Consider the following 222263-nt stretch of genomic DNA (forward strand, 5'->3'; position numbering starts at 1 on the left):
CGTAGTTAGTCTCTTGTTATTATCTCTTTTCAGTTTATTATTTTTATTTTACCGCCGGTTCGGCGTAGTTTGTGAGCGTCAAGAGCACGCATTTGTAATTTCTAAAGTTGAATAAAAAGGGACTTAAACCCTTCTCAAGACTCTGTCTAATTTCCAGTTTCAGCAGTCACCACTTTGTTGTGTGCAGGTTGGAGGCGTGCAACTTTACAACCTTTATTTGTGCTAATTTTTAAGTTGAACTACTACTTGTTTACTTCAAAATTAAAGTTCTTGAGTATTTAGATAATGAAAGCAGATTTGTTATACTTTCCTCAGTTTGGAACTTTTTGCACCAATCATTATAATAAAATAATCAGTATAATGAGCAGCCATTCTAATAAGCACAAGTTTAATATATGTATGCCCACAAAAATTTAATATGCATTTAAAAAAGTTACATTTCACAAGTTTTCAGCAGCTGCATGACAGATTACTAAACTTGATATCTGGAAGGGAAAAAGGAAGAAGCATATTAAGTGCATACAAACTATGAAAATTTTAGGCAATAAATAATAATAATAAAGAAAGAAAGAAAAATAAAAAGCTTTAGTACAAAGTAATGCAGTAACTCATCTTTTTAAAAATGAATTTTTATATCCATAATCATTAACAGTTTTTTTAGACAGAAAAAGCCAAATCTGTTCATAAAAAAATATACACCATATTAAGAATAACAATATATAATAAGAACAGCAGAAGCTGAAGACTGGCTAATTAGTCACTTAACGATGACAAGCATCAGCATCTGAGACTGAACTATTTAAAGTGTTAGAATAAAGCTTTATGTAGTGGTATTAAATAAAAACTTTATTCCTGCCCATAGTTCTAAACTGAAAATTGAATATTAAAATAACATTATATGATATAAAAATACAAAATATTCAAATGCTGAACCCAAATTAGCTTGGAAACTATAACTCATCTTTTATCAGTAGCACAAAAACTACCATTCTTAAAAATTAAGTTCAAAGCACTTGACCCAAGAAAAGTCAGTTGCTTTCAGCCGAATCCCTTCTAGAACAATAATTTTACAAACCTCAATCCTCAAAAGGTAATTTACTTCTCTTCCTTGCAATCAAAAACAAAATGTTGCTCTTTGCATTACACATTAAAGATTCAAAATTTTTGAGAGGTATCATGCCACAGGATACTTTATCATATAAAATAACTTTAGAAATGTTTTATTTCCTTTAATGATACTCTTATTACTTTAGTTTAATATGTTATTAGTTAGTAATAAACAGTAAAATTTATGTGTCAAATTGATTATGTTCATGAAAATAAAAACTGCTAATAAAATATTTACCATTTCAAAGATCTTCAGAGTCTATCAAGCTCCAAAGATGGTTAACAACAGCATGCTCAGAAAATAATGTGATATCCAAATTAAATTTCTTCAGTGTTTTATTCATCACAACTTCATTAGAGTTAAGAAAAAATATCTAACTTTATATAATAAAAAGTGCATCAGATTCCTGATTAACCAGCTTGTGCAAGGCCAGAGCTCAGGCAGAGAAAAGATTAGCTGGCTAATTTAGAAAATATAAAAGACTAACATTACGTTAACATACAGTTAGAATAAAATCGAATTCATATTGCGTAAAATAATTTTAAAAAGTGTATTTATTAAGTTGAAAATCCAGCAATATTCATTTAATTTTTATTTTAAAGCAAAATTACATCACATTTTCATGGATATATCAATAATACCATTTCTTAATAAAAAGTATGGCTAATTAAAATGAAACTGTATAAAAATGTCTGCTGTAAATAAAAAGAGACAGAGAAGGGGGAAAAAAAGATAAAAAGAAAAACAGAGGGGGGGAACATAAAAAATACTATGTTCAACATAATTTTGATAAACATAAAATTTTAAAGGATACTTCCTCTGATTTGAGTTGATGGACAATCATAATCCCATTGTAGTTTAGATATTATTTCATATAGTCTTAATATGTGCCTAAAATAATAAAAACAGTTTGTTTTTATTTTACATATACATACACAGGAGAAAATACAATGTAAAAAAAATTGTGTTTCTGATCTCATCGATACTCCATTGGAAAGTTATTAAAAAGTATTCATGAGACAAGTGTGGTGCTAAAATAGTTGTATGGCAACCCACAATGTGGCCAAAAAGTATTTATGTAGCAATCCAGGTATTCGCATAACACATCCATTTATTTGGACTTAAAATTCAACCCTCATTTTTCTGAATATTGTTTCTTTTTATATTGAGTATTTTTTTTTTTTTTTTTTTCTTGTAATGAATTGTGATAGGAATGTGGAGTTTCCTGGCTGATGAAGAAAAAAAGCATTGCCTTTCTGCAGAAATATGGCATTTCTTTTAACAATGCAAAAATTTGAAAATGCAAAAATTTGCGTTCTTTGAAGTTGTAAATTTTTAAATAATTAGATTTTATGAAGTGAAAAATTGCAAGCAAAGCATTAGAATGCAGATCATAAATTGGTCTGAAGATAGCCATATCTCATTTACAACAGCTATTCACTTTATTTATTGTTGTTCACAACACTGAGTTTGTATGGCATTTCTGTGGTAGTGGTTTTTTTTTTTAATAATAGATTGTTTTGTACACTGAGTCAAAAAAAAAGGGGGGGAGGGGGAGAGAGGGAAGAACAGTTCTATATCTCTATATCTCTCATTCCAGTGAGCTGGTCACTGGTCAATAAAATTAAATCTGTGTTTTTCATATCTCGAAAGAGCAACTTAAAACACACATTGGAATTTTATCTAATATTGATCATAATTTGTATTAGGTATATTTAATGCAGTTTTCTTTTATTATAACTTTTTAACTGATTGCAATAAAAATTTCTTGAACATATAAATTAGAAATCTATTTTTAATATTAGAATTATTTGGTACTTTCTGATTACACACATCCCAGTGAAAAGTCGCAAACTTGCTGGGGAGTAATTTTTTGCGAAGCTAATGTACAAAGGGAAGGGCTTTTTCAAAATGGCAGCAGATTAAGTATTCTATTAAAAAGTACTGAATTCATAAGATTTAAAAAGCAAGAAACATAGATCATAAAACACATCTTTTTCATGAAATTTTTCCATATTTTCTTGGGCTGTTGTCTCCATGTATGCTGCATACAAAAAAAGGGGGAAGACAGTTTTATATCTCCCAATCTATGATGAATGATAAAATTCAACTTGTCTCAAAAGCATGACAGAAGATATATATTATATTTATATATAAAATTGTTCTAACATCAGCATTTTGACACAAAACCAGATTTTGCTGAAGTTACCAGCTAATTTTTTTCCCCCATATTTCTATTCTATGATTCAAATTATGGCAGAGCCAAGTTTTGTAAAAATCAAACAACAGTTTCTTTAAAATTACCACCCAAAATTTTAACTTCATAGTGTTAACTGAATTTAGTACATATTTGTTAATATTTCTTTTTTAATTACACTTACTTGATTTCTTCTTTCATAATTTGAAATTACTCTCAGTCCAAATAAAATTCTTACAACTTTTGGTGATTTATTTTTTAAATTCATATTTTTAAATAGGTTTTACAAATTGTTCAAAAAGAATTTTTCAATTAAAATCTATAAATTTTTAACATCATCTTAAAGCAGATATATTTATAGGCAAATCTGAAGATAATTAGAGATTTTTATTCAAAAAATCCAAAGATATAAATCAGCATTTATAAATTTGTGGGTTTTGAATTTTGCGATAACACCAAATATGGCTTATGGACTTTATTACAATCTTCAATAAACTGCCAAGTTATTTTTAACCTTAAATTTCTAAATAAATTTTTACTGACAGTTATTCATATGGAAATTATTCTCATTTTTATATGATGCATAATTATTTACTAATAATGTATGGATAGCAATTTTTAAAGGGAATAATTATCAATTTTTTTATGCAATGATAAAGACATGAAGAATGTGACAGAGAGGTTAGTGAAAACGAAAAAATTTCAATTGACAAGTTAGTCGGTATTCTCGGCACAGCAATTAATGGGACTTGAACAGCAGAACTTCGTAACTGAACAAGAAATTATGTCTGTTTATAGAATTAAAGAGAAACTATTATCACATAAAAAAAAGCAACTTAAACAACTTACATTGAAAGAAATGTTTAATAAATTAAACAAATACATATTAAGCTTTTTTTTTTTTTTTTTTGTAAATTTTGATACCCTTTAGATCATAATTGTTCTTTATTTCATAAATCATATTTTTAATTTTAGAATTTCTGCATGCCATCTTATGAGATTTAAACTGATGATCTATAATCCGGAAAAATCGATAATCCGGAATCGCCGAAGTCCCGACGAGTCCGGATTAACGACTTTTGACTGTAGATAAAATTTTAGTATTTTATGAACTTGGATTATATTAATTAATGTTAAGTGAATTAAACTTGTTTATTACTTTTAAGACTTTTATTATTACTTTAAAGAATTAAATTTGGTTTATTACAGTAATTAAAGATCTTTATAGAAAAATAAAATAAAATTCAAAAATGCTATCTCAAAATGTTACATATGGAAGAACTTGTAAAAATAGATATTCCAAATTAAGTAATTTTTTTTATACTTAGTTTCGGTTTGTGAATTAAGACTCAAAAATTAATGCCAAAATATGAAGGTAGAACATTGAGATTAACATTCTTGGCATTCCCATTCAGATTATACACAGGGAAACTGGGAAAATGTAGCCAGCTTGCTACCCTGCATTTAAATCCAAATTGAATTATCATTATTCAGTAGTCTTTAATAGGTCAACCTGTAGTGGGACTTAAATTAGAGCCATGTTCTTAGTCTCTAATAGTATACTATTTGATTTGGCTGTGGTGCAATTGAATGTTCACTTATGTTTGCTATTTCTATTTCTTTAGTGTTCTTTGAATCTAAGCTAAAGATGAGACAATAATTTCCCTACATTTTGGGAAGTTGTAATAAGAGTTAGATACACAGATAACTTTCAATTTTATGCTATTCAATCAGAAACCGTTATTCCAAATATGTTGTAATGTGTGATAATGTATCTTTCCACCAGTCAGTAACCACTTCCTAGAGGTTCTTCTGCCTAAAACATTTATGTTTATGTATGTCTCTACATTTATGTATGTCAGACATCACACATGTTCTCTAGATTTGTCTTCTTGTGATTATGTACACTTCCCCAAAATTAAATTTGCCTCTCAAAAGAACCTTTTTTTTTGTGTGTGTGCGATATGGAAACAATAAGAGGAATGTGACATCTAGACTGCTCTTAGAGCTGTGTCAAAAACAGAATTCTACAAGTGCACTGTTTAAATACCTTTTGAATCAGCATTATGACAGAAAACCATATCTGTGCTTTACAATGTTTCTATTCCTTTAAATACATTCTGATTACTTCATTGTCATACTGTAAATATACTCTGAAACTCTGCTTACTTGAATTTCAGTAAGCTGAAATTTTTAATGTAATAGTTTTCGGGACTATGAATTCGAAACAAGTTAAAGTGAATATTGCTATAGTATACAAAATTGATACTAATTCCACATTGAATTTTCAATATTTGTTTTTAAGGTGTGTGTCCTTCAGTTCAGACTTACTGAAACTTTATCATATTTGGACTGATTCTTTACTTTTTACATAAAAGTCAAAATTCTATGCATGATGTACACTGCGGGGGGGGGGGGGGAAGAGGTACAGTTCTATATATCCCATTCTATTGGGCCGATTGACAAAATTCAAATTGCGTTTTTCATGTCTCGAAAGCACTACTTAGGATATATATTACATTTATATTTAGCATTGTTCTAAAATAGGTATTTTGACACAAAATCAGTCTTTTTCTGAAACAAGATACCAATTTTTTTCCATATTGCGATTGTACAATTATGCCTAGATATTAAATTTTTTAAAATTTGGTGCGAAATTTAAAGAGAAATTCAAAAATTTATCTTGGCATAATTTTTCAGTCTGTGCTAAGAATAATTCCCTTGGTAAACTTCTTAATATGTGGCAACCAATTTTCCTTTCCCTTCCATTATGCTGGAGTGGGGGAAAAGGCACCACCACCACATTCCTACCTTTTTATATTCTGTATGAGCGGGAAAAAAGTCACATCGTTTCTACTTGCAAATAATTTTAGCAGAGTGTCTAAACCACATTTGATGTTTTATCAGTTTCAACAAATATGCCAAATTTCAAAACGCGCCAATATATAAATTCATGTATATCTTCGGAAATTTTGAATAAAAAACTGTAATTTTTTGCAGGTATGCTTAGAAATAAGTCTACTTTATAATGGTGGTAAAACATTTTTAGCTTATAATTCAAAATTTTTTGAAAACTTTATAAAAATTATTTAAAAATATGAATTTAAAAAATAAATTATAAAAAAATATGTGAATTTTATTTGGAATAAACCTGAATTTTGAAATGTGAAAGGAAGAATCAAGTAAGTTTAATAAAAAAAAGAGAGATTAATAAATATACACCAAACTCAACATTGACAAGCTAAAGTTTTGAGAGCTAATTTTTAAAAAACTACTTGTACGATTTTTACAAAACTTGGTAGTTTGGCATAATTTGAGTCTTAGAATTGAAATATGGAAAAACATTCGTATGTTATTTCAGAAAAAGTCCGATTTTGCGTCAAAATACCTATATTAGAACAATGCTATATATATATCTACTAGAAAGCCTGGCGGTCATACAAAATGACTGCTGTTTTAGATATTATAAATTGTAATTAAAATGATTTGTGCAAAGATGTCTGCTAATTCAAACTTAATTACCCAGGGCAGGCGATGAGGACGCCCCTTTACTTACCGTGCCCCCATGGGGCAGTAAGCAAATATGCCCCATGGGGTCTCCCCTTTCTGCTTGCTTAATTGCTTAAAGTAGAGCGCAACGAAGGAAACCACTGGCGGTACGTTTCTTAAGAGCCGCCACTAGCTGAATAAATAAAGGTGATTTAAATAATAAAATGTAAATTCACATGTCGAAGATTTCTTTGTACACAACATTTCTTGTATAGATCTTTTCATCATTTTTAAGCTCGCATTGCAGAGGACCATAAATTTTTTAAAATTTATTAATCCATCAATTATTTTAATTTTACATCCATTCTTTCATGAACTCTTAAACAGACAACATAAAGTTGACAGTGTCCAAATGCAGGCTCAGGTAAAAAAATGCCAACACGCTTCAGCGTTTGGCCCTGAGACTTTTTAATGGTCATAGCAAAGGCAGGTTTTACAGGAAATTGTCTACGTTTCAGAAACAGCAACCCTGTGTTGTGGCAACTTCTCCCCATTGGCTAGTACAGTTATGCAAGCAACCAATAAACTATCGGCGACAAACAGACACTTAAGCCGCATATAATAAAATATTTATTTATTTCATTTTATTTGTTTTTTCACCGTTGCCGGTTGCATATTTTCGAACTCTATTATATATAGATGTTAATTTTATTTATTAAATGTTAAATGCACGTGCTATTGTATTTTTAATTTTTCTAGCTTAGCTTTGTCATAATATTTGTCATGCGCTGCACTGCACGGGGAATAAAACAATTTACAGTTATGCAAGCAACCTATAAACTATCGGCGACAAACAGATGTTAAATTTATTTATTAAATGTTAAATGCACGTGCTCTTGTATTTTTAATTTTTCCAGCTTAGCTTTCTTTTGTCACGTGCTGCACTGCACGGGGAATAAAGCAATTTACAATTACGCAATCAACCAATAAACTATCAGCGACAAACACTTAAGCCCAATATATATAAGAATACATATTTAAGTCACGCTTTTGAGACATGAAAAGCGCAAATTGAGTTTCGTCAATCGGCCCAGTAGAACGGGAGATATAGAAGTGTCACTTTTTTTTTTCCCTCGCAGTGTACCCATTTTGTAGTGTATAGCTTCAAGTTAAGTATTCAACAAAAGAAACTAAGCTTTAAGAGTTTGACAGTTTGGGCCATACCCCATCTTTTAGTAAAAGTAAATAAAATATAAATTTTTAAATTAACCTTCCCACAAAAAATGTTTCCAATACTTTGCAAAAATTTTTTTTTCTTCTAGTTTTTCCTTATACTATTACAGATAATATAAAAAGAGTAAATTTTAAAATGGCCAACAAGCTTTCCCGTGATTCCAGCAGGACCATGTGGCAGACAATCAGGAATACTACCTCCTGCTACCCTTGGAACTCGAAGGTGAATCAACACGTTTAATGTGATGTTACAGGCTCAGCATGTCTGCAATGAACAATGCAGATTAAGCCTCCCCCTTTTAGTAAGCTGTTCTTTTCGTGAAAGCTAGTTCTGGTCTCTGGGTGCAAAAGCGACAGTCAGATAATGCTATATTTATGTTTTTTGCAGTTCTGATTTGATAATTGTCTTTGATATTACAATAATTAAATAAATAATATTTTTAGTATGAAAATTATTGATCTTAAAAATTTGTAGCCCATTTAAAGACGAATTAACTGTGCTCTACTGTATTTTCTCTTTTAATACATGCAGTTTTCAAATGCTTCGTGGCATATGCAAATTATTCTTTAGAAAGAAATGGAGTTCATGTAAATTAAATCCAATTCTGAAAACATTTATATTAATAATTATAATAATCCAAATAATAGTCCAAATAAATGAACAGAATTTTTTAAAATAATTATTTAACGAAATATAATTTAACTATGCAACTTAATCAATAAAATGAAATTCTAGGGGGGAAAAAAAAAAAAGGAATCTAAAAATTACAACTGTGATTTAAAAAAATATAATATAAAATAAAAATATTTCAAAGAAAGAAGAAATAAAATTTTTTCCACATGTTCAGAAGGAAGGGAAAAGTGAAATAAGGTTGTCATTAAACTGAGAAGTTCATCAAATGAATTATTCTTGGAGCAAAGTAAACAGGGGGGAAAAAAAAAAAAAAAAAAAAAAAAAAAAAAAAAGAGTGCCAAGCTAAGTTCATGAATTTTTCCTTAAATTTCTCACCAAAATTTATAAATATTTCGTATTTAGGCATAAAGTAAGTCACAGAATCGAAATATGCAAAACAAATTGGCATGAAAAAGTCCAGTTTTATGCCAAATTAGATATGATAGCACAATGTTATATAGAAATCTAATACAGTACAAAGTCCGAAATCCAGACATCCATTATGCAGAATAGTCTAAAATCCGAACCTCAAAACCACCAACAACATTTTTCTCGTAGGCTTTATGCATGCGCGTTTAACTGCCCTCTCCGCATATAATTAAACATCTGGAGAGTCCTGACTCTTAATTTCCCTTTGACACTAAATAAAATACCTTGTTATTGAAGAAACAATAACTTTAGCCCAAATTTGTAGGATCAGTAATTTGGCTCCGTTGCTGCATATCTGCTTGGCACACATCTCAAACCAAAACATTCCACGTAGATACATCATTGATCTGACGTAAACCTGGTGTTTCATTATTTATTATACTTTCCTTTCATCACTGCATGTTTATCAAAACATGATAACTTGAGTAATGACTCATGTAGCGATACCTAAACATTTTTTTTTATGTTAGCAAATGAATAATAAAGGAGTATGGTAACCTTTTATGTTGACATTACGCTTGCCGATGATTACAAACTTAAGTTAAACGTGCTAAGAAATGTTGACGAGAAAAAATTTACCAAAAATTTCTTCCGATATGCTAAAAATAGATTTTGTTGATGATACTCATAGACACAAAAATTCCATTTAGGGCTATTTGAATTAAGAATAACTGATTTGTTATTCTCATAAACCCAGAACCAGCACCAGGGCTCGTATGGCCACATCAAAATGCAACACCAAAAAGGAATGGTCAGAAAGTGATGAAATTTGGAAAAAAGACAGAGACAGCAAGCAGCAATAAGTAATCTATTTCAAAATGATAGTCAGAATACAGAGTGAAAACGGCATCGGCTCAGTAGGATAAGCGATAAGCGACGGAGGACGTGGGCACTGTCCCTTTACCATTTAGGTTAATGAGTACAGCACCACGTCCACCTTTATCTTACGTTTCATATTACATTATATATTACGTTACATGATTTACACATTGCATTATATACTACATATCAAATTAATACCTTATCCTAACATTACATTAACTTCACATCAACTTATTACATTTAAAATTCTTTTCTAATAAACCCTATATTGGTATATTATAAAAGGGTTATTTTGCACAGGATTCGCATTAGACACAGGATACGCATTATATTATAATTATACACTGGGTACACATTACATTATATATGGGGAAATTAATGATACATAGGAACATTATACGCAATAGGGGGTTATAAGCACGATACGGGTTAGATTATTCACAGGAAATTAGTTATACACAGGTATTGCATTATACAGGATAACTTACGGTTCAGTAGGATGTAAGACCACCACGGACAGCGATGCACGAAGAAACACGTCTAGGCATAGAGTCAATAAGATAGCGGATGGTGTCCTGAGGCATGGCTCTCCATTTCCTTTCAACCATTTGCCACAGTTTGTCTTATGAGCAAGGCAGGGACAGAGTCTGCAAAAGGCATCCAATCACATCCCACACATGTTCGATTGGTGACAGGTCAGGAGAGTATGGTGGCCAGGGAAGCATCTGTATACCTTGCAGAGCATGTTGGCAGATGCGAGCATTGTGTGGTCGAGCGTTATCCTGCTGAAAAATTGCATTAGGCAGCCCCTGAAGGTAGGGGATTGCCACCGGCCGCAGCACATTATCCAAGTATCATTGGGCTGTCATAGTGCCCTGAATACGAACTAGAGGTGACCTGGAATCGTAGGAAATAGTGCCCCAAACCATAATGCCACATTGTCTCACAGTGGGGCATTCCACAATTAGTGCCGGATTAGATCTGTCTCCTAGTCGATGCCACACACGTATGCGGCAACTGTCACTGGATAAACAGAAGTGTGACTCATCTGAGAACACGGCGTTTCGCCATTCTGTGATCCACATCGCTCCAGTCCGGCACCATTCTAAACGTTGGCGTCTATGCTGTGGGGTCAATGGCAGTCTTCTTAATGGACGTCGTGAGTGCAGGCCACGTTCAACCAATCGACGGGAAATGGTTCTGGTCGACACCGGAACATCCAGGGTATCTTGCACATGCTGCAGAATCGTGGTACAAGTAATTTGCAGGACCGCCACAGCTTGTTGGCGGATGTGTCGATCCACGCGTGCTGACATCACTCTGGCGGCACCTGCACCCCTTCTTCTTCCCACATTTCCTTGTTCCAACCATGTTCGCCATAGCCGATGCATTGTGCTCACATCCATGTGGTTATCAGTTGCAATTTGACGTAAGGACCAACCTGCCCTTCTCAGTCCGATCACCATACCCCTCGTAAAATCGTCTATCTGCTGGAAGTGCTTTTGTTGACGGTGGCCTGGCGTTCTCTCCTATTACACGTATCCTCCGGGACAACTTTCTTCGATAAAGTCCGGGATCCTCCAACTTTCTTCGATAATTCATCTGGCAGAAATAACGACACGAATATTGCCCATTCTGCTTGTTCCTCTCCTTATATCTTACTTCACGTGCGTCGGAGAGCTGCGCATTTCACATCATTCACATACTCAGTGACGTGCGTCTACTCTGAAATTTGCATAAATTTCTGACCACTCATTCTTGGTGTTGCATTTTCAATGTGAAGCAGTGTAAATAACTAAACTAATACAATTCAGGCTTAATTGTCTCAGTGCTCGATAGAAGCAAGATAAAATTTAACAGAACAACTTGTCGTTAGTCACCAAACTCAAGATGCATAGCAAAATATGTATGGTGAAGGATAGCTAAATTTGATGATGATAGCCGCGAATTTTAAAGGTTTTTCGATATCACAAAACAAAGGTGAAATTTTCCAATTAGCGGATTTTGTAAAGAAATGTGGAGAAGCAGTAATAAATGAAGATGATATAAAAGAAGTTTTTCATTGTGATGACAATGCTTCTCAATCATCAATCAATTAATGAATGGTGAAATCTGTAGTATGGTTCTAGATCCAGAAAATACCCCTACCAATTGTACAGAAAGTGACAAAGAAGTTACTGAAAACGAGAAAATTTTGATTGACAAGTTAGTCGGAATTCTCAGAACAGCAGTTACAGGACTTCAAAAATGTAACTAAACAAGAGACTATGTCTGTTTATAGAATTAAAGAGAAAGTATTAGCACAAAAAACGAAGCAACTTAAACAACTTACATTGAAAGAAATGTTTAATAATGTAAACAAATAAATATTTGTTTTTCTTATATACCCTTTAGATCATAAACACTTCATTATTTCATAAATCATGATTTCATATTTTTAATTTTATAATTTCTATATGCCATCTTACTAGGTTTAAACTGATGATCTAATATCCGAAAAAATCCCAAATCCAGAATCGCCGAATTCCTGACGAGTCCGGATTTTGGACTGTATTTACAAAAAATATTTATTGGTCTTGCTAAAACATTTGTAATTCCAATGTCACCAAATCCCAAGTGTACCGTATACTAGAATTAAACCAAGCATGCTTGGAGATGAACAAAAATGTAAAACCATAACAAACAGTTCATCAGAACTTTTATAGGTAATGAATTTCGTTCACAGTTTCTATTATTTTGATATCAACATTTATTAGTAATTTATCAAATCCATTAATTTTATCGTTTTCCATGAAAAGTGTTCATATTTCTTTTCCTTTTTTCCATTAACTTTTTTGTTCTGCTTCTTCTGTCAGTTTTTCGTTATACATATTGGACAGCCGTTAAATATGCATGGATATGTATCATCTTTTAACTCTGGATGTTTTTTTTGGAATTCTTAAAATCGCCCCATTTTTATCCATGAATACATGAATACATCTTCATGCACAATCATATCTTTGCAAAAATTGCAGTTTTTGCACTGTATGCGGTAAAATATTTCATATTATGTTAGCATATTAATTCAAATAAATTTATTCTTACTTCAAAAATAATAAATAAAGTCATATTTCAGAAGTGAAATACTTGCTAACATGCGATTTGCACTGATTTCGGAAATATGATTTTTTTAAATATATGAAATGCATAACTTAATAACTTACTTTATAGATTAGTTTCATTTAAAAATATTTTGCTATAATATTTATAAAAAAATATTTTAAGTATTAATTATTTTAACAAAATTTTAAGCAATAATTTAGCACGTATTTTTAGTACTAATTAAATTTAATAATTCAAAAGTATTTATATTAAATTGATATTTCATTAGATGAATCTACCTTAGATTAATATATTTAGATGAAATAAAGCAATGAAACATTGCAAAATAAATCTTATGCGGACTTCAGATTTTTGAAAGGGCAGATTTAGCCTCTTTTTCATTCTAAAAGTAACACTGATGAATTATGGAAAAAATGCTAAAATGACCACGTCTAAAAGCGGTCATATCATGACATTTCAGCGACAGTGACGAATTGCCAAGATGCAACGGCAAATATATTGCGTTGTAAAGACGTCGTAAAACCACTTTGTCTATGACCACTTTGCAATGTCTTTGCTACGTCATGGGCTACTTGGGGTAAAACCCTAGACAGTAAGTGCACAGCGAGATGCTAGTCTGTGTTGATGCCGCTGCTCAAGGGAAAATGTCGAAGTGAGTTCCGGCGCAAAACGGTATTATTCCATCAAGATAATGCAAGACCACATGTGTCTGCATTCACTGGCTGAACCCTGTATGGGCTCAAATGGGATCTTTTGCCCCACCCACCATACAACCCTGACATCGCTCCTTCTGAGTAATACCTTTTTTCACACCTGCAGCTACATCTTGCTGGTGCTATCTTCTATTCTGCACAGGACATCCGAAATGAGGTTGATCTGTTTTTGGACTCGCAGCCAACAAGTTTCCGGGCCGAAGGCTTTAAAAAACTACCAAAACGTTGGCAGAAAATCATAGGTTTGGGTGGTGATTACTATCTGCAAAGGTACTGCTTTCATGTTGTTGTTTTTTTCCTAACTTTATTAAGACTGTTTTTTCGGTGGAAAAACTTTCGTTACAACCAGATATTATCAAAACCATTAGAAATAAAATAAACCTCTGACTTACATCAAAATCAACTTACAAACTGCATTCGTCATAAGTTGAGGATTATTAGTACTTGAAAAATCCAAAATAAATCTCTTACTAAAAAATCTATTGTTTCTTATTCATTATCATGCATAATAATAAGATACATAATCTTCGACAGGATCGGAGAGATACGCATTCCAATAATGCTACATGTTGTAAGTATCAACAGACAAGAATATTACTCATATTACTGCTCTTCAGGGATTTTTCTGGTACATTTAAAAGCCAGACGAAGGCTGGCAGCATAGCTGCTAATAATTAATAAAATGAGAATTGCTAGATAAATTTTATTTTAAAAATTTGTTAAATGAATATAATTCTATCATATTACTATAATAAAGTATTACTTTATGAAATAAAAATCTTAAGTCATGGGTCTAAATTTTGGTTAATAAACTTAATTTACCATTTGCATAAAAATAAATTTCATGGAATTTACCCTGTTGCTATACATCAAATATCACAATTTAAAACTTAAAATAACTTAAAAATTAAAATTTTATCCACCCATTTATCGTGATCTCTGTTTATAAATGCTTTAAAAGCTTTCACACATATATTTGCTTTTTTAATTAAGAATCATTAATATATTACCTATTACAGGAACCTGAGTTGGAGTTTAAGCTAGTTTCTTCAATAAGCTTTTCTGTTTCTTTAATCTTAAGTTCTGCAGTCCTTATAGCGTCTTCGATGCTCTTTTGTTTTTTCATTAGATCAACTGTTGTTTCATCATAGTCTGTAATAAACATATATTAACAAATCAATTAAAAAAACTAAAATTTTTAAAACTTAATACTGATACCTGCAGAATTTCAAATAGGCTAAAAAATGAATATGAAATGTTGCTACATAATCACCCATAAGAAATTAACATGATCATATTATAATAATTAGTGTTAAGATTCATTATCCCTATATTAACTAACACACATAAGAATAAACATTTTTAAAGCCATTTTCTGCATTTTTTTTTTTCAGATATCAGCATTGCAGTACGCGATCATACCATAAAATATGAAATATATAAATACTGCTAAGTGTATAAATACTGCTTATTTATATACTATTTAAGGAAGCTAAAACTTGAAGGGTTTGTCTCTGACTTGGGTAATTCAGAGTTTCTCAAACTATGGTAAGACGTACCTTTAATGGTACATTGTATTACGTTTTGTGGTTTTATTTTTATACAAAAGTGTTCCTTTTTGTACATATATTGACCTCTAAAATTAAATTAACTAAATTTAGCCTTAATATGTATTTTTCATGCAGGATATCTCAAGATTAACATGACTTCAATTACTTGCTTTTAAAATTTCAGCAATGTTTTTTTTCAGCAAGTTTAATGTTAGTAAATACTGATGTCTAAGAATGGAGTTTGTAGTTAATGCTATCATGCTTTTAAGCCTCATTCCTACAAAAACATTTGTGTTATCTAATGCATATTTTGCTTTCCATTAAAGCCACATTTCAAATTTGTTTTCTTTCTGTGCATAGTAGGAAGGTATTCAATTTGAACAATTTATTTGGCAGAAATAAATCGTAACATAATTATCAGCATGGATAAAAAAAAAAGCAAATTTATCTCAAATGCCCTAATTTTTCATCAGTTTTACTTGTAGATTTTTGTTATATGGTTATGTTAATAAACATATATTCACTAGCTAAGAGAATAAAACTAAGCAACATTGTTTGTTTTGCCCATGCATAGAAAAGTCTTAAATTCTTGCTTTACTGCCATAAGAAAATAGGGCTAATATTAAAAACTATAAGTGCAAAAATCTTATTTATCTCAACATTCATGGAACACACCTATCCCTGTATGTACATGGAAGATAGATTCCGCACAAAACTGTGTAAATCGAAATCTTGGATTTTGCTATGTAAAACAAAAAACGCACTAAATGTGCATTATTTAGTTATTTGTTTACATAAAACAAAAGTAAGGCATCTTAAAATAAATAAAGTTATACTTCATTTATAAGATAATAAATATAGTACGTAATAGGTAATAAATATAGTACGTATAGGTAACAGAAGTACATATTTAATTTATTTTATATTAGGATGCAATATCTACTTGTTTATTTTTTGGTGCGACAGCTGAAGTATGTGTAGGAACCACACAGGAGAAGGGTTAAAAGAATCCTCCCTTTATTAAAACTATTTAAAACTCTATATGCATTGACTTGATGCTAAGAAACTCAAATAACAAAACATAAGATCATTAAAAAAAAAGTTTAATCACTGTCATCACTTTCCTGAACTATTAGTATTTTCTTCTTGATTAGTATGAATTCACTTTCATTACTTGAGCATTTTTGATACGATTGTGCTACAATTTCTGACGAATTAGAGAAGATCTCAGATAGACAGGGCTTTGTAGTGAAATCCGTAATTAACAATTGCCTAGGAATTTTTTTCCTAAATCTTCTTAAACCTTCTCTTATTGATTTAAGCACTTACTAAGCTCTCATTGGAATGGAAGAGCTCGTTCAACATTCGTGTCGTATTGTAAAAAGTGATACCGAATTTTCTTCCCAATTCAAGTTCTTCATTGATGACTCTTGCTATGAATGCAACCGGTCAAGATTGCTCTTCATCAGAATCATTGTCTTCATCATGTTTATTTGCTTCATGAATCATGTTAACTAACTTCTCATTTAGTTCTTCATCAGCCATTATTTCATTTATCAATTAATGCATTATCAATTAATAAAAGTGCTTTAAAAGGCAACTCCTTTTTACTTAAATAATTTTTGCCATGTTATGAAACCATTCATTGAAAGCTATGGCAGTGACCCATGCTTTGTATCCAATAAATGGGAAGGTTATTTATGTTTATTCCTTTAAATGAACGTGGTGTTTTTGATTTGTTAATAACCAATGGTTTCATAATATAATCGTCTGAAGTGTAGCAACAGAAAATAATTGCTATAAGACTTTTCGCTACCTTATGACCACTAGCTGATTTGCAAGCTTTAGCTAAATAGTTTCTTTCAGGCACTTTTTTCCAGAACAACTCGGACTAGTTGGCATTGCAGATCTGATTAGAAGTGCAGGAGTTCACGTCGATGAATTCAGCAATTTTTGCTGAATATTGTTGCACTGCATCTGAATCAGCAGATGCACCTTCTCCTTTCAATCTTAGATTATGTAAATAATGTCTTTGTTTAAATCTCCCAAACCAACCATGACTTGCAGAAATAGGTACCTTTTTTTAATCTGATGAAGTTGACAGTAATTGATTCTTAAGTGCTTTATAAATCTTTAAATCCTTATTCCTAACAGCAATAGTATCAATTGGAATCTGTTTTTGATTTTGGTCTTCTATCCATATCACTAATGCCTTTTTCATATTTTCCATTGCATCGTCTCTTACATATGAAATTGTGCTCTTACTACTGCAAGTTCCAGCTGCTACCCTTTTTCTAATAGAGTCTTCATTTTTTCTAATTGTCCTTATTGTGCCTTTATTCATGGAGTAAAATTTAGCAACATCTGTTACTCTTTCTCTATTACGTAGACAATCTAATATTTTAATTTTTGTTTCTAAAGGCATAACTTTTAATTTTTTTTTCTTTTAATTTATTTATTTTTTTCAAATCTTTTGCCTTTATAAAATCTTAAAAAATTAACGTAAATTATAAAATGCCACAAAAAATATAAATGTTGAAAACTTACCAGTAAACATTCAAATATGTAGATAAAAATTATGTAAGCTTTGCTGCTAAAATACTGATACTGCACTAGTTCACATGAACCAAATAGCTTTACTGTTGTGAAATACATACACATACTATTCCCCTTTTACTACATGGGGAATCCCCATTCTTGTTGTTGCCACCAGTGTTACCAAATGAATGAGATTCAAAAAATGACTTCAAATACAGTCAAAAGTCGTTAATCCGGACTCGTCGGGACTTCGGCGATTCCGGATTATAGATCATCAGTTTAAATCTCGTAAGATAGCATGCAGAAATTCTAAAATTAAAAATATGAAACCATAATTTATGAAATAAAGAACAATTATGATCTAAAGAGTATCAAAATTAAAAAAAAAAAAAAAAAAAAAAAAAAAAAAAAAAAAAAAGCTTAATATTTATTTGTTTACTTTAATAAACATTTCTTTCAATGTAAGTTGTTTAAGTTGCTTCGTTTTATGTGATAATACTTTCTCTTTAATTCTATAAACAGACATAATTTCTTGTTCAGTTACGAAGTTCCACTGTTCAAGTCCCGTAATTGCTGTGCCGAGAATACCGACTAATTTGTCAATCGAAATTTTTTCATTTTCACTAACCGCTCTGTCACCTTCTTCATGTCTTTATCCATTTTTTGCAGCAATTCCACTTTTTGTTTGATGGATATCAAAACATACTTTCGTTTTGTAGATCGTTTAGGAGCTCCAGCATCGAAAATTCTATTTGATATAATCGCAAGTTCAAGTTTACTTTTATAGTATTGCTCTAACAGTCTGCAAAAAATAATAAGCCGGATCCAATTCGAAAATTAAAGAACAACACAATCATAAACATTAACTGAAATAGATAATTAGCTTATTCCATCCGTTATACATAAAACGCGCACGCGAAAAGATATTCTGCACTTGCGCACACGCATATGCGCAGACGTAAAAGGTCTTACGCGCACGCGTAAACGCCTATGCTCATGTGTCAACGCGGCGCATGCACAGAAAGTTTTTAGCCTTGAGGTCCGGATTATGGGTGTCCGAATTAACGACTTTTGACTGTATATGTATTTGCATATATGCAGCCAAATATAAATTTTTTACCAAGTTTTTGAAATCCGTTAATTTTTAAACGTTTAAATCAAGGGATAGGTGTATGCAGCACATTTTTTAATTGGTAAGGTTAAAATTACAGCTAAAAGAAACTAATTGTTCATTTATTTGGCTATGGTAAATCAGGAGAAATGCATTATATGCTTATGGCAAAGCATTACCTCTTAAGGTGAGGGATGTCATTATGGACAGCTTTCTAAGAATAACTAGCTCGCATAATCTTTATACATAAGAAAACCCAAGCAGCCAGCCCATTCAGCAGGATTGAAACTTTGGTTGAATCCCCAAAATTTAGTAATGAAAAATACTCAGCCACTGGTGGGTCCTAGATAACTAAATCCATTGAAAATACTTGGCATTTTCTGGTTTTTCTGGTGGTCAGTGATTAATGGTTAAATTGGTGGCATTTATTGCCAAATTAAAATTAACTCGTAACAGGGGAGGTGTGATAATAATGATGTGCCAAATGTGATGATAGAAGTGTGTGGTCTAAAAGAAATATGGAATTAAAGTAACTTACCCCCAAAGGATGACACTTCAAATAATGTGAATTACAGGGGTGTTTGTGGGACCCCAAAAAATCCCCTGAAACTTTTACGGACTTACTACCGACATTTTGGAGTTTTCGAGAAGGGAGGGGGGAGAGAAATGAAAAATTACAATTATGAAGTATTGAATGACCTAATTATAAAAGTTCAATGAATTACTTTTTTTGCAAAATTAATAACCATAAATTTTCAAACATATAAACTACTACATTTTATGTAAATATTTTAAATTACCTGAATTAATTCTTTAAAAAAAATTATCTAATTTCTGCTGCTTTTTTTTTATTTTCTGATGTTTGTGGGCTTGTCTTTCTTTTGTGGTGAACTTCATAATTGCAGAAAGGTTGACATTTTTTTTCCTCATTTACAGTTGAAGAAATTTCTTTGAGAACTGCACATGCAGAGGTAGAAGCAGTTTGCTTTTCTGCTAATGTAGAAGGTTTTTCAGAGACTTTTATAGGTGACTCATCTGAAATACATGTTTTTAAGTCCTCTTGATATGTTTTCCAACTTCTGTTCATATTCAGTAAGAGATCTTTGTGAATTGGATCAGTCATTGGATTTTTTGAGCCATATTTTTCACATGAGGTTTCTTTAGAAGCCATTAAATCATATTTAATAGTCTGCACTGCATCTAGGGAATCAATCTTAAGAGAGGTTCTACAGTCAGTGACAAGTGTATCCATTAAGTTGAATGCACTTTCCACTAATGGGCCATGGAAGCAGCTAAGGCAGGCTTTGACCAATTTAGCCAATGTAGGATACTCATAATCATTTGTGAAATCATCTTTTAAATTAAAAACTTTAGACCAATATTTATCAACTGTACACTTGACTTGATTTCCACTTTCATCAGATGTGTAGAGCATTTCTTATGTAGGTGAATCGTTTGATGATTTCTTAACCGATTTAAAGAAATTAAGTAGCAACTGTGGATTTGCAGAATTAAAAGATAGTTTAATAAGGGATAGAATAGTAAGTGGAATTCCAAATAAAAATCTCAAAGATAGATTATTAAGGGAAGATCAGTTATTATTGGAGAAATGTATTAAAATGTGTAAAGCTTCTGAATTAGCAAAACTTCAGCTGAAAACTTTAACTGAAGAAAATAAAATAGAAGCTATCAAATGTAATAAATTTCGACCTTCAGAGGAAAAAAGTCAGCCTTGTAAGAAAGACTTTCATGTAAAACAAAAGCAACAAAGTACTAAATCTTCTTCAAACTATCAAGGAAATAAGTACAATAATCCAAAACCATGTAGAAAATGTGGAACTTTTCATAAGTTATACAACTGTCCTGCTTATAATAAGATTTGCTTGTACTGTAAAAAGAAAAATCACTTTTCTAAAATGTGCATTTATAAAAATGTTAATGTTGTACAGAATAATTTAGAGCATGAGTTACATAATAATGGTAATGAATATATTTTAGGGTCAGTAGAAGATATAAATCCATTTTCTAAAAATAAAACCGAATGGTTTGAAAAACTAAAAGTAAACATATCTAAATATTTATTTGTTAAGTTGGATACTGGAGCTCAGTGTAATGTGCTACCATTGCCTAAATTTAAACAATTAAATTTAAGAGAGAAATGTTTGACTAAATCAAAAGTCACTTTAAATAATTACAATGGTACTACAATTGATTTAGTTGGAAAATGTAAATTATTATTTGAAACATCGAAAGGAGACAAGGATGAAGTAGAATTTCAAGTTGTAGCACGTGATAAAACTGTTCCAGCTATTTTAGGTTTACCTACATTGCAAAAATTAAACCTAATACAAAGGATTTGTACAGTAAATCCTGATTCTAATGAAAAGTTACCAGAACTTTTAAAAGGATATCAAGATTTGTTTAAAGGAACTGGGAATTTAACTGGATATACATATCATATTAAATTAAAACCAGGAGCTGTTGGTAAAATAGAACCCTGTAGGAAAATTCCACTTAGCTTATTAAATCCATTAAAAAAGGAATTAGCAAGAATGGAAAAAGATGGTATTATAAAGAAAGTTAACCAACCAACAGAATTCGTGAATTCATTAGTGGTAGTAAGGAAAAAGGATGGAAATTTAAGAGTGTGTTTAGATCCTCAGCACCTTAACCAAAATATACTGAGAGAACATTATCACATACTAACCTTTGAAGAAATTTCATCTCAAATGACAAATGCAAAGGTCTTTAGTATTTTAGATGCAAACAAAGCATTTTGGCAAATTAAACTGTCAGATTCAATTTGTGAATTTACTACATTTAACACTCCGTTTGGTAGATATTGTTTTTTGAGGTTGCCATATGGACTGAGTTCATCACCAGAAGTTTTCCACAGAAGTTTTTCTGAAATTTTTAGTGATTTAGAAGGAGTTCAAATATATATAGATGACTTATTAGTTTGGGGTAAAGATAAAAAAGAACATGATTCAAGATTAAAGAAGTTGTTGGACAGAGCCAGAGAAAAGAATGTTAAATTTAATTTAAGTAAATGTAAATTTGGGCTGAATGAAGTGAAATATATGGGACATATATTTTCTAAAGATGGTTTAAAACCAGATGACAAAATTAAGGCTATTCTAGATATAAAACCACCAAAAAATGTGAAAGAATTAGAAACTTTCCTAGGAATGATTACATATGTTTCTAGATTTATACCTAATGTATCAGAATTGACATCATGTTTAAGAGATTTGTTGAAAAAACAAGTTATCTGGAACTGGAATGCAACACATGAAAAAGCATTTAGAAGACTAAAAGATGTCTTGGTAAATAAACCAGTTTTACAGTATTATGATATAAACATGCCAGTAGTTTTATCTGTAGATGCATCTCAAGAAGGACTAGGAGCAGTCTTACTGCAGAATAATTTACCAGTGGCATATGCATCTAAGGCATTAACAGATACACAGAAGAATTATGCTCAAATTGAAAAGGAAACTTCAGCTATTGTATTTGCGTGTGAGAAATTTCACCAGTATATATTTGGAAAAAATATTACTGTGGAAAGTGATCATAAACCACTGGAATCAATTTTTAAAAAGCCATTAAATAAATGCCCTGTAAGACTACAAAGAATGCGTATAAGATTACAGCCATATCAGTTTGAGATAAAATATAAACCAGGAAAAGAACTTTTTATAGCGGATGCATTATCAAGATCATTCACTGATAAAGGATCTGATTTCTTTGAAGGAGAAATAGAAGCTCATGTTGGATTAGTTGTAGAATGTATACCAATGTCTAATGGTAAAATGGAAGTTTTTCAACTGGAAACAGAAAAAGATGAAGAGCTACAAGTTTTAAGAAAATTAATTAAAACTGGATGGCCAGATGAAAAATCTATGGTTCCAGAACTGGCAAAACCATATTTTAACTTCAGAGAAGAACTATCAGAAGCAAATGGATTAATATTTAAAAATTCCTGTGTTGTTGTACCAAGAAGTTTACGAAAAGATATGTTAAGCAGAATTCATTATGGTCATTTAGGAGTAGTAAAATGCAAGATCAAAGCAAAAGAAATATTATATTGGCCAGGAATGTCCAAAGAAATTGAAGATTTGGTACTGAATTGTCAAACATGTTTAAGTTTACAAAAAGCTAATACTAAAGAACCAATGACATCTAAAGAAATACCTAATGGTCCATGGGAAGTATTGGGAACAGACCTCTTTTACTTTCAAGGAAGGGATTATCTAATCGTTATAGATTATTTTAGCAAATATGTTGAAATTGGACATTTGGAAGATTTGTCAAGTGTAGCAGTGATAAAGCAATTGAAATCAATTTTTGCAAGACATGGTATTCCGAAAATAGTATATTCGGATAATGGTCCACAATATAATTGCAGGAAATATAAAGATTTTGCAAGAAGATGGAATTTTGAAACCAGAACTTCAAGTCCAAAATACCCACAGTCTAATGGAATGGTTAAAGGACATATTCAAACTGTCAAGCAAATGTTAGAAAAAGCTGTAGTTGACAACAAGGATCCATATTTAGTTTTACTGGAATATCGTAACTCTCCTATTTCAGATGAAATTAAGTCACCTTCAGAATTGATGTTTGGAAGAAAAGTAAATGGATTGATGCCTATAAAAGAGAATTTTGTCCAAGCTAAACGATATGAAGACCATAAACAACATTTACTGAAGAGACAAAACTTACAAAAAAGTTATTATGATAGGAATGCAAGACCATTAAAACCACTGAAAACAGGAGATCATGTTTACATAAAAGAGAAAGGGAAAAAACTAAATGAAAGAGGGAAAATTATAGAAGAAGCAGAAAGACCACGTTCATATAGGATTATAAGAACAGATGGAAGAATTGTAGAAAGGAACAGAAGAGACCTTCTTAAAGGAACTAATCAAGAAGAGTTTGCAATACAAAACAACTATGAGAATGAAGTTATAGATGAACCCGAGATACATGAAAATAGTAGGAGCACTACAAAATTAAATGTGCCTGTAAGTCCTTCAAAATCTAACAGAAGTGTTGTGTCACCAAATAGTGAAAGAGGTATAGTATCATCAAATTTTTCAAATGGACATAACTACGTCACTCGATCTGGTAGGACTGTTAAGAAACCTTATTATTTAAAAGAATATGTTTAATTTTACTACTATTATTATTTTTTATAAAAAAAAAAAGGGAGATGTTATATATGTAACTGTAACTGTATCTATTATTATCTTTAACCATAACTGTAGTATAGTAGATGAGCAATGTAGAATAAACGATGTTTGTGTACATCTTGTAATCATCACTGAGCACGTACCCAACATATATAAAATACAACACAATTATCACTAAAAATATGGGACATAAAAGATGATAACTTTTCAAAAGCTAATATTGTACTGGTTTTACCTCTTAGCTCTGGACTAATGCTGTAAAACTAATTAGATATGAATTTTTAAGGGGTAATTTCTGTTTCATATGCTGTGCTGTATTAGTATAAGCTTTCATCAGAGAAATTTGGAATTCTTTTGCTATTGGATGATTTTTTGATAATTTCTTCAGGAGAGTGGAAGCTTCTGCACCAGTAAATATTACTTTGCTAGGTAGATGGAATTCTGGATTTGTGGCATCAACCTTTAATAAATCATTATAAGATGTGCACTCTATATTTTCTGGCTTCATAAAAAAAAAGAGAAAAATTTTGCCATCAATTTATAAATACTGGAATGTATTAAATGAAGCATTGGTTTTTTTGTTTCAAATAATTTAATATATGTGTTGAACTCTGGTAATACTGCTGAATATAATGCCATATGCAATAAAGTTTTGTTTTGCATAACAAATAACCCATTTACTATTCTTTTTTTTTCCGAGCTAAAGCATCCTTTGTGAGTTGTTGGGAATGCAAGCAAGAATACAACCATTCAACAATTTTTTTCTGAGCTTCAGAAATATTTCTTTTATTGTATACAGTTTCAACATAAGAAAAATAATTCCCTTTATCAGTTTTATCCAAGTAGTGAAAATAAAATGCAATAAGAGCATCCCACAGATCTTTGATTCTTTCTAAAACACATAAAATGTACACCCACCTATGGTCTGGTCTCTTCAAGGGCTTAAGTTTTTTAATGGCAAGGGATACACAGATTTTGAAAAAATTTTCTCTTTTACTGCAGCTTTTCATATCAAAATAGATGTCATCAAACAAATCTTCTAAGTATCTATCAAAACATGAAGCAATTTTTTTTGCACAGTTATTAGCTGTGTGACATGTGTCACCATCAATATCTAATAAGTGGTGTGCTTTGTTTGATCGTAGTCTGGTTTCAACACCCTTTTTTTTTTCCACGCATGGTGTTACATGAGTCCATTAATACACTAATTAAGTTTGCCCATGGAATATTATTATCTTCAATAGTATTAACAACTGCTTTAAAAACAGCTTCTGAATTGCAAGATTCCATCTTTAGAGATGCAAAATGATGAACTACAACTTCATTTTGATTGTTGTCATAAAACTGCACCAATATTGCCAGTATACTTTCTTGAGCATTGCTAGTACTTTCATTCAAATTTAGAGAAAATGGAGTCTCCTTTAAAGTTTTAATATTTTCCTTAATAGTTTTTGCGAGCCCATATTTCATCTTATAACATGCAGTAGTCCTGGGCATTTCCAACGAGTTTAGTGCCGTCTGATCGCGGCTCAACTGTTTGCAGAGTTCAATTAAATTGGGAAATTGAATAAATGTGGAGGCTTGCCTGCACAGGAAGTCAAATAATGGGACATAACCGGGGATGTGCGGTCACGGAGACCGCGTCTCATTATGATTTAAATAAAAAGTTCTAATCAAAATATTAAGATTCTATTTTACCCATACATTTTATAAACACTTACCTTCAAACACGAAAAAATTTTTTTATTTTAGAAACAAATCAATCAACTCAAGGAACATCATTTTTGCAACATGAACTTTTTTAAGAAAAACCACTTGCAAATGTAAATTATACAAAAAAAAACCAGAAGAACTATCATTTGTATGAATAATAATTATTTTCTATTAATTTAACATATGATAGATACATTCAGATGAAAAATTTAAATATTGTACGAAACATAAAAAAATAACAGTATCTTAACTATCAGTAATACCACTGTATTCTTGCAAAAAATATCAATTTACTCAGCATATTCTTGTGCACATTCATGACATAATTTTTGTGTACATTCCAAACAAACTGCCGTTTTACAACTTACGCATAAATATGAAGTTTTCCGTTTTTTCTTTGAAGGGCACAGACGGCATGTTTTTCTTGATTCCAGTTTTGTTAATTCAGACCTCGGTACGATATTTTGTGACTCCGCTTCCTTACCTAAAATGAGCTTCATCATCATGTGCAATTTATTCTTGGATTTCCAATTCTTATGCAAATTTGAGGAAGGATTAAATCTCTTGCTAAGGCTTTTAAAAACTGTATTTTAGTCATAACTGGGTTTTTGGAGCAACTTTGATATAAAATATATGAGTTTACTGTGCTCAAATCTAATAATCTATAAAAAAACAGCCATAGGCCAGCGCGTTTTCGTCTGTTGTAGGAATACACAGAGCATTTTTCATCCAGCGAATTAACACCACTTTTGGTTCTGTTGCAAAAAGCTATTATTTCTGGCTTTTGTGTTTCAGAGTCAATTTCTTTAGAATGATGCATGGATGACACGAGAACAACAGCTTTCCGTTTTCTCGGTACATAAGAAATCGATGTAAAATCCTTTGTGAAGCTGTATAATGTCGACTTCTCTTTTCTTGATTTATTTGGAAGGAACTCTCTGGGAATATCTCTTTTGTTTTTCTTGACAGTGCCAACATATGTTAATCCATTTCTCTTTAATTCTGAAATAAGTTCGATGAAAGAGAACCAGTTATCTGCCATTACGTTTCTGTTTGTCTTATAGATTGGTTTACTCAATCATAAAACAGCTTGAATTGGTTTGCTGAATTTTTTCAATTTATCTTCCATGGCAATACTATCAGAATCTTTTTCACAATATAAATATGCATTGTATAAGTAGTTAGTGCACCCGTCAGTTAGGCACATTACTTTCAGTCTATATTTCGGCGGTTATTTTTTTAGCATATACATTTTAAGGCGACATCTGCCTCTGAAGCCAATAAGCATTTCATCTCTGCAAACACAAGTGCCTATAGTATAAGCTTTCTGACAATTCAAAATAAATGAGTTTAGCACTTCGGAAATAAGAGCTGCGGGATCAGATTTTTTTCGAGCCTCTCTATCATTAGGATTATCAAATCGCAAATTTAGAAGTAAGAACTTAAATCGCGTGATTGACATAACTGCACGAAAAATGTTGCAACCAGTACCATCCATAGCAAAAAAAACATTCAATATCTTCATGGTTAGCTTTGAAGACAGATGTAAATATAAGCAAACCTACAAGAGCTCTTAATTCTTCGATGCTTGTGTTTGCAATTTCACTTTTCAATGTATCAGAAAATTTGTGTCTATTTATTTCTATTTTCACATTTGTCCATTTAACAATAATCTCTAATACTTCGTTTGTGAAAAGGAGTATTTCCAAACACTTTTAGGATCCGCATTTTCACCCAATATTCCATATGCTCTTAATCCTGGAAGATGAACTATATTATGCGCGGGAGTTCTCACATTTCGTTGAGGTTCAATAGATGACCACTTGAAGCGGTTTCTCCCATAATAATATTTTGTAGATGAAATGGATTCAGCTTCTGGTTCAGTGCATTCATTTTCAGATTCAGAAAATTCTGATGTTGTGGAATGCGAACTTTTCTTTGCAAAATCTTCTTAGCATTCATCTTCATCGCTAAATTCACTTCCCACTTCATCAAGAATTCTTTGCAGCTCTTCTGCATTACGCGAATCAGAAGGATATACGATATTTCTCGGACCGAGCCTCAGAGCCATGTTTCCACCTAGGACAGAAATCGTAACACTGAGGGGGAGGTGCAGTCTGACATACCGTTCTCAGACAAAGGATTAGAATTTCACAATGAAGCAGGTGCATAAAATGTTAGCCAATGGGTGAAAATTATCAAGGTCACAAAAGGAGAAGCTAGCAGGAAAATCCACTCAATCAGATTAAATATATAATAGGGGTGATAGGAACAACAGCTGTAGCGGTCTTTCAGACCGCACCTCCCCAGTTACGGGTTAACCCAAAACCAAAACTAATTAATGAAAATTGTAATTTTTTTAAAAGAGAGATTAAAAATTATAAGTTTCCCCCCTTCCATTTTACTATCAAATGAAAATGAAGCTACTGCATTCTTACAAGAAAGGCATACTTTAACCTTGATCCACATTTCTACAAATGCATATAAAATGAAATTATGACCACCACAAGAAATGCAATGTGACAACCTGACAAAAAAATTACAGGTCTTTGCAATGGCTAGTGGCTCACTACTTCAGAAATCACATTCCTGTCAGCGGTAAGATACTTGCTATTGCTGATTTATGATCATCTAAAAAATAAATGACAATTTTTTTTAAAGTAGAATTTATATTTTTGGAAATGAAATATTTCTTTTCTTTTTTACATGTCCATTAAAATTTTATTATGTAAAAGCTTTGGGGGTGGGAAGGGGTATAGTGTCTAAACGTGAAGATATTCTTTTTGTGGTGCTTTGGCCATCTCAGTATACACTAAATATTTTATTCAAAAACCATTTCTAAATTGTAAATGACTTTATTTTAGAAATCTATTTTTATTCCATTATAAATATTTTCCCCTCTTAAGAAAGAACAGGAGATTATAAAAAAAGACAACGTGCTTTATATTTTTATTTACAATCTTTACTGTATAAATTGTAATTTCTTTTTATTATCAGCGGTTATGACTGTTTGTTCTTTTATCATTTTCAATATAGTGAGCTTGACAGCTTTGGGGCATTTGCCACTTTTTTTGGAAGCACAATACATTTTGATATGCATGTTTTCAATGTATATGTCCTGCAAATACTATTAAATACTAATAAAAATTATAGCTTCCATTATTAGAAACTGAATCACTGTTCTCTGTGCACATTTAGACAAATCCATCAGGAACAGAAGTTCAGATTTTCATGCAATATAGCATATCATAAAAATTTCAAAGAGCTATTATGCTTAAGCTGCTTGCTTTGACCACATCTGTTTTTTGCACTTTTTATAACAGTAATCACTAAAAAGTGACATGGCAGTACAGAAGTCATGGCCCCTTTCATTTAAGGAATATAATATTTTAAACAATAATAAACCATTAATCATAGTCAGGAAACCAGTCATTCCTGAATTTTCCTCTGTACAGCACTCTCTGTGCACTTTGGAGTTTAACAGCTACTAAGAAAAATTAAATGAAAGTTTCATGACAATTAACAAAATTAAATAGGAACTGTCCTTCTCCAACAAACAGCAAAATTTTTGATAAAGTAATAAATGAATATACAAGCTCTCTCAACACCAGGGTTACAAATTTGTAGGAGGAATAGGGATGGCTATCAAGCAAGCCACCGCACTGGAAAAAACATCTCCTATCCACTACTGGCCAAATGTAATATCTAAATGATTACAAACGTTATGGCTGAAATGAATTCCTATTTCTGAAATCATAATGAAAATGGTAACAGTGCAAAAGCTCTTTGCCACAACAAACCTGCTCCAGAAATATTAGCTATCAGTCAGATAAAAAGGTAACAAGTGAGGTCCAATGAAATAATCACCCACAAATGCTTCCCGAAAACGCTTCCTGCAAAACAGCTCCGTGATGCACAACTTCACATCACATGAAGGTTTGTCACTACGCACATATGGATGTTATATGAATCGAAGATAACTTTCCTTGTGAAGCACGATTCATTGGTGAATAAGACAGAAGCGGAGAGAAGGGGATCTATAGCACATTGTTGCAGAAATCATGTGCAAAAGCAAACTGAAGTGCATAAAGATCCAACTGAAGTGCTTGGAAAGTGTTTCATGTGATATGAGAGCATTTCATTTTCTTTAAAAATCATCAACCTTACAGCAAGAAACCTTGACTTTGTGTGCTATAGCTCTTGGAGCATCCTGTACTTGACGTAACACAGTCTCTTCAATATCCAGAATCCATGTCAATTGTTCCTGAATCATGTCAGCTCTCTCCCTTTTCAGCTAGCCTCTTGCAAAACATTTATGATCAGGAGTATGCCTCTTCAGACAATATTTCTCTTTCAACTACTTAGTAGCTTACCCATTAAACCTCAATCACATTATGCTTCGGCTATGTGGGACTTGGCATCGAAAGGGACAATTCTCAGAACCTGCACAATTCCAAGAAACACATATAGCTAGGTTACTGTTTCCATTTACTACAGAGACTTTAATGCCAAACACTAATTGATTATCACTCAAGATTGGGATCACGTGATGCTTCAGAAGCAGAACTTTCATCTGATTGGTTGTCTCTACCTGGGACAGAGGTCCAGCTGCGACATTTTCAGTGAGGTTTGAAAAAGTCCCGCAACATAGTTTCCATAGCTAGGCGGGGCTCTTTTAACCAGTGCTACCAGAATCTCATTTCTCAGAAAAGTCCCATCTAGAAGGGACTGTAGCCAACTGTGATAACTTCTTTACACTCTACAATCCATGTAACAGATGGATATCGGTTAATTACCATTAACGTGATCACCCATCCATCTGCCTTTGTGTAAAATGGAGCTTCTCTGTGAGAATGCGTGAACCAACATTACCTGTAGCACCAGGAAAGCATTTCCAAACCTCCATCACTCTATGATTCTGAGTTGTCTGGGTGCAAGCATTCAACCCTCCTATAAATTTAAAACTATAGTATTGAAACACCCTGTATATTTGAATTAAAGTGGATATAATGAGTAAATTGCAAGAAACAGTTTATTGCATGAAAAATTTCTTATTGTTGGTCTTAGTTGAGCTTTTATGCATGGCTAACTTTTGATGTATCCTATGGTAACTAAGGATAAAGTGAAATATTATGTTAAATTTCAAAGTTTTAAAAACTAACTTTCAATTATCAACATTGTGCAATTGTTTGAATATCTTTTTACATTTGCTTAATAATCCATCCCCTCATTACACTACTAAATGCCATTAACTTTGAGAATAAGAGCCTCTGCCATAGAAATTGATTTTAGAAAGGCCAAAAAGTTTGGGAACTGCTGATTTAAACAATAAATAAGTATTACTAGTAAAAATTTTATGAAGTAATGAAAGGAAAATTCATTATGTAGTGAAAATGAAACCTGTAGGTCAATATTTTCTGATCAAGAATTAGTATAAACACATTTTCTTTCAAGCATTTACATACATAAAATTTTTAAATTTTTCTTGCATACTTAAAGTTCTGCATTTTCGATGAATATAAAGTAAATTATACAAACTTACCAGGTGTACAACTTTTTGTTTCGAGCTGTGATATTAAAGCTATACATTTATTTTTCCAGCTTGAGTTCCTGCTTATGCTTTCATTTCCTTCATCTGCTGACATTTCTGGAGGGGGGAAAAGTGCCAGATATAAAATATAAATGTTTCTCATAACGCATATTTTAAAAAAACTGTGCAAAAACGTACTAAAAACAGTAATTACTAAGCAATATAACCCTGATTTATTACATGATGTATTAATCATTATTACAACAAAAATACTTCAAAATTAATTTTAAAATATTTGATATTATAATAAATAAAAACATCCAAGAAAGTTGGAGTACAATTGTTTCAAGCTAAATGTATTTTTTTTTTAGATTTGTACTGTCTGACCACGTATTCCAGATTTATGTAAACACTCGGTTTGGGGCGGAAGTGGGCATATCTATCAGTGATGTAGGGGTGAGTGCAGTATTGTAAGAAAAAGCACTAAATGACCTCCGAGAGGAAAAAATACTCACGCTTTTTCACCCACACCCCTTCGACCTCAGAGAGGGAAAAATACCCAAGCTTTTCACCCACACTCCTTCAGTTAAACTGACCCATCTTTGCTTTCAGCCAAACTGCTCTCGCTAGTGTGGTTAGGCAGGCAAACAGGATAATTTTTTTGGTACTTTCTTATTACCTGCATCTCCACCAAAATGTTGTGAACTTGTTGGGAAGTAATTCTTGCAAGCTCATGTGCAAAAGGCAACAGCCATTTTCGAAACGGAAGAGCCCTAAGCACCAGAAAGCCATTCTCTTTTTTGAGAAATCCTTATTTTTAAAAATATTGTTTTACTTGTGTACACAGTGATCTGTTTCCACTTAAAAAAAAAAAAAGAAAAAAAAAAAAAAGAATTGCAAACACTCGACGTCTGTGAAATTCTGCACTGCACACTGAGAAAACAGACCTGCTGTGCACATACCTGGGTTGCCACATAAATACCTTTTGCTGCTGCCTAACTGAAATGGTGGTTAGCAACGCTTCCTGCCATAAAGATGGGCCCAGGTTCAAATCTCAGAGAAGGCATGGATGTTTGTAAATGTATAGCATCTCTGTGGTGTGGGGGGAATTTTAAATATGCAGCAAGCCGAAAGTCTTCTTGAGAGGTTGATGGTAAGGGCTGAGTGAGATTTTTGGCACAAAACCAAAGATGATTATAATGCACCAAACATGAGGTAGGATGATCTAATTTGATGAAATAAAAACAATTTCTTAGTAAAAAAGGTGGACAAATGTACCAAATCCAGAGGATGAAGTCATAAAAGTGCACATTAAAATACCATACACAATCTTTCAAAACAGATAGATTAAGTAATAAAAGTCAGTCTTTTAAATAATAAAATAAATTATAAATGACCTCTCTTCTGATTAAACGGTCGAGAGGTTACAATTTGAACAAACAGGCTCTTTCTCAGCTTTCAAGAGGTAGTTATGTGTCACTCTAGTGTGACCAATTCTGAGGCGAGTCAAAAGAACTTCCTCCTTACGATTTCTAGTAAAATCCCAATGCTCAATTCTAAGCTTTACATTTCTCAACTTGTTTTGAAGCTGAACATCCCAAGGTTGCTGCCATTTTTTTTTTTTTTTTTATCTTCTCTTTGACAACACAACAGATGTCTCTAAAAGAGATGAGGCAACTGGACAGTTCAACAGCACATCTCGCTGTGATAGTTGCCAGCTCTATCCCCTTTATTCCTGCATACCCAGGAACCCAGCAGTACAGAATTTCATATCCACGACTCATTAAGTTTATATGAATCTTGAGAACATCCACTATTACTGGATTTTGAGTGTTGCGAAAAGCTTCTAATGATTTAAGCGCACTATAGGAGTCTGTATAAACTATGAACTTCTTGTGGCAGAGCTTTGAGATGTAAAAAAGACTACAATATATTGCAGTTAGTTCAGATGTTAAAACAGAGAAAGCATGGTTTCCATGTCAAGCGTCTGCTCTCCATGTGATCCTCAGTTACAAATGCCATCCCGACATGATCTGACTTGAATCCATGTGTATATATAGTGGAAGATAACTGCTATATTTATGCCTGTGTTCAGCAAAGAGTTATCTGTAAACGATGTCGTTCGTGCTTGCCTTCACATGATGGTTGAAAACATTAAGAAGCTGGATCCGTGCATTTTTCCAAGGTGGGATTTCTAAATCCTGCACTGCTTGGGGCACATATCAGAGAGGGAGAGTTTCTCAATGATAGGGCAAACTCTTACAGGAAAGGTAAGCACACAGGATGGATGTGTTTCAAATAAAGTGCTATACACATTATCAAGTAAACACAGCTTATTAGGATGTTCAGGTTGCGATAAAATATTAAAATACTCCAAAAGGGACAACTGCTCACGCCTCAGATAAAGTGATGGTTTGTTAGAATCAACATACCATCACTGGACAGGAGATGTCTTGAAAGCTCCAGAACAAATCCGCAGAGCTTGATGGTGAACAGGATCTAGTTTTATCAATACTGATGACCGAGCAAATCCATAAATAACTGAGCCATAGTCCAGTCTAGAGCAGACAAGCATCTGTAAATGCGAAGCATAGAGCAACGCTCTGCACCCCAAGACTTTTAAAATATTTAGTGTTTTTAAACACTTTTTTCTCAGGTTTAAAATATGAGAAAGGAAAGTCAATTTTCTGTCGAACGTCACTCCTAAAAATTTTACTTCAGGTGCAACTGGAATAATTGTACCATTCAGATATAACTCAGGCTTAGGATGGAGACCTCACTTCCTACAAAAGTGCATGCATTAAGTTTTCTGTTTGGAAAATATAAATCCCTCTTTGTCTGACCATTCTTGGATCTTATTCAGAGCGATTTGAAATTGCCTTTCTATGTATCTCAAGTCTGCCCCTCGATAGCTAATCTGTAGATCATCCAAGATGGATACCAAGATGGTAGGAGGAAGTTCTTTTAATACAGAGTTTATTTTTAAGCTGAACAGGGTTACACTAAGTGCACAGCCTTGAGGCACACCCTCTTCCTGTTTGAAAATATCCGACAAAACAGAACCAATCCTTACTTGAAAAGTTGTAGGGTTCAAGAAATTCCGAATAAAAATTAGTAGGTTGCGCACAAGCCACTGTGATGAAGATCTCAAAGTATACCCTATCTCCATGCATTCTCATAAGCTTTCTCAATGTCAAAGAATACGGATACAAGGTGAATTCTTCTTACAAAAGCTTTTCGAATGGATGTCTATAAAAGGAGCATGTTATCTATGGTTGTTCTCCCCTTTCGAAAACCGCTTTGGTAAGGTGATACAGTCAAAAGTCGTTAATCCGGAATGATCTATAATCCGGACCTCAAAGCTACAAACTTTCTGCGCATGCATCAACGCATAATACGTTCACGCATGCACATAATACTTTTACACATGCGCATATGCGTGTGCGCATAATACGTTTATGCATGTGCATTTAATGTACAACAGATGGTATAAGCTAAGCTAAAATTATCTAATTATCTATTTCAGTTAATGTTGCAGATTGCGTTGTTGCTTAATCTTCAAATTCAATCCGGCTTATTATTTTTTGCAGACTGTTAGACTTATTATTTTATTGTTAGAGTAATTTCATAAAAGTAAGCTTGAACTTTCGATTATGTCAAACTGAATTTCCGATGCTGGAGTTGCCAAAGGGAAAGTATGTTTCGATGTCCATCAAACAAAAAGTGGAATTGCTGCAAAAAAATATCCTTTGTTTAAAAAAAGGCATATCCTTTGTTTCTCTAACCATTCCGAAATCTGTTTATCAATTTCACGCTGCTCTGCAAGGGCGGGGGCCCTTGCGGTGCACAATGAACTGGAAGTTGATCTGTCAGCACTATCCTTATCTTCAGGGTAGATGTTTTTACTTTATTTAGTTTATAATTCCTTACTAAATGTAGTATTTCATCTCAATGTATCCATCTTTGATATTATTTAAATCAAATTCCTCATCATTATAAATATCACGAGTACACATCAAATAGTTTTCTGGTTGCAATTTTCTAATTTCGACTATGCGTAATGTATGCTTTACGCATGCGTGCATTGAAAGAAATGTTTAATAAAGTAAACAAATAACTATTAAGCTTTTCGTTTGTAAATTTTGATACCCTTTAGATCATAATTGCTCTTTATTTCATAAATTACATTTTCATATTTTTAATTTAGAATTTTTGCATGCCATCTTACTACCTGATTCAAACTGATGATCTATAATCAAGAAAAACCGATAATCTGGAATCGCCAAAGTCCCTACGAGTCCGGATTAAAGACTTTTGACTGTATAATATTATTCTTTTCCAAGTAGACAAAGTGGCTGTTTACCATTTTTTCAAACAGCTTGCATATGCAACTCTAAGGGCAATTGGCTGACAGTTCGAGGGATTCCTTGGATCTTTCCCTGGCTTAGCAATAGGAATTACAACAGCTCTCCTCCATGCACTGAGGAAAATATGCTCCTTCCACCCCCTATTGTAAAGAATGAGAGGGGCAGCCAGTGACTTACAGGACAGATGCTTCAACATTTCATAATTCATGCCATCAAGACCCGGAGAAGACCTATGTGTCCGCAACAAAGCTCTCCTTAATTCAAACATAGTAAAGTCTATTATAAGGCTCAGATTTGGAAGAGTTGAATGCGATGGGATTTCTTTCAGAGCACTGCTTGATAGAGAGAAATGTAGGTGAATAGTTTCTGCTGGAAGAAACGGCAGCAAATATGTCTCACCAATAGTATTTGTAATTTCTCCTATGGAGCTAATCACTCGGCCATCTTTTTCTAAAAAGGAAAGTGAGTGGTCTTTATATATTTTGCATGTTTTTCTAACTCTTTCCCAAACCCACTTACTAGGCGTAGAGGATGTTATTAATGATACATATGTAATCCAGGAATTCCTTTGGCTCTGCCTTTTTACTTTTCGCACACTTGCTTTGGCTCTTTTAAATGCTACGAGGTTTCGAAAAGTAGGGTATCTGCAAAAAATTCCCCATGCTTTTTTCTGTTCCTTCAGTGCTTCATGACAGTCACGATTCCTCCATGGTTTCGAATGTTTTAGTATTTTTTCTGATGTTCTAGGGATAGAGAGTATAGCTGCCTGAGTAATAGCAGTTGTATTTGCTTCCACTACATCATTGATATGTACATCTTCTACCATTTTCTCTGTGAGCTCTGCAGAGGAAGAGAAGAGTTCCCAGTCTGTCCTATCAAGTATAAACTGAGGGGATCTCGACATGGGGTTTGCTCCTGCACGTACGAGAGATTCAAAAATGGGATAATGATCGCTGTTGTAAAGATCATTCCCAACATTGAGAGTGCAAAATGGCAACAAAGATGGTGAACAGATGGCAAGATCGACAGCGTGAAATATCCTTGTAGGTTCATGGAAGCATGTGTCCTGCCCATTATTCAGGAGACAAAGGATCTTGGATCATCTGCTCAATTTGTCTTCCTCGAGAATTGGTGTCTTTACTTCTCTACAGCAGACTATGGCCATTAAAATCCCCTGTTATGATAAAGGGCTTAGGCAGCTTCTGTATGAGGTCATTTGGTATGAGGTTGATCAACGTGCTCATTTGGAGGCAAGTAAAGAGAAACGACTGAAACCAGAATATGAAAATTTACCCATATAGCAACAACTTGGAGGGATGTTGTCAAAGGAAGTGTATCTGATGGATAGTCAAGTGAGGTGAGGAGACCTCCACCTCCACTGGCACGTTTACATGCAAGATTATCTTCCCTGACAAACGAAAACCTCCGAAGTTTTGCTTCTTGTTCCTGTTTGTCTCCTGTATTGTTAATCACACAGGGTGATGAATATTGACTATACTTTTGATGTCAAGCAAATTTCGCTGGAAGCCACAACAGTTCCATGACAGAAGAGTGGCCATTATGATTTACGTTTGTTCTTTCTGTGCTGCTGTTTTGTTTTTCATGGAAGTAGATGCTTGGGAACATCTAGCCCCTAGATTCAGATACCATATCATCAAATGAGCTATTGCTAAGGCTTCTATTTTTGTTAACATTTTTTGGAGGGACATTTTTGGGTTTACTCTGGATTGATATATATATATATCTATATATATATATATTTTAGGACATAGTTGGGGTTTCCTTTTTCTTGCAATCTGATGCGTTTTATTTGGGGGAGTCTGTACATTTATTGAAGTTTAACACTAGCATATGATATATTTGGTTGAAGCTGTGCACTTTGAACCAGCATTCTGGCTTCAGCATAGGAGATGTTCCTAGCGACTTTTATCGTCTGTACTTCTTTTTCTGTTTTCCATTTTGGACATGATCGAGAAAATGCTGGATTATCATCCTTGCAATTTATACACAATGCCGCAGCAGTGCAATTATCACTATCGTGACCAACCAACGAGCATCGAGCATGCGTCAGGTTGCCATGACACAATGTCTTAGAGTGACCAAACCGCTAGCGTTGGAAGCATCGCATTGGGTTTTAAATATATGGTCTTACAGGGCAGTTTAGATACCCAGCCTTTATATTCTTTGGCAGATCAGGCGATTTGAAGGCCAGGATCATGTGTTTCGTGTCAATCAACTGTCCTTCCTTTCGCATCTTGATGCGCCTAGCACCACAGACATTTTGGTCAGCTAACTCTGAGAGGAACTCTTCTTCTAAAACACACAGAAAGAAGATCTCCGAGATCACACCTAGAAGAATTAAGTGTTTTGTGCGCTGACACAGTTATAGATACCTGTCTAAGTTTGGTTAGACGTAAAAGTGGAGCAGACTGGGTGGCCGAAACAATATAAGCAGGTCTCCAGAATGGAGACACTTTATGTTCCTTGGCTCACCTATGCATGAATGAATGTATTTGCTTACCAGGAAAGAAAACATCTTTTTCAATTCTCCATAGGTACTGGAAACAACAACAAAGCGCGGACAATCAGTAGTTTCTTTGGCATTTGCATCAGTACAAATTTTCTTGCTAATGGATTTGTCAATAATTTCGATATCTTGGTTGGTTTCATTCGACTCAGGTTTTTTTTAAAATTGGATAATGAAGAGATACAAGTAGCAGACCTAACACAGAAAAGATTTAAATAGCTCATAATATTTCATATTACATCACCATTTTTTTATCCATTTTCAAAATCGTGTATTGTGGCATTTTTTATCCCTGGAATCTGTAACTTCAAAAACATTTCCTGTTGACCCAAATATTAATATTTTTTTTGAAATGCAAGGGGAAAAAAACAGAATTTATATCCTTCTTCGCAAAAATGAAAGCAGCCTATGTTAATCTTTGGATTGTGGTACATGTTTCTTTCTTTTTTTTTTTTTTTTCTCAACATTTTTTCCAACAATCTGCTAGCCTAATTTCACCAGATTTCTTGCACCACCATACAAACTTATCTGTAATATCCTTCCTTTCACACAATCTCATTTCATTCTCACATGCTGGACATTCATACTTATCTGCAATTAATCCTACACCATTCAAGCAACTCTTTTGGATGATCACATAAATGTAATCAAATTTTGGAATTTACTTTAGATAGGGCCATGGGATCCAATTAAGCAACACTGTTTCACACAAGATGGAATGAAGCTAAACATACAAAATGGTATAAAGTACTGTAGATACTTTTGCAAATTTCCCCCCTTTTTGGATTAAAGAACTGTGATTCGTCCATAAATGTCACATGCCATATCTCATGATCTCTGATTTCTCTCAGAAAAAATAATCTGTAATTGGAACTGTGTACTTCTCAGATTATTGCTAAAGTCCTAGCTAGTAACCTTTATCGCCTACCAAAATGTTGCCAAACTGCCTGTTACCATATTCCAAAGATTAGCCGCAACTTAACAAAAACTAATCAAGTTTATATAGATTCAAAACAAACTTTTATCATTATGTACTGGCATTAAATTACACAGGTTTTTATGGTTATAATGGCATTATTTTCATATTTAAATTATTTCCATGTAATAACGAAGCAAAAAACCTTCAGCATTTAAAAATATCAGTACCTATTACATCCTATTATCTTATTTACATAAAAAAAACTTTCAGCTGCTTGCACTGTGCGAAATTTTTCTAAATTCTGAACATGTGTTGTAAGCATCGTGCATTCGTAAAATAAAATAATAAATAATGTTCATGATAACAAGGCTAACATTCAAGAGATTAAGTCCAGTTAAAGCTTCCCAGCACTCTGACATCATTTACATGTATTTAGATGATAAACACATGTAAATGATGATAAATACATGTAAATTCAAATAAAATGTTTCATTTCAGTGTATTATATATCCTACATTGGGCCACCAGTGATATTTCACACCCACACTGCTTTCATAAGGTGGGTCCATGGAGGGAAATTGAAGTGTATTATATATGATACACTAGGAGTGAACAGGTTAAGTAAAAAAGCTCATATTCATGTTACACATTGGGGAAAAAGATGTGTGAACAGCCCATTTGCCTGGTTTCAAACTTGGATCAAGAGTTTAGACAACTTCAATTCAACAGAGATCAAATTTTGATTTTTTTTGAAATAGTAGCAATGAGTATTTTTAAAAAGTGCCCCTCTCTGGTTTTCTTTTCATTTATATTTTGCCAAAGAACAAACCCCCTTGGCCACCCATGACTTTTTTGCCATTATCCAGGTTAACACAATGTTCCTTTCTCTGATGTCTGTGCAAATAATAGTTATACTCAAAAATTCAGTTGTGGGAATAATCAATGTTCTCAAGAAATTCAGAAAATTCTCAAGAATGATTGTATTTTACATTTGGGAAATCTAAATTCATGAGAAAAAATTTTATGAAACTCAGAAATTTAAAAGAGAAAAATTTTCCACTTGTTTGACATATTGTGATTTAAATTTGAATCTGCTTACTCACCAAATTATATATATGAATTACAGCTTTTTTATATGGATATAATTTGACTCGTTCAAAAAATGAAAACGACTTCTGACCATTTCAAAACAAACGCCAAAATTGATTTACGTTGCCGTATGTATATTGCGTATGTATATTTCTTTTATGAGACTTCACATTTTGAGTAATTATGAGTTTACACTTCATCTTTATACCAAAAACAATAATAAATACAAATTATTTAAGTTCGATATTTAAAAAAATAATCACATTATTTAAATTTTAAATTGTAGTTACTTTTCAACAAGAGCAGAAGAAATTAAATATAATGTTTGAAATAAGTGAATATAACTTATTTAGTAATATTAAGAAACTTAAGTAATATAACTTAATATTTTATTATTTAGTAACATGCTTCAATTTTCATGTTGTGTTGTCGTCAAAGAAGAATCTCCTTGGTTGTCCTAATCTGCAGTTTTACCAAATTGTGACGCGAGAAATGAGAAGGAGACAAACAACTAAACATACTGATATTTTGAATCTCATCTCAAAAAGAACCAAATTCGAACATTTTAAAGTTAGGCTACATAAAGAAGACGAAAATTTTAACACAAGGAATTTTTTACTAATGAATATTTAGAATAGTAATATGTATTTCCTATTATAAGTAATATTTTATTTAAAAGAAAATAATTTTTTAGGTTAATTTATCAGTTTGAATTTTACATCAAGATCGTAAGTAATCAGTTCTACATTTATGTAAGCATTTCCTCTTTGTAAAGTAATTAAATTGTATGATATTTTTTAAATTTCTTTGTTGAATACAATCAACTGAGTTGAACGACTATTTTTTTATCGTATATAAATTAAAAATCTGAAATTGATTTAAATTTTCAGTTTATATTGTTTTAAGCACCCAACTTTAAATAAATCTAATAAGGGGTTAAGATAATTTTTTTAAATTGTATTCAAAAACAATTTTACTTTATAGGGAAATTTTAAAACTTTATAGCTTTTTGAGTAAGTTGCTTTTTTTCAAAATTATTTCCCAAAGTTTAACTTGATAATAATTTTAAATTGTTATGTCTGCAGGTGAAAAAAATACTACAGTCAAAAGTCGTTAATCCGGACTCGTCGGGACTTCGGCGATTCCAGATTATCGACTTTTCCGGATTATAGATCATCAGTTTAAATCTGATAAGATGGCATGCAGAAATTATAAAATTAAAAATATGAAACCGTAATTTATGAACTAAAGAACAATTATGATCTAAAGGGTATCAAAATTTACAAAAAAAAAAGCTTAATATTTATTTGTTTACTTTATTAAACATTTCTTTCAATGTAAGTTGTTTAAGTTGCTTCGTTTTTTATGTGATAATACATTCTCTTTAATTCTTTAAACTGACATAATTTCTTGTTCAGTTACAAAGTTCCGCTGTTCAAGTCCTATAATTGCTGTGTCGAGAATACCGACTAATTTGTCAATTGAAATTTTTTCGTTTTCAATAACCTCTGTCACTTTCTTCGCTATCGAAAGCGAATTATAATGACGAGGAATTTGATTTAAATCATATCAAAGATGGAGTACATTGAGATGAAATACTACATTTAATAAGGAATTATAAGCCAAATAAAATAAAAACATCTGCCCTGAAGATAAGGATAGTGTTGACAGATCAACTTTCGATTCATTGCGCGGCGCCGCGGCGTTAAAGATAAACAAAGTTTAGATAAACAAACGTTAAAGTTTACATAAATAAAGGATATGCCTTTATCCATTTTTTGTAGCAATTCCACTTTTTGTTTAATGAACTTCGAAACATACTTTCGCTTTGTAGATCATTTACATATTAATAAAGATATATCAGAAATTCTATTTGACATAATCGAAAGTTCAAGCTTACTTTTATAAAATTGCTCTAACAGTCTGCAAAAAATAATAAGCCGGATGCAATTCGAAGATTAAGGAACAACGCAGTCTGCAACATTAACTGAAATAGATAATTAAATAATTTTAGCTTAGCTTATACCGTCCGTTATATATTAAACGCGCACTCGTAAACGTATTTGGGCACGCGCACAAGCAAATTCTCAGCCGTCAACAAGATGCATGCGCAGAAAGTTTGAAGCTTTGAGGTCCGGATTATGGGTGTCCGAATTAACGACTTTTGACTGTATTTGAATGGTTCTTTTTATTATTATTATTATTTATTTTTTAAACTTGAAAACATACAGACTCCCTGTGCAGCACAGATGTACGACACGGACCTTACAGAAGTAAGTTAACTAAAACATTAAAAGTTGCATGCATAAATAAAATGAACGAAAGCAGAGAACAGCAGTCTGGACTTCAGGAAAACAGATAATTTCTCTGGCCAAGTCACTCCGAACATGTTCAAATCGTTCTAGGACCAATTAAAATATGTTCAAGCATAATCTAGGACCATCAAATGTAGGGCATGAGAAAATCAAATGTTCTACATCCTGAGGTAACTTTTTGAGCATTCACATAAATTGCTTGATCTTAGATTAAAATGAAAACGTCTACAAATTCAATTTTTAAACAATCGTCGAGATGACTTAAAAAATCATTTATCATCATGTTCCAAAGAGTAGGTCCAGAGACTTGAGGACAGCCTTTTTCTAGGGAATAAGCCTTAGCTTCGGTCCCAAGCTGAAGCTCAGTGGCCCTCCCCTTTAAGAAGCTTTTGAGCAGGTTACAGATATTATGTGCATACCAGCATCTTTTAGAATTTTTAAGATAGATGGCCGCCAAGCATTATCAAAAGCCCCTTTAAATTCAGGAAAATAAGAACAGTTGTAAACTTCATTTTCTTTACATACTGCAAAATATTACAAAGACAAACAACCTCAGCGGACTTCCGAGGACTAAACCCGAACTGAGAATCATTATAAAAATAGTTCTGTCTCAAATACTAATTTATTCTGCTAATAAGAGTTTCAAGACATTTTCCCAAAGTAGGCAAAAGACTAATGCATCTAATATCAAGATAAGGAATTCTTGTATCTAAAATTTTAGGAATCAAAACAACCAGAGCCCTCTTCCATTGTGCTGAAAAAATTCCTAATTGTGAACAAAATTTGAAAAGTCTGCAAAAAAGTGCAGTACAATTTCATTGAAGTTTACTTCAGTTTAAAAAAATTTCTTCTATATCACTTTGTAATATTAACTGAATTAATTAACTGATTAAATTGATCACAATAAGTAATGTATTTTTCATGTTATCATACATAAACAGGTGGGACTTCAGCAATTCGATAACAATATCCAAATAACAACATTAAGCAGAGTTCTAATGTACCGGATGGCTATAATTAAACTGACAGTGCTCACAGTGTTCTGTAGCGTGATCTATTTGTGAGAATGATGCCACATTTTGTAGGAAGATCAAACAAGATGGGGATGAAGGATTCCATGAAAAAACAAATTAGTTTCTAAAGTCACCGCTAGGGGAATATTTGGAGCTGTGTAATAGAAAATAGAGTGTTAACAAATGCAAATCAATACGGAAATTACCTTTTATTTTGCATTCAAATGAGGTTCATTGGCTGCCGTTGTTGTGGACCACATATTGCATTCTGTGCACAGTATGCACAACAGCAGAAAGTAACATGTCTGCAGGAATCTCCCGTACAGTCCGTGATATCTTATCCTTCAATGTAGCCAGGTCCTGGACCACTCCTTGATAGACCTTGGACTTAAGGTAACCCCATAGCCAGAAGTCGCATGGGGTAAGATCAGACGACCGAGGTGGCCATGCAGTTGGAAAGTAGCGGCTAATGACTCTTTCTGTTGTGAATTTCTGTCGTAGCATCTGTTGCACCCGTACAGCAATGTGTGGAGGAGCTCCATCTTGCATGAAAATGATTTCTCTCAGGCATTGTCTATGCTGAAGTGCCGGAATGACAAAGCTGTTGAACATGTGGCGATATTTCTCTCCGGTAACAGAACAGGTTTCTGGTCCTCTCGGGGTAATGTTCTCATAGAAGAATGGACCTACGATAAATTCCGCTGTGAACCCACACCAAACAGTTACCTTTGGTGAATGTAAGGGAATTGCTGTGTCTGCATGTGGTGATTTGTCATCCCAAAATCGGCAGTTCTGGGTATTCACAGTTCCATTCAGGTAAAAGTGGGCCTCGTCTCCCCATAAGATTTTCCATGGTCAAGCATCATCCACCTCCATTCTGGCAAGAAAGGTGAGAGCAAAAGTCAATGGTGAGAGCAAAGTTATCATGGTCGGGGTACAGTAACTTCTGTACATGGCTGATCTTGTACGGATAGAAGTTGATAATCTTTCCTAAGATTTTTCATACCATACTATAAGGCATATCCGTATTCCGAGCTACTCCATGAGCGCTAGAGGTGGCAGCAATATTGTCTGGTCCTCTGTCGACAATCGCTGTGGCAATTGCTTTGATTTTATCCTGTGGTACAGGTTTTCGTCCTCTGCCTGACTGAACCTTCAGAGAACCTGTTTTCTCAAATGTCACAACCATTGCTTTTAGCTCATTAACTGACACAGGACCGTTACCTTCACCCATTTTTTTGTGCATTCTAAAAGCATGAAGAGCGGCTGACGCGTTGCACTGGTTGAGGTAAAAGAATTTGACTAGTAACGCGCGCTCGACTAAAGAAGGAGACATTGCACATAAACTTACAGTCCGATTGATTCAAAATGTAACACATTGCCTTTTGAAACTCAAGCAGCTATAGGCTGTAATGTGAAATTTGAATAAAGAACTTCTTTTTCTGCTCAGCGTATGTGATATTGCAGATCACGAGACTTTATTGGTGTTTATGTAGATTTTACACTTTTTTAAAAGTGTTGCCATATTGCTCTTGAACTAAATCAGAAAATGTGCATAATAAAAGGTAATTGTATTCCGTATTAATTTGCATTTGTTAACACTGTATTTTCTATTACACAGCGCCAAATATTCCCCTAGCGGTGACTTTTGGAACTAATTTGTTTTTTCGCAGAATCCTTCGTCCCCCGTCTTGTTCAATCTTCCTACAAAATGTGGCGTCATTCTCGCAAATAGATCGCGCTACAGAACACTGTGAGCACTGTCAGTTTAATTATGGCGGTAAAAGTATAGTTTAGGGTACCCCTTGGCGAAACATGGATACCGATTTTTAGCAATTCTTTGACTCGTTATTTTGGCTTCCGAAGCGGCGATTTTTGCTCCAAAAATTGCCCCTACACAGAGCCAAAATAACAAGACCAACAATTGCACAAACTCGGTATCCATGTACACGTCAACTTACTTTCACTTAAAAAAAATCCTCGAATTGCACAAAAATGGCTTTGCTCACTCCTTTGACTTTATCCATGTACAGGTCGACCTATTTTCGCTTTTTACAAAAATCCACGAATTGCACAAAAATGGCATTGCGCACTCTTTAAACTTTATCCATGTACACATCGACCTATTTTCACTTAAAAAAAAATCCCAGAATTGCACAAACTTCCATTGCGCACTCCCTTTACTTTGTCCATGTACACATCGATATATTTTCACTTAAAAAGTCAAAGGAGCATCAAATTCTACAATATAAGCAAACAAAAATACATAATCTCAATAAAATACATTTTAAACCAAACAATAAAATAACATAAAAAAGGAAAAACATGTTATACATTTAAGCACTACCAAAAGCAAATATTCACTTACCATGATTTTCGAATTCGCTTCGTACACCCAGAGCCACGTAAAAAACCAGGTACTCTTTCTGATCAAAAGCTTCACGTAGTGACCATCTGAACCTTTCTTCCTGCAAACCCATTCAAATGCATCTAAACGGTTTTTACGGTCGACTAGACGCATATCCTTCCTACATATAGGACACTTATAACGGCTACTAAGTAAACCTTCATTTGCACACCAGTCAATTAAAGCTCTTTTCCCCTTTCGCTCCAAATCGTACAGCAACTTCAAATTAATCTTACTTAATTCGGCCATTCTACCATCTAAAGAATCAAACTAACACACACCACAAAAACACTTACAAAGCATCCCATGATTCAAAATTTCCCAGAATCATGCACCCGATTACGTCACAATAGGGTTTCCATAACATTCAACTACTCAGGCTACCATAAATGAAACAACAGCTTGGCGATAAATGAAATAACAACTTTGCCATAATACAAGGGGTACCTTAAAGTCTACTCTACCCATTATGGCCATCCGGTATTTCCAGACATTGTAAACATTCTAAGGGATACCATTCTTCTTACTTTTCATCATCGGAATTAAAAATCATGTACAATTAAAAATAAGGGTAGAAAGTCTATATGCAACATTTTATAATGCAATACAATCAGAGCAACTGAATAGTTTGTAACTGTAAAAAGTGCTATTTTGATCCTTGAGTTATATGACGATTATGGATACCAGCAGCCCGTGTAAATTTAAATTAATGAATAATGTTCAATATTAAACTGTAGTTAACTCGTAGATAATTGTAAAGTTCATGTTCTGTTTGCAAGATTAATTTTTAGTTTTAGTCTGGAAGATAAAAAATCAATTTTAAGATTATGATTATATTGAAAACTGAGAAGTACCGGAGTTTAGTGGGCTCTGGTGCAATTTAAGCTCCGTTACCTGTAAATATAAGATATAAAGTAACGTACTCCTATAAATTATTTTAGATTAGTAGGAAAAAAAAGTCTTATGATAACTTCTGGTAATTAAGATAAGTTTATGATTGAAGCAAAAATAAAAGAAAATAAATGGTTAAAATTTTTCAAAGTATGCAAAAAATCAGTGGTAGTTTGTTTTGCAGTATTCAAAGATTTATAAAGGATTTTTACATAATAAATTTTAACCTAAACAGTTGAGCCATTTCACGAAGTACAGAATTTGAAGTATCATTATGAACTTTTTCTTATACACATATTTTCTGCTTTATCGTACTGCCCTATGACACATTTTAAATTTAGAAAGAATTTGTGTTCACTAACAAATGAATATATTATGGCTTAGGAAAGCAAATATTTTCTACTCGAGAACTCTAGCAAACTTTATTTAATGAGATTTATGCTTATATAACTAAAATTTGTGTATTGGCTAATCATCTTTGAACATGGAAATATGGTTAAGAGTAAATAAATACGATCAAACATACATACTTCATGCTTCAAGAAATTTGCAGTTGATTGACAATAGCCACATTTTTAATTTAAAATAATAATGACAACAAAATCTGTTTGGCAAAATAATTACTTTCATTGCTCTGATGAAATTAACAGATATCTTAAACTATATTTCAGAAGTTAGAAAAATTTGCTAGAAGTAAGAAACTATCAAATGGATAGTCACTTATCTCATACATTAACAAAAAATTCTGATATGGTGAGGTTTTGGACTGAAATCAGACTAAAAGAAAATGGAAAACCAGAATTACTCTACTACTAAAACTGATTGTATCTATTTTAACTTATTTCCTAGGAACCTACTGTTAAAAGTGCATTTATTTATATGGATCATATTATGACAGAAATCCTTGAAAGAACATCCTTGGACATTGATAGCATAGATATTTTGAGCACTGAGAAATATTACTTATTAAACAAAAATAAGTTTTTGCATCAGAAAATTCTGTACTTATTAGTAAAAATATTAGGAATAATTTATTAAAATGTCTTGTAGATTATGGTGAACTTTCAGCTGTTAGCAAAGAAAAATATAAATGTGGAAAAAGCAAGAACTTAATCCTTATCTCAAAGAAAGTTAATTTTTTTTAATATTAATAAATCAAAACAGTAATAATACAACAAAGCATAAATTAACATTTAAAAAGTTTCAAAATATTACATTTTTTGTTTTGCTAATGAAATTTTTTACAAATATATACGTGTAGCTTATTAATAGTGCTAATTGTCTGGAATGATATTGAATTTTTACTCCACAGTAATTTTCAGGATTTTTGAAAACAGAGCAGCAGTCACCCTTGTAGAACCTAAATTTTTCTAACGAAGCAAATACTGTTATTCAGGAAAGATTTAGGTACACTCTTGTTATCGGAACTGGATTCAGAAATGTATTATGTGTGTTATCAGAACTGGATTCAGAAATGTATTATGTGTGTTATCAGAACTGGATTCAGAAATGTATGTATATGTGCACACACACACATATATGCGTGTACATAACATACATACATTTCTGAATACGGTTTTGATAACAGAAGAGTACCAGGATTTACTTATGTATTTCCATTTTAGATATTTACTGATGCAGTCTTATTTCTTAACATCTGTTTATTTAGTACAACTGCTTATACAAATCAAGCAATTGCAGTAAAGTTTAAAATACGTATTGTATTACTGTGCTGAAAATGTATGCATATTTTTAGGCTGTTGAATCACATGGAGAATAAGAAGCAATTTAGAAAAAGTCCTGCTACTCCTGCCAGTAATGTTTTAACATTTGATAACACTCCAAAAAGAGGATGGGCATCACAAAATTATGCTTCCCCACTCATGAAACTAGAAGAAATGGATCAAGAAAAACTAAAAACTCAGTCGCCAGCAGTTCCTAAAAATCCTTTTGATGTGAAAGCCGAATCTCTTTATTTTCATTCTTGTTCCCCTTCAGTATTTGCTACTTTTTCAAGAAATAAAATGAATGATGTAAGTAATTATTTCTGTCTGTTCATTTACATTGAAATGAACAGTTGGATTTTTCTAATATTATTTATTTACTATCATGGTAATACTGTTAATTTTCTGATAATGTTTAGTAATTAATTGATAAATGCTATTTGAAAAATTTAATGTTCTTTCATAATGATACAACTGTGTGTTACTGAAGACTATATGTACCTCTAAACTACAGTCAAAAGTCGTTAATTTAGACACCCATAATCCGGAATGATCTATAATCCGGACCTCAAAGCTACAAACTTTCTGCACATGTGTCGTGTTGACGAATGCGCATAAGACCTTTACGGCTGCGAATATGCGTGTCCACATGCACAAAATACGTTTACGGATGCGCATTTAATGTATAATGGATGTTATAAGCTAAGCTAAAATTATCTAATTCAGTTAATGTTGCAGGTTGTGTTGTTCCTTAATCTTCGAATTGGATCCGGCTTATTATTTTTTGCAGACTGTTAGAGCAATTTTATAAAAGTAAGCTTGAACTTTCGATTATGTCAAATAGAATTTCTGATATATATTTACTAACATGTAAAGGATCTACAAAGCGAAAGTATGTTTCGAAGTCCATTAAACAAAAAGTGGAATTGCTGCAAAAAATGAATAAAGGCATATTCTTTGTTTATCTAACCATTCCGAAATCTATTTATCAATTTCACGCCGCTCTGCGGCAAGGGGAGGAAGGACGCCGAGGCGCGCAATGAATTGGAAGTTGATCTGTCAGCACTATCCTTATCTTCAGCGCAGATGTTTTTATTTTATTTGGCTTATAATTCCTTACTAAATGTAGTATTTCATCTCGATGTACTCCGTCTTTGATATGATTTAAATCAAATTCCTCGTCATTATAATTCACTTCCGATAGTGAAGAAAGTGACACAGAGGTTATTGAAAACGAAAAAGTTTCGATTGACAAATTAGTCAGTATTCTCGACACAGCAATTATAGGACTTGAACAACGGAACTTTGTAACTGAACAAGAAATTATGTCTGTTTATAGAATTAAAGAGAAAGTATTATCACAAAAAACGAAGCAACTTAAACAACTTACATTGAAAAAAATGTTGGTTAATCTTTGGAATATGGTAACTTTGCGAATTTTTGGCGTAAATTTGGAGACCAACCCTGCTACAGCAACCTGCTAGTTTTTGTTTGGACGCCATTTTGTTTCAACAAAGTAAAGGCTTTTTTTTTTTTTTTTTACCCAATATTTTTTTCAACAATCTGCTTGCCGAATTACGCTTATGCTAGAACTTTTATGGAACAAAAGTGCTTAATCATGACGAAGATTAGGTGCGAAATTGGGAGAAAGTGCAGAATCGCAAACTGCTTGCCGCGTTTTTAAGAATTGCACATACACGATATCATTCATGTACAGGTCGACCTATTTTCACTTATTTTCACTTTCTTTGGAATATGGTAACTTCGCGAATTTTTGGCGTAAATTTGGAGACCAACCCTGCTACAGCAACGTGCTAGTTTTTGTTTGGACGCCATTTTGTTTCAACAAAGTAAAGGCTTTTTTTTTTTTTTTACCCAATATTTTTTTCAACAATCTGCTAGCCGAATTACGCTTATGCTAGAACTTTTATGGAACAAAAGTGCTTAATCATGACGAAGATTAGGTGCGAAATTGGGAGAAAGTGCAGAATCGCAAACTGCTTGCCGCGTTTTTAAGAATTGCACATACACGATATCATTCATGTACACGTCGACCTATTTTCACTTAAAAAAACATCCTAGAATTGCACAAAAAGGGCATTACGCACACTCTTGACTTTATCCATGTACACTGCTAAAATCCTAGCTAGTAACCTTTATCGCCTTACCAAAATGTCGCCAAACTACCTGTTACCATATTCCAAAGATTAGCCAAAATGTTTAATAAAGTAAACAAATAAATGTTAAGCCCCTTTTTTTTTTTTTTTTTTTTTGTTTTGTTTTGTAAATTTTGATACCCTTTAGATCATAATTGTTCTTTATTTCATAAATTACGGTTTCATATTTTTAATTTTATAATTTCTGCATGCGATCTTACCAGATTTAAACTGATGATCTATAATCCGGAATCGCCAAAGTCCCGACGAGTCCGGATTAACGACTTTTGACTGTATTGATTTTCTAATGTTCGGCCTACAAGCAGTCAAGTCCCTAAATTGGTAGTTTGGGCGAGAATTCGGATCTTGGTAAATGGGCTGGCTGTGTGGTTGTTTTCATGATTTTCTCCACGTGTAATACATATGCGAGCCAGTTTCCCTTAGGAAGTCCTCCACAAAGGTATCCCCTCTCCTTATATAGATAGCCTTCGAGTGCTTTGCTGTAATCAAAATAAATAATTGGATAACTTTTGTAACATTATATTTTGAGTGCTTTAAATTAATTGAACATTTGGTGCTATTTAGCTACCAGAAGAAAGCAAATATGAAATAGTAACTAACATGATGTGTGTGATATAATGTTTGCTCAATGTATCTGTATTGTGTGTAACTGTAAGAAAAGTGATTTAGGAATTAAACTTTTAATATAAGTGCATGCAAATTCATATATTTTTATGTAAAATATCGCATGTAATAAGACACATTCAACAAATTTATTATAACAAAACAAACAGCAAATTTATTTATTTTTATGTGCAGCTTTAATTTTTAACTTTAAGAAGTATTTTATTTTTTATGAATTCCACTGCATAAAATTTACTTAGCAGAGGTAGATAAAATAGCTCTTTTAGAGCATCAGATCACAATTGTTTGTTCACTAAACTGAATCAGTTCCTTTTTATTACTCACCACTCACTGATGGCATCCTTGATGAAAGCCATCAGGTATAAGGCAAGAATCAGTAACAGTTGCTGAGAATGGAGGAAAGAGAATAGAACAAGGAGTGGGACTGGAAGATTTGACTCGGTCAAATACTGATTTCTTTTAACTTTGAGATTCCCTAAAATCTCCTTTTGTGCATAGAACTAACCAATAAAATTCTAGAAAATTTTTCAGAAGGTTAGGAAATGATGAAAAACTCACTTTTAGTATGGGAGAATAAATATTTGTTTCTCTCATAAATTGAGAATAAACTTTTCTAGCATGCTTCCAATAAAAGCTCTGCTCTTTTTTTGGCAGATCAAGCATTTGCTTTTTCAGCGAAATGAGTCAGCACATGAACGAATAGGACATCACTATTCCCGGCATGATTCCAATAAAGAAAAATTGTGAACTTTAAAAGAGCTGCTGTTTCGTTTTCTGGAATCAACTGTTCGTTTCTTCAGTAAAAGGAATTGGCTTTTTGAATCAGTTCCAGAGCAAATTGTGCAAACCTAGTTAGCTTGCTATTATGTTACTTACCTTCAGAATATGTTTCCTTCCCCTGAACTTAATGATCTTGGTAGTAATTCATTAGTTTTATAGCTCCATATGCTTAGTGCATCATGACCAGGCAGGTTATGCTCCATAAAACACTGCCATCACCATCAATGCAATAATCTAATAGCCTGTGTAAATACCTGTTCCTTGCAATGATCTTTAAGAAGTGCATGACATTCTATTCTCTGTTAACTCTTCATTGTTTGTACTCTGATTGTTGTCAGATATTGTAAAATCTTTTTCTTGAATGTCAAAATGAAATTCTTTTAAATACTCTCCCAAGACCAATATTATACATAATATCTTTATTATTTATCAGGTTTAAAGACTCAAGAAAATTATCTGTTGGCTATGAAGGCAAGTAATGTCATCTGTAATTTATTTTAAGGTTAAAAGTGTATTAATTAAAGGTTGATATTAATGCTGCTGTTATTTTATTTGTTTACTTTTGGCATTAATCAACAAACATTTCGTTGATGACAGCATTAATCAACGAAATACCAATGAAAAAAAGGTCAAATATATAACTGTTTTTCTAGAATCCTATTTTGAAAAACATCTTGAATCCACAAGATCTGGGAAGGAATTTAATGCTTTGTGGGTGAACAATCTAAGTGCAAGAATCTAAGCAATCAAACTCTTTAAGCCTACAAAATCTAGGAATTTAGAACTTTGCTGGTGTTTCATGATCCACAAAAAGAAAAGGTTTTGATATATCCTTATTTTTAAAAACTGCTGTGTGTAATTGCTTTAAAGCAGCTAGGAAGTCTGCTCTTTGCTGAAAAAGATATTGGTTGTTTGCTGTTCTATCGGCCCACCTTCTCCCATCTGGATGCTCCTTCCTAATTTTGAGACTAGACTCCAATTATTCTCATTTTCAGATTTTGCTGCTTAAATGCAAATTTCTGAATCATTATTAACAATAAGCAATAAAATGTGTTTCAACGATAATCTTCTGAACAGCAGTAGTTACTGAAACTGATTTGTCAACCAGGTATTGGTTAGTAGCATTATTATACGCAAATGGTATGTTTAAAATTATGTAAGAATGGATATAAAGTGAGCAACATTTTAAATATGCAACATAACAAAGTGATTTCAGGGTGGCATTCAAATAAGAAAAGAAATCAAAACATTATCTGTATTTCTATATTTTTTGGAGTAGGTTGCCAAATATTCATAATGTGTCAAACTTTGGTAACCATATGCATAGCAATTCTTCAGTTTTTAACAAGTAATATTGCCATTTTAATGTACATTTTGTTCTCTTTCAAGCTTCAACAGGTTTTATTGGCAAATTTTAGGACTTGGGTGGGTGTATTAGAAGAAATTGCGATAAAATTTTTGCAGGAATATGGATAGTATTTTGCTGTAAAATTGCTGAAGAAAACAACTATTTTAAATCTATTTTCAAAGAGATCACCATAAAATTTGCATCAGGGGGAAAAAAAATCTGAAAACTTTCAGGTTTTATATTACACCCAAAAGGGTGTTTTTGAATGCTTTTTGTGTTACCTTTATTTATTAAATATCATGTTCTTTACACTTAAACCATTAAATTCAATTCATCAGCATATCACAAAATATTTAAAGAGTTAGAATTTCTGATAATCTTGGGCACTGAAGATAATTTTTTTTTCTTTTTTTTTCTTGTAAAGTGTTGCCATTCCTCGCTACGTTTCCTTGAGTTTGTTTATCAAAAATTAATTAAAGTTTTACATAATATGAAATAGCTACTAAACAAATTCTAAATTTGGTCTTCCAAGTGCCCATGTTCAGTTGGAGGACTATGTTATTCAAAATTTGATGGCTCTAGGTATCTTGTTTTTAATGGTACGAGAAACATTCAATCAACTAGAACATTCATGCATATTCTTCATTATTTAGTTTCTTTAAATGAAATACATAGAAATAGTATTTGATGGCAACCGCTGGAAAAGTTAACCAATGCAGAAACATATTCTAAATTTGCCCTTCCAGATGCCCATATACGAGGGGAGGTTTATGTTATTCAAAATTTGATGTCTCTGGGTACTGTCATTTTTTCACAATGCAAGAAATATACATACATTCATGCAGATTTTTCATTATTTAATTTCTTTAAATATAATGCAGGGCACTAATAGTTGGTAGCAACAATTTGAAAAGTGAAACATTTTATAGTGGATGAAGCAAAATAAAATTAATAGCCCTTCTGGGCACATTTTGGGTTAAAAATCCTGTTGCAAAAAGGTGTGATTTCTTTTTGGGGGCATAAAGATCTAATTAAAAGTCAATGTATGCATGTAATAAATAAATTTTTTTAATTATAAGCCATCTCTCTTTTTTTCCCCCCTTTTTTGAGTCCAAAGGGTCTTTGTCCCTGAAAGGCTATTCTTTTCGTTTTGCGTCAATTCACTATAAACAGCGAATCACTTTTCAATCTGTTGCTACAAAGTATTATTGCCCTGTGTTATATTTAAAGAAATTAAATAATGAAAAATCTGCATAAATGTATGTCTATTTCTCACATTGTGATAAAACAAAGGTACATAGGCCATCGAATTTTGAATGACGTATTCCTCCTACAAATATGAGCATGTGGAAGACCAAATTTGGAATTTGTTTAATTATTGAGTTCCTATTTTGTAAAACTTTAATGAATTTTTGATTAACAAACTCAAGGATTTCAAAGCGAGCAATGGCAACGTTGTACAGAAAAAAACATTTTTATTTCCAGCGCGTGAGTCTCTGTATTAGAAATTCTAAAGATAGGCTCATTTTAAATCTATTTTGCAATATTGCTGTTGAAGGCTCAACTGCGAAGCATGTTAAATCAGGCCCCTGGGCATAAGCCGCATCCTGTGTATAGCACCGTGTGGAATGGCAAGACTTCCCTACCATAACATGGCATAGTTCTTAAATGAGAGTAAATCTCGTGAATTGCAGTGATGAGCCTTGCATACATACGAAACGTTGTGTTAGTTACTCTGGTGGTGTAGAAATGCAATTTAGCTAGTGTAACAGCAATCATAGCAAAATGATGCATATCTAAGTTGTCACATGCTATTGTCTTGACGGGTGATGCTCAAATGGAGATATAAAGCCTTTGGTGTCCTGGGCGGAGCTATTGGGTCACGTGATCCAGTGGTGTACCTGGAAAGTAAGTGCATAACCTTGCTAACCAGGCATTGGTCGTGTGTGGAGCTAAGTTCAAATCTTATGTATCAAAGTAGCATTAGTTATTAGATTGAAATAACTGCTTTTGCTGTTGAACTGAATTTTATGGTTTAAGTGTGAAGAACGTAATATTTAATAAGTAAATGTAACACACAAAATGTTTAAAAAATGCTCCTTTGGACATAATTTAAAATCTGAAACATTTCAAATTTTCTTTTTTTATTAGTTATTTTATTTATTTATTTTTATAACATATAGCCAAGATGTGTCTTATTATTGAATTAGCTCACAAGCAAGTAAGCCGGGCATATTCTTTGTTCCTAATCTCCAACCCCCTTTTCTGGAAATGGGCAAAACCTTTTGTAGCTGAATTCAAGGTCACATTCTTAATGTTGGAAAATCCGTGGAGTAAATCTTGAAACAGTATTATCGGAGGTGACACCAGTACACCTTCTTGCATCCCTCAGATTTTTATCCTCACTCACTTTGATAGTCAGTATGTTGTTGGCATAAGTAACAATTGATGAAAAATTAGAACCACTTAGGGAATGATGTGTATTTAGGCAATACATACCCAAAAAAAAACCTGCCACATGTGGCATAAAAATATTTGTGTTGGTTGATTCCAGAGTATTTTGTACATGGAAATGTATGCTGGCTAATTGCCAAAGAGGCCATTTCAGTTTGATAACAATGCAGGCACTATTATAAAGCATTTAATGGAACCATCGTACAGTTCTGATCAGAATTTGACTGTAGATAATTAGTATATGGGATACCAGCTATCTCAAGACCTACTAAGGAAGAAAATAACTATAGTCGGAACTGTGAGAAAGAATAAGAGAAACATTCTGCTGCATTTTTTAACAAAAAAATGAAAAACACAGTCTTCATTTCCCCCCTCCCTTCAGAAAGAAACAACAATTGTTTCTTATGCACCAAGAAAAAAAAAAAAGAGTTGTCCTTGATCATTGCATAATTGTATATCAACTATGCACAATGATAATAAAAACTGACGAATCCACTGGAGTATTGAAAAAAAGGAGATTATTTGTTTTTATAATCTAATCAAAGGAGCAGTGGATGCTGTCAGTGAAATGGCAGCAGCATATTCTACAGCTAGAGTATCAAAATGATGGCCTATGGTGATTTTTTGAGATGTAGCAGTTAATGCATGAATAATCTTACTTTCTACAAAAGAGCCACCAACCCAGTTTAGAAACAGACGTTCTTTTCTCAAATCATTAGGACTAAAATTAGTGAAAATCATGCTTCTTTTGAAACTAAAAGAAAAATTAATTTCAGAAGATTGCAGAATGGAACCACCATCTAAAAAGATGAAGAAATTTAATATTAGTAGTTGTATGGAGCATATAAGCTCAGTCTGTCGAATATGTGCAAAATAATTGCAAGTAAAGTATTTTATTTATTATATTCTTTAATATATTCTGAATTTGATTGCTTTTTATGTTAATCCACATTTATATTGATGTTTATATAATTAATGCAATGTAGAATGTGTTAATTTCTTTTGAGTATGACATACCCAGCACGTTTTCTCGTGTTCATAATTTTTTTGCACGTGCTTGTGGGTTAATATGTAAGTATGACTTATTGATTATCTTCACATACACCTTCCCCCCATAAAAAGTCACCATTTTATTGCTGATTTTAGGAACGGTTGAAAAACATTTGACTATTTTTACATTATTAGGACTGGTTTTAGAAATGTATATGTGTAAGAGCCAAAATATTATAACCATCACTAACGTGTTACACCTCCCCCCCCCCTGATAGCAACGTGTTATTGTTATCACGAATGCGTTGCACAACCTTTGGCCTGCAAAATAGCTGCAACTCACCTTGGCATGGATGGCACAAGTTCTTGGTAGATGACTGAAGAAAGGTTGTACCAAATGTCTAAGCAGCAGTCATCATAAGTCAAAATATTCCGACATGTTGGTATCTGAGCTGCCGCTTCAGGACATCCCAAATGTGCTCTATTGGTTCAAGATCCGGCAAATTAGGTGACCAGGTCATTGGCTGGAATTTATTCTTGTGCTCCTCAAACCATTCCAACACAATTCGAGCCTTGTGACATGGAGCATTATCCTGCTGGAAGATTCTACTTCCAGTTGGGAAGACAGATGCCATGTAAGTATGCAACTGAACCACAGTTATGTTCAAATAATCTGCAGTTTTCATGGTCTGTTCTACAACTAAGGGTCCCAGAGCCACCCATGAAAACATTGCCCAAAGCTTACCGCCACCACCAGTCTGTGTATGACCTGCTTTAAGTTCTTTATTGTTGCATATATCCTCAGAAATATGCCAAAAACTGGGCAATTCTACAAGAAGTTGAAACTGGGTGTACAGATAATGAGAAAGTACCCTAATCGCCATAAGAGTAATGGGTGTATTTGTAATGGCATGTATGCTTTGCACAAAAGAAGGGGGGACAGTTCTGTATCTCCTGTGTTAATGATCCAATTGACAAAATTTAACTTTTATTTCTCATATCTCAAAAGCACGACTTAGGACATATATTAGCTGTATGTATAACATCGTTCTAACATAGGCGTTTTGACACTAAATCAGACTTTTTCTCGGACATGCTGATTTTTCTCCATATTTCGATTCTGTAACATAATTTGTGGCAAAGCACCAAGTATTGAAAAAAATTGCTATCAAAATTTTAATGCCTCAATGTTAATTGTATTTGGTATATATTTATTAATATTTCTTTTTTTATTATTAAACTACTTGATTCCTTCTTTCATAGTTTGAAATTTAGGTTTAATGCAAATAAAATTTGCAGATATTTTCTGATTTATTTTTTTAAAAAAAAGTTCATAATTTTTAGAAAACCTTTTTGAATTATAACTCATAAAATTTTTACCATCACTTTAAAATATGTGTTTTTCTGGGTATATCTGTCAAAAATTTGTTTTTTATTCAAAATTTCCCAAAATATACATGAATGTATATATCGGCACATTTTGAAATTTGGCTAGTATGTTAGTGATAATAATGCCAAATGTGGTTTACATACTTTGTTAAAATTATTTGAAAGGATGAAATGATGCACTTCACCCCCCCCAGGGTTCCTAGCAGTCCTTACAAGTGCTTATAAGTCCTTATACTTGAAAATAAAATATAAAAGCCCTTATAGGTGCTTACTTTTTCTTTAAATCCCCCCTTTTTATATATATATATATATATATATATATATATATAGTTTTTAGTGCTTTTTTTTTAATAAACACGCATTTTTTCCCCATACCAAGGCCAAAACTAAATCAACTTTTTTCCTTATATAAATAAATGCAACGTCAGATGGTGAATCATACACCCGGAAATTGCTTTTACCCCCTTTCTCTGCATTAACGTAACCTATGGTGCGCACGAGAGTACAGACAGGTGCACGTCGTTCTATTGGTCAAAGAATTGCAAAAACGATAGAAAATTCCGGTACATTCAGTATTCTTTTCCTCCCACCCAAATACTACACACGTTTGGATTTCTATCAAGATTTTAATAATTTGCATTCTCGTTCAGTTCATATTCGTGTTTATTATGATCGTTATGCTTATATTATGAGCAAATGCATGCATATTTATAATAATATAGTTGAAGTATAGATAAATTTCCAAAAATAGATGTGTATTTACATAGATTAGCTTTCTAAGGAATAATATGCGGAATGGCTTAAATAAAAGGAAAGTAATGAAATAGTCAAAATAATTTTTTTGGGAGGGGCAATACATTATACAGTACGGAGATTGGGAGGTTCTCCTCTTTCTCCGCAAAATCTCTAATATTAAAGCAGCAGACTCTTTTTTTTTTTTTTTTTTTTTTTTTTTTTTTTTTTTTTGTCACTGTCCAATCTGGATTGAATAGGACTAAAAGTTTTTGCGGTCTACCCAACCTAAGCAAAGATTGATTCTATTCCGGAAATTTAACGCAGTCTGTTGAAAATTAGAATCAAAAACACCCCAGATTAGTTAAGTCTCTGGTCACTGCTTGTTCGGATGGCCCAGACTGTCCTTTCCCCATCGATGACGAATAGCTGATAGCTTTGCGCTTTGTAATCGATTACGAAGCTTCGATACTTTGTTTACGTTTTATGTGGAATTGTGGTAAGATTGTATATGGAAAATCTTGCGGAATTGATAAGGACCGCTCTTCATATTTAATTTTTTTTTTCTTGCTGTATACGAGAGTGGACGCAATATGAATAAATCTCTATGCTACAGTCAATTATTTCCATTATTCGAATTAATTCATCTTGAGAACTTTAAAAGTCTTAATAAACAGAAACTTACTCATATTGCTGATACAAAAGTATTGATATGCTTTGTTCAATTCTCTTGTTAATAAAAAACAGCAATTGTGCATGTAATGACAGTAAAAAATAGTGAAAATTTATATATGTCTGTATTGTTGCCTAAGTAGTAATAATGCATGATTATAAAATAAATATTAGAATCTACTGAAGTAATAATTACATATGTTAGAACACAAGAAAAGAATCTGGATTTTTATTTATTTTAGTGACCCGTATTTTTTTTTTTTTTTTTTTTTAATTATGTTCACAGAGTTCTTTTTTAAGTTTCCCCCAAACAGCAGAGATGCGTGACCTAAATTTTGTACTGAACAACACAAAATTATGTTCAAAGAAAAATTAATAAATTCTGCATTGCCTACGATTGCTAGTTAAAAAAAAATCATGTTTTCCATTTCTCCACATCGAAAAATTATACTGGGGGGGGAGACACCACTTCATTTGGCATTTGATGTTTTATATCAATAAAAATCCCATGGTTTTAACCATTGATTCTAATTTTAATCCTTCTTCATTGTTAGCTTTTAAGGAAATTTGCTTCTTATTTGCATTTTAGTCTCTTTCTGTCAATAGTGTTATTAAGGATTTGGTTTTTATCATTTAACCATACTCACCAGTTTCTTTCTGTTGCTTCTCTTTCCTTACACCCAGTGTGCATGCCGTGCTGAATGCATTATTTAAGATTCAAAATGTGTAGACAGAAAAGTGTACCAGGACGACAAAAGTGGTAATTTAACAACATTGGCATCAATTATCCCCTCCCTAAGACAACCACTTCCATAGAAATATATTTATAGCAGCTGTGTCTGGCTGTCTTACATATGGTTTACTGTATTTTGTGATTTAAAATTTATTAGCTCGTTATAATACTGATGCAATTTAAAGTTTTTTCTTAGTTAGTTCAAACATCCCATGTTATGGATCAAAAAGTAGTATCTTATGATTATTAGTCATATTATTAAAAATTTCAAAATGGCTTTTGGAAATTTTCTTCCTTACGCAATGATTTGCAGTTTGGCAAAAAATCTTTCACAAGTTGGTCTTACTATGGGCAAGTATTGAATTTTGTTTCCGAAACGATAACCAGTAATTTTGTTTAGAGTTAAAAATCATTTCTATGGTATATGTAAATCTTTTTAGTTTTTAATATATTTCAAAAGTTCCTTTTCTTATGCCATAAGGCATGTGTAAAATAAGCTTATTTCCTTGTATTATTATTATTAAACCATTCAGAAGAAGCCTTTCTGATAATTAATCACTGAAACTTACGCCGTACCTTTCTGTTAATTAGAAAATAATTTTGAATAATAAAATAAATGTATTAGAAAAGTATTATATTATTAAAATATTTTTAAAAATATATTAAATTAATGTATTAGAAATCTCTGTAATTTAAAGCAAGCTTTCGTTCTTCAACTACATGTCCATTTCCGATACCCAAAGGCTAATTCCATCATAATAACTTATCTTTTACCCGGTCATTATTCAGTGAAACCTTTCTATTTGAAAATTCTGTGATTCAGATATTCAAATTAAATACATTAGGCAATTTGTGTTTATTATCTACATTTGTTTCAATAATGATGTTTTTGTTGGCATTAATTTCTCCAAGTAATTTAAACATGAGGTTGTTTAAGGCCATTTTTTATCTATTCATTTATTGAAATATTTACATTTATTACTTCTTATATATTAATATTTACATTTATTACTTCCCCCCCATTAGATAATCCAAGAATTTTATATACTTATAATTTATGGTATAGGCTTGTATATATGCAATATGAATTTTTATTTTTAATTTTCCAGAAGAAAAAAATTTTTATCTTCTACTTGTTATCTCATTATCGGATTGTTTTATAAGGTATTTCTCCTGCCTTCGTAGCATGCCTCGGCACATATTCGGGAGGTCCATCGTTCTAGTTGCGGAGAGGGCATTGCTCGTTTTTCACGTCTCTCAGCTTCCACAAAGATCCTAATGTCTCTACAATGTCTTCTTCAAAATAAACAAATAATCTGATGGAATGACAATATTTTGGTCATTACAAATTTTTAATCACTGCTGTTTACATCTACATTTCTTTTTTCACATAATTTGAAGTTTTCAAGTAGTTTGAAGGTTTTCAAACTGAGTTTCAGAGAAATTTTAGATATCGTGCAACTCCTCTGGGGCATCTTCAAGTTAAAATCAAAATTTAAAACTATTTTTAATATCACTGGACATGCAATAGAATAATATTTCTTTAAGTTTTTGTTACAAAAAATATTAAGCAGATCTGTTTTTATGATTAACATTATTATGAAATAATGATTTTCTTTTCATTTTCTGCATAAAATGCACAAATTTTGTATTTCAATTCTCTTTTAACATTTATTTTTTTGAGGATGGAAATGCTTCTCTCTAAAAAATTACAATTTTAGAGTTTTTTCTGAATTTACAGATTTGAGGACAGTTGGATAGAAAAGCCACAATTTTTTAAATGGAGGAATAAATACAGCCCTGGCTTTTGTTATGTTTTATGCATTTAATAAATTTCCACCCGACTGTTTATTAATTCTACCTAACACAATTAATCGATACTTGTTTCTAATATAGAATTTTAGCATCAATTCTACATAATAACATGAGTAATCTTTTTTTAATTGAATTTTATCAATATTAACAAAATACTTTGGCAAATACATTGACTTATACATCACTAAAGAAATAAATACACTTCAGAAAACCTATTTTAATGGAAATTAAAGAATGGATTTTCTTTACACACTGACTGTTAAATTATTATATTTCAAATCAACAGACTGCATTTATACAATAAGACAGGATGAAAAATACAGTAGTCATTGAGGCAATTGTTGAGTTTCTGAAGAAACAATAAAAATTTTCAAATCTATCGTAGTATACCCTGTTTAATGTTTAATATAGTATGGAAGGTTTTGTAAAGCATCAGCTATTAAAAAAAAAAAAAAAAAAAAAAGCATGCAATAGCTGTCAATGAAACCAAATAAAAATCAAACAGAGTTCTATTACACGTTATGGAACAAAATTAATGAATATGAACGTCTATAAACATTTTTTTCTTTTTTTAACTTGGACCAGATCTGGAAACATCAACCAGATCTTAGGCAATAAAATTAATAAAAATTTATGTTCATAAATACTTAAGAACAAAATGGCCAAACTTTCAACTAGATAACCAAATAAAGTGTTTGCGTTCTAGAGGATTTTATTTACTTCACATACATACATACATTATCTTTACATTTACTTTCATAACTCGTATGATATATAACATACTTCGTAACATACTCTTATCATCAAATGGTTATGATTTTCTATAATAATAAGCAAATTTTTTTAACAGTTTCTACTTCGTGTCTGCAAAGTATTCCTTTAAATTGCAAGGTTTCGCGATATTAATTTTCCTTCTGACAAAGTTTATACATGAATCCAAACATTAAAACCTTCGTAATCGATAAACAACGGCCATTTCATTATTGGTGGCAAAAAGCTGCCTATCGATAGTAAAAGGACAGTTTGGGCCATCCAAAAAAGCGGCGACCTAAGTCTCTTTCTTTTCCTTTATTTAGTTCTTTATTCTCCGAATACCGGCAGCTGTTGATTCCGATTGCGTAATATCACATGTGGAAGAATTACGCTGCACGTATTGCGCAATGACATTTATGATATTTTGCAGAGATAATTAATTTCGATGTTCAGTCTGAGATTTGCTTATGAACACTTAAAAGAGTTTTACTGTGCTTTCTAAGCAGAATATTTCTGAGTTCCGTTGGTCTATTTTTATATGATGCACATATCAAAATGTCAAAATCATTTATTTAGCCGAGAAATCTAAAGAACGGCTACAATCTCCCCCACTCCTCTTTTTCCAGTTACTATCCGGAATATTCTGCAATTTGAGTACGCGGGTTAGTTACGCTTTTACTGTTAAAGAATGACTGCATGAAACAATTTTCCGTCTTCTGATTTCAGAAATGTGCCACTTTTTTATTTAAATTACTTTGCTTGGAATATATGTTAAGGGAAAACTGTTATGCAATGAAAATGTAGAAAATGTTCAGAATTATTTAAATAAAAATTATAAATTTAAATTTAAGTTAAATTATTTAAATATTAATATGAGTGGAAAAATAAATTGCATTTATTATTAGGTGCCAAACGAATACAATTAATATGGCTTATTATTATTTATTTTCTATATTTTGAACTGAAATTTCATCATTAAATCTTGTAATATAGTTTAGTTCTGCATGGTTTTTTTTTTCTCTCATTGTAAACTAATTCTGTAAATTCAACTGTCATTTAAAATTTAAAAAAAAAAAAAAAAAGTTAATTGTTTTCCATGGTTGAGGTAATGCTTATTCTCTTAAATATTGCATTGCTCATATTTTAAATTAAAAGTGTAATTTTCTTTTAAGGTTATGCAGTTGTGCATAATGTAATTAGACAGGTGCTTATTTTTTCCTTAAAATGTGCTTGAAAAGTGCTTATAGGTGCTTATTTTTTTAACTAAAATGTGGCTACGAACTCTGCCTCCTACTCATGCACAATGAAAAGGAAAAGAAAATAGGTTATCATAAATTAAAAATTTCGCCAAGTGAATTATTCTTGGCACAAACTGAAAAAGTGTAATGTATTAATTAGATAAGTTTTAATTTCTCGGGCTCATCAAATTTTACAAAATTTAATAATTATGCATAATTTGAATCATAATGTGGAAAAAATCAGCATGTCATTTCAGAAAAAGTCTCATTTTATGTCAAAATACCTATGTCAGAACAATGCAATATATAAATCGCACTTATGAAAAATGTAAATTAAATTTTTTCTATCGCCTTCAGTAGAAAGTGAGATGTAGAACTGTCCAACTTTTTTTTATGTGCAGAGTGTACATATTTGAAAGATAATATGCGATGCTACAAAGACTATGTGTTAGCTATTTACAGCCATTAAAGGCCAAAAATCTTTAAGCTGTAAAATTTGTTGCACAAATATCTGTTGCCAGATTGTTAGTCTTCAGATTAGCTTGCATTTCATATTAGCAAAGAGGCCCACCGGTGGTCGAGCGGTAAAGTCACTGAACACTGGTAGTTCGGTCCGAGGTTCAAATCCTGCGAACGGGCTGGCTGCATGGGTGTTTTTGTGGTTTTCCCCATGTGTAATGTGTATACGGGCCAGTTTCCCTTAGAAAGTCCTCCACAAAGGCATCCCTTCCCTTAAAGGCCACAAAGGCCCTAGTGTGCTTTGCCATAATTAAATAATTAAATACACCAAATTAGCAAAGATTCCTAGTTTTTCCTTCGATGTCTGAATTTTACTTTCAGTAGATTCAACTTGCATTTGAATATTTGATACATGAAAATGCAGAATATTTCAGTACTCTTCTGTTATCAGGACTGGATTCAGAAATGTATGTATGTAGGTATATGTATATACATGCATGCATATATACATACATTTCTGAATCCGGTCCCGATAACAGAAAAGTGCCTATTTTTGATAGGGTCTTATAATTGAATTCTAAATTAAATTTGGAAAATAAGAGGAAAGAGTTTAATTACCATTCTATATAAAAAATTTACACTGTTTAAATACTAATAAATCACACAGTAATTACTGTATATATAAACTACGTAATGTCACTAAATGATTTCAATTTCCACATGCAACCGCTGTACTTGTGAATTGGTACGTCTAAAAACAAATAAGTAATAATGCATCATAAATTTTTCTTTATATATCATAGTAAAATATTGTATTTAATTTAGTACTTGCCTTTCCTTCTAATCAGAGCCATACTCTAATCAAATATTCATATACTTTTATTAATTAAAAAAAATTATGGTTAAAAATATATTTCAGGGTGCCCCTTGGCGAAAATTGGCAGTTGGCCAGCAAGGCATAGTTTCAAAATGGCTCCTACACAAAACCAAAATAATAAGTCAAAAAATTGCACAAACTCGGTGTCCATGTACACATCGATCTACTTTTAAAAAAAAAAAAAAATCTGAGAACTGCACAAACTCGGCATTGCGCACTCCCTTGACTTTGTTCATGTACACATCGATCTATTTTCGCTTTAAAAAAATCGGGAGAATGATGACATCATATAATGTTAATATACAAAGTTACTCATCGCCAAAATTGAACAAAATTTGTAGCCAATTGAAGCTCAATAAACTGCATTTTAAATCACACAAATAACATAAAAAAGGAAATACATGTTATTGCATATACACATTACAAAAGAAAAATATCAACTTGCCATATTTAGAAATTTCTGTGTCTTCGGTCTGTGGCACAAAAAAATTTCTTAACAGCATCCAAAAACTTTCTAAAATTATCTGAACTATAATAATGATACTGCTGTCTCCACATAAATTCATAAAAATAAGAGTCAAAAATATCCGTCGGACTGTCGGCATTTCTTGTGACAAAGCTGTCTGAACGATCTTTACGTTCAGCCATATGCATTTCCTTCGTACAAACAGGCTTTTTTTCCCCTTTCGTTCCCAATCGTATTGAAACTCCAGATTAATCTGATCACATACAGCGATTTTACAGTGTATAGCATAAAATAAGGACCGTACTTCCTGACATCCAATGCAAAAATAAATCCTTACAAATATTTCCCCATCAGTTAAATTCACTACAATCATGCAACCAATCATGTCATAATTACTCTTTTTCCAGGTTACAGCTTAAAGGCCATTCTCACTGGGGTTTATTTAAGCTAACCTTTTGAGGCTGGGGCTTTGGTAGCAGTAAAAGCTACCAAAGGATGGGGAATCTTGAACCGAATGCTTTGGCCCCTTTAAGAAATCACCTCCTGTTTGCAACAAAGATTCTTGTGTGTAGTTTAATGGATTCTCAAAGGGGTGCATCTATGTCGCAAAAGGAAGACCTTTGAAAGAGATAAGTGGTTAAAACCCCAGGGACATCAAATTTGACATTTTACCCCATTTTTCAGCCTGGAAAATGGGGGAAAAAGACATGGCCACTAAAGTGGACAACCCCGTCTTTTCAAAGAGAGGACTCTATGGCCGCTATAATGGCCATCCCGTCTTCAAAAGGTTAACGGAGTCAGTTCCATGTGTCGACTAGCTCGTTCCACTTATATGTGCAGTTCAAATTTTTCAACTCTCTGTGCTATGGAGAAATTCTACGCTATTCTGTTTATATGCTAAGATCTTCACCAGTGACTAAAATGAAAAACTGTATTATTATTTATAAATATTTTTAACTACAGTATGGTATATGCTTGTTTTTGACATGTTTCTGTTAAAAGTAAACTTTATAATTGAAATTCTTTAAGCATATGCACATACAAATATGTATGTATAAAGACGCATTTGAAATATAGGAAAACTTTTTTTTATTTATTCATTTCTAAATTTCTTTTAACACCCAGGGTAAAGTAGGCTGGTCCGTGGAGCACTTATCTCTTTTGTATCCTGCAGATATAGATGAAACTTCAACTCAGGATCCCTGGTAAGAATTCCTGGTTGATGTCTTTATATTTAATAATCTAAATTTATTACTCTACTAAAATCAGTAATTAAAAATATTTTTTGTCAACTTAAAAAAAAGGCTAGTGAGTTTAAGGAAATTGTAATAAAGTAAGCATTTTGTTGTTATTTTAATAATAAGATATATCTCAACTTTATTGACAAAAATTTGATAAAAATTATCTATATCAGGAGTTTTCAACTGGTAGTACGCAAGAGGAAAATGGGTGATATGCAAAGAAGCAAAGTATTTTTTAACTATTAAATTCAAAAATTAAAACCCCACCATCCTGATTGCGTTTTTTCTCTAACACTCATAAATTTATGCGATCTTAGCTTTGGTCAAGAGTGGTGATGGTAGTAGTACTTTGTAGTGTTGGTACTAAAGGTTTTCAATTTTTATTTAGATGGTACGAGTTAGTCAAAAGGTTGAGAACCGCTGATCTGTATCATGGCATCACCTATTTTCAAACCTAAATGGTTATACTCACACACACACACACAAAAAAAAAAAGGCTACATAGTGGTACCCTCTATGGTAAATAAGTTTAATTATATACTAGCCTATCTATTTTTGCTAGAAAAATAGGTACAGTTAATATTAGATTTCTTACTTACATTTTTTTTAAAATTATTTTATACATATAGTACTTTAATTTTTTCACTGTTATTATTATTGAGATAAAACTATAATATTTATGTTTTATTTAATTTCTTTTTTAATGTTTCCTAATTTAATAAATAAACTTGATTTAACGAATTTGAGCGATTTTCTAGATGATCTATAAAATTCAGATTTTAATGTGTATTTGCAAAATATTTGTATTGATTGATAGACGCTGATACACTAGTAATAATATCACCCTAGACTGTGCTTTCTTACAGGCACTGTAGCATTCTTAGGAGCTATCCTTAATTCTTCTAGAAATGCAGAATTTTTGGGGGGGACAGGTAACGGAATACGTACCTGCCTCGTCAACTGAATGACATTACAGGAACTGGCGAACCAACAATAGCTACCTGAAAATGGTCTGACACTCCAGCTGGGCCCAGGGTCCCACATCCCCAGGACACCAAATATTTTAGGCTTCCCCTAACAAACCCACCGCTAAACTAATCCTGCCAGAACCACCGTCAGAGACCAAGGTGGGGAGGGCATTGTGAACGAGCAGCGATGACTGGCCGTTATTTGGCTACCTGCCAGCACTATGTGGGATGCCCCTCTCCTTAGGCTTTACATGGAATACCAAGGACGACAGTGACTGGACGCTCAATGGCCCAGGTGCTATTTGGCTGCCGATACCCTGGTGGATGAGGACTTACATCTCCGGCCCATGACAGGTAAATATAGGATCCACTCCATGGACCATGGGAGTTGCTAAGTTCGTAAATTATATACCCCCGTGGCCGAGGCTGCCTAGGTACAGATCCTAGCCAGTACTACACAGAGCGCTCTGCATCGACACCCCCAGGGGGGGATAAGTACAGCTTTTTAGTCCAAAGGGGCTTTGTCCCTTAAAGAACTGTTATTTTCATTTTGCATTGAATCACTATAAATGTCCGTTTCACTTTTCAAACTGTTGCTGCCAAATGTTAGAGTCTTGCATTATACTAATTCAGAAATCAAACAACAAAAATCAGCGTTATATTTACAAAGTTTTCACAGGACTAGTTTCGATGGTTTTACCGAACCACCATCTTCAGCTGCAAAACCGCAAATGAACAAGATAGGAAATAATGATTAGATAAGATAAGAAAGCCTGGACAAGAAAAAGCAAGCGCCATCTGTTGGTAAAACCAGAACTAAAACAAAATTTCTTTAAAGGCCGAAGGCAAATTTGGATTGGAATTAGGATCGTTAACTAGAACAGAAAGATTTTTATGAATGTGAAATGCCTCTAGAAAATCCAGTTCTCCAATGGAAGATGTTTTTTGAATAATTTTGGCAGCAGAAAAACTGAAAGTGTGGTTTTCGAACCAACAATGTTGAGCAACAGAAGACTTCTGTGTTTCCTTTTTTCTAACATATGCCTCATGTTCCTTGACGCAAAATTTTAAGGCTCTCTTAGTTTGGCCAATGTAAATTAAACCACACTGGCAAGGAATCCTATAAATACCCCAGGAATTCATATCCGGAATGGGGTCATTGAGTATGGAACTCGGAATTTTATTGATGGGAGAATAAACAACCCGAAAGTTAAATTTCTGCAAAATATGTGCAACTTTATAGCTAATTGATGGAAAGAAGGGAATGACAACAGAATTTTTATAATCTCCTAAAACAAGATTGTGCCTTTTAGTGTGTTGAGATGAGAATTTTTTAACTGCTTGATTAATAATGTTGGGTGGAAAGCCCCTGTCCATAGCTATTGCTTTTAAATACTTTAGTTCTTCATCAAGGGCTAGTTTGGAGGAGCAAACTTGAAGAGCACGGAATACATAGGAATAAAATGAAGCTAACTTTTGTTTAGTCGGATGACATGATTTAAAGTGTGGTGGAAGGCAAACCGATGAAGGTTTACGGTAAACCGTAGTACTGAAGTTGGATGTGTTACGTGTGACCAGAATGTCGAGAAACGGAAGAGAATTGCAAGTCTCAAGTTCAAAAGTGAACTGAATAGCAGGATCAATAGAATTCATTGTTGAAAGAACTTTATTTAAATCATCTTTATTACCTTCAAACAAAGTATCGTCTACGTAGCGGAACCATGCCGGGAAGTTTAAAGTTTCAAACAATTTTGATTCATAATAATGCATGTAGATATCAGCCAGGATGGGACTGAGGGGGCTTCCCATGGCTAATCCCTCAGTTTGCTTGTAATATTTATTTTGGAAAACAAAATGTGTTTGTTTCAAACAGAGTTGAGTGAGAGAAATTAGCTCATCAATTTCGATGCAAGAGAAATGAAATTCGCGAAGTCTGGTTTCTAGACATCTTAATGCACCCTCCACTGGGACATTGGTGAATAATGATTTTGCATCGAAAGAAACCATGAGTAAATTACTAGGAGAAATGTTTTTAACTTTTTTTACAAACTATTGAATTTTTTATGGTGTAAATGTTATTGTCTGATAGAGTTGAAAATCTAGAAACTAAATATTTAGCTAATGGATACGAGGCAGTACCTAAATTTGATACAATAGGGCGGAAAGGAATACCACTTTTATGAATTTTGGGAAGAGCATATAATCTGGCACAATTCGCAACAGATGGGATAAGTGAATGTTTTAAGTTGGCTGAAATGATTTGCGAAGATTTGATCGCAGTTTTTATTTTTGAGAAATCCGAAGGTGAAGGATCTTTAGGGATCGGATTATATGGTCCTTCGTTTAAGAGTTTAGTGACACCATCGATGTAAGTGTTCCTATCCATGACGACTATCTGGCCACCTTTGTCGGCCTTTGAAATAATAATATCCGGGTTAGAATGAATTTCACGTAATGTAGCTCTTTCTCTCGCAGTTAGATTTGGTTTCAAAGGTTTATTATTGAATTTCACATTATGAGCGATAAGATGCCTAATCATTTCTTTCTGTGAATCTGAAACTTTACTGAACTTGAAAGCTTTTCCGATAGGAGCTAAAATCTTTGGAATCGAGGGTTTACAGGTTTGTGAGAAGTTAAAATTATATTTTAGAATTCTCTCTTGTTCTTCTGAAAGACTAACATTAGAAATATTAACTATTGGCTTGATGTTTACATTATATTTGAAGAAATTAAATAATGAAAAATCTGCATAAATCTATGTCTATTTCTCGCGATGTGATAAAAGAGCTGTACATAGAGCCATCGAATTCTGAATGATGTAATCCTCCTACGAATATGGGTATGTGGAAGACCAAATTTGAAATTTGGAATTTGTTTTATTATCTATTTCATATTTTGTAAATGGTTAACGAATTTTTGAGTAACAAACTCGACAATTTAAAAGCGAGCAATGGCAACACTCTACGGCGGGGGGGATTTTTTTTTATCTCCAGCGGTTGCGGAACTGTGTATCGCAAATTCTAAAGATATGCTCATTTTAAAATTATTTCGCGCCATTGCTACTGAACTGAATTTTATGGTTTTAGTGCAAAGAACATGATATTTAATAAATAAAGGTAACACACAAAACGTTAAAAAAATGCCCCTTTGGACATAATTTAAAATCTGAAATCTTTCAGTTTCCCCCCCCCCATCATAAATTTATTAACTTTCCCAAAAAAAAATGGAGCAGCAGTAATTCAGTATTTCCAGGCTTGTGCATTTTGTCAGAACATCTCGAGTGGTGTAGTTTTCACAAAATGAAATTACACATGACAGAAAATGTACATTAACAACTACTAACAAAGTGTTAAAATAGGAACTGGTTGCAATATATGCCTTTGTACCTTTATTACAGATGCTGGCAAGCATTAACTGGCTGTCACTTATTCATTTACGTATTATGCTTTGTTATGGTAATACAACAGTATCAAGTCTTCATATAAATTTCGTCTAAGAGGAATAATTTTGTACATACGAGGTCATTTGTCTTGGTGAAAAGAAACATAAACAGATGTGTGACACTTAATCCAATGCATGATATAGCAGTAAAGAAAAATGTAAAATTTGTAGGTCAAATATATTGTTATATATTTTTCTTCACGTTAGGGTATGGGTTCATGCATTTGGGATAAATAATGATGACAGCACATGATAAAGTATCAAAACACACTGTCACAAGCACAATCAGTGACACAGCCTCCAGGCTATAATCGAGGAGACAGCTTCACGCAAAGCACCAGAGTACAGCTCCCAACTCTGCTTGCTTGTTCTCGGGACTCTACATACTCTCAAGACTCTCCACGCTACAACTTGTTATGCTCTCAATTCCTCAGTTCAGTCGTTCCCGAAGCTCAACACACTCTAAGATCAAACTCGATGATATACTAAGAGACTCTCTCAATGCGCTCGAAAACCAACTTGGCACTAGACTTTGTGACACTCGCTCACTGGCTGACCTCAACTTAATCTACTTGCTAAACAAGACACTGACTAAAGGCCCGTCTACAAAAAGCGATTTTCTCAGCCAACTTTCTCGTAGAGCAACAATTTTAAGGATCTGCGCATTCACCAAAAATCGGTCATGTTCTCTGCCGCCATTTCAGAACTGGTGTTCACTGCTGACTAGCATATGATAAAATCAGTCACTAGCCAATAAGATTGCTTTGAGTGATCACGTGCTTTTCTCCTCATTTGGAATAATAAAAATGGCTGCATATCGTTGGAGCGAAACTAAAATTTTTCAACTAACAGATTTCTATAGCGAAAATGTTGTGTTGTGGGACACGAGTAATGTAAATTTTAAAAATAAAAAATTAAGGGATTCTCTTATTTTGTTAAGCTTTGTTTTCCCCATTACTTTATATATTCAAATATTTTCTATTCGGGGTAAAAATTATTTTAACTCCCCCCAAGAAAAGTTCCAAAAACTATTAATTATGCCATGCCATGGGTACTAGATGAAAATATTCAGAAACTACTTGAAACTGTGGTTGCACTTATTAAAAAAATTCAGAAAGCAAAATCTCCAGTCAAGAAATTACGGCCCGATTTAAAGCACCTCAGAGACTTGTTGACTTCGCCGAAAATGGGAGTTAATCAGGTGAAGAAGTACATAGCTTTTCTGACACCTCCTACCCGAGCAACCATAGCCCAGTGGTAAAGAGCAGAGCAGGTTTCCTCCGTACATCGAGATTGTGGGTTCGATCCTTCACCTTAATTTTGGACTTTCTGCACCTGCAAGGATTTTTTAATTTCGTTACTCCATCACTAAATTCGAACTTAAAAGTCATTTTTTATTTTTTCGCCTACAGGTGGGGTGTTTATTGAATTTTAACGCCTTTTTATTTTTCGAATAGCTGTTGGCACGTGTTACCAGCTCAAAAGGAAGTCACAAACTCAGTTTTATGTTAATTGAGTTTTGCAAAAACAAATTACAGCCTAATTTAATACAAGATTGCTAAATTTTATTAGCTGATTAACTGATAGAGTCATATGATCATAGTTTTCAGACTGTATTAGTTATTTAATTATGCTGATATTAGTTTTTTAATGTTCAATAAATATACTACTTAAGACTTTGCACCTTTATGATATTTCTTATTTGAAATTTTTGCACTGAAATTACACTGTTGCTTTGTAATGTAGTAATCTTTATTCTTTATTACTACTTTTTACTCATACTGGTTTGATATTCGTGACATTATTGTCTATTTATTCAGTAATAAAGCTTTTGATTTAAAGCACAGTAATTACTTATTTTTCTGAAACATGGTTATTTTATTATTTCAAGATTTAAGTGCACAAATAGCAGTGCCAGAAAATGAAATTAAAAAAATAATAATAAATAAAATAAATAAAAAAAGGAGTAATCTATGTACTCAGTACACAAAGGAAAAGTATATTTTTTTTTTTAAATTGTGCTACAAACTAAATTTAGCAAAAAATCAAAATCACGCGGCATCATCCATAAATACTTTCCAAATTGTACTGTGGATTTGATGAATAACCGAAATCGAAACTGATCAGCCAGAGCATTTTGTAAGTGAAATAAATACTTATTTTGCTCTTAAAAGAAACAGCATATTTATTTTTACAGTTTTCATTCTTGTTTTCAACATGTTACTTATTTTTACATAAAAATATAACAAAGCTTTTAAGAAATAAACCTTATGCAATGCTTATCAACGAACGCTAGAAGTAACTACGTTTTTAGCTCAACTTGTTGTTGCCACACGGCGAATCTTAATAACTATTCAAAACATTACACATTATGTTGCCACTTATGAAATCTTAATAATTATATGGAAACATTAAATTATGTTCCACTACATAACTTCCCCTCCAGTAACTGTGTTACAATTTAAGAGATTCTGGTAGTGGAGTAATGTAGCATAAGCTAACATTAAAATTAAAAGTACTAAATACAATAAATAAATACTTACATAAAATATAACAAAACTTTTAAGAAATAAAGCTTACGCAATGCTTATCAACGAACGCTAGAAGTAACTACATTTTTAGCTCGACTCGTTGTTGCCACACGGCGAATCTTAATAACTATTCAAAACATTACATCATGTTGCCATTTACAAAATCTTAATAATTATATGGAAACATTAAATTATGTTCCACTACAGTACCATGTTCTCAATACGCAACTCTCAGAGCAGGGTATTACGAAGGCACTGTGAATTTCTTGTCGTTTGACCCAATTTCTGGTCCAAACGCATTTCCTTTTTTTTTCCCCTTCTGTAGCAGTAGCTAAGTTCAAAATTGCAGCTGTATCTATAGTAGCAATTTAAAGTAAAATAGTCATCCATTATTTTGACTATTTGACAATACCGTAAGCTTTGTTTACAAATTGTAGACAGTGTGACGCTGTAGAGGGCATGAACACTTCCTTTCACAGTGATTGGCTGAGTGAGTTCCTGTACTAACAAGAAAATTGTTCCGTGTGGACAGGCAAGCTATCTCAGATATTGTCGGCTGAGGAAATCGCTACGTATAGACGAGCCTTAACTCCGTGTGCCAGCAGGGTTTATATAGCTTTTGGCTTGTGTTCGAGAATATTCTGGGCTAAACAGTAAGAATTTGTTTCAGAAGGTTCTCCATCTGTCTATGGCATGTCGCCAAATGGGCGATTTCTTGCCAAATGTGGTAACCTTAAACCTGCTTTGCGAGGAAGCTATCTTAACTGCGGCTGGATATAAATTCAAGTTTGAGATATGTCTCTTGCCTTCTTATGCATAGTGTGTTATTTTAAAATAGGCACCTATGCATAAGAAGGTCGTAGTGATTCTTCCCTCATTTTAGATCACAACATGTGTCGTCTCGTCTCGCAGAGGGAATTGGAGAACTTTTGCAAATTAGAGGATTCAACCTTTTTTTTTCCCCCGCAATGGCTTAGGGGGAAGAAATGGCCTTGAAGTGAGTAAAGTAAGTATAGAGGCAGAGAATAAAAATCTGATGCAAATTTTAAATGTAATTGCCAAATAATACTTGCCAGAAATCAGAATAATTTTCTACTGTGTACAGCTGTTAAAAACAAGTCATCACCTAAAGGCACCAATTGTTGCCAGTGTATCAGCAGGTACTAACTAATATCCAAGCACCAATAGATTTAATAAGCAATGCATCAATTTTGATTAGACTATCATTTATAGGAGTAATTTAATTTTTGAATGAACTATTTTAAATATGAAGCATAACTTTTTAATATCTGAAATCATGGAATTGATATTTTGTCAATTCAGGGAGGATACTGATCAAGAGGTAAAGGCGCAGCAGGCTATTGATGCTTTCTTTTCTCAAAATAGTGTTGTACCTTCCCCTTGGTCTGAAACTCCAGAAGGTGAGCAACATTTCCTGTCATACTATTGTATAATTTTAAACAAGTACACTTAATATAAGCTAATAAAATAATAATTTATTGTAATTTAATAATAATATTAATATTGTTTAAATGCTGATTTGGTGTATGAGTTAATGTTGCTGTTTCTTGTCCACCATGTGGGACTCAAATTAGTTTCATTACACTTCCTTTATTTCAAAACAGAACAGAATAGACCCAGACTATGCATGAAGGATCTGTGGTTTCTAACTGCAGGTGTTATGAAAAGGATATTAAGAAACAAAGTATAAAAAAAGAGTTATAAAGTTATATACCGGGTGGCCATAATTAAACTGACAGTGCTCACAGTGTTCTGTAGTGCGATCTATTTGCAAGAATGACGCCACATTTTGTAGGAAGAATAAACAAGACAGGGGACGAAGGATTTTGCGAAAAAACAAATTAGTTCCAAAAGTCACCGCTAGGGGAATATTTGGCGCTGGGTAATAGAAAATAGAGTGTTAACAAATGCAAATTAATACGGAATAAAATTACCTTTTACAGGGTTGCCACGCTACCGGGAGAACCGGGAAAAGTCAGGGAATTCGAAAATTGACCAAAATATTCAGGGAAAAGTCAGGGAATTTAATTATTTTTGTCAAAATCTGGAAAAGTCAGGGAAGTTCATACAATGATCCCGCCAAAAAAAGCGATTTTTGCGCCGACGTCGGAAGAGGTAACTTTTTTGGCGAATTATGCATCACATGAGTGTCATTCGGGTAGCTGGCATAGCGCCAATTTTCGCAGCTCCAATTTGATTGTCTTTTAGAAAGGCAAAGCAACTTTCCCGCAACTTTTGGTTTCCAGTATTCTCGAGAATCGCATGTGCAGTGCATGAACTAAAGAAAGTACATGTTCTCGTATAAAACAAAATGGGTTTAATCCTAGTGTACGGTACCATGGAGGTTAGAATCAAAGAAATATGTATCGTAAAGAAGGAAAACCTCTCTGCAACAGACGTGGCTGTGGCTCCGTTCCATCATAGAGGGAAACAGCTGTGCATGTCTGATATATCTGTTGCCAAAGCTCGAAACTGGTGTCGAAGTTCGAAGGTCACGTTATCAAGAGTTCATAAAATGAATATCGTTTAAAATTTCTTTAACCACTTGCGCTAAAAAGACGTGCCACGCACGTCAAGATGCTTTTGTCTCAAACCGCGAGCGACGTGAACACCACGTCGACAAGCATTTATCGCAAAAATGAAAATAACGTGGTGCACACGTTGCCTAACAACGAGATTGTTTATTTCTCGAGTTAGCTCTGGATTGCACTCGCAGATGCGGAGCGGCGTAAATGAGACACTTTACCGCTTGTTATATTGAAGCGCACGGCACCGCAACCGTGAAGTTTAGTCTTAGCGGAAGTGGTTAAACTCTAAAGGAAAAGAAAATATTTTTTGGCGCAAGTAAATTAATTCATGGATTAGTTATTTTCAGGGGGAAAAAAAACTACGAAAATCCGTTTTTAAAGTTATTGCGAAAAATCCAAGAAGAAACGTCCTTTGATAAAACGTTTCTTCTTGGATTTTTCGCAATAATTTAAAAACGGATTTTCGTAGTTTTCTTTTTGTCAAAGAGTGTTTCTTCTTAACACGTGTTTCTCAATTTCCTGTACACATCGCGGAGAGGGAAATTCTGGCCGCCAGGTTCCGTCGCCAAATCCCTTGGCAAATTTTTCCTCCGCATTCTAGTGGCGTAATAGCATTTTACTTGTATGGAACCTTTTCTTCTTTACATAGACGTTCTTTGGTTAGAACAATAACGGGATTTGGCGACATCTTGATGCGCAATAAACGGGTCATTTTGGTCTTGGCGACAATTTTCGTGCCAAAGCCTTACCGTATACTAGAATTTTACCGCAAAATCTTTTTAAACTTTTTTTTTTTTTTTTCTTTTTAATAAATACTTTGTCATTTTGCAGTAAAATAAAAAAATAGTAATCAGTCATCTAGGCTAGCCATGTAATATAACTATATTCGCTAAAATATCGTTGATTATTCTAATTCAATTTTTAAGTAATTATTTTTATGTTACTCATATAATTTAATGTTGCTTCTTCCCTCTAAATTTATTTATTATTAGTAAATAATATTTCCAAATTTCAGGAAATTTTCTCTGTCATAATCCTGAAATTAATTATAGCAGTATGATGACATACCATCACGAAATTTAATGCACATTTTTTTCCTTATGTATGCTGCGAAATAAATATAAAATACCTCAATTTATTAAATTAGATTTCTTTCTTTCGTTTAGCTGCAGAATGTCTGCAAAAAAATGTCTTATTTTATTCCAGATTGGGAAGATTCTAATCTCAATCTTCAATGGAGAAAACAACAACTATTATAATTATATTTGTGTTTTCAAGTGTTAAGGTGCCTTTTAAGAACTTACCTCACGCAAATTAAATTTACCTAAAATCTAACCGAACTATTTAGCATTGCGTTGTGATTTATAAAGACCGGATTAGCCTCGTGTTGAACTGGTGATGATCATGAGTAATAATTAAATAAAACATACATTTGTTATCCAATATATATATCTTAAATTTTATTAAGTTTCTTAAGTGGAAAACTAAACAAAATTATCAAACAAAGTATACCAAGAATAATTAAGAATAAATGTCCTCTGGGATTTATTGAATAATTAAGTGAATTTGCTACACAATACAAGTAATACCATAATTAATTTACATCTTAGCACAGCCAACGTACATTACGCGGATAGACTGGAATTTTCTTGAAACACACCTGGAAAACCTGGAAAAGTCAGGGAATTTCATTCTCCTGTTTGAGTGGCAACCCTGCTTTTATTATGCACATTTTCTGATTTAGTTCAAGTGCAATATGGCAACACTTTTAAAAAAGCATAAAATCTACATAAACACTGATAAAGTCTCGTGATCTGCAATATCACATACGCTGAGCAGAAGAAGAAGTTCTTTATTCAAATTTCACGTTACATCCATTCGCACAATGCCAGCTGCTTGGGTTTTAAAAGGCAATGTGTTACGTTTCGAATCAATTGGATTGAAAGTTTATGTGCAATGTCTCCTTCTTTAGTCGAGCGTGCGTTGCTGGTCAAATTCTTTTACCTCAACCAGTGCTACGCGTCAGTCGCTCTTCGTGCTTTTAGAACGCACAAAAAAAATGCATAAAGGTAACGGTCCTGTGTCAGTTAATGGGCTAAAAGCAATGGTTGCGACGTTTGAGAAAACAGGTTCTCTGAAGGTTCAGTCAGGCAGAGGACAAAAACCTGTCCCACAGGATACAATCGAAGCAATTGCCACGGCGATTGTCGAGAGAGGACTAGGCAATATTGCTGCCACCTCTAGCGCTCGTGGAGTAGCTCGGAATATGGATATGCCTTACAGTACGGTATGGAAAATCTTACGAAAGATTATGAACTTCTATCCGTACAAGATCAGCCGTGTACAGAAGTTACTGTACCCCGACCATTAAAAGCAATTGACTTTTGCTCTCACCTTTCTTGCCAGAATGGAGGTGGATGATGCTTGACCATGGAAAATCTTATGGGGAGACGAGGCCCACTTTTACCTGAATGGAACTGTGAATACCCAGAACTGCTGAATTTGGGATGACAAACCACCACATGCAGTCACAGCAATTCCCTTACATTCACCAAAGGTAACTGATTGATGTGGGTTCAAAGCGGAATTTATCGTAGGTCCATTCTTCTATGAGAACATTACCCCGACAGGACCGGAAACTTGTTGTGTTGCCGGAGAGAAATATCGCCAGATGTTGAACAGCTTTGTCATTCCGGCACTTCAAAGACAATGCCTGGGGGAAATCATTTTCATGCAAGATGGAGCCCCTCCACACGTTGCTGTACGTGTGCAACAGATGCTACGGCAGAAATTCACAACAGAGAGAGTCATTAGCCGCTTCTTTCCAACTGCATGGCCACCCGGGTCGCCTGATCTTACTCCATGCGACTTCTGGCTATGGGATTACCTTAAGTCCAAGGTCTATCAAGGAGTCGTCCAGGACCTCACTACATTGAAGGATAACATATCACGGACTGTACGGGAGATTCCTGCAGACATGTTACTTTCTGCTGTTGTGCATACTGTGCACAGAATGCAATATGTGGTCCACAACAACGGCAGCCAATGAACCTCATTTGAATGCAAAATAAAAGGTAATTTCCGTATTGATTTGCATTTGTTAATACTCTATTTTCTATTACACAGCTCCAAATATTCCCCTAGCGGTGACTTTAGAAACTAATTTGTTTTTTCATGGAATCCTTCATCCCCATCTTGTTTGATCTTCCTACAAAATGTGGCATCATTCTCACAAATAGATCGCGCTACAGAACACTGTGAGCACTGTCAGTTTAATTATAGCCATCCGGTACATTAGAACTCTGCTTAATGTTGTTATTTGGATATTGTTATCGAATTGTTGAAGTCCCACCTGTTTATGTATGATAACATGAAAAATACATTACTTATTGTGATCAATTTAATCAGTTAATTAATTCAGTTAATATTACAAAGTGATAAAGAAGAAATTTTTTTAAACTGAAGCAAAATTACGAAATAAGGTCAAAACAGATTATGAAAATTGCTATGTGACAGAGAAATGTAACCAAATAAGAGATTAAGTCACCAAACAGCTGGATTTTGATTTTAGTCAGGCAAAAAAAAAAAAAAAAAAAGCAAACTTAGTTTGGCATAGATTTTGAATAACTATCGATTTGTAGAGTGATTAGACAACAGGTTGCTCTTCATCAGAAGCAAAACCATTTTCCCCACTCTTACTGCATAAAAACAAAATAAAAAAATCCTTGAAAGTATCTGTGCTTAGTTAAAGTTGCTTCTTTTTGCTGAATTTTGAATTTGCATTCTCTTTCCATTGAATAAGAGATGCTCTATGAGTGCTGAGATTTAGACATACAGTATCGGTGAAATAATTTCCAGAAATCTTATGAAAAATTTAGAAGTGAACTTTTTCATTAAAGACGCAGTGAACAGTTCATAAACATTTATTGCATTTTCCAAATTAAAATGCCGTGAAAGTATATGTTTCTAGTTGCCTTATTTTCTGTTATATAATGTGCACCCGTATTATAACACACATAATTTGAAGCGAAATTTTTTTTATTTTTTAGATATATTCACTGTACAATGTACACCCTATTCTTCTCGAAAAACCTAAAAGATACATCTGCAGTGCTCTTATCTTTTGAGGTAACTTATTCGAAGATTTTCCTAGCCTTTCGAACAATGGTATACCGAATTAACAGCCGATAAGGGGAACAATATGTATGTGGGTTTAATGCTTGAAGAAGCAAATATTCCTGCAAAGAGGTTGTTCAAAAGAATGCTATTGTAGGGTTTCAAGAAAAGGGTCATATAATTTGGAGTAAGAACTCACTTCAACCTGAATATAAATTCATGGAAGTAGAAGTTGGATGTTTTTTTCTTTCTGTTGTCATTTGAAGTCGTGATTTTGAAGTAAAAATCGAAGGCTTTAGTAAATCGCATTTGCTAGTTGAAATACAGTTGATCTAGTGTTCCTTTTAGTAGTATACGGCTCCAGCGAAAAGAAACACAGGACTGATTTCAAATTCAAAACCATTCATTTTGCAAAAGAAAATGGAAATCATGGTGTTGGTGAAAATGGATCAAGGGTGTTTGGTGTTGGTGAAAGATGGAACACATGACATGATTATTTATTTATGGATCAGAGTAACAATGTTGGTGAAAATGAAACAGAATTCTATGATGTGCCTGAAGGTATATCGGAAGACAAAGATGAGAATCTTTTCATGTTATCCAATAACGAAAATTTTTAAGTTCATCAGGTATGCCATTTCTTTTACATATGCAACATTTAGGTACATAGAGAAATATAATTTTTTTAATGCTCATTCCTTATTTTTAAATGTATCATTTTTAAACTTGGCATGCAATGTGCACCCATAAATTTTAATCTTATTTTTTGTATTGAAAATGCGGTTTATATGCCAATTTTAATTCCATTATTTCTTTGAAGTGTATTTTTTCTCGTCATTTAGTATTAGACAAATAGCCGTAGACAGATGTGATCACATGAAGTGGCACCTATTGTAGCAGAAGCACCTATTAATCAACATGCAAAAATGCACTTGCAGGTTATAATTGCCAATTATGTGCCATCACAAATTAAACACATAATCATCTATCTAATAATGTTTGGGAACTGCTATCTGCAATATGCTTATAAAAGGAGAAGTTCAGCTTTTGAAATAATGAAATATGTCAATAATTCAATTATAGATGTTATAAAATATGATCACGCTCATTGTATCCTGCTGTCATAAACCCGTGGTGAACGCAGTTTTGCGTATGCACGTTATCTTAATTATCTCTATTTAATTTGTCCAACACAAGAATTTTAATTATACATGGTACACTGCAGAGCATTAATTGTGTTACAATAGCTCTGTTTAATTACTGGTTTTAAAAATTAATTCATTGAACAAGTCAAATATTACTTAGACCTGCAAAACCTGAGCTTTAAAATTCTCCTAAGTCTTGATAATGTTCCAGGACACGGTGCTGGACCATAAGACCTCATAACATTGCATTCAGATGTAAAGGTTTATTCCTTCCACTGAACACCCATTTCCTTAATCCAGCTAATGGATCAAGGAAGCACAAAAACGTTCAAAGCCTATTATGTTTGTACCTTCGCAAATACAGCTCTAGATGAATGAAAGCATGACAGGCTAATGGCATTTTGAAAGCATTTCAACCTCTGCATAAAAATGATTAAACTCGCATAGGAACGAATGGATCCATCAAAAAAAAAAAAAAAAATGTTGCTGACATCAGCTCTGGCCAGAACTCGTAAAAAGTTTTAAAGAGTTTCCATTGACTTTATCCGAGAAATCGTATCAAGTGCTAAAGCACTAGCATTTTTAGATGTAGGTGTAGGAGGAAAACTCGAAGAATTAGTCAAAAATAACAATCGATAAATGACAAGTGAAGAATTGGATGATGTTATAGCACCAGCGAATAGTGAAAAAGAAGAGTTTTTGACATATAAGAAATTTAACAGTTTGTTAGAAGGGGCACGAGAACTGTCCGATTTTGTAGTGGGGATTAACCCAGATGAAGGAAGAAGACACTTTATGAGAGTTATTGAAAAACTTTGCACTCTTTATCACTGAATTTTTAATTTTTGTCAGACACTGTCCCAAGCAAAAAAAAAAAAAAAAAAAAAAAAAACAGCTATTAAAAAAATTGTTTTCATGTACCTATTTATTAAGTAGTTATAGAAATCCTTTCAATTAGTATTTCATTTTTCCCTATCAATTGCAATAATATTTAGGTTTTTATAAATTATACATCTTTTCTTAATCTGAACTATACCTAACCCGATGTAGAAGGTTAACTTTGATTAATACAATTTTGCTGTACAGGCAATATGTTATTGATGTAACAAAGTGTTTGGCAAGGGTTTATTGTACTTATTTCATTAAGCCATACATTACTTTCATAATAATTTTAACACTTTCTAAAAAAATTCAACTTAATGTACAATTTTTTTGTTATGTGTATCCTGTAATATCGAAAATTGGAAAGAGCTCAGTGCACAACCAGTGATTGTCAAAGCAAACTGCTAAGACATTTTATATACCTGTCATTCCAATTTAGACGTTTTATATACCTATGATGGCCATTTTACTATTTTCGTCATGTTATGTAGACTATCTGATAAGAACTAGAGAGATAACACCTTGTTCCAAAGCCATCTGGTTTTTATTTTGTATAAAATTTGCTCAAGTTTTTTCAGCTTGATTTAAAATATTAATTTAACAAAACAAAGTAATTTAAAATGAAAGACAAAGTAATTTAACAAATATGTAAAGTATTTTAACAAGGGAAACTTATTAAGGCAAAACTCTAAACAATTAGACCAACAGTTGTGATGTTAAAGCAATTTAAATTTGATTAAATTATCACTTTGTTTTTCAAATAAACATCCAAAAAATCATACAACAGAATTAGTGGAAACAAAATGTTTTTATGCACCATATATTTTTTTATTTATTAAAATGTTTTATACTTAAATATATTTAAAATATTGAAGCTTACTAAATAAAATTATACTATCTGATTAGCTACAGCTCTTGACAAGTACTCACAAAGCTACCAAAATAAGTTGTAGAATAATTTTTTTTTACAAGGGCTTGAATCCTAAACCTCTCAAAGACTCGTCAAGTAGGCTTCCAGTTGCGTGTGCTCCAGTTCCATATGCATTGCGTGTGCTTCCAGTTACTCTAAAAATGCACATGAAAAGGAGGGCGAAAACACCTTATAAGGCAACCCGTGTTATTGCTAATATACTTTTATTTGGAAACCCATGCATGCACTCGTGCAACGGTTGATCACCAATTTCCAACTTAAAATTTCATGGCCATTGGGATTTTTGTGCAGTGAATGGAATGCACCTTCCCCCTCCCTCTGTCTGTGTCATAAATCGTTATGGTACTGTCAAACTTGCTGGTTCTCTGTTTTTTTTTTTTTTTTTTTTTTTTTAAGCAAAAACAAACTGCTGTGTACATGAGGACAACAGGACCAGTTATAGAAAGATTTCTTTAGAAAGGAATTTTAATAGTTTTTTTGCCTTTCTGTGATTCTTTGCTCTTTTATGGAATTCTTATGCACCACAGTTTTCAAAATGGTTGTTAATTTTCTCATATTGTCTTGAAATAATTAGTAAATTTTTGGAAAGGGACAATAAAAAAATAACAAATTTTTATTAATATAACTGCTTTCTGTGTGCACTTGCTATCATTTTATTATTAATAATCTCTGAATTAGATGTGCAGTTTCATTTCCTCCACCTGAGTTTCATAAAACATAATTAAATTTGTCTGTCTGCCGCATATTTGATGTGGAGATTGAATTATAGCATGTTAGAAAATATAGAAATAAGAAGAAACATGTTAGAAATATAGAAGAAATATATACTCATGAGAACAATTCTTAAATTGCCTCATTATTATCTGACTAATTTCCTGAAATTAAAGGAGGTACTTATTTATTGATGGCATCTTCGAGAATTTAACAGTTCAAATGTTGCATACTTTAATGTTTTTAGGCATTATAATATTACAGTTGAATCTTTATTAATCAACAATTAAGACCAGTGCACTCTTTTATAATAGATTAGAGTCTGTGAATGTCTGCTAACAGGAGATTGCATTGTATTTTATTATTTATTTTATATTAGAAAGTAATTGGAAAAATTGTAGTTGTTCATGGCTGAGCATCCATCATCCTTCACATGCTGTTCACATCACTTGGCCTCATAAAAAGGATTAAGATGAATATGTCTGAGCATCCATCATCCTTCACACGCTGTTCACATCACTTGGCCTCATAAAAAAGATTAAGATAAATATGCTCTTTTTTAGTGTTTGCACATGTATAAATAGCTGTTACTCGTGAAATTAAAAATGGGAAAAATAGAAGAAAGGGAAATTCATAATGGCAATGTGTCAGTCATAATTTTCTTGTATCTAGGCAATTTTTTGTACTAATTCTTATGTAGTCACCAGTAAATGGTAAAAATGCGTGTTATTTTAACATTAGATGGTCATTTAGAGTTATGAATCTTAAATTAATTTGCTATTTCTATAGGACTTTTAAAATTATTTAGCAAAATGAGAATCGAAAATGAGAAACAATATTCTTTTGGAAAATTGTATGATAGTATTTTATATTAAGGTAAATTATTTTGCTTTATTTGCTTTTATGTAAGCATGATGATCCATACATATTCATGTATTGAAAAACTGAATTTATTGAAATTATTTTATTTTAGGTACAGATGAAAATAAATTAAGAAGAAATGTTAGACGATTTTGCTCATTTCAAAATGTTTTGAGTTGTGATGGTAAACACTTCAGTAGTTTATTTTCATTAGATATTTTACATCTCTTTAAGTGTGTTATTTAAAATTTAACTTACATTTATTTAATGTAAAGTTCTCTTCAACCATTTTAATCCTCTGAGTGGTACATCGTTTTTGCTCTTTATAATGAAGACCAGCATTTAAACAATATTTATTAGTCAGATATGTATAATTATATGTTTTAATTTGTGTTTTCATAACCTTGCATTCTTTAACATGATATTTAGGTCATTAAAAATATAAGAAAATATTTTAAATAAGTTAAAATATAAGTGACAGAAAATTTCATATCCCCCCTCCATTAGAAATTGTGCAACTTGGGAAGTTTAGAAGAATTTAAAGGCAAGATTTATAAACCCATAATTCTAGCCAATTCCAGAAAAAATTGACAAAATAAAAATGTTTTTATGGTATTAACACGGAATGGATGTATTTTACAAAAAGTTTGTGTTGAATTTCCAACTTTTTGGAAGAACGATGAAAACATAATACAGTACAAAGTCCGAGATCCGTACGTCCAATATCCAGAATAATCTAAAATCTGGACTTCCAAACCGCCGACAACTTTTTATTAAAATATTTAAAAAAATATTTTTACAAAATTTAATATCTAGGCATAATTTCAGTCGTAGAATCGAAATATGGAAAAAAATTGCTATGTTATTTCAGAAAAGTCTGATTTTGTATCAAAAAGCATTAAACGGGACATTTTGGTGTTGGCAATAATTTTCAAAATTGCGCCAAGGCTGCACCGTACTAGAATTTTACCAACTATTTTTGTAAAAGGAATACTGCTTTCAGAAGAATGTTATTGAATTTTAATATCACATCAGTTATCCAAATAGTTGGTCGATATAAAATTTCATTGTGATAATGATTGAAATTATCTTTTGTTATTAAGCTAATTTCACCTATTTATAACTAGAAATTAAAATAAAAGCTAAATTCTGAATAAAAAGTCAGTGTTGAAATGATAAAGAGAAAATAAAAGAAACGGAAGATTAATAAATTAAAAGAAAATGACCGATAAGCGGAATGGTTGCTATACGGAGAAAACGTGTTCATGGTATTGCCAATATCGCATTCCTATGGCAATTTTTGTGATGTAATGGAATCTCTGCAGGAATGCTTGCCTAGAATATTTCACGATGTTGCAATTTTTTAAGTGTTAAAATATAATGCGTAAGAAAAATTCATACAATAAAACCAATTATTGCAGAATTTTTTATCTTTGCTCCATCATCTGATAGATAAAGAAATAATGTTTTAATTAAAATTTTCTGCTGTGAAGTTCTGCTTTTACCGATGGTTACAAAATTTCCCAGCAGTTGAAAGAGCCATTGAAATACGGGATGACTTGCTACTATACATTATAAAAGTTGAAATGGGGCAGTTTAAAAAAAATTCATTGAACTCCATCTCAAATATTTTGGAGGCAACTAAGGATAAAACATTTCTTATAAAATTAAATTTTTTTTTTCTCTCTCTGTCAAAAATATTATTGCCTTTCCTTGAATATTATCAAAGCGATAAACCACTTATTCCCTTTTTTGCTGAAGATATCTTAAAACTTGTAAATGATTGCTTTTAGCACTTTAAAATTTTGAAACTAGAATATTTAAAAATAACTAAAGCAGAAAATCTTTATAAATTTAATTTAATGATTCAAATTGTTATAATGATAAAAGTAAAGTTTATTTGAGCAGTTAATGAATGAAAAATGCCTCAAGAAGGACATTTCACAAGCTGCAAGTTTTGCATTGAAACAAGGTCAACAATGTGTCTTAACAATGGTACAACACTTAATGGCTAAATGTCCAATAAATTATTCTCTTATTCGAAATGTATCTTGTATAGATAGACCCACAGTTGATGGCTAAAAGTCCAGAAAAAACCCAGAACAAAATGAAAATAGTTCTAACCGTATTAACGCGGAATAAACGTGTTTTACAAGATAATTGTGATGAAATTCTGCTGCAGTTTGGAGAGATTCTAGACAAAGTAGTTAAGACAAATTTACATGAATTTTCTCCTTTTGATCCTCAAAATCTATCTCTTGACACATTTCTCACTTCTTATTTTCATGATTTTCACTATTCTAAAGTATGGAAAATAGTGAAAATGATTCTTATCTTGTCACATGGGCAGGCCTCTGTGGAAAGGGGCTTCTCTGTAAATAATGCAATTGAAATTGAAAATTTAAGTGACTCATCATACATTTCTCAATGCACAGTATTTGATTACATAAAATTTTCTGGAGGTATTCTTAATATCGAAATTAATAAAGAAATGAGATCAGCAGCAGCTTCGATAGATGCTTTTAGCAGATGAAGCCGAGACCAGCAGGAACATTGATTTGTTTATCAAAGCAAATGAGCTTAGAAGAATAGTTAAAGAAAAGGAAATAGACATAAATAAATTAGATGTTAAAATATCTGAAAAAATTTCAGGTTTTAAAAAAGTATAAATGTTTTGTATATTTTATTGTATAGTTTATTATTCTAATATCTTTCAAAAAAAAAACCAAAGAAATAAATTGTATGTTTACAAATCTGTTATTTTAATCTGCAAAATATTCTTACATTGCAATTGTAATAGTAGTTGACTGTGTTTAAATAAATATCAAATAAGTTAAATAATAATCATGTAAATCTCTAAAATATCTGTGGCTGTTATTAGTGTAAAATACACTTATACATGTTTTTTAAGAAATTATGTTCTTAATTTAATGTTATCTACTTCATAACTTGTAGGGAGTTAGTTTAATTTTTTAAATTGTTTTATGTTAAGTATTAAATTGAATTTAATAATAGTGCATAAAATTGCTTTATTCTATTCAATCCCCCCCCCTTTTTTTTTTTTTTTTTTTTTTTTTTTTTTTTTAAGTCCTTAATTTTCATGTAAGGAAATGTGTACGAACCTTGTTCAAAACATGAATATTTTGTATTTAATGTGTAATTATCTTAATATTTAAGGATCAAAGTCATAAATTACATGTATTTTAAATTGGGAAATGTTATTAGATTGTGATTTTAATAGTTCTTTTTAGCAATATTTTAATAAAATAAATATTATTTAATAGTGCTCATGTAAATCTATAATTACTAAGGATATCTAACTATCTAATTTAATTATTTGTAACTAAATGTTAACCCTTAAAAGTTATCTCTGCATATTAAAAAGAATTACTGCCTTTCATTAATCCTTACCATAGCCAAAAGATACAGCACAAAAATATAAAAATTAATGTAAAACTTATTCTTTGCATCTAGTGAGACTTATAATAATACAAAACAACTTATCACCTCTGGCGCTTAAGTGGCTTACTCGAACCTTAAAGTATATTAACTGAGTTGCAACCTCAGAAACTCTTCACGAAGCTATGACACTAACTGCATCAGACAGACAAAGCACAATTAACTCTCAAAACTTCCCAACGGTACTTACATCAGACTCTGAGGTTTGGTCTGATCAGCAGGTCACCGTCTAGGCAAGCAGTAGCGATGGCAACAGCCAGTCTTCTGATTATCATGCTGATTATGATTTTTCTTCTCAGTTTAACCTATGCCATTTGACATAAAAATTTACCTGCTATTTGCTATGCCTCTAGATTGAGCAAGTGCACGACAAGATGAGATATTAAAAAAAGAAAAAATCAACATAAAGCTAACTATAGTAAAGCGTAAATAAAATGTCACTAATCTTCCTTCAATTATGTCCAACTATTATAAGTGTAAAATATTCAATGCTACTTGATAAAATTTATAAAGTTGATTTCATTTTCACATTTGCTTTATAATTATGTATTGATAATACATGCACATAAAAAAAAGAGATCGGTTGTATTTTGCTTTGTGCTGGTATCTGTGTTGGACGCAATTTCTATTCCATGAAAAATGAGAAAACGTTTACATAGAATTTTGAAAACTGAAACATTATTATTGCAATCGCGCAGTAGCGGTCACATTTTAAACGAACGGCGGGTGTGATAGTGCTTACAGGCATAGGGTTCGGAACACCTGGTGTAGGGTATATGGTAATACTAATTAGGGATGTGTCATATAACCCACAAACTACTTATCTGGCTAGATGCTAAATATTCAACAATAGATGGATGATATAAACATCTGACTGAATAAATATTTGTGAGAAAGAAAAATTCTTCCTATTTCTTTTTTATTATTTCAAGGCTTTTATTGAATTTTTATTATTATAACATATTATAACAAAATATGCTAATTAAAAGGAAAGAAGAAAAATTAAATTAAATTTACTGCCAACTACTAAATAACAAAACTTTCAAAATTAAACATTTGTTTTGAAGATCTCTACAAAATTGATAAATTATGTTGCAAGAATAGTTATTTTCAGAATTTTGTTGGCCAGATTCTCTCATGTTGTCAGTATATCTGAAAACGGGCAGATCTGTGAAATTTCATTTAGCAGTAATAGTAATAATAAACCGTTTTTAATGCAATCCTGAAGTGTCTAATGGCACTTCCTTTTATGACTCTTCAGAAAAAAACTCATCTGATTGCTAAATACAAATGGCGTTTACGTATTTTTAGAAGAATTTCAAGGTTAATTAATGCTTTAAATCTAAAGAGTGTTTTTTGAAATGTTCCAACTGATAGCTATTTTCATGATAGAAAAGCTTTTCATAAAATTTCCAGGGGTTGCTAGTTTCCATTCTTCTTCCATTACATTCCAGAGCCTGTCAATCAGGATGGGTCTGTGCTTAGAAAGAGCTCCTTTCAAGAGATCAAAGGCACAATAGTCCATAGGTGAAATGTTAGGATTTCTCAGGAATACATCTAAAAAGTATATATGATATACCTGTATCGGTGTTCAGTTTTTAAAGGAATGCTGTGTCACTTTTCAAAGTTTGATGTGTTGCCTTGTGTGGACGAAGTTTCATTCTCTGAATGGAATCTCTTCTGTACATATCGGACATAAAACTTTCTCTTGATGGTACGTTGATTTTAGCATTTTTTTCTCACTCTTCTTATTTTTAATTTTCCATTGTAAGATTATTCTACAACAATCATGAACCCGTTACTAAAACTTTCTTTGCATTTATGGAACTAGTTCTGTTTATTTTCTATAATAATAAATAGACTCTTCCTCCTCCTCTTTTTTTTGGGGGGGGGCATTCATTTAGATAAACCCATGCTTTACCGAGGGTCGCAATGTATATCCATTTATCCCCTGATAAATAGTTTTCATACAGGGTTTGCAAATTGTTCTGCATTAAGCTATATGCCTCAGCAAAAGTTTGTGAATATTATGTTTTTTAGCTTTTTCAAGTTATAAATCTTATTTTATTATTTTATTTATTGTTAAAAATTTTACAGTTGATTTCTGCATTGGTGGATTTTCTCGTGTTACCAACGATTTAACTTTAAAAACATTAGAAACAATAGGTACTTTTTCAGATATTTGTTTGGAGTATTCTTTCCATGTAGATTGATGGGTTTTTCCTGTGTGATTAATAATGTTGCTTATTTTCCACTAAGAAATTTTAATACCATACATTTCACAATTTTTTTGAAATATGAATTTTACGGAATATGAATATTTTCTCTTCAGAAAGTGGAAAAACATGCCCTTCAATCCTCAGCTTGGTTATCCTCAGCGACATTTGAAAAGAAGAATAAATTTAAAAGTAGCAGATGATATTTCTCATTTCAAATAATAATCTGTTGCCATAATTTTTATTCCGAAATATTTGCTCTCTCCCCCCCCCTTTTTTTTTTTTTTTTTTTTTTTTTTTTTTTTTTTTGTGTGTGTGTGTGTGTGTGTTTTAGGCTTAATTTCAGGGGGAGAGGGAAATCTTGAACATACTCGAAAAATGGGAAATTTGGACAACTGATTAAATGCATATAATATGTTCATTAAACTGAGATTTTTTATATGACTTTTATGAAAGAACGGAAAATAATTAAATCAAAATTCAGCTATATGGTAATAGATTTTACTTGTCTTTAAAAGAGGAAAATAAACACTAAATTTCCTGTGTATAAGTAATGATGCAATTTCAAGCAGTAACTTCTTATCTAATAATAATTTTTTTTCTTCTCAGTTGAAACTCAAACCAATCTGACTATTCCTCCAGATGTAGACTTAATGGCATTATTAGGTAATAGTGTTTTTATATTAGGTTTCTGATTTTAATTTGAAGTTTAACTGTAAGTGAAAGTATATTTATTTCAATATATTTTTGCAAAATGTAATTCATATTGTTTGCAGGTGATCGTTTCATTTATGATGAATATAGTTGTTCTAGAGAGAGTTCTTGTTGTGAAACAGATGTACTAAGTAATTCATCCCTGCGTAGAAAATTATTTGTTGCTGATGAGGATTTCAGTTCTCCACTTGGGTATTATAATTTTTAAAATGTTCAGAATTATTAATTTTACTTGACTAGCTTCATCTGGATTTTAAAAAAAAAAACTGTTCCTATTATGTTGTTCTTTTATGTTTAAATACAATATTTGACAGTTCTGTACATACAAAGACTCGTATATTCAGTGAATTTTACATTCATAAATTCAGAGGATTTCAAGGGTTGCAAAATATTTCAATAATTTATTTTTGACTTGAAGGATGTCTCCAAACACTTTATGCCATGGATTCCACTAAGTCCTAATATATATATCTAAGGGCATATGATTCTATATATCCTAAATGGTAGTCTGTAATGAATATATGGAGTATTAATGTTATACAGTTCAGAACCTGAGTCTTGAATTAAGATTTAGAGTTACAGACCAAATAACACAGTGCATCATTCTGAAATGCTTCTTCAGCTTATGAAAAGCAACCCTTCTTTAATGGCTATTTTCATTGTTGTCCTGGAATATGCCAGAGAAATTTGAATACAAGTGCTGCATTGGAGGGATCTCCAGGGTCCCTTAACACCTCATGATGCACAATATGTCACATAGCAGTCTGTAAGCAATAATCACTGAACCCTTGCTAACAAAAGTCTTCCCACATTATGTAGGTCCACCCACCAGCTTTAGCAACACTTATCATGCATGAAGAATGTATAGGTTCATGTTGTATATACCCTAGCGCACGTAACATTTATCTGTGCAGTGCAGTACAAAGTAACCAAAAAAGTTTTTAAAAGAGAAACAGATTGCTGGCTATTGTTCCCATGCACACAGCATTCTGTTTTTGCTTTAAAAAATATTGAAGAATAAAGCAAATTCAACATTGTGCACATTAAATGCTGCATAGCTGTTCATAACAAATATGGGCAATAAACAGTCTTGGCGAATGACACTCCATTTACAGAAAAATACCCTTTTATCATTATAAGGTAAGCAAAAACATTCTTGCCATTTTGGACAGTCAGAAGGTAAAAAAATCATAAAACGAATAATAATAACCGCTAATCCTCAAAGTAATCACCTTCGACATCCAGTGTCTTTTGCCAACAAATGGCTAGCTGTGTGATGCCATCGCAGTAAAACTCGGGAGTATTGGATGCAAAGAAGTCTACGAGTGTATTCTCAAGGTCTGGCCGGTTGTTGAAGGTTGTCCAGGAAATGAAAAAGGTGGTAGTTTGTTGGTGCAAGGTCTGGGGAGTATGGTGGATGGGGTAGTGTCTCTCAGCCCAGTCGCTGGATGGTGTCCCTGGCCTTACATTGTCATGGAGGAGGAGTACATCCTTACGATTGACCAATACTGGCTCTTTTTGCATCAATGTCTGATGCACACGTTCCAACTACTTCGAGTACAGTCCTGCCGTGATGGTTTGGCCCACTAGCAGGAGCTCATAGTTGGCAACTAATCCACCAGATACAGAGCATGATCTTGCGTGGGTGGAGAGAAAGTTTCGCAGTGTGAGGCGCAGGGTTCCATGGTGACAACCAATGTTTGGAACACTGGGTGTGTAATACTACACCCACTTTTAACACTGGTGAGTTCTCGATCAAATATGGATGCATTGTGGTAAGCAGTGATAAACAGGCACCCATACTTTGTTGCTTGTTTGCATTGGACAGTGTGTGGAATACCCACTTGCTCAGCTTGTATGCCTTTCCTATGTAGTGCAAATGGCGTCTGATCATTTCATAAGGTACCTGGAAGTGTACAGCAAGCTCACTACATGTTTGGCTTCTGTCACTTATTGTAACATTTTTATAGCCTCACAATTTCACAACAAAAGTAGTGAGCAAAATGATTTCTCTTACCTTGTATCCAGCGCAGTATCAGTGTAGTCATAGTCAATTTGCACGTGTTAATCCAAAAAAGAGGTTGTAAACAGAAATTGAAAGATCACAAACACAATTTATTAATACGGGAAAATAAGATTCGTTAGTATTCCAAATACATATCGGAAGAGAGTTATATAATAGAGAGTGTCCTATCACTGTCCTTTTCTGAAGGAATGAGAAAAGAAAAAGCGAATGCAGGGTGTCCAGATTACACTGTTGATCATGCTATTGGTGATAGTCCATCACTATTTGCGTACTAACATCTCTCTCTATGGCTGCTGACCTCTGCATGGTGCATCACTAAGAGACATATCGCCTGACCTGACTTCTGGAACCATTGCCTAGTGGTTCGTTCGTTAACAGCATCATCCCCCAAAACCTGCCAAGTTCGGCAACTTGATTTACTGCTGATAAGACCACTTTAAAATCATACAGCAAACAGCTCTGAACAAACACCTCTGATGCGTCCATTTCATTCAGTCACTGTGTGAGTTATGATTGAAGTACTGATGCAACGTGCTTTTATACTCTTGGTCAATGTCCGGACTCCCATCCTAACCACTTCATTGCCAGGTTTGGTGACTATTTTTATGTTGGGATTCACTCTTCCAATGTCATATCAGAAATGGCAAGAACTTAAAAACTTTCACCGGTACACCCTTTTCTAATCCTCAATAGTCCAGTCAGCATGGCTCAGGTAAGGTGAAGGTGATTATTATGCTTCGTTGAGAATCGTTGTCATCTGCTACTGAAGATCATGTATGCTAGTTTTTAATCAATGCAGAACAGTATGGTATCTGAATTGAATACCCGCAGTTATATGATACTTACAATTTCTTGGGTACTGACATTTTTTACAGCTTTTATGAGACTTATATTTGATGCTTACCTGTTGAATAATATTCAGCACATTCTTTCAGTTATACCTGTTGGTTGCTGTTGTCCTAGTTTTGTGCCACATTTGCAGATCATTCTGTAAATCATCACTAAACTTTTATTGTAATTGTCACTGTATCACTGTAGGTATATCTGAGTTTCATTGTTAGAGTAACTGAGACATTGACATACAGGCAGTTGTAATTATGCCCTTTTGGATAAGCATTAAATTATCCACCCCCTCTGTCTTCTATTTGCAGTCAGATCCGATTTTAACAGTTTTACTCTAGTGTCAGTGATCACGTGATAATTTTGACAGCAAGAGCTGTGAACTGCTCTTTGGAGGAGTAATCGTAATTCAGCAGTTTTAATTTCATCCATATACACATGTTTCATTCTTTCCTTTTGCAGAAATTGCTGTAATCATATATATGAGTACAATATATGTAGGTTTGGCTATATTTTTTAATATCCCCAAGTTTTTTTAAAGGCTAATTATAATCTAAAAATTTCTTTTGAATTTCTAAATTGCTTCATTCTAATTAAGTACACTGATTATCTACATTTTTTAATGTTTATTCAAGTGATAGTCTCCTCTTAAAAATTTGTTTTCAACTGCTAAGTTATTTCAATCCATTTGGAGAGGATCATTTTTTATATTATACAGTTATTTTTGTTATGTTTATTCTTCCCTCCCCCCCATTTTATTTCATGGTCACATGAGGGTTTCTAGTAACACAATGTTATTCTACATCCCTTCCTCTTGCAACTTGAATGAATAAATAAAATATGATTTCAAGCTAAAATTTATATATCCAGCAAAACTAGTTTTTTCGTACTTTCTCATAGATCATGAAAGTTCATGTAGATTTTGTCAAATTTGAACTGATCATCGTTGCACTTTGAAAGGGTGTAACACCAGGGGGCCTGGAAGGACCCTACCCCTTGTCGAACGTGTATGTTGTTTCGAATGCTGTCATGAGTAACTAACATAAGATATATATTTTTTTAATAAATTATGATCATGTTTTTGAGTAATGGGATAACAAGATATTCTAGCAGAAATAAACTGTGCGCCGAGTTCCAATAAAGACCTGAAAATGCCATCTGGGAGAGCTGAGAAAGAGGAACAGAGCTGGCTTTAACCTGAGTCCTAGAGATACATATAATACACACAATACAGATTGTGTGAGTCAACTGGTACACTTAAATCATATCATAAGTCATAAAGTACAGTACAGGTAAAGTAGTTCAAATTAAACAATATGAGTACTAAGTATGGCCATAGGCCGTTTACATTTATTTGGGTCATTTACATCATAATCGTAGACCCTTATAACAGGGTTGTTGATACTTGTGAAGTTAGCATAAAAGTTCCGACTGGCAATGAAAATACAGTCAAAAGTCGTTAATCCGGACTCGTCGTGACTTCGGCGATTCCGGATTATCGATTTTTCCGGAATAGATCATCAGTTTAAATCTGGTAAAATGGCATGCAGAAATCATAAAATTAAAAATATGAAACCGTAATTTACGAAATAAAGGACAATTATGATCTAAAGTGTATCAAAATTTACAAAAAAAATAAAGCTTAATATTTATTTGTTTACTCTATTAAACATTTCTTTCAATGTAAGTTGTTTAAGTTGCTTCATTTTTTATGTGATAATACATTCTCTTTAATTCTATAAACAGACATAATTTCTTGTTCAGTTCCGCTGTTCAAGTCCTATAATTGCTGTGTCGAGAATACCGACTAATTTGTCAATCGAAATTTCTTTGTTTTCAATAACCTCTGTCAGTTTCTTCGCTATCGGAAGTGAATTATAATGACGAGTAATTTGATTTAAATCATATCAAAGACGGAGTACATCGAAATGAAATACTACATTTAGTAAGCAATTATAAGCCAAATAAAATAAAAACATCTGCCCTGAAGATAAGGATAGTGCTGACAGATCAACTTCCAATTCATTGCGCGCCGCCACAGCGTTAAAGATAAACAAAGGATATGCCTTTATCCATTTTTTGCAGCAATTCCACTTTTTGTTTAATGGACTCCGAAACATACTTTCGCTTTGTAGATCCGTTACATATTAGTAAATATAAATCGGAAATTCTATTTCACATAATCGAAAGTTCAAGCTTACTTTTATAAAATTGCTCTAACAGTCTGCAAAAAATAATAAGCCGGATCCAGTTCGAAGATTAAGGAACAACGCAATCTGCAACATTAACTGAAATAGATAATTTTAGCTTAGCTTATACCGTCTGTTATACATTAAACGCGCATTCGTAAACGTATTTTGCACACGCAAATTCGCAGCCGTAAAGGTCTTACGGCGCGTGACGCATGCGCAGAAAGTTTGTAGCTTTGAGGTCCGGATTATGGGTGTCCAAATTAACGACTTTTGACTGTATTTCAGTTCTTCAATGCCTAATTCATCATGAAGTTTTTGATTTCAAACATACCAGGGCGAGTTGCTGATCTCTCTTGGGACGCAATTTTGCGCCTGCTGTAACTTTTTCCTATATGATTTGCATGAATATGCCCAAACCGGGCAGGCATAACATAGTATGGGACGCAATACAGTTTTATAAATAAGCAACTTGTTATCTTTTGAAAGTACACTGTTTCGAGAAATTAAGGGATGAAGTGTAACTTTACTAACTCGAAACTTTTTAAGGATAGATGTTATGTGTGGGTACCATGAGAGAGTTTTACTGAGGATCACCTCAAGATAAAGGACTTGCTTGGCCCATGGGATATCTTCTCCGTAAAGTTGCAGTTTTTTATTGAATTTGTTCTTGGTAAAAAGGACTGCTTGAGTCTTATCTACGTTAACTTTGATCTTCCATTTTGTCAGCCAAGTCTCGAGTATGTTTATGTAGTCTTGTAGTCATTGTATTGCTTGGCTAATGAATGCACTTTGTGAGAGGATCGCAGTGTCATCTGCATACGTTGCAAGTGTTGTGTTTTGTGTGGCGGGAATGTTGTTCACGTAAATATTGAATAATGTGGATCCAAGCAGACTCCCCTGGGGAACCCCAGCAAATATTGCCCTACATGTTGATAGTGTGTTTTAGACGCGAACAACAAAGTGTCTACCGATTAGGTAGGCTTTAACTATGTTTGTGATGTAGCCTGGGAAGCCCAGTTTGCGTAGTTTGTAAATGAATGCATCAAGCCATACACGAAGACCTTTGCTATATCCAGGAACAGACCTCCTGTAACTTTCTTATTCTGCAGCCCTTTGCGGATGAGTTCCACTACCTGATATAGTTGGTTGACCATCGAATGTCTGTTTCGGAAGATCCAGTAGATGTTTGAATGTATAGCTCACTCTTTATTTAGGCAATAGGGTATGGATGCAAACAACTTAAATATGAGCTGTAAATTTTTTCAATCTTTCAAGCAGAAGTTAGGAAGGAAGAGATTGCTCTTGATTTAGTTAGATATTCAACAGGTACATGTTAGAGATCATGCTTACAAACACACTTTTTTTTCCCTTTTAAAATGCCAGTGGTTCATAAGTACTGTATGCTGTTTTGAAGAAGGTAGGTCTCAGATTTTTAATACATTTTTCCTCTCCAAAATGCAAGAGAAAAATTGAGAAATGGTTTTTAGCTTACATCTTTCAAAAAAAAAAAAAAAAAACTAATAAGTGGTTAATCAGAAGTAAACAGAGTTAAGAAGGAAAACTACTAAATGCTGTGATATCATGCTTATGATCAGCATGATACTTTTGTGTTATGCTTATCAACTCGCACTGTTTGGTGACATTTTCGTTTGTTAAAATAGTTGACATACTTTAGTACTCTAAAATCTTAATCATCTAAGGAATTATCACTAATCATATAAAACTATGCATTTTTTTTTTATTTCATAACTTGTTGTGGATGCTTGATGCGTATGTGCATCAAATGAAGCATGATTCAAAATTTTTACGCAAAACTTTATAAGGTGAAGCAACACAACTAAACAAGCATTTCATTATACAATGAATAGGTATAACTCAAGCTGTAAAGCAATAGGAGATGCTTTTTAGTGAAGGCATATTGTGCTGGTTTTTCACTAATCATTTCTACATTAAATTTGGAAAGAAATGAGTTGTTTCACAAATCAGCAGAAAGTTGATTCATGCATTTCATGTCGAGTTGCAGACACTATGTAAAGGAAGCCTAAAAAGTGCATTGGAGTGCCCGAAGAGTGTATCAAGACATGTGCCAGACTGTAAAATCTTTTGAGTGATTGCGAGTATCTATGAGCAACAAGCTTTGTCAGTGTCTGGCTAGAGCAATGATACAAAGTGTTCAAAAAGAGTAAAGATGCTACATGCTATAAAGAAATTCTGCTTAAGGTTGCGGATCATATCAAATATAGCATTTGAGAAATTTACCATGTTATATAACGGCTACAATTGACAGTTTAGCATGCACTGTGTTTGCAAGGGAAGCTATACTACTAGATAAACAATCACACCCTTGCCATGTATAGAGAATGCGAGCCTTGAATTCGCAGATTGTGAATCATATATTCATTTTGTACACTGGCTTCTTCAGAAAACTTCATTGCAGCCAAATTTTGCTGTACATGTCTAATCCACTGGGCCCATTATTTAAAGTTTAATTTGAGCAATGCATTGCATAAAATGAGATATAAATATATTTCTAAAATTTAACATATAAAAAAAGTTGAAAATTTTTAGATAAAAATTTAGCAAATCAATAAAAATTGTCTTAAACTTCATGTCAAGTCCAATTACCTTGAGATTATTTTACCCCCAGTTAGTTTGTAGACTTGCCTGAAGGAGGCAGTACATTTTCAGAGTAGTCAAACTTAGCTTGAATAGTTTATCTATGTCACTGAATATGTACTGCCCTTTTTTAGACAGATTTACAAACTAATTTTGGGTAAAATGATCTCAAGGTAATGACTTGACGTGAAGTGGAAGACTGTTGATTTGTTAAAGAAAAAAACTTCTGTAATTAATTTTTATCATGGATATAACATGCTAATAGTTCATATTTAAAATAATTAAACTTCTTTATTTAAGGTTACAAAATAAAGAAGTCGAATAACATGAAACTTGAAAGGGGCGGGCATTTTTGCCTACAATCACACTTTTTAAGATTTATTGCTAAGAAATTTCAATTGACTTTTTCATATTTTGAATTGTAGAAATATAATTATAGTCATCTTTATGGAATGCATTGCTCAAATTAAACTTTAAACATTATTTAGCTTGAATTTTTCTTTTCTTCTGGGACAGCGTATGTAAGCAAAATTTGAAAATAGCCCACTGACAAATGCATATGAAGGAATTTTTAATTTTCCTAATTCTCATATGTGGATAATAACCAGTAATTTGAATTCCACGTGTCCGCATTAATAACAGTTACATTTCTGTATAAATGTCTGGTATTATCTATGACCATTTGATGGTGTCCTTATTTTTAGCCAAAGTGACAAGGCATGGAAAAATACCTTGAATTTTTGCATAAATACTTACTAGAATAATTGAATCCTGTTCCAGCAAATATAAAATATATATGTGATTCAAACATGATGCAGTGGCAGTTTACTTAAGTTTGAATATCTGGAATGCTTTGAATGTAACATTCCAGGACAGAGAAATGGTCAAAGTACAGTAATCCATTCACTTTGTCAGGAAAGACTGCCTGATTTTTTCTGTACTACAGTTTGAAAAGCCTTATATGTGACAGACCCATCCATGCTAATGAGGATCCTCTGTTAAAACAAATTTTCTCCTGTTTTCGCTAATCACTTACATTAAAGGTGTGAAGCCTATATTCTTGCTGGCAGCCACTCTTTTGAGCAGCTTATGTAATTTTATTTAACTTTTTTATTCCTCCTCTGTCATTCTTATATCTGCTAACCCCAACTGCCAATTGCTTCGCTTTTTGAGTTACACCCATGCATTAAAATAAATAATAGATTATTGTGTATGTAAGAAAAAGATGTCAATGATAAGCAACTAAGCTACAATATATAATATTTTCCCTTCCTGTATGTATGCAAATTTCTAAAATTTTTGTTTAAAGTTTTTCAAAGTTGTCGTATATATAAAATAAATCAATGAACAAATTTTCCATTTTAGAGATGAAAAGAAACATTTAAGTTTAACCAGAAGGAGTACTTCTAGTATCCACATGCGTAGTATGCATTCAACTCCAGCATCTGTAAGTAAATAGGATCAGTTGGCAAATATTTTGTTTATTATTGCATTCTTTGGTATTTTCTGATTATTCACATACCCAGTTTCAATATTTGGTAGAACTGCAACATGTTTTGCATATTTTTTTAGTATACATTTCACAGTAGCCAACCTATGCATGCATGTCCCTCATAATGTTTGAGTGCATGTGGATACACACTTTATTTTTAGCTATCATTTTGCTGATCAGTATCCACTGCCTTTAAAAATATAAATACTGGCCATATAACCTTTTTTTATTATTATTATTTTTAAGGAAGTAAAATAATATATTAGAGATATAAAAATAACCAAAGAAATGCTTTTCACCAATTTCCAAAGTTCCTGATGAGTTGATGACTTTTCGTGAGGATGCAGATAATCAGAAATTACCCTTTCTTTAAATGTAGTTGGAATATTTTTTATGATATTTATGTTATTTCTTGAATTTTAATTATACAGTAGAAGACCTAAAATATACTCAGCTCATGGTTGCCATGCTACCTGGAAAACTGGGAAAAATCAGGGAATTCGAAAATTTGAACAAAAAAGTGAGGGAATTTGAATATTTTAGTCAAAATCTGGAAAGTCAAAGAATTTTGTACAGCGATCCCCCCCCCCAAAAAAAAAGGTTTTTTTGCGCAAATGTTGGAAGCAGTCACTTTCTTGGTGAATTATGTATCGCATGAGCATCATTCAGACAGCTGGCATAGAGTCAATTTTTTTAGCTCCAATTAGATTGTCTTTTAGAAAGGCAAAGCAAGTTTCTAGCAACTTTGGTTACCAGTAACATCGTGAATCAAGAAAATTGCATGTGCAGTGCATGTTGAGAGAAAGAAAATACCTTCTCATTCTTCTATAAAACAAAATCGGTTTAATCCCTGTAAACAGGATACATGGGATTTGGCAACATTATGATAAGCAGTAAGCAGGTCATTCTGGTGTTGGTGACAGTTTACAAAATCGTGCCAAGACCGAACCATATACTAGGATTTTACCACAAAATCTTTTTTTTTTTTTTTTTTTTTTTTTTTAATAAATGCCTTATTTGACATTTTGCAGTAAAATAAAAAAAAAATAAAAAAAATAGTAATCAGTCATCTAGGTTCACCATTTAGTGTAACTGTATTATATTCGCCGAAATATCATTGATTATTGTAATTCAGTTTTTAATCTTTAAGTAATTAACTTTATTTTAATGTTTGCATCATTTAATGTGCTTCTTCCTCCTAAATTTATTTATTGTTAATAATATTTATAATAATACATATGAAAATAATCTACAAATTCCAGGCAATTTTCTTTGGCATACTCCTGAAACTAATTCTAGCAGTATGATAACATACCATCACGAAATGCACATATTTTTGCCTATGTATGCCGCTAAATAAATATAAAAAATCATTAAATAGATTTCTTTCTTTCATTCATTTAGCTGCAAAATGTGTGGAAAAAAATAAAAAGGCATTTTTTAATCCAAATTAGACAGACTGTAATCTCAGTCTTCATCGGAGATAACAACTCCTATTAGAGTTATAATAGTATATATGTGTTGTACATAACTGACAAATTTTTGTGTTTTCAAGTGGTACCCTAATTAGTTAATTTACCTCTTAGCACAGCCAAAGCGCAGTATGCGCATAGACTGGTATTTTCTTAAAATACATCTGGAATCCTGGAAAAGTCGAGGAATTTCATTTTCCTGTTTGAGTAGCCACTTAAACTGAAATATGGGTTGGCTTTAGTTATTTTTGTTGACATTGGAAAATGATTAGTAATAGTAAACTAGCACCAGAACGCTTGACCATATATTACTAGGGCAAAACGAAACAGAATTGAATACTCTGAAAACCAGAGAACATCTAAAAATCTTCTAACGATCACACAGCCTGAGTGAGACGTGACAGGATGATCCTTAGTGGACCTGAATTGACCACTTGAGAAATGGCCCATTAGCCACACAGATAAGAAAACCACTCATGCATTGCCGCTCCTTCCCTACATGGAGGAAAAGGCCCATGGAGAGAAATTACTGGCAAAAATATAATTATATTTATTTTTCTACAACAGAAAAAGTAAAGAATAAATTGAATGCTTATATTTGCCTTTTCTTCCTCTCTGTCTAAAAGAGCCTAAATCTCATGATTTTCCATTTATAATTGAAATCCATAAAATTCTAAATCTGAATAACTTCAAGTTCCAAACAGGGATTTTTGTCTTCTATTGTACTTTTTAAAGTTTATATTATTCATTGATGATCTATGCTATGTTCAAAAGCAGTTTATTTTAAATCAAGTTTAATTGTGTTTTACTATAACAAAGTAAGCAGACAACCTTTAGTTTGTTTAAATTGGTTTTATAACTTTGAAAATTTAGTTTCTTAATACTTTAGATAAGATGTAAAAATTACTTTGCTTGTTTATAAACTGATAATTAAATATAAAAATTAAATGTATTACTGATATACATTGTTGTTGTTGTTTTTCCCCCCTGAAAATAATCTACAAAATTGCTTACCTTGTAAATATGTAATAAAACTGATTCTTATAACTCCATTTATTGCTAAACTAGAGACATCTTGGCTTTTTTATCATAATTAAGTAAATACTTACTTATGATAAAATACTTGATTTATGTAATAAATGTTTTAGGGTATATTTTCCTTTATTAGAGATATGAATGAGATCATAGCTGCAATAATAAATGTGGTTTTATAGGTTGTTACTATGCTATTAGTGGCAGGAATAAAATCATAACTTTCAAAGAATCAATGAGTATTCTCTCCACTGTAAAAAAATGCTAGTTAGTATGCTATTATTCGTAGATAATCTGTTATTGCAGCTTTTTTTTTTTTTATTATTACTATTATTATTATTATTATTATTATTATTATTATTATTATAATGGAATATTTCTATATGCTGTACAAAGCTAATTTTAAGCAGTTAAAAGAATATTTTCCTTGATGAATACAAGCAGTTTGTATCTGTATATATTCTATAAATATGAAATTCTGTAAAGCATGCAGAAATGCTTTACTTAAAGAACCATCTAAAGGATTAAATAGAAAGAACAGAGCCTTGAATAAACTGATCACTGATATCTGTATTCAGTTTTATAATTTTGATTAAACTATAAAACTGAATAAATACAGATTTCATGGTGCATATCATCAAACAAAGAATACAGCTGTGTGATAGTAAAGATTTTTAAAAAAGCTATCAGATGAAAGGAAAGCACAGGTTAATTTTTTTGGAGGGGAGTGGAAATTGGCCAGTGTTGTTTCTTCAATTGACTTTAAAACTGAGAAATTAAAACTAGAAATCTGGTTTTGTGCTAATTTTTTATTACTATCTTTCCTATTAATGTTTTCCTTAAATGTTCTAAATGCTTTTTTACCTCTTTCCCTCCAGTGAAAAACATTTTTTTGTATGCATGTGTGTTTGTTCAGTTCTAATCAAATATTACATTTCATTTGTGTTACATATGTATATATTAAAAGTTCTTCTATCTAAAGATTGTTGACTTCCTAAAAAATATAATTCTTAGACCTTTCAGAATTTAGTAGCTGTCCTAATATTCTGATTGTTCAACAAATATATGTTATTAAACAGGGTAGATAACTGTTTCCTCCATTGCCATTTTGTAAACAATAACTTCTGTTCCAGAGTTTATTTTTAACACTTTTTAAAACAATAAAGCTGTGTCAATCATCGCATGATAATTGTTACACCATTAATGGTGGGAAGAATCCAATGTTTAAAAGTTTATGCATTGCATTGAAAAATGAATGAATTTTATTTCTGATTTTGTGTATTACTTAGATGGAATGTATTGTATTTCATTAATTTTTCAGTTACACTTTTAACAAATTATATTTGTGCTGACATTTTATTATAAATCTTTTTCAGTGTCAATGTGCTAATACAGTTTAAAGTCTGTAATCCGAACTCGTCGGGACTTCGGAGATTCCAGATTAGGGCTTTTTCTGGATTATAGATCATCAATTAAAGTCTGATAAAAAGGCATGCAGAAATTATACAATTAAAAATATGAAACCATAATTTATAAAATAAAGGTTAATTATATGTTTAAGTTTCTTTGTTTTTTGTGCTAATACTTTCACTTGAATTCTATAAACAGACATAATTTCTTGTTCAGTTACAAAGTTCCACTGTTCAAGTCCCGTAATTGCTGTGTTGAGAATACCGACTAACTTGTGAATCGAAATTTTTTCGTTTTCAATAACCTCTCTGTCACTTTCTTCACTATCAGAAGTGCGCATTGGTAAACGCTTTATGCGCAGGCGTAGCATACGCGTGCATTAAAAGCACATGCATAAATGCTTTACGCGCATGTGTGAGTTTGTGGCTTTGAGGCCCGGATTATAGATCATTCCAGATAATGAACGTCCAGATTACGGACTTTGCACTGTATTTCAAATCACTAACCAGAGTTGCCATAGTACTGGGAAAACTAGAAAAGTCAGGGAATTCGAAAATTGACCAAAAAATTCAGGGAATTTAAATATTTTAGTCAAAATTTGGAAAAGTCGGAATTTCATACGGTGACGCCCCCCAAAAAAGCTAGTTATGCGCCAGCGTTGGAAGCAATCACCTTCTTGGCGAATTGTTTATCGCGTGAGCGTCATTCGGGCAGCTGGCATAGAGCCAATTTTCGCAGTTCCAATTAGATTCTCTTTTAGAAAGGCAGAGAAAGTTTTCAGCAACTTTGGATTCCAGTGACCTCGAGAATCCAGAAAATCGCATGTGCAGTGCATATTGAACTAAACAAAATACTCAGAGTTGCCAACTCTCCCGATTTAGGCGGGAGACTCCCAATTTTCGACCGCTCTCCCGCCAACCCGATTTACAATATATTTCTCCCGACTTTTTCTTACTCTTAATATTTCTCACGATTTTTATGGAACTTGGCTTAATACTTCATTATATGAACCCAAAAAAAAAAGTGATTTTGGACGTCTGAAAGCAACTGAATTTTCTCTAGATTATATCTAAAATGAAACCTTGCGAATCAGATGAGAATTTCTGCTTTGCGATTGACAGCATACGTATCCAGAAACTTCGTTTTCCAGTTGTCCAATGGGCATCGAGCTCCACTGCGTGTCATCTGGCATATATTAGCCAATGAGCACAAAGCAAGCTCAAGGCCATTGGCCGTTCTTTGGATGTTCTTTCGCTATTTCGTTCATCTTGTCCTGAGTTGTGTGAGTACACGTGCCTTTAGGAAATAGTTTTAGAAATTATCGTCTTTTGATATGTCTGCGAGAAAGGTGAAATACTCGTGCACATTTCAAAAATCGTACACAGTTGACTTTCCTTCCATTATTTCTTCAAGGAAATGTAATAAATTTGCGAGGTGTACCATCTGTCATTGTGATTTTTCGATTTCGCTTGGTGGAAGGGCAGATGTTCTCAAACATGTGCGTACACAAAAACACAAGGACAACATGAGTTGTTTTGAAAAAACGAAAAATTAAATTTTCTTCGGAAACAAAAGACCAAAAAGTGATTAATGCAGAATGTCTGTTCTCTGCCTTTTTACTGGAGCACAACCTGCCATTGAATGCATCGGATCACGCTGTAGCTTTATTTAGAAAAATGTTTCCCGATAGTGAAATCACTAAGAAATACTCAAGTGCAAGGACCAAAACAGGTGCAATTGTTAAAGAAATGGATTTGAAAAATAAATCTTCAGTTATTGATTGCATTAAAACAGCTCCGTTCTGCCTCTCTACGGATGGAAGCAATAATACCAATTCAAAACTGTATCCAATTGCTGTTTCTTTTTTTAATCCAGAGTCTTCAGAAATTGAGTGCAGTTTACTTTCTGTCCCCACTTTAGAAGGACATTCGACAGGCTTTAATATAGCACAGCTAATTATTAAAACTTTAAAATAAAATGCAGTCCCTCTGGATAATTGCTTAGCGCTTGGTGCCGATAATGCACCAGTAATGGTAGGCTTGAAGACTGGTGTTGCAGGCATCTTAAGAAAGGCAAATTCAGATTTGCAGATTATGAGGTGCACCTGTCAGCTCTTAAATTTAGCAGCTGAAAAAGGGGCAGCTTCTTTACCAATAAATGTGGATAAACGCATTGTTGATATTTATTATTATCTTGAAAGGAGTTCTAAATGAAAGGAAAAATTGAAACAGTTCCAACAGCTGCATAATACTGAAATGAGAAAAATTTTGATTTTTTGTAATTTCTGCATCATTCAGCAATTCAACTGGCAGTTCTCAAAATAATACTGCAAAATATAAGCGTAAAGCTGATACAAATTTCTCTCAAAATAAAAAAAAAAAAAAAATTGCTCAACACACGAAACATTTTCCGATTACTGTAAGTCTTGTGAAGAACGAATATTTATGTTTTTTTCTTCGGACCTTAACAAAGCTTTTTGCTTTTTTTTTTTTTTACAATTCATTTTGCCATCATTCGATGTTCTGAACACAATTCTACAAAGCAGAATTCCATTAATTCATGTTTTGCAATCAATGATTTATGATCTGTTTAAAGACATTTTATCAAAGTTTGTAAAACCAGTCTGTGTTTTGTCTTGTAATTCTATATATGATGTGATTTATGGTGAAACAGAAAATCAGAAGGAAGATGAAGATTTGGTAATAGGAGCTGCAACTACAAAAGTAGTGGAAGAACTTTCAGAAGAAGACAAAAATAAGTTTTATCTTCATGTTAGAAATTACTTCTGTCAAGTATGTGATTACACACTACATAAATTTCCAGTCAACGATGAAGTGATTTTGCATGCTAAAGTTGCTGATTTTCTGCTCTAGCAAATGCATCTTTTTTTGATATAAGGTACTTTTTGAACAGATTTCCTGTGTTACTTCGTTTAGTCATGAAAGATGATATTGATGTTGCTACTGATATACTGCAGTCGCAATTTCGCAGTTTACAATTAGAAAACTTGGATGAAGTTATAAAATCAGCTAGGATTGACACCCAGTGGAGGTTAATTGGAAAATTGAAAGATGCTGATGGAATTTTAAAATATAGTGAACTCTCTAGAATTATGTTGGCCATCTTGACAGTTCCCCATAGTAATGCAGAGTGTGAGAGGATTTTCAGTGTTGTTGCGAAAACGAGGACTAAATTTAGATCTAATATTAGTGATGAGACATTAGAAAAACTTTTATTAGCGAAAGCAGGACTACGTGGCAATTGCTATGAACAAAATTATGAAGTTTCTTTCTTAACGAGAGCAAAATCTGCCACTGTCCATAACATTTGTATGAAAACTGATTAAAGTGCCCCCCCCCTTTTTTTTTTTTTTTTTTAAACGATGAAAGTAATAAAAATGTTTTTTATGTCTAAGGTATTTTTGTTTTGCTTGCATTTAAGACTTAGTAACTATTTAAAGTTAATTCATTATTAAAAACTATATTTTTATCATTTAAAAAGTCTTTTTAACATTGTGAAAAATCTCCTGATTTCTTAAAAAAATCTCCTGATTTTTGAGTGTCATAGGTTGGCAAGTATGAATACTTATTATCATATAAAACAAAATCGGTTTAATCCTAGTATACGGTACTATGGAAGTTAGAATCAAAGAATATGTATTGTTGTTGAAAATATGACCTATTGTAACCCGTTTTCTGCATCATCTCTCCACCTTGAAATAATTCTAACTTTTACATAAGGTTTAGTTCTTATTTTAAAGGGATATAGCAATTACTTCTACTTCGTTTTTCACTGCCACTGTTTGTATTAAGAACAGACTGTTCTGGCCTAATTAAGATGCAAAAACAAAACTTGATGTTACGTCATCTGGAAAGCTAAGTCGTGCCTATAGCTGATTGGCTGCTATAAGATGATGTCATGTCTACTTCAGGTATAAGTATCTCGCATCGCTCTGGCTTATTCCTTCTGGTTCCTGTTTCATTGCTCCTTGGTTTGCCGTTCCAGTGCTCGTTGGAAGATGCAGTGGATGCGTGCCGTCCAGCGATAAGTACCATGGTTCCAGTCCATGATGATTTTTCCTGGATTCTGCAAAGTGGCTACGATGTGAGCAACTGCAGCAACTGGGCGGCATCCTGTTTCTGTGGTTCGGCGCCGATAGATCTCAGGTGTGGTTCCTGGTGGTCAACTGCCCTGGGCGGCATCCTGTTTCCAAAGATAAGGGACGTCAAATTTCAAGCTGTGATTTCTGGTGAGCAACTGTCGTGGGTGGCAATCTGTTCTATGGTTCGGTGGCGATAAATTCCAAGCTGTGATCTCGTGAAAAACTACAGTGAGCGGCTTTTGCCAGTTCAAGTGCACTCAAGGTTTAGTTTAATTTTTCAGGTGCGTTCTTGGCCAAAAGCATGGATCTGTTTATAGTGAAGTGAAATTCATATTAACCACATAGTTTTTGTTCTGTGATATGTTTTTCGCGTATTGAATGCCAGTATTCAAAGATCAGGTAATATATTTGCTGTATCATTAATAGTCTAATATTCTTTAAAGGAAAAACCGTTGGGGTTAATGAATAGTCAACTAAATGTAATTTTTGATAATGTTACACTCTTCACACAGTTTCTGGTGTTGATTAAATTTATTTATTGTATTTTTATTTTTTATATATATTGTTAATAAATTGGTTAAGTTTAAAACTTTTGTCTTCTATGTCTGCACAATATATAATCTTAGGGAGCTTCTATACTTATTTCTGCTAAATGTTTTTATAACTTTAAATTTTGCATCAATTGCTGTCGCCAAAGCTGGAAGCCGGTGTCAAAGTTCGAAGGTCACATTATCAAGAGTTCATAAAATGAATATAGTTTAAAATTTCTTTAAACTTTAAAGCAAAAAAATATTTTTCTGTGCAAGTACATTAATTAATGGATTAGTTATTTGAGAAAAAGAAAACTACGAAAATCTGTGTTTAAATTATTACGAAAAATCAAAGAAGAAACGTTTTGTCAAAGAATGTTTCTTCTTAACATGTATTTCTCAATTTCCAGTACACATCGAAGCGGGCGAGCGGTAATGACGCTGAACACTGGTAGTTCGGTCCGAGGTTCGAATCCCGTGAACGGGCTGGCTGCATGGGCGTTTTCGTGGTTTTCCCCATGTGTAACGTGTATACGAGCCAGTTTCCCTTAGAAAGTCCTCCACGAAAGGCATCCCTTCCCTTAGGCAGATAGCCCTAGTGTGCTTTGCCATAATTAAATACACCACACCAGTACACATCGCGGAGAGGGAAATTCTGGCCGCCAGCTTCCGTCGCCAATTCCCTTGGCGAATTTTCCCTCCATTTTCTAGCGATGTAATAGCATTACGTTTATGGAACCTTTCCTTCTTTACATAGACGTTCGTTGGTTAGAATAACCTCTATTTATGGTACACATGGGATTTGGCGACATGATGATGAGCAGTAAACAGGTCATTTTGGTGTTGGCGACAATTTTCAAAATCATGCCAAGGCCTTATTGTATACTAGGATTTTATCGCAAAACCTTTTATACCCCCTCTTCTCTCCCCCCTTATATATATATATATATAAATGCCTTATTTGTCATTTTGCAGTAAAATAAAATATAGTAATTAGTCAGTCATCTAGGTTAACCATTAAATATAACTATATTCGCTAAAATATCGTTGATTATTCTAATTCAGTTTTTAAGTAATTATCTTTATTTTTGTTATTTGTATCGTTTAATATTGCTTTTTCCCTCATAATTTATTTATTATTAGTAAATAATACTTTCAAATTTCAGGAAATTTTCTCTGGCATTATCCTGAACTTAATTCTAGCAGTATGATGATGTACCATCATGAAATTTAATGCACATATTTTTCGCTTATGTATGCTGCTGAATAAATATAAAATACCTGAATGTATTTAAAAATATCATTAAATATATATTTCTTTTGTTTAGCTGGAAAATGTCTGCGAAAAAAAAAAAAAAGACATTTTTTAATCCACATTGGGCAGATTCTTATCTCAATCTTCAGTGGAGAAAATAATTCCTACTATAGTTAAAATAGTAATGCTTTGGGGGTTTTATATATATATATATATATAAGGGTTGCCAAATGAAAAGTGGACATGTGTGATAACGTCATTGATAGCAGTGCCACTGCACGGGTATATAAAGGGCGGTATGATGTATATGCATCTCAGACGACGTTTAACTGTGTAGGAGATTAAATTGTGTGAAAGGAGAGTCATGCTATCCATGGATGCATCCAGATCAGAATAGCGCGCGGTAGTGCGGTTTCTGGTTGCGGAAGGTGAGCGTAATGAGGACATCTATCGAAGAATGGTGACAGTGTATGGCGACCGGGTGTTTATGTCGTACTGCTGTAAACAAATGGTCCAAAAGTTTCTGTGAAGGGCGGCAAACGACATCGGATCTGCCGAGACCGGTCCAAGCAAACAAAGTGATCACCAGTAATTCCATTGCCTTCATGAACGAAATGATCCAAGCTGATCGAAGGGTTGCAACCTGTGAAATCAGTCACAAACTCAACCTGAGTAAAGGAACGGTTAACATTATCCACAAACATCTGGGGTACAGCAAAGTGTGCTCGGCATGGGTACCAAAACACCTGACCCTTGATCATCAGAAACGACAAATGGGCTTCTGTCTTCAGCACATGATCAGTTATGAGGAGAATCCCGCATTTCTGGATTGTATCGTTGCGGGTGACGAGACTTGGTGCCACCACTACACATCCAAATCCAAGAAAACGAGTATGCAATGGAAACACAGTTCATCTCCTCCACAACTGAAATCGAAAGCAACAATAACTGCATGGAAAGTGATGCTTTCATTTTTCTTCGATTGTCGTGGACCATTTTTAATTGAGTTTCTGCCCCAAGGAGCGCTATCAATTCCCCACAATGTTTCAGTACTCTGACGAAACTGCGACAAGCAATAAAAAACAAATGGCCTGGCCTTCTCATACAAGGAGTGATCCTTCTGCATGATAATGCCACACATCTCCCAGGAAACCCAGAGGACCTTAAACACATTCTGTTGGGAGATTTTGGAGCACCCCTCCATACAGTCCGGACATGTCACCCTGTGACTTTCACATCTTTGAGCCACTTAAGGGAGCCTTACAGGGAAAATGTTTCCATTCAGACGATGGAGTGAAGGAAGCCGTGGAAGACTTCCTCAGGAATCAGTCCCAATCTTTCTACAGCAAAGGCATCGAGCTGCTGCCACCACGTCTGGGACCTGTGTTTCAACGCCCATGGCGATTTCTTTTGATTTACAATAAAGGTATTATTTTGCTTCAACTTGTCCACTTTCCATTTGGGCAACCCTTATATATATGTGTAATTGGCGAATTTTTGTGTTCTCAAGTAATACAGTACAAAGTCCGTAATTCGGATGTCCATTATCCGGAATGATCTATAATTCGGACCTCAAAGCCACAAACTTACGCATGCTTGTTTAATGCGCGTAAAGCATTTACCCATACGTGCTTCCAATAGGGAAATGGCAGAGAGGCTATTGAAAACAAAAAAAAAAATTCGTTTGACAAGTTAGTCAGTATTCTTGAAACAGCAATTACAGGACTTGAATATTAGAATTTTGTAACTGAACAAGAAATTATGTCTGTTTATAGAATTAAAGAGAAAGTATTAGCAGAAAAAGCGAAGCAACTTAAACGACTTACATTGAAAGAAATGTTTAATAAAGTAAACAAATAAGTATTAAGCTTTTTTTTTGGGGGGGGGTAAATTTTGATACCCTTTAGATCATAATTGCTCTTTATTTCATAAATTACGGTTTCATATTTTAAATTGTGTAATTTCTGCATGCCATCTTACCAGATTTAAATTGATGATCTATAATCCGGAATCGCTGAAGTCCCGATGAGTCCGGATTACGGACTTTGTACTGTACCATAATTAATTTACCTCATGACACAGCCAATGGGCATTACACAGATAGACTGGAATTTTCTTAAAACAACCTGGAAAAGTCAGGGAATTTCATTCTCCTGTTTGAGTGGCAACCCTGACAAACAATCACTCCTGGTATTATGTACCGTTTTCATGTTATTAAAAGAATAATTTATTTGGGTTTAACTAATTTTGTGCTGCAGTTGATTACTGAAGAGAATGGTGTTTAACATGCAAAAATGATACAAGTTTTCTTACTTTAGCAAAAACCTAATTTGAAAGCTATTGGGGAGAACTACCTACCCCTGTTATAATTCTAATAGTAATGTTTTGGGGATTCAAAAGTAAGGGTGTTTTTAAATCAAATTCATATGTAATTGGTAAATTTTTGTGTTTTCAAGCTGCACCATAATTTAGTTAATCTCAACACAGCCAATGTTCATTGCATGGGTAGACTGGAATGTTCTTAAAACACATGTGGAAAAGTCAGGAAATTTCATTCTTCTGTTTGAGTGATAACTATATTATGTTAACTCATATTTTGACTCTGCAGAATTAAAATATGCTGATAATCTATAAATTTTTCTTTTATTGATTCATTTAAGAACTTATTCTTTGCGGCAAACTAACAAGTAATCAAGAACTTTTTATTGAGACTCGTACTTTCATTTATAATTTCTTCTTCAATTGTATTATACTTACATATTTTAGTTCCCTTCTTTTCTACCATTAGTGATATATTTTCCCCAATGTTTTGCCCATTGCAAAAAACATGGAAAAAAAAATGTGAATTCTTGACACAAAACATTATTTAAAGTGAACAACATATTTTTCCCCCACCTTATTAACGAATTACTTTTTTGAGAGTTTTAACTTAGTACTAAACAAGAAGAAGATTTGGTGAATGGAACACAAGTACTAAGTTGTTCTTTTCCAGCAACTGTCAAATGGAGAAATGATCAGATTTTTCAGAAATCTGATGAATGGACTTTGGATCAACTTTATTGCACTGTCTGTTGCACTTTTTCAATATTTTCCTCATTTGTGCTTGTCATCAGATTTTTTATTTGATATGTCATCATTTTTTAATCTGTAAAACTACTAATACACTCATGATTTTCTCAAAGCATCATCTTTAAAATTTTGCAGAAGCATAGCTGCATTCTCAACTGCAATTTTCCTTGAACCCCCCACCCCCCCCAAAAAAAACACCTCTTGTGTGATGTCACACAAAAGGAATGTACCTTTTTAGTTTAGGAAGGATTTGAAGGCAAGATTTATAGACCCACGATTCTAAAAGTTTCGAGAAATATATGACAAAATGAAAAATGTCTCCATGGTATCAGCACGTAATGAATGTATTTTACAGAAGGTTTGCAATGAATTTCTTAATTTTTGGAGAACATCTGGAAGGAAAATGAAAGCATAATATTTAAATGTTTTACTTCTGATACTAGAATCTTAACATATTTATCTTCTCTTTATTTTCTCTACTTTTCACCAGACAGAAGCATGGAAAATATCAAAAGTGCTTCTAATTTTTTACATGGGCAGGCATTATAGAAAGGTATTTTTTTATTAATAAAGAAATTAAAAACTTACAATTTAAAAGATTCATCTAATATTTCTTAATGCATCATACACATAGCCTGCTGGCACTAGGCATTTTCCCACCTGATGCAATCTCAGTGGATCCTAGGTGTGTCACTAAATTCTAGAAATTCTGCCACATCAGCTCTAACCGGCCTTTACTATATATATTTCATATTGCTTCTGAATGTTCATATTACTAAAGAAATAAAATTAGCTGCTTTTTCTGTACATTCTGAATGCATTTAGTGTCTTTTAGAACAACAGAAATCCTTAATTAAATCCAAAAATTCTAAAAGGAAAAGGAAGCATGTTGAAGAAAGAAACTGATTACATAAAGGAAATTATTCTTCAAAGATATGTGCAGTTATTATTATGTAAATTACCCAATTGTTTATGATTTCAATTTTTACTATAATTCTCCATTTCTATTTCCTCATATGATAGTTATTGAGCCAGATTAAATTTAAATTAAATTGTATAATCTTTGACCACTAGTCCACATTATTAGTTTGAATTTGACTGTTGTTGTTTAATTACGTCACCGTGAGATGTAATTGATTTTGTTAGCATCAGAACATGCCTTTATGTTCTAAGCTCTTTTTAAATGAGAGGCTTATTTAAACCTTTTTCTAATATTATTGCAGTTAATTTCAGACATAGCGATAATATGCTTCACGCCTGTCGGGAGTTTTGGACTATTAATAGTCCAAAACTCCCGACAGAACTTTTACCAGATCAATTAAACCCTCATATGTATATTGTGGAGAGGTTGACAAGTTAGGAGATAAAGACGCAGATACTAGCGACAGCATTGATTTGCATATTGAGACAAATCTCTAATTGTTAGAAAAGATGCTTAAAGAGTAGGAAATCGATATAAACTAGCCAAAAAGTCTGGAAAGCCTTCAAATTAAGATGATGGATAAATATTTTGTTGACTGTTGTTGTTACAAAACAAAAATGTTCTGTAGCTTTTAATGTGTAATATCTTAATATCGTTTAAGTGTCTGTGTCATAAATTACATCTACTTTAAAATGTGAAATTTTATTAAATTTTGATTTAAATAGGGCTTTTTTAACAAATATTGTTAAAAAATAAAATTTAATAGTGGTCATGTAAATCCATAATGACCAAGATTATCAAACTACCTAAATTAATTATTTATATCTAACTGCTTACCCTTAAAAATTATCTCTACATATTAAAGCGAGTTATTGCCTTTCATTAATACTCACTGTGGTCTCAAGATAAATTATAAAAATGTAAAAATTCAAGTAAAACATATTCTATGCATCTACTTGAAATAATACAAAACAGCTTATCACCTCTGGTGCTTTAATGGCTTATTGAAACCTTAAAGTGTATATTAACTGGGTTACAACCCCTGGAACTGTACACGAAGCTGCGACACTAACTTCATCAAACAGAACTTGACTAACTTTCAACACTTGCCAACCTTGCCTACATCAGACCTTTCAGGTTTGTTCTAATCAGCAGGTCTCTATAGACAAGCAGCAGCAGTGACAACATTCAGTCTTTTGTTATGAATCACGCTGATTATGATCTTACTTCTCATTTTAACCTATGCAGTTTGACATAAAATCTACCTGATTATTTACTAAACCTCTAGGCTGACCAGGTATGTGACAAAATGAGACATAACAAAAATCAACATAAAGCTAACTTTTAGTAAAACATAAATGTCACTTATCTTGTTTCAAATATGACCAACAATTATAAGTGTAAAATATTTAATGCTACTTGATAAATTGCATAAAGTTTATTTTGTTCTCAGACTTAATAAATTTTTATGTTAATTAATTCATGTTTAGCAATAATGCATACTACTTAGGGATCTATTTTATTTTTAGGATGGCATTGCAAAAGGGAAATTCAGGCATAGATAATATATTCAATTGAATTTATTCAGTTCCCATTTGCTCATAGGTCCTTAATTTTTTTCATTAATGGTCCTTAAAGGTACTTAATTTCCGTGTGCAGAAATGTGTACGAACCCTGGTTATCATTTCATTCATGCTGGGATTCTCTTGCATATTTATAATTTACTCAAGGTATTTGGAAAAATTGCTGTAAGACAAAAATATGCAATTTCTTTATCATAATGTGTTTTCTTATATGATAGCATTCTGCAAAATGTTTTATGTAAAGATATTTTTTAATTATCTTTCTTACTGTATTATTCTATTAAAATTCCATATCATCATTTTAAACCTATTATATTTACTTGATTATATAAAACATTTTCTCTCTCGCATTAATATCATCGAAAAGAATTTTTATCTTTGGTTATCCTGTTCTGATCATGGTAAAATAAGCTGCATAGTTTATATAGGAGGGGATATGAGTTACAATCAAACAAATGTGATATATATGTATGTTAGTTTTTTCAAAGAGATTCAACTACATTTCTAGATTTTGAAACAATTATTGCTTTCAAGGTTATGATGTAGCTAACAATTTTGAATTCACATTTAGTATGTAACCCTATTCATTTCATTCTAGTACCTGCATCTCTAAAGCTTATTCTCAGGGGTGATAAAAAATTAAAATTTGTCTCTTAATCTTATATTTTGAATGCTTCTTCACATATATATAATTTAGGTGAATGACCTTTTTTTTATGCTTTGTTTTTATATTTAGTTAATCTAATAGTACAAATTCTTTTTTTCAGGATGTGTTGTCTTCTAGTCCCATCACTTCCCCTAAACACAGTGAATCTATCAATGTTCTTTCCATATCCCCTCCAGCATTATCACCTATTGCAAGTGCTAAGTATGATTCAGGTACACACTGATTAAACTACATTCTAAAACATTATTGTTATAAAAAAAAATTTTAAATGTGAACAATCTTTAATTTTTGAATTTTTCATTTGTTTTATATCACTGTCATTTTATATTTTTTTTAAATTGTACGAATCTAGATATTAAGAAATTCTCATTACAAAATATAAAGTGCAGACTAGGTATCATGCAGAAACACAGATTTGCGTAGTCAGCAGAATTTCATTTTTATTTTAAAATTTAATGGCATTGTTTTCATGAAATTAGCTTTCTTATATATTCTTTCATGTTACATGTTCCTTCCTTTTAAACTGCTTTAATTCATTTATTGATGAAGCGCATGATAAATTTCGTGTGCTGTTTTTAAATATGCTCAATTTAAGTGGCATAAAAGTAATAAAAAAACCATGAAAGACTAGCTTAAAAAAAATAATGATAAATCTGAATTTCAGTATGGAAGAACAGTGATAAAATATTTCCATTCTTTTAACTGAAAAATAAAATTAACCCTTTGTTGCATACAAATAATCTAGAGAAGTTAAACAAAAATGTTTGTATTTTTTTCTACTTAACCTTAGTAATAATAAAAAAATAATAATTTTATTCAAATTTTGTTTTAAATAATTGCTACAGTTTGTTCACTACAGTGGACAGCGTGCATATACGTACATGCATACAACTCTCTTCCCAACAATTTATGGTCATTGCATTTGAAATCATTTTCCTGCCTTGTTTGCAGTGATCATTATCATCTTCTAAATGGTAAATCTACAACTGACATGTACATACAGATCCCCCAAAATACCTTCATTTCGCTGATTGTGATTGAATTCATTTTGCTACTATTTTGTAACCTGTACCTATTGGATTCAAATGTCAAATGTTCTAGAAATTCCATGACACTGCGGTTCCAAAGAACACACTTAACTTCAAGTAAAAACAATAATACAATACTAAAGCAGTTTTAATCTACAAAAACAAATTGGAAATAAGAAAAGACTAAAAAAAATTTTTTTTTAATGTCAATTTTGTACGCAAACAATCAAAAACATTTTAAAGACAAAGAATGAAATAAATGGTCAATTAGCCTAATTCGCAGTTTCACACAAACTTATCAAGCATGAGAAAATTCCAAATTGGCTAATACCATAAGAACGTTTTGTCAAACGAAACAATTGAGACTTAAAGCGGTAATTCATTAATAAAATTATTTAATTAAAAAATCTTATTTTAGTAATGTCTCAATAGCTTCGTCTCTTTAAGCGACGTGCTTGCAATTTAAATTAAAATTGAACTTAAACAGCAAAATAAAACACAAAAAAAAAAAAAAAAAAAAAAATTTAAACTAATTTAAAACTAAACTATTCTGAGGGTATTTCAAAGCCACCTTTCTACGAAACATGTGAAACCACCTCTCTTTCATTTCACACCCCTCTTAAATCTCACCTGCGAGGCCAGCGTTTTCCATATTTTGTTCATTCCCAGAAAGGATATCTTTTCGTATTAAGAGAAACAAAATGCATGAAAGCATATAGTAGTTTGACGGGACCATTGTAATATTTCGTGTTAACAGATATTTTGTCTTAAGCGTTTTTGCGTTAAACGTATTTCACTGTATGTAGGTAACAGAAGTACATATTTAATTTATTTTACATTAGAAAAATATAAGATCATTCAAAAAAAAAGTATTATATGTCATCACTTTCATGAACTATTAGTCTTTTCTTTTTGATTGGTATGATTTCATCACTTTCATCACTTGAGGATTCTTGATAAGATTCTGCTTCAATGGATGATGAATTAGGGAAGATCTCAGATCGACAAGACTTTAGTGAAATCCGGGATTAACAATTGCCTGGGTTTTTTTCCTAAATCTTTGTAAACCCCCTCATATTGATTTAAGCACTTACTAAGCTCCCATTAGAATCAGAGAGCTCGTTCAACATTCGTGTCATATTGTAAAAAAACGATTACCTAAGTTTCTCCCCAATTCAAGTCCTATGCTGATAGTTCTTGCTGTGAACGTATTTGGTTCAGATTGCTCTTCATCAGAATCATCGTCATCATATCTATTTGTTTCATGAATCATGTTAACTAATTCATCCTCATCAGCCATTATTTTTTCAATACTTGCCTGAGCTAAATAATCAAAACCTTCTCCTCCTATAGTTTGGGCCTATTTAGTGATCTGAGACTATTCATGCTTTAATGGTAATCTATCATTCTCATCTTTAGCAGCATCTGGCCATATTGCTTTCAAGAATGTGTTGATCTAATGGCTGTAATAAGAAAGTCGTATTCTTAAGTGAAAAGACAACTTCTACATTTTCGTGTTGTAAATCATGAGGATGACCAGGTACATTATCAATTAATAGAAGAGCCTTAAAAGTCAATCTCTTTTTACTTAATTTTTTACATCTGGGACAAACATGTTATTAAACCATTTATTGAAAGCTATAGCAGTGACCCATGCTTTCTTATTAGCCATCCAATAAACGGGAGGGATATTTATGTTTATTCCTTTAAATGAATGTGCTGTTTTTGATTTGTTAATAACCAGTGGTTTCATTATATAATCACCTGAAGCATTGTAACAGAAAAGAATTGTTATAAGACTTTTTGCTACCTTATGACCACTAGCTGATTTGCAAGCTTTAGCTAAATAGGTTCTTTCAGGCATTTTTTTTTTCAGAACAAACCAGAGTTGGCAGCAATGGTTTCAGCAAATTTTACTGGATCTGAATCAACCGATGCACTTTCTTTCAATTATTATAATGTAATTCAATTATGATTATGTAATTCAATTAGATTATGTAAAGAAAACCTTTGTTTAAATCTCTCAAACCAACATGACTTGTGGGAAAAGATACCTTTTTTTCATCTGACGAAGTTGACAGCGACTGATTCTGAAGTGCTCTTTAAATCTTATTTGTAATAGCATTAGTGTCAATTGGAATCCATTTTTGATTTTGGTCTTCTATCCATATCACTACTGCCTTTTCCATATTTTCCATTGTATCATCTCTTACATATGAAATTGTGCTCTTACTGCTGCAAGTTCCAGCTGCTACACTTTTTCTAATTTTCCTTATTGTGGCTTCATTCATGGAGTAAAAGTTAGCAACATCTGTTACTCTTTCTCTGTTACATAGATGATCTAATACTTTAATTTGTGCTTCTAAAGAAATCACTTTTCTTCTTCTCCCTCCCCAAATCTTTTGGCATTATAAAACCTTAAAAAAATTACGTAAATATAAAAATGCCACAAAAAATATAAATGTTGAAAAATTACCAGTAAACATTCAAATATGTAGATAAAAATGTTGTAAGCTTTGCTGCTAAAATACTGATACTGTGCTAGTTCACATGAACCAAATAGCTTTACTGTTGTGAAATACAGTTACATACTATGGAGAATCCCCATCTTTGTTGTCGCCACCGATGTTACCGAAGGAATGATATTCAAAAAATGACTTCATATATATGTATTTGTGTATAGCAGCCGAGTATACATTTTTACCGAGTTTTTGAAAGCCGTCAATTTTTATACTATATAAATCGAGGAACAGGTGTATATCATTAAAGATATGCATTCAAAGATGCACCATGCTGGCGTACCTGTTTTGATCTTTAAGCTAAGAGAAACATTCTGGGTACTTAAAAGTTGTTGTTGCTTTTCCTTCGGTTTCTGACAAAGTCGGAGAAGGTCCACAAGACCGTTGACTCTAAGAAAGTCGAGGACACGGAGGGGATTGGAGTAAATATCTTCCCTTAGAGAGGCCTAAGCAGCTTTATGTGCTCGGCAGATGCCTGATGTTTTCGGCACTTAGTGCATGTGGCAAAGATTTTCATGCCCTTAAAAGAGAGGCTCATAAGTGGCAATATGTGAGAGCACAGTTCAGGAGAACCTGTCACACTCAACAGTTACAGTCCAACCAGGCTTTACTGTCCAGGTACCAGAGATAGGTGGGGGAGGAGACTAACCGCTCCAAACTTAAAAGTAGGAGTACTGTTCAGACTTATGTCACGATGCATCAAATGCAGAAAACGTCAAGCTAAAGAAATGGAGAGTATCCCAGTATCTTTACCTGAAAGTAGAATTCGAGATGCTGCTGATCTGTAGAGTGTCCTGTATTTTATCTAACAAATCCTATATTTATACAGGTTATCTATATTTATACAGGTCCTATATTTTTGAAAACTCAGAAATAGACCTGGATTATTTTGTTTACTTGTGCTGTGTATAGCGCCATTCACTTAAAACTAATCTCTGTTTCAACTCAAAGTTTTTTACTTAAATTGTGCAGATTTATGGCAAGAAGAGGACATCCATTGGTTATTTATAGTCATAACGGAACTAATTTCATAGGCGTCAACAATCTTTTCGAATTCCTAAACTGGGATGTCAGATGAAACTAGAGAGGTTGAATTACCTTATTTAGACCAAATCGACTAAATGAACTTTAAAAGATTAAGACATCAACAAGATTTGAGAGTTTTAAGAAAGGGATTCAGTCTGAATATTGTGATCAACTGATTCAAGGTCTGAAAATGCCTAAAAATTATTGCAGTGCAAATGTTGGAGACATTGCCCTAATTGAAACTAAAGGAATATGGAGGGCATTCTGGTTGATGGCTAAGGTGATTGACACATATCTAGGTAAAGATGGGAACATTGGAATAGTTCGAATTCAAACAGCTTATAGGAAAATGGTGTAACCCAATCAAAAAAATTTCACTTTGGAAATATCTGCATCAGTTGAAAAGAATCTGAATGAAGAAGGGAAACTTTCCTTGCCTGATCAATCTATTCCTACACTAGCTACTGTCATGACAAGAAGTGGAAGGCCTATCAAGTTACCTCCTAGATTTTTTTCTCTTAACTGAATTATTAGTTAATTGATAATTTTATTGCACATTTTGATTATTAATTAAAAGGTGGGAGGGTTGTGACATTAATTGTAACTGTAACTATATTGCAGTTATCTATATCTAGGCAACTGTTGTAAAGATTTTTATAATAGACTATGTGTGTCATGGCTTGTAATAAAATTGTGTAACTAAATAAATATTATTTAATGAAAAGGATTTATTAAAGAGAAAATAAATTATCAATCTATCCATTTTCAACAATAGGTATTGATTAAATTAGGTCTTATCTAATTATGCTCTTATAATTTATTATATTTTAGGTGGCCCTACATCTCCTATTGAACAGTATGAAAAGGGAAATTGCTTCCAGTCGTGTGGTGATAATTCTGTAGTTTCAATGTGTACTGTATCTGAAAATGCCATGAGCTTTTGTGTGGATTCTCAGGACACATTTCCCAATCCGTCAAATGGTTCTGAGCGGCAAGATACTGGTTACGTCACAGGTAGCATCACCTCGTCCCACAGTGGACTGATATCAGACGAAAATTATGTTCAGTTTTCTAGAATAACTCCAATAATGGAACTTGTGGATGAATGTGATATTTCAAATTCCGGTTCCATTGATAATATGTCGTATGTGAATAACTGTGCTCCATCTTCTTCTGACTTTTTAAAAGGAACTGATCCAAATTCATGCAATTTTAAATCATTGTCTAGAATGCCAAATTGCTGTTCTACTCCTACAGCATCTGCTGAATGGTGATATATATAAAAAAATTTGACCTCAAGACTAGTAGACTAGACAGAAATAACACATTTTATTTAACAATGACTAGATTACTGCCAAAAATAAAACATATCAAAGAAAAGTAACAGCTTGAAATTTTGTATATTTTTTCATTCAAATCTGTCTTATATTGAGCATAAAATAGCAATTCTGAAAAATTCTTGTATATTTCTATTTATCTGCTATTTGTTTCTAATGGAATATTTTGATGAATAAAGTGGCTTTATGATCACAAAAATCTTGTACAAGTTGCTCAATATTCCAGTAATATAAATATTAGTAATAGGGATGATTAATTTTTTATATTGTACTTTTTTAATGTGATGTCTTTGTTATTTTGATGTAAAGAAATAATTGTATAGCAGTAAGAGATTTAAATATTTATAGTAAGAAATTTAAATGCCAATTTAAGATAATTGGTAAATTTCAAGAACTAATAATTATATATCCTTGCACAAATTTTTCTTCAGGATTTACGTATAAATTTATAGCATCTTTCTCTCCCCCTCCCCCCCATTTTAATTGTATTGTATTGTACTTTTTTGGGGGGGAACAATCTGTATAGTAGAATTAATTATTTTATGGTACATATTTGATGCATAGTATTTGTTATTCACTTTGATTTTGTATTCATATTTATTTAAAAAGAATGGGTCTGATAGTTTTAATAAATTTTAAGATCTCATAAAATAAATGTGATTGATTGATTAATTATAACTTTCTTTGGTGATCTACATTGTATGGTTAATATTTATAAACAAATGTGTTTTAAATTTTTAGTTTTTGCAATATGCTTATCTGGTGTTTAGATACATGTGTTGAAATAAATCAAGAAACATTTTTAATAAGCATTTTTTTCATAGTTTATTTCAAATTACGGTAATCTTAAGTGAAAGAAGAACTATAGCCAGAGATTGTTTTCTTTCAAGTACAAAGTCCGAAATCCAGGATCATCGTGACTTCGGTGATTCCGGATTTGGGATTTTCTTGGATATTAGATCATCAGTTTAAAACTTGTAAGATGGCATGTAGAAATTATAAAATTAAAAATAAGAAATAATTATTTATGAAATAATGAAGCATTTATGATCTAAAGGGTAACAAAATTTACAAAAAAAAACTTTAATATTTATTTGTTTACTTTAATAAACATTTCTTTCAATGTAAGATGTTTAATTTGCTTTTTTGTGCTGATATTTTGTCTTTAATTCTGTAGACAGACATAATATCGTATTCAGTTTCAAAGTTCCATTGTTCAAGTCCTGTAATTGCTGTGTCAAGAATTCCAAATAATTTGTCAATCGAAATTTTTTCATTTTCAATAACTTCTCTTTTGCTATCGGTAGTGGTATTTTCTGGATCTAGAAACCATACTACAGATTTTGCCGTCCGTTAATTTATTGATTTTGGAGCATTGTCATAACAATGAAAAACTTCTGTTATGCCATCTTCATTTATTAGGACTTCTCCACATTTCTTTAAAAAAATTATTAATTGTAAAATTTAACCTTTCATTTGCGATATCCAAAAACCTTCAAATTCACTGCTATCATCTTCATCATCTTCACCCTAAATTATGCCAAGTAGTTTTTAAAGTATCTTGCAATGCTCCACAAAGCAGATTTTATGTTAAAATATTTCAAGATTTCTTGAATAGTCTTGCCATTATTCAAGAAATTTAACATGGATTTTAAAAATTCTACTGTATATTTGCATTTTCAGCGTGTGCACTATTCCAGTATCTATAGGCTGAATGATGTGCGTAAAATTTGGAGGAAAGAATAATGCAGATATGTTATTTTTCACTAAAATTTCAAGTGAAATATGAGTTGAACAGTTGTCTACAATCAGGACAATTTTTGCATAATCAGGTAAATCGATAAACCAAATGAAATCTGACGAGCCTTGGTGAAATAATTTTCAAACCATTTCATTGACACTTTTGTCATCAGTATTCCTTTATTTGCATGATATATAATGGGAAACTCTTTACTCCTTTAAATGCTCAAGATCATGTCAATTACAAAATGTTTACACTTGCGTGTTCCTGCAGCATTTGCGCATGCTAAAATTGTTAGTCTCGCTTTGGAGTCTTTGACACGAGCTGGAGCCTTTCCTGTAGAGTTTGCCAAGGTATTTTGCATTATATATTGACAGAAAAGGCCAGTTTTGTCAGCATGGTAAATTTGGAGATAACATTTAACTATTTAATGAATTCATCTGCAAATAGTTCTGCAGCTTCAGTATCAGCTGAAGATTTTTCACCTGAAATTCTAAATTGCCTTATACCATGGCGATTTTTAAATTTCATTAACCAACCTGTCGAATATGTGCACTCCGTGTTTTAAGTTCGTATCTTAGTCAAATATTTTAACTTGAGCCATTAGAATTTGACCTGTCAATGGCACGTCCTCACTGTAACTCGGTCTGACCCATTCAGTCATCACTTTGTCATGATCTTTACTTTTAGCGTAACAAATAATTTTTCTGTAATTCATTGCAAGTGAGGTGTCGGCATCCACAAAAAGTTCCTTTTTCTGTTCTCTTATGTCATATACAGTTGACTTTCCAATACCATACTCCTCCCATAATTTTGAGACGGATATACCTTTATCCATTTTTTGCAGCAGTTCCACTTTTTGTTTAATGGACATTGAAATATGCTTTCACTTTCTCAGCTCCAAAATTAGAAACTCTTTTTGACATAATCAAAAATTGAAACTTAAGTTTTCATAGAATTGCTGTAATAAAACAGCCTGTAAAAATTGATTAAGCTGGATCAAAGCAGAAAGTTAAGGAATAGAGCAATCTGCTATATTGACTGAAGTTCCTTGGAATCGGTAAAGTTTTTTGCTAAATTTTGTCTTGCTTCTATCGCACACTGAAACAATTAAGCCTGATTGTACTTGTAATTAGTTTAGTTATTTATTATACATAATGTCTATTTCTTTCTTGCACATGCTAAATGCTTATCTGAGTCCTGAATAAATAAATTCCTACATATACTTAAGGCTTATCGAGGGCTGGCACTATATACCATAATTTCCGGAAGAAAGGCCGCATCAGCGTAAACGCCACACTCGAGAAAAATGGTGGGGAAAAAATAAAAATTACACAGAAACGCCGCAATAGATTAAATTGCGCGTGACATCGTCCTGGGCCGTATAAATGCAAAAACTCAACCTAAGTCCTGATATATGACATACCATCTCCCTTCGGAATAGTCTTTCGTTTAAAAATGATCATCGGCTTTAGCTTGTCACCATTTGCGGCACAAGCTAACGCACATGTAAATGACGTTCTTTCATGCCCCGTCATAAACATAGATACAGTTTTTGCACCAGTTTCATCAACAGTTCTGTTTGCAGGAGAGTCGAAAGCTAACGGCATTTCATCCATATTTATTATCTGCGACTGAAGAAGTTTTTTTTGTCAATAATAGCTGTCACATATTTTAGAAAAGATGACTTTTTATCCTGCCAGTCCACTGGTAATTGTTGCCCGACTGTTGTTCTAGTATGCACAGAAATAATTTTTCTTTTCATAAATCTGCTACGACTCCTTTGAAATCATTTATGTTCATTCGTTTTGCTTGTAAGCGAATTTTTACAGTCGAAATTGCCATTCCCTTTCCTCGTTGCTCCTTTATCCAGTTTGCAAGGTCGTCCTCTAGATTTGGCCACTTTACAGTACCACTTCTTTTGGCTTGTTTCTGTTGTGGCATATTTTTAAGAAGTTCTTTTTCAGTTCTCCAACTTCGAATACATCTGTCGTCCACTTCAAACTCTCGAGCTGCTGCTCGATTTCCAATTTGTTCAGCACGTGAAATTACATTAAGCTTAAAACCAGCAGTATAGCTTCTGTGCCGTTTAGGGACATTTTCAAAAATTTTCCGCTCCCTTCTTACTTAAAAACTATTCAACAAGTACTTGTACCCAAACTGATGGGATCTGTATCTGGCAGAATGTCACGAAAAATCCATTCATGCTGAAGGGGAAATACGTCAGAGTTCGTTATTGCTTGAAAAAATTGCAGAAAAGGCAGGGGTGGGGAGAAGATGGGTCCTGGAAGATTCATCGAATGGCAGAGGAGAGAGACTATTCGAACTGATGAGAATGTTGATTTGAAAGGGGGAAGAATGTTATTGTTCTGAGATCTCGTTTAGGGTGAATAAGGCATGTAGGTCCATTCAAGGGAAAGAATGTAAACAAAATAATGTTCGCAAAAAGCAACTGAGTGGTCTTTTGTGTGGGAACAGCACCAGTCTATGCACAGTGACAAGGCCATCCAAACTATGTACAATGACCATCATAGGAAATATTTTATTTTTAGTGCACCTAAACGCCGCACCTGCTGAAAATTTAAGTTTTAAACACGTAAATGCCGCGGCGTTTCTTCCGGAAATTATGGTACCTTACCCTCCCCCAAGTCCTGCTATGCTGCCTCAACGTCACTGGGCGGACCGGGCGAAGTACGTCGGGAGCATAGCTCCTGGTAGGGCCACCCTAGGCGTGAAGGCCGTTCCAACATGCCCAGCTAAAGCATAGCAGGTGAAGATCCTTCAGGGGATTACCGTCTCGGTGATCGGGTGTCACAATCCTGGAGCCCCCATGATCTCTCCTCCTTTCTGCCTCCTCTCCTCTTAACTGCAACTTTTCCCATTTTCCTTCTCCCATGTGGTTTCCTCTTCTGAGGTTCGGGCTCGTCATAAGAAACTGGGACAGCCTTGTCCCTGGTTCTTCGAATGGCGAGAAAACTGCCCACGTGTTTGCCATGTCACTGAAAAGGAGGGTCCTGGTAGTTGAGGGGCGAGGTACTGTTCCCAACACACTGCTTTGGCCTCTGCTTCAGTTAAACAGGAGGCACCTTGTCATCCTCACAGGTGTCAATCGGCTGGTCACTAGTCCTTGTGTCAGTGGCTTGGGGACAAGCTCTCGGGAGTACCTGCTTTTAGGAAAGCCGACTGTGGGACTTCAGACTGCATATAGGTCCGTATGTATCTGCGTCCCCTTGTTGGGCTTCATGGTGGGTGGAGTGGTCGGACCCGAATCTTTCTCCATTTAAATATGAATGCTATGATACCTTCCTGCTCCACCAATGTACATGATACTCCGACTGTGACTAAAAGACTAAGAAGCGACATAGAAAGCACTGAATTAGATGTACTTTGTCCGTGTTTCTTAATTATAAACAGCTCTGAAGAATTGGAAAAAAGTCACCCTTTCTAATAAACAAACACCTTTTGTCTTCTGAAGGAGAACTGAAAAATATTAAGAGACTTCAATCTGGAGACCTTCTGATAGAAACTGTGTCTGGAAAGCAGTCTAATAGTCTTTTGAAACTAACTAAATTAGAACAAACAAACATTGTAGTTAAGCCACATAACACTAAATTCGTCCCGAGGAGTAATCTCTGAAATAGACTTACTGTCAGTAACCGAAGAGGAATTTGTTAGATCAAAACGTGTGTGGTGCTCGTAGGATCAAAATATGGAAAGAAGGTCAACTCATTCCCACTAAATATGTCATACTTACATTCAAGTCTCCTAACCTGCCTAGAAACATCAAAGCTGGATACCTAAACTGTTCATTCAGGCCACATATACCGAATCCAATGCGTTGCTTTCAATGTCAGCGCTTTGGAAATGGAAAGACCTCTTGTCGCGGTAGCCTCATGTACGCTCGATGTTCCATCGTAGTCCATGCTAGTGAAGGCTGCTCTGCTGCCCCTTGTGTATAAACTGTAAAGGGGAGCATCCAGCTTTTTCAAGATCATGCCCGAAATGGCAGATAGAAAAACAAATTCAAAATATTAAAGTTACACAAAAGTTATCATTTGCAGAAGCCAAAAAAAATGTTCTCTCTAGCCAGCCAAGACCTAATAAATCTTATGCATCCGCAACAAAATCATTCAAATCAATATCAATGCAAACCACAATAACTGCACAGAAAAAAAAACTAGCAATGAGAGAAGATCCTAGAAACCAAAAATCAGGAAAAAAGCATGATGCTGAAAGTATTATGCCGCTGACTGCGCCCAAAGGAAAACAGGATGTCCAAAAGAAAAAACATAGAGATGGTATCAAAGAAAAAATAAGCAAAAACTCAGGACCCCCAGTCAAAGTTCCATCGCAAGCATGAGTTCAGGACGCTCAGACGAAATGGACGTTGAAAAAGGGTTATCCCTTCCGAAACACCTTTTGCCTCAAAAGTCAAAACGCCAACACTGCCAAAACAAGCATCCATAATGGGTACATTTATTTTGTGGAATTGCCGGGGGATTTGCCAAAGCCTGGATAACATCAAGGATTGAATTAACATGCATCAACCTGCCTGCCTTGCGCTTCAGGAGACCTTTTTAAAACCAAGCGGACACGCTAAGATATGGAGATATACAATAGTAAGAAAGGACAATCCATCTGGGGATCGTGCCTGTGGTGGTGTGGGCCTTATCACCTCCCACAATCACCTATACATTGCTCTCCCTTTGACGACCTCCCTTCAAGCTGTGGCGGTTTAGATTAATTTATGCTTTTCAATCTCTGTATGCACCATTTATTTACCCCCACATGAGCTTACTGATCAGCGAGAATTGGACATAATAATAGAGCAGCTCCCAGAACCTTTATTGCTTTTAGGTGACTTCAATGCCCATAGTACATTATGGGGAAGTAGGGACACTAATTCAAGGGGCCGGCAGATCGAACAATTAATGGAAGATCACTCTATTTGTCTCCTTAATAATGGAGAATACACTTACTTTCATGAGTCGACTAGAACATTTCATGCAATTGATCTGGTTTTTTGTTCTCCTTCTCTACTACCTTTCTGCTCTTTCAGTATATGGGAGAATCTCTGCGATAGTGAGCACTTCCCAGTCATTGTAAATATTACAGGGAAATCAAAGATCTCAAGACAACCACGCTTGCTTTACGATAAAGCTGATTGGGATCTTTTTTAATCTGTGCTGTGCTGACTAAAGAAATGGTCAACGATGTGGACATTAATACAGCAGTAAAAATGATCTCTGATACTATTGTACAAGCAGCTGAACTCTGTATTCCGAAGTCCCCGACAAAGTTCTCTAAACCCTGGTGGACCAATGATTGTCATAAAACTTCGAGAGAGCAAAAGAAAGCTTGGCGTATGTTTCGCCGATATCCAAAACTGGAAAAATCTTCTTGCCTTTAAAAAAAGCTAAGGCGAAAGCACGAAAAGTGAGGCGGCAAAGTCAGAGAAAATCATGGGCAGCCTACGTGTGCACTATTACCTCCTCAATGTCTAGCAAACAGGTTTGGGAAAGAGTCCGCAAAGCGTCTGGACTATATAATGATTATTCCTTTTCTGTTCTAGAAAAAGATGGAAAGTTGATAAGCACTAGAGAAGAAATAGCCGATGTTTTAGGTGATACATTTGCTGCTGTATCTGGCAGCAGCAATTACTCAAAAGAGTTTCTGCCCACAAAGATGTGCTTGGAAAGGATTAAAATCGACTTTTCCCATCCTAATGCAGAATCTTATAATAAAGATCTCACCATGTTTGAATTAAGAAATGTAATATCTCGCACTGATAGGACTTGCCCCGGTCCTGATGTCATAAGTTATTTGATGATAAAGCACCTGCCCTATGAATCTCCAGTGGTCCTTCTTGCTCTTTATAATAAGATATGGAAGGAACAAATTTTTCCTGATGCCTGGTGCAAGGCCTTTGTTATCCCTATAGTAAAACCCGGCAAGGACCCAAAAAATCCTTTAAATTATCGCGGTTACAAGCTGCCTTTGCAAGATTATGGAAAAAATGGTAAATCACCGTCTCACCTACTATCTGGAGACTAATCATTGCCTATCGCCTTACCAAAGTGGTTTCCGTAAAGGAAGATCTTCACTTGACAATCCCTGTTTTTAGGGAATGTGATGCATTTGTGAAAAGAAATCGTGGTTTCAATCTTCTTTGACATGGAAAAGGCGTACGATAGAACTTGGCCACATAGAACTCTTCATGACCTTTACAGCACTGGATTGCAAGGTAATCTACCCATCTTTATTCAAAACTTTTTGAAGTACCGCACTTTCCAAGTCAAGATTGGTTCGTTGCTTTTTCAAGTATTTATACAACAAGAAGGTTTACCCCAAGGTTCAGTGCTCAGTGTCACTTTTTTCAGCATGAAAATTATTTCCATTGTAAGAGAACTTTTTTCCACAGTGCATGGTTCCCTGTATGTTGATGATCTGATGATCTATTGTCAAGGCCAAGATATGAGATACATTGAGAGACAACTACAAATTGTTCTAAATAGAATCATAAAGTGGTCCAACAACAATGGTTTTAAATTTTTCTAGCCAGAAGACGGTCTGCGTGCACTTCTGTCGCAAAAGAAATCTACATCTTGATCCAGAGCTGCATCTTGACGGCTCTTTGATCCGCGTTGAGCCAGAAGCAAAAATCTTAGGAGTTATATTTGTCAGAAAGTTCACTTTCCTTCCACATATCCTAATTCTAAAGAAAAAATGTGCTAAAGTTCTCATGGGGAGCAGAACGTTGTCATGGGGAGCAGAACGCATTTATAGAGCTTTAATCCGTTCCAAACTTGACTATGGCTGTGTTATCTACGGATCAGCAAGACCTTCCATGCTCCTGAAATTGGATCCAGTCCACCATCAAGCGCTACCGATTTGCTGTGGAGCTTTCAGAACATCTCCAGTCCAAAGTTTATATGTCATCTGTTTTGAACCATCTTTGGAATTCAGACGCAAGCAGTTGTCCATTGATATTCATTATAAAGTAATGTCACAGGCCGAACATCCTGTCCGACTCATGACATCTGATCAGTACTGGTGTCTTTATCATGCCCGTCCTTCATGTATCCCACCTTCTGATTTTCGCATTCACTCACTGATTGAAAAATTCAACCTAAATGATCTGCATTCCAAAAGCTTTGACCTTTTCGGTATTGCTCCCTGGCAAGAAGCGAACATTCACTCCTTAAAATTTTTGGAGAACTAAAGAAGAGCACTACCAATGATATTCAATACCAACAAATTTTCCTAGAGTATAGAAGCAGTTATTCTAACTACAAAGCAATTTTTACTGATGGCTCAAAGAATCATGATCACGTCGGAGCAGCTTTTGTTTGTGATAAAGAAATAGAGAGTAGTAAACTTCATAAGGCTGCATCTGTCTTTACTGCAGAAACTTTTGCCATTTTGAATTCCTTAATCTTTATCTCAAGGCAGAATAGCAGAAAGTTCATCATCTACTCTGACTCTCTGAGTGCTCTTGAATCAATAAATACAAATACCAGCCACCCTTTGATCTTTGAAATTTTAAAGGCACACATCCGTTTGAGAAACGCAGGTTATTATATTGCGTACTGCTGGATGCGTGGACACGCTGGCATCAAAGTGAATAAACTCGCTGATATTACCTCAGAAAACGATGTCCCTTTTACAGACATACGGAATTACATTAGAACAAAGGTCTTGTTCAGGTGGCAAGAATTCTGGGACTGCTAAACTGAACAAATTAAGACAGGTAAAACCCAATTTGGAGTACTGGGAGTCGAGAGGGAATCGTAAGGAGGATGTACTACTGACTCACTTATGAATTGGTCACTGCAGACTGACACATCAGTACCTCTTGAAAGGAGATAATGAACCTGTTTGTGGCACTTGCAACGCTCCCGTTTCAGTCAATTACATTTTAACCTGCTGTCCTGCTTTTAGTCAAAAACGTGAATTTTACTTTAACTCTACAAATGTTAACTTAACAGATCTCATTGAAAAAAAACCCTCACATCAACCACATAAGTTTTTTTTAAAGACATCTCCTTTTACCACATGATTTGAACTACGTTTTATCCTACTCTACCTGTTGCTAGAGCATTTTTCAGTCATTTCTCCATGCCTTCATCAGCATTTCAGGTTCATTTCATCAATTCACTTGATACAGTGTGTTTATGCATCTTGGATTTTACTCACCATTTGTCTGGCGCATAATAACCCTCCAGGTTTTGTGCCATTTAAAAAATCAACCAACCTAGATACCTTATCACCTGATCTCTGCAAGTCCTAAATTCTGCTACCAGCGCTTTCCTAAGTTCTACATTTTTTCACAACTAAATTTTGGATCCCAGTACTTTACCTTATTCATTATTTTAAATATTTTCATCCCTTAATTTTGTTGCTCGATGCCTCTCTAAATTCCAAAAATCTTGTCTTCCCTAAATTCTGCCGCCAGGTGGGCACCGGTTCTGGGTTTATGTGACAAACAAATCAGTTATTCTTAATTCAAATAGCACTAAATGTTTTGGCCTATGAGTATCATTAACCCTTCAATGCATGAATTTTTATATTTTTACCAAACGTTTTTTTCTTCATGGTCATGGCTTAAATAAATATGGAAAAATATTAAAAAATTTATTTAACTTTTTTTATAGGTTATATTTTGAATTTTTAGGTTTGATGCATATGCGCATCGTCATGCATTTAGCACTAAAATGTAACATGAAAAATCATTTACGGTAATATATTTAATAAATATTGGCATAAAATACGTAACTATTTATTGTTTTTAGAAGATATTGACTTTAATTAAAATTTTATTAAAACTTAATTCTAACTAATGATATTCAGACTTTATAAAAATTGTGATGAAAATATAAATAAGGTATCAAATATTTTGTACATGAATATTTATTGAGCAATTTGTGTTGTATGAAAAATTTCAAAACAATTTCTATCCTTATTCAGACATAATGCTACAGTGCATTTTTCAAATCCAATAAATGTTTGCAATTTGGCATTTTACAACAAGTGCGATTTTCGTTCCATATGGGGAAATGTTGGATTTTATCTTGTGTGGCACAGGTTGGAGGAATGTTTGATGCAGGACCTCTCTGTCTTTTCCCACTGTAATAATTTTTTTAAAGACCGCTTGGTCTTCCACGCTTAGGAACTGAACTTACATCCACAATCCAACGGATAGCTCTTGAAAGGTGGCCAAGTTTTAGCAAATCCTTTGAGTTGACTCCATTCTGTAGAGACACTCTGTTGAACAGCGGCCACACATTTATGACCGCAAAGTCTTAGAGGTTGTAAAAAAATTTTATATACCATTTTCTTGATCTCAGAGTTATTTTATATCTTCTCATGTTGTTATTCAGCAAATCTGCGCCCCCCAATATGTTTTTTGCATCATTTCACAACATTTGGGCAGTCCACAATAACTGTATCTTCTTTTTTCATATCAAAACTAGATATCTATTCAATGGGGTGTTTCTAGCAAACGTAGACAACAATAGCACATTCTTATTGTCTTTCCATACTAAATTACATATTTCAGTTCCACTGCAGTCTGCAACGTATCCAATGCTTGTTCTCGACTCTTTCCAGTTGCTATTCTGCAAGGAGCTTGCAACCTAGAATTCTGTTCCTACGCACAGTTCACAAACAAAGAATGCCCTCATCAGCTAGACACTTCATTATGTGAATTGAAGTATAAAAGTTTCAAAAATATAATTTGAAATTTTTATTCCAAGGAATCTTCCTACAAAGTCTAATCACAACATTTACACTGAGGTCCAATTCTGCATCATTTGATGAGATTGTGTAGCAGATTTTCTTAGCCTGAGTATACCTCAAACTTGTGTGAGCAAATCCATCGAGAACACATAAAAAAAATTAATGGAATTTTCAATACAAACAAACAATATTAGTACTGCATAATTACAGACAGAAAATTAATATTTTATGACTCTAAATAAGAACAATGCATGTCAACACCGAGTGGGTTTTGCTGATATAAAGATAATCATGTAATAAAAAGTATGTAGTCTTATAATTAACTCGCGAGTGCGCGCGTTGGATCCAATGAACCCGCCCGATTAAAGGAACCTTTCTGAAAACGCCCTTATTTTCCCTAAGAGGTTGTGGTTCAGTGTAGTCTCCTCCAAGGCCATCCTCTTTATGTTTCCGAAGATTTTCGCTGGAAATTTGATTCGAAGTTTTGTTTTGATCGGAACGGGTCTTTCAGACCCAGCGCGTCTATTGGCATTGCTGTAACGTAGTTCATTCGTGGTAGCACAGAAAGCTGCAAACAAGTCGCGTAATTTATCCTATAAGGACGAAATGTTACGTTTGCAAAAATTATCAGAAGATGTATCAGTTGTTGAAGAATCCATTGAAGAAACTGATGATGTAAGTTATAGTGAATTTTTTAGTTGTCATGATACTGATTCAGAAATCGAGATGCATTCTGAAGACGAAAATCAGAATGACATTTATTGCTTTATTGGAAAAGACAAAAAATCAATGGTTAAAAGAAAAGCCTAAAGCTGATGTTAAAAGCTGCTCATAATATTATTACTAAATTGCCTGGAAACATCGGTAAGGCAAAATATGTGCAGACTCTTGGGAATGAATCGTGGGAGCTTTTACTAAGTGAACAATGTTGCTGAAAGTCTTCAGTCATACAAATATTTATATTGCATCTATTTCTGACAGCTTTCAAAGAGAGAGACAGGCTAGGCACACTACTCTAATTGAAATCCGCTTTTATAGGTCTTTCATATATTTTGGTGACATCTCATGTAAATGTACGGTATTTGTGGGCAACAAACTGAACCGGCTTGGAAATTTTCCACAAAACTATATCATACAAACGTTTTCTTTTTTATCAAGATGTTTGCGTTTTGATGGCATAGGAACTCGTGTAGTCAAGAAAGAATCAGATAAACTGTCACCTATAAGAGAGTCTTTTGAAGATTTTGTGAATAACTGCCAGAAATATTACTATGTCGGTGAGTTCGTAACAATTGATGAAAAACTTGCATATATGAATCAAACAGAAAAATTGAAATATTTTATTTTAAAACAGTTTTACAATTAAGTATTAACATAGAATTGAAAAGTACATACATTCAGCTATACAGAGTAAAATTTTTAAGCGTCTAATATCGAATTTATGAATAACACAAAGCTATCTTGACCATTGACAAAACAGAAATGAATTTTGTGTTCTGGGCACTGATGAAATAAAGAGCACAGTTATATATTGCCATCCACTAGGGAAAAGAATAGCTAAACATTGATATGGGTATAGTTAAGATAAAAGTCAGTCCAGGAAACCGTCTGCTGTGAAATTTTTTTAATGCTAAATTCAGTAAAAATTGGTATGATTCATATATGCATCACCATTTATTGAAGGGTTAACAAAATCTATTTTTAGCATATGAGAAGAAATTTTTGTTAAATTTTTCCTCGCCAATATTTCTTAGTGCATTTAACTTGGTGTAATCATTGCCAAGCATAATGTAAACATAAGTGTTACCATACTCTTTATTTATTAAAATACTAATATAAAAAAATTGTTTGGGCATTGCTGCATGAGTTATTACTCAAGTCGTCATCATGTGTTGATAACACATGCGGTGATGAAAGCAAAATATAATAAATGATTCACCAGGTTGGAATTAGGGATATAAAATATGTTTCAGTTTGAGATGTATGCCAAGCAGACATACAGCTACAGAGCCAAATTATTGATCACGCAAGTTTATGTTAACTAATTGTTTCTTCAATAACGAGGTATTTTAGTGCGGAAAGGAAATCAAAAATCGGAACTCTCTCCAGATGTTTTATTTATGTGGGAAAATATCAAATTCGCATGCATGAAGCATTTAAAAGAAAAACGGTTTTGAGGTCCGAATTTTAGATCAATCCGGATCTCGGACTTTGTACTGTATTAGCTGTGATCTGCTTTTAACATTAACAGTTTTGAACATGTCTTCCAAACATAGCTGTTGCTTGCATCCCCTGTTGAAAAAATTCTAATACAGTCAAAAGTCTTATCCGGACGTCCATAATCCGGACCTCAAAGCTACAAGCTTTCTGCGCATGCGCGTTTAATGTATAACGGACGGTATGAGCTAAACTAAAATTATCTATTTCAATTAATGTTGCAGATTGCGTTGTTCCTTAATCTTCGAATTGGATCCAGCTTATTATTTTTTGCAGACTGTTAGAGCAATTTTATAAAAGTAAGCTTGAACTTTCGATTATGTCAAAAAGAATTTCCGATTCTGGAGCTGCCGAAGAATCTACAAAGCGAAAGCATGTTTCGATGTCCATCAAACACAAAGTGGAATTGCTGCAAAAAATGGATAAAGGCATATCCTTTTTTTCTGTAACCATTCCGAAATCTGTTTATCAATTTCACGCTACTCTGCGGGGGGTAAGGGGGAAACGTCGCGTCGCGCAATGCACTGGAAGTTGATCTGTCAGCACTATCCTTATCTTCAGGGCAGATGTTTTTATTTTATTCGGCTTATAATTCCTTACTAAATGTAGTATTTCATCTTGATGTACTCCGTCTTTGATATGATTTAAATCAAATTCCTCGTCATGATAAATATCACGAATACACATCAAATAGTTTTCTGGTTGCAATTTTCTTATTTCGACTATGCGTAATGTATGCTTTACGCATGCGCGCGTTGAAAGAAATGTTTAATAAAGTAAACAAATAAATATTAACCTTTTTTTTTTTTTTTTTGTAAATTTTGATACCCTTTAGATCATAATTGCTCTTTATTTCATAAATTACAGTTTCATATTTTTAATTTTATAATTTCTGCATGCCATCTTACCAGATTTAAATTGAGGATCTATAATCCGGAGTCGCCGAAGTCCCGAAGAGTCCGGATTAAAGACTTTTGACTGTATAAGTTTTAAAAAATGCTTTAGTAGTCTTAAAGTTTAAAATTTGGTATTAGATAATTTTTTGCTAAAAACACACTAAATCTTTTAATAACCGGCGAATATTTAAGGAAAATTAAAAGGTTTGTTCTTGAATTTCAGCAGATTTAGTTGCCATAAAAAATAAAATAGTAAAAATTTGAATACCTTTTTCAACAAATATGCTCAGAATTAATTGTTTGTTCATTACAGGTGCAACTAGAATTAACTAATATTGGTTTAAAATTCCCAAAGCTGTTGAAATATTTAATGCATACACTTTATAGCCATCAGTTTTAGTAAATCGAAAAGAACATGTGAACATGTTTCCTAGAGTAGAATTACAAATTGTATTTTTTCTTCCTCCCCCTCCCAAAAAGTCAGTGTAATGCGATATTTATAAAGTAGAATTACTGGAGTATCCTAGTATATAAATAACTCTGAATTAAAGCAGCACTTGTTGGTCAATATAGTATTTTATTCTTATCATGTTTTATGGCTTCATTTTGCATTTGGTAAAGTACAAAATGAAATAGCTGTTATTAAATAAAATTTAAACTATCTCAAGATTTATGACATTTCATAATTATTCAAGCCAAGAACTTGCTATTGCATTTAAAACTGCTTAACTGTGTTTTGTCAGGCAGATGAAGAACAGGTCTATAAGATATATAAAATTTTGATATTCTATAAGATGGCTCAGTCGAACGAGCTGAAGAAACGCCTGCATAAGGGGAAATAATTGTATTTCTTTTCCTGGTCCCCTAAGACTTGGAATTCAAAATCCATGATGTGCAATAATCATCGGACAAATAATAATATTTGGTGAAATATTTTCAGCTGCAGCACCTATGTCCTTGTAGTGAACGCTGGAATGCGAGGGCTGAAATCTTATTAGTGACAAGTTGAGACCATTTATTACGCAAGTCCAAATGAAATGCATTCTTGTGGTGTGCAATTCGTTTTCTTGGTTTAAAGGAAGAGGCAAGTTTTGAATCTGATTTGCGTATAAGGTTGTTTCTTTTGATAACCCATTGTGGTTGTGGTTCTTTTGGCTTGTCATTGCAGTCTTCTTGTAGGACTACTGGAACTTCATGCTGAATTTCATCAGTAACAGCCATCTTTGATTCTGAAACTGGATAATACATTTGCATAAAATATTTTTGCATATAAATGTTTAAAGATTCACATTATACTCACTTCAATTTATTTAATAATTTGAAAGTAAGATTTTTGAGGGTTTATATTTTTGCCTTTAAGAAAATATGTGGATGTTTAGGTAATGCTTTGAATGGATATATTTTAACACTGAATCAGATTTTGAATTTAAATTTTTTAATGTATGTAGGCTAAAAATATAAATATATATTTATGTATGAACACTACCATTTTGATGCAGTGTGGTGGTCTTTACTGATGAAGAGGTACATTACTTACTGGATACAATATGGTGATTTTTGAGATTTTTTTAAAAACATTCTTAAACTATATTTAGCATAAATAGGCAAACAATAAAAAATTTTAATTATAGGAATTAAGTAAGAATTATATAATATATTAAAAAATAAAACACATTTTTTGCAGAGTTTTTAATTTTGTAATGCCCCATATACACAAAGATCTGTTTTCGCTTAGAAAAAATATCAAAGAATTGTGGCAAACTTGTCATTGTGCACTGGATATCTATCAAACTCTTCTCTTCATTCTCTCTTTAGCGATTTTGCAGCAAAATATTGCATTCTATCTGAACTTTTACTTCATTTCTTCCACTGCTGGTAAATTCCATAAATGATATTTTTAAATTGAGTTGAAGGCAAAAAATATCACGATTTATCTTAAAAACCATTGGAACTTCGAATACAGCCAAAATAATGCATATGAAAATCACGCCATTGCTTGATTGAGGAATTGTTATTACCAGGGCTTAGCACATTCTAAAAACTTGATGACTTCTGCAAAGGGGGTTGCAATAAAACATAAGTACAAATATTTGTTTTCTTCATCTTATGTTAAAGTTTTAGAATTATTATGTGAATAATTACTAGAATGTATATGAAAACAAATTTTTGATAGAAATATAAATAGTTTTATATATTACCTTGTTCCCTAAATGATTGTTCCACAGAATCTGGGGAGTTTTTCAAGTGAAATTAAGAGTTACATAAAAATATAGATACAAAATGTTTATGTTCTGAGCGAAATGATATTAAACCTGTTGGGTACTTTCATCAGAATTTAAATTTCAATCAGGATTTTTAAAAAGTGATCACTATTATTATACCATATTTACGACTTTTATGAATTTTTCATAATTTTTACAAAAAATATCGCAATTTACAATGTATCTGTTCCCCTCTCTTAAAAAATTCTTCTAGTATTTTATAAAGGTGCCATAAATTGTCCAAGTTTAGCCATTTGTCGTCTGGTTGGTTTGTTATTGGAATATGACAAAGCATACAATGGCCATCTGTCTAAAGGGAGGGATGTTTTCATGAAATCTGAAGGAAACTGGCTTGTATTCACACTGCACATGGAGAGACCCAAGTTTCTTCACCTGGATTTGAAGCCAGGAAAAGCTACCAGCATTTAGTGATCTTAACCATTCGGCCATTGGTGAGGCTTTGATTTGTTGCCAATTCTGTATTTTAAATTACTACTCTTGGCAGTCATTTGGGTAACCATTTAATTTTATCCTTTTTATTATATCAAATAAAAGTTTTTCCTCTTTTGAAATATAAATTCATGTGTATCACTAAATTTGGCAATTTTCAGATTAATTTAACAAATATAATAACATTGTTACAATAATGTTAATAAACTAAGAATTATAATAACATTTACGACATCCTTAAAAATAATTGATCATATATTAAAATTACATTTTTAGAAATATAACATTTTAAAAATACTATTTTCCTTTATCTGTTTATTTGGGAGTCTAATTTATAAAAACCATTTTGAAATGCTAAATACTTATTTCCTTTCCTTAGAAATTAATCTAAATTGTACTATTAGTAAGTATATATTTTTCTCTATTCCCATTGCTAAAATTATAAGATAGAAAAATTTAATACTGCTTATAAGATTTCAAATATATTAAATTAATTTTGCTGCATAACATGAAAAGCCTAACTAGTTCTATAATACAAGAATTAAATCCTGAAGCCCAGAAAGGAATGAGAAAATAGATACTTAACTGATAACTACTCATTTTGCTGCGCAGACGGTATAGTGGTTAGGGAAGCCTGACTGCGATACCGAAGGGTCCGGGTTCCAATCTCGGAGAAGACATGGATGTAAAAATTGTCTGTCCTTTCATAGGAGGCAACGGTGGCCTACCTATTAGGTGCCTCCATAATAAAGAGACCACCAATCTGGCCTTAGTGGCATAGGGCAAGTGCCCACCATTAGAGGGGGAAAAAAGAGAAAACACTCATTATAAGAACAAGTCTGATATATTAACATTTTTCTGAATTATAAAGGTGTTTGGCTTCTGTCATCTTTTGCAGCACATACAAGACAACTGTTTTAAATGAGTCTCCCACTGGCCACATTATTCGCAAAGGATTATTATTATTTATTTATTTTTTTTAATAACAGCCTATGTAAAGAACTTTAACAAACAGAAGGATGAAATTTTCACATAACTGAAATAATTTTGTTTCTAACATACCTAAAGGAGTTTCTCTGTGTCTTTAATTTCATAATTTGTTTTTCATGTATGAAAATGTTAACTTATGGTAAAGGTTATGTAAAAGATGAGAAGCATGTTGACACATTCGTTGGTATTTTACAGATTGGTTCTATGTTGGGACAGTACTTCTTTGCGTCCAATAAAATTTCAGAATAATATGTTAAAAAGCAGGCTGTTTTCAGAGTCGAAATTAAAATAGTCTATATTCTTCAGCGAAGGTCTTTAGAACGGTCATGTTTTAATCCCATTTCCTAGTTAATTTCTTTGTTCTGCATTCATTAACCCTTAACAAAAAATATCGGGTAAATTAAAAAAAGAGTTACTTTCAGATAATAAATGGTGAAGATCATTTGGAATAATGGTTTTACTGTGCCAATCAAAATCTCAAATTCATAACTTTCAGTGTAGCTTCATGAACTAAAGAAATAAATGTGCATCCTTCTTAAAATCATCGCTCCGAGTTTTGTAACAATGGCCGATTTTTGTCCTCTAAGGATACTGTCGGCTTAGAGAACATCACTCCCGGTTATGGTCCTGTAGCATTTCGTGTTTAAGAGTTCGAAAAATCCAACATTATCTCTGTGGGAAAAATTGTAAGTTTGAGGGGGGGGAAGACGCCATTTCACAAAAAAGAATTTAATCTTGTAACTGCCAGATCGACTGAAAGATGTGGTCAAAATAAAATTAATTTCATTATAAAATATTGATTCAATTATGCTTTGAGAAATCACTATTTTCAGAAACAATCATCGCAAGAACCTTTATTATGCATTAAATTTTAAACAATGTTCTGCATAATATTTATTAATGTAGTTATTATTGTACTTTTACCTTCAGAAATTTTCTTTTCTAAAGTACCACCAACTCTTATAATAATTATATAGCTTCCGATTATTCGGAAAAAATTTTACAGCAGCAATGAGTCTAACACCGGAAATCTTTGCACGAAACGAAATCGGCAAAACTCAAATAGTATTTCGTACGAGTGGTTTCGGCAGCGGCGGAGTGATGAGGTACCCAGTTTCAGGACCACTCTTGAGAGAAAAAGGAAAGCAGATTGCCGCTGATTTAAAAATAGAGCAGACATGCGATTTCAGCAGCGGTTGGCTGAATAGATTTAAGCTACGATATACATTATCCGAAAGCCTATGGGAAAAAACTTTCAGCAGATAAAGATGCTGCAGAGGGATTTATTGATGAATTTTCTGTGCGAGGGAGCAGAAGAAAATCTTAGCGCAGAATAGACTTTTAATATGGACCAGACTGGACTTTTTCCCCGATGTTTTCCAAGAAAGATATTTGTGATGCAAGCATGATTATAAAATATTTATTGATATTAGACAATATCTACTCAGAAATGGCAACAGCTAATTCTGGACGCAGTGCATTCAAAAAAGATGTACCATCGATATACACACGATGCAGTAAGAACGTCCGTAGTGATATAAATAATGTTTAAGAATAAGTAATGCATAGGCCTATTAAGTTACGACTACGATTTATCTTTTAATTGTTTGTCTTTAAAAAATTTCTAATGAGTGATTAATTTAAATACAGAAGAAGCTGGCAGAAATCAAAAGCGAGATAAATTCTGAAACAATGCTAAATCATTAAGCTACAATGATTTGCTACATGTAAACAAGATAAATCTGAATTTCAAGGTGCGTTGCATTGACTGATGTAACATATTTTATAAAATAGAATACTTTTTTTAAATTACGAGATATATTCCAAACGTCAAACAAACTTACAAAAATAACAATAGTTGTATTAAGTTATTTATCTAGAAGTTAATAATAATATATATAGATTTTAAAAAGCAAGAAAATGTCTCCGGTAAGGCAAAGAAATGCGATTGAAGAACTGGATGAAGATGTAAATGAGAGACTTGAAAAAAAAAATAATTTTGCCGAGCAAAGAGTACGATGTAGAATTTATTAGAGAATGTTTGAACACTATAATAAATGACAGAAAAAGAAAGTGAAGATCGAAAGTGTCAAAAAGAAACTGAAGAGCGTTGGCAAAAAGAAGAATATGAGGAACGAAAACGAAAGTATTGTTGCGTCGGTACATGTTCGTAACAGACTGAATGTACACAGGTCCGGAGATAGATTGATAAAATTTATTTTATCGAAAGAAACAACAGTTCTGGAACTTTGCAGAAAAATAGTCGCAAAAAATCTTCACAGTATCACAGAGTACAAGCTGCAGTTACACTTCAAACTTCTATGAACGATAAACACAATGCATCGAAAGAGGAAACTCACACAGAGATATCTTTATTTTCGTCATCGACAGAACAGCTGGCCCACTGGGTTAGGTGCTTTTCAGCCTGATACAGGGATATCTCAATACTCCTAACTTATGCTGAAATAAACAGCTTTTGACAACTGAGAAACTGATGCTCTCGTCGATTTATATTGTTGCGTGCGTACGGGTTCGTTATGAAATGAATGCACAAGTCCGATGAAAAATGAACAAAAATTTATTATTATCACAACAAAAATGCTTAAATTTTCTCAAATTATCATGCAGTATTACAATATTTCACAGTAGTTATCTTTTAACTACTCAAATATCCAATAGAACGTAATTCAAAACAGCTAAAGAACGCTAATCCGCGAATTCGCTACAATCAACAAGAGCAGTTTTCTAAACAACAACAAACTAAGCAACTACTCCAAACTGAGATGTTTTCCTCCTTTTATAAGATTTTAAAATCACGCGCTAGAATTTTCCAGTACTTTCTCGAAATCAAAAAGATACTCGTATATTTATTTATTTAATGCACGCGCTCTTGTATTTTTAATTTTTCCGGCTTAGCTTTCTTTTAATATTCGTCACGCGCTGCACTGCGCGAGAAATAAAACCATTTAATTTATAATTGAACTAACATTAGCTTTTTAAATACCAAATTCGTAACACTATAGTATTCTCCCGGCTGCCTAACGATTTCTCGTATTTTCTGCTTCTCAAAATTACTGGAAGGCATATGAGGGCCGGTTATATATAAAATCAATTACAGTTATTCAATTACGATACCTATTACGCTGATATAGGTACCGGACCAAAATGTTCCCAAGTTTGGCGACAAAAAGTAGTCACCAAAACCGTTGTCATCTTGGCGATACCTCGCCAAATTAGCGAGATAGCAATTTAATTTCACTAGGAATATCTATCTATATACAAAATTCGTAATATTATACGGCCTGCAAGTCACAAGCAGTACGATCCCTGGACAGGAAGCCAATCTTACAATCAATCGATGCAATACTTAAACAATGGTTGCAATAAATGATATAAAACAAATCAAATGCTAAACCTATAAACAAAGGGCATAAATTTACAAAGTTATATACAAATATGACCATGTTCTTAGTATACTATTTAATACATTATATGCACTATGGGGATTACGTACTATGGCCAAAGCAAGGGGCTAGCCTGACGTGATGAACGACTTTAGGCTTAGAACTTGATAACTTACTAATCCAAAGTACACTTCGTTCAGCCTATTGAGGACTGTGTAAGGACCGTCCCAAGGTGACTGACTGTAGAAGAGAGTTATTTCTGTCGAATCGGATTACATTACCACACCTTGTCACCTTCGTTGAATCGATGTCCTGTAGCTCTCGAGTCGTATCAGGTCTTCATCTTCATCGCAAGGCTGATTCGCTCTCGTGCAAAACTGTGCATCACTTCAAACCGTGCCATGAGATCTTGGATATGTTCCTCAGGCGATGAATTCGCATCCGGAGGGCGACTAAATAACAGATCACAAGTCAGACGAAGGTCACGACCGAAGAGCATCTGTGCTGGAGAAATGCCGGTAGTCTCGTGGAGAGCACTGCAATAGGCTGGTAAAAACAGAAATAGCTTCTTGTTCCAGTCTTGTTTATTTCTGAAAAGCACCAGCGAGAAGTTATTAAAGATGCCTCCAGTAAAATTCCCCACAATCCCTTCTGACTGGAGATATAAAGGTGTCGTTTGAGTTTTGTCGATGCAGAGTAGCTTTCAAATTTCTTTAATTACAGCCGGTGGAAACTTACTTCCTTGGTCCGAAGGTAACTGAAGAGGCACTCCGAACTTAGAAATCCAATGCTGTATCATTACCTCTGCTAACGTGACAGATCAGGAACAGGATACTCTTCAAGTCACTTGCTGAAGTAATTAATGACAACGAGGATGGATTTGTTGCCATCAGCAGTTCGTGGCAGAGGCCCCCAGGATGTCAAAGGCCGTACTTTCAAAAGGTGCTTCTATGTTGCAATGTTGCAGTTTCTCTCGGCTACATTTCTTCGGTCCTTTCAAACTAGCATATGATTGGCACCACTTTTTCCCGTGATCCCTTGCATTACTCCAGTATAATTGCTCTAGACCTCTATGCAACGTCTGCATTATTCCGAAAAGGCTTCTTTTACGACTGCTATGTAGTTCTTGACGGACGTCCGAGATCTTGGAAGTATCAGCTACCATCAGAAAGCCTTTGCTTCATCCGATTCGAACTACGAGTACAAGACATCATTTTGAATGTGGAGTGAATCCCAGAGAGCCCAATATTGTTTTGTCGTAGGACTATAGATCGAAACCTCAAAAGTGAACAACATATAATAAATTGCCAAAACTGAGTGGTTAAAGCATTAACAATGTAATGTATCATGAAATGTAACTATAGTAAACTAATTATTGTAAAAACACACGAAATTGCATATAACGAATTGACAATGTATCAGCATAAGTATGCAGAAATATTTAAAAGAACATAATACGGATAAGTATTCAGATGAAGCTATTTTTTTCTTTTTTCAAACTTATTTCTATAGGTCCTTATTATTAGTATTTTATATTATTTTTTATTTTTGACTGCTGATTGTAAATATCGATGTAAACAAGTCCTGATTGTAAACATGATCTGTAAACTAGAAACAAGTTGCTTCTAACCCCTACAATATATAATGTTGAAATCTATCTTTACATGTGAATAACAGTGTACTGCTAGATATAATATAATTTCTGTAACTCAATTACCGAAAGCATACGTAACAGCACATAATGAACCGCCACAATTGAGTTGCTAAAGTATCAGCACAACTATACAACAGTATATAAATGTACGCAGTAAGCATAAATATGCAGAATAAAGTAAGTTTTTTAAACAATTTTATAGTGCAAACTTAATTTTGATAGTAAACACTGATATAAACATATCATGTTTTCAAAAATGATTTGGAACGTCAGAACATCACGCCTGTATTTACTGCAGTATACAGAGATAACATAAATGATTCATTCATTTTGAAAAAGCTGTATTTCCAAAAGCATTACTTTACGCACATGAAAAATATATGAAAAGAACCACAAACTCGCCAATTTTTTTCCTTGTGTCGCCAAGTTTCCCAGGTAAATGGAACGTTGCTTCATCTCTGAATATCATGTTGGTGGCGAAATCTTCGTCCTCCAATGCTGACGCAAAAATCTAATCGACGGGCGTAATCCTAAGGCTCTAATTGCTGCAGGAGCTACACATGGTACTGTTTGAAATGGAACCGTTGATGCAAAATCTTCTACACAGTTTTTTGTGGTATTTCGAACATCTGGTCAATTGACAGAACGAACATCTGGACAACAATGCTACAAAATTTATGGAATGAGCTCGATTATCGTCTAGACGTGTGTCATGTTACCAAAAACACATACTGAATATTTGTAAAGGGTGTATAAACTTGGTGAGTTTGTAATTCTTTTCATACATCTTTCATCTGTATACGTAAAATACTTTTGAAAATATAGCCTTTTTAAAACGACATTTATGCTAATCCGTATAATGTCCTTATGAAACATTATGCTTGTACACACTACAATAGATAACGCATGTAAAACTATGTATTGCTATGTATATCATGTAATGTAATGCCTTTTACTTGAGCTAATTTAACGCTAAAAGGTAGGAAGGAATGCCGTTGGCTCTGGCGACGATGACCGAAATTGCAGTGTTGGCTGGAGTCACAATTTCATCACGACTCGAGGACGCCGGAAGGTTGTTGGTTTTCTAATTAGTGTATGGAGCTAATACCTACTTACATAAGGTAAATAATAGGTGGCCCCTTTACTTCTACATTACATAATATACGAGTGTGCTTCAATCCTCCTGGTCAATAATAATGGGCCTCATGGATGTAGGTTAAAACACATTTCATCCGATGGCTTATTGCCGTATGAAATTGCTCAGTTAATCGCCAGAGAAACGGATGAAATTACAAACGATTATAAAGAAGTTAAAAAATTCTTATTAAAACGGTACAAAATGATACCAGAAAAATTTTACCAAAACCTTTTTATGCACAGTAAGAATGTAGCACACACGTGAAAGAATTTTGCGTCTGAGCTAAGTTGTTTTAATGAACGGATAAGTGGAGTTAAAACAGATACTTTTGAGAAACTAAGCTACCTTATTGTAAAGGATCAGATAAGACGTAAATTGTTCCAATAAATGAGACCATTTTCTTGGCGAGTGGTCTAAGTTGATTTCACCAGTTGACTTAAGATGACTAAGATACTTTGCAGTTAACTTTTAAGAATAAATAACGGCGTAAAGAAGGGTCTTACGATAAATGAAATTCCTTTAAAGATGATCCAGCTATGAAAGAATCAACGAAGAGAAAAAAATGCTTCAGCTGTAATAATTTTAGACACATTTTAAAGTACTACCCGTTGCCAAAACCTGTTGTAACATGCTTAAAATGTAATAAAATAGGATATAAAACTAAGAATTGTGTTACTGAAGCTGAAAATAATCATTCAGATGATAAAAATTATTCTGCTAAGCAAGTTGGCGAAAATTCAGAACAGAGTAATTCATATTTGAAGAAACTCAATAATTCTGTTGAAGTACAGGCTTTAATTGATACAGGGGGTTCCTGTTATCCCTTAAGGCTTTCAGTTGCTCAAAAACTTAAAGTGAAATCCGAATCTGCTGTGAATAAATTATATGGTTTTGGAAATCAAGGGAGATATGCAATGACCTCTATAGGAAGGATCAAAGCCGAATTAAAGTTGATAATGTAAAAGGCCAAGGCATAAATATTGTTCAGTGCGTACTGGTTCGTAATAGATTCAATGCACAAGTTCGATAAAAATGTTAATAAAATGTATTCTTATCAAAAGAAATGTAACAGAATGCTGGAATTTTCCTCAGAGATATTCGTACAAGTGTTCAAAATATCACGTAGTAATAATCTGTAATTAACCTTTAAACTACTAAAACGTTAAATAGAACGCAGTCCACAGCGCAGAGAAAGCTAATCCGATCAACAATAACAACAGCAGCTAACTAAACAACAACTGAGCTAACAACTAACAACTGTCTCTCTCCTTTTCAAAGCGAGAGAGTTCTAGTAATTTCTTTGCTTCTCGAGATTTCTGGAAAGCAAAAGTGTAGAATTACCATTACAGCTAACCCAGTAGTTAATTGCATTTATTCCATTTCAATACAAATAAAAGAGATACCCATTTACTTTTTTCAATGTTAAATGCACGTGCTCTTGTATTTTTACTTTTTCCGCGTAGCTTTCTCTTTAAATTTATCACGCGCTGCATTGCACAGGGAAACAAAACAATTTTAATTATAATTCTACTAACATTAGCTATCTAAATATACAATTCGTAACAATATATTCTATATCTTGTTCCTGATAGTGCACAGCCAGTTGATCTTATCATCGGACAGACATGCTCTTTGATCTCCCACATATTCCCTTGTGTCGGAATAGGAAAAAGATTTCACTTCGCATATCGGGAAGATGAACTATTTTGGTAGCCTAATTGATAAAAAATAAATCAACTCTACCCTAAGGCAGAGAAAAATATGGTCAATCTTGTCAGTTCTCAAGTAGAGTTGTCGAAAAGTATTAATTGTGATAGAATATTCTTCCGAAGTTACTGGCTGTTTATTGGAAATCAAAAATGGCGAAACTTGTGTACCAATGATTAAAGTTGGCGATAAAAATGTTATGCTCTAAAAAGGTCAGTGCATTGGGAGAGCAGAAGTGGAACGCATACGGATATGTTTAAATACTGAAGATGCTGAATTGAGCTCGAATCCAGCAAAAAGGGAAAATTTTAATGACACAAAAATTCTTGTAAGTTAGTGTACTACCGAGTTAAAACTGGCACGGATCTCGAGTTTGATCACCAGCAAGTTATTGCATCTTTTGAAAGAATACAGACATTGCTTCGAACTAAATATCTCAGAATTAGGGTTCACTGATCTTATAAAAGTGGGCATCAAAAACAATCGAACGTTCAAAACCAATATGTATAAAGCCTTATAAAACAAATGCCTCATAGAGCTGAAATCAAAGAAACTGTTCAAGAATGAAAAGGAAGTGGAATCGTAACAGAAACACGATCCCCGTATGCTTGCCCTGTCGTATTAGTAAAGAAAAAGCCTTGCGAATACAAATAGTTGTTAATTACAGGCGTCTCAATAGTCAAACTATAAAGGATAATTTCCGCTGCCAAAAATAGATGATTTATTAGAATAATTGTATGAATGCAGTCTGTTTACAGTGCAAAATTTGGCGTACGGATATTTACAAATCTCACTGAAAATGCAAAACTGAAAACTGCTTTTCTAACACTGGATGAAAGTAGAAATTTGAAAGAATGATTTTTAGCTTGACTAATGCTTCTTCAGAATTTCAGCAATTGAAGTGCCATGCATTATCTTTATTATGTAATAAAAAAGTGTTGTGCTACCTTGACGATATACTTGTTTTAGCAAAGACTTGTGAGAAATAATTCAGAAAGTATTCGAAGCATTACGTGCAGTGGCGTAGCTAGGGTGGGGCAAGGGGGGCATCTTTCTCCGGACGCAGCATTCAGGGGGCGCCAAATTGATGTTACGAAATTTTAGAATGTAATGTTTTCCGTTCTTGGCACAGAGAAAGGGGCGCAAAATCTTCAGTAGTCCCCGGGCGCTGAAAACCCAAGCTACGCCTCTGATTATGTGCAGCCAAACTAACACTGAAGTTACCAAAATGTGAATTTGCCAAACAAGAAACGGAATATTTGGGTTTTATCATCAACAAATATGGTAAATCCAGGATTGAGAAAAGTTGAAGTGATATCAAAATTTCCAGAACTAAAAACATTCATAGAGTTCGGTGATGTCTTGGTTTAACAAGTTTCTTTAGAAGATTTATTTCAAATATAATCATTAAAGCTGGACCAATGGCTCAATTAACTAAGAAAAATCAAATGTTCAGATGAGAAGGAAGTCAGCGAAATTCTTTTACAATGCTAAAAACTGAACTGATAAATCAACTAATTTTAGCTTTGTACAACCTTAAGCTCAAGCAGAAATTCATATTGATGCATGTTCAGAGGGTATTTCTTGCATGTTCCTTCCGCTCGGAAGTGACGGCAAATGGCATCTTGTCTATTGCGTGAGTAAAAAGACAACAGAAGCTGAAAAGAATTATCACTCGAGTAAACTTGAACTAATGTCAATTGTCTGGACTAGATAGACTTCGAAGATTCTTACTCTGTACTCTGTATTGAATTTTCAATAGCTACCGACTGTCAAAGATTGGTTTACATGAATGTAAAGAAATCTAGCAATTCCTAGTTACTATTTGGAATATCCTTATTCAAGAATATAATTTTGAAATAATCCACAAAGCAGGGATTAAAATCTCTCATATCGATGCAATCAAAAGAGCCCCTGTTATTAATTCATCAGACACTATAGATTCTTTAATAGATGATAATTTAAAAGTTCGTCTGATCTTAAATTTAGATGAACAGATTCTTATGATACAGCATGCAGATGAAAATTTAAGAGAATTAATAACGATCTTAAAGAAGACCAAAATGAAAGAACCAAAGAAGAAAATCAAACGGTGCAGAATTATATTTAAAAAGAATAGACTGTAGAAAAGAAGTTACTATACGTTAAGCATGAGAAAAAGCATAGTTGTGAAGTTTTCATAACCTTTTGGGACATTTTGCTGTTGATAGGACAGTATCCAAAATCAAAGAAGAGTACTGGTATCCTGATATGAAGAGATATGTTAGTCGACATGTATCAGTGTGTTTCGAAGGCCTCACCAACAAAGTCCCAAGTGGAAAGAGACAGGGCCGCACACCTTTTGCAACACACATTGATCGTCTTGGACCTTTGATCACAAGTTCTAAAAGAAACAAGGATAATTATTAGTCATCATTGATAATATGACCAGATTTGTTAGATTGTATGCTATGAGAAACACATCTTCGAAGTACGTACTGAAATCATTGCTGAGTTTCATACAAGAGTTTGGATTACCAGATCGTATAATATCTGATTGAGGTTATTGTTTTACTTCAAATGAATTTCAAACTTTTGCAATGAAAATGGAATTCTTCATACATTAAATTCAAATTCTCACACACAAAGAAATGGTATGGTCGCGAGATCGAACAGAACAAGTTTAACAACGATAGCAACGTCAATGGAAAGTAAAGATCAAAAGGATTGGAACAAAAGAACTAAATAAGTTGAGTGAAACTTGAATAACACGATGAATAAAACTATTTGGAAAACACCATTTGAGAGTGCTTTATCGAAAAATACCACGATTTTCAGGATACTTGCTGATGAAGAAGCAAAAGTTTGGAAGGAACCGGAAAAACTGAAAAACGAAGCTACAAACAAAATTGCTAAAGGACAAGAAGAAAAAAAAAACCGAAAGTTTGTTCTAAGAAGAAGAAATTGGAATCTCTATCATTTGAACGAAGAGGAATAGTAGTAGTTAGAAGAAATTCAAAATTTATAGGGGAATAAACCAAAACTCAACCTAAGTATCGTGGTGCAATGGTTGAGACAGAAGTACTAATCAAGTAATATCATCGAGAAATGCAGAAGCAAATGGTGACGATGACAAGGACGACGACGACGATAATGAAGATGACGAAGACAAACTCATAAAGCAACTAACCCCAAGCGATCAGTACGTAAGTCATTGCGTTATAGAGACGTAATAGAAGGAAATTATTAGCCCAAAAGGCACGTTATTTCCGAATGAGGTATTAGTTTTGAAATGGAAGTTTGCGTCGAAACAGTTAAATGCGTTGAATCGCTTTTCAAATTATTGCCCCAATATTATCGCCCTGTATTATATTTAAAGAAATTAAATAATGAATAATCTGCATGAATGTTTCTCGCATTGTGAAAAAAACAACGGTACCTAGAGACATAAAATTTTGAATAACGTAGTTCTCCACCCGAATACAGCCACCTGGAAGCTCGAATTTCGAATTTGTTTTATTATTTATTTCATATTTTGTATAACTTTAACGAATTTTTGATTAACAGACTCAACGATTTCAAAGCGAGCAGTGGGAACACCATACGGAATGAAACATTTTTCTCTTTAAAGTGCGAGGCTGTTTACCAGATTTTCTAAACATATGCTGATTTTAAATATTTGTGATTTTGTCAATTGAATCAAATTTTATGTGGCGTTGTTATTGTTGCTAATGTTCACTTGTCTGACCTATAGTCAGCCCAAGCCCACGAAAATCCTAGAGGCAAGGAGCGCAAATTTACGCCTGTCATTGGCAAGAGGTGACAGCGTTGACAACAGGTGAAAACCCTACAGGTGACAGCAGGATTTAGCTTAGTTCCGCCCCCCCCAATTTTGACGGATAGTACCCCGGGGGGACGAATCCAAGAGTCTCCCACTCTTCTTTCCCATATCATCACCTCTAGAGTCGAGAGAATTTTCGGCTAGCCGCATATTTAGACCGCACAGACCCCCATGCCACACAGACAGTATAACATTTAAAAACATCCATGCCTTCTCCGGGATTCGAACCCAGGCCCGTCGGCACGGCAGTCAGCGACCCTAACCACTATATCGGTTAGGCAGCAACATCTTTTGTAATAATACTATACCGATTGGGCGACAACATCCAATCGGTATAAATCTTCTGGCAGCTACAAGAATAATTAAGCTACAAGAATAATTATTAATTTTTAATCTACATTCCTCCTCTTAGGCAGACATTTCTTGCCAGCTGTTCTTGCCATGCCACTATATCGGTTAGGCAGCAACATCTTTTGTACTTTGTGTAGCAAGTGGGCTTTATCTCATTAATAAAAGATTTTATTAATAGCAAGATAATGACTTGAAGCTTAGTTTTATCTCTGAAAATTATTATTTAATAAACTTGGCCGAAAGAACACCTGAAATACTTCCAAATCTACATTGTCTTTCCGAAAGTTTGGTATTTCAACCACACTTAACACTTGCAGAATTTTGTGTTTAAGAGCTTGAAAAATCCAAAATTATCTGAAAAGATTCCCTGTGGGAAAGAGAGTTAAGTTTGGGTAAAGGGTGAATTCGTAAAGGATCTTAATTATTCTTATAGCTGCCAGAAGATTGAAAGCTGTGATTAAAACAAAATGGATATCATATCTTTATATTAATATTTCGAATAAATATAAATTATAATATTTCGAATAAAATTAAATGAAATTTATTTCTTTATTTTATAAATGATTGTCAACTAACCACTACGTCATTATACTTCTAAAGGTTCCCCACGAAGGCATTCCTTCCCTTAGGCAGATAGTCCTCGAGGCTTTGTCGTAATCATATAAATCAAACCAAACCATTACATGACCCCCCCCCAGCGGCCGAGCGGTAAAATCGGAAAACTCTGGTAGTTCGACTTCGGTTCAATTGCGCCTGGGCGTTTTCGTGGTTTTCTACAAAATGTTTTGTGGCCAGTTTCCCTTAAAAGTTCCTTTCCGAAGGCATTCCTCCTCTTAAGCAGACATTTCTTACCTGTTTCACAATAATCAATAAAATAAAATAAAATAAAATAAAATAAAATAAAATAAAATAAAATAAAATAAAATAAAATAAAATAAAATAAAATAAAGCCAAACCAATCAATCCCAGGTGAACGGGAGGGGCCTACCAGCGGTCGAGCGGTAAAGACGCTGAACACTGGTAGTTCGGTCCAAAGTTCGAATCCCGCGAACGGGCAGGCTGCATGGGCGTTTTCGTGGTTTTCCGCATGTGTAACGTGTATACGAGCCAGTTTCCCTTAGTCCTCCACGAAGACATCCCTCCTTTTAGGCAGATAGCCCTCGTGTGCTTTGCCATAAATGAATGATCCAATAATCCAATCCAGGTGAAAGGCTGGCTGCATGGGCGTTTTCGTGGTTTTCCCTATGTTTACCGTCGATACGAGCTAGTTTTTCTCTTAGAAAGTCTTCCCCCCACACGCACGTATATAATTGAAAATTTGTAAGAAAAGAACCCGATTAACCGATGAGCATCTACAATCCGCGATGAAGATAATTTCTAGTAATTTCTTTCCAAGATTACAAACTTGATCAGCATCGAAACGTCATCAAGTGTCTAGCTTAATAGGAAATCATGTCATAAATAAGAGAAAGAGACTAGGCTGTCATTTTTTATTCTCAAGATTTTCCCAATTTGGAAAATTTTCAAAATTTGTTTATTTTTATTTTAAATTATAAGGTAACTTCTGTGATGATTAATAAAAGTAAATGCTAGCCTAAAATTTAATATTTAGTTGTCAGTATATTTGAATTACAAAATGTAACCAACAAAAATGTCTTACAGATACCAAACTTCAGATTTCAAATAGAAAATAAATATTATCTGAACTTTTTTTCTTTTGTGATGTTTGTATTGTTGTTTTTGTTTGCTTTGATAAATATTTAGTAAGCCAAATTTAAAATTTATTAAACATATATATTTTTTTAGCCCAAAGAGGCTTTGTCCCTGAAGGACTATTGTTTTCGACTATTGTTTTGCGATGTTGGTTCACTATAAATGTCCGTTTCATTTTTCAAATTGTTGCTACCAAATGTTAGAGTCAGCGCTTAATTTCTAAAATTATAAGTGCCGGAGCCCTATGAAACACTGTGAAGGAGGAAAGAAAAAAAAATAAAATAGCTAAATTAAAATAATTAAATAAAAATTTTAATTAATATTAATTTAATTTAAAAATTAATTAATTAAATCAATTAAATAAATAAATAATTAATTTAAATTAAAAGGTAAAAAGATAAACAGAAATCTAACAAATTATTAAATTAATTTTAAATAGTTAAATAGAAAAAAAGTATCGAACCTTGTTTTATTTGACGCATCGGCTAGAATTACAATTCCACTTAGAAACTAAGCAACAGCTCAGCCGATCTCCGTCTGAATTTAAGCCCTGATTATGCGCTTAATGTACTATTCCAAAGAATGACAGGTACCACTCTTTTTTTGCAGCACACTAAGTAAAAAAGGTAAAACGATTAAAGAAAAGGTGAGAATTCTAGAAACAGTATGAAGATGTAGCTTTGAAAATGAAGAGGGAAGAATTCAAGACTTTGTGATCGCGATGCTCTGTCGATATAATTCTAGCCGTCAAGTAGAAATTTTCCCTGAATGCGTTTCCTGAATAATTTTTTCTGAGTACAACGTGAGAATAAACATAAGAATTCTCTGTACAAGTGACAGCAGTCTCAACCTGTGTGCAAGGCTTGAATGGGAGGGAAAGACAGGCCTACATTCAGAAGTTAGAACTGATTTTCAAGGCATGTTTTACTATAAAAACAAAATTTATCGGCTAAAATTTTGGTTTACTTACATAAAAGAAGTGCTGGCGCCCCTTTATTTAGGGCTCCGGTGCTCTCTGGCTGAAGTTACAATTTATCTCGAAAACTGAGAAGTACCGGAGCTGGGCTCCGGTGGGCTCCTGCGCAATTTAAGCTCTGGTTAGATTCCTGCATTATTGTTAGATACGACAGTAAATGTACACCATTTTGTCCATTCATCAACTCATTTCCACCAAAATAATCTCTGTAAGAATTAAAACACAACCAAACAAGTTTATTCTACCAAAATAACAACGTTTTACAACTGTCGCCACTCAAAGCAAAGCTAAAGGGAAAATAATATTACACTGGTTGAATATATATGAACAATGCTATACTTTACATACTCCCACCTTTTGATAACAGAATTTTTATCAAAACAATTATTTAATTAAACCAAAATTTAATCTAAAAGTCCATTTTAAAGTTCACTTAATAGTCTATTTTAAAGTCCTTGAATATAGAAGGCACCTTTATAGTTCGACCACTTCATAATCTAAATGATTACACTCATCCAAATAGTCATCAAAAGTTTTGCCATCTGGATCCATAACTGGTTTAAGTTTAGGAATTATATTATCAAATAAGGATTTCTTTCTAACCTTTATCATTCCTGTGTGAGTTGACTCAATCATTTCTTTCTTAACCTGCGATTTAGAATAAATTTTGGAATTTGTAATCTCAACACCTGATGTTTCAGAAGCACTTTCTTCAAGTTGTTCTTCACCACACTCATCACTTTTACTTGATCGAATCCAATGGTACCAATCTTCCGTATCGAGTTCCTCATCATATGAAAATTTTGAACATTCTTCTTCTTGAATAGCATAATAATCATCATTAAAATACTCTTTCGTTTTCTCGTCAAGTTTTTCAGGATGAAAATCACTTTCAGTATCATCTTCGTTAAGGTTCAATTCATTTTGACCAGGCACTTCTTTCAACTTTAAAATTTTTTCTTTAAGTTGTTTTCTCTTTAAATCTTTCAAATGTTTTAGATCTTCTCTTTTCTGCTCTTTCTTCATTTTTTTTTTTCTTTCAACGTATTCTTCACGCTTCTTCATTCTTTTATTATCAACATGTCTGAGAGAATTTTCAATCATCCTTGGATATCGTGTAATGAATTTTGAATCCTTCTCTTCAAATCGGAAATTATACTTACGCTCAAACAATTCTTGCTTCTTCATCACCACTTAGTACTGCAATACACTTTTATCTAAAATAAAATCTATTAAATTTCTCATTCTCATCCAGGTTTGGATCATTCCTAAACTTCTTCAAAAAGGATATTTCTTTCTTAACATCTTTTGGTACTTCTTTTTCTTGACCTTTCAGACATTTTAAATAGTCAGCCTCTTCATCTTCTCTTAAATTTGCCATAAAATGATCGTTTACAACTTTATCAATTTCACTTCTAGATTTCAGTTCAAAGGATCTGTAATGCCAATGTCTTCTAATTCCCAAAGGTTTCTAATATCTTGATTGTGAATTAAGAGGGATGTAACTACAGCAGCAATAGACTTTTCACCTCCAGTTGTTGGCGATTTATCCATCAAAACCCATCCGAGCAGTGTACTTAATTTCTGTATTTTTCCTGCAAAGTTTGAGCCTATCAAAAGATCAATCTGCGGGTTGACACAATCAACATCTGTGATATTAATTCTCTTTCCAGTTAATTCTGATATCCAAGATCCTTTCTGTAGACTAGGTATAGGTTCACAAATTATAGCTTGATCTAAAACAGGAATCTTGCAGCTATAACCAATATGCAGATTCTCAACATTTATTTTATAACATTTATGATTCACATCAGAAGTCCTTCCTCCAAACACAATGTGTGTTATATTTTTATGAGCTTCTGATCTTATTCCTAAGGATTCTACTGTTGATTTTAAAACATAGGAATATTCAGATCCAGTATCGATCAAAGCTCCAAGATGAAGTTTCTTTCCTTCATGTTGAATTGCAACCACTAAAGTTTGAAGCAAAACTCTTCTTGAAGTACATGTTAAAGAAAGAGTGCTAATTTCACAATTTTCTTGATTGCACTCGACAGGAACTTTTGATTTCTGCTTAAATTCTGGACAACAAACAATTTAATGCTTCCTACCACGAAACATGCATAGAACTTTGCTTTTACAATTTTGAGCTCGATGGTTTGTTTTCAAACAAGTAAAGCAACATGTTTTCTCTTTCATAATTTTCAATTTTTGATCATGACTTAAATTTTGTGCTTTGTAGCAATCTTTACTTTGATGAGATTTTTCACAGAATATACAATTTATTACATTATTTTTATTTATTTATTTTTTTACCGAAAACAAGTTGTTTGCAGTATGTATAGTAGTAATATCCTCCCTATCCTTTTGAACTTTTCTATGGGGATCACTTTGCTTCATACCTGACTTTGCTATAGTCATTCTTTCTTCCCCTTCGACCTCAGCTCTTAGAAAATTAAAAAGTTGGCTTAGTCTTGCACTATACGATTTCTCTTCATTTACTGAGTTTCTCAAGCAAACTCTTAGCACGTCTGCTGGAACACACGAGTCCACAAGCGGGAAGAGCATTGCAGAATATTTGTCTGAGGTCATCCCAATCGATTCTAATGATCTGAGGTGGGCTTCAAGTTTATCATATAATTGAGTGATACTAAGTCTTGATTTGGTAGCTTTTTTAACAACTAAAGTTAATAGTTCACGAACATAGTTATCCACTAACAATTCCTCACGGCCAAATCTTGCTTTAAGGTTTTCAATCGCTTTTGTATAATTTTCTAAATCTTTCCACATCATGTCAGCCATTAGGTCAGCCGGTGTCAGCTGTCAACTATCGATAATCTCTTTCGATCTTGTACCTGACAACATATACTGTATGAAATATTGGACTTTGTCTTCTAATTCCATTTCTTTATGATCGTGAATTCGTTTAAACTGACTCCAGAAACACAACCATTCTTTAACTTCACCGCTAAATTTCATTAGTTCAAGCTTGGGAAGTTTTATTTTTGATTTCTCATTACTTAATATATTCCTGTTTGGTTGTGATTTACTTTCTATAAAAGAACTGATACAAACTATAGCTTCATCAAATTTGACTTTATATTCTTCTACAGATTCAAATTCATCAGAATAACTTTTACCGTTATCGCCTGCACTTAAGGGAAGTTCTAATTCGTTATCAAGAAGCATTAAATCAGCACTAATGCGTTCTAAATTAGCTAATTTAATCTTAACATCACAATATTTTCATCAGCAAACAGAGACTTTAAACTTTTATGTCTTAGTAGACGATGTTTGTAATGGAGATCGCTTGTTAACAAGATGTTCCATTGCAAACCAAACCAAAAATTTAATCAAGTATTTCTTAGATAAAGGACTCACCTCTTATATTTAATCAGGAAATAGAGTCACCAAATGTTAGTTACGACAGTAAATGTACACCATTTTGTCCATTCATCAACTCATTTCTACTGAATAATCTCTGTAAGATTTAAAACGCAACCAAACAAGTTTATTCTATCAAAATAATAACGTTTTACGACTGCTGCCACTCAAAGCAAAGGGAAAATAATGTTACACTTGTTGAATGTATATGAACAATGCTATACTTTACAATTATATTTGAAAAAATTAAATAATGAAAAATCTGCATAAATGTGTGTATATTTCTCGCATTATGTTAAAACAACAGTACCTAGAACGATCAAATTTTGAATAACGTAATCCTACTGCGAATATGGGCATCTGGAAGCCCAATTTTGGAATTTGTTTTATCATCGATTTCATATTTTGTAAAACTTTAATGAATTTTTGATTAACAAACTCAAGGACTTCAAAGCGAGCAATGGCAACGTTGTATAGAAAAATCATTTTTATCTCCAACGCGTGAGACTCTGTATCAGAACTTCTAAAGATATGCTCAATTTAAAAGTATTTTTCGATATTGCTCTCGAACTGAATTTTATGGTTTAAGTGCGAAGAAAGTGATATTTAATAAATAAAGGTAACAGACAAAATATTAAAAAAACGACCTTTTGAACGTAATTTAAAATCTGAAACCTTTCAGACTTTCTTTTTATTCTTTTTTAATTATAAACTTTTTCATTTTGTTAAAAAGAAAAGAAAAAGAAAAATTCCGATTTGCTATTTTCAGATCGTGCGTCTTGCCCGCATGCTATTTGAGTTTGAGATCATCGCTTTAAAGAATAAGAGTTTTCTCCTCCTACTCTAAACAAAAGCAAATTAAGAATTGTCGAGAATTTTCATCAAAAGATGTATCTGGCTTCAAGTAATATAAAGTACATATATTTAATTGCGAAAAATACAACGTCAATAATATTTCTATTTAAAAAAATGCAAGAATAAAATTGTTAAAAATTTTGATTAGATTTGACTAGACATAACTTATTATGAAATTAATATGTAATATTTAAATTTATTATTAATAAATTAATTCGTAAAATTATTAAATAAGTATGTGCCTCACTATGGTTGCCGTAGTAATGTGTTTAAAAGACGTCTCTCACTTATACGTAATTTTAATCCATACATTTTTTTCCATCAATCTCTTCAAACTCGTACATCAGAGTTGACTGTATTTTTAAGCTTTTTAAAGAAAACTAGTTTTTCTAAATAAAAAAGAAAAGGGGGGGCGTTTGTAACCAGAAAACTTCAGACTATAAGCGTTTTTTTATTAATTATTATTTTTAATTCTTATTTGGCATATTCTCATTTAGAAATATGCATATCTAGTTCATTTACACTACATAGTAATAATAACTAAGTTAATAATTTGAACTTTGAATTTTATTATTATTATTTTTTAATTCTATGGTTCTCACGCTGAGAATTTAACAGAAATGGGAATTGTCCCACAGCATCTATCTTTAATATTATTAAATAATAATAATATTTTTGATAATGTATATTACTTTAAAAGTCATTTCTGTCAAAACATTGATTGAAGCAAATGCGTTATTATGTAAAATCTGAAAATTCCAATAAATATTTTGTAAATGTTTCCAGGATTCATTGAAAGATATTAAAAAAAACTGGTAGTTAAACGATAAAAAAGTGGTATAGATTTTTATGAACTTTCAAATGCGCTTTCGATCCATAAAGGTATGTTATAAAACAAAATATTATAAACTCAAATAGCCGAAACAACTATTAATATGTCTCCTCTAACATAATAATATTACATGCCAACATTGATGATTGTGCTAATACAAAATCACGAAGTAATTTTTATTCCTCGCACTTTAATTCAAATAATGAACATAATGTCCTAAAAATAAATAAGGGTAAATATAAACAGCTTACCTAAACAAATAGCATCCAAACTTTCAGCTTTGCACTGTAAATATGATGTTAATAAGAGTTTAAAAGTCTAAACAAATATCCTAAGTGCAATTCACAGCAATAATTCACAGAAAAGTTTTTCAAGAACCAGCTGCTCCCAACAAAAAAAGGTGTCAGATTTCACTTTCCAAAATAGGATTCAGGAAAAAGAAAAAAATAACTGTATTACTCTGGTGCTGCCATCTATATTGTGTTTCTAAGCCTAAAATCTTTCCGAAAATTATGATGAAATAATTATTTGTTCGTTACAGTTAGACTGCTGTCATCATGAAATAAATATATGAAATTAAAGAAAACAATACCTAAACTCTACTAATGGAATAAAATTTGTTCAAGAATTAGAAACATCTTAAGCAGGACTTAATTTCTAAATTTAAAGGTGCGAAGTCTTATGGTAGTCTATCCAAGGAGAAAGTAAATCAAATAAGTAATAAAATAATTAATAATTAAAATTAATAAAATATAAATAGATAAATAAAAATTTAATAAATGATTAAATTAATGGCTAAAAGTTAAATAATAAAATAAAATACTAGACCTTGTTTTATTTATAACTCCGACTGGCATTATAATTTCACTGAAAAACTAAGAAATAGCTTAAATGGATTCTGGCTGAATTTAAACTCTGAATATACAGTATCATAGAAACAAAGACCATTCTTTTTTCAGCACACTAATGAAAAAAGTTAAAATGGTTAAAGCTTCACTAATGAGAATAGCTATAAACAGTAACAAAGTATGGAAGAAATTTAAACGGGAGGGTGGGTAGGTATGAAAACAGAGAGAATGGAGGCTTTCTGACTACGATCTCCTACCAATATAATTCTATATGCCAAGCAGAATGATACGAGAAAAAATGTCCTCCGAATCCGAGAAACAACTGAGACAAATTAACAAGTGAAAATTTCCATCGCAGGTATTTGGTTACATCATACAAAAAAAAAAAAAAAAAAAAAAAAGTATAGGTATACGACTAACGTGATCACATTTAAGTATTTTCAAGAACGAAAAATTTACCCACTTTCAGAAACTGATTGAACATTTAAGTGAATAACCCTCTGATATGTGAGGGGGGAGCTTTTCCTTCCTTACACAGTTCTCAACCTCCGACCAAGAGTTTGTTTCCCAGGGAAAAGAAGGTATACATTCTGTTGTCAGATTCGAGTTTTTACGTATACTTATAATTAAAATAAGATTTTTGAAATAAAAAGAATTTTCTGCTGAATTTATTGTTCAGTTATATAAAAGAACTGCCGGAGCCCTTTTATTTATGGCTCTGGAGCGCTGCGGCTAGAATTTCGATTTATCTCAGAAATTAAGAAAACCAAGAACTGTAATCTTTGTCTGACGCAGTTTAAGGTCTGGTCTTCTGCCATTTTTTTTAAAAATAATTTGAGCCTTTTTTTTATATCTGTCCATATAACGAGTAATTTGCTGCTGCAACATTTTGAGTTTTCTTACGTTTGTAACAAAATAAAATTTCTTCGTGTTATCTACAAATTTAGTTATCGAATCACATTTTGCAGATAGTAAAATGACTGTAGCGTATGGAGCTCTCGTGGTTTTCTCCACGTATTAGATAATACTATGTGCCCACCATTGGGCAAGCGGTTAAGACCACTGAATACTGGTGGTTCAGTTCGGGTTCGATCCCAGGTGAATAGGTTGGCTACATGGTTGGTTTTCGTAATTTTCTCCATGGCAACGTGGCAGTTTTTCTTAGAAAGCCCTCCACGGAGGCATCTCTTTCCTTAGACAGATAATCCTAGCATGCTTCGACATAATTATATAAACTAACCATAAATGTAATCAAATTTTCTTTCACAGCTCTTTGCTTTAATCATTTAAGCAGACAAATATAAAATCTTTATGCGCATTCTAGAGCTGTTTCATTCTCTGCCCTCTAGCTATCGGTTTCTTTAGAAGTTCTTTTTCATTATACATCCCATTTAAAATTGGAAGGATTCTTTGTTTCTAAAACTTAAGATACTCAGTATCGCCTTTTTCATGGAAAAAATTAAATCCTTTTACCTAAATTCAAATAAATTTTTTCAAAATGTATTTTTTTGGGGGGGAGGGGGGTCATCGCTTTATCCACCAAGGCAATGACAAGAACAACCGGGCAAAACGCTATGTCACCGATGTTGGCAATCCAGAATTTTATGAAAATATTATTTTATTTGCAAGCCACTAATGGTTGGGCGCTTGGAATTCGAGGACTATGTTTGTGTTTTCTGCTTGTTATTAATGTGTGGAGTCCTGCCTTCTAGTAACGAATCGTAATCCCACTGTGGAGTTTGCCTGCTAATGAAAAAGAAAGGGTATTATCGCATTATCTGTTCACACTTGGCAAGAATTACCGGGCAATGCACTATGTCGCCAAGTAGGCACCCTAGAATTTTAAAAAATGCATTTATCTGACAATCCACCAATGGCTGCGCGCGCAATATGGTAGCGGATAATCCCGCCATCTCTCTCGGTACTGGTGACAGCAATTCGTGCGGTGTTGAAATTTTAGGTTCATGTTTGTTGTGAGTAGTGTGTGTGTTCTTGTAATAAATCCTAATGCTATGTCGAAACGGTTGCCTGTTAGAACAAAGTGCAGAAATGCGCATTCAATGAATTTAATTTGTGCATTTCTGTAACTTTTTTAAAGTTAAAACAGGTCAATGTGTACCCGGAGAGCAATGCCGAGAATTTTGCAATTCTTAGACTTCTTTTTTTTAAGCAGATCGCTGTGTACACGGACAAAAGGACGAGAAAACAGAAAGTTAAGTGTTTAATTATGGCTGTTTGTTGCATTTTTAATTGTTTAGTTGTTACTGTTCTATGAAATTTTGTGTGTTTCAGTATGGATATTTGCTTTATGTAATTTTTAATGTTTCATTATGCATGTTTTTTTAGTTTATAATTTGGCTATTGGTTTTAGTGAGCCAATATTTTTTTTAAAGGCTATGGTTTTTCAAGTGTTCGGTTGTCGAAAAATTAGTCGCTAACGACTGGCGACTTTGCGGGAGAGCTGGGAGGATAACGTGAGAGTATCCTGTCTTTTCAAGGATTCCTGAATTCTAGAAACAAAAGTGTCAGAAGTACATCATCATCTTCCTTTAAATTACTCATTCATTTTCGGCAGCTCTTTCTTCAGTAAAGTCTGTCTACCTGAAGCATTTTAAATATCATTTGAGCCTTTTCTTTATGAATACATTAAATAACATCAACGACAGAAACAAAAAAATGTAGTAAAAGGTATTTTCTCCCTCCTTCCACCAAGCTCATTTTTCATGTCTTCTGCTTTAAAAGTAATCTAGTGACACCACAGAGGCGCCCGAACTAAAAGGTGGTGGACAATCATTCGTCACCACCAGGATTTGACGAGTGGGTCCTCTAATTTACAATTTTTTTCTCTCCTTCCAGCGTGCCTTCGTGGTGTTACGGTAACATACTAGGCGCGTATTGGAGAGGTAAAAGTTCGAGTCCCAACGAGAGCACTGCACACTTTTAACGGCAGCTGCTTCAAAATAACTTAATGACTCTACAGTAGTAGAATAAAATTGTAAGCTTAAAATGACCGAAGATTTTTCTCTTTGAAAGGGAAGAACTAATTGGACTAAGTCTCAACACTCAACACGAACTTAAAATTTTAAACGCATGACATGAGAAGCTATGCAGCGTAATACCTAAATGTATTAACCCTTTATGTACCAAATTACCTTATTTTTTGAAAAAGAATTTAACTTTTTAAATTATATTTCTTTTATGCATGAGAAACATCTCCCATTAAATTCACAAAAATGCTGCAAATTTTTCACTGCCTTTTCTTTAAAATTTAAAATTGGGACTTAAAAAGTCCGGTTGGGATATAACTGAGCCATTTTATTGATGAGACTTTAAAGCCAGTAGGGAAATAAATGGCTATAGAAGTTTGGTTGCATAATGATACGAGAATAATTAGCAAAAGATTTCCACATTGTGTTGTATGACAATGTTTACCCATGATGCTTGGCTAGATAAAATTCGTTCATTTAAAGAGGGTTACCAATTGCAAAAACCACTCCTAATACCAACCGGTAAAACGCGATAAGAAAGGTGATATTTATTTGTTAAAGTACACTCATATGCTTAAATTCAATAGTCTCCCGGAATCACACTGCATGCAGTACAGAATGGATGAACTAAAAGACACTGATGGATCGGATTTTAATTACACTTTTAAATATTTACCAAAATATATACAAACAATAGTAATAACAATACAAAAAATTTCGAATATATATTTTCTATATAGTACATAAAGGTTAGACCTGGAAGCAGGGCCTGTAGGGTTTCTGCCTTTCGGTGCAAACTCTGCGAGTCCTAAATTTTGCTGCCCAGAGACTAGCTAAATTTTAAAAATTTGCTGCCCAGTGCCACTTCTAAAAATACCCCCCCCGTAAATTTTGCTGCTCAGTGCTTCTTCAAATTCTCAAAGTTTTGCCACCACTAAAAATTCTGCAGCCTGGTACCATAGCACCGGCCCCGCCCGGAGGAAATTTATGTTGGTTACACATCGTAATTCAAGCATCTTGATAGCAAATTATTAAATTTTTAGACATATTTATTTTAAATAATTCTAATATATTGTATTAATCTATAAATAACTTACTTAAAATAAAAAAATAAATAAATTATGAAACTTTCCAAATTTGACAAAACTTGAAAATAAATTATAACAATATTTTCTTTCATTTATTTAGTTATTAAGTTTTTCTGCAACACTAACAGAACCAATTCCTCCTAAGTTTTTGTGTAAATAACTAAACTTTTTTATTTCTTGCTAAAGCTTGACATTTGATGTCATTTTCATTCTCATAAATTTTAAAGCCTTGAAGAACAAATGATTAGAAATCATATTCATCAAGAGTTGCAGAGAGAGGCTCAATTAGTCAATCAGCTTCTTGTCTTAAGATTTACTAATTTTAACTATGGGGGGGGGTGGAAATTTATTTACATATAAGTGTACTCTCAAACAAAGTGATTTATTTTATTACAAAATTTTATATTTGAGTGTATTTTGACAAGTACGAATATAATTAGTCAAATCTGCATTCTTAATCTTTTAAATAAGAATTTGTATGCATCACACTGTAAATTAATTAGTTCCATTTGTAGATTTTCAGGTGAGTTATTCAGGTTCACTTTTAATGATGATGACCATAATGAAAGACTCCATATCATTAAAATCTTTAAATCTATCGCCAAATCCTTGTCGTAATAATGCTATTTTTTTCTCATATTATTGAGATTATTCATTTGAAACATTAGGGCAGGATTTTAGATGTAAGAAATGAATGCAATTTTTTTATTCCAGTTATGTTTTCCATTATTGATATTTAACTTTAAAAGCTTTTGATACAGCATATCATTGATTAATTGTTTCTTGCATTTTAAACATTTAAATGGTCTGTTAAGTCAAGTAAAAATGCTAAATCACAGTCATAGGCTCGAATACAATCCACATAGCGACAAACACAAACCTACTCACTCCACCTCTTTTTCATTAAACAGCAGTTGCACACATGAGTTCAATACATATCTGGATTACTCTTAAAACTTTAAGCACTGTATTTATAACAAACATTTTAAAACAAAGGCAACAATTAACATTGGATGAATTTGAGTGAAACAGAGGCCTAGTAAGTTTGAAGCACAGTGATGCTTAGAGATAAGGAAAAAAATAAAAGATGCATAAGGATACCTGATGATTTTATTGAATGTATTAATTTAAGTTTCCGTCTACGTTATCCATTTAATACCGTATTCATCTTTTTTGTTGTTGTCTTTTATATTTAATGTTTCCATTGTTGGTTATGATTTTGGGTTATAAATTTGTGCACAAAGTATTCTTGCAAATCATATATAATCTAGGAATTAATCATTTCATTTACATTAATTCCTGTTGGAAAATGGTTTTGGTTTATGAACACTCTTCTGGAATGAATTAAATTCATGAATTGAGGAATCGATGTAAAATTTTTTGCTAATGAAAGGTGACATCATAAAATTTTCTAAATCTGTTTGGTATGGAAGATGTATTAAAAAATCTATAAATAATTTTTGTACATTAATACCTCAATTAGTTACTTACATTCTATAACACTGATTATGTTATTAACTAATTATATCTATTTATAAGTATAAATCTTTGTAGATAATTGGCAATACAGCTTCTCGATAATGTCATGATTTCTGATATTTTTCTGAACTCATAGAATGCATGAGAATTAGTACCATAAACAGAGAAAAAAGATGAGAAGATGAGTAATTTATAAAGATTTATGAGGATTTTGTGCAGATTGGTATTTCTTAGTTTCGGCATTTGAAAAAATTAAATTTTTTAAAAGAAAATAAATGCAAAGAATAATAAAATTACTATCAGCCAAAACATTTCTTCTTTAGCATTAATTAAAGCAGGTTAGATATTAGTTTATAAAAGCAAAATGTAACTTTTAAAGTAAAATCTCATCTATCCCTATTTAACCAATGAAACTAATAATTTAATTTCCAGCCTGTAGAAAAAATATTTACCTGATTTACACAAGTAAAATAATCATACACTATTTATAAGAAACAATTATAACATTTTATTACGGTTGAGCAAGATTTACATTAAAAATCAGTTCATAGTAAAATATATAATAAAATTAAAAAGAAATTAAGGAGCACCTTTTCTTGACAACAAAACAATTAAAATTATGAGCTAGTTATACAGATACATTGTAATTCCAAAACACTTTGTTTTTATTAAAAAGCAGTTTATCTTCCATATATTGCACATAATAAAATGAATTACAGCAGACAGAAAAATTATTTTTAATAGTACTTAATAGTAACAGTTAAGACTAATTAATTGAAGACAACTTTGGATTTTTCAGATGGTAAAAAAATATATATATAAATACATATAAAAAATTTCATAAATAAAAATGAAGTAGCTTAAGTATCATAATGATTTCTATTTAAGTAGTTTAACATCTAGAAACACTACAACAGTTACTTCATGGTAATAACAAATATGTGTCTTGTGTGTAATTAAACATCCTCTAAATAAATATTGAAAATGCATTTAGTTAAAAACAAACCAGTTCTTGTTTACTGTAGATCATTTATAATTATAGAAGTGATAGTTGTATAAGTTGTTGTGGTATAATATTCAGAAATAAAGCTGTACAACTGGGATGATTTTTTTTAATGCTATTGCTCTGGGGAAAGGAAGAATGGGGAACTTTAAAACTGGAATTCAAAAGTAAAAAGAATTGAACTAAATCAGTCATTCATGGATATTATTTTAGAAAAAGTCAAGCAATTTTAAAATATATCACTGGCAAGAACATATTTCAAAATTATTCTTTACTGCAAGACAATGATCAAATAAAATAATTTAAGTTTTATTTCAACATGCCGAACAAGTACTAATTTAGAATTCAAACAACAAAAATGAAATATAACACTGATTTTTGTTGTTTCAATTCAAAATTAATAATCATATTGTTTGGAATAACTATGAATTTATTCCCGCCGGTCTACATATGGTAAGTTTCCATAATCTTAAAGAAGGTTTTGTCAACCGCCCAACCAGAATTATGGTTAACAATGCTGATGCCGTAATTAAAGGCCTAGGTTTGAATCCAGAAGAAGGCATGGATGTTTGTAAATGTATAATGTCTGTGTGGCATAGGAGCACTCTAAATATGTGGCAAGCCAAAAGTCCTCTTGAGAGGTGAGTGGAAGGGAAAGAGAGGTGGGAGACCCTTGGACCTGCCCCCCCCCCCGTGCTTCCCATCAGAACTGGAGGCAGAACTGAGCTGAGTCGTACTGTCACCTGTATGGTGCTCAAGGCTCTTGCCAATGACAGGTGTAATCTTGCACTCCTTGCCACGATGATTTTCGTGGGCTCATTCTGATGTTACTGTCAGACAAGCGAGATAATTCACAACAGTTAGTATTCTACTAATGAGCTATCACATTTATAATTATTTCATTTAATAAGGTATAAGTTTTACCAGGATAATAAAAAATCAATAGCTCATAACTACACACAAGCATTTATACATTTTTTTCACATTTAATGCAAATATCTGAAAATCCCTTAAAAACAAATAAGTAACAATGAGTAAATATAAAAATAAAACAAATACACAAAATAACTGCAATACTGAATAACAAGGCTCAAAAACATGGCATACTTGTTATCACTTTTGATATAAAATGCTAAAATATATTTCATAATGAAAGTAAAATACTGAATTATCTTTACCGTTTTTAGTTGGAATCCTACTTTTTCAAAGACTTAAAAAATGCTTTGTACACAGCTTCCTTATTTCCAAAATGATTTTTTATGATGTAATGCTATTATTATTATTAACTTTGTAAATCATACATCACTTTAAAAGCACCAGTTCAGAAATTTTCAAACCTCTTTTGCAAAAGTACATTTTCCTCATTCTTATCTTTTTAATTTTTCAGTGAAAAAACTTTTTAGCACCTTATAAATTTCATAAAATTTAAATTGATTTCTAAAACACAGCAATCTTTTCTTTTTTTTTTTTTTTTTCCAGAAATGATATACAGTTTAACATAAAAGATTTACACCTATGCATACAATATGACTTTTTATGCATACAATAATGTAAAACAGCTTTACAAGGTATAAATACATTTACAATCACAAAATATATACACCTTCTGCACTTTCTGTGAACAAGCTCTAGTTTTATACATTCAGATTTATGATTTCGTAAGTTCTAATCCAATTTCAGTGTCAGTCACCACTTAATAATGAAATGATTTGAAAATTTGCTCTTCAACAAGACTGTTCCAACCATTTCTTGGCATTTCAATCCTTCTCAGTTACAGTTATTAAAAATTCCTTTCCTTATAGAAAGCAGCTTTCTAGCCACCCTTAAATTTGAAGCTTCATGTTAAGATATTCTGCACAGCATACATTTACTGTTTATGGCTTTTGCCATACTTATCTTCTGGCTTAAATTTTATGCACATTAAATAACAACGGAGATATATTAGGGCTTAACCCATAGTGAAAGTTTCAAAATTAAACAGGACTAACTTAAAACAGGGGTCAGAGGGGCAGGGCAGAGATTAATTACATGGATGGAGATAAAATAAAAGAAATCAAGAATGTGAGCTGAGGTTACATTACATATTCATAAACAAATATATTCACAATTTCTTAAAAAATACAAATTCTTAAACAACATACAGTATTTAATAAGATTTTAACTTACTGAACTCTACATCTATGGTCAAATACATATCTACAACTATTTTAAGATCATATGTCTTTCACCCTTCTCAATTATATGTTGAGATTTTATACGCTGAGTTAGGATTGCATACTACAAGATATTTAAGAAGCTTAACTGACAATTGAGGCCCGGTGGCGCAGTGGCTAGCGCATCGTACAGCAGCACCACAATCCCTGGGCTGGGTAAGGTCGACTCAGCCGTTCATCCCTTGGGTTGATAAAATGAGTACCAAGTTCGCTTGGGGACTAAACACTGGAGGTCCTGCGACAAGCTGACCACTTGTTCAGGGCATATGCTTATGCACCTCGGGGCCCAGGGTCAAGAAAGCAGATTTGGGGCACTACCGCCCTTGGCCCATTAGGGGTGCTGCGCCACTAAGTTTAGTTTAGTTTTAACTAACAATTATCGTATATTCTGGCCATATATTACCTATAATATATATATATCATATATTACCTATAATTTCACACAACATTTATTAATGTTTAGGTATACTCACCATATAATGTGCATCCTTCTCTTTATGAAGAAACCTGAAAGATACATGTGCGATGCCCTTATCTTTTGAAGTCATTCATTCAAAAACGTTTCCCAGGTGTTTGGCAAATGGTAAGGGAAACAATACTTGTGTAGGGGGGAATGTTTGAGGGAGTAAATAATTCTGCAAAGGAGTTGGGCTGTATTTAATGCAAATGTGCATACGAATGTTATTCTAGGGTTTGGGGAAAATGGGGACAGAACTTTGAGTAATAATAATACCCTTCTGAACTGAACGAATTCACGGAATTAAGAGTCGGGTCTGTTTCTATAGTCATTTGAAGCCATGATTTTGAAGTGAATATCTTCAGTAAATCACATTTGCTTTAGTTGAAATACAATTGATCTAGTGCTCCTTTTAGTAGTAAATATGGCTCCTCCAAAAGAAACAGCAGTGCTGGTTTCAAATGCAAAGTCAATCAGTTTGCGAAAGAAAAGGAAATACTGCTGCAGGAAGGATATTTTGTGTTGGTGAAAGATGGAACAGGTGAAGATTATTTATTTATGGATCAGAGTAATCATGGTAGTGAAGATGAAAAAGAATTTGATGATGTGCATGAAAATCTAATGGAAGACGAACTTTTCATGTCATCTGAAAATGAAAAATTTTAAGTTCATAAGGTATGTCATTTCTTTTAAATAAACAGCACTTAGATAAATGTAAAAATCGAATTTCTGTATGCTTATTTTTTTCCTTATATTTAATCTATCATTTTTATACAGAGCGTATAACACGCATCTGTAAATTTTGTTCTTATTTTTTATATTAAAACTGTACGCTATACGTCAGAATATACAGTAAATTTACACAGAGTTATCTAGTAACATTATAAGATATTTAAGGAGCTTAAATGATGGATAAATTTATATTGATTAGACAGAAATCAATGAATATAATAGTATCATTTTCAGAAAAGCTGGAAATGTTTAATCATTTTACATTGTTTTCATCTAATTTCCTCACAAATGGAAATCTGTGATTATAAAAATGATGCTCAATAATGATTTTCATAAAAATGATGCTCACTAATGATTTTTCTGATGTTTCAGAATCACAAATGGAAAATGTTGTAGAGTAGACATTTTTTGCACTTTTTTTAACCTTGTTTTAAAAGCAGTATCACATTCAAAAGAAATGCAAATTTAGCACAGAGACCCCCCCCAAAAAAAAAATAAAAATAAAAATAAAAAAAAACACATTTAATCACACTATTATTCATAATAACAAATAGTTAACTAATAGAACAAAATGTGATAACTAAAGATCATGTCCATTTTCAATGAAATGAGAATGATATGTACTTTATTATTAGGGTGAAATTATCATAAATTAGCAGGTTAGCATGAATCCTCCTAAAAGATCACAGAATAATATAAATGAAATGATATATTTAAACAGTGTTTTCTTATTTCAATTATTTTAATAAAATGATATGACTATTATTATTGGATTTAATGCCAAAGAAAGGGTATTGGACTCTAACCTTATACTTGCATTACAATCACAATATTCTTCATTTATGTAAAGAAAATAAATTTTTCGCAAGAATATTGTTTTAACTGATGACTGACACCTTAATAATGCACAAATCAGCTTGACAAATAACATTTTTCAAATCCCTGGAGAAGCTAACAATGGTCCATTAAGAAATAAAACTCCATTATTTCATTTTTCAAATTTATTAGAAATTTTTAGATTATTCAAAAATTAAATTACTTACAGAAAAGATAATAATGGTGGATTATTTGGCATCTCAACAATATACAAGTAGGTCCCAATTTAAATATTTGGCAAGAAGACATTCCAGAATTCAGACACACAAAAATGCAAATACATCTTCACACACACAACTGATATTCACAACAATAACATGTTTATAAAACTCACATTTGCCTTTCGTTTCACATACACAAAAATTTTTTATAATATTTTGAAAATCAATATTTTTTATTAGTTTGAAAGAAAAGGCAATTCAACTTCTAAAAATTTTAAAATTGTATAATATAGAAAATATATAAAACAGAACACAAGTACATTAGATGAATAAAATAAATGCAAAAAATAAATTTGTAATTATAAGTTGGTTTATATTACCATATCCATAAAAAATATTAAATACAATTATATGAAATAATTAAAGCACATATTTTTATAGCTACAAAGATACCTGTCTTTCATGAATTAATTCATTGAAAAGCAGGAACTCATAAAGTAAAGTATTAATTTAAAATTTACCTCTCAGACATTTATCAAATGATTGTTCATGCATTGGGTGGAATAATTCGGACAATTTTCAATGTTTTAAAAAGATAAATTCATAATTCCAAGGTTTTATACTGTACTCAGTAGTTAAATTTTGAATAAACTGAAATTAATGTATTTTTGAAATACCTTTCGTAAAAAACACTAGAAACTATAAACTTCATTAATTATTTGAATTTTAGGGAGAAAGTACTTACCTAATAGTAACTACCACTTAATTCTGATTTTTATGAAATTCATGTTTCAAATGTATTACTCAAGACAAATAAATTAACTACAAGTTATACCATTATTCAACAGATCTTTCAAAATTACTTATGCAGACCTGAAGTATCAAGCTCTTTCATATGCAGTTTCAATTATATTAAAATACATATAAAGAGGATATTAATTTTGCTAAAAATTAAATTTTTTCCCATACATAAAATTTGTCAATCAGATCGAAGTCTCAAATATTATGGACAACTGCACACAAATATACATCAGAAAATTGCCAGTATTAGTATCTTCTTACACAATGCATATCAGCTTTATTTATGCAATAATCTGCTCATAATAATTACAAGAACAAACACAAATTACAAGATTCTAGCATGGAAAAGTAAATGAGTAAAATGAATGTATATCCTGTTAAGGTTTATACACTTTTATGTAAAATCAATCACTATCCATCAATAACTGCCTATGAAGCTTCACCTTTTTAAAACTTATTATGCATATAACATAGTAATATTTACATGTAGCATATGACTTATTATGCATATGACTTTGATGCTCAGCAAATTTGGCAAACTAACAATCCTTTAATTTGAAATTACCATACTTCCTCGCATATTTGTTCCCCTAGTTACTGCTAGGCTCTGAAAATTTTAAAAATACTCAAATAATTCCCCCTTCCTCTATTGTACATAGTTTTTAACCTGTGAGGGCTAGTGTACTGGCAAATGATATTTTATTCCATTGATAATTTTTATTTTTATTCAAGGTATTCAATTTGCTTTTGCATTTTTGTATTAGCATTTCATCCATTTTACTTTCCCTTGCATTTATTATTTTAAACATATTTTGTGTATATTCTTCATGAAGCTATTTGGACATGACAGGTATTCTCATACTTGAGAAACTTTCCAAACATACAATTTCCCCTTACTTCTATTGTTTACATTCCCCAGCTCACTGCAGCTTTATCTACTGCTGATATGTTCCATATTTTGAAACCCCGCTCTTTTGTTCACCCCCTTTATTGTTCATGCCTCCAATGTCCTATTTGAAAATTCAAGACTCATTCACATGAGGTGCACCTGGGGCTTTACAGAGTAACTGAGACAGCATAATGTGTCCAGCTCAATTACTGTTAGACATCAGTTCAATACCCATCAGAATACTGCAATGTTCAATACCCATCAATATTGCAATGTTGATATTAATAAGTATTATTACTGGAATGTAGGTTATTTATTATTTTTATTTATTATTTATTATTACTGGAATGTAGGTTATTTATATTTTTTAAAAATAGTATTGTGATAGTTACTAGTAGTTCATGACAATGTTTCAAATTTCATGACAATTTCTATTACTGTAAACTCGTTCTTCAGAAATTAAACTAATTGTACAATCCCCCCCCCCCGATTTTAAGATGATAAAATTGCTAAAAAATGGGGGGGAATATGCGAGGAGATAGGGTATTTATTTCTTAAAATTTTATTATAAAGCAAAAAATTAATGAAATAACGAGTTCTATTAATCTACAAACATGTTAACAATCACAATATCTTATTTTATTAATCAAAAATTCATTATTTAAAAAAGCTCTGAATACTGAGAATAACATTACTATGAATTACACATCAGTTGAAAGAGTGTTACCACCTAATAATCATTTAATGACTGTAATACCAAAAAAAAAATATTAAATTACATACCTCATCATGACTGAATCTGATTTATCACTCAAACTTTGAAATGCCTCGCTTAATAAGGAGATGAGGTGTTGGTTAAAAAAGCTCCTGCTGTAGATATGTTCATACCATATATATATATATATATATATATATATATATATATAATTTTTGCTCATACTTAAATCACTACAGATTCTCTTCACACTTTCAATATATTCAACTATGATCTTCTCTATTCAAATGAAAATTATCATGCAAAATATGACAAAAAACACATAGTTATTAATCTAGATAATATGAAAAACGAATCACACTGAGGTTCACAAATAACACTGAAGTAAATATCTACATATAGTCAAAAGGATTATTCTAAATTTTGGAAGGTTATTTACAATTATATCTACACATTCTTATGAAAATTCCATCCATTTAACTGAATGGATAACAAAGATCTAGTTTCATATTTAATACATGATCATAAATACCATAAAAGCATTAAATATATGGTAGGTAATAAAAAAATGTTGATTATTGCTAAAAGAACATTTATTGCAATATTACAGAATAAGAAACAAGTCCATAAGTAAGATGCTGTAATACATTTATACAGCCATACAAAAAGACCTCGTATCAGAACCATAAAAAAAATTATGTTGCTCTCATACAATGCATATACTTCATTTTTGAGCTTTTAAACTATTTTAATAGCACCCCATTTGCACAAAAATGAGGTGAGGTAAAACAATAATATATTTTCCTTTTTGGGTAACAAGATTTCTTTAAAAAAAGGGGGGTAAACAAGTAATGCAAAAGAAACTAGAAATACGTGCAACCATAAATATACAAGAATACATCATACATAGAAGGTGATCAACATTACTCCATTTGCTAAAGCTCTCAAAACTACACAGGATGCACGACAAGCATGAGTTGACTTAAAGATTATACCCTGGACGGCTGAATCACTGTGTTGTTGTTTATTCTCACAGTTCGCTCTGTATTATCATTGTAATCTGCATGATCCAACAGGTAACTTTGCTCCAGATCAATTTCAAACCCTGGATTAGCAATTATTCGGGGTAAGGATTCTTCTGGAGTTTCTGTTAAATGAAAATAAGCATAAAAATTTTAGACAAACAAAGCAAAAGCACACAAATTTACACACTCTAGAGATGCAAATTTAACCTTAATCCTTTCTGGCATGCTGCCTTTTAAAGTTGGAATTTCAATCAAAGAAAAAAAAATGGTAGGCAGTCATCAGGCCTAGAGGAGGATTTGTAAAGAATTACTTACCATTTTAATCCTGTGGGTGTGCCTGAAGCGGGCTCATTGAATAAATAGAGCTTCGAAAACAGTGCTGAAGTGAGCATTGCTGGGAAGCATATAATAGAGTAAAAGATTTTGTCTATGATTAAAAAACACTAGATTCTGAATACGGTAGCAGATTTAGGATTACCTAGGGTGCATCACGGGGTGCTACTCTACCCCTCCAAAAGCTCTTCTTGGTTATATGCATATAAATGAGAAAAAAAAGTAACTGGGCTATATGATATTTACACTTCAGTCTATTTTTTTCATGGTCGTACTTTTCGAAGAAAGTGGCACCACCTTTAGAAAAGCACAACTCAATATTGCATGTTTTGCACATGTACCAGGATCCGTGTCAGATTCACTATCTGGAGGATAGGATATTCTTGTAGCATTTTCAAATCTTCAGAAATGGTCAGCCCTCTCTGATCCATTTGCAAAAAAAAAAAAAAAAAAAAAAAAAAAAAAAAAAAAAAAAAAATATTACATTACTCAACCTGAAGGATACTGAAAAGTTGGAAATGCAAATAAAGTTTGCAAGCTGATGAAATCAATATATGGACTAAAATATGCTGCTAGTGCTTGGAATCTGAAAATTAGAAAAAATACTTCTAAACATATCATTTAAACAAAGTAAAGCAGACCCATGCTTATTTTTCAAAAACATCAACGGAAAATTCACATATATAATATTATATGTAGATGATATACTTATAGGAAGCAAAAGAGAAGAAGCTGTTATGGAAACAATCTAACAACTAAAAGCTGAACTAGAAATCAAAGACCTAGGAGAAGTCACTTACTACCTCGGTATAATCATCGAACGATCTACATATGGAACCTTTGCCATAAACCAAAAGAACAAAATCGAAGATATAGTTAAAAAATTTGGACTTCAAGATAAAAAACCAACATATACACCAATGGAAACAAACTACTGCAAACTAGAAAATGAAGATGATCTTCTAGAGGATAATACAGAATACAGACAAGTAGTAGGGGCATTATTATACATTGCAACAATCAGCAGACCAGATATAGCAAGCGCCGTCAATCTACTAGGTAGAAAGAATGAAAAACCTTGGAAAATAGATTGGAATGCTGTCAGGAAAGTCAATTGATACTTAAATACAACTAAAGATTTGAAGTTGGTCTTTAACAAAGTTCAAGAACCTATACTAACTGCATTTTCAGATTCAGGTCGTGGAAATGACAGGAAAACTAGAGAACTTTCATTAGCGGATGCTTATTCAAACTAGGAAATAACTGCACTCCGTGGTGCAGCAAAAGGCAAAACTGCATTGCATTATCTTCAACTGAAGCAGAATATACTGCAGCAGCTAATACAGCACAAGAAGCAAATTAAAATTTAAAATTTGTTACTGTTAAATTTACTTAAAGATCTGGGACTAAAACTAAACCTGCTGATTACTCTCTATGAAGATAACAAGTCATGCATCAAACTTTCATAAACGGGGAAAAATAGCTCCCGAACAAAACATATAGACGTCAAATACCACTACTTGCGTGAACTTTACCAAAAAGGGATCCTGAGCCTAGACTATTGCAGAAGCTCCGACATGATTGCAGATCTGCTCACCAAACAGCTAGGCAAGCCTGTGTTCATGAATTGATACAAATGGCAATGCTGCCCATCAAGTAGGGGTGTTGGTGTGCAAATTGATGATGGACTGGAAATAGTGCAATAAACAGTGTAATCTGGACACCCTGCATAGGAGTTAATTGTGTGACTCGCTTTCTGCTCTACTTTCCTTTCTCACTCCTTCAAAAAAAGAGTTATATAACTCTCTTTTGACATGTATTATGAAAACTAATGAATCTCAATCTATTATTATGTATAAATAAATATGTTTGTTACCTCACGACTTCCGTCTACAACCTCTTTTTTGATTAATCCTCTTAAATAGCTATGATCATGCTGACACTGCACTGGATACAAGGTAAGAAAAATTATTCTACTCTCTACTTTGGTATTTTGTTGTAAAAATGTTTACTACAAAAAATATTTACATCAGTTCACTCAAAAAGTTAACTGAGTGGTGAAAGGGCCCATCATGGCTCTTTGAAACTTCTGAGAAATACTCACCTGATAAAATATTTTATGAAAAGTATATGAGGGAAAAAGAAAAGTTTCACTGAGCATTATTAATTTTTCTATACGTATACATTTTATGCGGTGGTATTTTCTAAATAGCAATCCCTTGTTCTTCTTGTAGCTTAGATATTATGTTTTATAGATAATGTGCACACTGAATGTAAAGTGAGAAAAATCTGTACAATTTTCATTACCAAAGAAGTAACATGTAGAAAAAAATCTAATTAAAAGAATCCAAACTGAAAATTTCCTCGTACTTTATAATACACCTATCTGTAATGTATTTAAAGATGAAAAGGGACTTATTAGAATTAATATATGAATAACCAAACTTATAGATTCTCCATCCTTTATCTTGCCTATATTACTGCCTAACAAATTTATTTTTACTCAAAGATTAATTGAACCTTTTCGTGAGATGAACTGTCACGCAGGACAGTAGATTCTGTTAAGCATTTTATGTGAAATATTCTGGATCATCAGAAGTAGGAGAACTGTTTGTACTGTTATAAAAAATTGTATCGAATGTAAATGTTATAATCTTAAAATTCAGTTTACAGAACCTGTTCCTTTGTGGGATGTTAGAAACCAACCTCACAATTCAACCAGATTAAAGTTAAACGATCAAAGATTTCTTTTCAAACAGTGTGAAAGAACTGAACTGAAGAGACTGCACCTTTATTTTTTTCCCCTTTGACTATGTATGCAAGCCTGCAAGGCAGTAGTGTTAAACCCTTTAAGAGTATTTCTTTTGTTATTAATTAAATATTATTTAACTATTGATGGATCTCTTAGTGATTTATTTAGATCATGGGGTCTAAACTATGACCGTTTGAGGGTCACATAGCAAAGGAAAAAATTTGCGGGGCTGCATTGCATAAAAAAATTGTGGAGCCACACATACAATATTTTTTAATAAATTGAAATAAAAATTAGCTCTATGTTTTCTATTACATTAAATTAACTTCTTTTTATTATTTTTTAAAATTTGAATTAGATATGTATAGGTATATATTCATTATTAATTTGTAAAAGTTTCGTTTCATTTAGTTTGGATTTCATAAAGATGGAAAAAATTCAAATTAATAAGATGAATGAATTTGATTTTGTTGAACAAGCAAATTGATATCAGGTTCAATAGACGAGGTGGCAATTCTTAATTGCATTTTCAAGATGTTTGTCCTACTTTTGTTTTTTGTATGCTTCATTCTTGAAAATAATTGTTCACAATAGGTACTGCCAAAAGCTGAAAACATTAATAAAGCATGATTGTAAAAATTAGGATATTTATGGCAGGGTAGGTAATCTTTATAAAACTTCAGTAAAGAAACATTTTCAAATTTTTCTTTCAGTTGAATGTCACTTTATAGTTAATATATCATGACATACTAAGATGTTTTTATACTCCATAAATGTTGTAAATACTTTCATAATTTGCATTTGGGCTGCATTTTAAAGGCTTTTGAGCCGCACATGGCTCGTGGGCCGCACTTTAGACACCAATGATTTAGATTATTTGGTAGCTCTTAAGCATCGGTTAGATGTGCAAGTGCCTCTTTAGACTAGTTTGATTTTACAATTACATCTTTTGATGTATTAGAGATTCAAGAAGTTTTATTATTCAAGCTTCTGTCAATAACCCAAATGAATGTGCTGAACACACTGATATTAAATAAATAATGTCCAATAAAAACAGATGATAAAAATAATACCTGAGCAATTTATAAATATAATTAATAATTAATTAGATAATATTATATTAATAGAGAGAATTTTTAAGATCTGCATAAGAATTTATATTTTTTAAAGGTATTCCCATAAAACAATATTTATGTAATGCCACATATGACATGTGAAACATAAAATTTTGAATTGTATGAAAGAGCAGAAACTTTTAAGAATTTAGAGTGACGCAGTTATAAATTAAATTTTAATTATCAAAGTTAAAATACTTCTATGCAATTATAAATTAAAAAATAGGTAATATGTTGCAGTTTATTTTAAAGCTTTTTAAAAAATTTGCTGCTCTTTAGAACAATACTTCAATTATATATTTTCTTCCTATTCTAAGAAAATTTAAAGATGTTACATTTCCATGATAATAAGTTCAAATTAACTGTTAAATATTTTTCCATACAAATTTTTTATTTGTTGCTACTGTTTTTTCAAGAAAGAAGCTTCAAGAAGAATTAAAATACTTGTATTACTCACCATTCCGATGTTCTCGATAAATGAGTGCACAACTCAAGAATGAAAGTGTAAGTACAGTTGCAGCCACCATGCATATTGCAACTAACCAAGCTGTGGAACTAAAGTCTTCAGCATCTTCCAGCATCTTCTCTAATACTTCTAGAAATAAAAATAAGTAAAAAAAGCTATAGATAGTTAAAAAAGTAATTAAAGAAAGTTCTAAGTTACAGAAGATATTTTATATGTTCTGTTTAACACAAAACATACTGCATACTGCATGAAAAACTTTATAATGCATTCTTTTCCTCTTTTCCATATGCCTTCATTGTATAACTGGAAATACATTTAGCTCGTACTCGAGAGCTTCAAGGTTTAAGTCCCAGTGAAGGCATCGCACATTTTTCATGTCTGCTGCTTCAATACAAACTAATAACTCTACAACTTACATGAAAATAAATTCCAGGTTTAGCAGAATTCTGATTCAGTTTTCTTAATTTAATGGACTTTTTCCCTACAAAATTTATGCAAAATATTTCAATATAATAAATAGTTTATCCCAAGTTTATAAATCCTCCCGGAGAAATCTTCATTCAACATCCTTACACAAAAAACAATTCTAGAAACATGCAAATCAAAATTACCCTTTCATTGAATGGCAAATCATTATTTTATAAATTATTATTCCAGGAATCTTTAAAAAAAATATGAGTAGATGAATTATAGTCTCTAGTTATAAGATTCTGTCACTTAAAGTTGCATTCAATTGTTCAGTTGCTTTCAACATGAAATGCAGAAAACTAAAGCTTTTAAAGCCAATGTTCTAGATGCAATGAGTTCTATGCAAAATTTATGGAATGAAGAGACATCAATTATTATCAGTAAATACTTCAAAAATATACTTTTCTAAATAATAATTTATTACATAACATAAATTTTTTAAAAATCCATTATTCATATAACGCATGCAAAACAACTTTAGATAAATACAGATTTTAATTCTTAAATTTTAATTCTGAGCTAAATACATATGTTTTTTGTTTCGATGCATATTTCTAAATCTATTTCAGTATCTTATCAGTAAGCAATGTAATTTAATAAATTTGGTTAACAATCTCAAGCAAATCCTCAAGTTGGGACTGAATCGTATATAATAAATTTTATTACTAATTTAAGAAGCATGATTAAAAGTTTATAAAGTTTAGTAAGCTTCCATTTAATATAAACAAATTAATATAATACTCTACAAAATTTTTTTATGATTTATATATAATATTTAAACCTTTGACTTTATTTAATATATAGAATAATTACCTACTATAAAACTCTAAATTCAAAGATAAAAACATTCTTTAAAAAAAAGCTAATTTTTTAAAATTTATATGATGTATGGCTATATGAGATTTTTATTGGATACTTGGTACAAAAATAATTTTACATTCTTAAACAGCTTTCATTATAAGCATTAAAATAATATTAAACCATTAAATATATTTTTCCAATAATAAGAAAAATATATATGCAATAACTAAAAATGTTCAACCAAAAGTTGAAGAAATTACAAAGTTATGAAATGTAGTACAATATAACCAAACAACTGCAATAATAATAATCTCTTTCTATATATATATATGTAATAAAACCGGGGTTTAATGACACGACATGAATTATTTGATTATGAATGAACCTAAAACTTGAATTAAAATTTTCGGTGAAACAGGACTTTTCCCATGATCCACTGTGAACACAGAATAACAAAACCTGTGTAGATTTCTTCATAAGAACTGGCTGAAAAATGTAATGACAGGGCAATTTTGGAGGCACTGATGTAACATAAGCTTTCATCCTGTTAAGACGCTGCTGCAATCATCTATGTTCGCTTCTATCCTTATGGTATCAAAATTATTCTTGAAATAGGCACGATTGGAGTGCCAAGTGAATTGTAGCCACATACGTGAATTTAAATAAATATGGAACTTAATCTGGCTTGACTGCTTCTTCTTCAAAATGGAAGAATGCTCTAAGCATCAATTATCTATGTCATCAGCATTTCTATGCATCTACATCTTACTGTTCTTCCATCAACGCTTCCAAAATTGTTCTTTTATGTCATATATATATGTATATAATATATGCATAAATGAATCAAGCTGAATATAATTTAGAAGAAATTATAGTCACTGTTAGCATCTAAAAATAAAAAATTACACTGTAAAAATTCATTTTGGTACTTTCAAATTATCCCCATCCCCCCAAAAAGTCATGGAAAAGCAGTATGTTGCCAAAATAGTTATCTAGCAAAGCACAATGCCACAGAAACATATTTATATGGCAACTCAGGTATGTTGCATTGACTGCTATGGTATGGAATTCTTCTACCATTTTGAAAATGGTTGTTGACTTTTTGTTTTTTTGGTGAAAAATTAGTCCGAATGCTATCAAAAGTCGGCAATGTGTTCGCTACGTCACTTTTCAGTGGGGAAAGTATGGATATTCAGAAAATATCATCTTTTTTTTTTTTTTTTTCCCCTGCCTTGCAGCACACTACACATATATATAATTGTCAGAAGAAAAACTGCAACCTTAAATTTTAGTCTTCACATCTCCAATTTACGTGGAATGCTTCACATGAAAGCAAAAACATGTTTTTGTATTTTTGATCTTTATTTGTAATAAAAATTATTTAATTGCTAATTGTAATAGGATGAGGTTTTGTTGTTCACACATTTTCAAAGTGTTAATAAATAAATATTATTATTACAGATTAATTTTATTTCAAGCATAAACATAGAAAACAAGTTTTTTATCAATTTACATATTCAAAGAAATACTTACCTGGAGGTTCAATGGGTTTGGCAGTTGAAGCACGGACAGACACTGGTTCTCCAGGACCGAGTTTGTTGGTCGCCCACATTCTAAAAGTATAATCTGTACCTGGTTTTAACTGATAAATAAAGAACTGTCTCTGAGAAGAAATGAAAATATGAATAAATTATGCAGCCCGACAACAAACAAACATTTCAATACATCATTAAGAAGAGAATAAAATTTGTATTTAAAGCAAATTTAGAATGATATGAATGTAATGTCTTAAAATCAAAAGGCCATTTCAATTTAAACAAATGTGCTTCTTTCACTTTAATATTCCTGACTTCATTAAATTGAGATGCAACAATTTTCACTACAAAACTTTTAAAGTACATTTTGCATTATTTTTTTTAATGAATTCAATCATCATTTATAGCACTAGTTAATCAACCTTTTACGAGTTAAAATTAAATCATGAACCAATATTAAAGCATTAAAATCTCAATATTGCATAGCATAATAACTGAGATGATATTTAATATGAAGGTACAATGTAAGATTTTGAACAAAACTCCATTGATTTTTAGGCTGGTCAGACATAGGCTCCTTTTATACAGAAGCTCCCCCCCCCAAAAAAAAGGAAGCCTTTTTTTTTTTCTTTTGATCCTGAAGAAGACGGACCTATGCCTGATTGATTTCAAAATTGATAAGAGTTTTATACAAAATCTTATACAAACTATGTTCCCCCCCCCCGATATTTTTAATTTCACATTGGTGAGTTTCTCTTACAGTTTGATAAGAGATTATGCTTAAGCTGATATCTATAACCAACTACTTCACTTCATATATTTTTTTGGCCCAAGAGCGGTCGAGTGGTAAAGTCGCTAAACACTGGTAGTTCGGTCCGAGGTTCGAACCCCGAAAACGGGCTGGCTGCATGGGCATTTTCGTTGTTTTCCCTATGTGCAACGAGTATATGAGCCAGTTTCCTTTAGAAAGTCCTCCATGAAGGCATCCCTCCCCTTATGCAGACAGCCCTTGAGGCTTTGCCATAATCACACACACACATTTTATATTTTCTTTGAAAAGTTTCAATAAATATAACATTCAAGATTCTATTGGGGGGAATAAATGGGAATAACTGAAATTTCAAGTTGATATAACAGTTATAAAGTGTACATCATTCTTTTTATTTGGAATGTTAAACTTCACTGCTTTGGATGAGAGCAGTTCAATTCTGTGAGGCAGGAAATTCCTTTTATGTAGAATTTTGAGGTTGTAATGCAAAGAAAGCAATAATGCAGTTTTTTTTATCCTTTTTTTAATTACTTAATTGATGTCCAACAGAAGATTCATTCCACAAGAGCTATTCAGAAAGTAACTTATGCTTCATCGCTATGATGCTAGAATCTCTTCTTGGTGCGAGTGCCTATTGAATCTTTACGCATCTGGTTTCAAACACTGGCAGTATGTATTAGCTCTGCTTTGTTCACTTCGAATGTTTAAAATGTGTGTGGCAATAGAAAATCCTGCCAGTTGTGAAGTGCAATCAATGATTAAATGTTTGTTCGCATAAAAACTGAGACCAGTTGTAGTTTATCAGGTATTTTGTTCGGTGTAAGGGGAATGACGTAATGAAAGAAGCCTGAGTTAGACAATGTTGCATCATGTTTAAAAATGGCCATGCTAATGTGTTTAAAAATGGCGAGCAGTGTTAATGATGAACTGGTAGAGAAGTTCAATGAAAAGATTAGCGAAAACCACCGCTTCACAATTTCGGAGCTATCACTAGTTTTCTCAGTCATTTGATTTTTGCTATACAAGATCTAGGCTACCACAAGCAGGGCCGATCCTAGGGTATCGGCCACCCGCATGCAAAAACCTAATGTACTGCCTCTCTACAAACTTTTCCATATTTTGACTAATACTTAATGTTGATGTTATAAACTCATCTACCTCTATAGGAGTAAAAAGGTTAAACATTAATAAAAATGCAAATAAAAATAAAGTGCAAAACTTTATTTTTTGGCCAGCTAATAGGTTACAATAGCAAAAAATATTTTAACAAAATAATAAATGAACAAAAAATATTATTTTTGAAATAAAAATAGACATTTTATAACTAGAAATGCACAACAACAGTATATACTTAAATATAATCTAATAAAAAAGTACTAAGGCATTAATCTCATGAAACAAAAAGTATATAAATCAGTCCTTCTACAAAGACTACTTAAAATAAACTATAAAATAACTTTTCTGGCTTTCTGAAAAGCAAATTTGCCAATAATTTTGGTGAAATCATTTTTTTTAAAGATTACAGATTCAACAATGATGATGATCAAATCTGAAAGCCTTTCTTGTGTCATATTATTTCTCAATAAATTTTTAATTTACTGAAACTTCTTTCACCTGAAGCCACAGAAACAGGTAAGGTTAAAATAATTCTTATTGCTAGAGCAAAATTTGGAAAACAAGGAATGAGATAATTTTTTTTACTATAATTTTCTAATATCTCAATTGGTGTTTTTTTACCTGGAAAAATATCTTTGAATGAAGTTACCATATTTGACAGCATATAAGACACACTTTTTTTCCTAAATTTGGTCTCAAAAAAGTTACCTGCGTCTTATATGGGAAGGACACAAGTTAACTTTCAATACTGAATGCTATTTTTGGCCCGGATAAAGGTCTAGACACAAATAACTTTTTCTACATCTGCCATAATTATTTTTCGCATGCATGAAATAGCTGTCGCCAAACAGCACCAAAGCTCGAAGCTGATGTCGAAGTTCGAACAGGTTCAACGGTCACTTACGTCTATGGAGCCTTTCCTTCTTTGCATAGACTTTCTTTGACTCAGCAGACACACGTATTGGTATTGGTGCTACTCTGTATAAACGTGTCAGTATCGGTGTTTAAAACTATTTGTTTTAAAAAAAATACCCTGTAAAATATGACTACAGGAAACAAGAGATTAAGCTATACAATCCAGTATGAACTAAAAGTGTTAAACTATGCCAAAGTGCATAGAAACAGAGCAGCAGCAAGGCATTTCGGTCCACCACCTACCGAAAAAATTATACATACTTGGCGAATGCAGGAAGATCAATTGAAGACTGCTAGAAACAAAAACATAACCTTCGATGCCCAGCTCCATCTTGGTCTGAACTTGAAAATGCCGTAAAAATGTGGGTGATAGATAAGAAGAAATCTGGGATAAGTGTTTCAACCAAAATGATAATCAATGAGGCCAAAGGATTTGCAGAAAAACATGGGAATCAGAACTTTTCAGGGTCTGAGGGCTGGTGCTACAGGTTCCTGAAAAGGCAAGGCTTCGATATACGGTAGTTTTAACATGTTGTGCTGATGGCACAAAAGTACCGTTTTTCATATTCAAAAGAAAAACTCATTCAAAAGAAAAACTTCCAATGGGTGTAATTGTTCGTGTTCATCCGAAAGGTTGGATGGACGAAGCTGGAATGAAACTGTGGTTACAGAACATATGGGCGAAGCGACCTGGTGGACTCTTAAGAAAACCCTCTCTTTTGGTTTTGGATCAGTTTAGCACCCATAGAACTGAAACCATAAAGAATAAAGCAAGAGAATTAAAAACCCAGATAACTGTCATTTCTGGTGGACTGACTAGCCAATTGCAGCCTTTAGATGTATCAGTGAATAAGCCATTTAAGGAAAAGGTGCGAGAACGATGGAACAAGTGGATAGGAGAGCCACATTACACCCTCAGGTAGAATGAAGCGACCCTCTATTTAGCAAGTGTGCGAGTGGGTAAAAAGATCTTGAGAGGACGCAAAGGCTGAAGTAATTGTTAAGTCCTTTAAGAAGTGCGGAATCCGTAATGCTCTTGACGGAACAGAAAACGGCGCATTATTCGAAGAATGTGATACTAGCGATTGTGGAAACAGTAGTGATGACGATATTCTCGTTTTCGATGATGATGATCGTGAAAAGGATTTTTATGGTTTTGAAAGTGATTAAAGTCTAACTTCATGATAGGCAATGTTATCCTTGAATCTGTGTTTTTTGTTGTTTCTGCTTTATTTTGTATTATGTTTGATTGCTTGCCGTTCATTCATTTATTCATTATTGAAATTTACATATCATGTTCAAAATAGCTTGCCATTTGTTAATTTTCCTTAATAAAAATATGTTTGGTAATTTCATTCAATGATTGTTTATTTGGCTTAGAAACCACATTTGAAGTGGTTCATGCAGCGATGTCTAAATTTTTTTTTATATTAGGAATTGAATAAATAACAAGAGTAAGGCAACCTTTTATGCTAACACACAGACTCCAACCTGCAGCAGAACTTGTGAGTAGTCAATGCATGAACGACATTTCACAACTTTAAAAATGCGCGCATAACGTATGTTGTAATTAACCATTAATTAATTTTTAATTAATTTTTAATTAATAATTAATTAACCATTAATTAATTTTTAATTAATAATTAATTGCAATCAATTTTGTTACATTTAAAGTCCATATACATATAAAACTGAATAATTAAAATTATATGTACTTGTAAATTATATGCACATTTAATTAGAAATTTTCATTTAATTCCTCAAACATGTATATCACTAAATCTACTATTATATGAAAAAAGCAAGTATTTTAAATCATTACTAATCAGAAAAAATCAGAATCCATAAATCATGTATTTTTATTGTGGATTTGATTTCCGCAGGATAATAAAATTTAAATAACCAAGAGTAATACATATTAGTATTAAAAAAATACTTATAATTTATGAATGCAAAGATTTATATGTAGCATGCTTAGCAAACTTAAGTTCTGATTTTGAGAATGTTTTTTTAAAACACAGTTTTTCATTTGCCTGCATACTTATTTTTTCAAGCAAAACTGCTTCAACAGTTTTAGGACCTAAATTTGGTTGAAATTTCGTCTGAATTTTTTTTAACAATAGAAAAAATTCCTTCGCGAGTTGCATTTGAATGAGGTATTATTAAGAAAGCAAGCATTACAGTAGGCAATACTTTGTATTTAATACACCCATTCATATTTTTTAATTTGGCAATTTCTCCCAATGCTATATCAATACACAAATCTACAATTTCTTTCAAATCATCTACTTGATACATGGAAAATTCAATTTCCGCTTGATTAAGATATTTTTCATCAATAATGGATGGAAAAGTATTCATCAAGTAAAGAACAGATGAAAATGAAACTTCAGTCCTCAAGTTGATGTCAGCAACTTCAGCATGTTTTAGAAATGGATCACTTAGTGAAAATTTATCTATTATATATGAACATGCAGTTACAAAAAAAGCTTGTACAGAATTGAAAAATGACTTTACTTCACTTTCATTCAACTTGGCATTTTTTAAATATAGTCTTGTTTCCGCACTAATCACTAAATTTTTATTTTCTTTTTGTTTACTATACTTACTTCATTTTCTTTAGAAATTACTGATGGTTTTATGAACAAATAAATTCATTAAAAGTTCAAAAGTTCTCTTCTCAATTTATGCATATAAAGAGCTTGTTGTTGCAAATTAATATTTACTGTTATAAACAAAGTATTTTTCAAAAATAACAAGTATAATTTGGTGATAAGTGATTATTAATTTTTTTCAATGTTCTGCAATCTCTTTCCTTCATTCTCCCTGTTATCTGGTTGATCTCCAAAAAAATTTATCACAGCATCCCACTGTTCCAAAATCCTTGTTATAGATTCTAAAAGAGACAACCATCTTGTACTGCAATATTTCAAAATTTTATGAGATTTTGCATTCTGTCCCAAAATTTCTTGAGCAACTTTGAAGCTATGCTTCCATTTCAAACTTTTCTCCAAATAAAAATATATATCTATTAACAACCTTTCGATTTCTGAGCCAATTAATTTTTCAGTAGCCTTTTTTTCAGTTATATGCAAGAGGTGGCATGGACAATCTCAGATGATTATACTTGGTTGATGCATTTTGATAAACGATGCTACACCTTTAAACTTTCCAATCATATTACTAGCATTGCCTGAAGAAAATGATAAGCAAGTTTTCCATTCTAAACCAGTACTTTTAAAATTTTCATTTATACAATCGAAAATACCTTCTCCGGTATTATTCGTGCACTCTAAAATAGAAATCAATGACGTAATTACCACTAATTTCCTTTACTGTAATATGTTATTATCAATGGATACAGTTTGTTATCATTGTTATCATTACTTCCATCAGTACTTAGAGAAAACGATGTATTGCACACTGATTTTATAATATTGGCAACAGTACTTTCTGCAAACGCTTTCACAATAGCGGCAGTTTTGGTATGACTGCAGCTAAATTTTTTTGCTATGGCAGAATCCGGAAACATTGCTTTGAAAAGCTCTTTGGAATGATCCGAAACAGAAAGCAGTAGATTGTGTTCAATTAAAAATCGAACAAAATAGCATTTGGCGTCTATAGGACCTGTTTCGTCACCTTTTATTAAGAAATTCGTTATTTCTTTAGATTTTACAGAGCCAAGTTCTATATATTTTTGAGAAAAAACATGCCATTTACAGTCATCTTTTCCATCATGTGCAACTGAGAAGTCTTTGTTGCATACACTGCAGTGTGTGTGATTCACAGAAATTACGGATGCTTTAATGCATGGAAATTCCGAAGAATATGAATCTTTAAATTTCTGCTTTGATAATTTTGGCTTTTTCATTCGAGGTAGCATTATTAAAAAAAAACTTCCACCTGAATCCCAGTTCACAAGACACACGCTAAACTCTCGCCGTAATACAAGCAATGGAGCCGAAGGCAAGCAAAACACGCAGCAGCAACGAACCTGGGAGACCAGATCAAAATTCTTTGACCAGATGTTGCGGGGGGGGGGGGGAGAGACTATTAACCAGTCATTAACAGTTGGAGTTACTGATCTACGATTGGCTATTCTTCAAAACCAGCAACACACTCAACATGCGATGTATGATGACACGAGTATTCAGCCAATCATCCGATGAATTGGTTGGTTATGTTTTGCGTACGGCTTCTTCTACTCTGTTTCTGTAAAATCCATAGTTTTTTCCATACTTTTCGTAGCTCATAGTTTATCATGAATTTCCATAGAATATACGGAAAATCCGTTGCAGTTGGAGTCTATGCTAACATTACGCTTGGCGATGATTATAGATTTTTAAATGCTCTAAGAAGCGTTGACGAGGAAAAATTTAATAAAAATTTCTTTTCATATGCTAAAAGTAGATTTTGTTAATGAAACTCATAGGCCAAAAGATTACATTTAGTGTTATTTTAATTAAGAATAACTGATATGTTATTCACTATAAACCCAGAAGCGGCGGCAGAATATGTTGGCACCGGACAGCAGAATTTAGGGAAGACGAAATTTATGGAATTTAGGGAAGCACCATGTGGCAAAATTAAGAGATGAGAAGTTTTTAATGATTTAGGGAAAGCACTGGAATCCAAAGTTTAGATGTGGTGAAAATTTAGAACTTAGGAAGGTGTTTTGCAGCAGAATTTAGGACCCATAGAGACTGCACCAGGCGGTATCTAGAGCCGGCCCTAGATAAAGCCTTAAGTATATGTGGGAGTTTATTTATTCAGGACTCAGATCAGTTTTAAGCATATGCAAGAAATAAATATAAGTATAGTAAATAACTAACACAATGCAGGCTTAATTCAGTATGCAATAGGAGCAAGACAAAATTTAGAGAAACAACTTGGCTTTCATCACCAATCTTGTGATACACAGCCAATAATGTATAACAGACGCTAGGCTAAAATTAGCTTTACTAATTCTAAAACATTTCAGTTAATGTAGCAGACTGCACTGCTCCCTAATCTTTAATTTGATCCAGCTTATTATTTTTTGCAGACTCTTATTATTACGGCAATTTCATAAAAACTAAGCTTAAACTTTCGATTATGTCAGAAAGAGTTTCCAATTCTGAAGCTGCCAAAGGATCTACAATCCGTCTCAAAATTATGCGAGGAGTATGGCATTGGGAAGACAACTGTATTTGACATAAGAAAAAAGAAAAAGGAACTTTTTAATTTTTTGTGGAAGCAACTTAAACAACTCAAATTGAAAGAAATGTTTAACCCTCTCACTGCATACTTTTTTTTTTATCAAAATAGGTCCAAAAATTGCCTATTTTTTATTACATATTTCAAATCTGCATATATTTTAGAGTTGAAAAATACAAAAAATTTTTTGTAAAAGAGTTTTTTTTTTTCAATATAGAATTAGATCATAGAAAAAGGTTGCCAGAATACTATCAGGAAATCGGGACTTATTTGGATTTTTCAATAACTATTTAAAATTCAATATATTTATTCGACTTATTATAAGTTTTAGTTTGAGAAATTCATAAAAAATTTTGCTTAATTGATAGAACTACAGTCAAAAGTCGTTAATTCGGATACCCATAATCCGGAATGATCTATAATCCGGACCTCAATGCTACAAACTTTCTGCGCATGCGTTGCATTGACGTATGCGCGTAAGACCTTTACGGCTGCGAATATGTGTGTGCGCGTTCGCAAAATACATTTACAAATGTTGCTTAACGTATAACGGACGGTATAAGGTAAGCTAAAATTATCTAATTCAGTTAATGTTGCAGATTGCGTTGTTCCTTAATCTTCGAATTGGATTCGGCTTATTATTTTATTGTTAGAGCAATTTTATAAAAGTAAGCTTGAACTTTCGATTATGTTAAATAGAATTTCTGATATATATTTACTAATATGTAAAGAATCTACAAAGCGAAAGTATGTTTCGAAGTCCATTAAACAAAAAGTGGAATTGCTGCAAAAAATGGATAAAGGCATATCCTTTGTTTATCTAAACTTTAACGTTTGTTTATCTTTAACGCCGTGGCATGCAATGAATTGGAAGTTGATCTGTTAGCACTATCCTTATCTTCAGGGCAGATGTTTTTATTTTATTTGGCTTATAATTCCTTAATAAATGTAGTATTTCATCTCAATGTACTCCGTCTTTGATATGATTTAAATCCAATTCCTCGTCATTATAATTCGCTCTAAAGCAAAACAATCAGCTCTAATGACTTTTAACTTAAAAACAAATAAAACTGGAATGTTTCAGAACACTAAAATCTGGAACTGACACAAATGCAATAGGTGGACATGGGGGACAATGGTCTCAAAATGGCAGCTCGTGAAACAACAAACACATTTCCCACAAATTAATTACTATTATTATGATAAGAATCTGAAAAAAATTAAGATTACAATGATTTGGAGTCCAGTTTATATTATTTTCCTTTTCAAAAAGGAATGTGAGTAACATCCCAGAAAATCTACAAATGGAGCTAATTAATTTATACTATGATATAAATTTTATTCAAAGATTTAAGATACTTAAGATTAATTTTTTAATTATACTTGTAAAAAGATAAATAACTTCAGTTATGAATTTTTGCAATCAAAATAATCACTTTGTTTGGAAGTACACATATATGTGAACAGTTTTTTTCGTAGTTGAAAATTAGTAAGATAAAAGCCAAATTGACCAAAAAGCATCTACAATTTGTGAAGATAGTTTTCAGTAATTTTTTCCCATGGTTACAGTAGCATCTTGCCTTAGCACACATCATACTTCACTGACATAATTGGCTGGGGTTTCCTATATACTGTTAGCATTGTTTCGCGGATAAAATTGATAAACTGGTGATTAAAGATATATTATTCTGTTAAATTCTGTCATGCTGCAGAAGTTAATTCTGAATTATCATAGTTTAGTTATATGTTATGTTTAGCATGATTATTACAGAAGGTCTTTTTCTGTACAGGTTAATGCCAAGGAGACAAGCTAGAAATTTTTAAAAATAAATTTTTTAATTTCTTTTTACCAGAGTTCTTTGGTTTCTCAAAAACAAGAATCCATATAAAGACTTAAAGATTGATTACACTACAGCTACCTCAAAAAGCTAAATGAAATTTCTGCAGTAATGTGGAAACTAATCATGCTGCAAGTTTGGTTAAAATCTTTTAAACTATGACATTATTCCAGAAGATTACTTTTCCAGACCCTACACAGCATATCCATTCAATATGTTAGACCTATATGTATAATTGTTTGCTTACATCATCATCTCTTCTGCACTGCTTTTAAATGTAGGTGAATCACTTTAGATGTCTTCAATTTTATTTCACTTTCCTCCATACAGTATCAGTGTAGTGGACATCACTCTGCACTGCAGAGCTTCAGATCAACAGTTTCAGCCTTGCTGAAACCAATTTTATATTTTTCATCTCCTGCTTATAAAAGATCATTTTTGCATCATCCAGCTTCTGTCTTGCATCATTCATGAACGATTATATTTTTTCCTGCATCTGTGTCTCTACAATTAATTTTTAAAGATTCAAAATCTGTAAAATTCTAACTCAAAACATGAGCTTCACTCAGTATATTGATTCAGGTCTCTGAACTTTTCTCCTACATCCTATAGATCTAATATTTATCCATCATCATGTACATAATTGTATTCAGAAGTACCTTATTTTATTTCCTCAATTTTGCTTTTTACAATTCTGCAACAGTGTTTAATTTGTTCTGTACTATGAAGTGACCAGTGTAAATTACAGTATTGCTAACTCTAATTGAAACAGAATATCTAAAAACTGAAATTAAATAATATCCAAAGAATGAAATAAATTCAAAAAGAGGAAATTTCATTATGATATCAAAAAATATGGATGAAATATTAAACAAAAATGCAAAGGAAATAAATGTGAAATAAGGTTAAGTTAACTGAATATATGCATGCTACAGAAACCTACAGCAATTATTTAAAGCTATTTAAAAACATAAACATGAGTGAGGGGAAAAATTAATGTCTATTTCCACAGATGCTTTTAAATCCTGAGTAAATAAATTTCCACATATCTGAATGACAAATAAGTAATTATTAATTCAAACAGTACTAAAATTTATCTTTTGGCCTATGAATACTGTTTAAAAGTTTATTTTTTTGCATATGGAAATGAACTGCTGTTAAATTTCTCATGGCCAACTCGAGGCACACATTTCTCAACAGCTGATTATACATGGCTGAAATCTGTATAGATTACCATACCAAAAAACATGTCTACCATGCATGCATGAAGTATTGTTAGTGTACATGCATAAGCTGTGCTAAGGCGAGTTGCTATCCCAGGTTACAAATTTTATCAAAATCGAAATGCCACGATGTGCTGTAGCTTAAAGCTATAGTGAGAAATAAAGAAGTTTACAATTATTTATGTATAGGGTGATAAGCAAATAAGCCGATTTCAAAATTAAATATCTTTACAACAAAGATCGATAGAATTATGCGGTAAACTGTACATTTATTAGCAAAACTGTAAAAATGGTGTACAAAAGTTCAGAAAATTTAGTTATGAAAATAGTTAACAGATGGTGCTCTGCGCTAAAAACTCTTTCCCTGAAAGGAGTCTAAAAAAAAAAAAAAAAGACTGAAGAAGTATCCTTTGCAATCAAAATACAATTTTTTTCAAAATGTTCACCGTTCGAAACAATGAGGTGGCGTAAACGAACAATGAAATTTGACAACGTGTCTTGCAATGTCTCAACAGAAATGGAATCACATGCAACACCAATCAATGATTCAAGCTCATCTAGAGTAACGGGATTGTTTCAATAGACAGTATCTATCAATGCGCCCCACAGAAAGTCACAAGGACTCAGATCGGAGGAATATGGAAGCCAAGCTATTCCTGTGTCAGTAAATTACGAATAATCTAACACAATTACGCTATTCCCAAAGTATTCATGAAGAAAGCGAAAATCTTTATCTGTTCGATGTGGTCAAGCCTCATCTTGCATGAATCAGTCGATACCTGGTCGATCCTCCAACACTAGTTGAGTGCTGACAAATTGTTTCAAAATTGTAACGTAGCGCTCAGTAGTTATTGTTTCTCGTATAAAAAAGGGTTCAATAATGCCTCTGGCGCAGGCGAATGCAGTGCTTTCTCTTCACACAAATGAGGATTTTCGGAATCCCAAAATCTCCAGTTTTATTTATTAACGATTCCATTCAAATGAAAATGTGCCTCATCTGTGAACCAGATTCAGCTAACATCAAATCTGTAGTTGTCGATCATTGTTAGAATCTGATTCGCAAAGTCAACCCTTTGTTTCACAGCTTTTATGGGTATTGCCTGATGATTTTGTATTTTGTATGGAAACAGCTATAGGCTATTTTTGAATATTTTTTGTGTGATCGTGTACTTCAAACCTGTCTTTGATGCAATCCGTTCAGATCCGTGGCTAGTTTTCACTAGCCAACAGTCGTACTGATCACTTTCATCTTCGAAGCACATTTTAAAGGCTATTGATAGGTCATTGTGATTAGACCACCATCTGTTAACGATTTTCATAACTAAATTTTCTGAACTTCTGTACACCATTTTTACAGTTTTGCTAATAAACGCACAGTTTACTGCATAATTCTATTGATTTTTGTTGTACAGATAGTTAATTTTGAAATCAGGGCTTATTCACTGATCACCCTGTACAAATATATGTATTTTTTTATGTGTCAAAGAAAAATTTAATACATCAAAGAAAGAGCATTGGTTGTCATTATTTATTTTCAAGTTCTCCCCCCCCTTGGACAGGTTTTGTAATTTATTTATTTTAGGTAAATTAAATTAGTGATTAATTCAACCTATAAGAATATTTGAAATAAATAAAAGTGAAAATTTAATATTTACCTACAAAAATGTTTGAATTCCAAATTATAACCCATAAAAATTTCTTACAGATAGCAAACTTTAGATTTTAGACAGAAAATTAGTATGAATTTAAATGTTTCTTTTCTTGTTATTATTGGTTACACATGTTATGATAATTCAGAAAAAAACATTTTTTAATTTATTTTTAAAATTTTTACTTTGTTACTTAAAAAAAAAAAAGAAAGAAAGAAAAAGAAAAGAGGGGAACCCTCTTCACTTTGTTAAAAAAAAAAAAAAAAAAAAAAAAAACTTTTCATCCTGTCAAACGTTTTCACTTTCAGCAATCAGCCTGAGTGCTAGTCTAAATTACTTCTACCAAAATGCTAGAATTTGAGACCACTGCTCTAGATTATTTGGAAATTGAAAATTTCATTTGTAGAAATTACAATTTATTTTATTTGGTACACTAATCATGATATGCATATACCTTAACTCATTTTCAGAAATGATTAAATCTAAAACGATATATTTATTAAAATTTGAAAAGTTTGGTTTTAAAAAATAAATCTTTTGAAAATGGTAATATAAGATGCATATTTATCCAGAACAGAAAATATTTTGAAATTAAAAAAATTACATATTTAAACACAATAAAATACACTTACTGCAGAAGGGCTGACATGCACAGGTTGAGGTACATGCCACTTCTCCGATGAACTAGCATTAGTTGGTCGATACAATAGAGTAAAGTTAGTAATCGGATAACCACCATCGTTATCTACGTGCCACCGGACTGTAGCTACTACAGTAGATGGATGTACACTAACATTTTGTAATTTACCTGGGGGAGCTGAAAGAATCTCCACAATTACACACTCAAATATATGAGATCCATTGTTATCATAATACTTTCAAATAAATATACGAATAATTAAAATGTATAACATAAAACAATTCTAACTTTAAGCAATTCTTATCATGCAAGTTGATTTTTTTTCTTTTGTATGCAAGTTGTTTTTTTCCCCTTTTGTATGAATAAATAACCATACAACCAATACTTGGCATGAGATAACCACATATTTTTTACTTTTATAGATATATAAGAATGATTTTCAAATAAAAAAACATAGCACATTTACATTATGAGCATTCATGTAAAAAGTTTAAAACTTTTACTTACAGCACTTTAAGTAAAAGATTTATGCTTAAAAAATACCATACAAAATTCAATAAGTTAAAAAGATTATTTCATTTTCCTTATTTTATCTAAAATAAGTAGCAGCTGCATATTTCTGTTGCAAAAACACATAATGAGTATTTCTAAATTTTAAATGCATAAAATGAGCATTTTTATAACTTTATTTTCTATTCAAAGTAACAGAAAAGTTAAAAATATCAGTGTGTTTTCTGGGACACGGGTGATAAGAAATTCAGTTAGTTTCAACTCACTTAATCCTTTTTTTATAAAAACGTAACAGTAGCTGATATAATTTAAGATACTTATAATTTATATATTTGGATATTACTGTCATATTTTCTTTTCATCATATCATAACGTTTAAAATTACAAATGGCTCATCTTCCTCTATAATTCTTTCAAAATAGTTATGTTTCTCAACATTTTTTATGTTATGTCAATATATAAACTATTAAAAAATTACATTTTCTGATGTGTCTTATGACCATGATCATTAGCAAATAATAAGAAAAAAAGATATTAAAATTATATGGAAAACTTATGGTTTTAAATAAAATTATTTTATCCTTTCATTATACAGTAAGTTTCCCTCTGTTAGCAGCTTCAGTTTCAACAGGAGATAGTTTATAAACTATAGTGACTATAGTTTATAAACTGTTTTTGCCTCATCTATTCTTTTTTAATAATACATTTTTCAGCTGTATATGTTCTGTATCTATGAAGATTTAACATTATGAACAAAACATGAAAAATGCAAGTTCAATTTCTTCAATCAGTCCACTAAAGAGGGAGATACAGAATTGTCCCATCCCCCCACCTGAAATATACATGTTATGAGACATTTAAACAGCTTCTAGGCTACTTTATGAAAGTCAATAATCCTTCATCTCATTACCACAGGTTTTTTTTTTTTTTTTCAATGTTTTTAAAATGGTGGAATTTAAAGTGTGGTTATACTTTAAAACCAGAAAGTAATCTGCAACTGCGGTTAGTATGTGGGGTGATTAAGAGCAGATAAACTTTTGTTTATAATAAGCTGCATTTTACAATGAAAACTTTTATACTTCTGACTATTCAGACACTGAATCCATAGCAACACGCATTCACCAATAAAGAGCTGGTACTTCTTAATTTTTATGGTCAGCACTTTTAAACAACACCATGAATAATGATAAATTACCAGTAGGAGTTCTAACAATGATCAGTTAACTAGTTCACTTGTCTCAAGAAATGTGAGAAGACTGTATGATAATGTGTTTTCTTTTTCAAAAAATATGTTAACAGTTTTTGATTTACTGATGACTGAGGGTAGGAGGACTGATAAGAGAAGTAGGGTATATGTTAAAAAAAATAAAAATGTTTAAAGAATGTAAAACCTTTTCTATTTATTTAAAAAATGTTAATTATTTCTTATTTACTGATGACTGGGGAAGACGCTACATTGCTCTCCTAAGAGGCATTTTATCTCGGATTTGAATACATAAAAACAGTTACGAAATGAAACTATGTATAAGTGAAATTGTTTGGAAGTGAAATGTGTAAAGCTACGAGTGAAGAAAAACATATGTTTTGACAATTAGTTCCTGAATACATTTGTAACAGCAATGTGATTTATTTATTTTTGAGCAGATGAACTAGTATCAATTAAGTGGTGGGAGAAAACAATTCAACTTTAGCGAAAATACGATTACTGATTGGAACAGGCTTTGTATCTGAAAGAAATACGCAAAAATAATTATAAAATGCCTCTATATATCAATAATGACAGCATTTGGAAATGCAAGGTTTAAAGTTAGGAGAAGCAAAAAGGCATTCAAACTGTGAAGTTAGTTTTCTACTATTACTTTTAAAAGCACTATGGTTTGTTTATTTTGCGGCTGATGAACACTTTCCATTCAATGATATAAGAAGTAGTTTAAAATATGCAAAACATTCACTGTCTGGAATAAATTACACTGCTTGCAAAAGTTGTTCATGATCAACTCTAAGCAATTCATTATGAAGGTTGTGATTTTTTTCAAGGTGACATACTTGCCAAACTATGACACTCAAAAATCAGGAGTTTTTTTCTAAGAAATCAGGAGAATTTTCACAATGTTAAAAAGACATTTTAAATGAAAATATAGTTTTTAAAAATGAATTAACTATAACTAGTAACTAATTCTTAAATGCAAGCAACACAAAAATACCTTACACATAAAAAACATTTTTATTACTTGCACAGTTTAAGAGGAAAAAAAAAAAAAAAAACTAATGTTATAAACAGTGGCAGATTTTGCTTTCTTTAAGAAAGAAGCTTCATAATTTTGTTCATAGCAATTGCCACGTACGCCTGCTTTCACTAATAAAAGTTTTTCTAATGTGTCATCACTAATATTAGATCTAAATTTAGTTCTCGTTTTCCCAACACTGAAAATCCTCTCACACTCTGCATTACTATGGGAAACTGTCAAGATGGCCAACATAATTTTAGACAGTTCACTATATTTTAAAATTCCATCAGCATCTTTCAGTTTTCCAATTAAACTCCACTGGGTGTCAATCCTAGCTGATTTTATAACTTCATCCAAGTTTTCTAATTGTAAACTGCTGTTATGCAGCTGTTGGAACTGTTTCAATTTTCCCTTCCTTTTAGAAATCCTTTCAAGATAATAATAAATATCAACAATGTGTTCATCCACATTTATTGGTAAAGAAGCTGCCCCTTTTTTAGCTGCTAAATTTAAGAGGTGACAGGTGCACCTCACAATCTGCAAATCTGAATTTTCCTTTCTCAAGATGCCTGTAACATTAGTCTTCAAGCCTACCAATACTGGTGCATTATCGGCACCAAGTGCTAAGCAATTATCCAGAGGGACTGCATTTTCTTTTAAAGTTTTAATAATTAGCAGTGCTATATTAAAGCCTGTCAAATGTCCTTCTAAAGTGGGGACAGAAAGTAAACTGCACTCAATTTCTGAAGACTCTGGATCAAAAAAAGAAACAACAATTGGATACAGTTTTGAATCGGTATTATTGCTTCCATCCGTAGAGAGGCAGAACGGAGCTGTTTTAATGCAATCAATAACTGAAGATTTATTTTTCAAATCCATTTCTTTAACAATTGCACCTGTTTTGGTTCTTGCACTTGAATATTTCTTAGCGATTTCACTATCGGGAAACATTTTTCTAAATAAAGCTGCAGCGTGATCCCATGCATTCAGTGGCAGGTTGTGCTCCATTAAAAAGGCAGAGAACAGACATTCTGCATTAATAACTTTTTGGTCCTTTGTTTCCAAAGAAAAATTTAATTTTTTGTTTTTTTCAAAACAACTCATGTTGTCCTTGTGCTTTTGTGTATGCACATGTTTGAGAACATCCGCTCTTCCACCATGCGAAATCGAAAAATCGCAATGACAGGCGGTACACATCGCAAATTTATTACATTTCCTTGAGGAAATAATGGAAGGAAAGTCAACTGTGTATGATTTTTGAAACGTACATGAGTATTTCACCTTTCTCGCAGACATAACAAAAGATTATAATTTCTAAAACTATTTCCCGAAGGCACAACTACTCACACAACTCAGGACAAAATGACCGAAATAACTAAAGAACATCCAAATAACAGCTTGCTTTTTCCTCATTGGCTAATATATGCCAGATGACACGCAGTGGAGCACGATGCCCATTGGAGAACTGGAGAACGATGTTTCTGGATACGTTATATGCAGAAGTTATCACTCACAAAGCAGAAGTTATCTAATTTGCAAGGTTTTGTTTTAGATATAATCTAGAGAAAATTTAATTGCTTTCAGATGTCCAAAATCACTTTTTTTTTTTTTTGTTCATATAACAAAGTATTAAGACAAGTTCCATAAAAATCATGAGAAATTTTAAGAATAAGAAAAAGTCGGGAGAAATATACTGTAAATCGGATTAGCGGGAGAGCGGTCGAAAATCGGGAGTCTCCCGCCTCAATCGGGAGAGTTGGCAACTCTGAGGTGACCATGATATACTTAAGTACCAAAAAAGGCAATCCTAAAACTTTGTAGATATATAACAAACAGATACTCTTTCTCTAAAATTGAGGAAAAGTATATCAGCTTTAAAACAGCCACTAAGAAAACACAAATAAAATACTTACTTTTTATTCTAAGTTGTGTATTCTGCTTTTTAAAATCATACAGATTGCTAGATAAACAGGTGTAATTTCCAGCATCAATGGAAAGGACCGAGTATGAGATTAAAACCTGTCGGTCATTATACGGCGGTTCCCAACTCAAATTCATAGGCAGGGAACGTCCTTCTTTCAACCAAATGAAATAAGGTGGAGGTTCACCACTAACATTGCAGGACAAAAGCAGCTGTGATCCAAGATCAGCTTCGGTCACAGGAGATAATGGAGCTATCACTTTTAAATAAGCTACAAAGAAAAATTAAAATATAAAAATTTTTATAAAAAAATAATTTTTTTTTTTTTTATTTGAAAAGTTCCAGATTTTACATTATGTTCAAAGGGGTGCTTTTTTTTTGTTACCATTTTGTGTGTTACTTTTATTTATTAAAAATCCTGTTCTTTGCACTTAAACCATAAAATTCAGTTCAAGAGCAATATTGCAATATAATTTTAAACTGAGCATATCTTTAGAATTTCCGATACATAGTCTCATGCGCTGGAGATAAAATTGTTTTTTTCTGTACAACATTGCCATTGCTCGCTTTGAAATCCTTGAGTTTGTTAATCAAAAATTCATTAAAGTTTTACAAAATATGAAATCGATGATAAAACAAATTCCAAAATTGGGCTTCCAGATGCCCATATTCGCAGTAGGATTTAATAGATTAATTAAATAATGAGGATTACGTTATTCAAAATTTGATCGTTCTAGGTACTGTTGTTTTAACATAATGCGAGAAACATACATACATTTATGCAGATTCTTCATTATTTAATTTCTTCAAATATAAATAAAGGGCAATAACATTTGGTGGCAACAGTTTGAAAACTGAAACGGACATTCAGAGTGATTCGACGCAAAATCGCAAAACAAAAACAATAGTCCCTCAGGGACAAAGCTCCTTTGTACTAATAAATTGTAGTTACATACTCTACTTTAATCTGAGTTTTATGACTTTTTTTAATAAGCTTAAAACTAATGACATTCATAGAATGAAAAAGTGTGCATTTATATCAGTTTAAAAAAAAAGTTTCTGATGTTAATAGATTAATTAAATAATGAGCATTGTTATGCAGAGTGCCATTAAAAGTATTAACCAATATAATTTTTTTTTTCGAAAAAAGAGATCTTATTCACAGAATCTTAAAGAATCTGTGTGCTAGAAAATTGATAAACTTCAGCACTAGCACATAGCCAACTCATAACATGTTTTGTATAAATTAAAAATGAAAATTATTTTTAGTCTAATGAGTTTTTTTATATGGTTAACTGATTATAATCTAAAAGTAATAAAACTGCATGAGAATTTTAATGGAATTGGGTGTCCATTAAAATTCTAATTCCAAGTGTAGAATTGGGTGCCCCTCTTTGATTGGCAACAATTTTTTTCACATTTTGGCGATGAAACCTCACTTCTGGTTACCACGATAGTTTTAACTTTGTTTTAGCTTCCCGATTTTATTTAAATGAAATTAGATTGATGTGTACATGGAATATTTAAGGCAGTGCGCAATGCTTAGTTTGTGCAATTCTAGGATGTTTTTTTAAGTAAAAACTGATCGATGTGTACATGGACACAGATCTTGTGCAATTCTTTGACTTCTTATTTTGGTTTTGTGTAGCGGCCATCTTGAAATTGTGCCTTCCTGGCGCGATCTTGTCGTCAAAAAAGAATCGCCAATAAACAAGGACACCCAATGGCAAACTTTTACCTTTTTAATATATGAAAATGCATTAATTACTTACAGGGGTTGGACAAAAATATTGAAACACCTTTAAAAAAACATGTTTCTTTGCTTAATATGGTGTAGGAAAAACGTTGGCATCCAAAACAGCTTGCAGTCTTCTCGGAATGGATAAATACAGTTCCTGTATGTTTGCCAAGGGACTATTATACCATTCTTCCTGCAAAACGGTGGCAAGTTCAGATTACGATATTGGCGGTGGATAACGAGAATGCACTTTCCGTTCCAATGTAGACCACAAAGGTTCGATAATATTCAGGTCTTGTGACTGTGGTGGCCAGGGGAGATGAGACAACTCATCCTCGTGCTCAGAAAACCAGTCCTGGACAATGTGAACTGTGTGAACAGGGGCTTTGTCGTTTTGGAAGACACCATCACCATCAGGGAACAAAGTTTGTACCATGGGATGAACTTGATCGGCCAAAATGTTCGCATAAGTCTTGGCAGTCATGTGCCTTGACACAGTTATCATGGGGCTAGCAGAGAACCACGATATGGCTGCCCAAACCATAACAGAACCCCCGCCATGTTTCACTCTTGGCAACAAGCAGTCTGTATTATAGGCTTGAGATGGCGTTCTCCAGATGTAAACTCGGCCAGAAGTGGGAAACAATGTGAAAGAAGACTCGTCAGACCATATTACTCGCTTCCACTGCTCTATAGTCCAGGCTTTATGACCTAAACACCACCTTTTCCTGTTACAGGCATTAGCATCACTGATGAGTGGCTTCTCAATTGCAGCACGGCCAGCAATTCCCTGTTTATGAAGCTCCCTTCTAATTGTTTTGGTACTCACAGGGTTCGGTAACACAACATTCATTTCAGCAGTAACTTTTGCAGCTGTGGTCTTCTTTTTTTTCATCACAATTGCCCTTAATGATCGTCTGTCACGATCACTCAGGACACACTTTCGTCCGCGCTGTGATTTAGCAGATGATGTTTTTCCGCTTTTCAAATATGCGGAATAAATCTTCGATACAGTACCTCTTGAAACACTAAACACCTCGGCTACCTTGCTTATGGAAGCACCTACCATACGTGCTCCAACAATTTGCCCACGTTCGAAGTCTGTTAACTCTGACATAATGCAATGACAACTTCACATAACAGTACTCCGACAACAACTGAACTGTTTAGCACATTTACGAAGTTGTATAGGTGGCGTCAGTAGTCAAAAATGCCAGTGCCACCTACATATTTCATTAAAATCAATCTTTCTTTTCAAACATGCATTTCACAAGGTGTTTCCATATTTTTGTCCATCCACTGTACGTGAAAATGTTTTCAACATATCATGCATAACAAAATCTTAAAGTAAAGAATAGTACTTCCCAGTTAAAGGCACCACCACATACACCGTTGGTGACATCTAAAACTAGTGCATTACATATGGGACGATTAAATATGCTAACTTAAGTTAATAAGGCTCAGTGGCCACTTTAACAAAGAAGCACCTATAAAATTAATACACTAGAAAATCATTAAAAAAATAATTGAATGAAATTAAAAGAGGATAAAACTCAACTTAGTTTTTAAAGCTAGAAAAGAAACTAAATTCTGAAATTTTGAATTTAAATATCTCAGTCAATTTTTATCCTATCAAGTTAAATTTTTTGTGTTTTACTTTTTAGAATAAGTATAATCTTTTATTACCATATTGACTGCCACAGAAAAATTGGGCAAAGTATTCTGTTGGGCCATTTTTTAATTCTAGGGTTTTCTTGTCCTATTTATCATAAAAATGAGTTCAGTACCTAGTTTTTATTTGAACTTGTTATTGTTTTCCTTATTTTCGGAGTGAGCCGCTGAAAATTCACTCCTTAGATTAATTTTTTTTTAATCAGAAAGGTCATGTGCATCACAACTATTGTTACAAATGATGTTCATGTCACAAGAAACTTCCAGTCCAATATACTCAGCATAATGAAATAAAAACAATTGGCCCTGAAGTGTTCACGTTGTGACCTGTATCTGTACACTATTTGCTTTGGTAACAAACATAATTCTGTGTCACGAAACTAGAAATAGGGCTTCTTGTTCATATTTCATTTTCAGAATTCTACACGTCTATATTTTTTGTATTTATAAACAGATTACAACTTTAATTCATCGCAAAGTAACATGAGTTGATAGTAAAAAATTAGTAAAATTAGACAAACAGTAAAACAGCATATACTGTCAAAAGTCGTTAATTCGGACACCCATAATCCGGAACGATCTATAATCCGGACCTCAAAGCTACAATTCTTTTTTTCCGCGCATGCGTCGGTTTGACGCATGCGCGTAAGACCTTTACAGCTGCGAATATTCGCGTACGCATGTGCAAAATTCGTTTACGAATGCACGTTTAATGTACAACGGATGGTATAAGCTAAGCTAAAATTATCTAATTCAGTTAATGTTGCAGATTGCATTGTTCCTTAATCTTCGAATTGGATCCGGCTTATTATTTTATTGTTAGAGCAATTTTATAAAAGTAAGCTTGAACTTTCGATTATGTGAAATTTCTGATATATATTTACTAATATGTAAAGGATCTACAAAGCGAAAGTATGTTTCGAAGTCCATTAAACAAAAAGTGGAATTGCTGCAAAAAATGGATAAAGGCATATTCTTTGTTTACCTAACCATTCCGAAATCTCTTTACCAATTTCACACAGCTCTGCAGCGGGACGGGGGGGAACGCCGCGGACCTCAATGAATTGGAAGTTGATCTGTCAGCACTATCCTTATCTTCAAGGCAGATGTTTTTATTTTATTTGGCTTATAATTCCTTACTAAATGTAGTATTTCATCTCGATGTACTCCGTCTTTAATATGATTTAAATCAAATTACTCGTCATTATAATTCGTTTCCGATAGCGAAGAAAGTGACATAGAGATTATTGAAAACAAAAAAATTTCGATTGACAAATTAGTCGGTATTCTCGACACAGCAATTATAGGACTTGAACAGCGGAACTTTGTAACTGAACAAGAAATTATGTCTTTATAGAATTAAAGAGAAAGTATTATCACATAAAAAACGAAGCAACCTAAACAATTTACATTGAAAGAAATGTTTAATAAAGTAAACAAATAAATATTAAGCTTCTTTTTTTTTTGTAAATTTTGATACCCTTTAGATCATAATTGTTCTTCATTTCATAAATTACGGTTTCATATTTTTAATTTTATAATTTCTGCATGCCATCTTACCAGATTTAAACTGATGATCTATAATCCGGGATCGCCAAAGTCCCGACGAGTCCGGATTAACGACTTTTGACTGTATAACCAAAAATCAATAACTTAGTGAATGCATAAACATCTTAAAATGTTCGACTAGTCTTGTACTCTTTCAATAAACAACACAATCCCTTTTAAAATTACAACTTTATTGTATTAATTCTACATAAATGATAATTACTTAAAAGTTTTTACAGCAGAATATATATTAAAATCATATAAAAAATTATGGGAAAAAGCTCCCAGAAGCTAGAAAACAAGACTATGGAGTAACTTTCTGAGGCTGTAGAAATAATTTTAGCCATACAAATCTATTCGTGAAGCAAGACTTGCATGGCTTCAAACAATACAATACTTGTGAATCACATTTGAAGTACATGGCTCTGAAAAGTAAGGCAGCTGTGAATCATCAATGATGCACATGGCAGTCAAGGTGTTAAATATAGGTACAGAAACCAGGAAGCATATAAAATGTTGGATAGCAGAATTTTTACAAAATTGATTTTTACTTCCTTGTACAAAGTAAAAAGGAAGTACCGTAATCGCGAAAAGTTTCAGGTAGCATATTTTAACGAAAATATCCATTTTGATCGCTATCGAATGCAATTTAATGATGTTTTTGCGTGATATCTGTACGTAAGAACAGAATAAAAGACTCGTTTCCTCAAAAAAAATTATAAAACTGCTTTAAAATTAATTCTGAAGAAAATTTTTCGTGGTGTCTGTATGTATGTATCTTGCATAACTCAAAAACGAGTACCTCAGAATGTTGAAATTTTGTACATAGGACAGCTATAACATGTAGATGTGCACCTCGTATTTTGGTTGCAATCGGCCACACCAAACGTATATAAATATATTTATATATATATATCCACTCTGTTACCCGGCTCAGTGATCTCAGTTTCTTTACTCTTATATGTTTGTAAATTGTACATTTTTTGCTTTAAAAATGATTGAATTATGTTGTTTTTATCTTCCAGTTAAGGTTTTTATGCCTTTAGTAAATCTGTATGCAATATCTTTAGAATTATCAACATTTTTAAAGTTGTTTAAGTGCCGCTAAGTCTTTTTTTTTTATGGCGGCCATTGATTGTTTACATTTGAAACAGCAGACTAGTGGATTTGTTGCCAATCTAAAGAAACTTAGCTTCGCAACAACAAAGATAACGCCTTCATTTATTATTGCCAATTAAATCATGCTTAACCTTTCTGAAATTTTTCCGAGGAAATAAGTGTTTAAGATTTATTTCGTAATTTTTAATATAGATATTTTGAGATTTTATGTATTTTTGCCTTCTCGCGAAGTGAGAACTGAATTACTTGAATGAGAAATACTCAATCGTCTATGAAAAACTTTTTTTTTTTTTTTTTTTTTGCTTTGTTTGCTTAATTTCTTTTATACATCATTCTAGCTTTATTATAGTATTTGAATAGAACATGTGGCAACGATTAGATAATTCTATTCTTTAAATGATATAAATTTTGTGCATTATGAGTTATAATATGAATGAAATATAATCCTGTTAAGTGAATCTAGCGCCAGAGTGTCGCTATGATAAACAAATACTAGAGTGAATTTTAAAGAATGCATTTATTCTATTGTGGTTTATGCGCTGTCGGCGAAGTAGATTTAATTCAATCCAATAAGTTTAAATGAAATGCAAGAAAAAATGCATATAATTTAATATTCCGTACAAGGAAGTCATGTGGTGTACACATCAGATTTTTTAAATTCAAAAATGCAACAACTAATATTTTTCTTATTTAAAGCATTTCTGGATTGAAAGCATACATCTACAATTAATAACTGTCAAATTAAAGATCACATAAGGACTTTTGTGGGCACGTAGTACATTTACATGTACCCAAATGTTAATTGAATGGTAATACAATTTTATCATATTTTGCAAATATATGATAACATTTCACTCATTCTTTCTTGTTTGTTTCATACATGAAAATATAAGACAAATCCTGTGAAATACACCAAACAATAATTTCACATGTAAATATTAATGTAACAACACAACAATAATCATGTTTATGTTTAAAAGGCAAAACTTAGCAATAATGACACACTTCTTATAACCTGGCAAACTGTTAATAGTAGACATTGCCATTCAATGTAGCACAGAATTGCTTATAGCAAATTCCTTATATAATCATTTGTACAACCAGTATAACTAGTAAGAGTTATTTTTAACGTCACATTTTATACAAATTCATTGCAAAAATTTTTTTTATAATATCGTATAAACTGAAGTAGTTTTTAAAATACATATAATATCATTTAAACTTATCCTCTCTTAAGCAGCAAAGGTGCTACACTAAAGTGACCACACGTCCCACTTTTTGAAGGACTTCCTGCGGATTTTTTAAAATGTCCCGCTTTTTGGAAAACATTTGCATTTATTATTTTAAATGTACCATAAAAATATAGTACCTATTATTTATTAATTATTATAGCGAATATAAACAAATTAAAAAACAGATAAAATGCATGCAGAATAAACTAAAGTAGGCGATGTAATGAGTTAGATTTACTCGGTTATGTTCAAACATTGTCGTTTCGTCTCGTCAAGGAATATGTATTGTCAACGGAGGAACAGCTAGCATCAGCTGAAGGGCTATTTGCTTTCCACTTCATAAACCAGAATCAAAGTTTCAGATCAAATGACTGTACGTCGCAAGTGATCAAAACATTGTATGACAACAAATTTGCATGTGCAAGGAAAAAAAAAAGGAAGCAATTATTTATAATGTTTTTTCACCATATTCATTTCCACAATTGCAGAAAGAATTAGATAAATGCACATTTATATCCATATACAGTACAAAGTCTTTAATCTGGACTCGTCGGGACTTCGGTGATTCCGAATTATAGATCATCAATTTAAATCTGGTAAGATGGCATGCAGAAATTATAAAATTAAAAATATGAAACCGTAATTTATGAAATAAAGAGCAATTATGATCTAAAGGATATTAAAATTTACAAAAGAAAGTCTTAATATTTATTTGTTTACTTTATTAAACATTTCTTTCAATGTAAGTTGTTTAAGTTGCTTCGTTTTATGTGCTAATACTTTCCCTTTAATTCTATAAACAGACATAATTTCTTGTTCAGTTACAAAGTTCCGCTATTCAAGTCCTGTAATTGCTGTGCCGAGAATACCGACTAACTTGTCAATCGAAATTTTTCGTTTTCACTAACGTCTCTGTCACTTTCTTCATGCCTTTATCCATTTTTTGCAGCAAATCCACTTTTTGTTTGATGGACATCGAAACATGCTTTCGCTTTGTAGATCCTTTGGCAGCTCCAGAATCGGAAACTCTTTTTTGACATAATCGAAAGTTCATGCTTACTTTTTATAAAATTGCTCCAACAGTCTGCAAAAAATAATAAGCCGAATTCAATTAGAAGATTAAGGAACAACACAATCTGCAGCATTAACTGAAATAGATAATTAGATAATTTTAGCCTAGCTTATACCATCCGTTATACATTAAACGCTCATGCATAAAGGTATTATGCACATGCGTATCCGGATTATAGATCATTCCGGATTATGGACGTCCATATTAAAAGACACTGTATTATGATGCTTCCAACCACAAACATTTAAAATTATTTCCTAGAATTGTTAGACTTTTGATCCAAAAACAGGAATTAAAATTAGAATATTAGATTTTGTTTCATTGCTGGGTGAAACTTTACAAATAATTTTTTATTCAATAAGTACTATTTTAAAAAAGAATAATTTAAACAATAAAATTATTGCCTATTGTGAGGGTAACTCTAATGCAAATTTTGTTGGAAAAGCTAGATGAGGTATCAATAACATTTTTACGAAACTTAACGAACATTTGAAACAAAAAAATTATTCGTATAAGTTGTGCAGCACACATTCTACACAATACTATTCAAACAGCATCTGACTTACTTCCAGTGCATGTTGAAAATATTATTGCAAAAATTTATTCGTATTTATATATATAGACTGTGCATGTTTGAAAGTTTGAGGGATTTTTGTAAAAGCACAGAAATCGAATGTAAAAGAATTATTGATTACAGCAAAACACGGTGGTTAGCTCTTTTTTCCAGCTGTAGAAAATATTTTCAAAATATATGAACCATTAAAATCATACTTTTTATCACTATGTCCAAAAATATTGTAGCTCTGTTTTGAAAATGACACATCACAAATTCGGCTTCAGTTCACACAAAACCAAGTTACGTTATTTCACAATGCTGTGGAAATTATTAAAGGGGACAAAATTTCAGTTACGGAAGTGTCAAATGAAATCAATAATTTAAAAACAAAATTGTGGGAAAGAATTGATAACAATTACGTTCCTTTAGTTAGTCGAAAGGACATCACTAGGTTGGAAGAACAAAGTGCTATTAAACAACCTGATTTTCTGAAAGAAGTCAGAAATTTTTATAATAACTGCTTGGAATATCTTGAAGAATGGGCAGCTAAATTCGAGGATATTAAAAACTTTCATTGGGTGACATTAAAAAAGAAGACTTTATGGGAATATGTGGAAAAACCTTTTTAATATAATATATTAGTAACCATTTTTCGAACAATAATATTTGTGAAAATGATATTTTTGATAAGATGCCATTAATAAAAAACACATTATTACTGATGAAAAAATTGGTAAAAGTAATAGTTTAGGGTACCCCTTGGCAAAACTTGGCGATTTTTGGCGGCACATGGATACCGATTTTGTGCAATTCTTTGACTCGTTACTTTGGCTTGCGAAGCCAAAATAACAAGACAAACAATTGCACAAACTCAGTATCCATGTACACATCGATTTATTTTCACTTAAAAAAAATCCCCGAACTGCACAAAAATTGCATTGCACACTCCTTTGACTTTATCCATGTACACATCGACCTATTTTCACTTAAAAAAAATCCTCAAATTGCACAAACTTGCATTGCGCACTCCCTTTTCTTTGTCCATGTACACATCAATATATTTTCATTTAAAAAGTCAAAGGAGCACTAAATTCTACAATATAGGGAAACAAAAATACATAATCTCAATAAAATACATTTTAAACCAAACAATAAAATAACATAAAAAAGGAAAAACATTTTATACATTTAAGCACTACCAAAAGTAAATATTCACTTACCATGATTTTCGAGATCGCTTCGTACACCCAGAGCCACGTAAAAATCAAAATATCGATCATACTCGAATGACTTTTTTTCAAACCAGGTACTCTTTCTGATTGAACGCTTCACATAGTGACCATCTGAACCTTTCTTCCTACAAACCCATTCAAATCCATCTAAACGGATTTTACGTTCGACTAGACGCATATCCTTCCTACATACAGGACACTTTTATAATGGCTACTAAGTAAACCTTCATTTACACACCAGTCAAATAAAGCACTTTTCCCCTTTCGCTTCAAATCGAAACAGAAACTTCAAATTAATCTTGCTACATTCGGCCATTCTACCGTCTAAAGAATCAAACCAACACACACCACAAAAACGCTTACGAAACATCCCATGATTCAAAATTTTCCAGAATCATGCACCCGATTACGTCACAATAGGTTTCCATAACATTCAACTACTCAGGCTACCATAAATGAAACAGCAACTTGGAGATAAATCAAACAACAACTTCGCCTTAATACAAGGGGTACCTTAAAGTCTACTCAACCCAAAAAATTAAATGTTGGTCGTCGGCAAATGCGGAAACACACAAAAAAATGGACGGAGTTATTCCTTCATTTTAAACAGACGAATATTCCTTATGAAAATATTTTGGAAATTGTAGAAAACATGCTCTCCCTTTCAGGAACAAATGCAGCAACAATACATGTTTTTTCTAGTATCAATAAAATGTGGACAATTGAAAAAATACAGTTGAACATTAAATCTTTAAAATCTGTATTATGCCTAAAATATAATTTGACCAATTCATGTGACAAATTTCACTACATTTTATTAAATGATCCGAATCTATTGCAAAATATTCGCTCGGATAAAAATATAACTGTGAAAGAAAATCATAATTTTTTTAATAAAATATTAAATTAATTAAAAAACATAATATTCAAATTTTTACAAATATTTTTACAGTTACCAATAGTTAATAATAAATATATTTTTGTATATTTATAGACAAATATATGAATGTATATAATAAAATATATTTTTTGAAATATTGTTCTGCTTTCATAACTAAATTATAATTCTCATTTCATTCCATTTGTTCCACTTTGTCTCAATGAAAATGCGGTCACTTTATGCTACATTGATATGTAAAGAGACGGTAAAATATTAAAAAAAATAAACCACATTCTCATACATAAAAATACATTAATTTATTTTTTGCCAGAGAATGATCATCATCTCTGAAAATGTTTCTTCACTTAATATTCTAACAGTTAATGAAAACTAAATAATAATTGAAATAGTTTTTATCCTTTATACTTTTCCCCCATAATAGATTTAGCAATAATAATTAATCAAAGCACAGATCACTGTATGTGTTGAATCTCTGGTGTTCAATTCTTTAATATAAACAGGATGAAAATCAATGCATTAGGTCCCATGGTTTCAGTGACACTTGCTTTAAAGTCTTGCACATTAAACTTAAGACAGCAAACATACTTTTTATTCCATGTTTTGTACTTCTTTGTCCATTTTATGCAATCTTAAACAATCATTGGGCAGAAAAACCAATGTTTTCAATTGTAAATGTTGACGAAATTTGAGATGGCAAAAATAAATAAGAATTTTTAAATCTTTCTAAAAAAATTAGTCTTAAATGATCAACAGGCATATTTTAATAAAAATTTAAAGATCACATTTTTAAATGTAAAATAAGAATAAAAGGTAAAATTTTATTAAAATAATTGGCAATGATTTTAAACACATGTAAACCTCCAATTTTCTACACATTAAATTAGCATTACATTAACTTAAAAAAGTGCAAAGCTATATTTCGATAAGGAACAAAAAGAGATCTGCCACTAAGTTAAAACTACTATGGCTCAGCACATTTTAATTAAAATATGTGATTTTAAACACATGTAAACCTCCAATTTTCTACACATTAAATTAACATTACATTAACTTAAAAAAAATGCAAAGCTATATTTCGATAAGGAACAAAAAGAGATCTGCCACTAAGTTAAAACTACTATGGCTCAGCACATTTTAATGAAAATATGATGATTATAAACTCCTTAGTTCCAGTGATTTCTCTTCAGTATCATTATAATTTCGCTTTTTATACAGCTATAATAGTATCGATAACAATGGTTAAAAATTCGGACTTCATATAAAATCATTTATAAAACAAATAAATATCAGTTCATCAGATTCATAAAAACTCACCCAATGAAACATTACAGAAATTAACACCAATAACAGAAATCAATAATAAACAGTAATACGAGTTACGGCTGATGCAAAACGACGAGAACATTGTTTACAAATTTCAGATATTGTTGCCACCATTTCTCATGCCATCAATTATTACCAAGGTTCGTAGAAAGAACAGGTTAGCTCACTTGGGGGAAACAAACGAAAAGCCAGCGACTCGTTCGGCTGTGACGTCACTGAAGTTCGCTGTAGCATCTCCTAACAGTAGTTTCGTATTTCATTTTGAAATATTTTCTGTTTTTCATCGGAAAAGTAAAAATTCTAATATTTGGAGTTGAAACTTAACTACTTAAAATATTGTTTACTGTATAGAATAAGTTTTAATTACGAAAAGTTCCCTCGGTAATTTATTGTTTCATCAAAAATCTTCCAAACTTTCTTACAGAATTTGCTATTCAAGATTCAGCTGTTTATACCGTTACTCATTTTAGCTTCAACAGACTGAAAAACCCACATTTCACAAGAACTGGAAAATATGTAGTGTAGTCAGAGCTTAAATTGTGCCGGCTCCGGTACTTTTCAGTTCATGGGATAAATGATAATTCTAGCCGGAGCGCATCGGAGCCCAGCATAAAAAGGCTTCGGCATTTCTTTTATGTAATTAACGGAACTACAATTTCAGTAGAAATTTAATCTCAAAAGTTTTATTTTAACAGCAATAAAATTATATTAAAAACCGCTTATTAAATGTTAATTTACCTCTTTACATTTTACTGAATTATTTTAATAAATAATAATCAATTATTAATTAATGGTTAGATAATAATTAATAAATATTAATTGCTAATATTAATAAAATAATTATTTATTAATTTGATAATAATTAACTATTTAATTTTTAAATGATAAAGGATTTTAATAGTCATTTTATTTATTTATTTACTCTTGTTCCTCTTTACTAATGATCTTCCAAAAGGTTCCGGCACTTCTAATTTTAGAAATTAAGCCCTGAGTGTAGCGATATAGAACAAATTCAAATTAAGAATATTTATTCTATAAAGCTGTACAAACTTGTCCCTAATGTTTGGAATCTAATTTGGCTGAAATTTAAATTAATTTTTTGCTAAAGCCTACTTTCGGTCCAATTGTTTCTGCAGTACTTGTTTTCATTTAGAAATCTTAGTTTACTTGTGGCTTTTTTACTTCCTTGTACGAAGTAAAAAGGAAGTATTGTAATCGCGAAAAGTTTCAGGCAGCATATTTCAACGAAAATATCCATTTTGACCGCTATCGAATGCAATTTAACGATGTTTTTGCGTGATATCTGTACGTAAGGACAGAATAAAATACTCTTTTCCTTCAAAAAAATTATAAAACTGCTTTAAAATTAATTCTGAAGAGAATTTTTCGTGGCGTCTGTACGAACGCATGTACGTACGTATGTCGCATAACTCAAAAACGAGTAGCCTCAGAACGTTGAAATTTTGCATATAGGACTGCTATAACATGTAGATGTGCACCTCGTATTTTGGTTGCAATCGGCCGCACCAAACGTATATAAATATATTTATCCACTCTGTTACCCGGCTCAGTGATCTCAGTTTCTTTACTCTTATATGTTGGTAAATTGTACATTTTTTGCTTTAAAAATCATTGAATTATGTTGTTTTTATCTTCCGGTTAAGGATTTTATGCCTTTAGTAAATCTCTGTGCAATATTTTTAGATTATCAGCAATTTTAAAATTGTTTAATTGCCGCTAAGCCTTTTTTAATGGCGGCCATTGATGTTTACATTTGAAACAGGAGACTAGTGGATTTGTTGCCAATCTAGAGAAACTTAGCTTCGCAACAACAAAGATAACGATTTCATTTATTATTTAAATCATGCTTAATCCTTTCTGGAATTTTTTCGAGGAAATAAGCGTTTAAGATTTACTTCGTAATTTTAAATATAGATATTTTGAGTTTTTATGTATTTTTGCCTTCCCGCGAAGTGAGAACTGAATTAATTAAATGAGAAATACTAAATCATCTGTGAAAAACTGTTTCTTTTTTGTTTTGTTTGCTTAATTTCTTTTATACATCATTCTAGCTTTATTATAGTATTTGAATAGAACATGTGGCAACGATTAGATAATTGTATTCTTTAAATGATATAAATTTTGTGCATTATGAGTTATAATATGAACGAAATATATCAGTTAACTGTTATATAATTTTTGGATTATATAACAGTTAACTTAGTTTCCGTTATAAAATTATTATATAAGTTAACTGTTATATAATTATTAATACTGTTAAGTGAATCTAGCGCCAGAGTGTCGCTATGGTAAACAAATACTAGAGTGAATTTTAAAGAATGCATTTATTCTATTGTGGTTTATGCGCTGTCGGCGAAATAGATTTAATTGAATCCAATAAGTTTAAATGAAATGCAAGAAAAAATGCGTATAATTTAATATTCCAATTTATTATTCCAATACAAGGGAGTCATGTGGTGTACACATCAATATATGATTAATGTTAATAGATTAAAAAAAAGAAATTGCATAAAATTATAAGTCGCTAGATTCTAAAACTTGTTTGTAATTTCTTGATGTAAAGCAGTAACAAGAAACATAAACAAATGAGCTATTCAAGCTATAACTGAAAGGAAGTGTAATACTTAATCAGCAGACTCTTTAACATCAGCAGCTGCATTATGTAATTCTATATAAAAATTGAGACTTAATTTTAATTTAAATCTTAATTCTTTGAATTTTACTTTTTAGCAAAAATAAAAATTAAAAATTTCCAAAAGTATTCAGATAGAAGATGTTAACTTTTTATATAAAAAATGAGTAAAAGATATTAAAAGAATAGTTGCATATCCTCTATTATGTTTTGTTATTAATATTGTATATTTAGAATTTTATCTTTAGGTTTCTATATTTATTTCACTTACATATTGTTTAATTTATAAAAATAATAACGAAATGAAACATGTAGTCATTTTCTGGATTGTCATCCTCATTTCTTATTTCAGAGAAGTAAATCCTAGATATTAATAGGTGGTGTGGTTTGTGTGATTATGGCAAAGCCTCGAGGGCTATGCGCCTGAAGGGAGGGATGCCTTCGTGGAGGACTTTCTAAGGGAAACTGGCTCGTATACTCGTTACAGATGGGGAAAACCCCGAAAACGCCCATGCAGCCAGCCCGTTCGCGGGATTCGAACCTAGGACCGAATTACCAGTGTTTAGCGACTTTACCGCTCGGCCGCTGGTGGGCAGATATTAGGACTGAATGCTGTATGTGTTTGTTTTGGTATCAAGAAAGAAATATGTTTATATAATAACTTAAATATTACATTTCATTTAGCATAATTCAGTTTAACCATTCTATGAATAAAAAAAATTAGAGTTATCAGTTTAGTTGTGGAAAAATATTATTCATACACAGATAAATGCACTCATAAAAACATTATGCAGTTTATCTTAACGTCATTTGACTGTCATCGTACTTTCTGTGAACACATGGAAAAATGGTGGATGTTTAATATGATGACCTGTGTACAATATCCCCACAGACATAATGATTACATTCGTAGATACTAGCAAAATATAATTCTGCAGGTAAATTTATAGAATTAAATGCAAAAGTCAAAATTGGTACTAAATTTTAAACACTACATTCAACAAAATCTTAGTAAATATGGATCTTAATTTTATAAATGAAATTTTGTATGAAATATATCATGGTGCGCTGTATAGTAATGGAATGCAAATTTTAAAACTATAATAAATAAAATATTTGCTTAAGTTATATTATTCATTCATAATACAAATCATAACAAATTATAAGTACAGATAGAAAATGAAATTTTATATTTTACAAGAATTTTAGCATATTTGTTTTTTAAACGTTTCTATATTCTTAAATCATACATTTCCTAAATTTTGATTGCATTTAAATGCATGCTGTGTATTACTCTGTTTTCAAATAATATGAAAAAAAAAAGCCTTAATAATTAGAAAATTAATATTGCTGAAGGAACTGCTTTACTATCTTTGCAAAATTACTGTAACTAAATTATCCAGAACTGATAGCCTTAAGTATAATAATACAACTTAATTTGATCTCCAAATGAATTGTGAACTTCTAATATGTTGCTTTCTGTACTCTGCGGTGTTGTTAGTCCTTCTTATTGCTTACATGTACCCCGTGTATTAATGATATTGTATTTCTGGCATGTACCATATTAACAGTACAATAGGCTCAAATTCTAAGTAATTGACAAGGCCCATCAGCTGAACACTGGTGGTTTGACTTCAATTCCTGGAGAAAAGGCTGGTTGCATGGCCATTTTTCCATGTGTAAAACGAGTTAATTAATGCACTGAGCTACATACACATAATTTAAAACTATTTAAGCATATTTATATGCATCTGTCACAATTCACAACAATATTCAAAAGCATTGGCACTTAAATACACCTAATAAAATGCATAGAAGTTTCTATATATATTAAAGAATAAATTAATTTAAGTAACCCGAAAATTCAAAATAACTTGCATCAAATCAAAAAACACTATAAGTTTTTATACCTATGAAATAATACATTTTGCTGATTATTTTTTATTTTGCCTGCATTATTGGTGCATAATGCAATCGCGCAGTGCGTACCAACCATTATACTACATAAATTTAATTATATTTGAGAGAAAAAAAAAAGAATGAGTTTCCACAGTCGCGCACAAGCTTACATTCAGCTTAAATCAATGCAAAAATCTATGTTGATCTGAGGAGAGAAAACACATGGACCTTATAAGAAATAGACTAACCCAATTGCCTGTTCTCCCTTGTCTGGCGCGTTCCCGGCTGTCACCTTTATCACATCCGGAGCAGTAGAGACGACTTCCAGAAATTAGCAATGGTTGGCTATTGCAGCGCGTACAATTGTCACGAAAAAGCTGGTGGTAGTGTCTCATTTCACAAGTAAGAATTTAAAAATATTTTTATTTTTGACACTGAGATTGCTTTTAAAATACTTAGCATGTTTTTCAAGCATAATTAACGTTCTAAATAATTATAAAGCTGTTGCATGCTTTCAGGCTTGTATATATTTTTAGCTTTTCCTATGATGTAAGCGAATTTGTAACTTCTTCTTTTAGAAAATAATATTTTAAATCTGAACTAACAGAAAAATTCAACCAAGTAATTTTCTCTTACAATTACTAAAACTATAACTAATACTAAACTACAACTAAATACTAAAATGCCTAAAAATGAATTTTTGAATGTTTTTCTTTAAAATTTATAATTTTTTGCTGCTTTTTTAAATTATAGGTAAATTTTAATTCCTAGCATTATAATATTTAAGAACGAAAAGTATACATCTTATATAGCTGTTTTTGTTGTTAAAAGCTTAGCTTATAAAGTAAAATGTAATGTCTGTTTCTATGCTTTAGTTTCAACAGAACCATATGATGGTTTGCTAGGTTTCAAATATTATAAATCTGGATGTAAAGGTTTGACTTCTCCTTCCAGTGACGACCGAATGATATGCAGAAATAATTTTCAGACAGACTGAAAAGGAGTTTAAATTGAATAAAAAAAATATCATAAATTTCATGACTCTAAAAGTCTTAAAAAGCCTAGGAACACATATATTTCCTTCTCTTCAAGACCATATCTATGATGATGGGCCAGATAAAAACCACCTGATTAAATTAATTAAAGCAGTGATATTTCAATATTTAATAATCAGAATGTATCATGCAGTTGCATGTTACAATGAATCTAAACAGAGAGAAAATATTCGAAGCAGATTTACTAAATTAATTTTATTTAAGCATCAATAAACCATATTATCTGCTTCTCTTCCTCTCTCTCTCTCTAAATATATATATATATAGGTGTGTGTATTTACATTAATAGATAAATAGATATAATCTTGTTTTCACAAATATTTGAAATAAAAAGTGAAGTAAGCGAATTTTTCAATGCAACAAATATCCTAAATTGTTTAGTTTCATACATATGTATTTATGGATGTATAGTCATTCTACTTAAAGTATTTACAGGTATATAAAATTACAAGGTTACTTTAGGCGCATTAATAAAAATTTAAGATTGGACATATAATATCTTGTATTTTATAGTAATTTTTTTAAAATTTATTTCTAGTTCCGCATAAGATTTTTTTATTTACTGCGAATTTTTTAAAAAATTTTTCATTACACCCAGAAAAGTTTATGCTCCGAATTTTATGAGTTATTAATATTGTCATAAATGATCATCTTTTAATACCATAATAATTTTGAAAACAGAAAAAGTAAATAAAATAATCCTTGGTTTCTATAAACATTTGAAATGATAAATATTTGCTACTACTGCCTGAAAATGTTCACAAAATTAAAAAAAAAAATTACCAAATCTTGTTTAATTTTACCTTATTTGTTTCATAGCATCATGTATTATCAATCTTACTTAATTTTACTTTATTTGTAGGCGAAAGTAAATTCATAAATTTTTTGTTTAGAGTTTTTACCGTTTTATCAAAGTAATGATGTTTAGACAAGAATTACGCTTATGCTCAAAATGCAGTAAAAAAAATACTCAAAATGCACTAAAAAGTGGTTTCATGAGATATATAAAATCTTATTAGCAAAAAACTGTGATTTTTATTATCTCATCATTTATACAACGTATTACATTTAATAATTAAAAAGAGTTATGTGATACAAACGCCATATGTTTCAATGTTACGATAAACTAAATCGTCTCTACTCTCTCTTCCCGACATGTGTGTGACGCACGCTCCGCCCACTGGGTTAGTCTATTTCTTATAAGGTCCATGAGAAAACTTCAGTGACGTCACAGCCAATAGACAGCGAGAACGCATTTTCGTTTGTTTACCCCAAGTGAGTTAACCTGTTCTTTCTACGAACCTTGAATTATTACGGCCAAGGCTAGAAGAAAAATGTTAAATATACGAAGCTTCAATCCAAAGCACTGAGTATAATTATACACCGTGATCCAAAGGCTAAGTTTTGCCATGCACACTTGGCACTCCTCCCTTTTTTTTTTCCTGTTGGCTTGAGTGATAAATTGTTAATGCATGTCCCGAGTTCAATTCTTTTCTTTCGGTACTTTATTGATATTTTAAATAAACGATTTTGAAAGGAATATATAAAACTAGCGCTTTATGAAGCGCGTTATGCAGAAATAAACTATATAACTATATATCCTTTGTTTTTTCTTCTATCGGAAAGAATCCTGATTAAAACTGAGATTCGAATAAAAAACAAAATTTGAGAAGGGAAAAAGTTTCTTTTCTGCAGCACAAGGTTCATTAATGTTGAGCTAGTGTAACGTGTTACCTCACAAAATCTAATAATCAAATTAGTCCAAATTTATGATTGCAATTTAAAAAATTACTTTTTAAATTTTTACTAAAAATTGATTGTTTATTGAAAAATTATTTCTTCTGTTGACAAATCGCTTAGCTCATAAAAGTAGTACAGATTAGATTTTAAAAAATCCAAGGGTCTGAATATTTGCATGTTAACATGGCTTTCTAAAAATTCTACCACAAGTCGAAACTAATAATTTTCCAATTGACCTGATATTTATTTATTTATTTTTCACTGAGTTTTCATTTCTCATACTACGCGCCAGGATCCTAGAAGTACTTCGAAGTCCATTAAAAAGAATGCTTTGAACACATAGTCCGTTAGAATGTTCAACTGGGGATGGATTGCCGTCCAGACAGGAAAGTAGGCTCGTAGCCTTCGAACGTGTTTCTCGAAGGCCACGCTTTGCTGCCAGGCTTTGCTGCCCAGTTTCGAATCTCGAAGAAGGCAGGGATGTAAATGGTATGTCCCTACATACCATTTAGATGCAACCTTTTAGATGCCACCATAATAAAGTGACCATCGCTTCCGTCCTTAGTAGTGGCCATGGAGTATAAAGTGGCTTTAAACTCTGTG

General features: G+C 32.4%; 4 protein-coding genes across 7 annotated transcripts; 1 reads left to right on the plus strand and 3 right to left on the minus strand.

Annotated features, from left to right (window-relative positions):
• Positions 1-371: 371 nt before the first annotated feature.
• On the minus strand, positions 372-161541 carry LOC118197226 (uncharacterized). Of its 2 annotated transcripts, none has more exons than XM_085820750.1 (6): positions 161424-161541; positions 31416-31520; positions 14777-14918; positions 1923-1999; positions 1346-1456; positions 372-485 (listed from the first exon to the last, which is right to left on the minus strand). In XM_085820750.1, the coding sequence occupies exons 2-5, from the start codon at positions 31516-31518 to the stop codon at positions 1350-1352; spliced, it is 429 nt and encodes a 142-aa protein (XP_085676876.1). In that variant the 5' UTR covers positions 31519-31520; positions 161424-161541; the 3' UTR covers positions 372-485; positions 1346-1349. The 2 variants fall into 2 exon arrangements, with proteins under 2 accessions (XP_085676876.1, XP_035224626.1); XM_035368735.2 differs by lacking the exon at positions 161424-161541 and adding an exon at positions 40320-40473.
• bora (aurora kinase A activator-like protein bora) lies at positions 40831-124173 on the plus strand. 3 transcript variants are annotated; one of them, XM_085820746.1, is made up of 10 exons: positions 40831-41057; positions 48688-48964; positions 67288-67367; positions 75667-75764; positions 85651-85722; positions 91823-91879; positions 91990-92119; positions 100967-101048; positions 117236-117347; positions 122540-124173. In XM_085820746.1, coding segments are annotated over exons 1-10 (1353 nt in total). In that variant the 5' UTR covers positions 40831-41055; the 3' UTR covers positions 122983-124173. The 3 variants fall into 3 exon arrangements, with proteins under 3 accessions (XP_085676872.1, XP_085676873.1, XP_085676874.1); XM_085820747.1 differs by having other exon boundaries at positions 40831-41033; XM_085820748.1 differs by lacking the exon at positions 40831-41057 and adding an exon at positions 52670-52707 and having other exon boundaries at positions 48830-48964.
• LOC118202805 (protein KRI1 homolog) lies at positions 135842-159594 on the minus strand. Its single transcript, XM_085820749.1, has 2 exons — positions 156096-159594; positions 135842-138872 (listed from the first exon to the last, which is right to left on the minus strand). Exon 1 carries the CDS (start codon positions 157287-157289, stop codon positions 156576-156578), a length of 714 nt encoding a protein of 237 aa, XP_085676875.1. The 5' UTR covers positions 157290-159594; the 3' UTR covers positions 135842-138872; positions 156096-156575.
• Positions 161542-168058: 6517 nt separating the features above from the next.
• On the minus strand, positions 168059-214461 carry LOC118202804 (neural cell adhesion molecule L1). The gene is made up of 6 exons (XM_035375006.2): positions 214305-214461; positions 201914-202192; positions 197255-197439; positions 183915-184044; positions 181104-181241; positions 168059-176568 (listed from the first exon to the last, which is right to left on the minus strand). Exons 1-6 carry the CDS (start codon positions 214393-214395, stop codon positions 176411-176413), a joined length of 981 nt encoding a protein of 326 aa, XP_035230897.1. The 5' UTR covers positions 214396-214461; the 3' UTR covers positions 168059-176410.
• Between the last annotated feature and the right edge of the window lie 7802 nt (positions 214462-222263).

This window comes from Stegodyphus dumicola, chromosome 7 (assembly GCF_044657685.1).
Source record: "Stegodyphus dumicola isolate Sdum_Otavi_A_Nest chromosome 7, ASM4465768v1".
Taxonomy (NCBI): domain Eukaryota; kingdom Metazoa; phylum Arthropoda; class Arachnida; order Araneae; family Eresidae; genus Stegodyphus; species Stegodyphus dumicola.

Bases quoted from the DNA above. Each gene is read 5' to 3' on its own strand.
- LOC118202805 (XM_085820749.1), bottom strand. From the start codon at position 157,289: ATGAAGAAGCAAGAATTGTTTGAGCGTAAGTATAATTTCCGATTTGAA.
- bora (XM_085820746.1), top strand. The intron at 91,880-91,989 runs GTAATAGTGTTT...TATTGTTTGCAG, and splicing joins AGACTTAATGGCATTATTAG to GTGATCGTTTCATTTATGAT. The intron at 117,348-122,539 runs GTACACACTGAT...ATTATATTTTAG, and splicing joins AAGTGCTAAGTATGATTCAG to GTGGCCCTACATCTCCTATT.
- LOC118202804 (XM_035375006.2), bottom strand. From the start codon at position 214,395: ATGTTCTCGTCGTTTTGCATCAGCCGTAACTCGTATTACTGTTTATTA. The intron at 197,440-201,913 runs GTAAGTATTTTA...AGATTCTTTCAG, and splicing joins TACACAACTTAGAATAAAAA to CTCCCCCAGGTAAATTACAA. The intron at 176,569-181,103 runs GTGAGTAATACA...TTCATTTAACAG, and splicing joins TTATCGAGAACATCGGAATG to AAACTCCAGAAGAATCCTTA.
- LOC118197226 (XM_085820750.1), bottom strand. From the start codon at position 31,518: ATGTCAGCAGATGAAGGAAATGAAAGCATAAGCAGGAACTCAAGCTGG. The intron at 2,000-14,776 runs GTAATATATTAA...TTATTATTTTAG, and splicing joins AACTCAGGTTCCTGTAATAG to GCACATATTAAGACTATATG. The intron at 1,457-1,922 runs GTATCCTTTAAA...ACTCTAATGAAG, and splicing joins ATCAACTCAAATCAGAGGAA to TTGTGATGAATAAAACACTG.